The sequence below is a fragment of the Daucus carota genome, chromosome 8 (genome assembly GCF_001625215.2).
Source record: "Daucus carota subsp. sativus chromosome 8, DH1 v3.0, whole genome shotgun sequence".
Classification (NCBI taxonomy): Eukaryota; Viridiplantae; Streptophyta; class Magnoliopsida; order Apiales; family Apiaceae; genus Daucus; species Daucus carota.
In genome coordinates, this window is record NC_030388.2 from 29,514,148 (window position 1) to 29,785,820 (window position 271,673).

At 36.1% G+C, this 271,673-nt stretch overlaps 36 protein-coding genes and 3 long non-coding RNA genes across 72 annotated transcripts; 21 read left to right on the plus strand and 18 right to left on the minus strand.

The window, feature by feature from the left end:
* Positions 1 to 1,265: 1,265 nt before the first annotated feature.
* Positions 1,266 to 3,744, minus strand: LOC108198765 (uncharacterized). The gene is made up of 2 exons (XR_001802184.2): positions 3,369 to 3,744; positions 1,266 to 1,431 (listed from the first exon to the last, which is right to left on the minus strand). It is a non-coding gene; the product is annotated as an uncharacterized LOC108198765 (long non-coding RNA).
* Positions 3,745 to 6,168: 2,424 nt separating this feature from the next.
* On the plus strand, positions 6,169 to 11,867 carry LOC108198511 (uncharacterized). The gene is made up of 5 exons (XM_017366264.2): positions 6,169 to 6,336; positions 6,638 to 7,562; positions 7,639 to 8,241; positions 9,897 to 10,832; positions 11,082 to 11,867. Exons 2-5 carry the CDS (start codon positions 6,651 to 6,653, stop codon positions 11,685 to 11,687), a joined length of 3,057 nt encoding a protein of 1,018 aa, XP_017221753.1. The 5' UTR covers positions 6,169 to 6,336; positions 6,638 to 6,650; the 3' UTR covers positions 11,688 to 11,867.
* Positions 11,868 to 12,749: 882 nt separating this feature from the next.
* On the plus strand, positions 12,750 to 14,820 carry LOC108199219 (cytochrome P450 76A2-like). Its single transcript, XM_017366947.2, has 2 exons — positions 12,750 to 13,821; positions 14,116 to 14,820. Exons 1-2 carry the CDS (start codon positions 12,904 to 12,906, stop codon positions 14,719 to 14,721), a joined length of 1,524 nt encoding a protein of 507 aa, XP_017222436.1. The 5' UTR covers positions 12,750 to 12,903; the 3' UTR covers positions 14,722 to 14,820.
* Positions 14,821 to 14,905: 85 nt separating this feature from the next.
* LOC108199218 (cytochrome P450 76A1-like) lies at positions 14,906 to 17,072 on the plus strand. The gene is made up of 3 exons (XM_017366946.2): positions 14,906 to 15,042; positions 15,333 to 16,266; positions 16,352 to 17,072. Exons 2-3 carry the CDS (start codon positions 15,349 to 15,351, stop codon positions 16,955 to 16,957), a joined length of 1,524 nt encoding a protein of 507 aa, XP_017222435.1. The 5' UTR covers positions 14,906 to 15,042; positions 15,333 to 15,348; the 3' UTR covers positions 16,958 to 17,072.
* Positions 17,073 to 17,166: 94 nt separating this feature from the next.
* Positions 17,167 to 19,315, plus strand: LOC108199221 (cytochrome P450 76A2). Its single transcript, XM_017366949.2, has 3 exons — positions 17,167 to 17,466; positions 17,615 to 18,547; positions 18,632 to 19,315. The coding sequence occupies exons 2-3, from the start codon at positions 17,867 to 17,869 to the stop codon at positions 19,235 to 19,237; spliced, it is 1,287 nt and encodes a 428-aa protein (XP_017222438.1). The 5' UTR covers positions 17,167 to 17,466; positions 17,615 to 17,866; the 3' UTR covers positions 19,238 to 19,315.
* A 330-nt stretch (positions 19,316 to 19,645) lies between these two features.
* LOC108199220 (cytochrome P450 76A1) lies at positions 19,646 to 21,531 on the plus strand. Its single transcript, XM_017366948.2, has 2 exons — positions 19,646 to 20,753; positions 20,917 to 21,531. Exons 1-2 carry the CDS (start codon positions 19,845 to 19,847, stop codon positions 21,529 to 21,531), a joined length of 1,524 nt encoding a protein of 507 aa, XP_017222437.1. The 5' UTR covers positions 19,646 to 19,844.
* A 54-nt stretch (positions 21,532 to 21,585) lies between these two features.
* On the minus strand, positions 21,586 to 25,126 carry LOC108199217 (inactive leucine-rich repeat receptor-like serine/threonine-protein kinase At1g60630). Its single transcript, XM_017366944.2, has 2 exons — positions 23,459 to 25,126; positions 21,586 to 22,459 (listed from the first exon to the last, which is right to left on the minus strand). The coding sequence occupies exons 1-2, from the start codon at positions 24,783 to 24,785 to the stop codon at positions 21,801 to 21,803; spliced, it is 1,986 nt and encodes a 661-aa protein (XP_017222433.1). The 5' UTR covers positions 24,786 to 25,126; the 3' UTR covers positions 21,586 to 21,800.
* A 1,742-nt stretch (positions 25,127 to 26,868) lies between these two features.
* Positions 26,869 to 32,597, minus strand: LOC108199883 (uncharacterized). Its single transcript, XM_017367897.2, has 7 exons — positions 31,741 to 32,597; positions 31,216 to 31,618; positions 29,073 to 29,128; positions 28,748 to 28,978; positions 27,867 to 28,158; positions 27,452 to 27,648; positions 26,869 to 27,327 (listed from the first exon to the last, which is right to left on the minus strand). Exons 1-7 carry the CDS (start codon positions 32,415 to 32,417, stop codon positions 27,174 to 27,176), a joined length of 2,010 nt encoding a protein of 669 aa, XP_017223386.1. The 5' UTR covers positions 32,418 to 32,597; the 3' UTR covers positions 26,869 to 27,173.
* Positions 32,598 to 52,021: 19,424 nt separating this feature from the next.
* LOC108199897 (aldo-keto reductase family 4 member C10) lies at positions 52,022 to 56,247 on the minus strand. Of its 3 annotated transcripts, none has more exons than XM_017367920.2 (4): positions 55,996 to 56,243; positions 55,065 to 55,664; positions 53,659 to 53,913; positions 52,022 to 52,455 (listed from the first exon to the last, which is right to left on the minus strand). In XM_017367920.2, the coding sequence occupies exons 2-4, from the start codon at positions 55,626 to 55,628 to the stop codon at positions 52,189 to 52,191; spliced, it is 1,086 nt and encodes a 361-aa protein (XP_017223409.1). In that variant the 5' UTR covers positions 55,629 to 55,664; positions 55,996 to 56,243; the 3' UTR covers positions 52,022 to 52,188. The 3 variants fall into 3 exon arrangements, with proteins under 3 accessions (XP_017223409.1, XP_063938961.1, XP_017223408.1); XM_064082891.1 differs by having other exon boundaries at positions 55,914 to 56,182; XM_017367919.2 differs by having other exon boundaries at positions 55,065 to 56,247.
* Positions 56,248 to 58,711: 2,464 nt separating this feature from the next.
* LOC108198512 (cytochrome P450 704C1) lies at positions 58,712 to 60,927 on the minus strand. The gene is made up of 5 exons (XM_017366265.2): positions 60,204 to 60,927; positions 59,832 to 60,116; positions 59,403 to 59,741; positions 59,118 to 59,321; positions 58,712 to 58,938 (listed from the first exon to the last, which is right to left on the minus strand). Exons 1-5 carry the CDS (start codon positions 60,723 to 60,725, stop codon positions 58,753 to 58,755), a joined length of 1,536 nt encoding a protein of 511 aa, XP_017221754.1. The 5' UTR covers positions 60,726 to 60,927; the 3' UTR covers positions 58,712 to 58,752.
* Positions 60,928 to 66,129: 5,202 nt separating this feature from the next.
* Positions 66,130 to 68,300, minus strand: LOC108198513 (cytochrome P450 704C1). The gene is made up of 5 exons (XM_017366267.2): positions 67,650 to 68,300; positions 67,221 to 67,505; positions 66,814 to 67,152; positions 66,521 to 66,724; positions 66,130 to 66,439 (listed from the first exon to the last, which is right to left on the minus strand). The coding sequence occupies exons 1-5, from the start codon at positions 68,169 to 68,171 to the stop codon at positions 66,254 to 66,256; spliced, it is 1,536 nt and encodes a 511-aa protein (XP_017221756.1). The 5' UTR covers positions 68,172 to 68,300; the 3' UTR covers positions 66,130 to 66,253.
* A 9-nt stretch (positions 68,301 to 68,309) lies between these two features.
* On the minus strand, positions 68,310 to 70,485 carry LOC108197797 (cytochrome P450 76A2). The gene is made up of 2 exons (XM_017365503.2): positions 69,335 to 70,485; positions 68,310 to 69,252 (listed from the first exon to the last, which is right to left on the minus strand). The coding sequence occupies exons 1-2, from the start codon at positions 70,247 to 70,249 to the stop codon at positions 68,638 to 68,640; spliced, it is 1,530 nt and encodes a 509-aa protein (XP_017220992.1). The 5' UTR covers positions 70,250 to 70,485; the 3' UTR covers positions 68,310 to 68,637.
* Positions 70,486 to 71,296: 811 nt separating this feature from the next.
* On the minus strand, positions 71,297 to 73,384 carry LOC108197373 (cytochrome P450 76A2). Its single transcript, XM_017364971.2, has 3 exons — positions 73,257 to 73,384; positions 72,181 to 73,132; positions 71,297 to 72,108 (listed from the first exon to the last, which is right to left on the minus strand). The coding sequence occupies exons 2-3, from the start codon at positions 73,093 to 73,095 to the stop codon at positions 71,494 to 71,496; spliced, it is 1,530 nt and encodes a 509-aa protein (XP_017220460.1). The 5' UTR covers positions 73,096 to 73,132; positions 73,257 to 73,384; the 3' UTR covers positions 71,297 to 71,493.
* A 959-nt stretch (positions 73,385 to 74,343) lies between these two features.
* Positions 74,344 to 76,425, minus strand: LOC108197376 (cytochrome P450 76A2). Its single transcript, XM_017364974.2, has 3 exons — positions 76,286 to 76,425; positions 75,209 to 76,160; positions 74,344 to 75,124 (listed from the first exon to the last, which is right to left on the minus strand). The coding sequence occupies exons 2-3, from the start codon at positions 76,121 to 76,123 to the stop codon at positions 74,519 to 74,521; spliced, it is 1,521 nt and encodes a 506-aa protein (XP_017220463.1). The 5' UTR covers positions 76,124 to 76,160; positions 76,286 to 76,425; the 3' UTR covers positions 74,344 to 74,518.
* A 298-nt stretch (positions 76,426 to 76,723) lies between these two features.
* On the minus strand, positions 76,724 to 142,854 carry LOC108198657 (defensin-like protein 2). Of its 2 annotated transcripts, XM_064082564.1 has the most exons (3): positions 142,697 to 142,854; positions 142,207 to 142,380; positions 76,724 to 76,733 (listed from the first exon to the last, which is right to left on the minus strand). In XM_064082564.1, the coding sequence occupies exons 1-2, from the start codon at positions 142,758 to 142,760 to the stop codon at positions 142,217 to 142,219; spliced, it is 228 nt and encodes a 75-aa protein (XP_063938634.1). In that variant the 5' UTR covers positions 142,761 to 142,854; the 3' UTR covers positions 76,724 to 76,733; positions 142,207 to 142,216. The 2 variants fall into 2 exon arrangements, with proteins under 2 accessions (XP_063938634.1, XP_017221921.1); XM_017366432.2 differs by lacking the exon at positions 76,724 to 76,733 and having other exon boundaries at positions 142,045 to 142,380.
* Positions 78,039 to 80,095, minus strand: LOC108197375 (cytochrome P450 76A2). Of its 3 annotated transcripts, none has more exons than XM_017364972.2 (3): positions 79,952 to 80,095; positions 78,876 to 79,845; positions 78,039 to 78,792 (listed from the first exon to the last, which is right to left on the minus strand). In XM_017364972.2, the coding sequence occupies exons 2-3, from the start codon at positions 79,788 to 79,790 to the stop codon at positions 78,178 to 78,180; spliced, it is 1,530 nt and encodes a 509-aa protein (XP_017220461.1). In that variant the 5' UTR covers positions 79,791 to 79,845; positions 79,952 to 80,095; the 3' UTR covers positions 78,039 to 78,177. The 3 variants fall into 3 exon arrangements, with proteins under 3 accessions (XP_017220461.1, XP_017220462.1, XP_063939651.1); XM_017364973.2 differs by having other exon boundaries at positions 78,876 to 79,827; positions 79,952 to 80,094; XM_064083581.1 differs by lacking the exon at positions 79,952 to 80,095 and having other exon boundaries at positions 78,876 to 79,898.
* Positions 80,490 to 82,284, minus strand: LOC108198514 (cytochrome P450 76A2-like). The gene is made up of 2 exons (XM_017366268.2): positions 81,271 to 82,284; positions 80,490 to 81,207 (listed from the first exon to the last, which is right to left on the minus strand). Exons 1-2 carry the CDS (start codon positions 82,174 to 82,176, stop codon positions 80,593 to 80,595), a joined length of 1,521 nt encoding a protein of 506 aa, XP_017221757.1. The 5' UTR covers positions 82,177 to 82,284; the 3' UTR covers positions 80,490 to 80,592.
* On the minus strand, positions 82,939 to 84,757 carry LOC108198515 (cytochrome P450 76A1-like). The gene is made up of 2 exons (XM_017366269.2): positions 83,723 to 84,757; positions 82,939 to 83,636 (listed from the first exon to the last, which is right to left on the minus strand). Exons 1-2 carry the CDS (start codon positions 84,632 to 84,634, stop codon positions 83,016 to 83,018), a joined length of 1,533 nt encoding a protein of 510 aa, XP_017221758.1. The 5' UTR covers positions 84,635 to 84,757; the 3' UTR covers positions 82,939 to 83,015.
* Positions 85,672 to 88,788, minus strand: LOC135148391 (uncharacterized). Its single transcript, XM_064083485.1, has 4 exons — positions 88,468 to 88,788; positions 88,063 to 88,318; positions 87,724 to 87,955; positions 85,672 to 87,359 (listed from the first exon to the last, which is right to left on the minus strand). The coding sequence occupies exons 1-4, from the start codon at positions 88,700 to 88,702 to the stop codon at positions 85,914 to 85,916; spliced, it is 2,169 nt and encodes a 722-aa protein (XP_063939555.1). The 5' UTR covers positions 88,703 to 88,788; the 3' UTR covers positions 85,672 to 85,913.
* LOC135148532 (uncharacterized) lies at positions 88,716 to 91,942 on the minus strand. The gene is made up of 4 exons (XM_064083827.1): positions 91,803 to 91,942; positions 90,221 to 90,778; positions 88,961 to 90,097; positions 88,716 to 88,727 (listed from the first exon to the last, which is right to left on the minus strand). Exons 1-4 carry the CDS (start codon positions 91,887 to 91,889, stop codon positions 88,716 to 88,718), a joined length of 1,794 nt encoding a protein of 597 aa, XP_063939897.1. The 5' UTR covers positions 91,890 to 91,942.
* On the plus strand, positions 95,513 to 100,710 carry LOC108197421 (putative pentatricopeptide repeat-containing protein At2g02150). Of its 2 annotated transcripts, none has more exons than XM_064083525.1 (5): positions 95,513 to 98,340; positions 99,169 to 99,341; positions 99,490 to 99,571; positions 99,676 to 99,808; positions 100,358 to 100,710. In XM_064083525.1, the coding sequence occupies exon 1, from the start codon at positions 95,725 to 95,727 to the stop codon at positions 98,068 to 98,070; it is 2,346 nt and encodes a 781-aa protein (XP_063939595.1). In that variant the 5' UTR covers positions 95,513 to 95,724; the 3' UTR covers positions 98,071 to 98,340; positions 99,169 to 99,341; positions 99,490 to 99,571; positions 99,676 to 99,808; positions 100,358 to 100,710. The 2 variants fall into 2 exon arrangements, with proteins under 2 accessions (XP_063939595.1, XP_017220524.1); XM_017365035.2 differs by having other exon boundaries at positions 99,169 to 99,261.
* On the plus strand, positions 101,441 to 102,545 carry LOC108198516 (protein SLOW GREEN 1, chloroplastic). Its single transcript, XM_017366271.2, has one exon. It carries the CDS (start codon positions 101,522 to 101,524, stop codon positions 102,437 to 102,439), a length of 918 nt encoding a protein of 305 aa, XP_017221760.1. The 5' UTR covers positions 101,441 to 101,521; the 3' UTR covers positions 102,440 to 102,545.
* LOC108199322 (uncharacterized) lies at positions 102,555 to 115,784 on the minus strand. Of its 3 annotated transcripts, none has more exons than XM_017367091.2 (15): positions 115,646 to 115,784; positions 115,335 to 115,478; positions 114,106 to 114,648; positions 112,477 to 113,652; positions 112,031 to 112,358; positions 111,442 to 111,697; positions 111,133 to 111,349; positions 110,696 to 111,045; positions 110,027 to 110,563; positions 108,140 to 109,334; positions 107,395 to 107,745; positions 107,023 to 107,260; positions 103,785 to 106,420; positions 103,544 to 103,692; positions 102,555 to 103,066 (listed from the first exon to the last, which is right to left on the minus strand). In XM_017367091.2, exons 2-15 carry the CDS (start codon positions 115,443 to 115,445, stop codon positions 102,736 to 102,738), a joined length of 8,418 nt encoding a protein of 2,805 aa, XP_017222580.1. In that variant the 5' UTR covers positions 115,446 to 115,478; positions 115,646 to 115,784; the 3' UTR covers positions 102,555 to 102,735. The 3 variants fall into 3 exon arrangements, with proteins under 3 accessions (XP_017222580.1, XP_017222579.1, XP_063939167.1); XM_017367090.2 differs by having other exon boundaries at positions 102,555 to 103,081; XM_064083097.1 differs by lacking the exon at positions 115,646 to 115,784 and adding an exon at positions 115,583 to 115,605 and having other exon boundaries at positions 102,555 to 103,081.
* Positions 119,613 to 124,278, plus strand: LOC108196997 (uncharacterized). Of its 24 annotated transcripts, none has more exons than XR_010286543.1 (9): positions 119,616 to 119,891; positions 120,065 to 120,135; positions 120,243 to 121,155; positions 121,338 to 121,450; positions 121,522 to 122,429; positions 122,633 to 122,668; positions 122,810 to 123,041; positions 123,549 to 123,726; positions 123,900 to 124,278. It is a non-coding gene; the product is annotated as an uncharacterized LOC108196997 (long non-coding RNA). The 24 variants fall into 24 exon arrangements; XR_010286540.1 differs by having other exon boundaries at positions 119,618 to 119,891; positions 120,243 to 120,715; positions 121,101 to 121,155; positions 121,338 to 122,429; XR_010286544.1 differs by having other exon boundaries at positions 119,619 to 119,891; positions 120,243 to 120,329; positions 120,610 to 120,715; positions 121,101 to 122,429.
* On the plus strand, positions 133,970 to 138,428 carry LOC108197043 (protein DETOXIFICATION 40). The gene is made up of 7 exons (XM_017364520.2): positions 133,970 to 134,418; positions 135,538 to 136,172; positions 136,863 to 136,919; positions 137,318 to 137,556; positions 137,678 to 137,796; positions 137,887 to 137,973; positions 138,147 to 138,428. Exons 1-7 carry the CDS (start codon positions 134,083 to 134,085, stop codon positions 138,210 to 138,212), a joined length of 1,539 nt encoding a protein of 512 aa, XP_017220009.1. The 5' UTR covers positions 133,970 to 134,082; the 3' UTR covers positions 138,213 to 138,428.
* A 21,511-nt stretch (positions 142,855 to 164,365) lies between the features above and the next one.
* On the plus strand, positions 164,366 to 168,003 carry LOC108197113 (protein indeterminate-domain 4, chloroplastic). 2 transcript variants are annotated; one of them, XM_064083344.1, is made up of 4 exons: positions 164,366 to 164,556; positions 164,696 to 164,919; positions 165,233 to 165,629; positions 166,752 to 168,003. In XM_064083344.1, exons 2-4 carry the CDS (start codon positions 164,736 to 164,738, stop codon positions 167,878 to 167,880), a joined length of 1,710 nt encoding a protein of 569 aa, XP_063939414.1. In that variant the 5' UTR covers positions 164,366 to 164,556; positions 164,696 to 164,735; the 3' UTR covers positions 167,881 to 168,003. The 2 variants fall into 2 exon arrangements, with proteins under 2 accessions (XP_063939414.1, XP_017220113.1); XM_017364624.2 differs by having other exon boundaries at positions 164,699 to 164,919.
* Positions 168,004 to 178,062: 10,059 nt separating this feature from the next.
* On the plus strand, positions 178,063 to 179,270 carry LOC108198517 ((+)-cis,trans-nepetalactol synthase NEPS2). The gene is given in 2 exon segments (XM_064083486.1): positions 178,063 to 178,829; positions 178,831 to 179,270. Coding segments are annotated over 2 exon segments (927 nt in total). The 5' UTR covers positions 178,063 to 178,109; the 3' UTR covers positions 179,038 to 179,270.
* Positions 179,271 to 180,983: 1,713 nt separating this feature from the next.
* On the plus strand, positions 180,984 to 183,389 carry LOC108199025 (uncharacterized). Its single transcript, XR_010286518.1, has 6 exons — positions 180,984 to 181,270; positions 181,351 to 181,402; positions 181,498 to 181,560; positions 181,839 to 181,940; positions 182,300 to 182,368; positions 183,116 to 183,389. It is a non-coding gene; the product is annotated as an uncharacterized LOC108199025 (long non-coding RNA).
* A 593-nt stretch (positions 183,390 to 183,982) lies between these two features.
* LOC108198854 ((+)-cis,trans-nepetalactol synthase NEPS2) lies at positions 183,983 to 185,015 on the plus strand. The gene has a single exon (XM_017366633.2). It carries the CDS (start codon positions 184,006 to 184,008, stop codon positions 184,813 to 184,815), a length of 810 nt encoding a protein of 269 aa, XP_017222122.1. The 5' UTR covers positions 183,983 to 184,005; the 3' UTR covers positions 184,816 to 185,015.
* Positions 185,016 to 187,121: 2,106 nt separating this feature from the next.
* LOC108198707 ((+)-cis,cis-nepetalactol synthase NEPS3) lies at positions 187,122 to 188,242 on the plus strand. The gene has a single exon (XM_017366483.2). The coding sequence runs from the start codon at positions 187,287 to 187,289 to the stop codon at positions 188,094 to 188,096; it is 810 nt and encodes a 269-aa protein (XP_017221972.2). The 5' UTR covers positions 187,122 to 187,286; the 3' UTR covers positions 188,097 to 188,242.
* A 1,123-nt stretch (positions 188,243 to 189,365) lies between these two features.
* On the plus strand, positions 189,366 to 190,650 carry LOC108198718 ((+)-cis,cis-nepetalactol synthase NEPS3). Its single transcript, XM_017366495.1, has one exon. The coding sequence runs from the start codon at positions 189,487 to 189,489 to the stop codon at positions 190,522 to 190,524; it is 1,038 nt and encodes a 345-aa protein (XP_017221984.1). The 5' UTR covers positions 189,366 to 189,486; the 3' UTR covers positions 190,525 to 190,650.
* Positions 190,651 to 190,827: 177 nt separating this feature from the next.
* On the plus strand, positions 190,828 to 191,966 carry LOC108198921 (short-chain dehydrogenase reductase ATA1). The gene is made up of 2 exons (XM_017366690.2): positions 190,828 to 190,934; positions 191,027 to 191,966. The coding sequence occupies exons 1-2, from the start codon at positions 190,915 to 190,917 to the stop codon at positions 191,817 to 191,819; spliced, it is 813 nt and encodes a 270-aa protein (XP_017222179.1). The 5' UTR covers positions 190,828 to 190,914; the 3' UTR covers positions 191,820 to 191,966.
* Positions 191,967 to 193,112: 1,146 nt separating this feature from the next.
* On the plus strand, positions 193,113 to 194,198 carry LOC108199915 (uncharacterized). Its single transcript, XM_017367938.2, has one exon. It carries the CDS (start codon positions 193,113 to 193,115, stop codon positions 194,196 to 194,198), a length of 1,086 nt encoding a protein of 361 aa, XP_017223427.1.
* Positions 194,199 to 194,794: 596 nt separating this feature from the next.
* On the plus strand, positions 194,795 to 197,921 carry LOC108199914 (glutamate decarboxylase). Its single transcript, XM_017367937.2, has 7 exons — positions 194,795 to 195,029; positions 195,275 to 195,479; positions 196,120 to 196,320; positions 196,425 to 196,639; positions 196,736 to 196,989; positions 197,086 to 197,138; positions 197,246 to 197,921. Exons 1-7 carry the CDS (start codon positions 194,944 to 194,946, stop codon positions 197,708 to 197,710), a joined length of 1,479 nt encoding a protein of 492 aa, XP_017223426.1. The 5' UTR covers positions 194,795 to 194,943; the 3' UTR covers positions 197,711 to 197,921.
* A 266-nt stretch (positions 197,922 to 198,187) lies between these two features.
* LOC108198805 (non-specific lipid transfer protein GPI-anchored 15) lies at positions 198,188 to 198,931 on the plus strand. The gene is made up of 2 exons (XM_017366584.2): positions 198,188 to 198,598; positions 198,680 to 198,931. The coding sequence occupies exons 1-2, from the start codon at positions 198,253 to 198,255 to the stop codon at positions 198,694 to 198,696; spliced, it is 363 nt and encodes a 120-aa protein (XP_017222073.1). The 5' UTR covers positions 198,188 to 198,252; the 3' UTR covers positions 198,697 to 198,931.
* Positions 198,932 to 203,349: 4,418 nt separating this feature from the next.
* LOC108198834 (uncharacterized) lies at positions 203,350 to 205,584 on the plus strand. The gene is made up of 5 exons (XM_017366614.2): positions 203,350 to 203,533; positions 203,624 to 203,754; positions 203,965 to 204,052; positions 204,388 to 204,627; positions 205,147 to 205,584. The coding sequence occupies exons 1-5, from the start codon at positions 203,419 to 203,421 to the stop codon at positions 205,425 to 205,427; spliced, it is 855 nt and encodes a 284-aa protein (XP_017222103.1). The 5' UTR covers positions 203,350 to 203,418; the 3' UTR covers positions 205,428 to 205,584.
* Positions 205,585 to 214,633: 9,049 nt separating this feature from the next.
* Positions 214,634 to 216,244, plus strand: LOC108197176 (replication factor C subunit 3). The gene is made up of 2 exons (XM_017364713.2): positions 214,634 to 214,896; positions 215,154 to 216,244. The coding sequence occupies exons 1-2, from the start codon at positions 214,743 to 214,745 to the stop codon at positions 216,053 to 216,055; spliced, it is 1,056 nt and encodes a 351-aa protein (XP_017220202.1). The 5' UTR covers positions 214,634 to 214,742; the 3' UTR covers positions 216,056 to 216,244.
* A 1,606-nt stretch (positions 216,245 to 217,850) lies between these two features.
* LOC108197321 (ferrochelatase-2, chloroplastic-like) lies at positions 217,851 to 224,562 on the minus strand. Of its 2 annotated transcripts, none has more exons than XM_064083448.1 (10): positions 224,414 to 224,562; positions 223,454 to 223,787; positions 223,041 to 223,184; positions 222,303 to 222,404; positions 220,980 to 221,083; positions 220,767 to 220,893; positions 219,820 to 219,972; positions 218,950 to 219,050; positions 218,615 to 218,816; positions 217,851 to 218,195 (listed from the first exon to the last, which is right to left on the minus strand). In XM_064083448.1, exons 1-10 carry the CDS (start codon positions 224,419 to 224,421, stop codon positions 217,971 to 217,973), a joined length of 1,500 nt encoding a protein of 499 aa, XP_063939518.1. In that variant the 5' UTR covers positions 224,422 to 224,562; the 3' UTR covers positions 217,851 to 217,970. The 2 variants fall into 2 exon arrangements, with proteins under 2 accessions (XP_063939518.1, XP_063939519.1); XM_064083449.1 differs by having other exon boundaries at positions 218,040 to 218,179; positions 224,414 to 224,547.
* Positions 224,563 to 245,185: 20,623 nt separating this feature from the next.
* On the minus strand, positions 245,186 to 248,703 carry LOC135148533 (uncharacterized). Its single transcript, XM_064083828.1, has 3 exons — positions 248,503 to 248,703; positions 247,406 to 248,340; positions 245,186 to 245,489 (listed from the first exon to the last, which is right to left on the minus strand). The coding sequence occupies exons 1-3, from the start codon at positions 248,701 to 248,703 to the stop codon at positions 245,186 to 245,188; spliced, it is 1,440 nt and encodes a 479-aa protein (XP_063939898.1).
* Positions 248,704 to 271,673: the final 22,970 nt, after the last annotated feature.

The following is a 271,673-nucleotide window of genomic DNA, read 5'->3' on the forward strand; positions in this document are numbered from 1 at the left end:
CCCCTCAACCTATAGGGGTATTTATAGGCGTAGATAGACTTGTGTGCTACTATTTCCCATAATTAAATAATCTGAAACAAAATCAGATTCAAACTTTCAAGCTGCTATATTTCATAAATAATCTAAAACGATTCCATAAATAATCTGAAACAAAATCAGATTCTGAAACTTGCTTTTTATATATCCGAAACTAAAAAAGGTAGTTCTAATTTCTGATATTTTTCATCCGAAAATTCCAGAAAATTAGAAAAATAGAACGAAGCGATGTGAGAGGCGCCACCTACACGCCCCTCGCTTCTCCTTTATAAAAGTATATTGATGATTTAGGTATAGAACAGATACTATGACTATAAAATAGTTTGATGATAAAAAAAAAGAAAAAAAAAAGTAGTGAATGCCATTTTACTTTCTGGATTGTACGGCTTTATTTGCACTCGAGTCCGAGATTCTCATTCTCCAACTCCGGCCTATGTATTAAATATGGGCCAGCCCATAAGCCTGCTATGTTACTGAATCGTGAATGCTACAGCAGCTTCCAAGAAAGCCCATGCATGTCAGCATTTGTCTACCTAAATCATCTATATAAAAGTAATGTATTATTTTTAATATTATATTACATTTACATAAAGCAACTTAATAAATATGTATACAAATATATAAATTTTTATACATATATGATCGCTCAGTTTATTATTATATATATATTATCAAAATTTGTTCAGTTTGGTTTTATTTGATTCGGGGTCTAAAATTTAAGAACATAACTAAACCAATCAATTATGATGCTATTTCTATGCGACGTTTTTTAGAGTTTCCGGTTCAATTTTGAATTATAATTCGGTTTTATGTATTCCATATCTAAATGCATGTCACAGATAATTTTATTATTATTGTCAGGTAAAATGTGTGTCCGTGTTCATATCAATGACAACTTTTGTGTCATGATTTTTAGAGTTTTCGGTTACATTTTGATTTATAATTCGATTTTATACTCATCCATGTCTCTGGATCGTGCTATTATTATTACGTAAAATATGTGTCCTTGCTCATATCAATTACACCCCATTGGTCACAATAATTCTTATTTCAATTATTTCTATTATATTAACTATTTGTTTCTAGTTGCAAAAAATTATTTTTGAACACATTTCAAATATATTTACTAATTTATTTATCTTCATGTTATCCCTTCCATATCCGGTGTGGGGTAACACTTTTTTTTTTTTTTTGTCACAAGATACTTTCACGTATAATGAATTGTATCAGAATACAATAGCAGCTGCCAGGAGTTCCTTTCGTTCAAGAAAGTTTACCATCTAACCCTCGGACATGCAGAGATGACCGGGGACACTTAGACAATAAAGCTTTAATGTTCGATAAGAAAACACCTATAGAAGGTCCCGCTATCATTCTTTCTTCCACTCGCGTATCCTGAAAAAATAAAATACAAATAAAAGAACATAATAAGTTCACACAGACAATAAAATAATAATAAAACTATCGAAAAACGAGAGAGGAAAGCCAACAAACTCATTCTAAAGATATGAATATAAAAGAATAAGGAAAGTAAAACAAAAATTAATGTGAAACAAATCATAAAAAAATCTACACCAAAGAGATAGTGAAATCTCTTTGGTTAGATACCTAATAAAAATTAAATCCCCACAAAATATTCTATAAAAGAATATATCGTTTGTTTTCATTTTATATCAAATAGAGTCGGTTATTCTCGTTTTAATTACGCCGGTGTAATTAATTGATAGCTTTTAACCTGATTTGTTTGTCGTGCAATCAAAGCCTTTATTTTAGCAAATTTGTTGACACCAAAAATATTCTATCCCATCCCGTATCCTTGATTAGAGCTCATTATAATTTTCAAAAATCTATTACCTATATTATACTAGGACCTCTTAAGCATATTAATGCCATTAATAATTTCCCAAAATGTTAAGCACATTAATGCCATTAATAATTTCCCAAAATGGGCTTTGAATATAGTCTTTCTGGCTGAGCTGTGGTCTGTGGACAGCTGTGGTGTTAATTACCTTTTACATAATAATAAATAACTTATAACTCTGTAATAAGGATTCTTAAGACTCCAACCCTTCCTATTCGAGAGTTTCAAGGTTTCTTGGGCTTTCATAAAAAACTTATAGTCAAGTTATTCTTAACTAAATTGTTTTGTCAATATCATGTTTGGGTAAGGTTTCTTGGGAGTATTTTTGTATAGACTAGTCCTTAGTCACATCCATTTCCTTGTGTCTTTTCCTCCAAATTTGAACCAGAACCTTGATTATGGCTATTTAGTGATTTCTATGATATCATTTAAAAGGACCTCTAATATAGCTCCTATTAATACAATATTAAGATACTAGCTCCTTGTCAATTTGTGCTTGTCACATTCAAAATCTCTGTTAACTACTACCATTATCATTATGGTTTATTATTGGTAGCTAAATCAATTCTCACAACTTCATGAAAGTTTTATTCATCCTAGAGAGATATCCCTGAATTTCCTTGTGCTGAATAAAGAGAGTATTTCACTGATTTTAGCTTGATTGTTGGGACTTGTAAGATATGAAATTATGTACTAAGCCTTTATCTTACAAAACTATATCTTTCAATTAAGAGTTTTATGAATTTTGAACAAAACCAATGTCCACCGACATTACAAAAATATGGTATACACCATCCCCAACTTTGGGTCAAAATAACCTCTTAAAGGTACCTCAATGCCATCTTCTATGGCCCCCAAGGAATTTCACCAATTCCTGGTACAAAACTAATTCAAGATTGATTACTAGATTAACACTATCATGGTTAAGACACAGAGGCAAATTCTAAACATCAACAATCACTAAATTAGTTATCTATAATTACGAGTAAGTATGGTGAAGGAAACCTGGCAAGTAACAATCTAGAGAACGCTTTATAAAACCACAAAACAAACAACACCAACCTAATTTTGGAAAAAGGAAAACAGTCTCTGAGGCATATCATCGAACATGTAAAAACCCCACCTTGGATCAAAACTAGGAGCTAGACATTCTACATCTAATAAAATATTCAATCCATCTCTCTTGACTGAGAGACTCTCTCACCTCTTCATAAACATTTTGGTAAATAAACTAACAAAGAAAACTATAAAACTAAACATTGCTCCCCAAACAAGCAAAAAGCACTAAAACAAAACACTACCTGTGGAAGGTGTAGCAATAACGAAACAGTACAACAAAATCATATGCTTAGACCAGAGAGTTATAGCTAACCTTATGCAATATATATCAGAAGATTTCAATTAAGCATAATCACACCTCTCAATTGGAGTTGAACAAAGATATATTATTTAATTGAGGTTTTGTACATACCTACAAAGGAGATAGAGATTTTGAAGTCCCTTTCCAGATCTCTTGCGACTCAATTCATCGGAACTTCAAACAATGTAAACGAGGTATATACCAGACATAATCGATTCAATATACGCATTCTCCTGGTCGAGATACGCGAGAACATCGGGATCGGAGCGAGAATCGTCGCGAAGCCAGTAGTAATTGTCGACGCGCACGTCGCCGATCATCTCCATCTGGTGCGGCACTTTCTTCGCTACCGGAGGAGACGACGTCGTCGACATTACTTGTGGTGTGGGGTAACACTAAGATCTCATGATATTGCGGAACTATGTTCCATAACGTGTTGGAAAGATTCAAAATTTCTTATTAAATCATTTTTGATTTTAATTTAAAAATATTTATTTGCATAATTAGTATTAAAAACTTATTTAAAATTAAAGAAGTTGCTATCATGTCTTATTGAGAACGAATGATTTTAATTATATAATTTTCTTCAATAAAAATCATTCTCATTATTCAAATGAATAACCTATTAATCAAATTTTATCATTTCATTTTAATCATTTATAACTCACCAATGTAAAATCAGATAATTTGGGCCATGATTTCTTCCATGGCGTGTCATCAATTAAAATTTTAAAACAAAGTTAAAAGCGTAAAATCAGATAATTTGGGCCATGATTTCTTCCATGGCGTGTCATCAATTAAAATTTTAAAACAAAGTTAAAAGCGTAGAAGTTACTCCATACCGTGTCAATTCCTAACTGGAATTTTAAGACACAGGTCCGACAAGGTTCTGCACTCGCGCTCTGGCTCATCGTCATCACTTTCAAATGACAGAATTTGAGTTGTCATTTCAAATTCTCAAATTTAAACCCATATTTGAATGCGTGGATTTCAAATTAAATCTTAATCCAAATTCCCAACAAGTTATTTGATTAAATCTAGAATTTTAAATGATATCTAAATTTTCAAACAGGCCACGGATTTTGAAAATGTCCTCAGTGAGACGAAAATTAATACGATCCGGTATGCTTTCTCCTGTTGATATGTTAAATAAAACTAGCATGCTCTTTGAACTTCTCCCTTAATTTTTAAGACACACCTCCCTTGATACGAACATATGTTTATTGACGTTTATGGTTTGTATTCGATTCGATTCGACTCGACTCGACTCGACTCGTATATAGATTGTATTTTTGACCTGTTATATTTGTAGGTAATCATCCTTTTATAAAATGTTAATATCTAATATAAATTTAATATTTTTCATAAATTATAATTTTTGCCGTGATAAATACATTAATTATTATCACATATATATTTAATAAATCATGATATATGTATACATCTCTTAGTTCATATTATTTATATTTTTATAGTATTATGTTTAGTTTAGACTATATGGTGATTTGAATAGTTAAAATAAATATGATGCTTGACGTTAGTGAATTATGTTCGACTCGGATCATAAACTATCCGGTTTTAAAATAGAAAATACAGTACTGATTTATATTTGATTTGGATCCGGACCTTAAATACAAAAGATTGATTCTTATTCGCAATTAAATATTTCAACATAACCGGATCATTTTAGGTGTTCAAGCCAACCGCCCAAACCGAACCAACCAAACCCTCTTTTTGGCTGATTAAAAGGTAAAAAATGATGCTCTCATAAGGAAAAAACGTGACAATGTCGATTGGGAGAAAAAAAATGTGGAGGATACGCTGTCATTGTAAGTTTTGGAAAAAAAGACCATGTTACAAAATTCATCATAGAAAGAACCAAAAAGACAGCCCAACAAATCAGTACTTGACACACTAAAGAAGGAAAGTCTGTTTAAAAACTGGAAGATGCAAGACTCTTTATATAAAAAGAATAAGTAGGATTGACAATCTTGGAAAATCTTGAGGAACATAATTCTAATATGGCTGGCCAAGAAGATTCTCTGTTTTTATAGAAAATATGGACTACTAAGCAGAGAACTATGATTCTGTGAGTTGTAAGATATCCTACTCTATGATACTCTGTGGAATCACAGATCAATTGTTCCGAGAAATTTATGTAAGTTTTGCAAGTAAAATGTTATGCAAGTTTTACTAGCAAAATATTGCAAAACGTATTGTTCTGTAAAACATGTTTTGCAAGGTACAAAATATGTTCCGCTCATAGGCCTGAGAGTTGGATTCCTTGTTGGTGGGTTGTATGTCTCCTAGGTTTGTCCTTAAACAGTTAAACTTGGCGTGCTAACTAATTGATGGAACGTGCCAATTCCTTAAAATGTGCCCAGACATGTTATAGAACACAAAACTCAACTTTGGAAACCAGCGGAGTGTGTCACTTAGTATAAACTAAGAAATCAGTTAGAACGCGAATTAAGAAAAGTTATCACTCTGTAACTAGCTGAGAATATGACAGGGGCTGACAATTTGGAAAATGAAGGGCGTTAATGATTTGTGTCGACTCGTGGCTGGCTCTGGTGTCTGACTTTGATGAATCCACATGTGTCCGAATTTTGTAAGACTCTGGTGTAGTGTGTGTGTAAGTTAGTGGATTTTACAGGTATTATTGATTGCCGATATGTGTGGTGTAAGTTCATGGATTTTACAATGTTGTGAAACCAGTTATAATAATTTTAAGTACAACCATATCTCAAAATGGGTGGTAACTGAGTTTAGTGTAACTAAAATAAGCCAAACACTCTTGATTTGTACTTGAACAAATCTTATATACCATCATTTAGGTGAAAATATGTCATATTAATGTTACTTAAAATGTTAACTGAATAAAACAAAATCAGACATAAAAAACATGCTCAATGTAGTTCAAAATTGAGATGAAGAACACAAAAGGAGAAAAGCTATCGGCTGGCTCTGAGCAAGGGCACTTTGTTTAATGAGTGAAGACAATATTCTTACATAAACGGCTATAAAGTGCGTTCACAAGTTGAACATGCTAAGAAACTCATAAGTCTCAGCCTCTCAGGTATGCTACTCATAACTATTCTTCTATGTTTGCATCTTAGCGGTTTTTGTTTTTGATATATAACTCTAAATGTTAAACAATAGATGTCTTTGTCGACGCATGCTTTAACAGATTAGCTTGAGCCTTGCTGATTCATTCAGTTATGTCTTGTTTGAATCCAATTTATGATCCGATTAAGGCCATGAATCTATGTTTTTCCCATTGTGTGATTTTCTATAGTTCAGTTACTGTCATTTAATACACATATGATCTTTGCTACTTTATAACTTATAAGCAACTTTAATTTGATTGTGTACAGCAGATAAGAAAAGGGCATGGAGTGGAACTGGAATCATGTTATTTGGCTGGCGTTGATAAGTTTGGTTTCACTTGTTTGGCACTTGAAGAATAGACGCGGACGTTCTAAACTCCCCCCTGGTCCTAAGGGCTGGCCACTTATCGGCAATCTTCTTGAACTTGGAAGCTTGCCACATAGGAGACTGGAAGCTCTTAAAAAGGACTATGGTCCTGTTGTGTGGTTGAATATAGGTCCTATCAAGACCATGGTGATTCTCTCTGCTGGTGCAGCCGAAGAGTTGTTCAAGAATCACGACATCAACTTTGCTGACCGGTTTGGAAACGACTCAATGAGATCACATGATTACTACATGAGCTCTATGGCTGTAGGTGCATATACCAGCTACTGGCGCACTTTGAGGAAAATATGTACTGTCGAGCTCTTCACTAATAAGAGAATCAATGAAACGGTTTTAGTTAGGAGAAGATCCGTGGATGAGCTGCTGGTGTGGATAGAAAAGGAAGCAGACAAAGGTGCAAGTGATGGAATTGAAGTTATCAGCTTTGTGTTTGCAGCATTGTTTAATATGGTGGGGAATCTCACGCTGTCTCGGGATTTGGTGGATCCATATTCGACGATATCCTCTGAATTTTGCGACACTTTGTCAGGATTCCATCAGTGTCTGCTCCATCCTAATATTTCTGATTTGTTTCCCTGGCTAAGTAGGTTTGACCTGCAAGGAATAAGGAGGAGAATGGACGGATATTTAGGCAAAGCCATAGAAATAATCTCCGGATTTGTGAAGGAGCGTGTGAAAGAGAGACAAAAAACGCAGAAATTATCATCAGAGCAAAAGAAGGACTTCTTGGATGTGCTGTTAGATTATAGGGGAACCGGAAGGGATGAACTAGATTCACTATCAGAGCACCAAGTCACAATTTTCCTAATGGTAAGTACTTCTAATTGTATATTTTGCGGATTAGTATTTGGTGAAAACACTAATTTTACAAGTGCATAACATGCAGGAAATGTTCATTGCTGGAACACACACGTCAAGCACCACGACTGAGTGGGCGCTGAGTGAGCTCTTGCAGAATCCTGATCAAATGAAGAAGGTTAAAGCCGAGCTTGCTAGAGTCGTTGGAGCCAAGACTAGACTACAAGAGAGTGACATTGATAATCTCCCTTACTTGCAAGCAATTATGGAGGAAACGCTACGCCTCCATCCTCCAGCTCCAATTTTACTTCCAAGAAAGGCGGCTCAAGATACCACTTTCATGGGCTATAACATCCCGAAAAATACACAAGTTCTAGTCAATAGCTGGGCAATTGGAAGAGATGAGGAGAATTGGAAGGATGCTTTGTCATTTAGGCCTGAAAGGTTTCTCAACTCGAATATTAATTCCAAGGGTCAGAACTACGAGCTTTTACCATTTGGCGCTGGGAGGAGGATTTGTCCGGGCATTCCATTAGCTCATCGCATGGTGCCCTTAGTCCTCGGCTCCCTGCTTCACCATTTTGAGTGGGAGCTTTGTGATGGTCTGAAGAAGATAGACATGACGGAGACGTTGGGGGCAACTGCAACTAAACGAGAACTCTTGCGTGCAATCCCAAAGCTCAAGACAATATAAATACAGAGTTTGTGTGATCGAAATAATGTCAAGTGTGTTTACTTTTATTATGTTTAACCATTTCAACGCGTTAAAAGATTGTTGCCAATAATCATTTGTCACACGGTGAATATGTCAGGTTTTGAGGGCCTCAAGTCTGCAAATTCTGTCCTTTAAAATTTTTCTGAACTGTCAGTACTTCTTACGAGTTCAGATTATGTATCATTAGATACCGTTATGGCTTTATTATCACCTTGATACTCTTGCTGATCATTTTGATATGTGACTCATTGGGCGATCAATCGGAAAATTATCAGATATCTGTAAATGTATGTAAAGAAGGAAAAACATGCATTTTTCAAGCAGTGTTGTAAAAAATGAAAATCATCATTCATCGTAATACCAGAGTTTTAGAACACTAGTTGTTAAACAACCTTGTAAAGTTTGAAAATCTATGCATTCGACTTAACTGAACACTGCCAATTTCAAATATACAACTAGTCGAGCCGCGCAACACACATTAACTCCACATTGTCCGCCTGGGCCGTGACCAAACTCGCATGGATTTATTTTTGGACTCCTCCCGAAAGACCTCATACTAATGGGGTTGTTTTGGCTGCTTATATTCAAAACAAATCTTTTCCTTCTTTATGATGTCGGACTACGGTTGACACCCACTCAACATGTACAACTACTTTTGGGTGTGATCAATCGAGTGAAAATCGGATACAAACACTTTCTGCAGAGAACTTGTACTAATAGTTTGCCATGCATATTAGTTCTTCTGGCTAAATGAGCAGTTCTGGAACCATTCTGCTGTGTGTGTAATGATGCAACTGAAACTTTATTTTGTTTAAGCAAGTAGTGGCCCTTTATCGTGGTGTCACAAGCCCCTTTCGCTGAGGCCTTGGCATGCAGAGAGGTTTTAAGTTGGTCGAAGAGGATTGCCAGATGCTCTGCAGAATGTTAGTTCCAAGGCACATGTTTAGTGTTTTATTTCTCTTTTTTGAACTTTATTAAATAACAAAAGATTCGATTGTGTTATCAGTTTCCTGAAAATTGAACTTGGGAACAGACGTAATTAGTATAGTAATGAGTAGCACGTTATAGAGGCCGAGACGTGGCAGTTGGATTCCTTCTTGGTGGATTGTACTGTCTTTTAGGTCCGTGAACTTGGCGTGCTCAATAATTGAAGGAGCGTGCTGCTTCGCTAAAATGTGCCCAAACATGGCACAGAACATGAAACACAACTTTGGAAATCAGCGGAGTGTCACTTATAGTATAAAGTAAGAAATCAGTTAGAACGCGAATGGAGAAAAAAATATCACCCTGTCAGTTGTCACTAGCTGATAATATAGAATATGATGGGGCTGACAATTTGGAAAATGAAGGGCGTTAATGATTTACGTCGACTCATGGCTGGCTCTGGCTATAAACTGTGCTCATAACTTCAACATGCTAGCCGACGTAGTGTGTTCACAGGTTCAGTTGCTAAGAAGTTCACAAGTCTCAGCTTCTCAGGTATGCAGAATTTTTGCAGAATCTCAAAAATAATTTCACAGAATTTTTGGGGAATTTTTCACTTTGAGGAATTGATTCATGCATGTAGACATTACAGGTATAACTGTTCAATTTATAAGAAATTTTATTTTGACTCTGAACAGCAGATCTGAAATTGTGTCATGGAGTGGAACTGGAACTATGTCATATGGTCCGCATTGATATGTTTGATTTCACTTGTTTGGAGCTTGAGGAAGAATAGTTACAGACGTTCAAAGCTCCCTCCTGGCCCTAAGGGCTGGCCATTGTTCGGAAATCTTTTTGATCTTGGAAGCTTGCCTCACAGGAGTTTGGAAGCACTAAAACAGGACTATGGTCCTGTTGTGTGGTTAGATCTTGGCAGCGTCAAGACCATGGTGCTTCTTTCTGCTGCCCCTGTCGAAGAGTTATTCAAGAGTCATGATCTCTCCTTCATCAACCGGATCACTAATGATGCAATGAGGTCACATGATTACTACCAGAGCTCTATAGCATTTGGTCCATATAGTGTCTACTGGCGCACCTTGAGGCGGATATGTACCTCTGAGCTCTTTGCAAATAAGAGGCTCAATGAAACGATGATGAATAGGCAAAAAAGCGTGGATGAAATGTTGCTATGGATCCAGAAGGAAGCAGAAAGAGGTACTAGTGGAATCATAGTTCGACATTATGTGTTTCCAGCATTGTTCAACATGATTGGGAATGTCACGCTGTCTCAGGACCTAGTGGATCCACAGTCGAAGACCTCCTCTGATTTTGGCATCGCGTTGGATGGTTTCCATCAATGTCTAGGCCGTCCCAATATATCTGATCTGTTACCCTGGCTAAGAAGGTTCGACCTCCAAGGAATAAGGAGGAAAATGGATCAAGATTTAGGAAAATGCCTAGAAATTATTTCAGTATTCGTCAAGGAGCGTGTGAAGCAGAGGCAACTACAAGAATCATCACAACAGAGGCAACTACAAGAATCATCACAACAGGACTTTTTGGATGTGTTGTTAGATTACAGGGGCAGTGGAAATGACGAACCAGCTAAACTATCAGAATTCCAAGTCACAATTTTTCTAATGGTAAGTCCAAGAACAGAATTTGATAACAGTCTCTCTACTTTAAGGATAGGGGCAAGACTGCGTACATTTTACCCTCCTCAGACCCTGCTCTAAGCGGGATATACTGAGTATGTATGGTATGGTATCTATACTTTTGTTGTTTGTGAACTACAATAGTAGAGTTATCTGACTGCTTATATTCTAGCTATATGCTCCTTCCACAACCGATGTGAGACAGCTCCTAACACTAAGCGGGTAAGATTTGTGCAGGAAATGTTTATTGCTGGAACGGATACAACAAGCAGCACGACTGAGTGGGCGCTGAGTGAGCTCTTACAAAATCCTGAGCAAATGAAGAGAGTTAAAGCTGAGATTTCCAGTGTCGTTGGAGCAAACAAACAACTGAAAGAGAGCGACACTGATAAGCTACATTATCTGCAGGCCATTGTGGACGAGACACTACGCCTGCACCCTCCTGCTCCAATTTTACTTCCCAGAAAGGCGGTCCGAGAGACCAACTTCATGGGCTATACTATTCCCAAGGACACACAAGTCTTAATCAATAACTGGGCAATAGGGAGAGACAAAGATTTATGGGAGGATCCTTTGTCATTTAAGCCTGAGAGGTTCTTGGACTCGAAGATCAACTACAAGGGTCAGAATTACGAGTTTTTACCATTCGGAGCAGGGAGAAGAATTTGCCCGGGCCTTCCATTGGCTCATCGCATGGTACCCTTAGTTCTAGGCTCCCTACTTCACCACTTTGAGTGGGAGCTTTGTGATGGTGTGAAGACTATTGACATGAGGGAGACTCTGGGGTCAGCATCGAAAAAACTAGAACTCTTACGAGCAGTTCCAAAACGAAAGATGACTTAATAGTAGTTACTAAAGCTTATAAGCTGGTTTTTTGGAACAGGCCAGATGAAATAAAGTCAGGTAAGGTAGTTTGGAAACAAGCAAAAATAAAGACAGTTGAGGTACTGGATTTGTGATTGTTGTACTATCTTGTTTGATGATTGAGTATTATGTTCGTGTCGGACACTCGACACTTCCACCTGGGTATGGACACTACGAAACTTATTTTGGGCTAAAAAAAATTATGAAATTTTCAACTTTGTAACCTAACTGAAAAAATCTAATTTTTTTTGTCACAAATAACCATTGACCTAAATTAACAGATCATCTGATTGCAGACAAGAGAGAAACAAATTGTCAACTGATATATACTCTACTTCTTTAGATGTCAACTGGTACGTCCTTTTCATGAATCGTAAACCAAATGTAAATAAAATTTTGAATGACCTCTTGATCAGGTGATATCTCCCTTGCTTGCTTTGTGCGAGCCCGAGGGTCCGAACACAAACTTATTCAATCTTTATTTCACGAGTCACCGAACTTATATTTTTATCAACTTAAACCCTACTGTTTATGAATGATAAAAGAAAACCGAAAAGGAAAAAATAATGTTGTATCAGAATAGTTAAACTTCCGAAGCTGTGATAAACACACATTAAAGGATAAAATGATGCGAAGAAAATTTCAACTTGGTGAGCCCAACAGAATATTTTGAACTGTGCACCTAAATCTTGAGGGTGTGGCTGTCCTAATTTTCAAGAAAAATTCCATAAATATTACTGTTTGATAAGATGGCTTCCGACCTACTACTTTGCAAATTGCAATCCAAAATATTAAATCGTGCTGCGTTTATCATATTTTCCTTATTAACACTACATAATCTAACGTTTGGAAACCCTAAACGCTATTTCAAGTAGCATTTTACTCTAAAACGTTAATTTTTTTTTACGTTTTGTAGTGATTTTCAGGCTCAAACGCAACACGATCTAGCGTTTACTTCAAAAATTAAAACGCCGGATCATCTGGCCTCTGGCGTTACCAAAAGATATTTAGGGTCATTTTCCCAACTTTGTTACTTTGGGCGTTACTTGTGGAAATTATGGCATATGGGCCTTTTCTCAAATCTTGAAGGATTCTTTATCAAGTATCTTTCATACATATAATTGCAAATATCATTCAGTTGTCGATCATTCATAGTCAATTCTGTCTACCTTTAAACAGCAACTCTGCAACTGTAATGGAGTGGAACCAGAACTATGTTATCTGGTCTGCATTGATAAGTTTGATCTCAGTTGTTTGGCACTTGAGGAGTAAGAATAGTTACAAAGGTTCCAAGCTCCCTCCTGGTCCTAAGGGATGGCCAATTTTCGGAAACCTTTTCGATCTTGGAAGCTTGCCACACAGGAGTCTTGGAGCTCTGAGACAAGAACATGGTCCTGTTGTGTGGTTAAATCTTGGTTTTGTCAAGACCATGGTGCTTCTTTCAGCTGGTGCAGCCGAGGAGTTTTTTAAGAACCATGATCTCTCCTTTGTTGATCGCTTCATTAATGATTCCATGAGGTCACATAACTATGATAAGATCTCTATAGCTTTTGGCTCATACACCCCTTACTCGCGCACCTTGAGGCGAATATGTACTTCTGAGCTGTTCGCTAACAAGCGGATTAATGACACAATGTTGATCAGGCAAAGAAGTGTGGATGAACTCTTGTCATGGATTGAAAATGAGGTAGAAAAAGGTGAAAGCTGTGGAATTGTTGTGAGACACTTTGTGTTTCCAGCATTGTTTAACATGATTGGGAATCTGACTCTGTCGCGGGACTTGGTGGATCCACACTCGGAGATTTCCTCTGAGTTCTTCATGGCTATGGATGGTGTTCATGAGTGTGTTGGCCGTCCTAATATTTCTGATTTATTACCCTGGCTTAGAAGGCTTGATCTACAAGGAATAAGGAGGAAGATGGACTGTAATCTTGGAAAAGCCATTGATATAATTTCAGAATTTGTCAAGGAGCGTGTGGAACGAAGGAGACAAGAGCAGAAATCATCGTCAGAGCACAAAATGGACTTCTTGGATGTGTTGTTAGATTTCAGGGGCACTGGAAAGGATGAACCAGCCACACTATCAGAGTACCAAGTCACAGTTTTTCTAATGGTAAGTTTAGGCACAGGCTATTGTTTTGCAGACAACATGAACATTACATTATGCTTATCTAGAGGCCGTTAGGCTGGGCTTAAAATTGTGATTTATGACTTAATAATGTGATAAGCCGGGAGCTTAAAATATCTGTTTGGGTAATTTTGACTTATTACACAAACAGACGTTTTTCAGCTTAAAGTCAGAAACAGCTATAAGTTCTGCCTTAAAGCCCAGACAAACAGGCTCCTAGGCTGTGGCATCATTGAAAACTACAATACATGTATTTAGAAGTGGATGTCATTTGTGCAGGAGATGTTTTTTGCTGGAACAGAGTCGACGAGCACTACAACTGAGTGGGCGATGTGTGAGCTCCTACAAAATCCTGATCAAATGAAGAAGGTTAAAGCTGAACTTGCTAGAGTTGTTGGAGCAAACAAAAAGCTGCTAGAGAGTGACATTGATAATCTTCCTTACTTGCAAGCAATTGTAGCCGAGACACTACGCCTACATCCTCCCGGTCCACTTCTGATTCCAAGGAAGGCTGTTCGCGAAACCAATTTCATGGGCTATAGTATTCCTAAAAACACACAAGTTATGGTCAATTGCTGGGCTATTGGAAGAGATGGAGATAGCTGGGAGGATGCTTCGTCGTTTAAGCCTGAGAGGTTTTTGGACTCGAATGTTAATTACAAGGGTCAGAGCTATCAGTTTTTACCATTTGGAGCTGGCAGAAGGATGTGCCCGGGTCTTCCATTGGCTCATCGGATAGTACCATTGGTCCTGGGCTCCTTGCTTCACCATTTTATGTGGGAGCTGAGTGGCGGTGAGAAGATCATAAATATGGCAGAGACCATGGGGGCAGGGGTGAAAATGCTTCACCCCTTACAAGCAATTCCAAAACGAAAGATTATGTGATCGATAAATGATGTGTTATGTCTATGTATTATCTATGAGCTTTACAACATTGTTATTCACCTTTTTACTATCTCTAATTCACAGTATCATTTTCTTTCACAGGGGCTAATTAGTATTTGATTTGTCGGCTAACGGTCTGACTTTGTTTGTTAATATGAGAACCAATAATACAAAAGGTGAAAATGAATAATTTAGTATCTCTGTCAGCAGTAATCATTTGTTCATTCATCAACCATTCATCGAAACAGTACTAGTTCATTGACTCGAACTCACAGCTTCTGATTCGACCGGGGGTCTTCTTGCTCAGCTTCTTACAACCTGGTATCTTCTTCCGTCTCTATCTCAAACAGCTTTGATCATTGTGTTTCTTTTCTTGATTTGATCCTTCTGAGGGCAAAAACAAGTTTAAAGTCCTATAGGAAGAGAGCGTAAATGCTATGTTAAAGACGAGGTCAATACACAAAAATCCTTCAAACAGTTTCTGTAGATCTTAAAGGAATCTTTAGCAGAAAAAAAAACAGTTGTTGTTTAGAACAGAACAGCTAACAAATTAATGAGTAAAGACATACTGTTACTTCTTTTTAAGCAATTATGATTTGTCTTTCGAACAGAAATCATAATTTTGGCATGGAGTGGAACTGGAACTATGTTTATTGGTCTGTCGCGTTGATGAGCCTGATTTCACTTGTTGGGCACTTAAGAAGGAGAAATAGTTACAGACCTTCCAAGCTGCCACCTGGTCCTAGGGGATGGCCGGTTTTTGGCAATCTTTTCGATCTTGGAAGCTTGCCACACAGGAGTTTAGAAGCCTTTAAGCAAGATTATGGTCCTGTTGTGTGGCTAAATCTTGGTTCTGTCAAGACCCTGGTGCTTAATTCTGCTGCTCCAGTTGAAGAGTTGTTCAAGAACCATGATCTCTCCTTCGTTGATCGGATCACTAATGACGCTATGAGGTCACATGACTACTACAAGATTTCTATAGCTTTTGGTCAGTATAGCAGCTACTGGCGCACCTTGAAGCGGATATGCACCTCTGAGCTCTTTGCAAATAAAAGGATCAAGGAAACAATGTTGATTAGGCAAGATAGCGTGGATGAGATGTTGTTGTGGATCGAAAAGGAAGCTGCAAAAGGTTCAAGCAGTGGCATTGTCATCAGAGACTTTGTGTTCCCAGCCTTGTTTAACATGATTGGGAACATCACAATGTCTCAAAACTTAGTAGATCCAGAGTCCACAATTTTCTCTGAATTTTGCGCTGCTTTAGGTGGTTTCCACAAGTGTTTGGGTCGTCCCAATATATCCGATCTTCTACCCTGGCTTAGAAGGCTTGATCTCCAGGGAATAAGACGAAACATGGATTCTGATCTAGGAAAAGCCATAGGAATAATTTCAGTATTTGTGAAAGAGCGGGTGGAACAGAGGCAACGAAAGCTGGAATTTTCATCAGAGCAGAAGGACTTCTTGGATGTCTTGTTAGATTATCGTGGCAATGGAAAAGATGAACCAGCTGAACTATCAGACTTTCAAGTCACAATTTTCCTAATGGCAAGTGTAGATTTTCCCTATAAAGTTATCTAATGACATTAACATAACGCTTGCTTTTATAACTAAACGCGTTCATCTTGTGCAGGAAATGTTTATTGCTGGAACATATACGACAACAAGCACAACTGAGTGGGCGATGACTGAGCTTTTACAAAATCCTGAACAAATGAAGAAGATTAAGGCCGAGCTAGCTAGAGTCGTTGGAGCAGACAAAAAACTGCAAGAGAGTAACATTGATGATCTTCATTATTTGCAAGCAGTGGTGAAGGAAACACTGCGCTTACATCCTCCAGCTACAATGTTGCTCCCCAGAAAGGCGGTCCAAGATACTACTTTTATGGGCTATAACATTCCTAAGAATACACAAGTGTTGATCAATAACTGGGCAATTGGAAGAGACGAAGATATCTGGGAGAACGCCTTGTCGTTCAAGCCTGAAAGGTTTCTGGACTCTGGTATTAATTATAAGGGTCAGAACTATGAGTTGCTACCATTTGGGGCTGGGAGGAGGATGTGTCCAGGTCTTCCGTTGGCTGATCGTATGATACCCTTAATTCTAGGGTCCTTAATTCACCATTTCGAGTGGGAGCTTTGTGATGATGGGAAGGTAATAGACATGAGAGAGACCCTGGGGTCAGCATCACAGAAACTTGAACCCCTGCAAGCATTTCTGAAACCAAAGACACTGTGATCATAAAGAAAGGCTCTTCGTGTTGATAAGAGACGTTTACTTTGCTGTACTTTTTTGCTTGATAAAGTGTCATGTTTGTAACTCTGCTTCTCAAACATCACAGTTTTTTTTACAATGGCTCACAATAATGTAAACTGAAGAAGAAAACCTTAAACGTGTAAATAATGGGAGATGAGACCAGGCCGAAGATTTAGAAAGTTGCTAAGCCTGAAAGTTAAAATTACCTGTGCTGTGCAAAAAAGACTTTGAAAACATAATAAACATTATATTAACTCCTTTCAACAAATTTTTTGTTTTGAGTAGGTAGAATAGTTGGTACACCAAAGAAGAATACAAAAAGAAGCAAAAAAATCCAGAAAAATCATAATTTAAGTGGACTCATGGCTGGCTCTGAGGACACTATGCTGGCTCTGAGACACTATGCTTATATGCAGAGAAATTAAGTGTGATCACTAGAGCTTGAGTACTAGAAAATCTTGAGTATACTAAACCCGGCTCGGTACTCTCAGGTATGCTACTGACAACATTCACTGCACAAATTATATTTCTTTGTTTCCCTTTAAAAGTCACTCATATAGCTGTCTGTTCAATATAAGCAATCTGATTAGACTATTTAGCAAAAAAAAAAAAAAAATCTGATTAGACTTTGAACATCAGATTTATACTTTAGGCATGGAGTGGAGTGGGAGCTATGTCGTTTGGCTTGCATTGATAAGTTTAGTTTCACTTGTTTGGCACTTGAGGAGGAAGAACAGTTACAGACGACGTTCCAAGCTCCCTCCTGGTCCTAAGGGATGGCCAATTTTTGGGAATCTTTTCGATCTTGGAAGCTAGCCACACAGGAGTCTAGAAGCACTAAGGCAAGAATATGGTCCCGTTGTGTGGTTAAATCTTGGTTTTGTCAAGACCATGGTGATTCTTTCAGCTGGTGCAGCTGAAGAACTTTTCAAGAACCATGATCTCTCCTTTGTTGACCGGTTCACTAATGACTCCATGAGGTCACATGACCACTACACGGTCTCTATAGCCTTTGGCTCATACAACGCCTACTGGCGCACCTTAAGGCGAATATGTGCCTCTGAGCTGTTTGCTAACAAGAGGATCAACAACACAGTGTTGATTAGGCAAAAGTGCGTAGATGAAATGTTGTTGTGGATTGAAAATGAAGTAAAAAAGAGTACTAGTAGTAGCATTGTGGTTAGAGACTTTGTGTTCCCAGCATTATTTAACATGATTGGGAATCTCACTCTGTCTCACAACTTGGTCGATCCCCAGTCAGAAATGTCCTCTGAATTTTGCACCGCTTTGGCAGGCTTCCACGAGTCTGTAGGCCGTCCCAATATTTCAGATTTATTACCCTGGCTGAGAAGGCTTGACCTCCAGGGAATAAGGAAGGCTTCAGATTACAGTTTAGCAAAAGCAAAAGAAATTATCTCCGCGTTTGTGAAGGAACGTGTGATAGAGAGGGAAATAAAACACGAACCATCATCAGAGCAGAAGGACTTCTTGGATGTGCTGTTAGATTATAGAGGAACTGGAAAGGACGAACCAGCTGAATTGTCAGAGTCCCAAGTCACTGTTTTCCTAATGGTGAGTTTACGCTTAAGTAACCGTGTTTGAACATCTGATTTGTAAGAACTATAATACATAATTAAGTGCTTAACATGTCTGCAGGAAATGTTTTTTGCTGGAACAGACACATCAAGCGCCACAATTGAGTGGGCAATGAGCGAGCTCTTAACAAATCCTGATCGACTGAAGAAGATACGAGCTGAGCTTGCTAGTGTTGTTGGAGCAAACAGAAAATTGCAAGAGACTGACATTGAAAATCTGCCTTATTTGCGCGCCATTGTGGAGGAAACACTACGTTTACATCCTCCAGCACCGTTATTAATTCCAAGGAAGGCGGTTCAAGATACTAATTTCATGGGCTATAGTATTTTAAGAAATACGCAAGTTATGATCAATTGCTGGGCAATAGGAAGAGATGAGGAGAGCTGGGAGGATGCTTTGTGTTTTAAGCCGGAGAGGTTCTTGGACTCGGATACTAATTACAAGGGCCAGAGCTTCGAGTTTATACCATTTGGCGCTGGCAGAAGGATGTGCCCTGCTGTCCCGTTGGCTCATCGAATGGTGCATTTAATTCTAGGCTCCTTGCTTCACCATTTTGAGTGGGAGCTTTGTGAAGATGGTGGAGTAATAGATATGAGGGAGACAATGGGGGTAACAGCAAAGAAACTGGAAGCCTTGCAAGCAATTCCGAAACGAAAGACAGCATGATCAGAAAGGATGTTACTGTGCTCTAATGTTGTCCTGTCCAGTATGCACATTTTATTTTCTATGAACACACTTATTGTCCTTTCAAACAGTTAGGCCTCTGGTAAACAGAGCTCCCAAAACCCGAGTCTCCCGTGAGACTAAGCCTGTGACCAATTTTCCCAAAGCTTTAAAGTGTTGGGAGGAGGTCTGTCAGGATCATATTATATCATAACATTTTATTGTCCGGTCATGAGTTTTGGATAATTCGATGGATTCCAACACTCACCTAGTCACCTTGTGTCATGAAAGCACAAAGTAACATGAACAAAGAACTCAAACTTATATGCAAAACACGCAAGTCATGCCAATGAAATCTCTCCACTCCACCTAATGCAAACAGGAAAGAGATAAAAGTGAGGATGATGCAGAAAGAATTTCATTCCACTTTATATTGTGAAGTCCGTGCTATCTTTGTATTTTTCGATAATGTCGTAAAAGAAGTTATATGTCTTAAGCAGAGAGTACAGTATATGAAGAGCTGTATCTTAAGTACAAACAATTTTAGCCTTAGAAGTCTGAATCAAACAAAAACCAGATCAAGTGATAATCTGTTGTTTGTTATACGAGCATGGAGTCGATCTGGACTTACATTTTCTGGTCTATACTGATGAGTTTGGCCGCGATTCTTTGGCATCTGAGAAGTTCTGGTCACAATGCTAAACTCCCTCCAGGTCCCAGGGGCTGGCCAATTTTTGGCAACGTATTCGACTTGGGAAACTTGCCGCATAGGAGCCTAGCAGCACTGAAACCGCAATATGGTCCTGTTGTGTGGACAAACCTCGGTTCTGTCAAGACCATGACAGTTCTGTCTGCAGCTGCTGCAGAAGAGCTGTTCAAGAACCATGATCTCTCCTTCATTAACAGGACTATTGTCGAGACAATGAGGTCACATGACTTTGGCAAGTGCTCTACGGGTTCAGTTCCTTATGGTGACTACTGGCGGACTTTGAGGCGGATATGTGCTGTTGAGCTCTTCACGGCTAAGAAGCTGAATGAAACTAAGGTGATCAGACAGAAATGGGTGGATAAAATGGTGCTGTGGATTGAAAAAGAGATCAAAGAACGCGGAAGTGCAGGATTTGAGCTGACAGACTATGTGTTCCCAGCGTTGTATAATATGATGGGAAATATTCTGATATCACGCGACTTGGTGGATCCACATTCGAAGATTGCCTCTGAGTTTTACATCGCGATGGCAGGATTTTTGGAATGCATGGGTCGGCCTAATGTGTCAGATATATTCCCGTGGCTGAGATGGCTTGATCTGCAAGGATTAAGGAAGAGAATGGATCGCGATCTGGGGAAAACAATAGAAATTACTTCTGGATTCGTGGAGGATCGTGTCAGACAGCGGAGAAAGAAAGAAGGGGACTTGTCAGAGAGCAAGGACTTCTTAGATGTCTTGCTGAACTCAAAGGACACTGAATCGGATGAACGAGTGAAGCTCTCTGACCACCAAATCACCATTTTTCTACTAGTAAGTATTAGAATATAATATGATCCCGGTCAGCCCTCCTCCCAATATCTTGAGATTTTGGGAGGATTGGTCACTTAACATGATATTAGAGCTCAGACTCACGAGAGACTCGGGAATGATGTTATTTGATGTAGCTAAAATGAAATGTGAAACTTTGTTGCAGGAAATGTTTTTTGGTGGAACAGAAACATTTAGTGCCACAATAGAGTGGGCAATGTCTGAGCTCCTGCAAAACCCTGAAGCAATGATCAAGATCAAATCTGAGCTTTCCAGAGTTCTCGGAAATCATAAGAAGTTGGAAGATAGTGACATTGATGATCTGCCTTACTTACAAGCAACGGTGGAGGAGACGCTACGCTTGCATCCTCCACTTCCACTTCTGATCCCGAGAAAGGCCATTCGTGAAACCACCTTCATGGGCTATAGTATACCGAAAAATACACAAGTTCTTGTCAATGCATGGGCAATTGGAAGAGATGAAGAAAGGTGGGAAGATGCTCTGTCTTTCAAACCTGAAAGGTTCTTAGGCTCAGATGTTGGATACAAGGGTCAAAATTTTGAGTTTATACCATTTGGTGCCGGGAGAAGGATTTGCCCAGGGATTCCGCTGGCTCATCGACTGCTGCCTCTGATTCTAGGCTCATTACTTCATCATTTTGACTGGGAGGCCTGTAAAAATGTCCACAGTGAGGTGGTGGCCATCGACATGATGGAGACGATGGGGACAACAGCGAAAAAACTAGAACACTTGATTGTAGTAGCGACACGATCTTTATAAAGATAACATGATCTACTTGATCAGAATGTACGACTACTTGGTCTACTCTGGCTGTTCTGCAAAACTCAGCATGAGACTGTTATAAGCTTTAGAGAGTAATATTATTGTGCATAATTTGATAAAAAACCTTTTCACAAATTAACTTGAAGCTTGCTCAACAAAATGCACTCAGAAAACAAAAAGACCATACCATGCCTAATTAAAAAATAAGCTACAAAAACAAGAAATGAACCATCCCTAGACTTGAATGTCCAAGATTATTCTGATTCTCATATACTCAAATGGTCATCCCTAGGCAAGCTCTGAACAGTATCTGACCATCTCCCAGGAGAATGATCACTGCTGTTAGAAGACCCTTGTGCTTCTGCTCTCGCATCTTTGATCATCTTCAAGACCTCCCTCATTCCGGGCCTGTTATCCGGTGCAAGTGCAACACAAGCCATTGCAATGTTCAAAAGAGCTGCAAGTTTCTCCTCTGATCCTTCATTGCCAGAGGCAGGATCATCACCGGACTCAGTCTCTTCTTCTCGGACTGATCGAACCCAACTTGGAATATCGGAGCCATGTTCTTGGACAATGTCCTGGAATGCAGTCTTACCTGTGAGGAGCTCCAGGAGGACGATCCCAAAGCTGTAGACATCAGCTTGTTGAGTGAGGAGACGACGTGTGTCACGACATTCTGGTGCTCGGTAAAAAAGGGCAGAGGCGCTGGATTCTTCAGTTGAATCAGGGTTTCGGAATGTGGTAAGACAGTAGTCTGTGAGGCAAGATTCAAAGTCCGATCCTAACAGCACATTGGAGGATTTAAGGTTGCCATGTGTTAGACCAGGGTTTTGGTGGATGTAGTTAAGTCCAGTTGCTAAATCTTCGGCTATTTTCAGACAGGATGTCCAGTGAAGAGGCTTTCCACCAGATGATGTTCTTGATCCTGCAACAACATTTTAAATGCTAAAGTTACTGGCATGTAACGATAGATCATAAAACATAAATTCACAAAGGAAAATCTTGAATATTGTTCTTTTCAATTATACAAATTAAACCCCATAAAAATTTTATTCCATATTAAGAGTATGTCACATAGAGTATACAGATCGAAGTGTTCAGTCAAGACTCAAAGAGTACAGTTACATAAAACATTTGCTGTGTTATTTTGTATGGACAGAGATATGGCAATCTGAATTGAGTGGCCATATTGGGTAAATAAACAGTGCAATATACAATAAGAACAAAGAAGATGAGTTGTGACTAGCCAATGAATACAACTCTACTATTAAAAAGTTTAAAGTGGCAGAGCTTTTGGAGAATAAAGTTCATGGAACAGGAAACCACTGGTATCTTCCACAGTTTTACCAAGATTTTGCTGAGATGATGGCTTGACAAGGAAAGCTGATAGCGAATTATTGAGCACATCATAACCACCTCCAAGTCTAACTTCATATTATTACATAAAAGTTACTCCGCTTTAATTATGCAATACTAAAGTATATTAATGCAGATACCAAGATATATTAAAGTATATTCAACTATGTAGCTGGACTGCAAAGCTAATAACATTCTGTTATCGTTATTCATTTGTTATTGAAGTGCCTAGTACAAAATTAATACCAGAAATGAATGCTACTACAATTAGACACATTACTAAAAGATACAGATTTGTTGCTCTATACCATATTCTAAAATCTCTATGTAGATATATTTGGCTTAAATACGCATTTATGATGTTAGCAGATGACCTAATTTAAGAATACTCCAGTATAATTCTAACAACTGAAGGTTGTTTCTGGGAAACCATTGTAAACAGTTCAGTGCTTTGCTGCACAGTGGCTGTGTTTAAAATCCCAATTAAGGTTTCAAATCTTAATCGGGGTAGATGAATGTGCGAAAAGGTAAATATTACTCGGCAAGTGATAAATAAGGAAAAACATACCGTGAATGAGAGAAAAGAGACTGCCATTGGGGAAGTAATCAAAAACAAGAAGTCTTTCTTCTTTTGCCTGGAAATAAGCTCGGATAGGCACCAAATTTGGATGCCGGAGTTTTCCCACCACCGCCATTTGTCTTTGGAATTCCTCCACCCTCGGGTATCGTGCATCCTTTAACCTCTTCACCGTGACAATATAACCAGACTCCATAACAGCCTTATAAGTACTCCCCATTGTTCCTCTTCCTAATGTCTCTGCTGATGCCTTCAATAAATCCTCCAAACTATAATTCATTTCTTGATCTCCAGGCCCACAAAACACCAAACTCCCCATTCCCCCATCTCCTTCCCAGCTGAACCCACCACCTTTCCCACCTCCCTCGTTTTCCTCCACTACCGGTGCCACTGCAACCGCTTGGCCAATCGCCTTACTCCGATCTTCTCTAGGCTCATTTTTGCCCCTCTTTTTCATACAAAATACTAACAGCCCAATTAAAATACCCAATAAAAGAACCCCACCAACACTACCCACAACCACCCATACAATCTTCTTGTTTTTCCCACGCTTTGGCTCATGTCCAGAACTCACATTGATGCTCCTCGGAGCCCCAATCAAACTTCCATTACACGGGGTACCAATTTGGTCACCACACAAGTTAACATTCCCGGAAAATGATGACAAATTAAATCTAACCAATGCAGGAGTCACCGGAATCTCCCCAGAAAGCTGGTTATTCGAAACATTAAAAAATCTAAGCCCTGTTTGATTAAACCCCGGAATTGGACCTGTCAAAAGATTGTCCTGCACATACAAAACATACAATCTCCTAACATTGACAACCGACCCCGGAATCTCCCCAGAAATCTGATTTTGCGAAAAGACCACAACTTTCAGCCTGTGAAGAACTGCAATAGACCCCGGAAACTCCCCCGAAAAATTGTTCTCATTCAGAAAGATGGCCTTAAGATTAGCAAGCCCGGAAAGATTTGGGATTTGGCCAGAAAGTGAGTTGTTCTTAAAGCTAAGAACTCTAAGCTGATCTAACCTATTCAAACTCCTTTCATCTAATGTTCCACTTAAACTCAAGTGTTCTAAAACAAGCTTAGTAACTCTCCCTCTTAAACATTCTTTAACACCATCCCAATTACAAACATTCCCACCACTCCATTTAAGTGAATTCAAAGGATCAATTGATGATTTCAATGCTAAAAGGGCTTCAATATCATCATTAACACTTAATCCAACAACAATAAAAGATGCAATCAAGAAAACAACTGAGTAAAAATTGTACCTTTTGTCCACCATCTTGATTAAAGCTTCAAACTTTATCATTGCATGTCAAGAATCTTGAAGCTTCTTGAATATGAGTAAGCTAACAAAGCCATCATTTTGTTTTCTTTCACTTTGCAATCAAGAGATGAAAAGGGTACAAAAATGACAGATTTCAAGATCTTTGCACCTTAAATATGGATCATAAAGGGCTTTATTTGTACTAATCTTAATAAAATATAGGTGCCAATTAAGTGGTCATTATCACTTTACTCACTCACAAGCATACAAACGTGACAGAATTAAACTAAAAATATTTGGACAAGCTGAAATATATGTGCAGAAATAAAGCTTCTCAGTCAAATTACACAGAAAATGGGGACAAGTGTGATTTACACTGTCTGATATTAAGAAATGACAGCTAATGCATTATTCCTCATACTACTACTTTTTTTTTTAGTTATAACGGGGTCGGGCCAATTTTTACGCACCTCGATTAATTACGACTGTGTATAAAATCGTGCTGAGTAATTTGTATGCAGCATTTCAATTTTATTTCTGAACTTCGAAACTACATTTCTAGTAAGATATAGCAAATGACTTGACCTATTATTTAACACGATTGTCCTGTTTGTGACATGTGTGCGTGAATAATTAAATTTTTTTATCTAGACGAGAAGCTAAAATCATGTCCAAAAAACAGAATTAGATGGTGTAACTGCAAATGGTTGTTGGGATTTATTGGAAAGCGAGACGTCTTCGTTTCTTGAACTTGTTTGATCACAAAACTCACGGGCACATGGCTTCTCTTTCACGTGAAACTTTCAGATTCTTGAATAATAAACAACCTTTATTGTGTCACTGCACTGCACCCCTCTTTCTCTAATTATATCGGTTGTAGATTTCGTCTGCAAGCACTATTTGATACAAATTGATAATCGAATTAATCGGTTGATTTATTGATTTTAGATTTCTCCAAGATTTTTATGAAAATCAGAAATTTCTGATCAAATTTGAATATATTTAATAATTTGACAAAATATTTTCAAAAAATTAATTACGTTTTCTCAAAAAATGGATATTTTAAAATAATGATGAAAAATGAAAAACAAAATCTCATTCGACATTTGATGGGATGTCCGAGAATTTTGAGTTAGGAGCTTGTTTATCGTTGAGTTACGAGTCAAACGGAGTCTCGAAATATTGGAGCAGAATCCTCTGTAAAACCAAGTTAAAAATTTCTTGAAGATGGTGAACAGCTTGGAACCCATACCAAAACCCCACAGAAACTCAGGACTGGACATGAGTTTTTGGGTTTTTCCAAGTTCTAATAATGTAATAAAATTTGAATATTAATGTAATAAATGCTCTTCTGGACAATAATAAGAATGCCCATTTTTGTGTGGTGAATGTGAAATAATTCAAGAGAGAGGGAAGAGAAATTAAGAACAGAGCAGAGCAGAACAGGGCAGGGCAGCATTGCTGTTAATGAAACAGAGATGGGTCATGGATGAGGAAACTCAAGGGGTCGGGTTAACGTTCGTTATTAAATCCGAGTTCGTCGAACATGATTAAATCCTTGTAATCATGATTGTAAAATTAGAAATCGGAATTAATTGATTAACCTACCGATTCAGGACCTATCAAGAGTGTTTTTCAAAAAAATTGGGGATTTTTTGTTAAATTGGAATGTACTCCGATAAAGTGAAAAAATATATTCTAAGAATTGATCGTGGATTTTTCAATAAATCGGAGATCTTTGAACAGAACCCGTAACGTATGATTATCTGAATCTAGCATGCCGTCGAGAGAGCTCATCTTTTGTGGAACTTTCTTCGCAGAGCAATCAAGGAAGAGAGTCCTATGAACATACGTTATTACCATAACCCTACTAGTACGATACGAGCATTAAAATTGTCATTCAAGAATCGAACTGAACATCGACACATGGTGGGAGTATATGTACTATGCTTAACCTGTAAGACGCTGTCACTGACACTTGTGTTCTGTTAAAATTTACCTCGGTTTCAAATCGATCTCACATTCAGCTCTACGCTGTAGTATACGACTCAGATCCCACGATTACCTCAAACAAAGTTTCTATCAAAACTATGACAAGGGACTAATAATCGATAAGGATATACCATGTATAAAGGTAACTCTCATACAATCAAAATATCAAATAAATACACCTTTCCAGAAGACGATCTGCTGTTTCGCTAGAACCATACTGGTCTGGAAGGTCATTACATCAACTTTTATCTCTCAGATTTGCATATAGATGAAAAAAGAAAAAAACCAACCACGAACCCTTACAGTTTAAACAGATAAGAACTCCTCTCTAGAACTTTAAATCCATACAGGCATTTCTAAGTCTATAGTTTTATCTACACAAATCTCATCACCTATTTATAGGTTGGATTCTATCGCCTTTCATCAAATCCAAGTTTCTCAAAAATTTGCGGACCAATCATATTTCTGGTAAACAACATTAACAGAACCTCCGTCCGATAAGAGATGTGTCAAAAGACCTGCCTGGGTTGCATCCAAGTATTTCATCATCCACTTCAGCATCTCCTTTTCCTGTCCAAAATCCATATCGAACCTGGAGAAATATAAAGATAAGAATATAAGAAAATGAGAAAATGTAGTCTGCAATGTTGCATTTCATGCAGACTTTGATCCTAATTATGTACATGTAGATAGTGATTTGTTAATGTCAAGCATACCATTTCATGATACGAGTGAGATAGACTGTCCTTTTTGCCAGATTCACCTCGATACCATCCTTTTGGAAAAACTCCCTAGCAGCATGTCTTAACTCAGATTCTATTGCTTTTGGAGTATAGAATCTCACAGTTGGGCTTGATCTGGTGCCATTACAGAGTCCAAAATGAATCAATGGATTCATCTTTGGGAGTGCCATCTGTGGAAAGAAAAATTATGATCACACACAATAAAGAAGAAAATAGGACGGCAGAACAATATTAATATTAGCATGCAAATTGAAAGTTCAAAAGAATAATAGAGGATGAACTGAGTGAAGACAAGCTACGGCACGTTTTAACTTCCAAGTGTGATTTTTGCTCTTCAATTATATTGTTAAAAGTTGGAGATAATATTAGGAAAAAATTTATTGCTCACCTCTGAGCGCCTGTCTCCACCACCAAAGGGTTTGACCAGTGAGTAAGGTGCTCTTCGGTTACCTCTCAGGACACCATTTCTTATATCATTTAGCGAGTAACGGTGGCCTCCAATTATGTAAAGAAAATCAGAATTAAAGGATCTCCGATCGACAACTCCCCCAGGATGTCCAATCCTAATGGCAGCATGAATGACCATCGCATTGAACAGGTTTAGAAAAAAGGCCAACTTCTCATCTGGGGATAGAGACGTGATGTCCAGCCTTTGAAGATCTTGTACCAGATTTACATATCTGCAGTTGTAAACGAGAAGAAATATTAAAGAAAATGTTAAACTTTATAACTATAATACATATAAATCTAGCAATATACCAGCAGTCCAACCCTTAACAGAGTTCAGAAATTTAAGAAGACCATAGTAATTTAGAAATTTTAGAGTTTAAAACACGTATTGTTGCTTACTTATATGCCATGAGTTATGGCACAAGTGCTAAATCTGTGATGCTAATCAGTGTTCAAACAAATAGGGCTCCGCTGTAACACCAAGTCATCATTATCTACAGTTACAGAAATTTTACTTATAGTTTACTTATGTAGTCCGTATTTAGATTCTCGGTATTAGATTCAAAGGACCAAGGGGTGGTTTAACTTGAAAGAGAAAGGTAATCACAAGGTAAATACATTGATAGAATCAAAGATGAAGTGGAGACTAGAGAACCATCCATGTCCAGGGGGGTTGGGGCTTCATATGTTAGGTTAAGCATCACAATAAAAGTAGCTGTATTTTGTTGTGTTTCAATGACATGGCTCATTTTTAATATATATGAGTAGATAAAAAGCGATATGTGGCAATGAATTTATCAAGTACACTGCTGAACATACCTCCGGAATTCTTCACTATTGCTTATTGCAACATAATCAAGATGCTGTCGATCATCAGAAGCATAGGATTCAAGAATTGCAGACATCAACTTGGAAAGCCTTTGGCTAACTGTGGCAGCTGCCTTTGGCTCAATGTCATTAGTGGATCCTCGGAAATTGAAGCATCTAGGAATGAAGGTCTCATGCTCAAGGAACCGATAGTAGTGATTTCCATCCTCGAATTCGATTTCTCTGTAAAGAGAAAAGAAATTAAGAATATTAAATGACTGCAAGAAATTCTACAATTTGGCAAAAGTGGCCCTCTTTTGCTTACTAGTCTTCTTACCCAAAGACGTTATGTATGAAGTGTTTCTCTACCAGCTTCTTTCCAATTTCAACTGCCTATATGTGTTCCAAAAAAGAATAGAAAATCAGTTAGAAGCATGTAGTACAGAGAGAACCACAAGTGAATTTGTAATGATCAAAATCTGGCATCGCACCTTATATGAGATAAATTAAACAGCTGCCTACATACCTTAAGACCTACTTGACACGCACCAAACTCATTTCATTGAATGTATAAAAGTACACACTACAGGATACCTTTCAAACTTTAAATAACCTTATAATGTGTATGTGCTCACACTGATGTTTAAACATTGCACCAGGTTATTATTGAGTTTATGCACAATTTACATGCATATGCGGATTTAAAAAAGAGTTGACTATAATAGTGTATAAGTGTCGAGACATATGACAAAATTGTTTTATTACATCGATAAATTACTAATACTGGGAACAGCATCACAGATCTCAGAGTAAATCAGGTCCTAATAATTTAGGTAGTAATTTTTTTTAAGTGAAAATGTCACTATGCTAGTAGAACAGCATGTGACTGGGAAGAGTACAGTTTACATCATTTATAATATTAAACAACAAGAATAAAAATAGCAATAGTACGGTGAGGAGCACACAGTGCTTTCTTTTAATATTAAGAAAATGCTACAAAGTACGATATGCACTCAAAGCCCAGATTTAAACAAGTATGAGGAAGTCCTCAGAAGGGTCAAACCAACTATTATTAGTATAGAAGTAGATTAATTCAAATCTTATGGCATCACAACCATATTGACGCAAGGGGAGGTAGGAAAAATCTATTAACTGAAAATGATATGTGACATGTACGGCTATCTGTTTTGCACACTTATCCAAACCGGCGTGGACGTATCTGATTTTACAGAAAGAAATACAACGGTCTAAATTTCAGTTCTAGATTCTGAAGCAATAATTTGGCACAACTCTTAAATTAATAAACAGATCTAAAGGTATCTAACAGAAATGCTGTTATAAAGTGTACACCGCCTAGAAATCGAGTTTATTCTAGTAAATATAATCTATATTTGAAAGTATCCCAGAAAACAACAAGACTTGATGAGGTCCGCACCCGGATAATTTACCCTAGATTAGAACAAGAAGGTCGCAAGTAGAGATCAGAATATCAGATTCCATATGGATATATATACACGTAGTCTATCCACATATGATAGCAAAGTAGTGCATTTTCGATTTAAAGCCAAAACATTTGCCACCAACGGCCATGAAAAATAAATACAAAGCATCTCAAATGTTAATGGCATTAAAGCTTTCTATGAAGTGGGTGCTGAAGCTAGAAATTTAATGAAGTTTTAGTACAAAGAATCATGAAAATTCAGAATATCCAATTTAATCCACGGACTCCATGAGTCCATGATTTAAAAAAGGTCTGTATACAATATTAAGTGTTTTTTTTGTCAGGTACAATAATGAGTATTAATAAGTAATTACACGGAAATAAGGAGAAGAACCTGTTTCCAAGTAAAATACTTTCTGCATTAATTTTTTGAGCTCCTATCTCGAAGTCAAATCGAGACAAACCATAACATATCGCCATACTGTTGCTTTCTCTCAACTAGAAGTTTATAAAATAACCCAAGTCATCACAACAGCATGCATGTTACTCATTTTAAATCTTGGTTGGTTATAGTTAGTCCCCACAGCCTACGTAATTTATAAGCAACTGGCTTAAATTCTTAAAATAGTCCTTCACTACGGACCTACCTATCAAAATTCTTTGCATACATAAAGATACAGGAGCCTTAAAGTCTGCAAAGCCATATTCAAATAACAAAAGAAAAAACTTATTTAAATGATTAAAATAGTGCATTAGTGTGACATTGCCTGCCATACGTTAGGTTTAAATATCTAACTAACTAAAACAGAATCATATCGGAATCAAACATATACCGAGTCTTAGGATCCTTGCATCATATATAGTGCAGACTTGTTAAACAATATCTATCCAAATAATTTCTCTGAAAAAGTCGTAACTTTCATGAAGAAACTGTTTATAGTTATTCGAGCACGAAACAAATACTGGTCAGACATATAGCAAGCAGACATTAATGAGACTTATACAATAATCTTCACTATTAAAAGAAATAAGAAAGTACCTTGATCCTGTCTGAGACCTCGTAGTGTTTCATAATGGCATCCACCATCTCAGTCCCCGAAAAACAATTCTTCACAATTTTCATCTTCATCATCCGATCCTGAATCGGTAACTTCTGCCTTAAAACCCTAACAATCCCCACCATTTCATCCATCTTCTCATCCTCCTCCGATTGATCATCAAATCCATAAACCGGTGGTGCAGGCGCACTCGCCGGACATTTCTTCGATAACAAATCCTTCAATTTTTGTTCCAGCATCCCACTGTTCCTCAGTGAATTCAACACCACTAATCCCCCAACTAACTTCTCATTAAAAAATATCTGCGGAACTGATACACTCCCCGTTCTCTCTTTCAATTCCTTCTCCCTCCCCGGAAACACATCAATGTTAATTTCAACATACCTAATCAAAAACAATAATATCACATACATATCAACAATGTCATTAAACAAAATATCTAATTACGCTGTTATTCAATCAAATACGTACAAAAAGTCAAAGATACACATAACAATTCTGATTACCTCAATTTCCTTTCGCGGAGGAAATGTCGAACAGCACTACAATCTCGACAATTTGACCTCGAAAAAAAGCTAATTTGTCCCTTAAACTCAACTATATCCACTTCATCATCCTCATTTTTCGTCTGGACAATCACTTTAACTCCCGATAAACTAAATTCCGTCACCTTATTCAGCCTAAACTTCTCCGACTCATCTTTCAACGTCGATAAGCCTTTCGTAATCGAACTCGACAAGCTACTACTCTTCTCCCGAAAAAACCTCCCGATCGCCGGCATACTCACTCCGCCGCCGCTCTCCGGCGCCGATTGCGACCGACTAAACACAACACCCGCCGGCGCCTCAGGCTTCGGAAGCCTCGAGTTCGGCGAAATCACCGACTCCGTCTCCTCCGCCCCGATTTTCTCGCCAACGGCTAGTTTTTCAAATCCCCCGTCGCCTCCTCCCGCCGCCGGCGACCTCTCCCCCTCACTCTCATCCACCTCCACTCCCCCGCTCTTCACCTCCCCGAAAAAATCGCCGATTTTCTCGCCGCCGTCCTTATCGTCCAGTTTCAGCTCCGAGAGCTCCGAAACGTCGTCGTCCAGCGGCACAATCTTGTACTTCCCGGCGATCGGAACAGCGTGAGGAGTAGTGACAGCAGCATCGTCTTCTCCGTTGAGCAATTCCATCTCAGTCATCGCTACTCAAATCTCTGTGTGTATGTATATGTGTATGTATAGGTGAGTAAAATCAGAGATAATTAGAAAACGAAGCTAATTGGAGTGTAGTATATATATATGATGATGATGATATATGTGTGTAGATGTAGATGAAGAGAGACAAATGGACTAAGTTGGCGAAATGAGATTTATTGTTATGTATTCGAAATGAACCGGCCAGGCTTACTCAGTCTACCGTTTTTGCCGGCATAGGCCCACTCTCAGCATCGTAACACATTTACGATGTTATAAAAAACGGAAATTGGACTACTGGCTAAGAAATAACATGATAAAAAATTAATCGGATGATTATTTAAATAATTAAAGATTTAGTGGGGGTTTGTTTTAGATTTATAAGTCTAGCTTCTGAATTATAAGTCAGGAGCACTTATTCGTGCTGTTTGTGTAATAAGTCAAGAAGCACTTATAAAAAGTTAAGAATGCCAGTTTTTGTTTCAGGGTTTCCACTTATTTTCCAAACATTTTAATTACTTATAAGTCTCTTGCTTCTAACTTCTACTCCACTTATTTATTTTAAGCAAAAAACACTTATTTTAAGTTCACCCAAGCAGCCCCTTAATCTAGTCGGTGAGCTAACATATATCAATTGAGGGTGAAGTTCAAATCAGAACCTATACTAGAATTAGAACTTAGGACCGTAGACATCCGTCAGATTTATTTAAAATCTATGGCTGTGATCTAAAGGGCATTTATATTAAATCATTTAATATCTTCCCTCATTAAAGCACACATTATATTTTACATTATATTAGGTAATAAATTATATATCATATCTCACTATTTCAGGAAATATATCACACATGATATAATTATAGTATACCATTGCAGCATATCTAAGTAATAGATAAAAAAATCAAATCAATTCATAAATATATTATGGTATATCATTGCCGTATATTTAAGTTACAGATAAAATAATGAATTCACTAATTATTTCATTTTGGCTTATATCGTGTTTCTGAATTGAATCTATTATTTTATCTATTACTTATATATACTGCAATGGTATATACTATGATTATGTTATTTTTGTATTAGTTAGACAATAGTGTAAGAGTATAATTTATGATATACTGCAATAGTATTTTTTGTTTTAATGAATATATGACATAAAAATAGAGTATACTGCAGCAATATATATATTAATTATATATTGCTGCAGTATAATCTATTTACAAAATAGAGTATACTGCAGCAATATATAATAATTATAATTAAAACTAAAACTAATTATGGTAAGTAATTCATTTTATTTAAAGTGATTAGTTAATGGTCATAAATATGTACATATTTAATGCATATAATACTTCGTAATTAAATGTAATTTCAATCTCAACCATATAATATACTTAGATCTAATGGTCCTTAGCGAGTTCTAAGTTCTAACAATAACTTGGTTCTATCTCGAACCTGACCCTATCAATTGATAATTAATTATGATTGGTCATCAATTTTTAAAATTATTTTTATTATTTATTAATATTCTTAATAATTTGTTTAAAAAAATATTTTATTTCGTGGTTGATAACATAAAATGATATTGAGAAATATAATAATTTTTTTACGGTGAACCAAATTCTTTCTTGTCAATTTTTTGTGTTGGTAGAAATTAGAAAATCTCGAAAATGTAATTTAGCTTTTAGATCAGCGATTTAAAATCTAGAAAAAGATGATCATGATATGCTGAACTCTTTTAAAAAATGGTACTTAATTAAATGTTTATTGAAGCTACTATAAAAATGTGGTGAATATCCAATATGTATTTTGACCAAGTACAAGACCACTTTTTTCTCTCGTCGAGAAGCATGCAAATGTTGACTTGTTAACCTCTGTTTTTTTTCCCTCTGCGTGACTTGTTAATCTCTCGTTGTTTAAGCTTTTAATGTGTTAGTTCTAGTTTCCCAGATGAAATTGCCAATTGCCTGATCCATGTTATCCTCCATTTCTACTCTCTTCTGTTTTTATAAGAATTTACTAATTGCTTCATTTTTCAATACTGAAACACAAGAGTGAGCGATGGCACAGGATCCCGGATTTATAATTATATATGTGATTTGATGGAGATTTAGTTACATGCTTTTCTTTCGTTTAACTGTTTAGAGCATCTCCAACCTCGATTATAATCGCTGTAAATGGGATCCGTAAAACATTATGTAAAATTTGCTCAACCGGTAAGACATTTTACTTCAATGGTATTGGCTATGTTGATTAATTATAATTTAAAAATAGTATGTTATTAATATTTTAGATCGTTAAAATGGAATATATCAGTTTAATATGATAATAAATGATGTGCAATCTTCCTACAGAATTCTTACAGGCCTATAAAGTTTCGACAAATTTAACCATCACATTTAAAACATAATATTTAAAATTTAAATTTAAAATAAAATACATGTTCTCCCCGCAATCTTATATTAAATCTAAGAGCCCATTTTTCGGATTTCACCGAGGGTCGTCAATGCTTTTGCGAAGTTACCGTTGAAACAGTCTCAAACCACTGTAGTTTATAACTGGTTCACGTCATTTTGAATTTTTTAATCCCAGTTCTGTCCATCAATTAGTGATGAAGTGATGATATGATTATGATGCGACAGTAACAAAGTGATTACATTAGAAATGTAGTAATAATCGCCGCAACTGATGTTGTTGGTGTTCCTGTTGGCTTATTGCACCCAACAACTTTTGATACAGCATTTTTTATCGTATGCAGTTTAGGACGGATTTTTTACTTTTTAGAAATTTATCAAAAATATCATATTCTTCAAAGGTTTTTTGCGATTTCATTCTTTTTGAATTTTGTCTAGAAATACTAATTTTTCAGAAGATGTTTGCAAAAATATGTTCTGCAACTATACGCAGAAACGTGCAATTTCAGTTGATTGGTCCCTTTAATTAATTGTTTTTATGATTGCATCTAGTTGCAAGCATAGTTGGATATGATTGCAGTTTTTTTTAAATAATTTTGAAATTTTGATATTTTTGTCAAATATTTAAAAAAATGTAGTATTCTGTCAAAACAATTTTGATCTTAGGTATTTATGAGAAAATCCCTTTCTTTTTCTATACTATTTTAAATTAAAAACTAATACAAAATTTTCATTTAACTTTTCAATTTATTCTCATAAAAATGATTATATTTATATCGAAGGAAATGATTTAATTAAATTTAGAAAACCTGGATTGATAGAATTGAGAGACGTAGAGCTCGTTTGACTGAGCTTATGGCTTATGATTTAACGTGCCTTATGACTTAACGTGACTTATCAAATAAGCTGGCAGTTTAATATGTCTGTTTGGGTAATTTTGACTTATGAGTTATTAAAAATATAATAATAAAAATTAAAGTGATTTATGAGTAACTTATGATTTAGGAGTAATTTTTATCAAAAAAAAAATTTAAAAAAATTTAGCCGCCGAAAAAAGTACCTCAAACTAACTTCTAGCTTCAAACTAGTTTCTGGCTTATTTCTGACTTTAAACTGACTTCTGACTTATTACACAAACAGACATTTTTCAATTTAAAATCAGAGATAGCTTAAAGCCCGGGTTTTAAGCCCAGGCAAACACGGTTTGCCCTCTAAGTTTAATGAATGAGATGGAGGGACTATACCTTCAAATTCGAGCTCCAATATTATTTTATTTTTATCGATCTGTCTAAAATATGGAAGCTGTTAACGGAGAAAACTGGTAGGTTAACAAAGATGAGGTTCGCGGCGTGGATCAAGATTTCTGTTGGCGAGAATGTAGGAGATGGTTGGTTGTTTGTTATGGAGGTGGCTGCAATTGTAAGCAAAGGGTTCGAGATTGCTAACTGGAATAGCTCTCAAGAATGGTCGATGCCTACAATTTGCCTACGTACCCCTATTTATAGGGGATCAAGCCGTTACGTAGTTCTTTCTCCCAAGAGACCCACGTGGGCTGGGCCTCCCCTTCTAGAATCTTCCTCCCGGAAGGGGCCCAATACGATGAGGCCTAGCCCTTAGGCTTACCCCAAATGCAAGGGCACTCTCCTACTCCCCGACAGGGACAACCCGCCAGACTACAGAGATAGGACCTCCCAAGGTGTCTTCGTCTCTATCCTCTACCTCCCAAGGAGGACAACTCCCTAGACTACAAGGTAGGGTCTTCTTACTTTAACAATGAGCTTTACTTGCGCTCAAGGGCGTCCCCCTGAACACAAAGTACCCCTCACTGCCCTTCTAAATTATGACAAAATAATCTTTCCTCGGCAAGTGGGCGCGCCTAAAGATAGGGCGCGCCACATCTTTCGACAGAGTCATCTCGAGATTGGACGGATCTTGATTCTTCTAGCCCTGAACAAACCTTCTTCTATGGGCCCAGCCCACTCAGGTAAGTGGCATAATTTTGCATATAACAACTACCCCCCAGATCTTGGTAACATTGAAAATGTTGGCGAGATCTTCCTGTTTTCTGTGAACATCTTTCCTCTTTCTATTTAACTCTCCTTCAATTTACTTTTGTATGTCTTCTAACAAATTTGGGTGTGACAAGATTGGGCGCGCCCGATGTTGTCGACCGTTGAAGCCCTAACATGAACAGCTGTACTCCACTATTCTCCGTTATTTTTGATTTATTTTAATTCTTTAATTTTTTACCCTAGTATAAATACGGGGTTTCTTTTTTATCTCTTCATTTTCATCCCATTTTCTTTTACTCTATAACTGTATCCCGCCGCCGTCGACCTTCATCGTGCTTTTCAGGCCGCATCCGCGCTCCATTTCAAATTTCGAGACCAGCCCAGTGTCCCTCTCTGCATAAGGTACCTTCTCATACCTTTATTTTCCTATTTCACCGAGTAACTTAGCAGATTCAAGCATGTGACCATTTATCTTCCTTACTGTTCTTCATATTTCTACTGTATATATATGTATGTATATACATTTGATCCTGTTTCAACACTTTTTGATTTTGAATATCTGTTTGTGATACCCTGATTACTTGATGTAGGCTAGGCGCGCCCTGTAGTGGTAGTATGCACCCGTTAGCTCCTTATTATATAGATGCATGTCATAGGATTAGATCTTTTTGCTTTGACGAGTTCCCCCTTTTCTCCTCCTGGCGCGCCCTATCTCTAGGCGCGCCCATTATCTTTAGCTACTTTCCATTCCTCTGTTTTGTGCTTATGCATAGTCTCTGTTTGTATTGTTGTGGCTTAAAGGTTAAAGCTTTCGTGTATTTGCTTTTCATCCTTTCTTCTTCTTTTTCCTTATGCTTCTCTTCTTTAATACATTCATTCGACAGATGTTTTCTTCTTCTATTTTCTTTATCTTGGCGCGCCCAGTTGTCACAACCTTCCTTTTCTTTTGCAGCTGGCTATACTGGGCGCGCCAGGTCCTCTCTCACCTACCCCTTTACGCTCATTACCCCCTCGACCTACCATGGGCACGACTGAAAGCGGGGCTTCTTCCCCTGAATTGCCAGAAACTCACCAAATTGATATAGATGAGCTGTTAGATCAAGACGAACGGGAACTTCGTGACTCTTCAAAGAAGAATCATGCTGCTAGCTTGGATGAAAACCAGTCGGATGATGACATAGAAGAAGAAGTGGGAGGTGAGGCTAATGAGACTGACGATGATTCTGAAGAAAATGCAGCTGAAGAAGAGGCCAGAACCTTCTATCACAATTTAGATGAAGAAGATTCTTTAGACGAGGCGCGCCCTCCTTCTCCTCTACCTTCTCCTAACCCATATGCTCATCCTTCTATCTTAGACCAGGAACTAGATTTCGAGTGGGATGAAGACAGGGAAATTCGAGAGACATTCAAGGCTAAGGCTCGCAAGAAAGCTGGCAAACTTGCCTGTGTTGGGCTTTCTTCTACTGCTTCAAATGCTGAGATTAGGTGGTGCTTAAAGTACTATGACAAAGGCTGCATCTGGGCGCGCCCTCACCCTTGGATGAGGCCCCATATCTTTGATTATAATCCTAGATTACGTATCCCCAGAATGGTCCTTACCCCTAAATTGGTAAAGCTTGGTGTTGGGCCTCCGCTTCATCCTTATTTTAGATCTATTATCGAATGGTATGACATTGCTCCTGTCCAGCTATCTCCTAATGGATGGAAGTTAGCCATTGCCCTGTATATGCTCTATCGTGATCATAACAACCGCGCCCCGACTATGGAGGATCTAAGCTACTTCTTTAGACTAGGCGCGTCTAGTCTGGGCTACTATTATCTGGTGGTTTGGAAGACCCATAATTCCACAGGCTGGTCTGAGGGGAAGACTAGCAACGAGAAGAAATGGAAGGAACCATTCTTCTATACCTGGCCAGACGAGAGAGTTAGAACTCAGTTTAACACTTCTCCTAGTAAGTTTCACTGGGCGCGCCTTCTTTTTTGTTCTTTTACTTCCGTTTGTTGTTGCTTCTTTTATGATATACTTAGACAATCTTCCTTCTTTTAGTCGAGAGAAAACAATCTGTTCTTTCTGGGCGCGCCAAAAGAAGAGCAGAAAATATTATTAACCTTCCGTACGAGGCTAAGATTATTAATCATCTTGTTACTACTGAGCGCTTGAAAGAATACGGCTTTTTGAGCGAAGCGGTAGGATCAATCTGTCCTTATTATGACTTTTATGGAGGTCGTCCAATCAAGAGGAAAGCCAAAAAGGTCGAGGAAGTCGAGGTTGAGGAAGAGGAAGACTATTCTGATGATGTTACAGATCAGGGCGCGCCTGATTATGGTCACATACTTTCTTCTAACTTCTGTATCTGTCTGTGCTTTTGTATTTCTACTGCCATCCTGCCTATCTAATTGCTTTCATTACTGCCTTGTCTAATTTTCTTAGATATGCTTACATACACATACTAATTTTTCTCTCATGTATTTTCAGACATGTCTCTCCCAGGTGGGTTTGGTTTGAAGACCGGGCGCGCCCAGTCTGGGGGCGCGTCTGGTTCCAAGGCTATCAACAAAGTATCTGTGGGCCAGTCTGCTTTTCAAAAATCCCCTCCAAAAAAGAAGGATCTTGAGAAGAGAAAGCCTAATGTTATTAACCTCGAGCCTTCCAAGAGACCCAAAGTGGCGAACCTTACTCCAGAACCTTCATATGAAGCCCCGGTCACAGCTGCAGGTGACTGGTTTGGTCGGATGGCTGATACTTACTTAGGCCCAGGCAGATTTCACAACTGGCAGCAACGAACTGGAGAACAAGCAGCGGAAGCATGTAGGCGCGCCGCAGGTGAGCTGTTCTTCCACCTGACCTGCACCCCTTCTGACGCAGAAAAGCTTCAGGCGCGCCTTGATGCTGCCGATGAGGAGAATGCTAATCTAAAGAAGCGGTTATCTGATGTGGAAAAAGACAAAGCTGAACTGGAGAGATTCAAATCTCGGGCTGAAAAGGATATTCCCCGATTGAAGCTGGACGCGGATAATCTTAGGGCAGAATTAAACACAACGGCTCAGGAACTTACCACAGCTAGTGGGCGCGTCCTTTCTCTTGAAAATGAAGTTAAGGACGTGAAGAAACAACTTGCCGTAACCCATGAAGCATCTTTTGCTGAAGGGTTCAGAAGCTATGTAACGGGATTTCTGGCGGTGGACCCAGATTATGACTGGGGGAAGTTTGTTCCGTCTACTAGAACTTGGGTTGAGGAGTTTAAGGTAGAACAAGCCAAGGCCATTGAAGAGAAAAGGATGGAGATCGAGCTTGAAGCTGCATCAGAATCTGCTGGAAGATTTCTGCAACAACCTTCTCCTCAAGATGGGACGCGCCCAGATGCTGAAGCGGACAATCAGATCCTTCAGATAGAGCCAGTTACGGGCGAGAATGTTAGTCAAGACAACCCAGCTTCTGAAACCGTCCTTTCCCAACAGGGTAATCTTGATTCTTCTCAGGATCAAGCATGATCTCATCCACTTTTATTATTCTGGATTTTATTCGGGCGCGGGACCCTGTAACCCTGCAAGTTGTTTTAACTTATAATTTTGGTGACTTGTCTTTTCTGATATTTGGGGCGCGCCCTTTATGTAGGCTTTAACTTTAACTGTTCTTTATCAAATGTCTCCTCTCATTACTTTACCTGTTTTCTTGTATTTGAAAAAGTGCTTCTTACTTTCATCCTGTAAGGTATCAATTGGTGACGACGTGGCGCGCCGTATAACTTGGCGCGCCAAATTTTGAGTTTATACTTTTACACTGTAGTTTGATAGATGATGATCGCTTCCCTTTACTTTATTAGGATATGGCGCGCCATACGTTTTGTTTGGTGCTTCAATTTTCCTGTGGACTCGTTTTGTTAAATCTTTTTGTACGGAACTAGGTTGATAACAGGGGGGCGCGCCCTAAGATGAGGCGCGCCGTATGTGAGCAAATGGCAGAATCAAGCAAACTACACTAGTATTATTATTTCATTAGTGGATCAACAGATACATTCCATCTTCTATTGTTCTCAGCAATTACAGGTTGCTTCTATTGATAGTATTTCTTTAAGTGCTCAGCATTCCATGCCTTAGAGATGGGCTCCCCCTGCATGTCTTCCAAGTAGTATGCTCCTCCAAAGATCTCAGCCCGAATGCGGTAGGGTCCTTCCCAATTTGCCCCGAACACTCCGTGACCTGGCACCTTCATCCCTGGCATCATCTTGCGCAACACTAAGTCTCCCACTTTGAACGGTCTAGGCTTGACTCGACTGTTGTAGAATCGGGCTGTCCTTTGTTGGTATGCTGCCAACCTAACTTGCGCCTCCCTCCTGACTTCCTCCAACATATCTAGATGTAGCCTCTGGTTAACAACATTGTCCTCTTCCTGGAAGTGGTCTCTCCTGAAGGAACCTGCTCCGACCTCTACCGGAACCATTGCTTCACAACCATAGGTCAACATGAACGGCGACTCCCCAGTGGTTGTCCTTGGCGTGGTGTTGTATGACCATAGTACCATTGGAAGCTCCTCCGGCCAATCACCTTTCTTCTCTTCCAACTTGGCCTTCAACGTGTGTTTGATGATCTTGTTGATTGCTTCAGTCTGTCCATTGCTCTGTGGATGATACACAGCTGCAAAGTTCCTCCTTATATTCAAGTCATCACATAACTTCTTCAATTCTCTGCTATCAAATTGTTTCCCATTATCAGATATCAATTTGTATGGGATACCAAATCTACATACGATTGAATTGAATACAAAACTTGTTATCTTCTTAGCAGTAATGGTTGCTAAAGGCGCGGCCTCGGCCCATTTTGTAAAGTAATCAACTGCCACTACTGCATACCTGACTCCTTCTTTGGCTTTTGGAAGCTCTCCAATGAGATCTATCCCCCACAAAGCGAATGGCCATGGGCTGAGTAACGGAGTCAGACTTGCTGCAGGACGAGATGAATATGTGGCAAATCGCTGGCACTTATCACATGCTTGCACGAATTTGCTTGCTTCACTCCTCATAGTTGGCCAGTAGTATCCTTGCCTAAGGATCTTCAGTGCAAGTGAACTACCCCCCGAGTGATTGCCGCATATTCCTTCATGTACTTCCCTTAAGATATAATTGCACTCTTCCCCTGCAATACACTTCAGCAACGGCTGGTTGAACCCTCTCTTGTACAAGACACCATCATATATCACAAATCTCGCTGCTTTGTATCTGAGACTTCTGGCTTCCTTTATACTTTCTGGGAGTTGACCCTCCTGGATGAACTTAAGTATAGGAGTCATCCAAGTATCCACGACTTCCTTCTCTACTTCCATCAGATCTCCTCTGAACCGAGTGACTTTCTGTGCTTCTGACACACTTGGCTTCTCTTGAACACAGAATTGGATAGTTCCTAATAACTTCGTGTCCCTTCTAGAACTGGCCTTGGCCAGGGCATCAGCACCTTCATTTTTCTCGCGAGGAACCTTTTCCAAATGTACCTCCCTGAACTTCTTCATCAGTTCTTGCGTATGGGTCATGTATAAGTTCGTTCTCCAACCCCGAGCCAAGAACCCCCCATTTACCTGGTGGACCACCAACATCGAATCACTGTACACAATAAGGTTCCTAGCCTTCATTTCCACTGCTAGGGCTAAACCATTGATCAAAGCTTCATATTCTGCATCATTATTGGTTGCAGGGAACCCTAGGTGGATGGCACTTAACAATCGACACCCCCCGGGACTAACCAAAACTATCCCTACACCAGCTCCATCCGAGTTGACAGCTCCATCGACATGCAAATTCCACCATGCATCATCCTCTATCAAAAGTCCGTTAATAGGCTCAACGTTGGGACTATATGGCACTATTGCCCATTCTTGGCGATCATCTTCAAATTCTAGCAAGAAATCAGCCAGAGCTTGACCCTTGACAGTAGCCCTAGGCCTATACTCCAAATCAAATTGTCCTAGCTCTACTGCCCACTTCATCAACCTTCCCGTTGCCTCTGGCTTATGCATAATCTGACGGAGAGGGTACGAAGTCCTTACCTCAATCTTATGTGCCTGAAAGTATGGACGAAGTTTCCTTGCTGCTAAGATCAAAGAGTATACCAACTTTTCCATGTTAGTATATCTTGTCTCAGCATCCAATAGCCTTTTGCTAACATAATACACCGGGAATTGGACATCCTTCCCCTCCTTTACAAGAACGGCGCTGACCGAGTATCTTGACACAGCCAAGTATAAGATCAATGTTTCCCCTTCTACGGGCTTGGCCAGGAGAGGTGGCTTTCCCAATTGTTCCTTTATCTTTTGGAAGGCCTCTTCACATTCATCCGTCCATACAAACGTTTTCCCAGCCTCCTTGATAGCCTTAAAGAACACCTTGCATCTGTCTGAGGACTTAGACACAAATCTATTTAATGCCGCTATCCTTCCCGTAAGGCTCTGAACCTGCCTCACATTCTGAGGAGACTTCATATCAAGTAATGCCTTGATTTTTGCAGGATTAGCTTCGATCCCTCGATGATTTACCATGAACCCCAAGAATTTACCAGACTCAACCCCAAATACACACTTCTGGGGATTCAACTTCATTCGATACTTCCTAAGTATGTCAAACATTTCAGACAAGTGCCGAATGTGATCTTGCGCTTCCTTGGACTTGACCAGCATGTCATCTACATAAACCTCCATAGTCTTACCAATCTGGTCTTTAAACATCATGTTCACAAGGCGTTGGTAAGTTGCGCCAGCATTGATTAGCCCGAATGGCATTCCTATATAGCAATACAACCCCCTGTCTGTTATAAATGAGGTATGTTCCTGATCTGGCTCATGCATGGGGATCTGATTGTATCCTGAATAGGCATCCATGAAACTCAGCAAGGCATGTCCAGCCGTGGCATCCACCAACTGGTCTATCCTTGGGAGTGGGAAACTATCCTTTGGGCATGCTTTGTTTAGATCTGTGAAGTCAACACAGGTTCTCCACTTCCCATTTGGTTTCTTGACAAGGACCGGGTTAGCCAGCCATGTAGGATAGAACGACTCCTTGATCAGCTTAGCACCTAACAACCGGTCAACCTCGTCCTTTAGTGCTTGGGCCCTTTCTCCACTAACAGGCCTTCTCTTCTGTCTCATCCCTTTCTTGGTAGGGTCGATGTTTAAATGGTGGCTCATTACTTCTGGGTCGATTCCTACCATATCAGCATGACACCAAGCGAAAACATCCAAGTTGCTTCTTAAGAAACGGATAAGGCTTGCCTTCAACTCTCCTTTCAGCTTAGACCCTATCTTCAATGTTTTGGCCTCGTCGGCCTCCCCAACCTGGATTTCAACGGTATCTTCAGCTGGACCGGTCTTGGTTGACTCTAGGGGCAGCCTTGGATCTAGATCAGACTCCTCTTTGGTTCCAGATGTCTCCCCTTTTTCCCATATAGAGCAAGGCTTAAGCTCGGCATCTGAATCTACTTCCATTGGTTCTTTCCCTTTTGATTGCCCGAGATTATCTCCTTCATCAGGAAATTGGACAAAGTAAGTCATATTGACCTCCCCACCAGTGCTGGCAACAAGGGGTTCTTTCAGTGATCTATTTTTCTTGAAACCTTTAAGAGATTGCAGGTAACACTCTCTGGAGTCATATTGGCACCCCCTCACAACTCCAATCCCTCCAGGTGTTGGGAATTTCATAGACAAATGATATATTGATGTGACCACTCTCATTTCTTTCAGTAACGGTCGCCCAATAATGGCATTGTGTGACGAGTCGTGATCCACAATCATAAAATCCATAACCTGAGTGGCTGAGCATGTCCCTTCTCCTAGAGTTACCGGGAGCCGGATTGTCCCCTTTACCTTTACAGCCTCTCCACCAAATCCATAGATATAGACATCCTCAACCTTCATATCCTTATCAGGGAGGCCAAGCTTCTGGTAGGTGCCATAATAAAGAATGTTGACAGAGCTTCCGTTATCAACAAGCACACGATGAACATTCATCGGACCAATACGAAGAGCGATCACCAGGGCATCATTGTGCGGGTGGTGAACCCATCTGGCATCTTCTTCTGAAAAGGTAATGTCAATGGCTTCGCCTCTAAAGACTTTAGGCGGTCTAGATGACAAATTATGTATATTAGTAAGGGGCCTACCTCTTGCTTCCTTTGCATATCTCTCTATAGCCCTGGTCCCCTCACCGGCCAAGTGCGGTCCTCCGAAGATGACATGAATGCTTCCTTCCTTAACGAACTGGATGTCCTCTTGCTTTCCCCTCTCTTGGTCGCCAGTATAGCCAAGCCCCCGTCTGTCCTTAGCTCGAGTATCTCGTCGGGACCGGGCTTCTCGTACTATCCATTCATTAAGCTGGCCTTCTTTGATTAGCAACTCAATCTCTTCTTTCAGTTGTCTACATTCATGGGTATCATGCCCGGTTGATTCGTGGTATTCACAGTACTTATCCTTATTCTTGGCTTGCCAAGAATTTAGTGGAGCTGGCCTGCGGAAGAGTCCCTTGTCACGATTAACTTCAAAGATGTGATCGATTGGCGCGGCAAGTGGTGTCCAGCGATCTTCCCTTTCTTCATGATCTCGAGGAGGTGTATAGTTCCTTCTATACATGGCGTTGACCCGGTTGGGGCTTCGTCGCCTCCCCATTTGTTCTGGACTTGGGGACCGGTCCCTTCTCTTTTGTCGGGCCTTACCCGGGCTTCTCTCATTCTTTCGACTCTCAGCCAATGACTGTTCAACATTTTTGTACGCCTCGGCCCTTGCATATAAATCTGCCAGGGACTTGGGATCATTGCCTTGCAAGTGCTTCCAAAAATCAGTCCCCACTCGAAGCCCAGCCACCAAGAAGCTTTTCAGTGTCTCATCAGTCGCCCCCCGAACGTTGGATGACTCTGCATTGAAACGTTTGAAGTAGGCATGAAGAGTCTCTCCTTCCTTTTGTTTGATATTTGCCAGAGTGGTGACTGGTGGAGCGTACTTGACGGTTGCCTGGAACTGAGTCAGGAACATAGTCTGCATGCTTGTCCAAGAAGTGATGGACGCTGGTTCCAATTTCCGGAACCATTGATAGGCGCTGTCTCTGAATGTTGCTGCAAGAAGTCTACACCTGACAGGGTCTGGTATCTGGTAGACACCCATCTCAACATTGAACCTTCCAAGAAACTCTACAGCATCTGAGTTGCCATGAAACTTTAAATCGGAGGTGGTGTTTCTGTAATTGGCTGGCAACGGAGCCTCTATCACTTCAGCAGAGAATGGTGATAGGGCTTGGCTTGAAAGAGACATTTGGCTTCCATCGAAATGTGCTAGAAGTTTCCTTAGGCTGTTGACATCAATGGCTCCGATGCCTGGAATGGTCTGCACGTTTGGCTGTGACAGAGTCATCGATGGTAGTGTTCCAGTAGCCATGAGGTCACTTGCCGTGGCGAGAGGATTGGATTGATTGGCGTGAGTCTGAGCAGATGGGGGCGCATTGGCCTGAGATGAGGCTTGAATATGCGGATTGGCATGAGCATTGGCCTGAGACAAGGCTTGAATGTGTGGATCGGCAATGGTCTGATGATGAGTCTTTCCGTTGCCCGGAGACGTCGCATGCTCGCGCGTTCCTCCCTGACTCTGCCGTCCTTCAAGCACGATCGGGTCTCGTTCCGATCTTCCTCCCAAACCACGGGGTTCTTGTTCTTGCGATCTGTCATAGCTTCTTGAGTCTGACCCATGCGGAATCTCCTTCCTATGTCCTTCTCGACCTATGCCTGCCGTTCTTGACCCAGTGCTCGCATATTCAGGTCTGCTTTCAAGATCTTTGATCAGGGCCAAAAGATCCGCCCTACTAACTCTTCCTCTGTATCTTTCCGCCAGAGCGTTAACATCTCGACTAGCCTCCTCCAGATGGGCGGTCGCACGTCTATCTTGCGGGGGTCTTCCTCCGTCCCTGGCGCCCTCTCCTCCGGCAGTAGTTTGGCCGCCTGACGCGAATAAGTTTCGTGGAACAATCACAGGCCTTCTATCATCACGATGGCCTGACTGACTTTCCTCTTCAAAGGGCTGCTTCCCGGAACGATGTGTTCCGGGAACAAGGGACTCCAGTTGCGCGACTCGCTCTCTGAGCGCTTGCTGTTCTCTCGCTTCGTTTCTTAAGTAGTGCAACTCCTTGAGTAACTCCTCGTTGCTTATGAACATCGGCGGCGAGCCGGAGACGGGGCGTCTCATTACGCCCGACTCTCCGTCTGTTATGATGATTGCTCTGTCCTGGGAGGCGTTCCCGACCGGCGTGTTGTCGACGGGAGGGTTATCGCCTATCCCCGATCTAGGATCGGGGGGTTGGTTCCCGCCGGGCGTTGTCTCGCCGTGATTCGACATCTTTCTCCTCGATGGAAAATCTTGAAAAAACCCCTCCTTCTAGCGCCAATTTGTTAACGGAGAAAACTGGTAGGTTAACAAAGATGAGGTTCGCGGCGTGGATCAAGATTTCTGTTGGCGAGAATGTAGGAGATGGTTGGTTGTTTGTTATGGAGGTGGCTGCAATTGTAAGCAAAGGGTTCGAGATTGCTAACTGGAATAGCTCTCAAGAATGGTCGATGCCTACAATTTGCCTACGTACCCCTATTTATAGGGGATCAAGCCGTTACGTAGTTCTTTCTCCCAAGAGACCCACGTGGGCTGGGCCTCCCCTTCTAGAATCTTCCTCCCGGAAGGGGCCCAATACGATGAGGCCTAGCCCTTAGGCTTACCCCAAATGCAAGGGCACTCTCCTACTCCCCGACAGGGACAACCCGCCAGACTACAGAGATAGGACCTCCCAAGGTGTCTTCGTCTCTATCCTCTACCTCCCAAGGAGGACAACTCCCTAGACTACAAGGTAGGGTCTTCTTACTTTAACAATGAGCTTTACTTGCGCTCAAGGGCGTCCCCCTGAACACAAAGTACCCCTCACTGCCCTTCTAAATTATGACAAAATAATCTTTCCTCGGCAAGTGGGCGCGCCTAAAGATAGGGCGCGCCACATCTTTCGACAGAGTCATCTCGAGATTGGACGGATCTTGATTCTTCTAGCCCTGAACAAACCTTCTTCTATGGGCCCAGCCCACTCAGGTAAGTGGCATAATTTTGCATATAACAGAAGCCATACAAAATATCGTTAAGATGTTTAAAGAAAAAAATATTAGGAAGGCTCCACCATTACGTTAGATGATAATAATCTCAATTGTTAAACAATCAGTTATGTTAGCTTATCTAATTATCTCAGATAAAGTGGTTATATGACTTTTAAGCAGCGATAATTATATAGAGTTTTGTCGGGACCTATATAGATTTATTGATAATCCCTTAAGATTTGGCTGAGATTAGACATACACATGTGATGTTTGTGAATTTATGATCATAAAAAAATGTGGAGCATCCATCATGAATCATGAGATGTTAGTAAAATTGGTGCATAGCGAGATTTTGAAATTATTGTTAAACCACTCACTTCATCGATTCTTTAGGAGGTATTTAAATTGGGAGCAGAAATTAGAATAAAGAATGTAAATAAAGAATATGAAAATGAGGATATAGAAATGGGTATCTTAAAAAAATGTGTTGAATAATTTATTTTAGAAGTAGGATTGAGATTTCATTTCTAATTATAAAATTATTAATCTAAACACCAACGCAATTCATGATTTCGAAATTTCAATTTCCGTTAATCAGAGTCATTCATGAGAATCAAAGTTTTTCTTAAATTCCGTTCTCTTCATCTCAATAATGTCACGAAGAAGGGTGATAAATATTTACGATTAGCGATGATATCAAACTAATATCGAAAACAAAAACACTACTCCATGCTATATTTACTTATAAAAATCCAATATGTTCAAATATATTAGAAAAATTATTTTCCTTAGTCATTCTTAAAAATCATGTTAGTTAAAGTGGCTCATACAATTTGGGATGGTGTGAGTATAATTCAACCGGACCATGGAGTAGTACAATCATTCTATTTTTTATTACTTAGACATGCATTTTAGAATTTTTATAAATATAGTCTAATAACTTATTTTTAAATAAAAATTTGAATAATAAACATTTGTTGAGGAAAATAATTATGAACTATATTTTATAAAAATCTTATAATATATGTTCAACTCCAGTCTCAAATACATCCTCTATTTTGAAATATAAGTCGCTTGACTTTTCTGCACGCATTTTTAAGTCTTTTGACAGCGTTCTAAGAATGATTATTTTCAAAAAAAAATTTGAATAAAAATATATGATTGATATTATTATTCAGAAAAAGAGGATTTCAAATCAAATAACTTAAAAGTTATATACTACCTCCATCCCAAATTAGATGTCCCCGTTGACTTTGGGCACGTAACTTTAGGTGTATTGACCGTCTACTTCCGAAATTTATTTTTTTATTTTTTCTTTTATAAATGAAAATTTCATATTTTAATTTTTATTTGCAAAAATAAAATTTTAAAAATAAGTCACGTATCTATGTGGTCAATGAACCTTAAATTGTGTGCCCAAAGTCAACGGAACCATCTAATTTGGGATGAAGGGAGTATGATTTAACCGGACCACGAAGGAGTACAATAAATGGAAAACGTCCAACCTAAACCACGACACGAAGAAGAAAAACCATGCACAAGGTAGAGTAAAAACACGGCTTGACGTTAAAGTAGCATCATTTATCCACTAAAAACAAACACGGTTTCATAGTATATACCCCTTCAACCACACCAAACTCATCTGACTCATTCTTGTCAACTCTAAACTTGTGTTTGTGTGCATATCTTCTACTCTTGCTTGGCACAAAACACACGCATTCAAACTAGACTTAAACAGGATGCACTACTACTTTGTGTAATAGGAATGAGTCTTGGATAAATTTAAAGTTTTCCTTTGAATCCAATAATTATGAGAACATGTTTAGAACCAAAAATATGTTATAATAGTACTCCCTTCATCCCAATTTAGATGAGCCTTTTGCTCATTTCACACACGAGTATTAAATGGTTGTTTCTTTTTACATTTTTACCCATATTTATTGTGTTGACTTTTTATTGTATACTCCCTCCATCCCATTTTAAGTGTCTTGTTTTGACCTTCAACGGTCAAATTGACTAATTTTTGACCAAGCATAAAGAACAAATTTGTTATTATTTTAAAAAATTAAAAATTACATTTTATAGTATATTGTATGTAATTTATAATGACATAATTTTTTTTATTTTTAAAATTTATATTATATGTGTAAATCTTAGTCAAAATTTGGTCAATTTGACCATTCAAAAGTCAAACAAGACACTTAAAATGGGACGAAGGTAGTAGTATTAGCTAGTGGTACATTGAAATGATAAATAAGAGAGGGTAAGGATGGAAGATGATTGATACATATGCATTGAAAAAAGAGAAGCTCAACTATTTTAGAATAATTTTTTTTTGAAAAAAGCTCATCTAATTTGGGAGGGAGGGAGTCCTGCTTAAAAGATCACAAGACTTTTCGTTGATTTATTCCAACAAACTGCTTTTCACGAACATGACCATATGATTTGTATTTGATCGGGTATTGTAGTGCCCCTCATTATTATAATACCCAGGAGAATGCATGGATGTTTTCCAAATGGATTAAGAGGTCATTTGACTTAGTTTAAGATAAATGATTTTTTGTTTAAATAAAAGAAGTGGAGTAGAAGTGAGAAGTAATTAAGCTAATAAAGTGTTTGGAAAAGATGTAGAAGCTACGAGAGAAGTTAGCTTTCTCAAGTGCTTCTACTTATTTAAACAAACGGGTCAAGAAAAAAGGAAGTACGTAACTTCCCTTAAACAAACAGACCCTAAATATCAAAATGGATAACAAAGTGAAGGTCATATATCATTTTGCTCATTAATTTTAACGGGGTATCATTTCAATTATTATAGTCACAGTAAATATTAATCAAGTACCTTCAAATTTCAGTTTAAGGAGTAAAAATATTATACGTAGAGTTTGACAGATTATTATTGAATACTACCACAATCTAGTAAAAGATTATCATTTCTAGTATTTATGATAATATATTTAGATTTTATAAAATTAATTTACTATTTATTTTTTATTATATAATTATTTTCTAAATTTTAATTCTAATTCAAAACTTTTTACTCCTTTAGTAATCAGGTGAATGGTTGTCTCCTTCCTCATAGAGGATAAATTTCTAATTTGGTAAATTTTTAGCCTTTCAAGTAAATGGAATATATATTTATCTATTTTAATTATCAACCAAAAAGCTGTTAATATTTTTATAAGACTTAAATATAATATTATCTATATTTTTTTTGTCGAGATTTTAAATATAGTTTGGTTTTATTTGTAGTTTATGAAACAAAAATTGAACTTTGTATATGTAAATTTTTTTAGATACCATGGCCTGTTTGGGGATTAGCTGTTAGCGGATTAAGTTAGTTGTTTTGACTAGCGGATTGAAATAGATGTTTTGACTAGCGAATTTAATTTAGCTGTTTCTCGTAAAACTGTTTGGTTAATAGCTGATTGATTAGCTTTTTCTGACACAAACCAAAACCTCTAACCCAAAAAACTCCTCAAAGTAGCTTTTTCAAAATTAATTTTTTGGGTCCAAACCTCTATTTCAATCCGCTAACTACCAAACACTTGTATTAGCGGATTCTACTGGTCCAACCTCTAACTGGCCCGAACTGAATTTTATTCGTTTGGAAACTTGGCCCTGCAAGCAATACAAACGAGTTTGCTGGCCCAAAACTATATATGTACTCTGGGTTGTATTTAACGGATTCCATAGTGACAGCTATAGGCCCATAGGAAAAATGGACAAAATTTAATGCTAGTGTTGACTGCTGAGGCCTTTTTTGTTTTTATGATCGAACTGTAGTATCCTGATCTACAAACCGGTTTACAAACCGGTTCAATACAAAATCTAAACACTTTAAGCCTGATTCCACATAAGGCCGTTTATATAGTTGTTTAATGCGCTTTTTAAAACACTATCGTGATAACTCAACTACAGGGTTTCTGCACTGCAGCTAACTTAGGCTGCTAATTTTGCTGGGTTCAAGTCCAAAACCGGTTCAGGGTGACCTCATTCCCTCTTATACTAAAAGAACACAAATTATACTTCAAATCACCTTAATATATACAAAGAAAGCAGAATGTCGATTGACAACCTTGCAATGCAAATATGAACGACAAGAAAACATTTTCACAAAATCAGTTTTTGTTAAAGACGTCTCCCTTTGACTACGTAGTTTGTACTAACATCCAGCAAAGAAAACAAAGCTGACAACAAACAAGCATATCACACAAAATTACATCAACAAGTCTTATGGATAAAACTGAAAGCATAGAGCTAAATATCAAGAATGGACTCAGCATCATCATCCATCTCATTCACTGCCTGAAGCGGACCACTACCATGAACAAACGCACTGTCGGAAAAGTTAGTCACAAAGCCATTCCCAAATAAGCATACCTGTGGCTCTATCTGGTTCAAGCGGTTCCACTCGCTATCTGATAACGACCAACTGAAAATGTCTATGTTTTTTCTTATGCGATCAGGCTTTACACTACAAGGCAGTACGCTCGTCCCTCTCTGAAGACCCCACCGCAGAATAATCTGAAATAATATTTTAAGAAAAAACTGACTGTAAGTGATGCTTGTAGGACTATGCCAAATGAAAAACTAGATTGGAAACTACACTTAGCCCTTATATGCATTAATTATATTGACTTTTCTTGATACACAAGACTTTTAATAAACAAATATTGCAAGTGCATAAGCTCCAATAGTGTCAAGTTGGACAATAATTGCACTGAAAATAAAATTAACCGAGTTGTCTTTCATAGCTCTGACAGGGACACAGGATGAAGTAAAGAGAGCCTAAACATACAAGAGACTGCAGAACTCCACAATCACGTAATACCTACCAGCAGTATGCCACTATTCTTTGCCACATGATAAGTTATGTGGATCATGTCACACATTGTAAAAAAAAATTAATCTACTAAAATAATCACCAGGCTGGTCCACCAATTTCCGGCAGACATGAACGTGTGTACCTAAGAACCTTTTTTATCCAAACTAGTGGAGAGTTGAGACTGACTATCACTATGAATGTAGTAATGTAACTTTTAAATTAGTAAAGAAAAAAGAAAAGTAACATAACTTCAACAAACTAACTTTTTTCCGAATGCACTTTGAATCATTTTCATTGTTGGACAGAAGACAAATGAAAAAGTTTCCATACCATATATTGTGAAAATTTATGATCTAATCCAAGGAAAGCATGCTATTCAATTTAAACTCAAAAAACCTGTTTCCTTGAACCAACACTCCACAGTCCACACTCAAAAATTTGTTTCTATGCAGCAACATTTCAAGAACAAACGTCTTGCTGTTGTCAGAGGTTACACCAAACATAATTTATAATTACTGTCTAGATCAGAGAAATGGAACATGAACAATCAATATAAGCTTCTGCCACCTAATAATTAGTAAGCAATACATTGTTTAGCAAGAACCTTTTTTTTTGGCCTAACTAAGCAACCATATATGCTTTCAAAGTTGTGGAAGCAAACCCTAGTTTTGTTGCTTATATGTCAAAACAGGAAATTAATTAATAATGCTCTGTATTGCTCGTAATTAATTACTAACATGTCAGCTATTAGAAGGAAAAGGAAGCGATGGCACAACAAGAATTAGAATGGTCTCTGAATATTGTATTGGAACTAACACACAGCTTTAAAATTATTATTAAAGTTTACAGGATAAAAGCAAACAAATCAGCAAGATCAGTGGATATAATAAGTCTGGCAGTACCTGCTCTGGTGTCTTTTTATGCTTGTCTGCTATCTCAGCGACAACTGACAATTTTAACATCGGCCCATGAACTGATCTTGACCTTCTAAAACAAAGGCGTGGGGTTCCAGGTTCATCTTCCTCACCCGATCCACTTTCAGAGAGAGTGGGACTGGTGGCTGGTACTCCTAATGGTGTGTGAGCAGATACATGAATACCTTTTGACTGACAGAATTTGACAAGTTCTTCTTGCCTCCAGAATGGATGCAACTCCATCTAATAAAAAAAATCACAAACCAGTTATGACATCTGAAAGTACCTATTTTCAGTTCGGGGAAACATCCAACACTAAACCCAAAACCCTAAACCAGTGAAACAAAGAGTGCAGTACAAGTCCATAACACTTCATCTTCTTGACGATTTGCAAAGATGTCAGATAAAGCTAAACATAATCTCTATTCAAATATATGAATGTGTGTTTTTGAGTATATGTGCGCACACAAGCAACAACCAAAGTAACCACCGTACCATGACTACCGAATTCAGATGTAACCAATCTGAAGCTTGTGTGGAAGATTAAACAAGGCTAGCAACCCCACCAAAACAGTATATGGACAATTACAAGAATCTTTGTGGATGATCCGGAGATGAATCAAAAACATACTTCAATAAATCAAAAGTCACTGAATACTGCTTTTAGATATAATTTGGTTGAAATACTCCCCTCCCTCTTATTTAGCAAAAAGAAGTTTTTTCAATGTTATTCTGGATGGTAAATATATAAGCCTTTCTTTGGTGCAAACAATTGACTAAACCTTAGTTGTCGCTTATCTTGACAACAAGAAAGAAGTTGCTGAGTATTTATAAAGTTCCAACTAGACAATAAAAGCTTGTTTAAATGATTACTATGTCAACTTTACAAGGTTGTTGGTCACTTCAAGAGGTGAACCATTGATTCAGAATAGCATATATCCAGCTAACTGCAGTCCAAACTCCACACCTTGGTTGTGCTGGCGGTGAAGTTTATTCATTATAATTTATTGTAAATATCTTCTTTCTAGAAAAGAGTTGGAAGGTTTAGTGCGATAATTAATAGGAAAAGTAAAAAATCAGTATCCCTGTGGTAAAATAATGATAAAAGATGAAACCAATACTAGAGATTCCAAATTTCATCCCCTTGTTGGAACATCAGACTCCAATTTTATTCAAAAATACTTTTAGGTATCCGTACTGTAGTATAAACCAGCAAAAACTCTGAAAAAACCAGACTTATTTTCGATATGAGTTTCTTGTCATTATTGCTATTTAAATAGGCCTAAAAGACATTAAAGGCCGGACCTTTAATACATGTATTAAGCAATGAGCCAGCGTCAATTTCTCACATATATGTATGCAACTGAAATTGATACAAAGAACATGTTACCAACCTGATTAACTGCTGGAACAATTTTGGCAAATTTAAGCAACTCTTTCATCTGCTGCAGACTGAAATTACTAACTCCAATTGCTCGAACAAGCCCCAACTGAATCAGATCTTCCATCGCTTTCCATGTTGATTTAAGCCGGTTCAAAAATTGCCTATATTCACTACCACTTTGAGCGGGAGGGTCAGTAGCATCCCCAAACGCAAAGCTCTCAGGCCAATGCATCAAATAAAGATCCAAATACGACACTCCAAGATTCTTCAGCGAAACTCTGACAGCTTTCTCAATTTTATTAATCGAATTAGTACAATACAACTTAGAGGTCAAGAAAAGATCCTCTCTTTTCAATGAACCTTTAAAAGCTTCAGCCAACGCTTCACCGACTTCAACCTCATTCCCATAAAGATGTGCACAATCTATATGTCGGTAACCGACAGATAACGCAGTCTTTACTGCTTCAACACAAAGATCACCACCACTCTGCCAAGTCCCAAGCCCTATAGCCGGAATCTTAGCCCCAGTATTCAACACAAAGTAACTACTCGAAGTCCCAATCTTTCCTTTCATCCCTCAATTGTCCTCAACTCAACAACAAAAAAAACCCTAAAAACCCACAAAAACAAAAATTCAGAACCACCCCAGATCAAAAAAATCCAAACTTTAGGCCAATAACACAAAAACCCAATCACACAAACACTCAAAAAACAATCTTCACACAGACACACACATAAAAAACAACATATCAAGAGTACCCAATTGAGATATTCCAAATTGATTCCTCAGCAACATAACAAAACAACAAAAACAATCTTAAAAAACACAAACACAAACTGTCGGTTGCCCTACTTAAACAAGAACCCAAATGAGCAAATGATCCCAAGAGCCACCAAATAAACAAAACTGCAAGATTGACTAAAGTTAACAAAGGTCTGACCTTTTTTACAAGAAAATGAGACCCATGTAATGACTGCGTTCTCACTGTATATAAATAATAATGTGTGTATATATGTAAGTATAGAATTGGGGTAAGTATGGAATTTGGTCAACAATGGCAACACAGAGGGAGGAGGGTAAGAGAGAAAGCAACAAAAGAGTGTGATTAATCAAAGTTTGTGTTCTCTCTCTCCTACTCATTCAAGTCCCTATCCTGTGGGAGAGAAAAGACAAGTGGTAATCATTTTTTTATGAGACGTAGCCCTCATATGCGTTTCTTTCATTTATATTGTTTTTTTTTGTCACATTTCATTTATATTGTTGTGCTATTTAAATTTTTGATAAAACTTGAATGTATTTTTTATTTTAGGAAGTAGGCAATAATATGTAAAAAAATGAAAATTTTCTAAATTATTGTTATGTATGTTTAAAAAAGTGCAGAACAATTGTTCTTATTGTTCTCAAAAATAATTTGTTCTCACTTGAGTCATTGTCTTTATATATGAATTTTGTAGATGTCTTTTATTTCTTTGAGGAAAATAATCTGATTCTTCTGGACAATGATAAATATCTTGAAAATCTTACTCTCTCCGTCCCCTCAATTGTTTACATTGGGGACGGGGGTTTGGCACTGATTTTAATACTCCTAGAATATATAGTTTCAAAAATTATTCTGAATATTTTTTTTTGAATAAAATTTTGACGTTTAAACTTTTATAGAGAAAAAGAAAATTTCAAAAGTATATTACGGAACTATGTTTTATATGCGTTTTAAAATGTGTGTCAGGTAGTGAAAAAACCTGTAAAGAAATGAGAGGGGCGGAGAGAGTATAAATTTTAGAGACAACATATTTTACAAGCTATGGAAAAGGTAATCTACTTATACAACATTTATAATTTTTATGAATTTTAATGAAACAATGCTCTTCATATAACATATTTACTAAAACCATTCTCGTTAAAAATGAAATTTTTCAAAGAAACTACATTATCTTCTTGGATATTGCTTGATAATTGCATCATATTTTCCCAAGCACATTTAAAAGTAAGGATAATTGAGGTGAAAAAACCCAAGTGAGAGAACAAACCAAGCCATCACACACCTAAGTGTCATCTACATGATTAAACAAAGGCATAAGACAAGTCCAGTTTGTTTGTCCACGTGGCCCAACAAAAAACTGAAAAGCAATCAGCAACCATGCAGTCCATGGTGGGGGAGCTCCAAAAGTCTAAATTGTGGAACTAACTGCAAAAATCATGCCTCAGGGACGTTGCTTAGTTTTCTGGTTTGGGTTTTGCCAGTTTTTTCCGCTATTGTGATTTTTTCATGTTAACGTTATCACTCGTATGCTTCTAGAACCTCTTTTTGTGATAGTATAGTTTTAATGTAGATGTAAGAAATTGTCCAGACCAGGGTGCTCGAAAGATAAGGACCGATTTGAGATTACAGATAGGCGTATGATTTTGGATTCGAATTTTCATCGAAATTATAGTAGGGATGGGCATTAATCCCGACCCGCCCGATCCCGGCCCGATCCCCGCACCGAATAGTGCGAGGATTATGAGACTTTTTTTAGGTATAGATCGGGGAACGGGGAAATCGCACTGAATGGTGCGGGGATTCGGGGATTTTTTTTGGGTATGGGTCGGAGAACGGAGACGATTTCGAAAAAATATCGGGGATCGGGTTGGGTACAGTTTTTCACATTTCCCCGATCCGATTTGTATAATTATTATACAAATTTAGATAGACAGTTTTTGACTATTCTTATCACTACATAATTCTATTTTTAAATATATTAAATTATAATTAAATAATTAAATATATATTGTTAACCTGCTTATTAATCCGTTTAAAATCCTATTTAACTGTCTGCTTGATCGCTAAAAATTACTCCCGCTGCTAGAACCAATTTGTGTTTTTAAAAAAACTGTATAAATGCTTCTGTATTATAAAGAGCTGGCGAAATAAGAAATTAGGTTCATGACCTCAAGTTGTTTGTCCAACTATGACATTACAATCCTTTTTGTTATTTTTTTTTATTCAGCTGCCTTTCAACTAGCCGCCCACAACTAGATATGTTTCGATTATATCCAAGTTGAAACGTGCATAATTTATATATATAATTATGACAAAAAAAATTTATATATAAAAATCATGAAATAATCTTCCAATATTGCATGAACTGGATTTGGCTGCTAAATGATCCATAATGAAGCACAAGCGCTTTACTTAACTATTTTAATCATGGAAGCAATTAAATTTACAAACAAGACTGAACTGAGAGGTCAAGATTGATTTAACTTATGAATTCTCAAGTTTAGAAGTTCAAACAATTCTTGTAAAAGAAAACCCAAGTAAAAAAAATCCCAATTTTAGGAATTTGTTAGCAGCTATAGATTTCACACCTAATCAAATTTAACATGTCCGGACTCAGTATATTGGAATCGATTGTCATTTTATCCAGCTCAATATGCTTTTACTTCGAATAAGGATAGTCTTGTCACACAAATCACAGATATACGGAGAAATCCTTAGTTTCTCAATTGTACTCTCGTATATCAATTGTACTTCTAGACAGATACACGAGAAATCCTTGGTTTGGTTTATTTTTTCATCCGTAATATTTTCTCTTCTGATTACGTTCAAAATGAAACACTAATATTCACATCCATGAACTGATATAGTGTTATGTAAATTATCTAAACAACAAAGAGAAGAGTGAAAATACTTGTTACACATAATAACTGAACATAACTAGGCTGGCCTTTGAACTGCACGGAGATGAAGGCCTCCATTAATGTGAAGAGTGAACATGGTCCTATAAGTCACTTTATTTTCCTCATCAGCTAGTTTCAAACGAATGAATCGAAGCAGAGCAATTGATACTATCTTCATTTGACGATAAGCAAAGTCCTTGCCAAGACAAATTCGCGGTCCAGCCTGCAAAATCATCAAAAATTAGAGCTCAAAATGTTAGATGTTCTTGCTATATAATTAACAGTTTTAGTTTTGTCCTTAAGGTGTTAGTAGAGGAAGGCTCGGGGGGTCGAACTTGAGACCTCTGCTAAACCTCGATCTGAGACGAATCAGTCCATCTAAAACGTTAACATGTGACTTACATGAAATGCCACGAACTTGAAGGGTGATTCAGGCACGAAGACCCCATCGCTGTTGAGCCATCTTTCTGGCCTAAAATCCTCAGCATCATCTCCCCATATACGAGGCATCCTCCCCATCGCGTATGATAAATAATATACGCCATCGCCTTTTCTCAACTTATAACCATCAGGAAGAATGTCGTCCTCCTCAGCACACCTTCCGTCCTTCAACATGCACAAAAATCTATCAGTCGTAAAGATTTTCTAAAAATAACATCATATCTGTGAGATTATTTGCATAATTACCACAGGGACCGCAGGGTAGAGTCTTAAGGTCTCTGACAAAGCCGCGTGCAGGTACTGCATTTTTTCAAGTTTTTCATCATTTATAGCACCTACAAAATCTTCAATGCTACTTTCATCGCGCTTGCTGCCAAAAACGTCTCTTATTTCTTGTGATATTTTCTCCTGTACTAGTGGATTCTTGCAGACCATATAGAAAAACCATGAAAGCGTATTTGCAGTTGTATCTTTGCCAGCAATTATGAAATTTAGAATTATATCCATCAAGTATTGATCATTCATATTTTCTGGATCCTTCTTGCTCTCCACCAGAAATCTTGAGAGTATATCCTCCTTTTCGTTCTGAAACTCATTAAGGCCAACTCGTAGTTCATAATATTATCCGCGGGTCATACTAAAAATGTAACAAGAAAAGGAAAAATAGGCACTTACGATATGATGTAGCATTTCAGATTGTTCCCTCTTCTTGATTATTAAATTCTGCACATAATCATTTATGATTCTTATGTTCTTGCTAAGGGAAGCTTCTGAGCCAATATTAAGAAACCGCTTCAGCTGCCAAGTTGGATCCACATAGCGCCAATATGTTAATGCATTTGAATCATCAAACGCCCTGATAAACGCCTTTTCTTTTTCATCTGATCCTTCCAGACAATTCAAATCCACTCCAAATCCAACTTTAAAAATGGAGTCCAAAGTACATCTCATTAGCAAGTCCTGCAAAATTTAATATTCTGTACAGCAACAAGGCTAACTTTCACATGGACTAATTCACATATAAATACTATCATTGAGATTACTTACTTGTATATCAAAAATTGTGCCAGCTAAGGAAAGTTCAGTAACAGTTTTAACCAACTTTATTGCATTGTTTCTGAACACTGTACAGCTGAAGTCGCGAAGAACTCTTGTTGAGAACTCATGACTTGCAAGCTTTCTCTGCTGGCGCCACTTAGCACCATCAACAACAAAGATACCTTGGCCAAACAGATCAGTTACTATATCTACATTGTATTGACCTTTAGAGTACTTATTGAAACTGGTTTTAAGTACATGTTCAATGTTTTGTATATCAGTTGTGTAAATTTCACTCTGGTCTGGTGCAAGAAGTCTAAAAGTACCATGTCTTTTCCCCAGTTCTGCCAGGTAGTCATGGAGCCTGTTGAAATAAAACAGCTGACCGAATACAGTTCCAGCCACCGGAGGGTACTGGGGATTTCTGATCGACTTTCCAGTAAAGATTTTCAGCATTAGAGCAGAAAAGATTATTAGAAGAAGCAGTGCTGAAATTACCAAGAATGCAATGATAGCACAGAAGAAGTCCATCTCTGAGGTCGGAAAAATGGTTGAATATCACATAGCAAAATGTGCTGGAATTTATGCAAATGCTTAAATTCTCAGACAGTGACATTGCCATTTTCTATATTTTTCTCATTGCAGTTCTTTTCCTTTCCAACGAAGGAAAAAAGAAACGACAAATTCATCAATCTACATGAATAAAAATGAGTATCTTCTTTCTTTCCACGAAAAAATTGAATCAGATTGACGTGAAAAAAATGTGCTTATATTATAACGATGGAAAGATGGTGAGTTGCAGCAAAAGGCCAAGTCCATAGGACAAGTAGCAGAATAAACTTTGAATGATATACTTCTTTAGGCTCTTCGAATGATAAATATAATATATGATAACTCTTTAATATTGTAACTTCAGCCTAGACCTTCTGTTTATAATATGTGTAAAATTCAAACACAAATACATAAAAATGGTGTCCAGGAATTCAGTTCAGCAAGCCAATGTCAACCTGTCATTGTATATGAGTAAGAGGTGAATGATTCTCACAAACACATATATAGAAATGGTGTCCAATAGAAGTGGCGGGGTTTTGTCATTCATATTTGAAATAAATATTCTATTTTCGCGATAAGGAAAATATAATGACAAAATATTTTTTTAGACGCCCTTTCTTCTCCGTCATTAATGAGTATCTTGTTAGTACTCAGTTAGGCGAGACCTTGAGAAAACTGGAAATATTAAAACTTGTTGAGTGTGTCAAATTGCACTGGTAAATTTTGAGGATCAAATTGAACTGGTATTTTTGGGGATCAAATTGTACTTGTTTGAATATTGCCTCAGTAATTGCAAAGGCTGATCTTCTGGCATAAATCATTCTAGGAATAAATTCAGCACTGATTTCATGCTGAGCATTATCTATTTTATTTAAGTTTGTATTTCAGTTTTTGATTTGTAGCCTATTTAAAATGCCTAAGTCTGGAGCAATAAGATACATCAATCTTTAGCCTATCTTCTGTGCTTCTATATGTTTCAAGTATAGCAGTGTTTTACAAACTTAAAACCAACAAATTGGTATCAGAGCGCCTCTTCTTGAGGGACCTGTGACTAAATCAAAATAGCCACACACACACCTTACTTCTATTTTTTCTATGGATCTCGAAAAACCATTCACATCTCTAGCACCACCGGTGTTCAATGGTGAGAATTATCAACTCTGGGCAGCGAGAATGGAGGCACATCTAGAGGCGAATGATCTCTGGGAACCTGTTGAGGAGGACTACGAAGTTCCTCAAGTAACAGATGCTTCCACCATGTCTCAGGCTAGGTATATACGAGAGAGAAAAGCAAAGAAGTCAAGGGCCAGAGGTACGTTACTTGCAGCGGTTTCTGCAGAAATTTTTACAAGGGTTATGACAAAAAAATCAGCATTTGAGATCTGGAATTTTCTCAAAACTGAATATGAAGGAGACGAAAGAGTTAAAGGAATGCAAGTCTTGAATTTGGTCAGAGAATTCGAGATGCAGAAAATGAATGGGTCAGAAACAATAAAGGAGTACACAGGTAAACTTGTTAACATAGCAAATAAAATAAGGATACTTGGCTCCGATTTTTCAGATTCCAGAATAGTACAGAAAATTCTTGTTACGCTTCCAGAAAAATTTGATGCTACTATTTCATCTTTGGAGAGTACCAAAGATCTGTCAAAAATCACATTGGCAGAGCTAAACAATGCTTTGCAGGCTCAAGAACAGAGAAGATTGATGAGGGAAGAAGGTTCCGTGGAAGGAGCTCTTCAAGCCAAGTTACAAGTCAATCACAGTGACAAAGATAAGAAGAAGAAATTTCAAAAAAAGAATTTTCATCCTCGAGATTCTTTTACAAATGCAAGCAGCACTAAAGGAGAAAGATTCAAAGAATTCCCTCCATGTAAACACTGCGGAAAGAAAGGTCATTCTCCTTTCAAGTGTTGGAAAAGGCCTGATGTAAAATGTGGAAAGTGCAACAAGATGGGGCATGATGAAAAGATATGCAGAAGCGAGTATTACCGTAAAGAAAATGCTCAAATGGCAAACGAGCAGGAGGAGGAGCAGCTGTTCGTTGCATCTTGTTTTACAAGCAGCAGCTCTAGTGATTGTTGGCTAATTGATAGTGGTTGTACCAATCACATGACCGGAGATGAAGAACTTTTCAGAGAGCTGGACAGATCACAAGTTTCGAAGGTCAGAATTGGCAACGGCGCATATATTGCTGTAAAAGGAAAGGGAACAATCGCCATTGAAAGTTGTAGAGGTACAAAACTAATTTCTGATGTGTTGTTTGTACCTGAAATTGATCAAAATCTCTTAAGTGTTCGACAACTGACTAGCAAGGGATTTAAGGTTATATTTGAGAATGAGCAATGTTTGATCAAGGATGCAAATAACGTTGATGTTTTTAGAATCAAGATGAAAGGAAAAAGCTATTCATTTGATCCAATGGAGGAGGAACAAGCTGTATATTCAGCTAACACAACTACTGCAGAATTATGGCACAAAAGGATGGGCCATTTTCATCATGCAGCATTACTAAATATGCAGAGAAAAGATTTGGCTATTGGTTTGCCGCATATAGAGACTGAATTGCCAAATTGCAGGTCATGTCAATATGGTAAACAAGCCAGAACTCCTTTCCAACAAGCAACATGGAGAGCCACCTCAAAGTTGCAATTGATTCATACAGATTTGTGCGGACCTCAAAGAACTCCTTCTCTTAATGGTAGTAAATACTACATCATTTTTATTGATGATTTCACGAGAATGTGTTGGATCTATTTTCTCAGGTTCAAGTCAGAAGTTGCAAGTGTGTTCTTCAAATTCAAGCAATGGATCGAGAATCAAAGTGGCTGCAAGATTCAAGTTTTAAGGTCTGATAATGGCAAAGAGTACACCTCTAGTGAATTCAACAAATTTTGTGAGGATTCAGGCATTGAACACCATCTTACGGCTCCGTATAGTCCACAACAAAATGGAGTCAGCGAGAGGAAGAACAGGACAATAATGGAGATGTCCAGGTGCATGCTTCATGAGAAGAATTTGCCTAAAGAATATTGGGCGGAGGCTGCCAACACATCTGTGTTTTTGCTAAACAGACTCCCGACAAAAGCCGTAAATGGGAAGACTCCTTATGAGGCATGGTATGGTTATAAGCCCTTAATTAAAAATCTTAAGGTGTTTGGATGTTTGTGTTTTACTCATGTGCCACAGATCAAGAGAGACAAGTTGGACAAGAAAGCGGAGGCTGGTGTATTTATTGGATATAGCTTGATATCCAAAGCTTATAGAGTTTTTCAGCCCGATACTAAAAAAATTATTATAAGCAGGGATGTAAGCTTCATGGAGAATGATGAGTGGAGCTGGAAAAACGAAAAAGATAACTCTGGTGCAGATTATCAGCAACCGATTAATTTAAATCAAGATGAATTGGTTGATGATCCCGCTGTTCGTGGCACCAGGTCACTTGCTGATATTTATCAAAGATGCAATGTTGCTATTCTTGAACCTGATGGGTATCTACAGGCTGAAAAGGATCCTCATTGGATGGCTGCAATGCAGGAGGAGCTCTCTATGATCGAGAAAAATCAGACCTGGGAATTAGTTGAAAGACCCAAGAATCGGAAGGTGATTGGAGTGAAATGGGTGTTCAGAAAAAAGGAGAATGCAGATGGAACAATCAACAAGTATAAAGCGAGGTTAGTAGCTAAAGGGTATGCTCAAATTTTTGGAGTAGACTATTTTGATACGTTTGCTCCTGTTGCAAGGCAAGACACCACCCGAATGTTACTAGCTATCGCAGCACAAAATAAGTGGAAAATTCATCAACTTGATGTCAAATCAGCCTTCTTAAATGGCTTTCTGGAAGAAGAAATATATGTTGATCAGCCTGAAGGCTTCGTTGTAAAAGGGCAGGAGCACAAAGTGTATCGATTGAAGAAGGCGTTGTACGGTTTAAAACAGGCGCCAAGGGCCTGGTACAAAAGAATTGATGAATATTTGCTGAGTTTAGGCTTTGTTAAAAGCCTTAGTGAGTCCACGTTATATGTTAAAGTTGAGCAAAATGATCTTATTGTTGTATCATTGTATGTTGATGATCTTTTAGTAACTGGCAGCAGCAATGAACTTGTTCAGAAGTTCAAGGAAAACATGGAGCACGAATTTGAAATGGCGGACCTTGGAGAGATGTCTTATTTTCTTGGAATTGAAATCAAGCAAAAGGAAGGTGAAATTTTTATGTGTCAACAGAAGTATGCCAAGGAGATCTTGAAAAAATTTAAAATGGATGGTTGTAAAAGTGTGAGCACTCCTATGTGTCCCAAGGTGAAGCTCTTTAAAGATGATGGAGAAAAGGTACATGAATCACATTACAGGAGCCTGATTGGGTGTCTAATGTATCTTACGGCAACAAGGCCAGATGTTCTATATGCTGTTAATGTTCTGTCCAGATTCATGAATTGTGCTACCGAGACTCATTTTAAGGCTGCTAAACGAGTTCTCCGATATATCAAAGGGACCTTAAGCTTTGGGATCAAATTTTGTTCTTCGCAGAACTTTGAGTTACAAGGTTACGCTGATAGTGATTGGGGAGGATCTCTGGATGACATGAAGAGCACCTCTGGATTCTGTTTCTGCTTTGGATCAGGAATTTTTACTTGGAGTTCTAAGAAACAAGAGATAGTTGCACAATCAACAGCTGAAGCAGAATTGATAGCAGCAACAGCAGCTGTTAATCATGCTTTGTGGCTCAGAAAAATTTTATTTGATCTAAATCTGGAGCAGAAGCTAAGTACTGAAGTTAAGGTTGATAATCAGGCTGCAATATCCATCTCAAACAATCCAGTTTTTCATGGAAAAACCAAGCATTTCAGCATTAAATTGTTCTTTGTAAGAGATGTTCAGAAGGATGGTGCAGTACGTTTGAAGTATTGTAGGACTGAAGATCAGCTGGCAGACATATTTACAAAACCCCTTGCTAAGGGTAGATTTGAAGAATTAAGAGAAAGAATTGGTATTTGCACCTACTGAAGCAAGGAGGAGTGTTTGAATATTGCCTCAGTAATTGCAAAGGCTGATCTTCTGGCATAAATCATTCTAGGAATAAATTCAGCACTGATTTCATGCTGAGCATTATCTATTTTATTTAAGTTTGTATTTCAGTTTTTGATTTGTAGCCTATTTAAAATGCCTAAGTCTGGAGCAATAAGATACATCAATCTTTAGCCTATCTTCTGTGCTTCTATATGTTTCAAGTATAGCAGTGTTTTACAAACTTAAAACCAACAGTACTTATCTGAGGATCAAATTGCACTGGTAAAATTTTGAGATATAAGTGTAAACTATTTGCTGAACCAAAAGCTTATAATCAAAACTAAAATTAAAACAGATTTTTTCAACAATTACCATTATAAGCTTCTCTTACAAAACAAAATAGAAAGGATCCTGCAGATTCTTACTTGAATTTTAACCTTTTTCAAAAACACAAGGGAAGTGTCAACATTTCAATCTTATACATGATGTGAGAAACAAAATTAGGCTGGCCTCTGAACTGCACGAAGATGAAGCCCTCCATTTATATGAAGCGTAAACATAGTCCTATAAGTCACATTTTCCTTCTCATCAGCTAGTTTAAATTGAAGAAACCGTAGAAGAGCAATTGTTAATATCTTCATCTGACGGTAAGCAAAATCTTTGCCAAGACAGATTCGCGGTCCAGCCTGTAACAAGTCAAGGTAAAAAGTTATTTTTTTTTCTCTTTTTAGCCAATGGTTCTGCTTTAGTTGGTACACATGACATACATGAAACGCGATGAACTTGAAGGGTGATTCAGGCATGAAAATTCCATCACTGTTTAACCATCTCTCTGGTCTGAAAACCTCTGCACCATCTCCCCATATATAAGGCATCCTTCCCATTGCATATGCTAAGTAATATACACCATCTCCTTTTTTCAATTTATAACCATCAGGAAGAATGTCATCTTCTTCAGCACACCTTCCATTCTTTAAAAATAAACATATGCATAAATATTAAACAAGGTGAAGGCTTTTTAATATTAAAATAATTATTTCTCAGTGACTTGGGTACTTACAAGAGGGACTGCAGGGTATAGCCTCAAGGTCTCAGACAAAGCTGCATGAAGGTAGTGCATTTTTTCAAGTATTTCATCACTTATAGTTTCTACGAAATCTTCAATGCTACTTTCATCATACTTGCTGCCAAGCACTTCTCTGATCTCCTGTAATATTCTCTCCTGTACAATCGGATTCTTGCAAACCTCATAGAAAAACCATGAGAGTGTATTTGCAGTTGAATCTTTACCAGCAATTATGAAATTCAAAATTAAGTCCATGAGGTATTGATCATTCATATTTTCTGGATCCTTCTTGCTCTCCAACAGAAATCTTGACAGCATATCCTCCTTTTCATTCTGAAATTCATTAAGGTTAAGATGCAGTTCATATTCACACATCAAATTCAAAGGGAAATTGTACTTACTGCATTATGTTGCAATTCTGACTGTTCTCTTTTTTCACTTATCAAATTCTGGACATAATCTTGCATAATTTTTATGTTCTTTTTAAGAGAAGCTTCTGATCCAACATTAAAAAACCGCTTCAGCTGCCAAGTTGGATCCACATATCGCCAATATGTTAATGCATTTGAATCATCAAAAGCCTTGATGAATGTTTTTTCTTTTTCACCTGATCCTTCCAGGCAATTTAAGTCAACTCCGAATCCAACTTTAAATATAGATTGTAAGGCACATCTCATTAGCAGGTCCTGCAAAAAATTTTGTCAGATATATTCTACAGAGCCAGATGGCTAAAATTTCTTCTCGAGAAGCTGTATGGATTAACTTTTTAATTTTTGGATGATTAATATGGATTAGTTTTTCATCGAAAAATTACATGAGGGAGTACTTACCTGTATATCAAAAGCCATGCCAGCCAAGGAAAATTCAGACACAGTTTTAACTAGTTTTGCTGCATTCTTTCTGAAAATTGCACAGCTGAAGTCCCGAAGAACCCCTGTTGAGAACTCATGACTTGCAAACTTTCTCTGCTTGCGCCACTTAACACCATCAGCAGCAAAGATACCTTGCCCAAACAGGTCAGTTATTATGTTGACATTCGTTTCACCTTTGGAGTACTTACTAAAACTGGTTTTAAGTACATGTTCAATATTTTGCACATCAGTTGTATATAGTTCACTTTGATCTGGAGCAAGGAGCCTAAACGTACGATGTCTTCTCCCAAGATCCGTCATATAGTCATGGAGCCTGTTGTAATAAAACAGCTGATGAAAAACAGTCCCAGCCACCGGAGAGTATTGTGGATTTCTGATGTCTTTTCCCGCGTAGAGTTTTAGCATCAGAGCTAAGAAGATTACAACAAGAAGTAGTACTAGAATTATTACAAAGGTAATGATAGTGTAAATGAAGTCCATCTTTGAAGGTCTGGAGAAAATGGTTGATTTTGTCAGCCAAATGTTGTCATTTCCATTATATATATGCAGGTTTGCATTGTCAAGATTAGGACATTAACATTTCTTTATTGTAGCCATTTCTATCATCTTTATTCATAATGCATAGCATGTCATAGATAAGGACGTTAACAATTTTTAACCTACTGGCATTTCTGTTCTTTTCCAACAGAAATTATAGTACAACTCTCGCGATTCCTCTGTACATGAATGGCATCATAGCACTGAGTATCTTCTGCTTGCCATATATGTTATGGAACTAAAGTGCAAACGATATTCAAGAATTCAAATTTGGATCATCGACAGATCCAAATACCAAATTCATTATTTAGGGGAAAATGACAATTTGGAATACAATATTTATCAAGGGAAAGTGTATCCAGATAAAAAAGCATACTGAGTTTTCTTCACTGAAATATTATTATGATGATCATGTAGCCATTCGTTTTAGAACTGCTCTTAAGGGCACTAGTTTTCTTGCTGATATCCCCATTGTTTCTCTCATGTCCATTTTTATCCTACCACTCACACTTTCACAAAGCTTCCAGTCGAAATGATGAAGCAATGAGCCTAAAATGAGAGGAAGAACACGATGAGCCAAAGGAAGACCGGGGCAAATTCTTCTCCCAGCACCAAATGGTACAAACTCAAAACTCTGGCCCTTGTACCCAATACTCGACTCCAAGAATCTTTCAGGTTTGAAAGACAAAGCATCCTCCCAACTCTCTTCGTCTCTCCCAATCGCCCAAGCATTGACTAAAACTTGTGTATCTTTTGGAATGTCATAACCCATGAAGGTCGTATCTTGGACCGCTTTTCTTGGTACCATGAGTGGAACTGAAGCATGTAAGCGTAGTGATTCTTCCACGGTTGCTTGCAAGTAAGGTAGATTAGTAATGTCACTCTCTTCCAGTTCCTTGTTTGCTCCCACAACTCTGCCAAGCTCCGCTTTGATCTTCTTCATTGATTCAGGATTCCTTAAGAGCTCACACATCGCCCACTCAATTGTGGCGCTTGTTGTTTCTGTTCCTGCCATAAACATTTCCTGAAACAATAACATAATCTCAACTCAAGACACAAATTCATTTTCCCTTTAACTTGCCATACACATTTCTACTCGGACTTACCATTAGAAAGATCGTTATTTGGTGGTCTGATAGTTTAGCTGGTTCATCCTTTCCATTACCCTCATAATCCAGCACCACGTCCAAGAAGTCCTTGTGCTCTGTTGCCCTTCCTTCCCTGTGTTGCTGTTGTTTCACACGCTCCCTCATAAACCCTGAAATAATTTTCATTGCTTTTTTTAGCTCTCGATCTGTTCTCCTCCTTAATCCTTGAAGGTCAAGCCATCTAAGCCAGGGAAACAAATCGGAGATATTAGGACTTGTCAAACATACTGAGAATCCTGACAAGGCCGAGTAAAATTCAGAGGCCATCTCAGAATTCGGATGCATCAAGTCTTTAGACAGTGTCAGATTTCCAATCATGTTAAATATTGCCGGGAATAGAAAACTTTTTACTTCAATTTCACCAGTTGCACTTTCTACTAATTCCTTTTCTATCCACGACAACATCTTATTGACACATCTTTGCCTGACTAAAACTGTTTCATTGATTCTCTTATTACTGAAGAGCTCAACTGTGCAGATCCGCCTCAAGGTGCGCCAGTAGGGGCTACATTTGCCTAATACCATAGAGCTCTTGTAGTAGTCATTTGCCCTCATGACATCATTATTAAACCGGTCAATAAAGGAGAGATCATGGTTCTTGAACAACTCTTCGGCTGCACCAGCAGAAAGAATCACCATGGTCTTGACAGCTCCAAGATCTAACCACACAACAGGACCATACTTTTCTTTCAGTGCAGCTAGACTTCTGTGTGGTAAAGCTCCAAGATCAAATATATTTCCAATGACTGGCCAGCCTCGAGGCCCTGGAGGAAGCTTGGAACGTCTGTAACTATTCTTTCGTCTCAAGTGCCATATCAGTGGCATCAAAGTGAACAAAATGGACCAAATAACATAGTTCCACTTCAACTCCATGTCCAGAGACTACAGACTCTGTACTGAGACTTGAGTTTCGACTTATACTTAATCTTATAAAAAAAATTCTGCGGCGATCTCAGTTTGCGGATCCACCAAGTCACTAAAATTCAAACATATTAATAGAGGGGTGCTCAAACTAGTACTCCCAGTATTATTGAACCTTGTTTTCAGTCCATACAAAGATATCATCCACACATTTTTGGCATATCAATATATCATCCAGCTGATATTTATTTTTTACATTGAAGACCTCAATAATACATCTGCATTAAACGTGAATGTCGAAATCATCTTTATAACAAAGGCACAGCATGTCAAAGAAGTAAGATCACGGATCTGGAATAAGTCTTTGGGCCTTTGGCAGCATGCACACGGTACTGTATGGGCACAGTGTTCATCAAACCGCACAAATCGTATAATCGCTCCGCGGGCTGTTAGCGAACAAGCTCGAGCTCGGTTCGATAAAAGCTCGGTTCGGCTCGTTTTGTTAAGAATTTGAACTCGAGCTCGAACACAATGTGTTCGTTAAGAAAACGAGCTCGAGCCGAGCTTTTAGTATGTTCAGCTCGAGCTCGGCTCGAACTCGTTCGGCTCGTTAAAACTCGAAAAAATGCAATATTTTCGGGATATATTTATAAGATATACATGTTATTGAACTCATAATTCAACATATAATACATTTATAGATTTTAGTGATGTAACAAAAGTTTCGGAATTTTTTTTTATTTGGTTTACTATTTTATCAGTTAAGCATCAGTTTGACATGTACACTAACTAGTGTAGTCTTGAATTGATGTTTTGATTTTTTTAAAAATATTTTTCATTGATCCGACCTCGTTTGGCTCGGCTCGTGAACAAGCTCCTGTTCGACTCGTTAGTCAACGAGCTCGAGCTCGAACATAATTTTTGTTCGATAAAAAACTCGGCTCGGCACGGCTCGACTCGTTAGAAAAAAAAAATTAAAGCTCGGTTCGGCTCTGTTCGTGAAGCCCTACGGAGCACACTCCAAAAGTGGTTTTTAGCTTTTGTGACTGTGGGGTGAAATTTTGAAAAATTACACCTTGCGTTGCGAGTTGCAGTTTAACATTATACACGTGGTTCAAACCGTAACATACAGTAATATATAACAACTCAGTTAAACCAGAAACCAGTGATCGGATCACTTACATCTAGTGATTATTCAGAGTCTTTCTTCAATCACTGGCATCATCTCTGATTACCACCATTAATTGTGATGATGATCATGCATCCATTCGTTTGGGAACTCCTCTTAAGGGCACTAGTTTTCTTGCTGAGACCCCCATTGCTTCTCTCATGTCCATTTTAATCCCACCACTGACACTATCACAAAGCTTCCAGTCGAAATGATGAAGCAACGAGCCTAAAATGAGAGGAAGAACACGATGAGCCAAAGGAAGACCAGGGCAAATTCTTCTCCCAGCACCAAATGGTATAAACTTAAAACTCTGTCCCTTGTACCCAATACTCGATTCCAAGAATCTTTCAGGTTTAAAAGACAAAGCATCCTCCCAACTCTCTTCGTCTCTCCCAATCGCCCAAGCATTGACAAAAACTTGTGTATTTTTTGGAATGTTATAGCCCATGAAGGTCGTATCTTGGACCGCCTTTCTTGGTAGCAGAAGTGGAATTGAAGCATGTAAGCGTAGTGATTCTTCCACGCTTGCTTGCAAGTAAGGCAGATTATTAATGTCACTCTCTTCCAGTTCCTTGTTTGCTCCCACAACTCTACCAAGCTCCGCTTTGATCTTCTTCAGTGATTCAGGATTCCTTAAGAGCTCGCACATCGCCCACTCAATTGTGGCGCTTATTGTGTCTGTTGCCGCAACAAATATATCCTGAAACAATTATGTGTAAATACAATACCATCAAAAATTTATTATTATTCTACATTTCTCCTTATAACTTACCAATAAAAAGATAGTGATTTGGTGGTGTGATAGTATTTCTGGTTCATCCTTCGCGGTACCCTCAAAATCTAGCACCACGTCCAAGAAGTCCTTGTGATCTGTGGCCTTTCCTTCCCTGTGTTGCCTCTGTTTAACCCGATCATCCACGAATCCTGAAATAATTTTAATTGCTTTGCCTAGATCCCTGTCGGTTCTCGCCCTCAATCCTTGCAGGTCAAGCCATCCAAGCCAAGGAAACAAATCAGAGATATTAGGACTGGTGACACACTCTGAGAATCCTGACAAGGCGGTGTAGAATTCAGATGCCATCTCAGATTTCGGACTCATCAAGTCACGAGATAGTGTCAGATTTCCAATCATGTTAAATATTGCTGGGAACACAAACTCTATCACTTCAATTTCACCACTTGCACTTTCTTCTACTTCCTTTTCTATCCACTTCAACATCTCATCCACACATTTTTTCTTGACCAAAACTGTTTCGTTGCTTCTCTTATTGCTAAAGACCTCCTTATTACATATCCGCCTCATGGTGCGCCAGTAGGGGCTATATGCGCCCAAAGCTATGGAGCTCTTGTAGTAGTCGTGTGACCTGGTTATATCATTATTGAACCTGTCAACGAAGGAGAGATCATGGTTCTTGAAAAACTCTTCAGCTGCACTGGCAGAAAGAATCACCATGGTCTTGACAGGTCCAAGATTTAGCCACACAACAGGACCATATTTTTGTTTCAGCGCAGCTAGACTTCTGTGTGGTGAAGCTCCAAGATCAAATATATTGCCAATGACTGGCCAGCCTCGAGGCCCCGGAGGAAGCTTGGATCGTCTGTAACTATTCTTCCTCCTCAAATGCCAAGCAAGCGGCATCAGAGTGATCAAAATGGACCAAAGAACATAGTTCCACATCCACTCCATGCTCAGATTACAGATTTGCTACCAAATGAGAGTTGACCTGTATGCCAGGAAAGCCATATTACGTCAAAGTCAAAAATGGCTTAAAGTCCGGGACTTTAAGTCCTGCCAAACAGGCTCTAAACATACACATATCACATTTCATAACAAATGAAAAAATGTACCTTCTTTAAGTGTCTGGAGAGTGCTGCACTGCTGTTTGTTCACAGATATAATTAAGATCAGCACAGATGAGAATTAATTTATATTTGAAAATTCTCAAACAATATCATACAATAAGACAAATATAACCAAAGAGTCAAAACTTTAGACTAATGTTCACCTGCTCCACATAATTAAGCACACACTACTTGATTTATTAATTCTAAGCACACCACTTATTTTAGAAATGGAAGGCCAGGCCAGGGCAATTTAAATGGACAGTAGTCAAGGCCCAAAACTTAAAGAGGCCCAATTTTTATATATCTTAGTATCTTATAATATTTTCTGCTAAACATTTATTTTGCAATCTTAATAGTAAAAAAATAATTTAAGAAAAAATTCTTTATTATTGTTGCATTTCACACTTTACAAATCACAATTTTAATATCATCTACTTTCTTCACTTTTTCTAATAAAAGATGCAAGATCAAGGACATTTTTAAAATTTTCTGCATCCTCATTTTCAGGATACCTAACATTTTTCGTAAGTAAATGATTGAAAATAAATTGATGTAAAAATAAGAAATATTATATAAATATCACAATTATAACTTAAGAAATAATATAATATTATTAATTTAGGTAAATAATAGTGAGAAACAATAAGAAAATGAGAAATAAGTTGGAGAGAGGGTTAGTGGACATGAGAATTAAAATGAGAAAGAATTAAATGAAGATGAGTGAATGTGTGTATTACCATACTATGGGAGGTTAACAAATTTTTTTTATGTCATTGGATTTCTTTCTTTTATTACCATACTATAATATTTGCTAGGTTTGTATCCCATTTATATAGTAAAAACTTATAAATATTGAATTATAATAAATGGATATTAATATTATAATTAAATGTATTTATAATTTTGAAATACGATTATGAGTTTACAAATGAAAAAAATATATATAATTAAATATTTTTAATCAAATAATTTATTATAATTCTTGTCTAGCACACATTTATATACAAATCTATCTACTTATCATATTGTATTAAACTCAAATATTAAAATTTGGTTGGTAATAAAATTGGTTAGTAATTATTAAAGTTAGTAATAACATAACGGTATTGAAATTTGATTATATAATATGGATGGATCATCATCCCTGGAAAATATTAAACAATATTATAATACAAAATTTATTAAGACAAGGGTGATTTTATTGTCAAACAAGTACCCCATCAGAGAGGTACTAAATTTTCTTCACCAATTGATTGTACAGATGATCATGCAGTCATTTGTTTCGCAACTGCTCTTAATGGCACTAGTTTTCTTGCTGATACCCCCATTGCTTCTCTCATGTCCATTCTAATCTCACCACCAACACTTTCACAAAGCTTCCAGTCGAAATGATGAAGCAATGAGCCTAAAATGAGAGGAAGAACACGATGAGCCAAAGGAAGACCAGGGCAAATTCTTCTCCCAGCACCAAATGGTATAAACTTGAAACTCTGGCCGATACTCGACTCCAAGAATCTTTCACGTTTGAAAGACAAAGCATCCTCCCAATTCTCTTCGTCTCTCTCAATACCCCAAGCATTGACAAAAACTTGTGTATTTTTAGGAATGTTATAGCCCATGAAGGTTGTATCTTGGACCGCCTTTCTTGGTAGCATGAGTGGAACTGAAGCATGTAAGCGTAGTGATTCTTCCACAGTTGCTTGCAAGTAAGGTAGATTATTAATGTCACTCTCTTCCAGTTCCTTGTTTGCTCCCACAACTCTACCAAGCTCGGCTTTGATCTTCTTCATTGATTCAGGATTTGTTAAGAGCTCACACATCGCCCACTCAATTGTGGAGCTTGTTGTTTCTGTTCCCGCAATAAACATTTCCTGAAACAATAACATAATCTCAAACTCACACACACACATTCATTCTCTCTTTAACTTGCCATATACATTTCTAATTGGACTTACCATTAGAAAGATAGTTATTTGGTGGTCTGATAGTTTAGCTGGTTCATCTTTTCCATTACCCTCGTAATCCAGCACCACGTCCATGAAGTCCTTGTGCTCTGTTGCCCTTCCTTCCCCATGTTGCCGTTGTTTCACACGCTCCCTCACAAATCCTGAAATAATTTGCATTGCTTTTTTCAGATCTCGATCTGTCCTCCTCCTTAATCCTTGAAGGTCAAGCCATCTAAGCCAGGGAAACAGATCGGAGATATTAGGACTTGACAAACATTCTGAGAATCCTGACAAAGCCGAGTAAAATTCAGAGGCCATCTCAGAATTCGGGTGCATCAAGTCTTGAGACAGTGTCAGATTTCCAATCATGTTAAATATTGCTGGGAACAGAAAACTTTTTACTTCAATTTCACCAGTTGCACTTTCTACTAATTCCTTTTCTATCCACGACAACATCTTATTGACACATCTTTGCCTGACTAAAACTGTTTCATTAATTTTCTTATTACTGAAGAGCTCAACTGTACAGATCCGCCTCAAGGTGCGCCAGTAGGGGCTACATTTGCCTAATACCATAGAGCTCTTGTAGTAGTCATTTGCCCTCATCACATCATTATTAAACCGGTCAATAAAGGAGAGATCATGGTTCTTGAACAACTCTTCAGCTGCACCAGCAGAAAGAATCACCATGGTCTTGACAGGTCCTAAATTTAGCCACACAACAGGACCGTATTTTTGTTTCAGTGCAGCTAGACTTCTGTGTGGTGAAGCTCCAAGATCAAATATATTGCCAATGACTGGCCAGCCTCGAGGTCCCGGAGGAAGCTTGGAGCGTCTGTAACTATTCTTTCTCCACAAGTGCCAAGAAAGCGGCATCAGAGTGATCAAAATGGACCAAAGAACATAGTTCCACATCCACTCCATGCTCAGATTACAGATTTGCTACCAAATGAGAGTTGTCCTGTATGCCAGGAAAGCCATGTTACGTCAAAGTCAAAAAATGACTTAAAGCCCGGGACTTTAAGTCCTGCCAAACCGGCTCTAAACATACACATATCACATTTCATAACAAATGAAAAAATGTACCTTCTTCAAGTGTCTGGAGAACTGCTAGTGCTGCACTGCTGTTTGTTCAAAGATATAATTAAATCAGCTCAGATAAGATTTAATTTATATTTGAAAATTCTGAAACAATAGCATATAAGACAAATATAACCAAAGAGTCAAAACTTGAGAGTAATTCTAAGCACACCACTTATTTTAAAAATGAAAAGCATGTTAACTTGTATACTTGCTTTACTGATGTAAAGCATGCTAAATTCTTGTACATCTTAATCATGGGTAAATTTTTTTCAAAACTAGGGTTTTTTTTATCACGTAACTTTTGATTATTAATGTATAAATTGGAGGCTGAGCGTTCTACACTATAATCAAAATTTGGAGACCTCCGTCAAATCTGGCTCTGATACCATGTTGAGAACTAGTCCTTTTAAAATCTTAATCAAAACTTGAGATCTCTGCCAAACCTGGCTCTGATATCATGTTGAGTTTGGCTCTGATACCATGTTGAGAACCTGTCCATCTAAAATCTTAATCAAAACTTGAGACACTTGACTCTGATGTCATGTTTATCTAAAACCTTGAAGTGTTAGAGGAAGGTCCTGAATATATATTACGTTATATTTCAACAAATGGAATTTGTATCTCGTTGTAATTCAAGAACTCTTCTGAAATTACAATATCAAATTATTAAATCAAGTTGTGTAGGAAATTTTGTCGCAGCTTCCAAAATAATAATACATTTTATATGAACTTCATTCCTGTGTTGGGGCGAAAAGCTTAAGCTAATTCTCATTTTGGACAAATCTGTATTCTGCAGTTGTAATGCTATGAGTTTGTGACCTGAATTTCCTGCAAACAAAATCCTTACTATATGCCCATCTGCAAAGTCAAGTAACAAGAATACGAAGCTTATGAATCCAGGGGAAGTGGTTCGTATATTTTAAACAAGGAGATGACAAGGCATATATACTAATTTTCCATTACCAACTAATTTTATGATCATACCACATTTCATTTTGGAACTGCCTTAAAGGGTATCAGTTTTCTTGCTGATGTGCCCATTGTTTCCCTCATGTCAAATTGTCATCTCACCGCTGCTATTTTCACCAGGCTTCCAGTCAAAATAGTGAAGCAATGAGCCAAGGTTTAGGGGAAGAACGCGATCAGCTAGTGGAAGACCTGGGCAAAACCTTCTACCCACACCAAATGGTATGAACTCATAATCCTGACCCTTGTACCCAATACTGGACTCCAAGAATCTTTCGGGCTTAAATGACAGAGCATCCTCCCAAATTTCTTCGTCTCTTCCAATTGCCCAAGCATTGACAAAAACATGAGTGTTTTTAGGATTTCTGATGTCTTTTCCAGCATAGAGTTTTAGCATTAGAGATAAGAATATTACAACAAGAACTAGTACTACAATTATTACGAAGTTAATGATAGTGTAAATGAAGTCCATCCTTGAAGGTCTGGCAAAAATGGTTGATTTATCAGCCAAATGCTGTCAGTTCCATTATATATATGCAGGTTTGCATTGTCAAGATTAGGACATAACATTTCTTTAATGTAGCCATTTCTATCATCTTTATACATAATGCATAGCTTGTAATAGATAAGGACGTTAACATTTTTTAACCTACTGGCATTTCTGTTCTTTTCCAACAGAAATTATAGTACAACTCTCGCGATTCCTACATACATGAATGGCATCATAGCATTAAGTATCTTCTGCTTGCTATATATGTTATGGAACTAAAGTGCAAACGATATTCAAGAATTCTAATTTGGACCATCGACAGATCCAAATTCATTATTTAGGGAAAAATGACAATTTGGAATACAATATTCATCAGGGGAAAGTGTATCTTGATAAGAAAGCATACTGAGTTTCCTTCACTGAAATATTATTATGATGATCATGCAGCCATTCGTTTTGGAACTGCTCTTAAGGGCACTAGTTTTCTTGCTGATACCCCCGTTGTTTCCCTCATGTCCATATTAATCCTACCACTGACACTTTCACAAAGCTTCCAGTCGAAATAATGAAGCAATGAGCCTAAAATGAGAGGAAGAACACGATGAGCCAAAGGAAGACCAGGGCAAATTCTTCTCCCAGCACCAAATGGTATAAACTCAAAACTCTGGCCCTTGTACCCGATACTCGACTCCAAGAATCTTTCAGGTTTGAAAGACAAAGCATCCTCCCAACTCTCTTCGTCTCTCCCAATCGCCCAAGCATTGACAAAAACTTGGGTATTTTTAGGAATGTTATAGCCCATGAAGGTCGTATCATGGACCGCCTTTCTTGGTAGCATGAGTGGAACTGAAGCATGTAAGCGTAGTGATTCTTCCACAGTTGCTTGCAAGTAAGGCAGATTATTAATGTCACTCTCTTTCAGTTCCTTGTTTGCTCCCACAACTCTACCAAGCTCCACTTTGATCTTCTTCATTGATTCAGGATTCCTTAATAGCTCACACAACGCCCACTCAATTGTGGCGCTTGTTGTTTCTGTTCCTGCAATAAACATTTCCTGAAACAATAACACAATCTCAAACTCAAGACACAAATTCATTTTCCCTTTAACTGGCCGTATACATTTCTACTTGGACTTACCATTAGAAAGATAGTTATTTGGTGGTCTGATAGTTTAACTGGTTCGTCTTTTCCATTGCCCTCATAATCCAGCACCACGTCCAAGAAGTCCTTGTGCTCTGTTGCCCTTCCTTCCCTGTGTTGCCGTTGTTTGACACGCTCCCTCACAAATCCTGAAATAATTTGCATTGCTTTTTTTAGCTCTCGATCTGTTCTCCTCCTTAACCCTTGAAGGTCAAGCCATCTAAGCCAGGGAAACAAATCTGAGATATTAGGACTCGTCAAACATACTGAGAATCCTGACAAGGCCATGTAAAATTCAGAGGCCATCTCAGAATTTGGATGCATCAAGTCTTGAGACAGTGTCAGATTTCCAATCATGTTAAATATTGCAGGGAACAGAAAATCTTTTACTTCAATTTCACCCGTTGCACTTTCTACTAATTCCTTCTCTATCCACGACAACATCTTATTGACACATCTTTGCCTGACTAGAACTGCTTCGTTGATTCTCTTATTACTGAAGAGCTCAACTGTACAGATCCGCCTCAAGGTGCGCCAGTAGGGGCTATATAAACCTAACGCCATAGAGCTCTTGTAGTAGTCATCTGCCCTCATCACGTCATTATTAAACCGGTCAATAAAGGAGAGATCATGGTTCTTAAACAACTCTTCGGCTGCACCAGCAGAAAGAATCACCATGGTCTTGACAGCTCCAAGATTTAGCCACACAACAGGACCATATTTTTGTTTCAGTGCAGCTAGACTTCTGTGTGGTGAAGCTCCAAGATCGAATATATTGCCAATGACTGGCCAGCCTTGAGGCCCCGGAGGAAGCTTGGCTCGTCTGTAACTATTCTTTCTCCTCAAGTGCCAAGCAAGCGGCATCAGAGTGATCAAAATGGACCAAAGAACATAGTTCCACATCCACTCCATGCTCAGATTACAGATTTGCTACTAAATGAGAGTTGACCTGTATGCCAGGAAAGCCCTGTTACGTGAAAGTCAAAAATGGCTTAAAACCCGGGACTTCAAGTCCCACCAAACAGGCTCCAAACAGACACATATCACATTTCATAACAAATGAAAAAATGTACCTTTACTATCTTCAAGTGTCTGGAGAAGTGCTGAAATTGTGCTGCACTGCTGCTTGTTCAAAGATATAATTAAGATCAGCTGAGATAATAAGATTCAATATGAATTTGTAAATTCTGAAACCTTAAAATATAATACAAAGGAAAACCAAAAAGTCAGAACTGTAGACTAATATTCACCTGCTCCGCCTAATTAAAGTACTCATGTTACTCCACGTTACTTGATTTATTAATTCTAAACACGTACTTATGTTAGTAATGAAGAGCACGTTGACTTGTATACTTGCTTTACTGATGTAAAGCATGCTAAATTCTGTACTTGTACATCTTGATCATGGGTAAAATTATTACAAAACTAGGCTTCTTAAGCCGTAATCAAAACTTCTGAGATACCGTGTTAAGAACAAGTCCATCTAAAACCTCGTTCTTAGTAGAGTTTCAATTTTCTTCATTTAATATTGGAGAAACAATCTGAAATCAATTCTCAGATTGTGTTGCAGGCTGCACAACAGTCTGATGCCGGTCTGCAAAGTCAAGTAACAAGAAAACGAAGCTTATGAATCCAAGAGAAGTGGTTCATATATTTTAAACAAGGAGATCACAAGGCATATATACTAATTTTCCATTACTAAACTAATATATGATCATATCACAGCTCGTTTTGGAACTGCCTTAAAGGGTATTAGTTTTCTTGCTGATGTGCCCATTGTTTCCCTCATGTCAGTTCTCATCTCACCGCTGCTATTTTCACCAAGCTTCCAGTCAAAATGGTGAAGCAATGAGCCAAGGATTAGGGGAAGAACGCGATCAACTAGTGGAAGACCTGGGCAAATCCTTCTACCGGCCCCAAATGGTATAAACTCATAGTTCTGACCCTTGTACCCAATACTGGACTCCAAGAATCTTTCGGGCTTAAATGACAGAGCATCCTCCCAAATTTCTTCGTCTCTTCCAATTGCCCAAGCATTGACAAAAACTTGTGTGTTTTTAGGAATGCTATAGCCCATGAAGGTGGTATCTTGGTTAGCCTTCCTTGGAAGCGTCAGTGGGACTGGAGCATGTAAGCGCAGTGCTTCTGCTATTGTTGCTTTCAAGTAAGGAAGATTATCAATGTCACTATCTTCCAGTTTCTTCTTTACTCCGACCACTCTGCCAAGCTCCTCTTTAATCTTCTGCATTGAGTTAGGATTTTGTAGTACCTCGCACATTGCCCACTCAGTTGCAGTGCTCATCGTTTCAGTGCCCGTTACAAACATTTCCTGAAACAATTTAATATATTCAGAATTTTATCAAAACCATATCTAATTCCTCTGTACACTTACCAGTAGAAAAACAGTTATTTGGTGGTGTGATAGTTTAGCTGGTTCATCCTTTCCGCTGCCCTCAAAATCTAGCACTACGTCCAGGAAGTCCTTTTGATCTGTTGACTTGCCTTCCATGCCTTGTCGCTGATTCAGACGCTCATGTACATATCCTGAAACAATGTTTATAGCTTTTCCCAGATCACGATCGGTTCTTCTCCTTAATCCTTGCAGGTCAAGAGACTGAAGCCATGGAAACAAGTCAGAGATATTAGGACGACCTAGACACTCTGAGAATCCAGAAAAGGCTGTGTAAAAATCAGAAGCTGTCACTGAATATGGATGCATCAGTGAACGAGACAGCGTAAGATTTCCAATCAAGTTAAAGATTGCTGGGAACACAAAGCCTATCACTTCAATTTCTCCACTTGGGCCTTTTTCTATATGTTTTTCTATCCATGACAGCATCTCATCTACGCATTTTTGCCTAATCAGAACTGCTTCGTTAATTCTCTTATTACTAAAGAGCTCCACTGTGCATATCCGCTTCAAGGTGCGCCAGTAGGGGCTGTATGCGCCTAAAGCAATAGAGCATTTGTACAAGTCATGTGACCTCATTGCTTCGTTACTAAAACGGTCAACAAAGGAGAGATCATGGTTCTTAAACAGTTCTTCTGCTGCACCAGCGGAAAGAATCACCATGGTCTTGACAGATCCAAGACTCAACCACACAACAGGACCATATTCTTGTTTCATACTTGCTAGGCTTCTATGCGGTAAGGATCCAAGATCGAATATATTGCCAATAACTGGCCAGCCTCTAGGCCCCGGAGGTAGCTTGGAACGTCTGCAACTCCTGAAGTACCAAAAAAGTGGCATCAAACTGAACAAAATGGACCCAAAAACATAGTTCCACATCCACTCCATGCGCAACTTCTAGATTTGATCTTTGATTTCGAATGAGAGCCTAGCAAGTGACCCTATATACAAAGGAACAAGTCTTTAGACAAATGAAAGGTTAGAAACATACTTCATATCATAAGCTATTATTTTAAGATCAACTTAAAAATTGTCCTGGTACATTTGTTAATTACTAGTATCATCAGCTTTTAAAATTATTTCTGTTGTGTATATTAAGTTCTTTGTCAATCAGGACAGGGTCAGTAGAATAAAAAATTGCAATTAGGAAGCCAACTTGACAGGGATGTGAAAATTGTCAATTGCTAATTTCATAGTCTGGGCTAACACTTCCCCTAAATCTTGAGTCTCCCGCGAGACTGAGCTCTGATCCCATGTTAAGTGACCAATTCTCCAAAAACCTCGGGGTATTAGGAGATGGGCTTACCAGGATCATATTGTATTCTAACAAAACATGACGAGACTCTTAAATACCAATAGATTATTTGTTTCAAACAGTATCAGGTTCAGTTTTGCAAACATCTTTTAAAGAATCAGGCATAAACTACACACACATGATTCGACGAAGGGCTCGACTTACCTAAAACCTAAGACGTAGTAAAGACTGTATCCACACTACCAAGAGTAACTTCAAATATATGCACAGATTGTATTAATAGACCTCACAACAGAGTATAGACAACTGCATATGAAAGTTTCAAGAACACGAAGCTCGTAATAATTGGTACACTCAAACAAGCAACAAGAAAAGATGTTCAATACATTATACATTCATAGTAAGGGTAAGTGTATGTTTATTTCTGAACAAGAGGTCAGATAGCATACTAACTTTTTAACGCCAAATTAATCTATGAACTTGTCGTCATACGTGTTGGAACTGCTCTCAAGGGTTCTAGTTTTTTCGCTGCTAATCCCATTCTCTCCCTCATGTCAATTTTCATCTCACTGCTGACATTCTCACTAAGCTTCCAGTCAAAATGGTGAAGCAATGAGCCAAGAATCAGGGGAAGCATGTGATGAGAAAGCGGAATTCCTGGGCAAATCCTCCTCCCAGCACCAAATGGTAAGAACTCATAATTTTGACCCTTATACCCAATACTTGACCCCAAGAATCTTTCAGGTTTGAAAGACAAGGCATCCTCCCAATTTTCTTCGTCTCTTCCAATCGCCCAAGCATTGACAAAAACTTGTGTATCTTTAGGTACTTTATATCCCATGAAGTCGGTATCTTTAGTTGCCTTTCTTGGAAGAACTAGTGGAACTGGAGCATGTAACCGCAGTGTTTCCTCTATAGTAGCTTGCAAGTAAGGCAAATTATCAATGTCACTCTCTAACAATTTGTTGTTTACGCCCACAACTCTAACAAGCTCAGCCTTGATCTTCTTCATTGATTCAGGATTTTGTAAGAGCTCACACATCGCCCACTCAATTGTGGCGCTTGTTGTATCTGTTCCAGCCATAAACATTTCCTGAAAAAATTTCATATGTACAACATTTTAAGAACTATGATTAGTACAAATAATCACACACAAAAACGCATTCTCCTTCAATTTACCATCAGAAAGATAGTGATTTGGTGGCGCGATAGCTTAGCTGGTTCATTCTTCCCGCTGCCCTCAAAATCTAGAAGCACATCCAAGAAGTCCTTGTGCTCTGCTGCCCTTCCTTCGTTCTGTTGTCTCTGTTTCACACGATCATCCAAGAATCCTGAAATAATCTGCATTGCTTTTCCCAGACTCTGGTCTGTTGTCGCCCTTAAGCCCTGCAGGTCAAGCCATCTAAGCCATGGAAACAAATCAGAGATGTTAGGACTGCCCAGACACTCTGAAAAACCTGACAAGGCCGTCTGAAATTCAGAGGCCATCTCCGAATAAGGATTCATCAAGTCACGAGACACTGTTAAATTTCCAATCAAGTTAAATGATGCTGGGAATATAAATTTGGTCAGTTCAATTCCACCACTAGCACCTTCTTCCACTTCCTTTTCAATCCATAACAGCATCTCATCCACGCATTTTTGCCTAATCAAAGCTGTTTCATTGATTCTCTTACTACTGAAGAGCTCAATAGTACATATCCGCTTCAAGGTGCGAAAATAGCTATCATATGAACCTAGAGCCATAGAACTCTTATAAAAATCATGTGACCTCATTGTGTCATTGGTAAAACGATCAGCAAAAGAGAGATCATGGTTCTTGAACAACTCTTCGGCTGCAGCAGCAGAAAGAATCACCATAGTCTTGACAGGGCCGAGATTTAACCACACCACAGGGCCATACTTTTGTTTTAGTGCTGCTAGACCTCTATGCGGTAAGGTTCCAAGATCAAAAATGTTGCCAATAACAGGCCAGCCCCTCGGCCCCGGGGGAAGCTTGGAACGTCTGTAACTATTCCTTCTCCTCAAGTGCCATATCAGTGTCATCAAACAAAAAATGGACCAAAGAACATAGTTATGCAGCCACTCCATGCTCAATTTCTAGATTTGTTTTTCAGTTTCTAACAAGAACTGATATTTCTAAACTAGTAATGTGGGCACATGTATTTATAATATCTGCGAGCCTGTCTAAAATATGTAGCGTCATTCATTCATTGCCATTTGCCAGTTGAGTATTTAACGCCATTTTGTGGACGTCACCAAATTTAAGCATATACTGTATACGACAACAGAATCTTTCAGAGAATCATCTCTGGGTAATGTTTGTTTGAAGGGAGTACGATCAGGTAATAATCCAAGAATTATAATCCCTTCAAACAAATATGGCAAGTGATAATTTGTCGTATACATCAGTATATTCTTTATAAACTTCTGTTCAAGATGCTTCAAGTGAAACGTCAGGGATGACAAAGTCCACATAACAGAATGCTGGCATTTGCAACTAACATTGATACTACAGAGTTTTGACTTTATAAGAAATTATTTATAAAGATGCATGTTTAAATTTAAACATCTATACATCATCATATGTAGCTTACCAGTTTGCATCATTACCTATTCCAGCAAAACCTCCTATCAGAGCCCTCGTTTACCATTTGCTGTCAAGACATTTTCAAATACCTATATCGACGGCTGTAGCAACAGAGACACCACCTCTTGTTAGCAATTAGCAAACAAGTTTTTCATATTGTAATGTTCTTTTTTGTCCCTGGTAATGTTCTGACAAAGCTAAAATTGTAGTAAAAATTCGGGTTTTAAGCAAAATGGTAAGAACAACAAGACTGAAGTAATTAAACAATGAACCTGACAGATATGCGACAAACTAGAAAGCCAAAACTACTTATAACTGAAAGAAGATAATTAATATATGTAACTAGAGATTCGTTCTATAATTTTTTAGTTTGGACTAGTTAGAAGCTAATTGAATGCATTTTGTTGCGCAAACTGAACAAGTAGAGAACTTATAAAATTTTGAGCCGAAAGAGAAACCATAATGAACAGCGATTAAATCACAAAGATTAATTGTAATAACGAGAAAGGTTTAACAGTTTCCTATGCATAGGGGGGAAAATTTAATAGTTCACAGAGAAAGACGAAATAATAAATAGTTCTAGGCACATTCATTCTTTTAGAACTTCAACCTGCCAAGCAAAATCTTCATATAGGACAGTCCATTAATAAGAAAGCAACACAGTGACCCCAGATGGCTCCTATATTTCTTTTTCTAGTCACCTGAGTCTTTGGCTTGGCCTTCGATATACCTCCAGGATCAAAGTTCTTGCCTTCACTAGTTCTTAGAGTAATGCCATTCTCATAATAAGCCACGTCCACTTCTTTTTCCCTTTAGAATCTCACTTAGTGGCTTAGGTCCTTCAAAAGAAGTACTCCCTTCGCCCTTCTGTTGCACTCCTTTCCGTTTGGCACGTTTCCTTTTCCCAAGAAGTGCTTGGTCACTGGCATGCTCTTCATAACTCCCGCGCTTCCTTCTCTTGGGTATTGCAGTACTTTTGGGAACAGCAGATTTAGAACTATTCTCATTCATAATCTGTCTTGAAGCACTTCTCATGCGCAAACCTCTTGTAGTTCTCCCCTCGTAATCAAGGTCGTTGTACACTATATTTCCATCTCCAAGCATTCCTTGTGGTTCTGGAGACCATCCACCCCCTTGACTGCCTCTGTCAGTATTACTATAAGATGATGCCAGTCGTGGAACCATTATTGTTCCCTGCAGTTGACTGCCTAACACGCTTTCACGTGCATCTAAGAGAAACGAGGCCTTTCTAGGAGTCCAGTGCCTGCGATCAGTACTGTGAGCTCTAGAATATTGAATCCTTTCTAGAGATGTTGATCCCCCTAATATCTGCTCACGTGAAGCTCTAAGTTTTCGTCGTGGATTTTCTGTTTTTCTCCCAAATCGATAGCTAATTGCACTTCCACCTGCAGGCAAATAGTCCCTTTGAGGAGTCCAGTACTTAAAATCATTATGGTTGCCATGGGTGCTGTCATGACTATAATTGGAGCTGAAGTCCTTGCCCAACCTTTTCTCTATAAGATGATGCCTCAAGTCTGATTCATACAGATGATCAGCACTATCATTTACACGGTCTTGCCTCCTTTCCACATGAGCTGTTTTCCCTAGCATCTTCTCAGATGGAAATCTGTGCTCCTTCCCGCCACGATGTCCTTGCAGGCATTCATAAAAGTCATAATCACGTGAGTCATTACCCATCGTCTGAGATGAAAATCCCTGATCTTCCCAGCCATAATGCCCTTTCAGGCGCTCATTACAATCATAATCACGCAATTCATTACACATTCTCTTGGGTGAAACCCTGTGATTCTCCCAGCCATGATTTCCTTGCAGGCATTCAGTAGGGTCATAATCACTTGAGTCATCGTACATACTACCAGAAGAAACTTCATGCTGCTCCCAGCCATAATACCCTTCCAGGCTCTCATAAGAGTTATAATCACGCGAGTCATTAGAATTTCTGTCAGATGAAAGTTCATGCTCCTCCCAGCGGTAAGGCCCTTCCAGGTGCTCATTGGAGTCATAACGCATTTCATTAAGCCTATATCTGTCAATTTCACCCATTTTATGGTATTCAGGAGGATGGCCCATATCATAATCATTTAGAGGGTACAATTTTCTTCCATCACAACCTCTTATTCGTCGAAAATGATCGTCGTTGTGAAAATAATGAGGCTCTTTAAGCTTTGTTGTTGGCACATGGATTCCCTTTAATTCATCAAGAGGCTGAAAAAAGACCAATGTTATCTGGCTTTATAATTAAAAACAAACATATCCTCCTAATATCCATTAAACAACACTTGATCAGATGAATAACACGCAACTATTAGAAAGAACACATTCTTAGAAGAATGACTTAAAACTATTGAGCAAAATACATTATTCTAAACTTATTTTAGATGAATAACATGCAACTAACGAGAAGAACAAACTTAGAGAAATCGAATGTTCCCCATTTAAGATTTTTAAAAAAAGGAAACTTTTATCAAGCACATTAGAATGGAAGCATGGCCTAGTAAAGATCTGATAGTTAACTGTTATCAAGCACATTAGAATAGAAGCAAATTTCGATAAGAAACAAGAAACAGACCTTCCATGTGGTTTTTCTTGACCCGCCCCTGCTCATAAATGCACTATCCAAATTAAGTGTATCATCAAGTTTATCTTTATTTTTCTTCGCTTCCATTATAACAGTCTGCAAATCCCTGTCTTCATCGGCATTGAAGAAACACTGACGATCTTTAGCATTAAGGATGAGTTCTTCCCAGATAGAGTCACTATTAGACAGCGTTTTCTCATTCCCCAAAATCCACAGACAGTGTCTGCACTTATCAGATAGCAAGTGCAAATGCTCAGAAACTTCATTTATTTACTTAAAAAGCTAGAGGTCAAATTTCAATCAAGAAAACTGGGTGGTCACTGGTCATACCTCGCTCTTGTCAGGGCAACATTAATTCGTTGAGGACTGAAGGCGAACCCAATTGATCCATCTTGATTGGATCTTACTGTTGAGATGATTATTATGTCTTCTTCCGCACCTTGAAACCCATCAATGGACCTAATATGCACCTGAAAGTCTTCATGATTGTCATACTTTTGTCCAATTTCCCGTCGGATCTCTGACACTTGAGCAGAGTATGGGGAGATTACTCCAATGGTAACCTTCAGTTTTGCTGCATCACATGCTATACAAGGTACATGCATTCAGTTTTAGTTTATAGTAAAGCTACTTACTGTTAACAAGGAAACCATGAGCAATTCAAGGATTCGTTTAACCACACTGAAAAATACGACAGGGAATGCCAAACACGAACTAATGTCCCCTAGCATATACCTTTGTAGAGCAACTGCAGAATTTTCAGCAAGACAGCTACCTCTTCCATGTTTTTCCAGCTGTGACTTTCAGAAAGAACCTCTTTCCCGCAAGAAATATTCATAAAAGAATAGGAACCATACAAAGGACTGGGTATATAACACTTTTCATAAGTTTCACTCTTGACAAGTTGTGAATCAATGAGTCGGTTCTGATAAAATTTGGCATTGGGAAAATTGCTTATGTTTGGATGCATCCGGTATTGCGTATCAAGGAGGTGCCTGTGATGACCAAGTATACTCAATCTTTGGAACAGGCTTTTGCCAAAGCCAGCTTCAGCAGAAACCTGAATGAGGTATTATTTGCTTTCCAAAATATTAGTCATACGAATGCATATTAATATATGGTGAGGGAGGTGGAGAGAGGGAGGCAGGGAGGGGGAGAGAGGGGGGGGGGGGGGGGGCAGAGGGGGAGAGGGAAAGAGTGAGAGAGAGAGAGAGAGAGAGAGAGAGACCTTGCTACTAACAAATGCCGGCAATTGGCATTCATCGCCCAAAAGAACAACATGCTTTAAACCACAGACTTGTAGTGGAATTAATGATTCACACTCCTTCAACTGTGAAGCTTCATCAATAACCAACAACCTCATGGGTTCAATTCCAACGTTACTGAGTTTATATGAACTTGAAGCTGTGCAAAAAATTAAAGAGGCCATGTTGAAGCAGAACTTCTCATTTACTGCTACTAGACTGAGTCTATAAAGTGAAACCAGGAGAATTTTTAGATGTCTAATGCATTCACTCTTGAAGTGCAAGAATGGTGACATATCTGTGTCAACCTGAGGATGACTATCACCCTCTTCTTCAAGTAAAAATGCGGCTTTTAAACTTTTACCAACCAGGTTGGCTTGGAATAAGAATGTTTCCAATGAATTAAGCGACGCATTCAGCAATAGCAAATCTTGAAAACTTTCTTCTGTGACATATGTTTTTGGTAAATGAGTACAAAAGGTCGAGATGCAATTTCTTAGTGGTACTGATATTGCAATAAATCTGTCTCTTGCATACTGAAGAAATGAGGTATCATTTTCAACATGGTTGTTACCATCACTTGCATCATTCTCAGCACAGAAGATCTTGTACAGTAGTACACAGTTTTCCAGAAACTCTTGCATGGAAGTGAACCAATGCTTCCAACCATTTTTTGGTGCAAAGCAATCAGTAAGCCTTTTTATACGGTGATTCATGTATATATCTTCAAATCCATATGCACTTGTGTTTATATTACCATATATGAGTATATCTCCGAAACTACAAAATTGAGTCCCATATTCGTCAAGTTTCTTTGCAGATTCTTTCACTAATTTCATAACACGTGAAGCTACTTCTGAAATTGCCACGTTTGTAGGAGCACAGACGAGTGTCCTACATTTTACACGTAAGAGGCTAACGAGCAGCGTGCTAAGAGTTCTAGTTTTTCCTGTCCCTGGAGGGCCCCAAATGAGTTCCAAAGATGGCTTGTGGTCACAGACACTTTTACTGATACACTTTGCAACTGCCTCACACTGGGATTTGTTCAAATAAGATGTCATTGATAACTTTTCTTCCAACGTTTGCTTCATTGCAGGACAATTTTTGCAGTCTTCCTGCACCTGTTAATTGGTACTCAGAAGTGTATAATAACGATATAAAAATTATATTAAACAAATAAAAGAAAGCTAATTTAACATGTGAAAAACAGCAAAGAATGTGTAGAGTGATACTCAATGACCTACCGTCGGGTTGATGTGGAGAACTTCCTTAATGAAATGATCAGAACGACAAGTTAGCAATGCATTCCATATTCTATTGTTGGTTGTCAAGTTCACCCAAAAAACTGCGTAAAAGGGTTGAGACACATCCACTGCTTCTTGAAGTTCAACTGAAGTACTGACTTCAAAATGAGGAACCCAAATATAACTCCCATCTAACCTATGCTGCTTTACCATTTTAGACTTTCTAGTATACCCAAAACACCAGCTCTTCCCCAGCCTTCGTATATCAAAATTTTGATCAGGTTTAGCTTGTGTAAAAACAAATACATCTCCAGATTTTGCTTCATATGGCACTTTATTAAGACTGTTGGAACTTTCTGTCCAATTTTCAAAGGTTATATCATAATGTCGATCTATGAACCGCTCAGAGCTACAAAAAGTGTTAATCTTGGCAAAAGGTGCACTTGACAGATATTCAATTTTTGAACAAAGCTCAGACCTTGTTTCTTCAAGCAGAGGAGGACAATATGAACTCCTATACTCCTTAAGTGAACTAAATGAAAGAGGAATTGCATTCACCTGTATGATGATAAAAGGGAAGTCAAACTATAGACTAATAATACCACAGCATAATGTATAAATACATTTTGTTGCATGAAAATCTTAATACTAGGAAAAACCCCAAGACATCAGACATGCAATGCCAATTAGGAAGTTCACGGGGGATGTCTTGTCACGGGTTTATATTATCAGTTTTTCCTGTGCGTGTTCATGGGCACATGCTAAATCTATTTATTTAGCTCATTTTGATTGGTTCCTATTTCTTAATAATAGTGGACCTCCCTCATATATAAAAACTACACCAACCAAAATCAGCTAAATGCATAGAATTTAGCACCGCACATGACTGACAAACCATTATATTATAGTCTAAAGAATCGGTTTTTCTAATGTGCCCGTGGCCACATGCTAAGCACTAAAAATCATGAATTTGACTTATTTTGATTGGCTCTTGCTTGATAATAATGGTAGACAAACCTAGAGCTACCTTGTTGTGAACGAAAGCCAAGCCCCCGGTTATTCCTACAGCTACCTTGTTGCGACCTACTCCTTCCTCTATCTTCGAAGAACGTAGACCAGGAAAAAATCTTATTTGTTTCAGTATAAAACCATTTGACGGTTTCGACAGAAGATTTTGTCCAGGTCAAGAAGGGCATACCCTAAAGAATAACACTCACAATATCTTCATCCAACTCAACAACTCTCGAACCAAGGAAGGCTAACCCAGACCGAAATCAAAGCAATATTTTGTAATAGGTACAAAGAAATATTATTTTACATTAATTCAGCCCCAAATCTTTAAGGAAGGCTAACCAAGACCGAAATCAAAGCAATATTTTGTAATATGTAAAAGAAATATCATTTCAAATTTCAGTCTCGGACCTCATTCCGCCACTGCTCTCAAATATAATAATGTTAAATGTTATTGATTTACTGTACACAGACACATTTTTGATATACCAATCTCCACTACCCTTTAGTTGAACTCTTCGAAAAGGTAGAAAATAGACAGAAAAGTAGTGACTGAAGAAAGAAAACAAACCTCGAATTCCTTTAGAATATCTCCAAGGGACCAAGATAGCACAACTCTAGCAAAGTCCTGACCGAGATAAAATGAAGATTCAGCCATGCTGATCTAACAGGAAAAATGTAAGAGCTAGTAATACAAAAGCATGCACATTGCACCAGGATATAACGAGGAGAAGAATTTGAGGAGTTGTTATAGTGAAGTGTGAAGGTGTGATATTTTCAGAGTAATATACATCATGTCCCTCGGCTTCTCATCTTCTTTAGCTAGCTGTGGTGCATTACTGTGATAATGTGATTAATTCAAAAGTTAAAATATCTTGCATTTCTCTAATATATTGTATATTAATTATATTATTATAATAAAATAGAAATATATAATGGTTGGTCATATTTAAAATAGTATTTTATTATTATATCAAACTAGTTGAGAAGCCGCGCGTTGCGGCGGCCTATAAAAATTATATTAATGATTCAATATTAATATTTGTAGAATAAAATAATTTTGTGGCTGACTATAAAAAGTATATTAATGTTTCAAAATTAATATTTGTAGGATAAAATAAATTTATATTATAAAAATCTTGATATAATACCAATAATAATATATAGAATTGCAAAATTAGACTATAATTCATGGTGAAAAAATAAAAATAATTATACGCGTAATTAACAATTTAAAGCATGACGAATCTTAATTTTATTTGTTTTTTTTAAAAAGTAATCATGTTTTTACATTGTCACCTTTCTCCAATTTTTTTGGATTGATTGTGCACAAAAACATCTAACTTAAATCTGTGAGATAACGGTCTATAACTACCCTCTTAAAAATTGTTTGAACGGAACAAACAGATAATGCATGAATAATTTTTCCTGTATACAAAGTAAATCATATAAAAATTAACAACAAACATGTCGATGAACAAAACAAATATTATAAAAAAAAATAACCAACAAACATACATCACTAATAGTTAATTTATTGATATAAACCATCAATATCATATCAAGACTATATTGTTGACTCCGATATAACGGTCTATAACTACATTTACTTGCAACAACCTTTATTTTTTTAATACTGTATAAACAGCCTTCACTTATCGTTGCAGAAGAACGGCACCTCCGAGTTAGAAATCGAGCAAGAGAATTATCACCAGAGAGGTAGGGTTGTGGTATTGAGAGAGAGGATGTTGTATTTAGATGATCCAAAACCCTACAATGTATATGGGTATTTATAGATGCAGAGAGACTTGTGTGCCATAATTAAATAATCTGAAACAAAATCAGATTAAAACTTTCAAGTTACTATATTCCATAAATAATTTGAAACAAAATCAGATTCTGAAACTTGTTTCTAATATACCCGAAACTAAAAAAAGGTAGTTCTAATTTTTAATATTTTTCATCCAAAAATTTAAGAAAATTAGAAAAATTAAACAGAGCGATGTGAGAGGCGCCACCTACACGCCCCTCGCTTCTCCTTTAAAAATCGAGCAAGAGAACTATCACTAGAGAGAGGTAGGTTTTTGGTATTGAGAGAGAGGAGGTTGTGTTTAGATGATCCAAAATCCTACAATCTGTAGGGGTATTTATAGGTGCAGAGAGACTTGTGTGCTACTCTTTCCCATAATTAAATAATCTGAAACAAAATCAGATTAAAACTTTCAAGTTATTATATTCCATAAATAATTTGAAACAAAATCAGATTCTGAAACTTTCTTCTAATATACCCGAAACTAAAAAAGACAGTTCTAATTTTTGATATTTTTCATCCAAAAATTCAAGAAAATTAGAAAAATACAACGGAGCGATGTGAGGGGCGACACCTACACGCCCCTCGCTTCTCCTTTATATAAGTATATTGATGATTATTAAAAATAGGAGATATTATCTTAATATGATAAAAGTTGATATGAAACCTTGTTACAAGTCGCCCGCAAGAGTTGGTTCAGCTGGTTAAATAGAGGACTTAGTATCTTCTTGGTCACATGTTCAATAGAGGACTTAGTATCTTCTTGGTCACATGTTCGACTCCTGAAGAGAGCGTTATTTGTGATTATGCCTCCTGGGCCTGGTTCGGCCATACTTTTTATATTTCTCAAAATTTCAAAAGCGGAGTAATAAGAAGTATAATTTTTATTTACTTTTTCACCATATCTAAATAATTTTTGTTCCAACCAGTCATGAACATCCTCAAACATAAGTCATGATAAACTCAACTAAAATTACGAACACATAAAAGATGAAGATGATATGTATATCACTAATAAAATCATTTTTGTCCTTTATCCAATGCTTCAATAATTTCGAAATATGATGATATGGAATTTATATAATCGTCAATATGGCATATATATTTGGCATGGCATGTATATCTATAAAATCGATATAAGAATGATGGAACAATTTATTGTCATTTATTCATCAAGAAGTTCATAGACAAATAGATGATTAATTGATCCAATCACATTACATGATTGATTATTTTTCATTTTATCTTCTTCTTACAAATATTTTGGTTATAGATTTTACACCATGTGGGTCATATCTTGAATTTCAGAAATCGAATTTGGACGATTTTGGAGTTCACATAAAACTCATAGAATTCTTTTTAATTCGGAGATAGTTCAAAAGCAAAATTTAAATGAAAAGGCCTGTAAATTATGTGAAAAAGTAGCGGGGAATTTTGATATAGAATTTTATTTAGTTCTGAAATCCTATTCATATATTGATTTAAAATATCAAATAAAACTTTTATCACGAGAAATAACTAGATTTTGATTATCATTATATATTATTGGACTAGCAAATATTATTAGGATTAGACATAGAGAGTTATTGAGGAAGATTATAACTTTTTTGGATGTAACAACCAATCAATTCTACATGCATGTTTCGAAGAATTATTTTTACATATTTAGAATCAAGAAAAGATTATATAAATGAAATGAGTTATTTTTAGAAACACCATATTTGATCATTATATAAATTTTAAACATGAATTTTGCATATCTCGGTAAATGTGTATCAAATTTTCACATAATTATCGAGTTCCAATAACATGTAGTTTATTGATCATGTCAAAAAAAATAATGTGATGTAAGATTTTATTTTGCAAGTCTACAAGTAATTTTGATGTTATATGACATTCCTTATAACACTCATGGTATGATACTTTAGTTTTATTCTTTGAAATTCAGTTCGTAATTTTCAAATAATGTTATTTAGTAAATTACTAACATGAACCGAAAATGATAAGCAAATCAATTATAAATATCAATAATTGAATATAAATTTTAATACTAGAATTGAATACACGTATATATTTATTGATATTTTAATAAGATATCAATTGAAAATTTAGAACAAATATAAATAATATAAAAATAAATTTAATTAAATTAAAGATTTGTGCTACATCTAAATATTGAAAATATTTTGCCACACATAAGTCCATGAATATGTTTGTCTACATCGAAATGTATGTTTGTATAATAAGATAGAAGTTGGTTTAAAATTAAAATTAAGTCAGAAAATCAAAAATAAATTTAAGATATTTTTTTCAGTAAATTAATTTTTTAAATTATTTTTTGATAAAAATTACTCATAATATATAAGCTACTCAAATATCAATTTATTTTTTATTATTATATTTTTAATAACTCGTAATTCATTGAGAGGTGAAAATTAAGGCCAATTCTTTTTGAACCCGAAAGTTGAAACGGGTCATAAAATCACCCCCTCTAGTAATTTAAAAAACAGAGCTCTTAAACCTCTCTTACTCCTAGGCATCTCCACTAAACCCTAACACACACACACACAAACTCACTTGCACATTATTACATTCTCAATTCTCAACACATACATACACGTGTGTGTCTATACATACATATACAAAGCTATGAATAGATATATGTTCGTTTGTTATACTAGAAATGAAGTGTTGCATTGAAGCTGTTTGTGTTTTTGCCAAAACCATGTTAGTTTTTCTCCGCACCCTTTTCAGCATTTCTCGTAAAACCCCGCGTTGCGTAAGCGTGAGAATTTTAACTAATTCAGCTTCTTTGAGTCACATTTGTATGAGTAATAGCATTTCTTGTGGTGTCCCTGATCATTACAGTTCACATTATGTTTTGCCTTGTTTAGTTGTTTCGGTTACGAGTTATTTGTGCTTGTTTAGGCAGAATTATGTGACCGAGGTGAAATGTGATGAGGGGTTGGAGGAAGGGGTGATTTTTAGGATTGTTCGGGAAGGAAGGTGGGATGATGATAGGATTGTTAGGTTGTTTGAATCGGGATTAGGGTCGGTTAGTGTTGAGAGGGTTTATGTGGAATTGAAGAGGGAACCGGGGTTGGCGTTGAAGTTGTTTAAATGGGCGGAGAGGCGGAATGGGTTTAGTCATTCTACGGAAAGCTTTTGTATTTTAATTCACATATTGTTTTGTTCTTTAATGTATGTTGATGCTCATGATTTGATGAAAGAGTTGGCAAGTTCAAATAGGGTAGTGCCAGCGTCTGATATTTTTGATATCTTGTGGTCATCTAGGAATGTTTGCACTCCAGGATTTGGAGTTTTTGACATGTTGTTTAGTGTGTTGGTTGAGTTGGGTATGTTCGAGGAGGCAACTGACTGTTTTTCAAAAATGAAAAGATTTAGAGTTCTTCCGAAAGCACGGTCTTGTAATTCTCTTTTGCACAGGCTTACAAAATCGGGCAGGGAAAATGATTCTAGAAATTTTTTCAAGGAGATGTTCGGGGCTGGAATTGCCCCATCAGTATTTACATATAATATAATGATTGATTACTTATGTAAGGAGGGGGACTTGAAGTCTGCTAATATACTGCTTTCTAATATGAAAAAGTTGGGTATTACGCCTGATACTTTTACTTATAATTCTTTAATAGACGGGCATGGTAAGATTGGGCAGTTAGATGATTCAGTTTGTTTATGTGAAGAGATGAAGGAATATGGAGTTTATCCGGATGTAGTGACCTACAACATTTTGATTAATTGTTTCTGTAAATATGATAAATTGCCTCAGGCTTTCAAGTTTCTTCAAGAAATGAAGGAGAATGGGTTGGAACCGAATGTTGTTACTTATAGTACATTTATTGATGCCTTCTGCAAGGAGGCAATGATGCAAGAGGCCATCAAGTTTTTTATTGATATGAGGCGTCTTGGCCTTACTCCTAATGAATATACTTATACTTCTCTAGTTGATGCCAATTTTAAAGCGGGTAATGTTGGCGAGGCTGTGAAACTGGTCAAGGAAATGTTAGAAGCTGGCTTCAGTATGAACATTGTTACCTACACGGCGTTGCTTGATGGTTTTTGTGAAGAAGGAAGGATGGAAGAAGCTGAGGAAGTACTCAAAAGTATGCCTGAGGCTGAGGTAACTCCAAACCTTACGATCTACACTGCACTCATACATGGCTATATTAAAGCCCAGAGAATTGGTGATGCTGTGAATATATGGCAAGAAATGAAAGATAAAAACATTGTACCAGATCAGATGCTGTGTGGTACGATCGTTTGGGGTCTTTGTAAAGAAGAGAGACTTGAAGAAGCTACACTTATATTGGGTGAAATGAAGGAATGTAATATACAAGCAAATGATGTGATATACACAACTCTTATTGATGGTTATTTCAAGGCTGGAAAAACAAAAGAAGCACTCATTTTACTTGAACAAATGCAAGAGTTAGGCATTGACCCCACAATTGTAACATACTGTGTACTAATTGATGGTTTATGCAAATCTGGGTCAGTGGATATGGCAATTGATCATTTTGGAAAGATGCAAGAAATGGGTATGATTCCTAACGTCGTGGTATATACAGCTCTGATTGACGGGCTCTGTAAAGCTAAACGGGTAGAAAGTGCTAAAATGCTATTCGATGTAATGGGATGCAAGGGTATGCTTCCAGATAAAGTTGCATACACATCTTTAATAGATGGATACATGAAGGATGGAAATATTGAAGAAGCATTGAATTTTCGGGACTTGATGCTCGAAGTAGGTATGCAGCCTGATCTGTACACCTACACTACTCTAATTTCTGGACTCTTGAAGGCGGGTCACGTACAGCAAGCTAGGGACTTGCTTGATGAAATGATTATGAAGGGTATAACTCCTGATGAGGTTGTTTATGGTTGTTTAGTAAGAAAGTATTGTGATCTTGGTGACATGGATGAAGCTCAAAAATTGCAAACCGAAATGGTTAGAAGTAACCTTATTAGTGGCACAAGTCACTTTTCCGTTCCGTGTGTAAAAACTTGAAGCTGTAAAATTTGTTGTTTATCCTTCTCTTGGTATCCTTCAGAAATGTGACTTAAAAGGACCCCCATCCTTTGTTAATAGGATGGTGTTATATCTTCTGGTGGTTCAGTGTTGACTATTTCTTGGGCCTTGGTTTCTTATGGAAAGGAAGTACCTATGACATCAAATGCAATCCGTTCTATGTTTGGGTATTTATCATAGGCGGCGAGGAACTGGGAGCTCTGTTTTTCTTGACAAACTACATCAAATCTCAATTCTGGACAAACTCAGGTGAAAAATAATTTTTGAAAAATGATGTTGTCGCTATAGCGTAAATAGACACTGGACTATCCTAAATTTCTGTTACGCCTTCACATAGCTGTATGAAGAGTTGTATATACAGTCGAACCCCTCTAAAGTGATATTATTGGGACCAGAAAAAGTTATCATTTTAGAGAGGTTATCACATAAGAGAGAATTCTAATTTTTCAATAAAAATAATTATAAATAATTTTCTATATACTAGTACATTGTTCTTTTAAATTCTCAAATGATATACTAACATATACGTGCATTAACACTTTGAAGGTCAAAATAACACATAAATTCGATAAAATTTCCTAGATTGATGAAATTTGGTCGTGAATATATAACATAAATGATAACACGGATGAATTAAAGATTTTAGATGTGAATATATGGTGTGAAATTTATTCAACAAGATAAAATTGCAGAAATTAGTGTTAAAATATATTTTATGTCCACAAAGTATATAAGAAACAAGTATATAGTTGGAAATATCACTCTATATTTAACAATAAAATTTTCTCAAAATACATTAATTATCATGATAGAGGGGTTATTAGATTTTAATATTGGTCCAGACTTGGGACCCAATTATTTTTTTTTATTAATTTAGAGAATTTATCAATTTAAATGAATTTACTGTAATTATTCAATTTCCTTATATATAGATGTTTAACAGCCCCCTAAAAATATAGATGTTAGATTTTATTCAGAAAAAGAAATTTTGAAATTCTTACACAGCAAATCGAAACTTGGAAGTTATAGCACATTGTCAGGACTAATTAGTCTGCTGTCCTTTGCTTTATTGTTCAGATATTTTGGGCAATGGCTAACTGCAGGACCAAATGCATTGAAAAGGAAGCAGTCCAGCTTCAAGATGGAGCCATCTGAATGCAGCTACTAAAGGTATGCTTTTATGTTGACTTTGATGTTTCTTAGGAGCTTCGGGATAGACATGTCAAGTACCCGAAATTGTCATATTTAAGGTATAGCTTCTACTTTTGTACCTTGGTTATGATTTTGTAAAGAGTTTGGTTCTGCAGGCAATTAATAGTTTAGTTGTAAATACCTTTTTGCCTGGTAGTGACACTCTTTATCATTTAACTAATTAACATTCTTATTGTGCTGAAACAGGTGCAACACATGAAAGAAATGAAGACTTGACGACAGTACATTTTAAATTCGTGAAGACTTGCATTGAAATGGATTTTGAGTTGTAAGACTATGTTCTTACCCTCCTGCATTTTGTTTTTCTCTGTTGGTTTTGTTGAATATTACCTATTGAAATCATGTCCGCCCTCTTGTAACTCTACCTTTCAGGCTTTGTTGACAGGATAGATGCAGCTTATGTTGAGGTCACATGTACAAGGCAAGGGGATGAGGGAAACAAGCAAGGGCTGATACTTGCAAGTGGCAAAAGCATTTGAGATTTTATTAATTTGAACTTAACAAGGTATGTAGTCAATATGGGTTACAACTTGCAACTTAATATTATTAATGCCTTGTGCATTCTATAAAAGTCTATTTAGATATTACATATACTATATGGTCGGTATGAATGCCTTGTGCATTCTATAAAAGTCTATTTAGATATTACATATACTAGGTAAGTAGCCCAGCTGGCTGTTCAGATCAACAACAATTTGGTACGTATAGTCTTCACGTTTTAGATAGATATAACACACAGACCTCATTGCTTGCTTTCGTAGTCCCTTAAATCTATTTATTTTTAATGTTGCAATCTAAATTGAGACATTGGTGACAACAATTTATACAAAATTAGTTTGAACATAAGATTTATAAACCAAGTTTCCTTATCAAGTAATCGTATGTTCCCAGCTGACTTGTTAAATTGAATTCATCAAACGAAGTCAGAGTTGAGGTCATGTACTTCAAAGGACAATTATCGTGCAGTCACCAAAATCGGAGCAAGGCTGTACAACAGTTAGCTTGTTATTTTCTCAAGCTCTTAATATATACTCCTATATTTTTTTCTGGGCAGGTTTGAGGGCCTTTAAACGACTGCTAAAGAAAGAAGAAGAATGTCGAGTAAAAGATGTCACGATGATTGTAGCTCTAACTATGTCTTCGGAGAAGATAGTTTTGGAAGCTTTGAGTTGTGAAGAGCTCGAAAAAGACGATCGGAAAGATTGCCTGATGTTACCAACAATGGCGTCTCTATTTGATGAAGTATAATTTATTAGATCTCAACTGAATCAGTTGTTCCACTTTTCAGTTTTCACTACCACCAGAGTATTTGAAATATCATATACATGAAAATATATCAAGGCATCTGTCACATAGTGTAAAGAAAAAAATAGTTATTTATTTTTTAATAGAATAACAAGTTAAGTATATACTATTTAATTTCTTATAATCATAATTATGATTATTATTATTATTATTATTATTATATTAGGTTTTTCTTTATAATTTTTTTTATTACTATTGGCCACCATCTAGGTGGGATGTTGACAATCTATAATCAATTTGATCGACTTCATAAAAAATATGCAATTTCTCACTTAGAACCAACTCACGGAGTATTTCATTGTCGTCTAGACTTGTAATTTCTGGAACACGAAATATAAAGTAACGGTTTTTATTAAAATAAAAGTAATCTTTCTAAGTAGTGGTTTTTATAATTTTTTTCATGTCTTTTTAACTTTGATAAAATTTAATTGGATCGTAAACGATCATGAGCTAAGTTTTTCTGAAATAAATAATCCGGGCTCGAGCCGAACCGAACGAGCTCCCAGAGCCGAGCCGAACCGGCAAAAAGTTAAAAGAAAAACTTTGCCAACTTTGGTGTACTGATTTTGCGGAAATCTCCCAAGTTACAGAGCAACAAGAATTGTTTTGTAGAGACTATTTGTTATTTATGTTTTTGGCCTGGTCTCCATGGAATTGCCCCTCCATATGTTTACCAGGATTTTCCATTAGTGTCCTGTCTTCTCTAGGTTGTTAAGATACTGGTCAGGTTGCTTTTCATTTACATTGATTACACCTGGTTGACTCGTTAAATTTTATCATCATTCTTACATCAAGGACAAGAAATCTTGTACTTTACAATACCTGTTTTTTTCTTACATTGAAATCTACGTACAAAAGCCTAGAAAAGTTATTGTGTTATTTTGTCCTCCCATGAGAACTGCGGCTCATTACGATGGCTCTGAACTCACCTTTGATGATGAAGTTCAACTTATCGCGCTTTCGGATCAAACCAAAAGGCCTTGTTGCACCACCTTTGAATCTATCTCACACACTCTCGAAGCCAGTCAGAACCACCAGCCCTGTTGTGCAAAGCATCAATGCGAAAACCTCCTCACATGAACTCGTTTTTCGGAGTCTCAGAAACACAGCTGTAGTGATTGTTTTCGCGGCCTCGGTGATGGGAAAGTTTCAAGGGCTAGTTAGCAGAGCTGAAACCAAGCCAATTATGACAGAAGAAGTCACTAGTCAAGAGGAAACAAAGACATTGGTTTCTGAAGCTATCGAAACACTGAAGCAGTTACTGGAACAAAGATACGAAGCCAGGGATTTTGAAGAAAGTATAAGAATCTCAAGAGAGTTGATATCAGCGCAACCAGAACGTGTGGAATGGAAAATTGCATTAGCAACAGTTTTTAAGCAAATGGGGGATATAGAGAAAGCCTTTGGGGTGCTCGACGAGGTGTTGGCTGAAAATCCGACAGAACCACATGCATTATTTGAGAGTGCAGCGTGGATGAGCTTCGAAGGAAAGGAAGAGGAGGCGCTAGAAAGATTGGAAAAGGCATTAATGATTGCTAAAGAAAAGAACAATGCTACTGAAATAAGAGATGTGAGGTTGATCATAGCTCAGATTACGTTTCTGCAGAAGAAACCAGACGAAGCACTGAAGAGTTATAATGAGCTTGAAAAAGAGGATCCTTCAGATATCAGGATTGTTTTTCTGAAAGGGTTGTTATACTATTGTACCAAAAGAAATGCAGAAGCAACAGAGCAATTTGACAAGTATTTTGAACTCATACCCAATGCTCCTCCTCCTGTGGGTGATGGTTATATGACTACATTACCGAAAATTAGACCACCAGGTATTTAGGGTCTTCTGTCTAGTTTCGAAGCTAAATTGGGTTCGGAATTATGATACAACAAATTTCGATGATATATATGAAGATTATGATTCAATATATAGGTCTGCAAGAAGCCTCAACAGATAAAGGAAATATTTGCTTTAATTTTCATTCAGCTAATATCAACGATGTCAAGATTTCTGCCCCAAAACACGATATCTTTGAAATATTCAGTTGGGCACGACAAGTTGGGAATTCACAAAATCAAAACATCCCTGAATACATTATAAACATTAGACACAAAAGGAAACTTCCTGTAGTTGCATTACCTACGTTTATTTTTTTTCTTGGACTTGTTATTTGCCTTCCCTTTTTTCCCTCCGGTTTTTTGATTAGTACTTGCATTCTGAGTTCCAGAAGAAACAATGTTTGACAATGAGTCGACCCCTTTGTCAATGGGTTTGACAGCCTCCTCATTTCTCTGTTTGGAGGAGTCCTGAGATTTTATAATATCGTTAGAATCTGCTGCATCCTCAGGCAAAGTAGATTTCCACATGGGTGACTGATCAAGGAATATTTCAAGCTTCGGCCTTTTTGATTGTAAGCTATTCAGCAGTTCTCCAAGGGTTTGAAAGTTATGGTGGTGCTTCTTGTCCCTGGATGTTTTATCACTGAAGGCCGATATTATTACTTAAGAAGTTAAGATATAAAGCCAACAGTTATAAAACTAATAACACTATTATTTGCAACTACCAAAACATAAATACTCCCTCTGTTTTCAAATAATTGACGTTTGACTTTTGTGCACACACTTTTAAGTGCATTGACTGCATAGCTAGAATTTTTTAAAATTTTCTTTTTGTGAATTAAAGTATAAGATTAATATTTTTATTCAGAAAAAGAAAATTTTAAATATAATAATTTTAAGTATGCAGTCAAAGCTCTTACAATTGTGTGCCAAAAAGTCAAACGTCAATTATTTGAAAACAGAGTGAGTAATAAACAGTACTTTCACTAAATAAATAATCACTAGGCAAATAATATAAAAGATAAAGTTGGACACCAAATTTGTAAGATACACCAATGTTCCATAACACAATAAATTTGTATTATAAATCATATTTACCACTGACCTGGTATTAAATGCAGAAGAAAGCTGCCTCAACTCATCGAGCATCTTGTTTGCCTCAGAAAAAGCACTTCCGTTATTGCAATCATCGGGGTTCTCAGAAAATTGGGTTATAACTGCAGTTAGGAACTCTATATTGCTGTCTATTTCCACCTAAAAAGATAAAATGGAAGGCATTAATCCTGCAGTAGCCGCATGATTCAAGTAATGACACCTAGAAATAGAATCATTCAGTTTGGTCTTACCTTAGATTTTGCAGCTTTGGACATAAAGTTAATGAAGCTTTCTGCTTTTCTGCTACCCTTCGTCTTTAAAGCATCAATCATATCATCAAAAACACCCCAATTCATTTTCAAGCTGAGTCCATTCGGGTTCAGATCTGCTGAAGGAACATCAGAAGACAGATTTTTGGAGCTCAACCTTATAGCATCACCACCACTGAGATGTTTTTCCATGCCTGAAGTATTCAGTGCCCCTTTCACAGGTTCTTGGGTAATCCTTGGGAACAACACTCTTATTATGTCTTCTCTACAGTGAACAGCTTCCAAGTCCACACAAATGGCAACTCGGTACTCTTCTGGATATTTTTTCCCAAAGCTTACAGTGACCAGAGGATCCCCGATCTTGGAAAATGCCTCGGAAAGCAATTTTGGAGCCAATCGTATACAGTGACGCTTCTTGCTTTGTCTGAGGACATTAAGCAGATCCTTTGGAAGCATACAAGTAACATCATCCCTACGTAACAAACTAATAAGTAGCCCGTTATACTTTTTAGAATATAGACACAGTAAACACAGAATGACAAATAATTTTAACACCAACAGTGGATAGTAGAAGCTGTAATTCAACTTGGATCTATCAATCCACTGCCCTGTGTCAAACTTATTGTTAAGCAAGTTATGCACCATGGAAGCCAAAAAATCATAGATTTCCGCTGAAGATGGTAACTGTGAGTTAGGTACCAAAGCTGAACATGGATAGGTATTTGTGTGCTGACACAAAATCCATTCAACAAATGAAGATCTTGTCGTAATAAAAAAATGCTCAAAACGGGATACCATGAACAGAAGGCGGTCCATCAGATACAAGAAACAGTTGGGTGATATATAGTTAATTCCCCGCCAGTTTGCTCCATAGGTATCTTCCAATGCTTTATAAAATGAGTAAACTCGAGTTAATTCTTTCCGAGCTACTTCCAATGGCGACTCCAGATCAGATTTTTCTTGAATGTTCACGTCAACATTTAAAAATGTCATCCATGATTCATTACCTTCAAACCTGTTGATAATTTTCCCACACAGTTCTTTAGGCCTGGCAGTTCCAAGCCACATCATTACCACATTCCCAATTTCTCTGTAGGTTAGTTCTCCGTTGTTGCTAATGTCCCTAACAATGGCTTCTTCCAGTAACTTTCTGGAAAGATCAGTTTCTCTGAGACACACAAAAGTCTCAGATATTGGTCTCCTCCAGTCTAAAGGAAAGACATTCTGAATATATTTTGTTGATAAATCAACAAAATTTAGTAGTGCCCTGGAGTCGTGAGACTTGCAGTTGAGAAACTTGCAATTCAAAAGACTTTTTGCAACCTCAAACATGTAGATGAGACACACACTTTGCACAAACAAAGACGAGCCATTTCCGGTTGTCAAATTAAAGAGGAGTTTAAGTGTTTGCAATAACTTCATTCCAACAGAAAGTAGTTCAGATTGCCAGTAACACTGGGCAGCAGATACAAACTGCTGACAATTAACAAATGTCAGATTTCTTTTTTTCTGTAGAGCTCTTTCATCCAGTTTTCTCAGCCAATCAGCACCAGGGACCAGCACTACAAAGGTGGTTTTCAAATTACTTTGATGACTCCTAACTCCAAAATAGTTTAAACAAAACTCACCATGTCCCGAAATTTTACCGAACTCTTTAGATTCAAGATATCCAAGATACTCAAAGAGTTTTTCAATGTTTTCTTTCCAGAGACTCCAAAAGTAAACAAGAGATGTAACAGAAACCTTGTTCTCTGATATTATCTCTTCCGAATGACTTGAATTATGCAATGGCAGTTCATCTTCACACACGTACTTTGTGGCATTCATATTGAAGTGAGCATCTAAAATCTTGCGTAAAGATATAATTTCTCCTCTGACACTTTTGTACTTTTTAGATTCTTTAAAATTTCTCCCCAAATCAACCAATCTGCTCTGTTCATGTGATAAAATGTTAATCTCTGAACAGACGAGCTCATATAACAATTCTGATTCTTTCTTGGCATATTCCTTCGCCTTACAAAAAAGGTCCTCTTTCTTTGTAAACTGCTTCAGGGGCCAGCCTTTACTTCTGTTCATCCACAAGGAGTTGCAACATATATACCATAAGATAACTGAGGATGCCTCTGAGAACTGTCCAGACTTCCCTTGTATATCAGCTTCATGTAGAAGATCTCCTAACATCCTCGCAATCTCTGCAGCCTCAAAGAAGTTTCCAGATTCTTCTTCCAACAACATGAGCTCATTGAGGCATTCCACAGAATTCAAAAAGCTACGTCTCAAATCCATTGAATAAAATGCTCTCACAAATTTCATCATATTTTTATTGTCTTTCAGCTCATGAAAATTGCGTGCACAACCCTCCAAAAACTCCTGCTCTATATTTTCCATATCCTTACTTCTAGTAACACCGTTGTCTTTCAATTTATGCTGTTTCCAGTATTCTATATATTGCAACCCAACATCAAACAATTTTGCCTTTGTACAAACAGATAAGCACTCGGAAAAATAACTTCCCTTGGCATATACTTCAGCTGCCATTGCATAACTACCTGCCAAATTGAAACACTCTGCTGCTTTCTTCAGCTCAGATTCCCCACATTTGTCAAGATAAATTCTTCCTGTGGGGTAAATCAGCACCCTTAAAGTCAGATCATTTATCATTAGAATCTCTACAGTAACAAACACCCTATTCAGACACCCCTAAACCCTTAAAGTGGCTTAGCCTATTAAAAATATTTTTTGGTCATGGTCAATTACAGAAAATTATATATTCACACACCCTGCCTCCTCGGACGCAGAGGCTTGAAACCTTGGACCTCTTGCGAACAAAAGGAGAGAGAAATTTGCTAGGCTGAGCCTTGCAGATACCCTATTCAAATTTTTTAGATTTAAAACATATAGGACAGTCATAACCGGTGATTTCCCCTACAACTTACATTCCATACATATACTGCATGTTCTACTACTGCCCTTATACTATCTCTTGCTTATTAATACAACAATGAGGCAATGCCTCTTACGTAGAAAAGAAAACCTTGGTGCCTATTCCTTGAACATTAAATACTTAGAGGCTGCACTTGTGATATCACCATGTTGTCATGGTGGTTATGTCATATGTTGGGATCATATTTGAACATAACTTTATAATGCAAGTAATCAAAATAAGCAGTCTTCTTTAAGGATCATAACAACAAAGAGAACATAAGGTAGTAGATCAAACCTGCTCTTTCAAACTCGCCCAATTCACAATAACAACGAGCAGCAGACTCAGCCTTGCCAATGGAATCAAATATTTCAGCAGCCTCCCTTAAATAAGTGCAAGCTAATTTGGGATTTAATTCACGAATACGTCCAGCATTTGCTTTCAGCCCAGATGCCTTGGCTATTTTCTCCCATGTGGCATCTCCTGCTCGTTCGAAGCACACAGTGGCCATCTCATAATTATGCTCAAAATAGAGCTGCAAAACAAAGTCAGACAAATGTTCTCGTTATATAGAGCTTCAATTAACTCAATAACACAGAAACAGCATAAACCATCTTGTAAAAAGGATAGAAGAAAATTGTGATATCCAAAGAGCTTCAGCAAAACAACCTTTTTACCACGAGATTTCCATTCTTCTGAGCTGCTTGCTACTTGCATCGCCTGTGCAAGGGAGTCATCCAGTTTCCGAACTTGGACAAGTCCCTTTCTTTTCCAGTAGTCAAACATCGGCTTAGATAGATCCTCTACACTCTCAGATATCCATAACCTTTGTCTAGTTCGAGTTATAGCCACATATAGTTGTTTCAGTTCAGAGGACAAGAGATTGTGTCTTGCCGTGTCAAAACTTGGGAAAGACAGGGATGTATCATTGAGCAAATCTTGCTCTTTCATGTATTCATAAACAACTCGCCACTGATTTTTCAGAGGGGAAGATCCAAAAAAGTTGTACAGCAATACATCCTAGAGAGCAGAAATTTAATAAATCAAATGTATGAAAAAAACATGCTACTTAGTCAGGTTAAAGTTTAAAGGCAAATATTGGACAGTAAGAGCACCCGAACTGATACAGAAATGGTATAGCAGTGATATCATTAGCATATACAACTTTTAGTATCACATGAAGTATTTTGACTATAAGAAAGCAATATTAATTATCTGTATTAGTTGGTTATAGGAATGTTCTTTCAACTCTCGAACATAACTTTCAAAAAAGCTTTTTCCACAAAAAAGGATTCTGCATCTTATTTTCTAAGAACTATTTCACAGGCAGCTCTAAAAATTACAATAGAAGACATGAATTTGTTATCAAGAAAAGATTAGGTCAACTGAATTTTTTTTGAATAGCATAACAAACCTGAAATTCAAGACCCTTGCACTCAAGTATAGTCAAAATAAGAGCTTGCTTTCCAACAAAACTTGAAATATCTTTTCGAACAGAATCATCCCGTACTAATATCACCTGTTCTGCACCGAAGCCAACAATCTTCCTGTCAACACTTCCAATCTTGCCAAAAATAGTTACTATCGCGTTCTCATCATTACCAGGCTCAAGCAAGACAGGAGCTTCACCACTTATAAGACAAGTTTCAGGTTCCAAAACATCAATGAAATTGGGGAAAAATCGATATATAAGAGTTATCACACTCTGTGCTAACTGGAGTACCGCATCATGTGTACGAAAGTTTTGGCTCAAATTAAAAATCTCTGACAATCGACCTTTCTCTTTCTTTTCAACAGATCCATCACTTCCTGATTTCATAAATACCTTGTAGAACAGGGAGCGTATGTCCTGGAACCTAAAATCAATTCCTCTGGCAATTGTCTGAGCTGTATCACCTGAAAAAACAAAGCCCTCTTCGACATTTTCGCACACGTACTTGAAAAGAGATATCTGACTCATTGTAAGATCTTGAACTTCATCTATGTAAACAAAATCCATCTTCTGGCCTTCCAAATTTTCATTTCTCAGTCGACGATGAAGATCAATCACAAAATCAGCTAAATCATATTCCCCACGTTCCAGTTTCATTTTCTCATAATCCTTGTATATATCATAAATCTTCTCTCTTGCCTGCCTACTCAATGTGGAAACGCGAGAATCAGCAATATGAAGATACTCATCACGACCAAGTTTACAGTCGAAGGCCTCCACTGCTACTAAACCTCCTTTTATATATGAAATTATTTCAGTGAAAACTCTCGAAGCATCAAGTTTCTTGGTGAGTTTGATGCTGAAATGGGGCCAGTAACATGAATAAAATTTATCATAGTTGACCTCCTTCATTCTTACAAATGCTTGGAAGGCAACAGAACTAGAGCCCATATATCTATCATGACATAATTGCCTTGCATCGTTGAACCGTTCAAAATATGAATTTCCCAGTGTTCCATCAAGCATCATTAAAAATTTCTGATAAGTCAGCACAAGAGGGTAAGAATCTGCAGGTATATCATTAAACGAGTCCGGGATTTCCTTAAATTCTGAAGCATCATCCATGCCATCTTTATCATTTAATTGGTCTTCAGAGAACTTTCCACCCCTTGCAAAGCTGTAGGATTATTTTGGTCAGGACCATCATCTTATATACAAATCAACACCAATGTAAACTGAAGTGGCATTCAAACAAAGTAGTGTGTATAACACAATTTGCAAAGATAATATTGTAACAAATGAATGGGAAAGAAGGTGCATAAAATGTTTTACGTGCAGATTGAAGAGTCCAATAAGAAATGGTATTAAAGTCATCAACACCGTGATTAAGCTTCTGCAATTCTGCTCTAGATCAGCAATAGTTACTAAAAACTCATAAAAATGTTGCATGCTTCACATTGGTGATACAAAATATATACTCCCTCCGTCCCCCTCAATTCTTAACATTGGGGGACGGGGGCTCGGCACGCATTTCAAATCTCTCATGAAATATAGTTTCATAAATTATTTTTAATTTTTTTTCTTCTGAATAAAAGTTTAATGTTTAAATTTTTATGCAGAACAAGAAAATTTTAAAAAAAAATTGTAAACCTATATGCACCTTAAAATGCGTGTCAGGCCGTTGAAAAAAAGTATTAGGAAATGAGAGGGACAGAGGGAGTATATGAATATCAATATAATAGTTTCAGAATCATAATTAGAAAATATAGGTAATTTTTACTTTTCCTGAAAATGATATCTAGTGCATGATACTTAAAGGTGGTAAAAGGGATCCATCATCTGTACTCAAATGTTAATTGTTGTCCGCACCTTTTCAGCTGAGAGACATGCTGTTTTACCGCATAACAAAGTTTTGGACTAACAGTCACAAAAAGCTGTCGCAACACTAATTCCTTACTCTCTTCTTTGCAATCATTGGGTTTAACTTGCTGGTTTAAATCCATTGCATTACCGCTCTCATCCATACAATATCCATGAGAAGCAATATAGTGACATTGTTCTCTTTGGTACAATTTCATAGTCAAAACTGTTGTTTTGCCAGTACCCGACCTTCCGAGAATAAACGAGCTTTTTTCATATAGAATTATTTCCATTTCCTCATCTGTTACCTCAAAAGGAAGATCCAAATTTTTACCTTCATGATCAGAGAGCAAGTGGTTCACAACAACAGATGACAAGGGATAGAACTTCATAAGCAACAAACTATCATTCACCCTTGAATTTTCAGCATAGCTTCTGCCTTGAATTGAATTGGATTGAGATTTGTTCACCAATCCATCATCGCTATTGATTTTATAACGAACAATTTCACAGGAAGGGCCCCAACACTTTGGAATCTCCAAATTTCTGTAGATATATAAACACAAACTTGAGATTCGGGTAAGTAGTATGTTACCGAAACAGGACATAAGTTAAAAGAGACATTTAGTAAAATTTCAAATCTAGCAAAAGGATGCACTTAATTAAGAAGCAACGTACCCATCGAGTAATTTCTCTTTGCAATGATTGATAAACTCGTCAGTATACATAAAAAATATGCTATCAAGACGTTTCACTAATTTAGGCAACTCCTCTACCGACAGTACATCCCAAATTTTCAGAACTTGTTTATAATTTGACTCCTTCACAATGTCAATTGTGCTAACAACATAGAGACCTTCAACCTTGAACTTTTTGAGTATCTGTGGGGAACTTTCACAAACAAGGTCCACATTCCTGTTCTTAGGACGCCAACCACCGGAAAGCTTCAATAAAAGGTTCAAAACTGATTTTTTCATACGCTGACTAAGTTTTCCAAATGATTTTCTAAAATTATCACTGAAAATAACCTGAAAGCATAGAGATTAAACAATAATATTAACAAATAAGTAACACTGAAAGTAAAGAATTGCATTAAGCACTTTACAGTAACTAACCTTCCATCTAGCACTCCTGAAGAGAACACTAGCCATATTAAGCAAATCATCCAGTTGATCTAGTTCCTTTTTCATATCTACTATTGACTTGGCTAGGTTTTTGTTTTCATCGGCATTAAAGAAACAGTTGCGATTCTTAGCATCATGTACAAGGGATTTCCAAATTGATTCATCACTGGTCAATGTTCTTTCATTTCCCAGTATCCAGAGACTGTGCCTATAGTCGAAAGAAGTATTTACAAGTCATGGTCCAAATTTGACAAGTACATTAAACAGTTGTCGTGCATAATAATTTAATTTAGTACATACCGTGCCCTTGTTAAAGCAACATTAGTTCTCTGAGGACTGCGTATGAAACCAATGGACCCATTACTATTAGATCTAACGGTGGATATTATAATAATATCTTCCTCTCCACCTTGAAACCCATCTACAGACTTAATCTTCACCGAGAATCCATCTATCTTTTCATACTTCTCTCTGATCTTATCTTCAATGGCTACAACTTGGGCAGCATATGGTGAAACAACACCGACACTGATCTTCTTTCTAGAGCCAGTCCATGCTATCATTTGAGGATAAATATGATAACTTAGCAACAAGTCTTAAAAAAAATAGGTAAATGGTAATCTTAAACATTTCCAGGAGATGAAGTGATTAACACAAATGACAAGACACATTAAAATTGATCCATGTATCATAATAGAAGTGTGTTCGACACTTCAACTAGTCACGGTTGCAGTTCATTGTAAAAGTGTGAGATTATACTCTAGCACAATTAGTAGAATGTTGGCGAGAATGGTGGGGGTTGGGAGGACAAAACTATGTTACCTTTTGTTGACAAAATATGTAAGAATATGCTATGCGAAACAACAATATGAGTCTTGGTTGATAATACCTTTGTATAAATCCTGGACAATCTTTGCTACAACAGCTACCTCAACCATATTTCTTCGGCTATGTCCAACATCATCCATCTCTTCTTTCCCGCCAACTATATTTATGAAGGAATAGGGGCCAAACATTGGCCCGGGAAGATAGTTTTTCATGTAACTTTTATCCTGAACATTTTGTGCATTGAGGATCTGGTTACGATAGAATTTTAAATTTGGGAAGAAACTAATAGATGGATGCATTCTGTATTGCATATTGAGCAGGTGCTTAGAATGACCCAGAAGACTCAATCTTTCAAATAGGCTCCGTCCAAAACCAGCATCATCAGAAATCTGAGAAAAACATATTTTTTATGTATTTTTAAGGATTGAAAAATATAAAAAAGGTTGAAAAATTATTAGTAAACTTATTGAAAACAATTTAATTTAGGTTAAAAATACATTGACTTACTGTGCTTTTGACAGTTGCTGGCAACTGACACTCATCGCCAATGAGAATAGCATGTTTGACGCCCTTCAATTGTAGGGGTATGACTGATTCACACTCTTTTAACTGAGCCGCTTCATCAATAACAAGTACTTTCAGTGGTTCCATATCGACCGTATGAAGCTTGAATGAACTAGACACAGTACATAATATAATGGATGCCCTCTGGAAACAAAATTCCATTATGGAGCCTCTGTTAATTGCACTTGGGAGTTTAAGTTTACCCAAAGAACAATACAGACTTTTTCCAACAGAAATACAATTGGTTCTTAAGCGGCGCAGCATTGACATATCCACACAAGACCGTGGAGAATCTTTGCCCAATTCAAGATCAGAAAAAACTCTCTCTAGTAATTCAGAAACCATATTCTTATGAAACAACGTCGTCTCCAACGAATCAAGATAGCGTGTAAGAGTAACCATATCTTGGTATGTACTTTCTCCCACAAAACTTATGGGTAAATGAGTACATAAAATCAGTAAGCATTGCCTGACAGTGGAAACAGTATGCTCAAACCGTGCCCTCATATATTCAAGAAAAGATTTAAATTCCAACTCATTGCTTTCATCTTTTAGATTTTGCTTTACTGAGATCAATCCATTTTCCACATAAACTTTGTACTGTTCAACACAATCTTCAAGTAGATTGACCATGGAAATTAAACAATGCTTCCAGCCTGTTAATGGTCCAAGGCACTCTGCAAGCCTATCTACACGGTAATCGAGATAGATGTTTTCACTATCTGAGGAAACTTTAAGCCTAGATTTATTGCCGAATAAAAGTATATCTCCATAAGAGTGGTTAGCATAATCTTCTTGATATTCAGCTTTGTTAGACTCCAACAACTTCAGTAGGCGAGCAGCAACTTCTGTTACTGCTATATTCGAAGGGGCACAAAGAAGTGTCCTCAAGTTCAATTTCAAAAGATTGGAAAGCAACACAGAAACAGTTTTTGTTTTGCCTGTTCCTGGGGGACCCCAGATAAGTTCCACTGAAGGCATGTGGTCACACTTCATCTTAAAGAGAGCATTCCGCACAGCCTCCGCTTGAGAATTATTTAAATCAGAGACACTTGGAGCATAGGTATCAGTCAGCTTTCTGCTATTATGTTCACAACAGACTCGACAAATTTCCTCCACCTGAATTCCACATATTCATAACAGTCACATTAATGAGTAATATCTCCACAATTTAAGTTCAACTTTCCTGTCTGATTGTTTAAATGGAAGGTAGAATAAAGAAAAATGAGTGTGCAAATTTAAGAAAAATGAACAAGAAATCTAAGCAAAACATGAACAGAAACACATGTATATATGCATAATAAATGGAACTTCCGGTAAAACTTCTTAACATATGTAATAAAAGCTACGATTCTTTGGGGAACACCTAGAATAAGACAATCACATCAATGTGACACCTAGAATTACTCAACATTCTTTAGCTTGCTGATAAGGAAAAATTTATGACTGGGATATGCATATAAAGAAAGTTACAAAGAAGACAACACTCAAGCATCGTTTGCAATACCCTACAGAATTCTGGAACCTAATGCAGAAAAACATCCAAACAACTAGAATCATCCAGAATTTTACCTCGCCTTTGATGCACAAAACTTTATTAATAATATTCAGATTCCGAAGCATTTGAAGTGCCTTCCAAATTCTGTTGTTGGTTGTAATATTCATTAAAAACACCACAAACAATGATTTCCCCCCATCTTTGAATTCAAGATCTTTTGAGACTTCAATTTTAAAATGACTGGAGTTGCTACTATCTTCCTCATCGTCATCTGATATATTAATAACTGATCCAAAAGCCCACATTCTTCCCAGATGTCGCATATCAGAGAGAGACTCGGGCTTTGCATATGAGAGCAGCAGTATATCACCAGGCAATGTTTTATATGACTCCTTTCCACGATCACCAAATGTGTTTTCCCAGCGATCAACCTTAACATGATATGTTAAGGTTCCATATGGCTTTGCCTCATCGAAATAGGCCACTTCAGCATATGGCGCTGAGTGCATAATTTCCAGACTAGAAGCCATTTCTTTTCTCGTCTCTTCCAATAACGGATATACATAGGAGCCAAGGTACTGCTCTGCCGAGCTGAATGTTGTTGGGATGATTTCTACCTATGATATGTTAACAGAAGCTAATTGTTACAAAATTATTGCTCCAAGCCTTCAACCCATATTAAATATACCAAGAATATGTAAAGAATGAAACACGACTGAAGTATCAGAACACAAAGCTTACAAAGCTTTTTAGCTGCTATTTTACATCCTGAAGGTTGAGTTAAAGGAAATACTTATCACTTGAAAAAAATTTACACTCCGAAGTGTGTATGATCAGCTTTTATAAACATACCCTAGTTTCTTAATTTATTATATTACCATATACAGAACCAATCAATAAAACACGATTTAACAATCTGTAAAGCTAGCGCACACATTCTCTAACCACAGATACAGTCAAGTTCTGAAAGTCGAAGGTTAGTACAATTCATAGTCAGGACATAACTTAGCACTAAAAAACTATGCATGCATAATATCACATTACAAGAAACTAATAACAAAAACATTTGATATTGTTAATTTGTTATCCTGTTAAGAATTTACAGCCTCGTACGAATAATCAAACCTCTGTGTACATCTCAGCCTCCTCGATTCCTATATACTAGCGAAATATAAAGGGTATTATTTGCCTTGTTTTGTAATCAAACCACTAAGATACAAGCATTTCCAAACTAAAAATTCATCAACAATCTGAGTGATTAAAACAAGGGGATACGCCAAAAACAAAGAATCAAGAACCAAACCTGATTCGAATACAAACTCTCATCAAAGATTTCTTCAAGAGACCATGAAAACACCAAATCACTCAACTTAGTAATCCTCTCATCCTTTGCACAAACACCTTCCATCATCATAACTTCACTTATCCACTAAAAGTCACTTAAAACCTGCAAAACCCAAAACTCATAAACTCAAGAAACCACCATTTATAAAAAATAACATCACTACATATCAACACTTATGTATGATTAGTACATGGCAAACAACATACTTTACTTAGTATACAAGAAAATGCAAGAAAGGGATTCTTGGAATCTTCCGTACAAACACTAACCTGCTTTTCAACAAAGAAAAAGAGAGTGTGTTTTCTTGATCATGAATCAAATGCAAGACACCATTTTTGGGGTCATTTTCAAATCCTGTTTGGCCAGAGATGAAAGTGATCAAAAGGGTAAGAATCAGAAAGCTTTAAGTAAATGCACAGAAGGGTCTCTTCATTTTCCACGATAGTTGACCCAAAGGTCTTGCTTTTTTCTATGCAATTTCATAGGTAGTTTACTACTTTTGCTGCATTGTATACATCACTATCATATGAATATGAATATTCTTAAATCTCGTTCCTGATAAGCGGAAAAAGAATATTGTACAATTTAATATTCAACTAGCATAAAAGCCCGTGCGAGGCACGGGCCTCTAGTTTTTACTGTGTTTTAAGTAATATTCATGTATCATCATATTGTCCTTGTACTGGCCTTGAGTTTGTATTGTGTTTTAAATAATATCATCTGTCATCATATTGTTTCGAGCGTAACTGTTACGTTTTATTTTTTGACAAAATGTGTAAATATGAAAAATGCAATATTTGCAACCTTATAGCATTAGTAGTAATAATAAGTACTATTTCCTCCGTCCCATTTTATATGACCCTTATTTTTTTGGGACATCTTTTAAATAATAAACTTATTATACTTACTATTTTTGAATACTACTTTTCATTGTTACACCCACCACTTCTCTATTTTATACTCTTTTTTTATTAATAAACACTATTACACTCACTGCTTACTTCCACTATCTCAAATTTATTATTAAATTTTGATATTTTCCACCACATTACCCACTTTCCAACTAAATTTACTCTTTTTTTACTACCTTTTTCTTAAATTCCGTGAAACTCAAATATGGTCACTTAAAATGGGGCGAAGGGTATATATTTTTTTAAAAAAAATTATGGATAAAAAACTACATTTGAACTGATATTTTTATATTCAAATTCGTTAGGATATAGAGACCATTATCATATTATCTACGTTCAAAATTATATTCGAAATTAATACTGAAACTTTTAGATTTTAAATATATTATACCTCATTAAAAGTATCTGTAATTTATTGTTGAAAATATTAAATTATTTCATCTAATATAACCATGATTTTGATGATAACTTGATTTTGTATGTGAATTACGATATGCTAAATCATGATTAGATGAAGATGTGTGGTCCGCGTTGTCTTACATTTATTTCTTCTTTTTTGAGTGTACGTTTGTGTAATGGTTAAGTGATACATGATGGGCGGATCATCAACACATTCTTTTTAGCATACGTTGCACACAGTTTGTATAAATAGAAATTAAAACATATGTTACATGTAAAAATACTCATACCTTAATTTATCATAAAAGCATCTATCGAACTACTAACTTTATAATTGTACCCAAAAAATTCCAACACGTTTGATGTGGCTTACCCTTTTAATTTTCATATCAATTATATAGCACTTCAATGTCTTAGATTTTTATTGTTAATTTAAAACATTAGATGATTACTTTGATACAAGGTTATAATATTGTCCTGTTATAAAATTTTAATTTTTTATCATTAGTTGTCTGAGCTTGTTGATTAAGACTTTTAATGATTTGTCATGTAATTGTTATAAACCAGATCTCAAAATGATTTTCTGGAATTTCAAATAACAAAAAGAGTGTAGATATGAGTTAGGCCCCATGAAATTCATAAAAACATGAAATATTTAGTTTAATTAGTCGTGTAGTTACTTTTTATATTTGTGCAAACTCACATTTTTAAATATTTTTGATACTCGTATTTCTTTGGGGTGAGCAATGTTATATATCATGTTCAATTGGTAAAGATCATATCAGTTGTTAAAGATCATATCAGGTGTTGTTCGATATTCTCTGGATTATGGAAAAAATATTCTTGTTGTAGTCCCGTTTAATCAGATATTAGTTTTCACCGTATCACGTTGGATTATCCGGTTCAGAATTAATTATAATTTTTTAGTTTGATTAGTAAATGATTGATTAGTTTAATTGTAATTTGAATCATTTTGTTTAACTGGTATGTTATATATTGATGGATGACATATTAAAATTATATTTTTAAAACTCTAATATACATAACTTATTTCTATGTGTTATTTTATTTTAACCAAGTAAAATTCATAATTCAATTCTTTTTAGCAGGTCTCATAAACGCGTTTTATATTCATTTGGTTGAATTTTGAGCAACAATATAGAATTTCCCGAAATTTATCGTCATATCACAAGTTATAATATTTCAAATTCATATATCATCAAAATTATATTATTGAGATATATTTTTTAGTATCAAATTTGATGTCTTTCTCACTATTCTTATATCTATAATATTTTTTTAAAAAAAGTTTAGTTACACGTGTAATTCTGAATTCATAAGTTTAAATAAAAAGTAATTTGAATAAGTTTAGTAAGTTTTAATGTATGTAGTTAATGCTTTTTGAATAACAAACTAATTGATTGTGTAGTTGAAGTGGTGTGAGTGGTGTATTTGCATTTGAGAGGTCTTGGGTTCGATTCTAATGATTAACATCTTTTTTATATTTATGAAGAGGAGTTAGGTTCGGAGTTAGGCTCAGGCTCGGAGCTAGGTAATTTATTTGCTCAGGAGGGAGGCATGACACGGACCTGTTGGGTTACTATATATATAAGTAGATTTTGATATATATCAAACTGAAATTCGAGTCATCTCAGAATTTTTCATTTCTGACATTTTCCCGTGTCCGTCCCTCTGAGTTGTATACATTGCGGGACGGGGACGCGGGCACGGACTTTAATACTCCTGCAAAGTGTAGTTGTGCAATCTATTTTTAAATTTTTTTTTTCTGAATTAAAGTTTGGATGTTATATTTTTATACAGAAAAAAAAAATCTCAAAAATAAGTTACGGAACTATATTTTATAAGAGTATTGAAATACATGTCGAGCAGTTAAAAAGAAACGTATAAAATTAAATGGCCGGAGTATTAGTAATATTATTCGTTTTGTTTTAGAACAACTGGCTTCTTCTGATTTCTGTGATACTAATTTTGGTTGAATTTTTGCATGTGATATAATTTGATTGTAACATTTTCATGTAATATATGATGCTCACTATCGAGATTCGCGGGGTGTATTCGATTAAGATTTTGATAGATTGTTTTTAGTTCATGGATTTTAATGGATTACATGTGATTATGCAGATTCTTGATAAAATGTCGCAGAGTTGATAGAATTTAAGTACAATGTTTCGAAAATCCCATTAATTTTGGTGGGATTTCAAAAAACTTAAAATACACCGAAAAATGCCACAAAATCCATCATTTTATGAAATCCAAAAAATCCATCAGCATTTGAATACTATCGGATTTAATGGATTTTAAACAATCCCAATTGAATATCATCGGATTTTAAAGCATAATTTAAAATGCCAATTGAATACCACCGGATCTTGTAGCATAATTTAAAATCCCAGATTTTAATGAATTTCAAACAATCCCAATCGAATACTCTCAGATTTCATGAATGAAAAAAATGCTTTAAAATCCCAATTCAATACACCCCTGTGATACTAATCTGGTTGAATTTTTGCATAGTGATATAATTTGATTGTAACATTTTCATATATAATATAGGGTTAATTATCTAGTTGGTCATTGAAGCGGACTTAATGTATTAAGTTGGTCACTGAACTCAAAACGGTACCAAGATGTTCACTAAAATCACCATAAATATCAAACAAGCACATTGAAATATGAGTTCAATGAAATATGAGTTCTAAGTAGTAAAAAAATTATTTATAAAGTTTTACGCATCATTTTTAAATGTTATCAAAACCAACTAAAAAGTAATGACTTCTAGTAATTAAAATAATATATTTGTATTTTATCAAATTTATTTATTATTTATATTTTATTATATAATTATTTATTTGTTTTAATTAAAAATAAATAATAAATAAACTTGATAATTAACCCATCTATCTATATAATAGTGTCTGTTGCGTGATTTGTACAGTAAAACCTGCATAGACTTTCACCCTTAGAGTTCTTACTAATTGCAAAAATGCCACCGCTTACATTACAACCATATATGCGCAAAAGGCCACGTCTCTGTGCTCCACGCTACTGCATTTGTACTCTGAAGTGAAGCTTCTCTCCAAAGCTGGGATTTAAAATTCAAAATCTGAACTTTTGACCTAATTTTCATCATTGATGGCACTCAGAAGCTACATCGGCTTTCCTTCTTATTTCCTCCATGGCAAAGGTGTGATCCCTGCTTTATTTTCTACGTATTTTTTGTTTATTTCATATTATTTGTTAACTGATGGTGCTAATTGTAATCTCCTCCGGAATTCACGAGAAACTGATGGTGCTAATTGTAATATCCATTTAAAACTTTTATTGTTTTATGATTCAACTTTTATCTATTTATTACAGTTGAATTTTGTCGGGAAACTGTTCGATGATTTGTCCAAAAGAACAAGTTCGATGAATATATCAATATTCAGGTAACTTTTGTATATGACTATGTGGGTTTTGTATATGTCGGGTATCTTATTTTTAACTATTGATTCATGGAGTTGGACTTCTTTATGATGGTTGTAACATGATGTAGGATAGCTTTATATTTTTAATGGCGTTTAATATGGTTGGTGTTGGACCTTCACTTGCTAATGCCTTCCGTAGAATTCTTATAGCTTAGGTAAGCCTTTTTCTGTTATTTTTTTTGTATATACTGGATTTAGTTGGTATATGTAAAGGTCATTTTACCATGCTGATTAGTTAGGTTTTAGTGTTATTTCATTGTTTCTATGTGCAGCTTTCTATATGTGGACATTTTTATTTCTTATATGTTGATGCATCTTGATACCTTGATAACTTATAGGAGTGCTAAGCATGTGTGGACATTATTTTCATATAATATACCATATATGTTCTTCATAATTTTTTTAAAATTATTTTGACTTGCACACTGATTGTAGGAGTTCCCGAATCGAATCTGTGCTTTAAGTATATCTCTTGCAAATTTTGATGTTGGTGTTATAGGTCATTAGCTGGGGAAAATTTATTGTCACAAGCCACGTCCAGGTACTTTAATTGCTTTGTCAAAATTGGATATTGTGGGTGAATTAATAGCTGGAGGTTCGGTATATTTCTTTGTGGTTCTATACTTTTATGTTTTTTCAAATGGCACATGATTATTAATCAATTTATTTGTAAACAAATTTCACTGAATTAAGTTAGCTCTATTAATTTCTTGACTCAGATGATAATATAGTGTCACTGTCAGGAACGTGGAATTGAGTTGCTACTGCATGTTTCATCTATTATATCTTAGATGACTATTGCTGTATTTTAGTCATTTCATTTGCTTATGCGTCACTTCCAGGGCAGTAGGCTTGAAAGTTGAAACATAGCACTCACGTTCATATGTATGGTTGTTATTATTGCTGATAGTATTTTACATATGCAGGTCCCAGTTAGAGTTGCTGGAGGACTACTATTTGAACTTTTAGGCCAGTCAGCAGGTGATCCATTTGCTCCTGAAATACACACGACTAATGGCTCAGTATATAGTTTTTTGCTCTATTATTATACTTAAATATAACACATCTTAAAGTTTTGCAGTATTAGAGAAACTATACTTTACACAAGAGTATAATATTGTCTTTTCTTTACTTATGTTGGTATGTTATTACATGGGAACCAGGGCTGATTCATTAATATTATCTGTTCCACCACCTAAAAATATTGACGGTTAATTAGCTAATTCATGTTGCCTCATTTCGTGGCGTTTATTCAACTCTGAAGATATGATTCAGGGTATAGTACTTTCCTACTCAACTCCGATTTGAATGTTGCCTCATTCTTCTTAGCTTAGGTATTGTCTCTAGCTTTACTTTTAGGTTACAAAGTGCTTAAACAAAGAAAGACAGCAAGAAATGTTAAGAGATGATGGTTTCAAGAAAACAGAGCCACATGGTTTACGTTTGAACAGTTCAGAAGCCTCAGAATTCTCTTCCAACAGCTCAGAATTCTCTTCCAACAACTCAGCATGCAATAATCTGATGCCCTGTACATAGTTGTTTCATGAGTGCTGTCAAATATATAAACTGTTATACATTGTCATACTATGATCTTTAATTACATTTATCTATCTATATAATAGTTTCTGATCCGCGTTTTGTACATTAAACTCATGCTAAGTAAATGACCCCTGCTTTCCTTCTAATTTTATTCTCCCTTTATCTGTTTGAATTTTTTTAATTTGAAAGCCCTGCAACGCGGGCATCAATACTCTTTTTAATTTTTTAGTTAGTGGTTTCATGAATACAGAGCCGCAAGAATTTTTTGTGAACAATTGCAGGTTAAACTTTCGTTGATAAACTTGATGATTTGCCCAACAGAAAAAATATGGTAAATTTGTCAATTTTAGGTCTTTTTATTTAAACGATACACTAACTTTTTCATACTATGTTTATTGATGTTCATGATTTGATAGTTATTACAGCAGAGTCTGTTGGTTTGAAAGCATGGTTTTGTGGTGGTAGTACAAATGGAGCTCATGTATATGCTAATTATTTATATCATGTTACTCAATATTTCCCCAGTGAGAAATAATTTGCCTTCTTTACCTCCCAGGATAGTGTTATCTGAACCAAATAATATAATTGTAATAGGTTTTGTGGATGGTGCGAATTGGAGGAGGTGTCTTCCCTGTCATCAAGGAACTTGATTATCTTGTGAATGGCGAGTATCGAGTTGACAAAGGGGCAGCTCCAAAGATGTTGAACTGTCTCATGTAAGGCATCTACACCTATATGTGCTAATATTTTGTTCTTAAAATTGCACCTATATGTGTATCATTAATGTAAGAAATACAATTTTGACGATACACTTATTAAATACTTAGGTTGCTTAGGAGTATGTTGTAAGGGTTTACTGCCATACAATAATACTTGCTGAGGTCTATTTCTTATTATAATTTCTTCATTGTCTTTTTAGGTTTGTAATGGTTCTTCGTCAGTTATACCTTTTTAGGTATTTTTGAATCTTTTTATCACTTTAATTTTATAGTTTATTGTTGTTGTCGCCTAAATATTCGATGATTTGCTGAGTAGATTAAACTGCTTAATAAAGTTGATCATACTTGCCTAAAGTTGAAGGTTCTAATTCAAACAGGCAGCCACGCCTACATCAGACCAGCTGCTCCCTCGGTAGTAGAATCAGGAGCTCCCCCTGCTGTGGAACCAGAAGCTTCTACATCTGCAGAATCAGGAGTTCCCCCTCGAGCAGAAACAAGGGAAGAATCAAGCGCGCTTGCAATAGAATCAGTAACTCTGCCTACCTCAGAGAAGTGATGCATCAATACTTGATAATCTAATTAGAGATTGTACCGATTATGACTATTAAGGTATATGATTTTATGTTTTTATAAGATTAAAATAAGAATAAATTCAGTAAATTATTAGATTATAAATGTTTATTGTGTGAGTATATGCAAACTAATAGTGCTAGCTTTGGAACTGATGGTTCTTAGTTTCATATTAAGTTATATAGGCTTTTGTGTGTATCAACAGTATATGCTAATTATATGGTGGTGCGTTTGGCAATGGTCAAAGACTTTTAAAGTAATACAGGAGACCACTTCTTTTTAGGCTTTTAGTTTAAATATTTTTGAATAACTGGTATCAGGTCAAGAAATGAACTAATATGTTTGGATAGATATTTATTGTTGCGTCCAAAAAATCTATTTTGGTTGAAGAAGATGGAAGTATGAAATGATGATTTTTAATGCAGGATTTTCATAATGTAATGGAGATGTTTGAAATATTGGAGTAACTGTGACTTCTAATGAGAGTCGAGAGATGTTACATTCACTTGCATCCTAAGATAACAACTTTAAATTCAATTATGATAGGCATAGCTGGAAACTATAAGGGTCAACTAATTGAGGCTACTAGAGTGATATTTAATGGAGCATTGAAGCACATTATGCATAAGCAGTTGCTGTCCGGAGAGTGCTTAGCTGGCTTAAACAACAAGCGACAGAGGAGGAAAAAGAACACGAAAATACAGTACAATTACACAACCTCACGGTAATTCAGGCCATGAATAGGTCATAAAAAGTTTTGGTATAAATAGAATGCAAATGGAATAGGATCATTCTTGCGGAGAAGATAGTTGTCTTAATTTATTTTTGTGACTTCTAATGAGAGATGTTACATTCACTTGCATCCTAAGATTACAATTTTAGATTCAATTGTGATAGGTTCATAGCTGGAAACTAAAGGGTGAACCAATTGAGGCTACTATAGTGATGTTTAATGGAGCATTGAAGCACATTATGCATAAGCAGTTGGTGTCCGGAGCGGAGAGTGCTTAGCTGGGCTTATGCAACAAGCCATAGAGGAGGAAAAGAACACCAAAGTACAGTACAATCAGACCTCCTCATGGTAATCCAGGCCATGAATAGGTCATAACAAGTTTTGGTGTAAATAGAATGCAAATGAAATAAGTTGTCAAGATTTATTTTACATTTATGAACAAAATTTAATTGATGACCGTGTTTTGTTTTGTTAACTCTGTATTGTTATAACTTATATAGCTGGACATATCATATAAAATATTTTGGTGTTTTATATAGTAATGATGTGATTCAATGCTCACTATGTTTGGTGAAAGCTCTACTTGATAAATGTAAAAATCAAGTTTCAGTTACTCAATATTCTGGGCAACAATAGTATTTTTTTTTACAGATTTGGTAGAAATCATAAACAATTATGATAATCTCAGAGATCTGAAAAACAAACATGAACAATCACAGAGACAGACTATACATTGTCTTAGAGGTCGTTAGGGTTTTTTTTTTTTTTTTTGCAATGCAGGCTTATATGCCTTACAAATTAGTATGTGTTCTAATAAATCTCGGGGTGAGCCAGAATCGAACCGGGTGTCCCGGGACAACATAGGATAAATCCACTACTGGGTTAAATGTATGGGAAGTGACAATCCATCAGGTTGTTTGGTTTACCGAAAACACTGTAAGTCTAACTAGCTGGGAAGTTGTAATGCCCGCGAAACCTAGGAAGTTACTTACCCGCTCTCCACTCGGTCACTCACACTTCCACCATATTTAACTTTAATGTATACATGTGAAAATATATAAACAATTTTAAAATTGATACATATAATAGTAATAAAGTTAAATATTAAAATTTTTAAAGATTATTATTATTATTATTATTATTATTATATGTAACTCAAAATTTTATTGTTGAATTATATTTATTCATTAAAAATATAGAATATGTTCTTTTGATTTAAAAAATAAGAAAATGATAGCATATTAATAATAATATGTTGTCAAAAATTTATAAAATATAATCTAATCTAGAGTCAGGAATAAGTTTGAATAATTAATTTGTTTATAACTTTATATACAAATTTTTTGTAAAGTAAAAAAAATCTATTGATTAATTTTAATTTTTTTGTGTAATTATTATTATAGACTATTTTTATTGCTAAATAATTTGGAATAATTTTTAAAAGTCATATAAATTTTGTATGATTATTTGTATGATTATGAAAATATACTATCTGAAAAATTAAAAATACAGACAAATATAATATCCAACATGTCAACCAAACACGTTATGTCAACCAAACACGTTTGTGTTACTTCCCTGGCATTTAATGAAGATAGGAAGTAAAAGTTATTATAGGAAATAACTTCCATGATGATACCAAACAAACACTTATTTGCAGATCAAATGTTAATGTAACATTCTAGGATGTTTGCCGGTGTATTTCCACTGGACGGTGTTACTACAAAATGTATGTAAATTATTATTGATTTTTTTTGGATAAGCCACTTTAGTAAATTATTATTGATTATAAATTTTTTAAAATATAAATTATTTGATCAAAATGTGAGACATTGTTTAGCTATATAATTATTTTGATTATAAAATACTAAAATATAAAATATTCGACTAAAGTGCGAGGCGGCGATGCCGAGGAGTACTTGATAAAATATGACTTTTCGTTTACTTAAAATATTACATAATTTTCGAACGTAAATGAAATTTATTTAAGAATTAACTTTTATAAATATTCAAGTTATACAATGATTTTGTATTGAATTTGATTTTTGTTTTACACTAGACTTTTATTTTTATAGCTACAAAATCACAAGTTATATTTAATATTTTTTTATAACTCAATTGCTATATTCTTGCATATAAAAGTTTTTAAGTAAACTAATAGATATAATAACGTCATATTATGTCAAAATAATTTTCAAAATATAATCAATATTTTCAATTTTATTGACAAAAAAAGACTAAATTTTATATTATTTTAAAATATTGTTGTATATGCAAATACTTTTCCTATATTGTTACAATTTCTATGCATTTCTTAACACAAAAAGAAGACACAATACAAAATTACTTATTTTTTATTGGAAATCTTTTATTTTTATATAGTATGGAACTATGCGTAAGAACGGGGAATGTGAACAACCGAGAGGGGCGGAGAATGTAGTCAGGAGTGTGAACTTCGTATTTGCTTTCTCTTTGTGAATAAATTATTTTAATTTTTTTCTATCTAAATAAAAATATAATCTTTAAACTTTTTTTTTTGACAAAATTGTTTAAACTTTTAGTGATAAAGGAAAGTTTCAAAAATAAATTATTAAACTATGCTTAATTAGAGCCTTAGAATACGTGCCACAAGTAAAAAATACATGTAAAAAAATGAGGGAGATAGATGAAATATATATTATTGAGCCACATTCACAAATTTTCATGTAAATGTGACTCTTTATATTAATCGTCATCTTATATTCAAGAATTTACTACAAAACGTGTGTAAATTGTTATTGAATATAAAATTTTAAAATATAAATTATTGAATCAAAATGCGAGACGTTGCTTAGCTATATAATTTATTTTGATTATAAAATATTCGACTAAAGTGTGAGGTGTTGCCGCTCGGCGACGCCGAGAAGTAATTCATAAAATATGACTTTTCATATACTTAAAAATATTACATAATTTTCGAACGTAAATGAATTTTATTTATTAATTAACTTTTATAAGTATTCAAGTTATACAACGGTTTTGTGTTGAATTTGATTTTTTTTACACTGGACTTTTATTTTTATAACTACAAAATCACAAGTTTTATTTAATATTTTTTTATAACTCAATTGCTATTTTCTTGCATATTAAAGTTTTTAAGTAGAACTAATAGATATAATAACGTCATATTAATTTTCAAAATTTAATCAATATTTTAAATCTTATTGACAAAAAAAAACTAAATTCTATCTATTATTTTAAACTATTATTGTATATACTTTTCCTATATAGTTACAATTTCTACGCATTTTTGAAAACAAAAAAAGACACAAATACAAAATTACTTATTTCTTATTAGAGCATCTCCAATCATGTGAAGACCTTAGCTAAATGTCTATAACTCAATTGTTATTTTCTTGCATATAAAAGTTTTTAAGTAGAACTAATAGATATAATAACGTCATATTAATTTTCAAAATATAATCAATATTTTAAATCTTATTGACAAAAAAAATATAAATTCTATCTATTATTTTAAACTATTATTGTATATACTTTTCCTATATAGTTACAATTTCTACGCATTTTTGAAAACAAAAAAAGACACAAATACAAAATTACTTATTTCTTATTAGAGCATCTCCAACCATGTGAAGCCCCTAGCTAAATGTCTATGTGGCTTACCGAAATTATAAATTATAGCCAATACTAAAAAAAAACAGCACTCCAACCATAGCAAACTTTTGTCTATAATTATAGCCATCCTCCCATGCATGACTATATTTGTCGAACCACTACAAATCTGTAGCGAATTCCACGTCATCTCCCGCAATTTATTTTCCTCCTTGCCGCTGATTACATATTATTTATTACCATATTAAACTGATATATTCAATTTATAACAATCTAAATATTAATAACATACTATTTTTAAATTATAGCCAACCAATATAGCCAATACCATTGAAGCATAAGAGTATCTCCAACCATATAAACCCCTTAGAGCATCTCCAACGGTGTTGGCTATAATCGTTGGCTAAATTGGACCTGTAAGACGTTATGTAAAATTTGCTGAACCTGTAAGACATTTCGCTTCAATGGTATTGCCTATATTGGTTGGCTATAATTTAAAAACAGTATGTTATTAATATTTTAAATTCTTAAAATAGAATATATCAGTTCAATATGGTAATACATGATGTGCAATTTTCCTACAGATTTTTTTACAGACCTGTAGAGGTTCGACAAATTTAGCCATCCACAGGAGGTTGACTAAATTTATAGACAACAGGTCACTATGGTTGGAGTGTGAACTTTTGAAGTGTTTGGCTAAATTTTTTATTTTTGGCATGACAACTCACCTATTACCATATTAAACTGATATATCACAATTGCACATCATTTATTACCATATTAAACTGATATATTCTATTTTAACAAACTAAAATATTAATAACATTCGTTTTTTAAATTATAGCCAACCAATATAGCCAATACCATTAAAATACAATATCTCACAGGTTCAGCAAATTTTACATAATGTCTTACAGGTCCAATTTAGCCAACGATTATAACCAACGCCGTTGGAGATACTCTAATGTCTTACAAGTTCAGCAAATTTTACATAATATATTACAAGTCCAATTTAGCCAACGATTATAGCCAATACTGTTGGAGATGCTCTTAGAAATCTTTTATTTTTATATCGAATGAACTTTCATCCGACTCACAAAATTAGTCTTTTAAAAAAAATTACATAGACACAAAATTAATTATTTTATTTTATTAAAACTATCATTCAAATATGAGATAATAATTTATTTTTATACATAATTTAAAAAATGTAAAGGCCCGGCAGCGCGGGCTTAAATACTAGTATAAGATATGATTGGTTCATTATCGAGATTTCATTTGATTCGATTTTTCATTTTATATGCATGTCGAGATACCAAGAAAACAGTGCACATACATAGAAATAGTGGCGTAAGTAAGCACAAAGATTCGGGCGAGATTGGGATGAGAAGTGTTGCCTCGTAAAGCGAGTCAAGAACATTCTACTGTAGTACGAGGGAACTTAAAGGTAGGACCCACTATCCCTATAACTCCACTATTACCGCCTTTTTTGCGATCACTCCTCTCCTATAAAACTTCCTTCGTACTCATCGTTAATTGCGATATAAACGAGCGGAACCGAGTCGAACTGGCCGTGACTTAAGTTCGATCAAAAATTTTGAACTTGACATCGAGTTCGATCGAATTTTTAATTTTAAGCTTGGCTCATTATATTAATAATAATAATATTTAACTAGCAAAAATTCAACACCTAATTATTCTTTCCGTTCCCTTTTATATGTTCATTTTGATTTTCAAAAAGTTAAATTGACTAATTTTTGATTGAACATTACAAATTTTCTATTTATTATTTTTAAAATCTAAAAGTTTCATATTAAAATTGATTAAATATTCTTTCTAATGATATAATTTTCATCTATTTTCTAATTATATGATTCGTGGGTTTACCCGGCACGTACTCGAAGGCTAGCGGATGTGGATTCCTAGTTAAAAAAAAATAATAATAAAAATTTGACTGGTGAAACGTCAAAATGAAATGTAAAATGGACGGAAGGAAGGAGTAATAGTTTTTTTTTTTTTTTTTAACGTAGGAACCCGCAGCCGCTACCCTTCGGGTGCGCACTGGGTAAACCCACGAGCTCACGCAATAGCCTGCAAACTACGTGAACAAAGGTAAACGAGGATACTTGTCCCCTCTTTAACCAGCTGAACCAACCCTTGCGGGGAGGAAGGAGTAATAGTTGGTGCATGCTTATAAATACATATTAGAAAATTCAAATTTATCTTATTCGAATTATTTTTTAAATTTTATTTGATATCATTTTTTGAATATATTATTAGATCTTTTGAATATATTATTAGTAGATGACCAGAAAAACATGTGTATTCTAAATTATTAAAATAATACCACTAAATTATTTTTGTTAGATCTAAGAAATTTATAGTATTACTTTAATCCAATATTTACATTCTATATTTTAATACTAAAATTGAATTAGATATGCCGAAGATAAAATTAGATAAATTCTATTATATACTTATATATAATAAGCGTAAGGGAGATAATTTGATCGCATGGTCCTATGGTCCAACAGCTTATCATCCGTTGGATCGTATATTGAACAAATAAGCACCGTTAGATTAAGACAAAATTAAATTATGTTCTATAAGGAAACTAATATCTACTTGCATGTTTATAATTCTTTTTCTAACTCCAAAACAAATTCTGTCTTTCATGTCTTTTTGATTTTTTTAATCCAAAATAAATGTTTCCTACCAATTTTAATTGTAGAATCGTATAAATCGCACCATCACAAAATTATTTTTATCTAATATATTTTAAAATTAATATGCCCGATTTATGTGAGAAACGAATACAAAAACTTTTTCTTAATCCAAAACAAATTCTACTATCTTATTGCATGTTTATGATTCATCTTCTTAATTCAAAACAAATTGTGTTTATCAATTTTAATCTCGAACCATAAAAATTTTTAGAAAAATATTTTAATCACAGTATAATAATTCTAATATAAAATACATTTATAAATATAATCTAATAGGAGTTGGCGTCACATATTCTACTTTAAAAAATTTAAAATTTGATAGAAAGAATTTAATACTTTGGCATGATACATATAATTTTAATTTATTATCTATAAATTTAATTTTTCACACCATTTAAAATATATTTAAAAAGTTTATAAATAATTAAAAAGCTCTCGTGCCTTGCACGGGTTATAAGCTAGTATTATTAATATGAAGAGCTTGTTTATGAAATTTAGGAAAATCTAGACTGTAAAATGTGCTTCATTAAAAATTATGCATATATCAATTTACGTTAACATATGACATGTATCTACACATGTCGACTCTGAATATGGTGTATAGAATAATCTTGTTTTCAGCTTAATTGTAAGGTGTTATATAGCGTATATGCTTATGTAGCGTATATGCTGTATTATATACATTGTTCTAAAAATCCTCGATTTAACCGATTAATCCTCGATTAATCCCCTGCAAGATCGGTCATCGATTCGATTTTTGAAATCCGATTAATCTTTATATATATTTTTTTATCAAAATATATATGTTAAATTATTAAAATTAAAATACTATATTACTTTAAATATGAATTATTATAGAGTTTATGAATATAGTAAATATATTGGTTACTAAATAGCTAATATAATAATAACTAAATATTAAATAATATTTTGATATTTAAATAAATCCGATTTTCACTCCGATTAATCCTTCCGATTAATCCCCGAATTCCGATTAATCCCTGAATCGGTAGCTCAACCGATTAGGTTTGATTCCCAATTTCTATAACACTGGTTATATATAATGTATTTTCATTATATAATATAGAAATAGTGTAATTTTTTTAAATTGTTATTTTATACTTTCGGATATGGGTTGATTAAATAAGCCAATATATCCGACTGTGATAGTAGAACATGCCTCATGAATAATATACGTTATATGTTACATAAATAGTGCTTTACTCATAATAATCTTTTTTGTAATTAACTTATAATTTACAAACATATACTCCCTCCGTCCCAAAATAGTTGTCACATTTCTATTTTTGTTGGTCAAATTAACTAAATTTTGACTAAAGATTATAAGTTAATCACTCATTATTTTAAAAAATTGAAAATTACATTTCAAAGTATATTAAAAATTATTTCTAATGACATATTTTTTTATTTTGTCAATTGATAAAATATTAATAAATTTCAGTCAAATTTTAGTCAATTTGACTAGTACAAAACCAAGTGTGACTACTATTTTGAGACGGGAACAGTATACATGGGCACACAAGTTCATGTTTCAGAGCATGGCATATTGCCATATTCCAGGTTTAAATTTAGATATGTCAAAACGTTTCTAACTCGCTGAGAGGACGAGGAGAGACGGCTGATGAGCGCAGTGGCTAAGTAGCTGAGTTTTAAATGACAATGGCAGTGACCGCATCAGATCGAGTACTTGTTTAACAGGAACCCATGTGAGAATTTAAATTTTACGCCAACCCATTTTGATGGATCTTGTATTTTAGTCCGTGTTAAAGCATCTTCGAGGCAGATATTAAATTTAGAGTAGTGTTAGGTGTACATAATTGTGTACAGAAAATTTGTACATAATGACGTAGCAAGTGATGTGGTGAGTTTTAATTGGGGTGGTTGGTGTAAATGCAGGGGGGGCATTCAATTAAAATCCACCACATGTCATTATGTATATGTTTTTGTACATAATTATGTGCAACAAACATTTTCCTTAAATTTATTAGCTATAATATTTATCTAAATGATACTCTTTCTGTTTTTTTTTTATTTGTAATGTCGGTACTGTTCATAACACAAGACAAATTGCTAATTTATATCTAGAGTAAAGTTCTGTGGAGACCGCTATTTCATCAGAGACCTCGAAGACCACGTATGTTCTGCAATCAAAACACTATAAAATACATTATTTTGTAAAATATGTTCTACAAATATCATGTATTCATTAAAATTGTTGAAGATCATCTATGTTTAATAAGTTGATAATGTATGTTCTGCAAGTTGAACAAATGTTCTGCAAAGTAAACATATTTCATAGAACAAAACATTTTGTAATGTTCCACATGTAAAACTTATATGATATTCAAGATTTTAAATGAAATAATGATTTCGTAGAACATGATTTGCAAAACTATACGTTTTGCAATGTTTTTATGAAATATTTTAACTGCAGAACATAGATGGTCTCCGGGTCTCCAAAAAAAATGTGGTCTCCATTGAACTTAACTCATTTATCTAATCTATAAAACTAAATATAGTCATGAGTGATCTTGTTGAATTCGTATTCACGAGTACTTTAATACAGTGAAGTTTTTATATTTAATACTAATACGAAATGAAAGATATTAACGATCAAAAATATGTGTTGGCAAACGTGAAAAACACAAACATGAAAAGTATTTAGAGACGGAGGGAGTAATGGTAAAGAAATACATTCCAATAATGTTATGTTTAATTATTTTAAGTTAAAACTATACCTAAAAATTTCTTTGCTCAACAAATCTATTCAATTGGATGATATTTAGTTATTTTTAATATTTTTTGGTAAGTGATGATGGTTGAATTGTGATATTGTTATATATGTAAAAGGACCACCTAAATGATATGCGGATGACATATATATTTTTAGCTAACACTTTTCAACCGTTCGAAAATATTCTTATGCGATAGAATTTTATAGATTTTGTTTTAAGCAACAAAACAACAAATTTGATCCATATTATATATATTGCATTCAAAAGTTCAATATACATGAATATGAATAACCGTTATCTCAATTAATTTTGTGAATTACAGAAATTATAAATAGTTAGCAAAGTCATCGTCTAGTGATTAATAGGATCGGAGAATCATCGAAATGTTAATGAAATATTAAATGAGTAATATTGTAATAATGTAATAAAATATTAATTCTGTTATATTAGTTTTAGGATACAATGTTGTGATTGATTAATAATTTATAATAATTAATCAGATGACTAATTATTCAAATCAGTGATTTTTAACGTATCATATGTCATGCAGCACAGCCTGAAATCTGCTCTGCTGAATCGCAAAGAGCTCGAAACAGAGCATGAAACCAAATTCATACTAAATTTTTGTCAACGTCTATAAATTTTGATAAATCCAGTCGATCGATATACAAAGTTAACATTATTCTTGAATTTTTTTTATGTGAACTTCTGTTACTTTTTAGATAAATTATGAATCTACAGTAAAATGAAATAACGGTACCCAACTCATAATGAATTCTCAAAAAAATACATAGAGGTGTTTGAGCGCTTCTGAAGTTTTAACTTTTAAGTTAGAAGCACACGTATTTGTACCGTTTGTGTAAAAAGTCAAAAAATCACTTATAAAATGTTAGAATTCTTAATTTTATTATTTTTTTTTCCAAACATTTTAATCAGTCTTAACTAACTTCAAACTTTATTTCACTTTTTTTACACTAACTTCAAACTTTATTTCACTTTTTTTACACTAAGCAAGAACAACTTATTTTAAACTCACTCAAACGGCCTCATCTAATGTTCGTCATCATGACTATGCCCGGTCGTTTCCTATCGATCATAATTAAAGTCTAGATACAAAGTTAGACCAGTATAACTGTATAAGTAAGCCAAGACAGTATACAAATCATATTGTGTCTCTTGTGAGCTAAGAGCACAAAACAAATATCTCATCTCATCACCACCTAACACCACCACCAAACCACCTCGCAAATCCAATGGAAAATCACGAAAATATTTCTTATCAGCAACTCCTAGAGCAAAACGTCTCAGCCGTATCTTCGGTATCAGAAAAACATGAAGCCGAAGCTAGTAACGAGCTCGAAAATATATTATCGAACATGAATGTTTCGACATGGGATCGATACCGTGCGGCAACATGGATCGAAATGAAGTTATTGGTGCATCTTGCAGCTCCGGCGGTGGCGGTTTACATGATCAACTATCTTATGTCGATGTCGACGCAGATATTTTGCGGCCACCTTGGAAATCTTGAGCTTGCGGCAGCTTCTCTGGGGAATACTGGCATACAAGTATTTGCTTACGGACTCATGGTATGTGCTTTCTATCGAGCTTGAACTCTGATAACATGCTGAGAACTGTTCATTTAAAATTTGAAATGTCATGGGAAAATTTCAAATGAATCTTATGTCATATTTCAACAATTAGATTAAGTGGGTGTTTGGGGGGAGCTTTTAACTTTTAAGCTCAGCTTCTGGAGTTATAAGTTAGAAGTACTTATTCGTGTAATAAGTCGAGAAGTACTTATAAAAATTTATGAATACTAGCTTTTATTTCACGGCTTCTACTTATTTCCCAAACACTTTAATCACTTATAAGTCTAAACTTGTTTTTTACTTCTATTCTATTTTTTTTTAAGCAAGAAACACTTATCTTAAACTCATCCAAACGGCCCCTAAGTGTTAAGAATTTGTTAATCTTTACAAACTGTTTCGTCGTAAAATGTTAATGAAGTCGCTGATTCTTTTAAAATCCTGACTTACCGTCAGGATCATGTTATATTTCAACACTCCTCTTTGTTCAAAATTCATTTTTTCCGTCGATGAGCGAGTAACACACGCACCCCAGGTCAAATATGGTCCAATTTCCGGTTGTCAGATATGACCATCTTCCTGTCTGTCTCAATATGTATATATACATTTAAAAAATAAAAACCAAATTATTGCAGTGGACTAGAAGTGTAGAAAATTTAGTTGAATGTGTGGAAGAGCAAGGCTTGGAAGATTGATATGAAGTAGATAATCTAAGGGTGAGCTCAATAGCCACTTCTTTTTTGTATGTCACTTTCCTAATTACTGCAGATACTGCATAATCGGAAGGTCCATATCTGTTTCTGAAAATCAATGGTTGAATTGTCTTATGTGGAGTAGTTTTCACTTTTCGCATCAAAAACCAAAAAATTGTCTTTAATATTTGTGGTTAATATTTAATAAGATGGCTAATTTTTGGCTAGTTTTAATGATCAAAACAAGGACTTATTTCAGAAAATTTTTAGTAGTAAGTATTTAATAGGCGTTCAACATTCTTTATTTGCAGAAATTAGTCACCTATTTTCAGGAAAAAAATACATATTTACGTTCTATTTCCAGAAATAAGTGACTTATTCAAGAAAAGTAAGATAAGCTAAACGGGGTTATGATATCATCATGCAGCTGGGGATGGGAAGTGCAGTGGAAACACTATGTGGACAAGCATATGGTGCAAGTAAATATGAACTGCTAGGCATTTATCTTCAGAGATCCTCTGTTCTCCTTACTGCAACCGGTGTACTACTCACTTTTGCCTACATTTACTCGAAACCTCTCCTCCTATTGCTCGGAGAATCAGCAGAAATTTCAGCTGCAGCTGCATTATTCGTATACGGTCTGATCCCTCAGATTTTCGCCTACGCCTTGAATTTTCCTATACAGAAATTTTTGCAAGCACAGAGTATCGTTGCACCGAGTGCATACATTTCAACTGTCACACTAGTGTTACATCTTATTATCAGCTATTTCGCGGTGTACAAAATCGGGCTAGGATTACTTGGTGCATCCCTGACTTTGAGTTTATCATGGTGGATCATTGTGGTGGCACAGTTTGTGTATATACTGAAAAGTGAGAAGTGTAAATATACATGGACCGGATTCAGCTTGACAGGGGCGTTTTCCGGGCTACCGGCTTTTTTTCGGTTATCAGCAGCCTCGGCAGTGATGTTGTGCTTGGAGACATGGTATTTTCAGATTCTGGTCCTCTTAGCTGGATTGCTGGAGAACCCGGAATTAGCATTGGACTCTCTTTCAGTTTGGTAAATTTTCTAACTTGTCTAGCTCCTTTTTGCATAATTATTTTAGTTACACGTTTAAACTTGTCTATCAACACAAACGAATACAAACAAAGTTTTATAGAAACCAAGGGCCACCCTTTAGTTTCGCTTTCATATACTATACTGGAACGCCGATGTTAAAGGCCTAATTTGACCGTCGCTGAAGGTCCATTCTGTGCTAGTGCCGACTGCTATCCCTTCAATTATAACATATCCAGAGCCCAGAGGTATAACATGGTCAAATTTTTTGTTAAAAACATATTAATTTGAAAACAATTTCGAGTATTAATTTGTGACCCTTTGATTGGAATGAGCCACTGTATTCACATAAATAACATCAATTAAAACATTTCATCTTAATTATCATATCATTTTATGTAAAATTTGTATTCAGTTTTGTGCATGTAGCACTACTCTTATAGAAAATACAGACCGAGAAAGGTATAGGTGGGGACGAACTGTCCATATACTTAAACGTCCACTCGATGGGTCTGTGCAATAATAATTTGTGAATGTTTATAATCACTTATTTGTACAATAATTGAAGAGTCTTTTTCCTATTGTTTATTTTCAACAACAATCATATTGTCAAAGCGTAGGTCAGTTTCTCTTAAAAAAATTGAATAATAGAATTGATATATAAACTAATTTGTTCAATATTTTCATTTGCAGCATGACAATATCTGGATGGGTATTTATGATTTCGGTTGGGTTTAATGCAGCGGCAAGGTAAGTCATTATCATCAAAATCGTGCGCTGTTTGATTCTGAAAATTTTATCGGCATGTATTTAAAAACGATTTTGTTGCATATGCACGAGAAAAAATACTTAACTGTAAACTTCAAGAGGCCGTTTGAGTGAGTTTAAAATAAGTGCTTCTTTTTTAAAATAAAAAAAGTGAAGCAGAAGTGAGAAGCATGTTAAGACTTAGAAGTGATTAAAGTGTTTGGGAAAGAAATAGACGCCGTGAAAGAAAAGCTAGCATTTCTAACTTTTTATAACTGCTTCTCGATTTTTTACACAAACCTGTCAAGAAAAGTAGAAGCTGACTTATTACGGAAAGAAGCACTTCTTTCCGATTGCCAAACAGGCACTAAGTCATCTGTAATATAAAATTATGTGTGCAGTGTTCGCGTTGGTAATGAGTTGGGAGCAGCGCACCCGAAATCAGCTGCATTTTCTGTAGTAATTGTGAACACCGTATCCTTCATCATCTCCGTCATCGCGTCGATTATCGTCCTCTTACTACGCGATGTTATTAGCTACGCTTTTACAGACGGCGAAGCGGTTGCTGAAGCGGTCTCAGATCTTTGCCCCTTGCTCGCCCTCACTCTCCTTCTAAATGGAGTTCAACCAGTCTTATCAGGTAAGTCTTAACCATATTATATCCATCTAGATATTCAAATTAGGATCGAAAGGAACCCGAGCTTCAGCCTGGATTTGCCTCTCCTGATTCCGACAATTTTAATGTGTGCGCGCAAATATAGGTGTTGCGGTTGGATGCGGATGGCAGACTTTTGTGGCATATGTAAATGTCGGGTGTTATTATGTTGTGGGGATCCCTCTTGGTGCTGTATTTGGATTTTACTTCAATTTTGGTGCTAAGGTACATTAGTTTTTACTTTTTACTAGCCCTTGGCAGCTCTTTTATGATTAGTGTCGTATAATAATTTTAATGCATGTGTTTCTTGGTCAGGGAATATGGCTAGGGATGATTGGTGGTACTGTGATGCAAACCTTCATTTTGCTATGGGTTACATTTCGAACGGATTGGAAAAAAGAGGTATATAAAGTTATACAAATAAGTGACTTATTCTATGAAAAATAAAATAAAATCAAACAAAGTATTAAAATTATTTTTCTTCCGAGTTTTAGGACTTTAATGTGAGTTGGTCTTTCTATTTCATTAAATTGTGATGTTTCTAATGAATTGATGTTTAAACCAATCAATTACAGGTGAAGGAAGCTAAGAAGAGGCTGGATAACTGGGATACTAAGAAACAACCGCTTCTTTTAGAATAAGCGGACGGAATAACCGCGCAACAGTACTATGAGCTCCATGCTCAGCAATGAAATGGAACCTGATCTGGAAATGATTTGTTTTAATATTCTTGTCATTGGACCGTGATTAAAATTGAGAAATTCAACAGAGCAATCGACAAATAATTAGGTGTCGTTTGGATAGATTTAAAAGCTCGGCTTATGAATTTATAAATAAGAAGCAATAATTTATTAGTATTGTTCGTGTAAAAATTTTATAAGTTAAATTATGATTTGAAAGCCCGAAAGAAGTTGAAAATACTGTGGGCTTTTTTGGCGACTCATTTTTATTTTTTGAAATTTGTTTTTACAAATATATGAAAAACCACTTTAAAAGATAATTTATAATATTTTATTATTAAATTTATAATTTTTATAACTGATAAGTTGTAAATACAAAAAAACATTATTCAAACATATAGATTAAAAACCAATTTTTATTTATAAATAACTTCTCACTAATAAATAATAACAACTTTTATGTTAAACCAAACAACGTTTAGTTTTTCTTATTTCTTATTGATATTAAACATTATTTAAAAAATCGGAGATCAATCAATTAAACCCCAATCGGGTTCGGTTTCGGTTTGAATTCGACATTTTCTCACCATGCAAGCGTCAGTACAGAACATCAACTGGGTGCTATAAATGTTCATTATCATCAAAAACAAGAAATAAGATTGATTAACAAGGTTTGATACAAAAACAACGGCGACGAAATCCTTCACATTCACCATCCAAAAATCCCTCAGTCTGACATATATCAGCGCAATTTTGGTTACTGAAACACAGTCCATGGAACTTACGGCTCGGCGTCTTGCACATTGCATTTCCGGCGATCATCGACCCCAAGTCTTCATCTGGTGTGCAGAAATAACATATAAAAAATTAAAAATTGTAAGACAAAATAATAATAATAATAATTATAGCAAGAATATTATGATTGCATTTTACACAAGAAGAACGAGTTTAAATGAGCAAAATGAAGAATTAATTAGTGAAATTTACCAGTTTTCATTTGTGCCGTGCAAGACATTAACAAGAGTGAAACAATTAGAAATATGAACATGGAGCGAGCCATCTATAAATTTTGATTAGAACTCGGAAATTTTAATGAAGGGTATGCTTAAACTTGCGAGCAATTGTGATTATATAGCAAAACATTTATTGTTAAGGAGATATTTTCGGTAAGGTACACTGGATTGAGATTTTGTTGGTTTTATTATTGTAAGATAGTGATTAGTGTGTGATATTAAGATATTTATTATGATATAGTAGATAGTAGATAGAGTTGATTAATTATGAGTTTTCTTATTTCATGCTCATACATGAGGTTTAAAAAAAAACATAATTCCTAATTCATATTTAAGATAGGTAGGTAGGACATAAATGAGAATCTCATGTAAATTAATTACTCAGCTGTAAATGTTTGATAATTTACTTAATTACATAGTCATTAGTAATAAACAATGCTATTTAAAAATTTAATCATTAATAAATTAATATGCTAGATATAATTAATATGTTAATTATAAACTAATAAGCTATTAATCATATGTATTAATTATGCATAATTTTAAATTATTAATAAAATAAGACATGTAGGGCTATTATATATATGTACTCCCTCCGTCCCAGCCATTTGTATACAAATGGTTGGGACACGAAAGACCAAAAAATTATGTAATAAATGAGTAAAGTTAGATGAAAAGTGGGTATAGTGGTGGGACCCATTTATATTTAATAATAGATTTGAGATAGTCGAGGAAAGTAGTGGGTGTAATAGTATTTATATTATTATAGAAGGGAGATAACAAGTTATGAACTTGATTAATTTAAATAGATATTTAAACAGATATAATCTGTAATAATAAAGATAAAGATTAAGAATACTTACACGAGTTATTACTCATGTAATAACCTGATATGCAAGCCTCAAATTTGATCCAAAATCCAAGCTTTTATTGATCTTAAGAGATTTTTACAGTAAGAAATATTGCTCAACACATGAGCTAGTAGAGAGAAGTGCTCAGATGATTTCTGAGTTACAACGAATATACAAGCCTCTATTTATACTAGATTCTTAGCTAATAAAGACAAACTATTTTATATGATTGATTTTTAATCATATAGCTCTATTATTGCTGGTGCTTGATTGCCTTGCATTATTGGCTTCAATTATTTTTCTGATGACGTCACTGCATATGTCATCCTTCCAATTGCATCATTGTCTGCATCATCTCTGTGTCATTGACTGCATCATTCTGCATCATGCTTGAATCATCCTGTAAGATGATTGTCATATAATAGTTTATTTTTTAGATTTTCATATTTTTCTCTCTTGTCTCCAAGTCTAGTTACTTGTTCTATTGCATACATTACATTTTCCCATTGTTCATCAAGGTCTCGAAACCTATTATTTTCTTTCTTCCATTTGTACCACACAAATATTGTATCTACCCATTTTTTATTAAGTGACAACATTGTGATGATAATATATTCGGTATTTATAACTATATTATTGTATTGTTTTGGAAAGAAAAAGTTGTTATTGCATCATGACAAGTTAAAGCATTTTTAAGATGTTGAGAATGTTAATTTGTCTTTCAGCTTGTGCTTCTTTCCAAACACTTTATTAACTCCTTCACTTCTAATCCACTTTTTACTTTAAGTAAGAAATCACGACTCTTTCCTTCTCACGATTCAATTGTAATTCGTTAATCAATTTATTTAATTTTCAAAAATTAATATATATTTCTGAAAAATAAAACATATAAATATATACCTTTTGTGGTAAGTAAATATTTCTAATGTCAAAAAAAATTAATTAAACACCTCATGAATATTTAATTTTAAGTTACTGTATAATTATATAAAATAATTTTTCAGAATAAATTCTTATTTTGTCAAAAGTAAGTATGGAGAAAAATCAAAGACTTAATTACTGAAAAAACTATTAAACTTTTATGATTTTTTCATTTTAACCATAATACTAATTTTGTTGCAGAAAAATGCAACTAACTAATAGAAAACATATTTGAGAGAACCCAATTTCAACCATGGTTAAATGGATGTAACATTACTCTTATATATATACTCTTATTTTAAAATTACACACACACACACACACACACAGATATATATATATATATATATATATATATATATATATATATATTAATATTGTTGAAGAATTATATTTATAATCGAAAATCATAATCGAAAAATATATAATATTTATTAAAAATCATGTAGAAATCTCAAAATACCATATATATTATATGTGCTTGTGTAGGTTGTACCCGAACAAAATACATTTATCATATCCATGTTGCAGTAATATCGACAAAATTAGTAACACTGATTCATAAAGCGGTCAAGAGTTTGAATAAATTTATAAATTTTTAAATCACATGAAAAATTATCGATACACAGGTATCTAGTAGGCTGATTGTGTTTCAAAAGAATCATGCTAACATTGTCCTCTACCTTCATACATAAATTATGATTCGCTCTATATTTGTGTAAAATATGAATTAGGATTTGACCTTTTAATTGGATAGTAAAAAATTAATAAAATTCATATATTAATTAATTTAATAATTAATAACTTGATAATATATGTGACATACATCTCAAAGTTAACTTAATCGTGGTTATGGATTAGTGATAGTGGGTTTTTAGAATATAATTTTTTAAAGTTACTTGCATTATCCTGCAATAAATATACTATTATGGTTAAAATGAAAAAGACATGATAGTTGTATAGTTTTTTTGGTAATTAATTCAAAATCAAAAGACAAAAGCTAGAAGCTAGAGAAGTAAATTCTTGGAAACTCCAGAGTTCAATCAAAGTTACAAACATAAAACACACTTGTAGAGCTGACAGCCCAAATTACACAACCTTGAACAAAACTCATTATTACAGTAAACAAGCAGGAAAATCAAGTGCATGCGAGCATACTCTCTTAGCTCCTCAAATCAAGTTAACAATGTTTGATGCAGAAACAGCGACGGCGGAAACCTCTGCAGTGGCCACCGGGAAAGCCCTCGTTCTTGCAAACGTTAGCACAGTTGCTCCGGCTCACGCATGTTCCCTTGAACTTGTGGCTCTGGGACTCACATGTCCTGCCCTCTGCGATTCCCATTCCTACATAAATGTAAAATAAACATGAATTTGTCAGATGATATCAACCTCAAAATATAAGCATAAGAGCCATAAAATGGTCTTTTCTAACATTCTTAAAGTTTTAGATTGAATAGTTTTACATGGTATCAGAGCGAGGTTTGCAGGAGGTCTCAGGTTCGAACCCTTGACACCTCCAATATTCTCACAATTTAAAATGGACATTTCGAGTGAAGAGGAGTGTTAAAACATACAACTAGAGGACGACTCAGACTCAAATTCGAATGTGACTGTGAGTATGTTTAATTATCGAAAAGAAATAAACGTGGAATTAACTCACCGTTGGCCATGAGGAGCATCACCGCCATGAAAAGAGCCGAAAATAGACGCAGGGAAAGAGCCATTGTATTATAAAGCGAATTCGAGAGGGGAAAATGTGTATATAGAGGAGAATGCTGCTTACTCAGTGTCACTGGTTGTGTGCTTATATAGTGGGTTTTTCACTTTTCCGTTACCGACAAGTAGCATGCATGATCTTACTTTTTCTGGACGGTTCCTTTTGATTTATGATTTTTTAATTTCCGGAAATATTTTTTAGCATTAAGTTGTTGTACTTGAATTGTAATTCAGATGGAATGGAAGCTTGAATAGCAATAGCAACCGTGTCTCAATCCTGACTTACTTATAATTTTTCGATTAATTTTTTGAAATAATATTTTATCGAATTATCGATGACATTTTGATATGACTAAAAATCCCTGCTCATCGATTTTTTTAAATAAATTTCTAATAAATTTTAAATTGATAGATCAACTGATTAGTCTTGATTTATAAATAGAAGATATAAAAATTTATCGGAAAATTATATAAATAGTATTCTATGTTAATAGTACCTGTCACATTGGTGTTGATGCGCATTATTATGTTAGCTTTTTCACTTTTTCAAAATGGAGTGTGATTTTCGGATCCGAGATGTGGAAATATGACCTGTCTTTTCCTTTTGTCTAAAGAATTCGTCTCCCCTGTACTTCTAAAGTTGTAGTATTTTCTTTAATTTGCAAAGAAAAGGGTTGTGCATAAGTATGAACATTATTGTGTTTTCTTTCTTTTCCCATTTGTAGATTTCCTGTTTTTGATAGACTGCCTTCAATTTTCCTAAATTAAGCTCAAATTATAATATATAAAAACACTGAATTCGTAGCAACACGTCAATATTGGTAAACTACTATTTAAGCCCGCGCTGCTGGGCCTTTGCATATTTTAAATTGCAAATATGTGTTGGGCTGACAAGTGATTGCACCTTACGCTGGTCTAAATCTAAGCATAGCAGATATACAAAGAAGGTCCAAACTGATCATGGACCTAACTAAAATACTACTCATGGACTGGGCTTCGTCCTCGACAGAAACCGCACCTCGGCACTCTTCCGTCGCTTGCATTTCATGACAGTTTTTTTTAAAATATAAATTACTATAATTTCATAATTTGTTTTCTAATTTTTTATGTATAAAAATTTAAATATTAAATTTTGATTCAAACCCCACAATCTGAATTAGTGATGCAGGACACAATGATCTCAATTATATACTACAAAGATATTTATTTCATAATCCCATGGGATATCCCAGATGATTGGAAAGTAACGTTTAAGACTTTGCTATTCTGACGTCACGAGTTCGATTACACTAAAATAAGAACGATCTAATAAATCGAATTTGATTAGGGCCCGTAAATTTCAGGACGGAGTTTCAACCCTTTACGGGGGTGTGGTGGTTGGTGGTTACACTTGCGCATTTCCGTGTTGCGCAAAAACTGCAACGAATCAACGATATGTCTCAGTATCTGAATTTATTTGCGTATATTAATTCCTAAATTATTATAATACACGTATATTATATATTAAGCAGTGGACCGTATGTGTCGGATAGAATATTTCATCACTAGAGAATGTTGACCGTTAGATCGAATGTTTTTATATTCCTGGAGTCCCTCCGTCACGTTCTTATATATGGTGGCACCAGTTTGAGCTGCGATGACTATATTCCAAAGGTTCACATGGCAACTTAATTGTTTATATAATAATTCAACGTTCTCAAGCTCCAGGTTTTTCACACCGCTTAAGAACCAGAATCTTTAGTGCAAACGGAGTTTAATAGTCTCCAAAAGCCGAAAGTTAAATCTTAAGTAGATTAGATATTTTTTGCATGATAATCTGAATTTAAGGTTTTTCCAGCTATATACTGCATTGCAATTTTCTAAGACGGCAAATGAATTGAGTCGAGTCGAGTTTTGTACGGGTCAAAATGAGTTTAATTTTTTTTTTTTTTGAAATGTGCCTTGCAAATTCGAGTTTTCTGATCAAACGAAAAAATGATGTTCAAGATAAGCTCGTTAATAAAGAAGCGGGATATGATTTTCTCATGAACCATTCGAGTCAATTTGAATTCAAGCCGATTTCAAATAAAGTTGTTCAAAATCAATCCGCAATGTAATTTTTACTCAACCAACCCTCACTCGTAAAATGTAATATATAATTTTACAAGTTACGTTCATATCAATATCATGCTTCTCACATTTATAATCGACTCACAAATAATGATCATGTGTTTTTCTTACTTTGATCAATCACAATTTATAAAATATAATCTATAATTTTACAAGTTATAACCAAATAAAGAAAGTATAAACTTGTTTTTGTTCTTGTCTGATGTCCCATTCCATTTTATTAATTTTTAAAAACTAATAAATATTGATACTCCATGAAAATTGTTATACAATCGCTTATTAAATCTTTGGAACCAAACATCAGCACCCTAGGGAATTAATTAAGAACTGATTGGCTGTAACAAATCAATAATTAATTGGAGGATTAGTTAGAGATACAAAGAAAAAGAATAATTAGTGACGCAATTTTCTTTGTCTTGCTCGAGTGTTTTGAGTATATGCATGGATCCACGAGTGACGACGTTGACGAAGGACCCTAAGGCACTTGATCACTAAATAAAATACCACCAAGCTACAGCCTAGAAGGTTTGAAATTTCTGATGCAGTCGGTGAATATATACAAGCGATAAGAAAAAACAAAATCTACACCGAACGTGATGAAACTAATTAGAGTCTGGAACTTTTAATTAATAATTTATGCAAATATTTGTCTAACAATTTTTATCTACGAAAAAAGTAATAAGCTAATTTTTTTTATGTAAATGCATGACATTACACAGATTTGTCCATTTATCATAATTTTCTTTACCTCAAACAAAAAAGTAGCTAGCAGAGAGCAAACTTATTAATCCAGAGATTAATTGTGATATTTTATGCATGACATAATATAACTAGTTTCGTTAAACACTGGAATCGGATTCTATCATAAAGCAAACTTATTAATCCAGAGATCAATTGTGATTTTTTATGCATGACATAATATAACTAGTTTCGTTAAAAACCGGAATCAGATTTAATCGATGAAAACACGGAATAAGGAACAAAAATTAATCAAACATTAATTGAATTGATCAGAGATTAATACTTGAATTATTAATTGAACAATCAAAAATTTAATATTCAGTTCGACGAGTTATGGAATGAGAATCGATCACCGTTTTTTAGACAATATAACCGGTGAAATTTAAACTTCCCGGGAAATGAATTGTGTTTGAAAAATTTCTTGGATCCCGAGTATCTCTTTTCTTGTTTCTCCAGGCGTTTTTCTAAATGACTGAGTGAAGCCAACTCCCTCTTTCTTGCTATATATAGTATATAGGGGAGAGCGGATGGCGGATCGGTGCGGTTTTATAGTAAAACCGAAATCGCAACCGCACACCCTCGGTTTTTAAAAGTCAAAACCGAAACCGCCGGATCGGTTACGGTTCGGTTTCGGTTTAAAATATCTCGGATTGGTTACAATTAATTCGGTTTCAGTTATTAAAACCGCATCGACGCTCGCGCATACAATGAGGACTGAGGAGATGATTTTTTTCCTCTGCTCATTGGTGATACTGCACATATTTTATCCAGTGCACATCCTCTGTTTCAAGAACCGATTCCTCCGGATAGTTTCGATTAATTGAAGTACCTGAAGTTAGGGTTGAAGTGACTCTATTTTCATAGTTGCAACATAAGTACACTAATAGCACACTTTTGCATAAAAATGTTAAACCACGCATATAACTGCGTTGTTAATCAGCAGTTGCAGCAGGCGAGGTAATTGGTCAGCAGACTTAAAATTTTTAATATCTGAAATACATGTACTTTCTTATTTTTAAAATTCAAAATTATATATATATTTCATAAAGAACAAAGTTCCATGTAGTCCACATATTTACTGTAGTACCGTAGACCACGTATGTTCTGCAACTATAGAATGACACAAAAACATTGCAAAATGTGTTATTTTGCAAATCATGTTTTATAAACATCATTATTTTGTTAAAAATTTTGACAATTCTAAACATTCTACAAGTTAAATAGTGAAAAACACATTATTCTGCAAAACATATTAAGTTTGCAGAACATGTTTACATATTACAGAACATATGTGTTCTACTTGTCGAACATAAATGATTTTCAATATTTTTCATGAAATAGTGATATTTATAGAATGTATTTCACAAAATAACAAGTTTCATACATTTTGCAATGTTTTTATGCCATTTTATAGTTGCAGAACATACGTGTTCTACGGTACTACAGTAAATATGTGGACTACATGGAACTTAACTCATATTATAAATAATATATATATATATATATATATATATATATATATATATATATAATATTTATTTTAAAAATCGGATCGGTTCGGTTTTTATCGGATCGGTTCCTAGTTATAACCGGAACCGAACAATCGGTTTCGGTTTTTAAGTTTTCGGGTTCGGTTCCGGTTCGGTTTCGGATTTATTCGGTTTTTTGCTCACCCCTAATAGTATATATGAACATGAATGCAACAACCCCCTTGCTTTATTGATAATACTTCATTCATATCCGTTGTGTATTCGCGTGTGTTGATATCATACAAGAGACCGGCCTAATGCTGCATATGTAAACCCTACCTGTGGATGGCTAGTTGGCTACACACAAAGTTTCTAACTTCAATCATGCATGTTATGAGTATATATCCTGACGGACTATGATATGTTATTATTAAGACATTTGCATGTACAAAACAAATTTCAAACAGTCCTATTTTTCGGTACAATATTTTGCTGTATGTGTTGAAATTTGATAGGTAAAAGTATTAGGAATATGATAGAGTCAAGATCACAAGAATATGATATGATTACAATCTGTACCATTTTCGCGGTTATCGATTATTCTGAATTATTCTAAATTCTCTCCAATTCAGAAGGTACAGGTGAAAGAACTAAGAATAGGTAGATCTTAACTAGAAAATGAAAGAAATCGAAATGAGGGTATAAAAATGGTTATCCAAGTGAGGGTAAGGAATGATTTATTTTTCAAGGATTGAGGTTCTCATTTCACGTCACAAAACTAATCTAAACATTAAGACATGAGTTTGAGATTTTGATTTCCGTTAACCGGGTTCATTAATCATGAATTAAACGTCTCCCTAACACATGTCTCGTATGTGATAGTCAATCATGTTTTGATAAGCAATCAGATGGTTTCCAATTCGTAGGATTCGTTCATGTGGCCTCTACGAATTCACAAACATAGAGCAAGGACATGACGAATCAAAGTGGAGTGGTTGCAAGACCTGCATTCGAACTGTTTAAAAACTAATTGTCCACAGTCATGTCCCGTAAGATTCTTCTATCTCTATGAAAAAAAAATACTCGCTTCCTGTAATTGTCATCTTATCTGGTGTAGATATCAACAAATCCAACAAATGATTCATAGCCACAAAGTTCCAACTCTCTTTATCAGATTTATCTATGATAAAACTATATACACAAAATATGTCATTTAGCTGATTTCAATTCATTGTCAGTTTGATTTTCTTTCCGTGACAATTTTACAAGCACATAAAGAATGGTTCGAATCACGGTCGATGTTGCCTAAAATTTACTGATACGCTCCATTTGCATATCATATATATTATACATTTGACACAATTCGAACAATTTTTATTTCCTCTAATTTTTTTAATAATGGAGTGGGACCATATATATACATACACACCAACACACACATGTAAATACATATAATATATATATATATATATATATATATATATATATATATATATATATATATATATATTGTATTTGAGTATTTTTCTCAATCGGATTTCGAATCGAATATGTGATCGATATAATTTTCAATATACAATAATCAAAATATTTTCAGATTTAAAAATTAAATCATATCCCAATCCAAATCCCAAAAATCGGTTCTGTGAAATTTTATTCGACTTATAACAAATCGGGTATCCATTGAATCGGGTTAAATTGCATCCAAATCACAGAGTTGCACAAGGATGTGAAAATGACATACCTATTTAAATTTAAAATGACAAATCAAATTAATTACCGTTCATAATTGAAGATTGCAACGAATTTACCATAATCATATAAATTTTAGTACTATACTATTAATCTTATACATTAGTTCTCTCCCTCCATCGGGAACACTACACTAATAATAGACTAGCTCGATGTCGACCTTAAATGAAATAATTGCCAGTATATATAGTAAAGCTACCTTACTTTTGCTACCGATAAAGGATTCCTTGAATATATAGCATATCGTGTGTGTACTCAAATTACAGTATACATATTATACACCACAGTATGTCAGTAACGTGCAACATGGTGAAGTCATTTTCAAGAATCTCGCCTTAAATTTGTCTTTCAGAAAGTGTTTTAATGATTTTGCATGTATGTATAACATGCAGGTACGCTAAGCCTTTAAGAGGACAACATAAAATTTGACTTATGTAAATGAATTTATTAAACGTACGTAGAATTGAAGTGATGGTTAACTAATTCAGCTTATTTATGTTTTTTGATAATAATGATCAAGAATTTAGATGTTGTAACTTGTAATAACAGGAAACACCGTGATACACATGGGTTTTGGGCTCACCCTGCTCGTTTCAAAACAAAGTACAAAGATATAGGTGGATATGGTTCTAGAAATATATACTTCGGCCGGATTGTTTGGCTTAATTTAAAAAAATATTTATCATTTATAAATAAAAAATTGGTTATAAGAGAGAACTAATTTTCAATTTATTTGTTTAAATATTTCTTTTGATGTTTTCAACTTATCGGGTTACGGGTATAATAATTATTAATATAATAATAAATTATCATAAATAATTTTTAAAATGGTCTTATATATTTTGTAAAGCCAAATTTAAAAAATGAAAGTAAGCCACTTAAAAAAGGTACTTAAGATTTTCGATTTCTCAAAATTTGACTTACCAGTCGAAAATTGAATAATAAATTTCTACACAAACAATTCGAATAAGGTATTTCTGACTTAAAAGTCCACAAATTGATTTTAAAAATCTAGCCAAACACCCTCTTGGATATGAAAAAACAGTTAAAAAGGTGATCCCGTAATCGATCACCAAACGATGGATTTTAAAGATAATAGATAATTCCGACTATTTTAATGGACAACCGTAGTAAGATGCGGTCGATAATAATCTGATTGGTAAATTTCATGTTTGGTATGAACTTCCCTAATTTTTTTTCCTAAAATAAATGTTCTTATAAAAATAAAGTAAGATAAAAGAAACATACATTGATAAGTTAATAATCAGGAATATGACCTGCCGCCAAACATTTTGAGATTCGAGCCTGTTTGGGAAGAAGAAGCAGAAACTGCTTCTGGCTTCTGTTTTTCTTGACCCGTTTGTGTAAAGAAGTAAAAGCATTTTTAAAAAGCTGAGAATGCTAACTTCTCTCTCACAGCTTCTGCTTCTTTTCCTAACACTTTATTAACTTATTTACTTCTCATTTCTACTCCGCTTCTTTAATATAAATAAGAAGTCACTTCTTTTAATCTAACCCAAACTGCCCGACGAGGACATGAGCAGCACATTATAGATTCATTCCCCGTTGTTGTAGAGGTATATTAGACTGTACGTAAGTCATAATTATTCTTGTACATACATCAGCTTGAACACATCTTTATCTGGCGGTAATTATGTGATACAGTACATGTAATATTTTTTCCGCAAGAAGGAGCCGGAGCTCAACCACCGCATAAACACCTTGTTGGCAGTGCATGTAATATTTACCTTCTATTACAAACTTTACAGTAGCAGGTGATGACCCGCAAGAACGTAGGCTTTTAGACCGAAGCTTAGAGCCCCGCGAAATCCGCAAGGCCGCAGGGTCTCAAGCGAAACCCGCCCCTTAACGACATCAAACAGCCGTAGGCTATACCAAAGCAGGTGACCCAGCTGCTTGTAAGCATCCTGCTTATTAATCCTAATCAGCTGGACACGTGGCAACAATCCCCACACCCTGTCACCCTTCCTGCTTGTTAATCCTAAACAGCCGGACACGTGGAGACAACCCCCACACCCTGTCACCCCTAAAAATCTGGACTAATCTCCACGTGTACGAGATAGCTTCTCCCACTCATCCCCCTAGACAATAGACTAGCCAACGCACCCTCTAAGCTGCCACCTTGACCAGTATAAATAGGAAGATGGACACACTGAAAAAAAGGACACGACACCAAAAAACAAAACTACCTCTCCATGAAGGCTACGGACCAAAATTGACATCCCTACGGCCATCAGTTGGCGCCGCCGCCGGGGATCGTTTATTTCATTTGCTTACCACTATACCACAACGACCTCTTCTCACCTTTCACCAAGAATAACAGTAATTAAAACTGTGAAGAAAAATTGTTATGATGAATAGTGACACCAACAGCTCCCCTTCATCCCAATCATCTTTCACCTCCTCTTATCCGTCATGGGATAACAGCCAGCTTTCTTATCTACATGCCCAACAACAGCAGATGCAGGACCAAGTAGACCAACTCGCTGCCCAATTTGCAGGCCATCGTTATGGTGATGTCCCGCCGCCAATTTATCCTGGCGAATCTTACGAATCTTATCACACCCAACCTCCCCTCCACTATTCCCCCTACCGTGACGAATCTCCTACGCCGGAGAGATATTCCCGTCAAAGTTCCAACTCAAGCCAAGATAGGTTTAGGCGAGAAATTTCGCGTTCCCCGAGTTCTCACGACTCAACACGCTCTAGGGGTGCGAACAGAAGGGGGCCATACCAGAGAGACCCCGAACCTGAAAGGAGGAGAGCCCCTACGGTCAGGCCTCGATCTCGTTCTCCTGGCCGGTGGAGGTATGCCCCTCCTCAGGACCACGAACCCTACAATCCTGAAAGACCTATAATCGCCCCAGAAGATATGGCCGCCCGAATAGCCCGGTTAGAAGGGGCACTGGCCGCTCCTGTGGCAGCCCCCGTGGGAAGTGTCTCCCCGTTTTCCGAAGCCCTGGAAATTGAGCCAGTGAATCCTGGAGTTAAAATTACCGGACTGGAATCCTATGATGGCACTTCTGATCCCAATGACCATTTGAGTTATTATGAAAATTTGATGGTTTGTCATAGGTATAATGACATCACATGTTGCCGGCTGTTTGTCTCTACTTTTAAGTCTTATGCCCGAACGTGGTTCTCATGCCTACCGCCGCGAAGCATCCATTCATGGAATGAGTTCAAGGCTGTTTTCTTAGCAAAGTTCCGGATCAATGTCCCCCAAGCAGTCCATACAATATCTTTGGAAAATGTGAAACAGACGCGCGGTGAAACCCTACGCAGCTACATGGACAGATTTAAAGTGGCTGCCTCCAAGGTTCGGGACCTACGCCCCGCTGTAGCTGTGGACTCGTTCATCCGGAATATGAGCTATGAAGAGTGTAAGGAATGTTGCAAGGAGCTATGCAACCGAGAACCAGCGGATCTATATGAAGCATACAGCATTGCCTCCTCCTACATCGCCACCGATGAAAGAATTCGAGCTTACTATCCTAGTTCCCGTGGGGAAGCTTCTGGATCCGGCCAGAAGGCCATGTTGGTTGACACTGCGGAAGACTTTCGGAGGAAAGATCCAGGGAATCTTTCTCAAGACCGCAGAACGACCCTACGGCCTCCTCGAGAAGAACCTAACTTCACGCCCTTGATCAAGAGCCCTTCGGCCATTCTAGAAGAAATCCGAAGGAAAGATTTCTTCCGAACCCCCCCTGCCATGAGAACCCCGGCGGAAAAGAGGGATCAAAACAGGTTCTGTCAGTACCATGCCAGCGTCGGACACCACACTGATCAATGCCTGTCTTTGAAGTATTTTCTAGAATCCTTGATCAAAAAGAATTTGTTGGGAGATTATTTGCAACATCCACGGATCGAAGCACCTGCTCCTCGCTTGGCATTAGACGCCCCGCCACGGCACGTGGTAGACATGATAGTAGGGGGAGACTCTCCCCCCGGGAGTATGATGCAGGTGCTACATTTAAGCCAAGAGGCTCCGGCCTATCGGTTTCCCAACACCGTCGTTTCTTTCTCCGATAAGGATTATCCTGAGAACAGAGAACAACACACTGGACCCCTTACGGTGCGGCTAGATATCTCCGGGCAAGATGTCAGGAAGGTGCTTGTGGATAATGGCTCGTCCGCAGATATCATTTTTCGACACACATTACGAAGGATGATTCTAGAGGGCCAAGCAGAGGAAAGGAGTGTTGAAGACTACAGGGGCCCCTTGTATGGGTTCGGCAATAACGCTGTACCCATTCAAGGGACCATTAACCTTCCTACCACCTTCGGGACATGCCCCAAAGAGGTGACCGCTCTTGTCAAGTACCACATTGTGGATATTGCTTCTTCTTATAATGTGATCATCGGTCGCCCCACTTTGTTTTACCTCGGGGCAATCATCTCTACCCCCCATATGAAAGTTAAGTTCCCCACGGCAAATGGCTGCGGAGAATTGGTCTCGGATCATTGGGCCTCTAGATCCTGTTATGCGGCCTCTATAAGTCTAGCCCAGACCAACCCCAAGAAGAGAAAAGGTTATGGTGAAGTAAAAGACGGCCCCAGTTCAGGGGGCAATCCCAAAACCCTTCGGGCCGCAGCTGAAGGAGTTATGACAATTAACGATCTTCCGGATAAATATCTTGAAACTAATGATTCTCACAAATGGAGCAAGATAGCTCGAGCTCTCCCTGGAGAGCCAACTGAATCCGTTCAACTAACGGAAGGAGATCCCTCTCGGGTGATTTGCATCGGCTCTCACCTAGGAGAGCCCCTACGATCCGAAGTCGTAAAACTCTTGAGAAGCTATGAAGATGTATTCGCCTGGGTCCCCGAAGATATGCCCGGACTGGACAAAGAAGTTGCTTTACATTATTTGCACATCCGGCCAGAATGCAAGCCCGTGATCCAAAAAAGAAGGAATTTTGCTCCCGAAAGACAAGAAGCCGTCGAAGCCGAAATTGCTAAGCTGTTGAAAGCTCGATTCATCTATGAAATACAGTTTCCGGAGTGGATAGCCAATGTGGTCTTGGTAAAAAAGTCCACGGGAAAATGGAGAATGTGCATTGATTACACGGACCTCAACAAAGCAACCCCTAAGGATCACTACCCCCTGCCGATGATAGATCAACTCATAGATGCTACGGCCGGATGTACCTTGTTCAGTTTTCTAGACGCTTTTTCTGGGTATAATCAAATAAGATTGGCTGAGGAAGATCAGCCGAAGACCTCTTTCATCACACACCGAGCCGTGTATGCCTACCGAGTGGTGCCGATGGGATTGATGAATGCCGGTGCCACTTACCAAAGGGCGATGAATAAGATATTTGCTCCCCAAATAGGAAAGAATTTGGAAGTGTATGTGGATGACGTGATCGTAAAGTCCAAAGAAAGGGAAAACCACCTGAATGATTTGAGAGAGACGTTGGAAAATTTAAGAACTTCTAAGTTAAGGTTGAATCCTTTGAAATGCACCTTTGGCGTAGCCAGCGGCAAGTTCCTGGGGCATTTTGTTAGCCACAAGGGAGTTGAAGTCAATCCTGATAAAGCCAAAGCTATTTTAAACATGACTCCCCCTACTACCACCAAACAAATTCAGTCCCTAAATGGCCGGCTCACATCTCTTCGACGCTTCATTTCAAAGTTAGCAGAGAAAAGTCTCCCCTTCTTTGAAGCCCTGAAAGGCGTAAGTAAAAATGGAGTCATCAACTGGACTCCTGAATGCCAAGAAGCCTTTGAGTCCTTGAAATCCTACTTGGTTTCCCCTCCAGTTTTAACCCAACCCGTCGCAGGAGAACCTCTTTTCCTATATCTGGCTGTAGCCCGCGGAGCGGTAAGCGCTTGTCTGATAAGAGAAGATCAAGGGAAGCAGCTTCCGGTATACTATGTGAGTCATGTTTTAAGAGGTCCCGAAGTTCGGTATTCTGCTACGGAGAAGGTTGCTTACTCTCTATTATTGACCAGCCGCAAGCTCCGACCATATTTTCAGAGCCACGACATCCAAGTGCTCACTAATTATCCCCTTCGGGCAGTTTTGAGAAAACCTGACCTCTCAGGCCGAATGGCTAAATGGGCAATCGAGCTTAGCCAGTTTAACATCCAGTTCCGCCCTCGGACGGCCATCAAAGGGCAAGCTCTAGCAGATTTCTTAATAGAATGTTACACCTCCGAAGGCCAAGTGGATCTAGATGACAATTCCCCGGTCCTTCAAGACATCCCCTTGCCATGGACTTTGTTTGTGGATGGCTCTTCCACCTCGGAAAATAGCGGAGCCGGAGTAGTTCTCACAAGCCCTGAAGGATTCCAAGTACGACAGTCTATTAGTTTTACATTCAAAACCACAAGTAATTGCGCAGAATACGAGGCCTTATTGGCAGGGTTGAACTTGGCTCGAGCCCTTCAGGTGGTCCATTTAAAAGCATATAGTGATTCTCAACTGGTTGTGAACCAAGTTTTAGGTAACTTCTCAGCCAAAGTACCCCTCCTCGCCGGGTATTTGGAGGAAGTTCGTGGAAAATTATTGAAGTTCAAGATAGCCTCCTTAGAAGGGATACCCCGGAACGAGAACCTTGCCGCCGACTCCTTAGCCAAAATGGCCACCGGGACCGAAACCCCCCTCGATTCGGCAATTTACCGAAGCACGTTAATCACACCTTCGGTTCATCTCCCTTCGGAAGAACTTGGTTCCTTTTCCATAGCCAACCACGAACCTAATTGGATGACTCCGTTACGCCTCTATCTCCTTTCGGATATCTCCCCGGAAGACCGTAGCGCCGCAAGATCTCTTAGAACAAAGGCTGCCCACTACACTCTTGTTGATGGGGAATTATACCGAAGGTCCTTCACGTCGCCACTCCTTAAGTGTGTAGACATTCCGGAAGCCGAATACTGCATGTTAGAGGTTCACGAGGGGATTTGTGGCAGTCACTCTTCGGGAGAGGCTCTAGCTCATAAAGTCTTACGATACGGCTATTATTGGCCTACCTTACGGCAAGACTGCCTCGAGTATGCGAAGAGGTGCCTCAAATGTCAGTTCCATTCCCCGATACCAAGACAACCCCCGGTCTTGCCTTCTTCCATATTGTCTCCAATCCCCTTTGACACCTGGGGCATCGATATCATGGGGCCCTTTCCGAAGGCCCGAGGATCCCTCCGATTCATTATAGTGGCGGTTGACTACATGACTAAGTGGGTAGAAGCAAAAGCGGTGGCTCATATTACCGCCTCCGTTTGTCAGAAGTTTTTCCATGACATGATTCTGACTCGGTTCGGGATCCCTCGGGTTCTCATCTCTGACAACGGAAAGCAGTTCACAGATGCCGGGTTTGAAGAATATCTCACCTCTTATAACATACATCACAAGAAGTCCTCTGTGGCTTACCCCCAATCTAACGGACAAGTCGAGGTGACCAACCGCAGTCTCTTGAGAAGCCTGAAAAAGAACTTGGAAGACAGCAAGAATTCATGGGCAGAAGAGCTACCGAACATACTTTGGGCCTACAGGACCGATGTTCGAAAACCCACAGGCGAAAGCCCCTTCCGACTTACTTACGGGACCGAGGCCTTAATCCCTGTAGAATTAGGACAACCCTCCCTCCGAGTACGATCCTATGAACCAGAGGCTAACCAAATGGGCCTCCGAGCCAACCTTGATCTTTTGGAAGAAACCCGAGAAAATGCGGTCATTCGAATGGCTCAATACAAGCAAAAAACAGCCAAGTACTTTGGAAAAATCAACCCAAGAAGTTTCAAGCCGGGGGATCAAGTACTTCGATCCTCGGCCGCCTCCGACCCTACTCACACCAGGAAGCTCGACCCATCCTGGGAGGGTCCTTACTTGGTACATCACAGCACTCGACCTGGTTCTTACCACTTAACGCACCTTGATGGTACACCCATACCTAACACCTGGCATGCCATCCACCTCAAACGCTTTTTCCCATAAGACTCCTACCCCAGCGAAGGCCAACCCTTAAGGCGGCTCCAAGACCGTTTTGTTTTTCTTCTAGAGCTTGTAAACATGTTAATTAGCTCTTATGTTTATGAAATTTCTCATCTCTTTATATATCTCTTTTATAAATGACAAACAATCATCCTACGCCAACATAAGTAGCCTAAGGGCTACGGCTACGGACAAACAATCATCCTACGCCAACATAAGTAGCCTAAGGGCTACGGCTACGGACAAACAATCATCCTACGCCAACATAAGTAGCCTAAGGGCTACGGCTACGGACAAACAATCATCCTACGCCAACATAAGTAGCCTAAGGGCTACGGCTACGGACAAACAATCATCCTACGCCAACATAAGTAGCCTAAGGGCTACGGCTACGGACAAACAATCATCCTACGCCAACATAAGTAGCCTAAGGGCTACGGCTACGGACAAACAATCATCCTACGCCGACATAAGTAGCCTAAGGGCTACGGCTACGGACAAACAATCATCCTACGCCAACATAGGTAACCTAAGGGCTACGGCTACGGACATACAATCATCCTACGCCAACATAAGTAGCCTAAGGGCTACGGCTACGGACAACCCAAAAAGTTGCACTATAGGTCACAATCTTGTAGATTATTGAAACAAACTCACTATCACCCTCAACTGCGTTTAAAAAAAAAAAAAAAATATATATATAATAATCCCTAGATTGAAATATGTAGCCTGTTGAGCATGATTGAAGTCTAAAATATGATTGGAAAATTAGAACGCTTCCCTATCATTATAAAACAAAATCTGTAAACCACAAGGAAAAATGACCCCATAGATTGACGTAAATATCCCCCAAGACACCAGGGGCAATAACAAGTTTCCACAGACAAACATATTTATGAATAACATAATCCAATTATCCAACAAAAATTATTCATGTCAAACCATCGGGGTAATACGTTCAACCCCGCAGCAAATCACATCAAATATAAGTTCTTGTTCGAAATCATACATAAATAAATCTTGAATAAATGAAACAGGTAATTAAACCAATTCAGGATGCATGTCCAAATCCCTACGGATGCTGTCATTCTCCTCCCAAGCCTGATGAACCGCTTCTTCCAACTCCTCGAAGCGCACCTCCAGATCAACCAAATGCTCACGCTGCTTACGAATTACTTCCTTCTTCACAGCCAGCTTTTCCACTAGATCCTTGCATAACAGCTCTTTGACAATCTTTAACACACTGTCAGGAGTTTCCGATACCAATTGCGACACTATCGCCTCGGCCTCGGCCCTGTCTGGATGCTTCGCCACCGACTTCTTGTTACTTGAAGAGCTAGCCATGAGATCTGAAATAAAAGAAGGAAACAATGAAGATTTGGCGTCTAACTGATATGACATGTTCAAATATTCCATTTCGGCAATACTGGATTCCAAGACAAACAAACGATACCCGAAAAATTAATCGTGAGATCCCCCCAAATCCAGAAACCCATGCTAGGACGGTGATCATCCATACTAAACCTCACCGTCACAATAGGCCGAAAACGTCTATTCGAATAAGTTTAAGCCAGATGAATACACAAATGCACGTAATTCGTTGTTTACGAATATATAAAACGAAAGCAAATTAGATCCAACCATGATTATACATGATGCAAAAGACATATAAAGACATGTACTAAAAATTTGAAACTACTACAGGAACGCAAAAAAAAAAAAGAGAAAAAACATACCTGATTATACAGAGAAAGTGAACTGAAGTTCAAAAGAGAAAATAAGAGAAGTGAGAATCACTTGTTAGCTTTCTCCTATTAATAATAACTGTTCATAAAAGCTGAGTCAAAAACCCCACTTCCCAAGACATGGTCTTTCCAAATTCCCAATGCCTGGGAAACGGCCATATTTAATGAGACCTGTTAAATGCGCCTCAAAAGACCAAAAGCTGAAGACCTTTGGTTGGCCTACGCCATCTTTCCGGCAGAACGAGGTAAATAAAGAAAAGTCTAAATAACGACGTTAAAAACAAGTTAACACGCGTGATAGTTATCCCACAAACATCCTAAATAAATTACATTCAGAGTCACACCGAATAAACGACTTCGGCTTTAAAGGATCTAAATTCAGCAAAATAATTTAACAAAAGTAATAAAGTTGAAGACAACATATCCCGATCCCGATCATGCCCCGTCTTCAGGGTTGGCCTGGCTGACCGCGTCTACGGGGTTTCCCCCAGCAACAGAAGCGCCCACGGCCCCGACGTTAGCCGCAGGGTTCCCCTCTCCGATCATCGGGTTCTCCCCAACCAGCCCCGCTTCAGGGTTCGCAACAAGACCTCCACCGCCTACAGGATTTCCGTTAACTTCTGGGTTCTCTAGATCCTCCACCCCTATCACACCTTCCGGATTACGCTGCGCCCCGAAGTCAACCACAACCCCTTCTATCTCCACTCGCTCAATCTCCACGTTCTCCACCCCCAGATTCTCGTTCTGTGGATTGACCGAAGGATCTCCTAAGAAAGTAGCCAAGAACCTATCCACAGAATGAAGTTCCAAATTGACTACGTTCCCAGCCCCCACAAAATTCAAACAATCCTGATAGCCTTCGGCGTGAAAGGAACCCGCAGCCGCATCCACTTCGTCCTTAAATTCCTGAGATTGCTTGTACTTGTCAACACTATCTTGATAAGTTATGACCGCCTCCCTTTCCACCGTCTCCAAGGTCTTGTTAACCCTCTCCAACTCCTCATTCTTCTTCACAAGTTCTTCGTCCTTGGTCGCCACCAGACCCTTGATTCTATCCAATTCCAGACGCATGCTTTCGGCGATCCCCTGCTCCACCTCCACGTCCTCTTTTGCCTTAGACAGATCGAGATCACGTTGCCGCAAGGTTTCTTTCCCCTTCCTTATTTCCTCTTGCAACCTCTCCACTTCCCTCTTAATTTCGACCAGCCCTTTCGAGACTTTCTCCTTCTCGGTTCGTTCTTTGTCACAATCCAAACGATCGGTCTTGGCCTGACGGACATTCCACCCCATTCTGTCGATCAGCCTCATTACTCTGGTCCCCAACTGACAATAACAACAAAGACAAACATTACAAAACAAATTCAATTAACTAAATATGACAAAAATGGAAGTCCACGTTTACCTGACCAAGGGCTTCCCGGGTGGCCTCCATCAGCCTATCATCATCTTCTGTGGCCATCACCTCCTTATCAGGAGACAGGGTGAAAATGTTCAAAGCATCCAGCGGAGCTGCCCCCTTCGAAGGGCTCCCAAGCCAACCCCTTCCGGCTTGAAACTGGGTAAGGGAATACCCTACGGCACCAGCAGCCGAAGGGATAAGGCTTTGAGGGGCCAGCCCTGAACCAGAGGAAACAAAGCCCCCGATCTCAGTAGGGATTCCCCTTGTTCTCACAATCTCCTCCGGGATCGTCTCCTTTTTCTCTTCCAACGGGTCTCCAACTCCTTTCCCTGCGGACTCTTCCACCATCTTGGCCTTCTTCTTCTCCTTGTCTTCACCCGCATCCTCCTTAGCCCTCTTCGGGACCCGACGAGCCGATGCCACTTCCAAGTGAGCGGAGCCTTCGGCCCCCCCTCCTCTTGCGGAACTCAACGAAGGTGAGGCAGACCCTCCGGCTTCAACATCACTCTTTTTCTTGGAAACGGCTCGAGACCTGGCCAGCTGCAAGGCCCTAAATTTGTCAACACCCGACATGGGAAGATCCTTCAACAACACTACAAAAAAAGAAAAAATATGAGTAAGTTCACCCCCTTTCATTGAAAAGCGAGTGGTTAACACAACAACAAATACGACAAAGACAACATAAATAACCCCAATTTAAGACTAACTCTTACAGTTATGATTGTATAAAAAGGTGGTATTCCTGAAATGAGCTTCGTTCCACAACCCCTTTAACTCCTTCCCCACAAACCACTGGGCACTTGCCTCTTCGTGCTCTTCTATTTCCTCACGTTTTTTCACGGCAACCGTGGCTCCGGCCCCGTCAGGCCTCCCATACCACGGTAAATACCCTAAATCACCTCCTCGAAACATTAAAAATTCAGGGTGCCATCCTTTGTTACTTGAAGGGCCTTCCACCAAAACTCCCCCGAAGGACCTCCCTCTCCAATGCAACTCGAACAATGGTTCAAGCCCCCTAGAAGCTTGTAACTGATGGAGAGCCCAAAACAACTTTAATGTAGGTTCTAAACCCAAGTCTGTACAACGGGCTATGAAAGCACATATTTTCCGAATAGAATTCGGTCCCAACTGCCCTAAACCCAGTCTCATCTCGGTAAGTAAAGTATGCATAAACCGATGCATAGGTAGTCTGAGGCCTGCACGAAAGTGCTCCAGCGGAATCCCAACCCACAAATCATCCCCTCTATGATACACCATTTCCCCCTCCCTAGGCATCCTCACCTCGTACTCTTCCGGAATTTGAAAAGCTTGCCTTACGGCCTCCAAATTCTCCGGCTTAAACGAACAGGGCATATTAATATATTCTAACTCTTTCAGTTGGCTACTTAAAACGGCGTCAGATATAACGGCCCCCTCAGACCTATGAAAACACGCTTCGCCGTAGGTCCTAAAATAATCATCTCTACGGGCGTCCGGAGGCGTCATCACAAATTTCTCAGGGGTGTCCAGCCATCCCTTAGCCGTCCCTAAGCAACTACGAGTCGGGATTACCAACTCTTTCCTTCTCTGTGGCATACCACGCCGCCCCCCTGTACTCTTACCCCCTTTTTTGACGTCACTACTCGCCTGGGTTCTCTTCCCTTTCCCCTCCCCTCTAACCTTATCAGGCTTTTTACCCTTTGAATCGACCTTCTGGGCGACTGGAACCTTTCTCCTGGCCATCCTCACAGACAACAGCACAGTTGAATCCCCTTCAGAAGCTGAACCCTCTTTCCTAGAGCCCCTTACAGACGAAACCACCCTCTTGGAAGTAAAAACCCCCTCCTCACTTTCTTCGCCCCCTTTACTAGAACTACCCTCAGAGCTCGGGGAATCGGACAAAAATCGGTTCTGAGAATCTGAGAGGTCCTCATCTTCTCTCGACCCGCCTTGGACTCTCCGTTTACCCATCTCTGTCAAACAATATTAAAGGACAGTTAGTACTAAGGCCTATCATAGCCCCTCACCCCCCTTTTAAAAGAAAAGACACACATATGTAGAGACGATAAACAAATAAAGTCTCCGAAGACACATTTTCAACACGGACCCTTATGAGATCTCTACAACCTTTTAATCCTCTCCCCCCAAACCTTAGCAACTCTCAAACTACCAGAATTTCTCTCTCACCCAAACATCCTTAACCAACCATACTCTCAATTATCAATGGCGTCTGACTGTCTGCCCCAAACTCCACTTCCCCAAAACGACAAGTAATAATCAAGATAGACCCTAAACCACAATGATAATCTTACAAACAAAAAAGAAGCATATATATCAAGAAAACTAAACTATCGTAATACACCAATCGACCAAAGAAGAAACAAACAAAGCCATAAAATTCATCCCCACAGATTATTCGAACAAGGAAATAAGAAAATTTACCTGACTGGAAAATGTCGATAATAAGAAACGGCGGATAAAAACCCTTCTCACCCCTCCTGCTTTTCTTTCGAACTAGAAACACTATTGAAATTGAAAATAAAGAAAGGAGAAACAAAACGCATATGCACGCTTATATACGGTAAACACACTCCAAGCCTAAATAATAGGCACGCCTTTTCACAAACTCTCCCTTAATCATCATAACTGCTAGTGGGTCCCCCCACTACTCCCAGAGGAAACCGCCGTTTCCACTCCCCAATTTAAATTCAAAGCTACCTCTAAAAAATCGAGCTGCTTAAATTTACACATGTTTCGGATGTTTTCAAGCCCCTGAAGAGGCGTTTCCACATCCGAGGGGCATCTGATGACCCGCAAGAACGTAGGCTTTTAGACCGAAGCTTAGAGCCCCGCGAAATCCGCAAGGCCGCAGGGTCTCAAGCGAAACCCGCCCCTTAACGACATCAAACAGCCGTAGGCTATACCAAAGCAGGTGACCCAGCTGCTTGTAAGCATCCTGCTTATTAATCCTAATCAGCTGGACACGTGGCAACAATCCCCACACCCTGTCACCCTTCCTGCTTGTTAATCCTAAACAGCCGGACACGTGGAGACAACCCCCACACCCTGTCACCCCTAAAAATCTGGACTAATCTCCACGTGTACGAGATAGCTTCTCCCACTCATCCCCCTAGACAATAGACTAGCCAACGCACCCTCTAAGCTGCCACCTTGACCAGTATAAATAGGAAGATGGACACACTGAAAAAAAGGACACGACACCAAAAAACAAAACTACCTCTCCATGAAGGCTACGGACCAAAATTGACATCCCTACGGCCATCAGCAGGTATTGATGAGTAGTAACCGAGAAGTTAGGTTATCAAAGATCTGTTAAATAAAACATAATTAGTACTAGTAACCTAAAAGCTAGATTACGAAAGATTTGTTATAAATTAAACACTCTGCATGAGCTTTCTGTACAAGAAGATGGGTCGAATAACTGACAAATAATATAATATAATTATTGGTTAGAATAAATATATTATAACAATCATTTGTCACACATCAAAAACATATTTAAAATCAGGGAGTAAACAGATATGTTCCCGTTCCATCCATTTTTATATACTTGTTCACATTTTAAGTACTTTATAAAATATAATTTCATAATTTATTTTTTTAAAATTTTATTTCAGAATAAAAATTCCAATATCGAACTTTTATTTAACAAAATCATATAATTTATGAAATTATAATTTATAAAAATTCTAAAATACGTTCCAAATTATCAATCCCAAATATATATACAATTCAACGGAACGGGAATATAAAATTGGAAGGGGAGCCATGTCAGGGTCAGGGCAAGGATAGAAAAAGAGAGTGACGGGAGGGTGGTTTGTCTGGATACAAATCGAGAAGATACTTGCTGAAAAGCTAATTAAGTTGAGCGAGACATTTATATATATCGCAGCGAGAGGCCTACAAGACGAGCGGGCCCCAGTGGCCCCACAACACAAATCACGACTCATTCTGAATCCGCTTGTGAGCTGCATGGACAGCGACTACGGACCCCGCATCCTCCTTATTTTCATAATTCCGACCAATTTTTATATCACATATTCAAATTATTACAATCCAAAAAGCTCTGAACCGCGATATGATTAGAGAGAATCACAAACACTGTATAAGGAGATTTTTCACCGGAAAAAATCATAGTACTACAAATTTATATTTTGAGCAGTGTAATATATAGATGGCCGCAAATAATTGAAGCAAGCATCATTATATAAATTTGAGAATCAGAATTAGATTGATTTACTGATTCTGGATTTATGAAGAATTTATAAGAGATTTTTTGAATAAATCAAATTTTTTTATTTAAAATCAGAATATAATCTGTATATTAAAAAAATTAATATATTAAGAGATTAATTAAGAATTTTTAAAACACCCGAAGTACGGAATAATTGAATTTATAATTTGTAGGGCTAACAGTAAACTAATAAAGTAGAAAGGTAGCGAGGGCAGAGAGAATCAAGAGGGGCAAATTTAATAGCTAGGTCGTTGATATATCTTTGTCTATGGACTGATTGTTTTCTTCTCTTCTTCCCTCCTTGTTCAGATTTTAGCTGTCCAATCATTTGAAACATAATATATCTTTCTCTCTGCCTTCACATTCACTGCTTCCTAGCTTAGTTCTCAGTACTTGAGGTATTCAGCACTTCATTTGATAGATATTCCTTTTTTCAAGAAATGATTTACATAGCTTGCATAAGTTCATATATGATGATTTGATTGAATATTGTTATTATTGTTGTTGTTTGTTAACTCGTTGAATTGGATTATACAAAAGGAGGAGGAGAAAGAGAAGAAGAAGGTGAGCTTAACTGATGGCCGCCCCTTCCTCATCCAATCCACTCTTCTTCGGAACAAGATCTCAAGAAGATCAAAACCAAGCAAGACAACAAGAACAGCAACAACAGCAACACTTCTCCTCCATGCCCGCCTCTTCAACTACTCCAACTGCCGCAGCAGCCACACAGAAGAAAAAGAGAAACCTTCCGGGAACTCCAAGCAAGTACCTATATAATATTCCAGTTACTCTATGCACTTTCCTACTCATGATTTTTATTATTTTCGTCTGTGTATGTATCTTAATAAGAGAATAGCTGATAGAAACCCCAAATATATAGAAGATGTTTTCGTCATAACCCTAATATCACACGCTTCATTCGTGTTTTTTTCTCCAAGAGTACTCATCCTTGAATTGACATGGATGTATAATTTTGTTTTAGTACCAAATATTATAATCTCGAGCTTGTTGTGACCTAATGTTTTTTTCGTTTTTGTTTTTATTAAAATTCATGGTTTGGCCTTTTGTCATCAGATCCAGATGCGGAGGTAATAGCACTATCGCCCAAGACACTAATGGCAACAAACCGATTCATTTGCGAGGTATGCAACAAAGGGTTCCAAAGGGAGCAAAACTTACAACTCCATCGAAGAGGACACAACCTTCCGTGGAAGCTCAAGCAGAAATCCACGAAAGAAGTGAAGCGAAAGGTCTATCTTTGTCCCGAGCCTACCTGCGTCCACCATGAGCATTCGAGAGCTCTCGGAGACCTCACCGGGATCAAGAAACACTACTCTCGTAAACACGGCGAGAAGAAGTACAAGTGCGAGAAATGCTCCAAGAAATACGCGGTTCAGTCCGATTGGAAAGCCCATTCTAAGACCTGCGGAACAAGGGAGTATAGATGCGACTGCGGCACTCTCTTCTCAAGGTAATTAATTTCGTCCCGTTTTTAGAAATACTCGAGTTGCAGAAATTATTTTCAAAAATACGATCGAAAATCAACTGTGTGTTGCAATCTCAGTTGCAGCTTCGACTGTATTTTTGAAAATAAATTTGAAAATATGGGTATTCTTGCAAATTTCTCGTTAATTTTTATTGATCACTAGATTTGGATCTAGCTAATTAAGCTGCTCGTAATTGTTAAGTAATAAGTACAGATACAGTTGCATGTTTCTGCGAATAGTGACACAGCAACTGATTCCACGTGAGATTCGTGGAGGCCTTCAAAAATATACACATCTCATGAAAAAAAATTGCAGACAAGAGAATGGCAGGATGACAATAATAACAAGCTAATCGACAATGATACTACTAGCTATGTAGCATGGGGAACCTCGCCCTTATGATACACTGTATTATAAATTTACATCTTTAGGTGTTCACGTGATGCATATACTTAAATCTATACATTTCATGAATTGGCTGGCAAGAATTTGTTCTCTTATGGCTTGGCTGCATGTAGTCTCAGGCTATGCTCTTGCAGGTTTTCTCTTCTTGTGATGAAATGGGTTAGTATAATGGGACCCTGGAGTTTATGTACTTTATAGCTTTTTAACCTCTTGGACCAGTAATCATTGTTATTATTAATAATGTTAATTTGTCAAGTTAAAAAGTTGTTCAGGTTAACAGTGAAGTTTCATTTTTTGGGAAATATTCTCCGGGCAGTCAAGGAATTCGGTTTCTGGTATTTCTGGTTGTACATGTATGGGTCGGACTCGGTTAATATTGTAGGAACAATGAGAACAGTTGTTCAGTATTTTTAAAAAATGCGTACGTAGATAGTTTATGAGTAGTGCTACATGCATTGTATTGATAATAAGATTCGTACAGACAAATAAGTGTGCATTCATTTCGGAGCTATGGACAAGAGGTTAAGTTCACAGACATTCTCAGTTTTGATCAATTATTTCAACGAGACAAGAGACATGTATCATGCAATCTCATTCATCTACATCTTTGTCTGTCTGTACTTTCGTAAAGATATGCGGTGTGCGATATATATAAATGAATAAATAATATTTTATAACAACAATTATTTAATTATACGCAGGCGTGACAGTTTCATCACACACAGAGCCTTCTGCGACGCGTTGGCGCAAGAAACTGCGAGGCACCCTCCTGGACTCAGCTCAATTGGGAGCCATCTATTCGGAAACAATCACATGACTATGAATTTATCTCAGGTTAGTACCCAGATTTCGTCAAATAGTATGTTACGGCTTGGCACTGCTGGGGCTACAGCTACGGCCAAACTGGAGCAGCTGATTCCTTCGTCCAACAATCCGAATTCTCCTCTATTCGCAGCTCAGCAGCCTCCGCAATCCATTTCTTCGTCTCCTTTTTACATGCCGCAAGATAATTCGAACCAAGGATATCAGGAACTGCAAAACAAGCCGTTTCATCACGGGCTAATGCAGCTTCCTGACCTTCACACGAATGCTAATCTCAGCTTCTATTCGAGTAGTAATACGACGAATAGTATGAATGATAGTGATCAGAATGCCAGCAACAATATGTCCTCTTCGAGCTACTTGATGCCCGAACATCCGTTTAACAATGCTAGTGGAGGCCAAGGATCAAATATTTTTTCGGGTGGCGGTAATAATCCGGGACTCTCTTCTCTTTATAGCAACCACCACGAAGGCCAAGCTTCGCCGCATATGTCAGCTACTGCATTGCTTCAAAAAGCGGCTCAAATGGGCTCAACCACAAGCAACACGAGTGCCACTATATTAAAAGGCCTTGGAAGCGGCAACTCTTCTATGAACGGTGCTAATAAATTTGCGAGAAGCTTCAGTGTAAACAGTGAGCACATCGAAAGCAGTCAGCTTCAAGGACTAATGAATTCTCTCTCACACAGCAACCCTTCATCTTCGATGTTCGGTGGAGTGAGATTAGAACAACAGCAGCAGCAACAACAACAACATCAACTTGGTGTTACTAATTACGGGAACATGGACGAGGGATCGAATATGAACCGGAATTTTTCTATGGGAGGGTCGGATAGACTGACACTGGATTTTCTTGGAGTTGGGGGAGGAATGGTTCGAAATGTGGGAGGTGGATTTTCGCATCGAGATCAACAGCAACAGGGGGCTGGATTAGCTTCTTTCGAACATCAAAAAATGAACTCTTCGCAAGGAGGTCATAATGTGTTTGGAGGTTCTAAGTTGCAGTGACTATTCATGATGAACGTATTAAACTTAAGAATGTTCCTCCTTACTCTCCCAGCTGTTTTGTTTAATACATTAAGGAAACATTTTTCAAACTGCCTTATGATATGTGTGTATCTACACTGTCAACTATGTGTTCATGTAGTAGCTAGATGAATATGATAGATGTATGATTCTTAGAAGTTAGAACAGCAATCGTCAACCATACCAAGTCAATGCTTTAGACGAAACACTATATAGGTTAAGGAGCAATTCTGCAGCTTTGTTACAAGAGACAGGATTATAGAGTTCTTTGGCTAAATTTATTTTTCAAAAAAGTAAGTACTTATTATGGCGAAAAATACAAAATTTTTTACTTAATTTTGAAATAATTCCTCATTTCTTTTGGTCATTTAATAAATATAAAATACCTCTTTGATATTTATATCCAAAAATTTATAAAATTATGAATTTAATATTTAAGAGGTCATCTCGTTGGGGTATTAAAAATCAGGTATGATAATGAAATCACTAGATTTATGTCTCATATTTCATTAAACTCTTTTTCTCTTCTCCTACTGGTACATCAAAACATCAAAATCTCAAGACATGAGATTTTGAAATATAGGAATTACGGGTATGAGAACTTGGAACATAGTATCATCATTAATATTATCTTTTAACTTTTTTCAAAAAACATATATAATGATTAAAAATATTTATATACACATTAAATATTATTACTAATAAAAGTATTTTAAACTTTTATATGACATAATTATTTAATTTAATTAATAATATAAAATATTTTAAACTAAATATATTTATTCTAAATTCAATCAAATACATCATATCAAAAATTATAAACAAATCAAAAATTATATCTTAATCTTGTACCGTAACCTGATTTCTTATTACGATTCATACTGGTTTGCAATTTTGCTAACAACTCGTAAAAATAATACTTATAGAATTTGGTGCAGATGCACTCCGTATGAAACAACTGATCATGATTGACTTTGAAAATTGTTTACTTGGACTCCCTCCGTCCCAGTCAATAGTATACATTGGGGGACGGGGGCGCGGCACGGACTTTAATGCTTTAATATAGTATAGTTCTGTAAATTATTTTTAAGATTTTCTCTTTTTGTATAAAAGTATAACATTTATATTTTTATACAAAAAAAGAAAATATTAAAAATAAGTTGTGGAACTATGTTTTATAAGAGCCTTAAAAAACATGTCGAGCAGTGAAAAAGAAACGTATACAATTGACTGGGACAGAGGGAGTATCACAACTCGAGAAGAATTTCATGTCCTTTGCTACTTGTCCAACCACATATTCCGTAATATATATGTATGACTTGCAAACAAAAACTGAAGAATCACGAATATTAAAAGCTTTGTTTATCGTTTGCAAAGAATTTGTCTGCTCACCTGCTCCTTTTATTTTATACTACACAGCGCTTTAAATTTGAACACATGTATTTAATTATTTTAGTTGCAGAATAACAAATACTTAGACCGGTCTCTCTTTTATTTTTGACAGATACCTAGACCGGTCTCTGCGTACAAGATAAATTTGATATGTTTGATTTGGTTTATAAATAATATTATATTGTTTATTATATATTTGAACTCAAAATTTGATTATATATTTTTAGTTATTAAAATTTTGAAATAACAATTTTTTTAGATGATCAAAGACCTGAAATTGCGGATCAAAAATTGAAGTGCCTAATCGCTTATTTATAAGGGTCCTGGTTCCCCGCTTATATATAACTAGTTGAGAAGCCGCGCGTTGCGGCGGTCTATAAAAATTATATTAATAATTCATTATTAATATTTGCAGAATACAATAATTTTGTGGCTGTCTATAAAAAAAATATATTAATGATTAAAAATTAATATTTGTATGATAAAATAAATTTTATATTATAAAAATCTTGATGTAATACCAATAGTAATGTATAAAATTGCAAAATTTGGTCTATAATTCATGGTGAAAAAATGAAAATAACTTTCTACATGTAATTAACAATTTAAAGCACAACAAATCTTAATTTTATATGTGTTTTTTTTTTAAAGTAATCATGTTCTTACATTGTCACCTTCCACCAATTTTTTTGGATTAATTGTGCACAAAAACATCTAACTTAAATCCGTGAGATAGCGGTCTATATAACTATCCTTGCTTGCAACAGCCTTAAACGGCCTTCAGTTAAAAGTTACTTGAACGGAGCAAACAGATAATGCATGAATAATATTTTTTTATATACAAAGCAAATCATATAAAAATTAACAACAAACATGTCCGATGAACAAAACAAATATTATAAAAGAATAATCAACAAACATACATCACTAATAGTTAATTTCTTAATATCATCCATCAATACCATGTCAAGACTATATTCTTCTCCCGTGTTTGGATTTGTCGACTCCCACCTAGCGGTTCTTTACTTGCAACAACCTTTATACTCCCTCCGTCCCTTTTTATTTGTCCATTTTGGAAAAAAAACGCATACCAAGGAATAATTGATTGTATAAACTTTTTCATTAAATACCTCTAATTAATATCTTGAAGATGGTGGAATACCCCTACTTTATGTCTTGAAAACATGAATTCAACCAAGTTTTAAATAAGTCAAGCCTTGAAAATTGAAATTATGAAGATATATTTGAAAAACTATCATTAAGTTAGTTTTGAAAGTATAAATGGACAGATAAATAGGGACAAATTTTTACTTCCAAAGTGGACAGATAAATAGGGACGGAGGGAGTATTTTTTAATATTGTATAAACAACCTTCACTTATCATATAAGAACGGCACCACCGAGTTAGAAATCGAGTATGAGAACTATCATCAGAAAGAGGTAGGATTGTGGTATTGAGAGAGAGTAGATTGTATTTAGATGATCCAAAATCCTACAACTTATAGGGGTATTTATAGGTGCAGAGAGACTTGTTTGCTACTCTTTCCCATAATTAAATAATCTGAAACAAAATCAGATTAAAACTTTCAAGCTGCTATATTCCATAAATAATCTGAAACAAAATCAGATTCTGAAACTTGCTTCTAATATATCCGAACTAAAAAAGGTAAATCTAATTTTTGATATTTTTCATCCGAAAATTCCAGAAAATTAGAAAAATATAACAGAGCGATGTGAGAGGCGCCACCTACACGCCCATCGCTTCTCCTTTACATAGAAACAAAATCAGATTAAAAATTTCAAGAAACTTGCTTCTAATATATCTGAAACTAAAAAAGGTAGTTATATCGCTTCTCCTTTATATAAAAACAAAATCAGATTAAAATTTTCAAGATACTATATTTCATAAATAATTTGAAACAAAATCAGATTGTGAAACTTGCTTCTAATATATCCGAAACTAAAAAAAGGTAGTTCTAATTTTTGATATTTTTCTTCCGAAAATTCCAGAAAATTACTAAAAAAGGTAGTTCTAATTTTTGATATTTTTCATCCAAAAATTCCAGAAAATTAGAAAAATATAACAGAGCGATGTGAGAGGCGCCACCTACACGCCCATCGCTTCTCCTTTACATAGAAACAAAATCAGATTAAAAATTTCAAGAAACTTGCTTCTAATATATCCGAAACTAAAAAAGGTAGTTCTATCGCTTCTCCTTTATATAAAAACAAAATAAGATTAAAACTTTAAAGATACTATATTCCATAAATAATTTGAAACAAAATCAGATTGTGAAACTTGCTTCTAATATATCCGAAACTGAAAAAGATAGTTCTAATTTTTGATATTTTTCTTCCGAAAATTCCAGAAAATTAGAAAAATAGAACGGAGCGATGTGAGAGGCGCCACCTACACACCCCTCGCTTCTCCTTTATATAAGTATATTGAAGGTAATGGTCCCTGACAGTCGAACACCATATATTTTTTAATTGACGTATTATTTTCTGCTCAAAATAATATATAACATACGTCCTGCGTTTTTTAATTCTGACATACGACCGACTAAGACCCTATATATAATATGTTAATTTTAGATTACTGGTGTTAATTAAACCGTAAGTCCTCCTCGGCGTCTCTCACACGCAACTCTCTAATTTTTTCAATACATAAAACTCCTATACAAATAACTAGATTTACGGGCATCACAAATATTTAAAATCTAATTTACATCAAATTCTATTATCTCGGACAAAAAACCTTCCAAAATTATTTTTTCTACCAAAAATAAGATTAATTATCTCAATTATCATAATTAAAATATATTCTCAAATTAAAATTTTAACTTATTTAGGAATTCAGGCTGGACGATCAGAAGATATAGTGGGTGTTTGGCTGTCACTTATAAGTCCAGCTTCTGAATTATAAATTAGGAGCACTTGTTCGAGCCGTTTGTGTAATAAGTCAAGAAGCACTTATAAAACGCTAGGAATGCTAGCTTTTGTTTCTGGACTTCTACTTGTTTCCCAAACACTTTAATCACTTATTAGTCTTATCTTGCTTCTAACTTCTACTCCACTTATTTATTTTAAGCAAGAAACACTTATTTTAAACTCACCCAAACGGCGCCATAATGTGTTGGTTTTAATTGTATAATATAAATTACCTACTAAGTCTAAAGTTTCATATGATTTTCGTGGTACATACATATCTAATACTGTACATGCATTGAAAAGCTGGACCAGCAACGGGAAGAGAATCAAGGCAAGATACAAAGTTTTTTCACGTGCAGATTTGTCGTGGTCGTTGGCTTTTTGTCTTCCTTTTTAATCACTCCTTTCCTCCCTGGCTTTCTCCTGCAAGCATTCAGCAATAGTGTTCAACATTTTTTACCGCGAGTAACTTTTTGACGTGCATGCATGGAAATGTCATCACCTTTTTACATTCCCATCATAATCTGAAAACACACTCACAGAATTAGTTAATAGTAATAATATATCAAGGTGGATCCTAATTTATAAGAGATTCCGTTTGCAGTGACTTTTTACTGCCTTTCTACAATTCAGCTTTTATACATCAAGCATCGCATTAATTTGTTAAAGTGAGTGTCAAGTGAATTTGTAGAGTATGTACGTAGCTCCCGTGACACTGAATAAGATAACTGTAGTTTTTTTGTCTGTTTTTATTATTTTTCGGATGAGTCGGAGTCGAATCTGGGTCTTCCGGGGCAATAGAGGATAAACTCATCACGTAGGCTATCCCATATTCCCATCGTGCTCAGATAACTGTAGTTTGATGCTATGCACATTGAAACGTTATATAAAGTTTAGAAGGTAAATAGTTGATGGCACAAAGACAAGAGAGTAGAGGACATTCTGGACAAAAACATTTGCATTCTCTTGGCGCCGTAGTGCAGGGGTCCAGTCTGTTGGTTGGTAGGTTAATTGTTACGTTACAAAATAAATATTTTTTAATTGTATAATAATAATTATTATTAAACAACCATAATTACATAATAAAAATCAAATTCTGGTACTTTCGAATTACATAATTCAGATGTTCGAGGTGTTCTGTTTATTAACAAAGATAATTAATGTAAATAAAAATATTATCAGGAAAAAAAACATTATGCATAGTACAAAAGAACACTAGTACTGTGTTATCTGCAGGAAGTACTAAACCCTGGTCTTGAGTGTTCAAACAACGATTAGACGGACAAACTGTCTGGAAAGACTATTTTTTACCGATTGATGGTACTCTCTCTGTGTCTTTTTTCTTTTTCTATTTGTAATGTCGGGACTGTTCATGAATGAGACAAATTACTAATTTATGTTAAATCTGTAAGACAAAATATAATCGTGATCTTATTGGATTCGTATTCACGAGTAGTTTAATACGGTGAAGTTTTTATATTTAATATCAATACGAAACTAAAGATATTAACGATCAAAAGTGTGTATTGGCAAACATGTCAAAAGACAAACAGAAAAAGTATTAAGAGACGGAGAGAGTATATATCTCATACCCCTTTCGTGCGCAAAGAGATTATTCGAGGCTTTCCCAATTTCCCATGATAGTATTTGCATCAAGTTCACCTACCGTAACTATCGATAACATTCACATACAGTAAGTTTATTGGTTTGTCTCGTATGCGCTCATTTTTTGTTGATGTATTTTTTTATATGCAGAGGGTCTCATTATTAAAAAATAAAAACTAATGTCAAATATCTATAGTTTAGTGCTTAGTATCTTTCATAGAAAAACCGTAAGGTTATTTTGCAAGTAAATCTCCGTTCAAAATGGTCATTCTCCCTGCGCCGTGACTCCCCGGCCCTTAAAAGTCCCTGCCTAACTTGACGCCTTCATTTACCGATGATCTCTTTGTTTAACTATATCGATTACATTATATTCACGGATTATCGAGTCTAATTACAATAATATGTGTATCGTGATTTAATTGATGAAAGCTTGAAGTAAACCCTTGCAATATGAAAATGATTGCTCATCATAGTAATTACAGAACACGAAAGATGATTAACTTTGTAAATAGTCGTAGCCAACTACAGCTAATTAACAAATCTGATATTTACAGAAATCAGGAATGTAATTAGCACTCCCAACTTTATTTTCAAAATAAAATATCGGTATAATCACAAACGCCAAGTCATTTGAGAATAATTCAAACATCAGAATAAATTAAGAGCTTAAGAAGTACTGGTGCATGGCCGTAAATAATAATCGTAATCAGTAAGCAATAGTGTACTTGACATTATAAATTGATACGAGAGTAAAAGTACGAGTAGTGGCCACTGGCCAGTGGGGTTATTATGCTTGTGGTCTCCCTGAAAATGTTACAGTATCATGAAAACTGCAGACCAGATCTGTACACATGTAGCCAAACCGTATAAAAACATATATACCTGGTAACTATTTTAAATGTTTTGGGAATAAATGGTGCTTGTTTATTATACAAGACAACATTTATAAAAAGCGGGAGTCGGCTTCAATCGATGATGACTGACACAGAAAAAGAATTAATTGAAATTTAATTACATTTATCAGAGGTTAATCGGATGATAAAATAAATAATTAGATATTTAATAAATTCAGCCAGCTGCACGGAACAGGATTAATTGATTATTAATATTAACCATAATTAATCACCAATTTTTAAAACAATGCAACACTATAATTTATGAATGAATCTAGCTAGCTCCCTCCAAGTTTTATACAATATATGACGACATAGATATACACTACAGTAATTTAATAGTCCAAATCCCAACTACAGTCCGGATAATACGACAGCTTCATAAACAGGTCAGAAAGAGAATCAATCTCGTAATATTTGTTTTACTATTTTGCAGGTCCCAGGGAGAATAGGTTTAGAAAATATTCAAATCTCTTTTATAGATTTTAACGATTGAAGTATATGTGTTTTATGAGTTAAAGGGATGAATAATATAAGATTGCAGTCTTAAATAATCATCTTGTCGGCAGGAAAGGATTGAACACTAAATTGAGTACTTAGATAACATTACTGCCGTTCTTGTGCTGGATTATGTGGTGGACAGCTCTTTTGCAAAACAAAGCAGAAGATGGGTGGTTGCTCCGCGACATATCCGACTTTTAGAATAAAATACTCTCTCGGTCCATAATATAGGTCGTTTGACTTTTTACACTACGTGTTTTGACCACATATCAAATATTAATATTTTTGTAATTTTCTTTTTCTGAATAAAAATATAAATTATATTTTTATTCAGAAAAAAAATTACAAAAATATTAATATTTGCTATGTGGTCAAAGCACCTAAAGTTACGTGTAAAAAGTCAAACGACCTATATTATGGACCAAAGAAAATATCATACTCCCTCTGTTTTTTTTATATGACGCTTTGACTTTTGACACACACTTTTAAGTGCTTTGACCGGGTAGTTAAAAATATTATTTTTTGAATTTTCTTTTTCTGAATAAAAATATATAATCAAAATTTTTATTCAGAAAAAAAAAATTTAAAAAATAATATTTTTAACTACCCGGTCAAAGCAATTAAAAATGTGTGTCAAAAGTCAAAGCGTCATATAAAAAAAAAACAGAGGGAGTACAAAATTGAGTGTATCGATCTACGTTTTTTATCTCACTGAAAAATGGTCAAAACTTACCAACTAAAAGTCACGCATAAAAGCCACCGTGAGTGATCTCTTTTAAGTCAACTTAAATTTGAGTTGATCGAAATATAAAAGCGAGCAGATCAGGTGACTTTTACCAGTGATAACTTTAGTTTGGTGGATTCTTGCCAACAATAGGTTTTTAAGATAAAAGTAACTATTTATTCATGGGGTCATTTTTAATTTGGTCGCTTTTATAGGTTTTCGGTTAGAGATGGTGTGTGAAAGAGCATTATATTAGCTCTAATTTATAAGGTTAGAGACTTTGCTACTATAATGTGGTGATGCGGTGATAGAGCAGTAAGTGACATTGTGTGATACAAAAGTTTGTTAAGAGATTATCTTGCACATTTTTTTTAAGACTCACTAGAAGAATTAAATTTATATTTTATAAAATAATACATAAAATGTAGGGGCTTTTTACAAATATTCAAGTCTAGAAATTCTTTTGTAAAAATACTGTAATTTTTTTTAAACTGTTTTGCGAAAACACAATTTTTCAAATAAATATTATAAAAAGACCATTTTTCTACTACTTCCTTGCAAACATTGGAGATTGCATTTGCTATTGTATCTGCAACTAATAGCAACTATATATAATAATCATAAATACAATTAAAAAAAATGTTGAAAGCATTTCCAACTAAAACAAAGGCAAATACAATTTAAACTAATGCCCCAGGCCAATCAACATAGTTGAGATGGAACTGGGAGTGCGAGTATTATTAAAGCGCGGGCTGAAACTTTTGGAGGCAATGAAACTCAAATTAAAAAGCGGTACAAAGAGCACAAAGTAATGACAGAATGTTACGTATTTAACTTAATTTTTTCTTTTCGCTCCAAATGTATTTGTTTTCAAGTATGGTTTTTTGTACGGTAGAATTCGGGATTGGTTGCAAAAGCCAGCCGCTCATCATAGTCCTTGACGCACAACGTACCTGAGGCATTAACAATCACTAATTAAAGGTCTTTTAACACATTTTCATTGCCAAGTGATCCACATTTGCTATTTGATTTAATGGGTAGAAACACCCATATAATTAAACTCATCACCTATTTTTAAACTCTCATTATTAGTTTCATTATCCGACATCATAATGCGGAAGTTGCATTTAGTTGATTTCAGTTAAAAGATATTTTCATGATTACTTTCAGAAGATGGTAAAATTGTAATAAAATTTATAAAAAGCTGTTTTTTATAAACACCCGAATATGTATTTTTGCAATATTCTTAAAATTTTTATTGTATATTCATATTAAATGTACATGAAAACTACACGAATGGTACACAACATATGTCCGAACGGATATAGATTTGAGATTAAATACACAAATTCTAAACTATTTGGACGTGAGTTTCATCACGTACACATACACGGTTGATCGACAGGCCTACTCTTACCTCAAGAGGAGCAGCAGCAATGTCTGAATACACTATTTTACTGTGGTAAATAGGATGAAGAAGAGATTGTTGCACTGATCTGACTAATCGAAGAAACATTTATGCTTCTTTGAGTTGACAAACCCCAACTAATATCTTCATTGAATTAATACCAAGTCAAGGTCCGAGTTGATAGATGCTAGATCAATGTTATATTAAAAATGACAACCCACAACTAACATCACGCTACATCAATGTTATATATATTAAATATTAATAATATGTCGAGGTCCGGGTTGCTAAATATTCATGTTTTGTCGATGTCTGAGTTGAGAGTGACAAACTGACAATCACAAATCAGAACCAACTTTATCGTCGAATTAATAATATGGCGAGGTAGATTCTATTTTGGCGAAGATTATGTTTGCAGTGAATACTTAGTTTAACCAAAAGATAAATAGCAAATGGAACAAAGACAGTATGAGACGGTCTGAACAAAAACATTTACACTCTGTAAAGTGTAAGGTATTCAACTAGTTAATTAAGGTAGCGAACAAAAAATAAAAAAAGAAAATTAAATAAAGATCAAGTAATGATATATAGTGACAGACTTTCCCCTCATTCTTTAAGTTATCCCTACCAGTCTTTCTAATGTGTGCCCAAGTGCACACAATAAACACTAAATTTGATGAGTTTGATAGATTTTTATTGGTAGAATTGACGTAAAAGCAGAGGCTCATTCATATTTATAATTAGAAGACCAATAAAAATGCACCAAACTCATGACAGTCAGTACATATTGTGTGACCATTGGCACATCATAGAAAACCCGTATCACTACATATGTTGGATGTTACTCCATTGTGAAGCACTCAAGCCGAAACCTAGAATTATGACAGAAACCGTTCATGTTCTCAGCTACAAGAAGCTTGAAGGCAAAGTAGCCATAATCACAGGTGGTGCAAGCGGAATAGGCGAGGCCACTGCTCGCCTCTTCGCTCAACACGGGGCACGAGCCATTGTAATCGCCGACATTCAAGATGCACTAGGCCAGAGCGTAGCCAAATCCATTGGTCACGGACAATGCACGTACATGCATTGTGACGTGACCGATGAATTCCAAGTGAAGTCCCTGATAGACTCCACAGTTGAAACTTTCGGGAGCCTTGATATTATGTTTAGCAATGCAGGAGTTGGGAGAATAGGGGCCTCGCGTCAAGGCATTCTTGACTTAAGCCTCGAGGCCAGTGAGAAGCTCTTTGCAATCAACACGCGTGGCATGGCCGCTTGTGTGAAGCACTCAGCCCGCGCCATGGTGGAAGGGAGAGTGAAAGGAGGGTGCATTGTGTGCACCGGGAGCCTGATAGGCTCTGTGGGGATGGAGGAGTTTATTGACTATGTTATGTCGAAGCACGCGGTGTTGGGGCTAGTAAGGTGTGCGAGTAAAGGGCTGGGGGAGTATGGGATACGCGTCAACTGTGTATCTCCGGGGGGGTGTGGTGACTCCGATGACCTGCAAGGAAGTGAAGTTCGGAGGGAAAGAGTGTGAGAAGTTTTTTGAGGGTATTATGGGCTTGAAAGGTTTGGGAGCAATGAAAGCAAAGGATGTAGCAAATGCTGTTTTATTTTTGGCTTGTCCAGATTCTCAGTTTATTACTGGACAAAATTTGATTGTGGATGGAGGAACCAAGCTTTAGGTTCTTTATTTCGTTTGGTACATTTTACGTGGACAAATGACGGCCGAATGATGAAGTTTCTGCTTGAGTCAATGTATGCATTCTACGTGTATTTATATGAATAATGTATTTACTTGTTCGTGGATGAATGACGACCAAACGATGGAGTTCCTGCTTGAGTCCAAATGCATTTTACGTGCATTTTATATAATATGAATAATGTATTTATTTGTTCGTTTTATTAATATTTGTAAAAGTGATTAGTTCAAAGTATAAAATAATGATTATGTAAAATTTGTTGGATACGAGGTGTTGTAAGTTTGATATATTTATTGGTGTATATATTAAGAAACGTATTTTATTATTCTTTGAGATTATAATAATCTTTTTAATATTTGAACATGATAATAAATAATAAGAAATTCGGATAATTTTGTTGGTTTGCAGCAGATAAACTTCAAAAGTTTTGGATTAGGAGTCATAGCCTACGATGTTTCCAGGTTTCGCCAGAATTTGTGCCTCTTAGCTGGCCTGTGGAATGTTGTAAAAGAAAAGGCAGGCATCCATAGTTTTCTAAATTCAACAACTTAGATTCAAGATCATATCAAATCCCTAATGCAGTTTGTTCAAAAAGAGCTTTAGATGGCAATCTGATAAGAGAAAAAGGAGCTCATGTGTGCATATTCTTCATCTATTGATGCATATTTCTTTTACGGAATAAAGATCATTCTATTATGCATAAAGATAAGTTGAAGATTAAGACGTGTATGGAGATAAGAGAATAAGACAGTGTCCCGTACTCCCGTTACACTGAGTCATTGGCGGAAACATGAGATCAAATCACACAGGGCTCAAAAAATATTCAGGACTCAAAGATTGAAGGAAAAATATCAGTTAATACAAAGATTTTTGAAACTTATCCGGGGCTCAAAATATTTCTTTATATCACTTTTAGAGAACATTCGGAATGAAAAAAAAAAAATTCTTATCAAAGTGCTGAAAAGAGTCGACACAATCAGTTACCAAAAGAGTGGAAGTTTGATACTTGTAATGAATAACTTATCTTGTAATTTAAATTGCAGCGATTAACAATAGTATTCAACAATATTATAAGTCAGTCGCCCAAATAGTTTAATTAATTAAATATATATATATATATGAGGACTCAATTTTCTCCTTTCGGTGCCTAACTTGAAAATATGGTGTGCTAGAAATAGAAGAACCATGTTTTTATTGCATAACTGATAATAATTTATTGTTGCTTAATCAAGTAATTTACAACATTTATGGTGTACCTCAAATTTTGTCTCAATTATTTTTTCCAAATAACGTGAAATATGATTGGTTTAATTTGATAATTTATGTACATATCTCATTATTATCCGTTTAGGTGACACCAATAATACATTGTCAACTAAGACTTTGAGAAATATATGTTGGAAACAACTTTTGACATACATAGATGACTTTTCCCAACGTTTTAGCCTGCTGTTGCCGTTGCTAATTGTTGCAATAGGTATGTTTGTTCTTCTCTATTACAACAATATTCTAAAGTGTTACCATAGATATTAAGAAATGTTGCCAAAAAATTATATTTATTATTTTATTTTATTTTATAATAGGAATTTTAAATTAATTAAATTAATATTTTAAATGTTATAATAAGTAAAATTCTAAAAATCTAGAAAAAAAATTACTTTAACGAAAGTCTAGATTAAAACCCGGATAAATTAAAAAAATTAAAATGTATTTGGTATATCTATTTAATGGTCAAACTATCGAAATACCGCTGACTAAAATAAGTATTGTCTCATATTAACATTTTATTTTAGAAATTTTAAAAAAGAAATAAAAATTTTAAATTTATTGACGTATCTTTTATTTAATATTATAATATAAGATAAATATAATAATTAAAATAGATAACTTACAAACACATAGCACTAAGGCGAAATGTTGAGCGGGCTTCTCCCCCCAAACAAAAACCCAATTACTTTTAGTTTCCCTCTAACACAAAAACACATACAGACAGACGCTAAAAACACACACACAGACGGACGCTCTCTCTCGACTCTCTCTCGAGCTCTCTCTCTCGGCTCTCTCTCTAGCTCTTCACGAAGAACAAATCGAAGAATTGGTATTTGAATACGCATTTTTGTGGATTCAATTAAAAGGCTGTTATTGTTTATTTTATGATTTTGCAGGTGATTAGAGCTTTAAATTGTTGCTTCAACTCATTTTCTTCGATTAATTGGTAAATTTTTACACATTTACACTTCTGCGATTAATTAGGGCTTTGTCCTCTTAAAATTACCTTTTATTTTGATATTTCAGGTGGTGATTAGGGTTCCAAATTTGGGGCTTCTAGTGTAGAGCTGTCATTAAGGTAAATTGGAGTTTTCGTGGAGCTTGTTCGATTGCATCTTGTTCAGTACAGTTACTGGTGTTTCTCCACACGCTACTAACCTGATTGTAAAACAGGGTACAACGATATTAAGTCACTATAGGAGAGCTTTGGTGCATCCATTCGGGTTCTTTCAAATGGTATATTCTAGTTTTGAATAGTGCTATATGGATTCCTAAAATAGTGTTATATTTCTAGTTGCAATGTACATGCTTTTCTTTTGAATGTTTACATGCTTCTAATTGAAATAATAAATTGTGTTAACTTTGATTTGGGAAGTTACTATGTATTCTTAAAATGAATGTGCTATCTCTGAGGTATGTTAAGACACTTTGACTCTTTTTCAACCGTCTATCTTTTAGTATATTGTTTTTGTGTTGATTAAGTTCCAGATTGAGGAGTTTATTTATTGGATCAGACATTACAAGAACGCTAGGATGAATTTTGGTTTTTGCAATTTTTTTATAACGGAAAATAATTGGCTTCGTCCACCAAAGATCAGATTGCTCTTCTATGGGAGGTACTTACCATGCTCCTTACTACATTAATAATTCTTTGGGTGACTGGATTATGGAAGGGATCTATTTGATGTTATCTATGTATGTGTGATTGCATATTCAGAAGGTCGGTACTTGATATAGACTTATATTTACAGACTTAAAATCTTCCTGTCGTGAACTCTAAAGACGAACTCTAAAGACAGACTTGTAGTCATGTCATGTATGGTCATTTTTTGGATCAATGTAAGCTAAAACAGAGGAACCTGATGAATATAGAAGAACCTGATGGTCATGTCATGTATGGTCATTTTTTATGGATCAATGTAAGCTAAAACAGAGGAACCTGATGAACTTGTTTCCTTGTCTTCTTCTTTTGTAGGCATTTCACACTTGAACCTATATAATTTACTGCACAAAGTGGACAGCCCTAAACTACTCTGCAAGCTAAGTAAGATTACTCTTAATCATTCTAACACATCTCTTCACTTAGAATCTTGATAATTTATTGATTCTTTAGACCCAGGGGCAGGTATACTCTTTAGATATTTAACTAGCATGACTTAATAATTAATTAAGAGATAACCCAGGTCACACACACATATTCTCTATTTTAAATATTAGAATCTTAGTAATTGTTGGAATTAGCTGTCAGCGAATCTCCTGCCCACACTTTCTCTCTTTCTATCACACAAAGCTTCAAACATTGATTTTATGATTTTTTAAACTTTCATATCAAAGTATACAGCTTCCTTTGTTCTGTTCTTGTAAGAAACAAACTGGCTGTCAGAATTTAGAGCAGTTCTGGTTTCTACATATTTGTCAGACAACTAATGTTTCGCCTCCACTAACCGTATCTGAAATTTTGTTGTTGCTTCTTTGTAGGTCACTATATGATTCAAAATTTATTCATTCGTTTCTTTTATGTCACTATATGTTCTTGTTTTTATGCAAAACTTATCACTCTGAAAATCCTTGTTGTGATTTTTATACTGCTTACTTAAAAGTCACAGAAAATGAGAAAATTTGTCCGAGTTATGGAGACTAATTAGGCAATTACCTTATCGATAAATTTCCTTCTGGTCCGAGTAATCTAGAGTATAAAATCTCCTCTGGTTATATTGATATACTAGGTTCCGCTGTCATTCTTAAACTTCAAGATCGTTAGTACTTAAATAACATGTTTTTCTTTTGGTAGAGAGGGGGATTTCTCCAAGGACAGTAAAAGACTTGAAGGTAAATAGTGGTGGCAGAATTTTAGAGAACATTTGATGGCTGTACTTCTCAAGGTAGAGGAGATCAAGAATGGAAGACTTGCAGCATTGTTTGTGATGCTCGGATTATTTATGCCTTGTTAAGTGTTGGCATTTAGTAGTAGGGATGTATATTTTGGATGTTGATATTGGAATGTAAGGAAATCTCTGTATTCAAACCGTACCTTTCAATTTGATAATTTAAAAATTATTGCTGTAGCTATAAAATGTGTTGTGGTTTATATTTATTGTTATTATTTGATAAAAGCTGTTGCAAATATTATAAATAAAAGTTTGGCCCATGTGGGCCCCATTTTTTTTTCAAAATGGTGCCTTTTTAGCAACGGAATTAAGATGTTGCATAAACTGTTGCCTTTGCTGGCTAAGGCAACGCCGAAAATACTAACAGCCCAAAACCGTTGCCATTGCACATTTTCAGCCTGCTGCAACAATTTATGGGCCTCTGGCTACGTTTTTGAAATGTTGCTGAAAGCCATCTATGGCATAGTGCATATTTATGATTTTCCTATTTATTGTCAAGGAGGGCGCTCATCTTTGGAGCATTAATTTGCCATTCGTGCCACTATAAATTGTGAGAATATTGGGGGTGGCAGGGATCGAACCCGAGTCCTCCGCCAACCTGGCTCTGATACCATGTCAAGGAACCAGTTACTCTAAAATCTCAAGGTGTTAGAGAATGGCCCTTTCCAGGATCTTATATTCTAACATTTATAGTCCTTCAGACAGTTGTCATTACTAGAAAACTATCACTACATATATGTTGAATGCTAGTATAGTAGTATATGGTAAAGCACTAAAGGAGAAACATAGAATTATGACAGAAACAGTTGATGTTCTCAGTTACAAGAAGCTTGAAGGCAAAGTAGCCATAATCACTGGTGGTGCAAGCGGAATGGGCGAGGCAACTGCTCGCCTTTTCGCTCAACACGGGGCACGAGCCATTGTAATAGCTGACATCCAAGATGCACTAGGCCAGAGCGTAGCCAAATCTATTGGCAACGGACAGTGCACGTACATGCATTGTGATGTGGCCGATGAAGGCCAAGTGAAGGCACTAGTAGACTCAACAGTTGAAACATTTGGGAGCCTTGATATCATGTTTAGCAATGCAGGATTTTGGAAAACAGGGGATTTCCGCCAGAGCATTCTTGAATTGAATCTAGAAGCCAGTGACCGCCTCTTTGCAGTCAACACGCGTGGTATGGCAGCGTGTGTGAAGCATGCAGCACGCGCCATGGTGGAAGGGAGCGTCAAAGGAGGTAGTATAGTGTGCACGGGGAGTCTAGCAGCGTCTATTGGGGGGGAGCAGTTTATTGACTATGTAATGTGCAAGCACGCGGTGTTGGGGCTAGTAAGGTGTGCAAGTAAAGGGCTGGGAGAGTATGGGATACGCGTCAACTGTGTATCACCAGGGTGTGTAGTCACTCCCCTTGCCTGCAAAGAATTTGCACTTAGCGAGGAAGAATGTGAGAAATATTTTGAGGGCGTCATGGACTTAAAAGGCTTTGGAGCAATCAAGGCAAAGGATATAGCGAATGCTGTTTTATTTCTCGCTTGTCAAGATTCTCAGTTTATCACTGGACAAAATCTGATTGTGGATGGGGAAAACACGCTGAAGCTTTGATTTCCTTCAGTGCTTGAAGATCAAATGCTCGATTATCTATTTGGGCAGCATTTCACATGCGTTTGCATAATAAGAATAAGGCATATTTTTTCTTCGCCTAATGCCTAAAATGTGTCAAGTTTATTTTGAATGTTCTGCAGCCTGTGACTTTGTGAACTCACAGTTGCTAATAAAATTGGTTGTTTTTTTGTTGCATTATACATGAAAATTGAATACTTCCCGAGACCTCCCATAAACTAGAGGTCTGATACCATGTAGAGAACCATTCCCTCTAAAATCTTAAGGGTGTTTATTGGAGGCCCTTCATAAATCTTATACTTATATTTCAACAGCTTGCCTTTACATAAGGTAGCTACAAACCTAAAACTAGAAACTTTTGTGGTCTAATACTCATGAAATATTACTTGAGTGATTGATATTGAAGAAACCTGAGGATTGACAGAAAAAAGATCGAATCACTCTTTACTACTTAGGTGCCACATAACAAAATAGAGATAGGTCAAAGCTGAGCTTCAGCCTACCTAAAGAAGAGCTGGAGAAATGTCTTATGAGTGGTATATATAGAGTATGCAGAAGAGATTGTTCCCCTGATCTGGCTTTTTGGAGAAACATTGTTTGTCCGAGGGCACGGATGCTGCAATAAGAGTGACCATTACAAACCACAACCAACAATATCACTGCCATCATCATCCTTTTCGTGATTATTCGTGATTATAAATCAATATTCATTCAATATACTTATACGAAGGAGAAGCATGAGTCGTTTAGGTGGCACCTCTAACAGAGCTCTGTTTATTATTCTAATTTTCTGAAATTTTTGGATGAAAATATATCAAAAATAAAAATTGTCATCTTTAGTTTCGGATATACTCGAAGAAAGTTTTAGAACTATCTTTTTCAAAATATCAAAATCAAATCAGAATTTGAAACTATCATCATATTTTTAGAAAAGGTGTATATAAAAAACAGAAAATATTTTTATAAGCCTGTCTTTTCATAAATTAACCCCTGTAAATTGAGGTCAGACATCATAAAATTTTACACACAATTTTTTTTGAGCTTATTTGTCTTTTTTTATCTAATACAATAATGAGTTACATTATTCTATTTTGAATGGAGATAGGCTAATATGAGTTTGTCGGATGTGGGAGTCGACAAATCCAAATATGGGAGAACAATATAGTCTTGACATGATATTGATGGATGAAAAGACCAAACATGATATTGATGGATGAAAAGACCAATAAATTAACTGGTAGGATATATGTTTGTTCGTTATTTTTTTATAATATTTGTTTTATTTATCGGACATGTTTGTTGTTGTTAATTTTTATATGTTTTACTTTGTATACATGAAAAGATTATTCATACAACACTTTCACAATATCTGTTTGCTCGGTTCAAGCACCTTTTAAGTGAAGGTTGTATAAGTTTATACAATATCAAAAAAATAAACTTTGAAAAGAAGGAATCACTAATAAACCCGTGAATGGAGTGGAGTTCATACTCTCGAGATGATTAATGTTCGTATAACCAGAATATAATGTTTATCCTTATTAAAATTAGGGATGGTTTCAGAGTTGTATATCAGTATTTTTTAGACTTTTACGCATATGTTAAACACAACTAAAATTATGATTTGTCGTGATTTGAATTGTTAATTACATGCAGATTTTTATTTTTATTTTTTTACTCATGAATTATAGTCCAATTTTGCAATTTTATATATTAATATTGGTTTTGCATCTAGATGTTTATAATATAAATTTTAGTTTATTCTATAGAAAATTATTGGGAGTAGCTTTCCAAATTCTTGTTATAATTGTGAAAATTATATTTAGATTAATACGAAAACCACACTTTAAGTCCGAGGTGCAGTAGCAATGTCTGAATATACTATTTAGTGTGGTAAACAGAATGAAGAAGATATTGTTGCACTGATCTGGTTATAAATGGAAGATATTGTTTGGATTAGGAGTCATATATAGCCTATACGATGTTTCCAGGTTTCGCCAAAATTTGTGTCTCTTAATTAGCCTGTGGAATGTTGTAAAAGTAATACATACATGCATCCATAATTTTTTAAATTCAACTTAGATTAAAAATCATATCAAATCTCTAATGCAGTTTGTTCAAAAAGAGCTTTTGATGGCAATCTGATAAGCCAAAAAGGAGCTCATGCATGTGTTTCTCCTCAAGTCTTCTTCTTAACAATCAACTCCGTGAATAGTATTCACATAAGTCAGTCGCCCACATAGTTTGAATATATATGAGGACTCATTTTCTCTTTTCGGTGCCTAACTTGAAGCTATATATGGTGCTAAACACAGAGAGAACCATGTTTTTATTGAATATATAGTGCTGCTTAATCAAGTAATTTACTAGATTTATAGTCCTTGAGACAGTTGTCACTGGTAGAAAACTATCACTACATATATGTTAGTGAAGCACTAAAGAAGAAACCTAGAATTATGACAGAAACAGTTCAGGTTCTCAGTTACAAGAAGCTTGACGGCAAAGTAGCCATAATCACAGGTGGTGCAAGCGGAATAGGCGAGGCCACTGCTCGCCTTTTTGCTCAACACGGGGCACGAGCCATTGTAATAGCTGACATCCAAGATGCATTAGGCCAGAGTGTAGCTGAATCTATTGGTAACGAACAATGCACGTACATGCATTGTGATGTGGCCGATGAAGGCCAAGTGAAGGGTCTAATAGACTCGACAGTCGAAGCATTTGGGAACCTTGATATCATGTTTAGCAATGCAGGAGTTGGCAAAACAGGGGACTTGCGCCAGAGCATTCTTGATTTAGATCTCGAGGCCAGTGACAGGCTCTTTGCAATCAACACGCGTGGTATGGCAGCGTGTGTGAAGCATGCAGCACGCGGCATGGTGGAAGGGAGCGTCAAAGGAGGTAGTATAGTGTGCACGGGGAGTCTAGCAGCGTCTATTGGGCTGGAGCAGTTTATTGACTATGTAATGTGCAAGCACGCGGTGTTGGGGCTAGTAAGGTGTGCAAGTAAAGGGCTAGGAGAGTATGGGATACGCGTCAACTGTGTATCGCCAGGGGGTGTGGCCACTCCGCTTTCCTGCAATGAAATGAATCTTAGCGTGGAAGAGTGCGAGAAATTTTTTGAGGGTATCATGGGCTTAAAAGGCTTTGGAGCAACCAAGACAAAGGATATAGCTAATGCTGTTTTATTTCTGGCTTCTCAAGATTCTCAGTTTATCACTGGACACGATCTGATTGTGGATGGGGGAACCAAGCTGACCCTTTGATTTTCTATTTGGTAAGCATTTTATAAGAATATTGCATTTGTTTTCTGGGCCTAATGCTTGAAATGTGACAAGTTTATTTTGAATGTCTGCAGCTAAATTGTAACTTTGTGAACTCACAGTGCTAAAAAAATTTGGTTGTTTTCTCGTGCGTTGCATTATAGATGAAAATGGAATGTATTCTATTTTTCGTAAGTTTTTGGTGACATATTTTTTATTTTTTCACTTGATAAAATATTAATAAATTTCAGTCAAACTTTGGTCAATTTGACCGGCACAAATCCAAATGTGACAACTAAAAAGGGACGGAGGGAGTACAATATCTATGGTCCTTCGGACAGTTGTTATTAGTAGAAAACTATCACTACATATATGTTGGATGCTATTATATGGTAAAGCACTAAAGCCGAAACCTAGAATTATGACAGAAACAGTTCAGGTTCTCAGTTACAGTACGCGTATCCCATACTCTCCCAGCCCTTTACTTGCCTTCTCGGACATTGCATAGTCAATAAACTGGTCTGGTTTTGCTTCAAGAGTTGCAGTAGCAATGTCTGAATATACTATTTAGTGTGGTAAACAGAATGAAGAAGATATTGTTGCACTGATCTGGTTAATGGAAGAAACATTTATGCTTTATGAGTGAACAGATATTGTTGAAAGAAGAGTGACAATGAAAACTCCCAACCAATATCTTCATTGTATTAATAACAAGTCAAGGTTCGAGTTGATGGATGTAGATGTTAGAACTAGAGTGCTAATGACAACTCACAAGTCACAAGCAAGTTGTAAAAATCGGAAACTCGGTTCAACTCGGTTTGGTTCCGGAAAATGAGTATTCGGAACTCGGAAGAGTATTCGGAATGAGTTATCGGATAACTAATCCGGTATTTTTTTTAATTAATTTTTTCTCATATATAGGTATATACCGATTAATAATAAAACTATTGAATAATATTAATATTTTAATAATACACTTGAAATAATGAAGTTTAAATAAAAGTTACTTGTTTGATAATTTTTGATATATAATCATTCACAAGTTTTAATGATAAAACACATATACTTTCTAATTAATGTCAATACTTTGCAAAAAAAAGACCAAAATATATATAAATTTACGTTTAGTCTTTTGAAATAATTTTCAATAAATCAATACAAAATTGAGAAGTCAAACTAGGATTTGACCTCGAGTATTCGGAGTCAAACCAAGTTTTGACCGGTTTTTTAATAAATCGGTTTTAAACCCAATTACTCGGAACATCGGACGAGGGGTTAAAAACGAGTATTCGGAATGAGTACTCGGCCGACTTGATGATTTTCAGAACACTGCTCACAAGTAACATCGCGGGAAGTCATTGTTATATTAATAATTCAAGGTCTGAGTTGATAGATGCTAGATATTAGAGCTAGAGTGCCAAGACAACCCACAACTCACATCATGCTACGTAAATGTTATATTAATGATATGTCAAGGTCTGGGTTGAAAAATATTGTTATGTTGATGTCTGAGTTAACGAATCTTATACGCTGGATGTTATCACTATGTATATATATATGCTGGATGTTACTAAATTGTAAAGCACTAAAGAGGAGATTTAGAATTATGACAGAAACAGATCATTTTCTCCTTCACAAAAAACTTGAAGGCAAAGTAGCCATAATCACAGGTGGTGCAAGCGGAATAGGCGAGGCCACGGCTCGCCTATTCGCTCAACACGGGGCACGAGCCATTGTGATAGCCGACATCCAAGATGCATTAGGCCAGAGCGTAGCTGAATCTATTGGTCACGGACAATGCACGTACGTGCATTGTGATGTGGCCGATGAAGGCCAAGTGAAAGGCCTAATAGACTCGACAGTCGAAGCATTTGGGAACCTTGATATCATGTTTAGCAATGCTGGAGTTGGCAAAACAGGGGACTTGCGCCAGAGCATTCTTGATTTGAATCTGGATGCCAGTGACCGCCTCTTTGCAATCAACACGCGTGGTATGGCAGCTTGTGTGAAGCATGCAGCGCGCGCCATGGTGGAAGGGAGCGTCAAAGGAGGGAGCATAGTGTGCACCGGGAGTCTAGCAGCGTCTACTGGGGTGGAGCAGTTTATTGACTATGCAATGTGCAAGCACGCGGTTTTGGGGCTAGTAAGGTGTGCAAGTAAAGGGCTGGGAGAGTATGGGATACGCGTCAATTGTGTATCGCCAGGGGGTGTGGCCACTCCGCTTACCTGCAATGAATTGCTTGCCTGCAATGAAATGACACTTAGCGTGGAAGAGTGTGAGAAATTTCTAGAGGGCATCATGGGCTTAAAAGGCTTTGGAGCAACAAAGACAAAGGATATAGCTAATGCTGTTTTATTTCTGGCTTCTCAAGATTCTCAGTTTATCACTGGACAAAATCTGATTGTGGATGGCGGAACCAAGCTGCCATAATAAGAATAATGCATTTGTTTTCTTCGCCTAATGCTTGAAATGTGTCAAGTTTATTTTGATTGTCTGCAGTCTGTAACTTTGTGAACTCACAGTGCTAATAAAATTGGTTGTTTTCTTGTTGCATTATATATGATCATGCATCCTTTTCGTGATTATATGCAAAAGCTTTAGGTTTGATTTAGTTGGTTATAAGTAAGTAAGATTTAGGATGGCCGCGATTAATTAATGAAATTCACAAGATTAGAAGTTGCTGCAAGTGTATATGACAGCTTGCAGTTTGGAAGTAGTTAGAACAAAGTATTAATTGGACTTGCCGTTCTGCTGTCTATCTATATAATCATAAAATTTCAAGGAGCTTTGTGAAGATAAGGAAGATAAGGTGTTTGTCAGATGGATGACAAAGGAAAGAGGTTAAGTTTTAGTTTAGCTGATCTAACTTCTTATAAGTCTCTTTTTTGCATTCTGTTAAGAATTTTTGATGAAAAGTACTTTTGTTTTGAAGGTTGTATGGGAAGGTTGCTGTAATAACTGGCGGTACAAATGAAATTGGAGCAGCCACCGCAAAGTTATTCGCGGAAAATGGTGCATATGTTGTCATTGCAGATACAGAGGATGAAGTGGGAGCAAGGTTAGCTGAGTCCATTGGAGGCCAGTTCATACATTGTGATGTATCCCAAGAATCTCAGGTCGAATCAGCGGTGAAACTAGCATATACATGGAAAGGAAAGCTAGATATAATGTTCAACAATGCAAGCATTCCGGGGCCTCAAGGGAGCATTACCAACCTTAGTATAGACCAGTTTTCTGACCTGTTGTCGGTTAACATCAATGGCATTGTACATGGAATAAAGCACGCTTCTCAGGCCATGATTGCGGCTGGAAAGGGGGGATCCATAATCTGTACCTCAAGCTCAGCGGCCTTGGTTGGAGGATTGGGAGCACATTCATACACCTTATCAAAGGAGGCAATTTTTGGAGTTGTCAGGAGCAGTTCTTGTGAGCTGGGAGTTCATGGGATTCGAGTGAACTGCCTCGTGACACACAGTGTGACCCCGGAGATGGAGATGGTGGGATATAAGGACCCAGCAGAAATGAACGGGGGTGATTCAAAAGAGCTTACAAGAACAAGCCTACTGCAAGGAAGAAGTGGAACAGCAGAAGATGTAGCTTTTGCGGCCGTGTTTCTGGCAAGTGATAGAGAGTCAGGGTTCATAACAGGACACAACCTTGTGATTGATGGAGGGTATACTTCTGGTTGCAGCCACCTGCATTTCACATATACTGCTAATTTCTAACTACCAGCACTCGACACAATATTACTACTACTTGGTTGTATCCGAGGACTTCAATAATTCTTGCGATGCACCAGATACTGTCTGACATTGATACTGATCTAGTGATCTGTCTATTTCCATTATTTTGAAAGAAATATTTAGAGTTTAGTCAGCAAGTGTATTCATCAAGTTCCATGTCTAAAGTAAGTACTAATTACGAATAAAAGATATGATTGAACCAAGAAACATAGAAAGCTGGAAATTCACTTAAGACCATGGATACCACCAAAGTACTCGTGTTTAAGCGCTTAAGCAGCTGTTACTCTGTCACTAAATCAAGATTAAAGATGTCTGATTTGACAAGCAAGCAAGATGAGCAATCAAATTTATCTTTTTATACAATGTTTGATGCTCCAGTTTGAAGCTATATCTCTTTTCAATTTCACTAAAGATACTAAATCAATGACCATATACACTTCTACAGCATCTATGATACTAAGATTGTACAAGTAAGGTAGACATGGAGCTTGGCACACAACATCTATGAAAAAGATGGTGGTTATGCTACTGTTTTTGGTCAGTACTATGTTCGGGCCACTTGAAAACCACGCCAACGCAACCTTCTTGCCTCGAATTCTTGGTACCTCATCCAGTTTACCAACATGGCCAACAATACAACAACTCATTCAATCACAAACCTGGGCCGTTTGATAAAAAATCAACTAACTACATGACTATGTAAACAGAGAGCTCAGCGCCAAGTCTAGGCACTTGTTTAAATATTTCTACTTCTTTCCCTGATTTATCGAGAAAAACTCCAATAAATCATGAATCGGTAACTGTCAACCGATTAGTTCCGATTCCTGATTTCTATGATCATGCTTCCTACTCATATTTACTCTAAATTTCATAGCATAAATCTACTCTAATTACTTGGAACGGATTCCACATTTAGTTTTGTTCATAATTTTCATTTCATTCCCTTCGAGATTTTAGTTCATCATCGAGTTCCAAATACAAAATTCAATTTCATCGTGTACTCCGAAAAACGCAACTCAATAAAGCAATGTAAACAACCGAGTATCACAGATCTAATTAAAGAAATTCAAATTAATTAAAAAGCGGGAAATATAAAAAATAATCAAAAAAATACACAAAAGCAAACAGAAAATAACAGAACAAGCATTCCCGCCAATCAACACATTCAATCTCCTCCCACTAATAACTAACAACACAACCAGAATCATCACTGTATATACACACACATATACATACAAATCATATAAATCTTCTGCAACAACAAACACACCACTCATGGCGTTCCCGCCAAATCTTTTACTCCTGTTTTGCATTGTTGCCGCCGTCTCGATCCCGATCGCCGCCGCACATCCGCCGTCACCAGCCGCCGGACCTGTCAAAATCCGGTCGGAATCAATCTCCGGCGTGCTCACCGCCCTCGGATACCGTCAACTGTCGACAATCGCATCGAAACACCTCCCGAACACCACCGTGCCTCTCACGATCTTCGCGCCGACTGACAGCTCGATTCTCACGTGTCCTTCGTGCTCTCTCCCTCTCCTCCTTCTCGAACACTCGGTGCCGTCTCTCTACCCGATCTCTCTCCTCCTCTCTCTCCCTTTCGGAACCAAAATCCAGACTCTCGCTCCCAAACTCCGGTGCCTAACCCTAACTTTCTCGCCCGGCGGCGTCGGGGCCACCGCGTTCATCAACGGCGTCGAGATCACGAAGCCTGAGGTTTACAAGAGCGATAAGCTGATCGTGCACGAGATTCGAGGCTTTCTCACGCATCTCTCTCATCTGTCCTGTAACATTGAGGCGCTGACGTCACTGTCGTTCCCGGCGTATCCGATGCCGTTCTCGCCGTTCTTCATGATGCGATTGATGTTGAAAGACGCGATGCTGAGGCTCCGGATAAGCGGTTACAGCGTACTCGCGCTCGCGATGCGCGAGAAGTACCGCGATCTCCTCGAGCTCCGCGCCGCCACGATCTTCGCGCTCGACGACGAGGCGATCTTCTCCAAAGGCCAGATCTACGTCCGCGATCTCCGCTTCCACATCGTGCCTAACCGCAAGCTCACCGCCGACAATCTCGTCATGCTACCGGCGAAGACCGTCCTTCCGACGATGGATCCGTCGGAGAAGCTCGTCGTAACCACCGCCGGCGGCGGCGGCTTGCTGCAGCCGTTGAGGATCAATTACGTCAAGGTAACGAGCTTAGATCTGATGTTCAACAGTAGGATAGCTGTTCATGGCGTTGTGGCCCCTCTCAGGCATGCTTTTCATGATCTAACGGCTGTAGATGATTTCACCCAAACTGAACGGTCTGGATCTGTTGATGATGAAAAGGTGGTCCCTACAACCGTTGATGACTATCACTAGCTATGGTGTGTCTCTTGTATAAAAACGTGGTCTTTGTGTACCTACTAGGGAAATATTTCTGTGTGATATTGAATTGAATATAAAATGTTTGTTGTTGTTGTGTTTTTTATTTATTTAAGTATGAAAATTTATCTGACTTTGAAATTCAATATTTTGGAATTATATTATATAAAATAAGAGATACTAACATGACCCCATGTTAGTGGTCTTGACGTGTTAAGACAAAGAATAGATAAAATTATGAATATGTAAGTGTAGAATCTAAACTCTAAGCAAGACTTAAGACTAAATAATAGTAGTTGTAGACTATTTCCAATTCAATTATGCGACTAATTCTCCTAAATACGATGTGACTAAGCAATCTATTCGGCTGTAAAAGCTTCTGTTGCCTGTTAAATCCTCTTTTCCGTTTACATAAATGATCCGTGCAACTGGCCAACCGCTACCAACTAACATTCAATATCATAACAGTGATTATCTGGTACCGGTACCTGTAACTGTACCGGTACCAAACACTTTGTTTAACTGGTCAATTTTGGAGGCTCTTCGGTCTTTCTTTGGTGACCCTCATGTGAAGTCTCGATACCAAAACATATATACAAGAAATATTGTATTTCCGAGCTCTTTCGTTAACTACTCAGCTTTTGCTTCTATATAAACACACAAATATCAGTCGTTCTACTTCATCAATAACCAAAGCCCTTCTTCTCTCTGCCTCAAGTACTCAAATCCCAGCTTCTTAGTCATGGTTTTATCGAAAATAGGCTCCGAATCAGACGTATCCGTGCATTCCACTTTTGCTTCTCGCTATGTTCGTCATTCACTTCCCAGGTAACAACATGCATTACTATGAATACATTTTCCGACCTTACTAGCATTTTCAACTTCTCAGATTCGGACTTATAAATTGGAAGTTTTCTTACATAAACAGTACGAAAAAACTGTTTTAACTTAGACCATCTATTCATTATGCATTTTGCGACCCTACTCTTAATTGAGACAATTATTTTCTTATTTACGAAGGATTTTACTTTCGAGTAGGACATACTGAACGAGCAACCTTAAACATGTTACAGGTCAAAGATGGGGGAGAATTCGATGCCGAAAGATGCGGCATACCAGATAATCAACGACGAGCTGATGCTGGATGGGAACCCGAGGCTGAACTTGGCATCGTTCGTGACAACATGGATGGAGCCAGAATGTAATAAGCTGATGATGGACTCCATCAACAAAAACTACGTTGACATGGATGAATACCCTGTCACTACTGACCTTCAGGTGCGAACATCTACATAAATTCCTTCCTATGACATAACATTCCTCTATCATATATTCATATACTAATATATTATTCACAGAGGTTGCACCTGCTCCCCTAGTCACATATTTAAAAATGTCCATATTTATTTAATATTAATATATTTTATTATTTCTTTGTGACCCTTTATAATCGGTAGCCATGACAGAAATTGGAAATCAGAACTAATCAGTTGATCTACCGATTCATGATTTATCAAAGATTTTCAATCAAATGGGAGTGTAATCAATAAATCGGTGAAATATTTTTTAAGAATTAATTAGAGACTTTTAAATAAATTGGGTATCTTTATAATAATGCCGATAGTAAAATTCAACACCACGACTGAAAATAATTGGTCGGAAAATGTAAGTTCAACGGTTCAGTCAAGGTCAATAGCCCATGTAGCTTGTCAAAAGTTTCTTGCTTGAATGAATATAATCATATACAAATTAATACACAAATACATTAGTTTTGAAAATCTCCAAACATGTTGGCAGAATGTCGTTTTCAAATTTGAAAGATCAAAGATCATCATGGATGGTATTCTATATTTTGTTTTTAAACAGTTGCAGAACTTCAAGATTGTTGTGTAAAAAAATAAATTTTGTTTTGATGCAGAATCGTTGCGTAAACATAATAGCAAATTTGTTCAATGCTCCATTGGAGGATGGTGAAGCTGGTGTGGGGGTTGGGACAGTAGGTTCCTCAGAGGCAATAATGCTAGCAGGCCTTGCTTTCAAGCGAAAATGGCAAAACAGGCGCAGAGCTGAGGGGAAGCCTTTCGACAAGCCTAACATTGTCACTGGAGCTAATGTGCAGGTTCATCCGTTACTCTAACTTCATTGAAACGTCGATCAGACTCTCAAATTCAGTGAATAAATGTGACATTGATGATGGTTTTGGTTAAAATTGTTTATAAATAGGTATGTTGGGAGAAGTTTGCGAATTATTTTGAGGTAGAGCTAAAGGAAGTGAAGCTGAGGGAAGGTTACTATGTGATGGACCCTGTCAAAGCTGTGGAATTAGTCGATGAAAACACAATATGTGTTGCTGCTATCTTAGGCTCGACCCTTAATGGTGAATTTGAAGATGTCAAGCTCTTGAATGATTTACTTCTAGAAAAGAACAAGCTTACAGGGTAAGTACCATCACTTTACTTGGAAGATTTGCTCTGATTTCAGGTCTAGTTAACATGGTCGTAAAGGGAGCATACTAAATTGGTCTTGTTGTGCAGATGGGATACATCGATTCATGTGGATGCAGCGAGTGGTGGATTCATTGCACCTTTCCTCTATCCGGAGCTTGAGTGGGATTTCCGCCTTCCCCTAGTGAAGAGCATCAATGTCAGTGGCCACAAATACGGACTTGTGTATGCTGGTATTGGTTGGATTATTTGGAGAAACAAAGAGGATTTGCCTGAAGAACTTATTTTTCATATTAACTACCTGGGAGCTGATCAGCCTACCTTCACCCTCAATTTCTCTAAAGGTATTGTTCACTGCATAGTACTCCTTTCCATGGAATTGATTATAAACATAAGCTATGGTTTCCAAATCGCGATCTAAGTATGTACTCTGTATGCAGGTTCAAGTCAAATCATTGCTCAGTACTATCAGCTAATTCGCTTAGGTTATGAGGTAAGAACTAAATTTAAAAAAATTATGATTTAAAACTTGATCTTGTTAATAATCACCTGATTTTGGTCATGCTAACTTATTGTACTATATGTACACTTTTTTAACAGGGTTACAAAAATATAATGGAGAACTGCCACGAGAACGCCATGGTGTTGAAAGAAGGATTGGAAAGTACAGGGCGGTTCAACATTGTGTCCAAAGACAATGGAGTTCCTCTAGTAGCCTTCTCCTTAAAGGACAACTTACGTTACAATGAATTTGAGATTTCGGATATGCTTAAGCGATTTGGCTGGATTGTGCCAGCATATACGATGCCTCCAGATGCACAACATGTTACAGTCCTCAGAGTTGTCATAAGGCAAGATTTTTCACGAACCTTGGCAGAGCGCCTTGTGATTGACATTAATAAAGTGATCAAGCAACTGGATGCACTTCCGAGGAACTCACTGCTGATCAAAGTGGAACTTTCCGGGGAAGAAAAACCAAAGAGGACGCCGCTTGAGATACAGAAGGACATAACAGATACTTGGAAGAAATTTGTTATGGCTAAAAAACCAAAACTGGTCTGCTAGAAAACATAACATAGCTATTGTATATGATTCTGCTTTCTTTCTTTTTTTCTTAAATTGGTTTGAATGTTTCATTCTGTTCTATATGACTTTGTTTGAGGATGTCAATATTTGAATTGCCTTGGAATGAGAAAATGTATCTTTGTACTCTGTAACAAATTTATTCCAATTGGCTGCAAGCTTCAAGATTTATTCAGCCAACTTTCTTTTAAAATTTTGTTTTCGGGTTTATAGTTGTTGGGCGATTTATATCAAAGTGGTCACTGTTCTCGTTAAGATGTCTCGGTCAGAACTCAGGTGCTCATGTCGACATAGCCTAATTTCAGTGGGATCGATTAAATTACCTGAGAGACAAAATCATGACATTCAGAATATCTAATTAGTGCACAAAACGACATGATCTCTCGTTCATCCACGTTACACTTCGCAACCACCCCACTAGCCTTAAAGCACAGCCTAATTCTCCTTTCACACTACACTTAATTGCAGTATTTAACTATTTATACCCCAGGAGCTCACCAGAACTAACACAACATTCATTGATCATGGCCTTAAAGATGAACTCATGCTCTGCAATTGTGCTTCTCTACTTGTTAGCCTCACAAGCCATCATTCAAGAAGCCGAGGCAGCTGGAGAATGCGGAAGGACTCCTATTCAAAAGGCGGCTACCAGCTTAAGCCCTTGCATAAGTGCTGCAGGGAATGTAGGAGCCAAAGTGACTCCGAATTGCTGCACAAAAGTTAATGCCTTGCTGAGGACCGCGCCTAGATGTTTATGCGCGGTACTTCTATCTCCTCTGGCTAAAAATGCTGGGATTAAGCCTGGAATCGCGATTACCATTCCTAAGCGTTGTAACATCAGGAACAGGCCTGTAGGCAAAAAATGCGGACGTAAGACAATATTTTCCTCCCTTCATTTCATTTGTCCTTGTTTACGACATACTTATTTACCAAATTGTCTGTTCTATGCAGGTTATGTGGTTCCGTAATTTGATCATGATGCTTATGATTCACGTCTACGACAGGAGTCTTCTGCACTGAGTACAGCTTTTATTTGTAATGCTAAATAAAATATGCCACATAGTAGGCTAGCCGTGGCTGATAAATTGTGATAACCTATATGGTCAAGCTTTTAACACTATTTTCTTCATTTGACATATGTATCCTTGTGTGCTTGTTAATAAGATGAGTGAAAATTTGTGAAGCACTTTTGATTATTGCTTACTGTTGTGGTTGTACATTGTTCTTGAAGGTTTACTACACATATTACATAGATACACTAGATACCACCTCGGTAGCTAGCTAGACAAGCCATAACTTCTAATAATATAATATTATCCGTTTTGAGCCGGGCTCGCACCACAACCGATGTGGCACAACTTCAAATAGGGAGTATAACATAACATAAGCAGCAATATATGAAACTAGAACTGCAACATTCAGTCTGATGTTCCATAATAAGGCCCCTGTCTCCACAGTTAAAACAGTTTGTTTAAATTTGATGCTACTTGAGAATCTGTTCGACAGTATGAGTAAGATTCTGGTCAACAAATTAAATTTGACATTGTTCCCTGAACCTTGTCAAGAGTTGAGTGTGTTTCTGGGATGTTTATCGTTGTTGGGGGAAAGTACTTGGAGTTGCCTTTTATTATGGTTGGAAGGAAAAAAAGTTCAAGTTCTTATATACATCGAGGAGCAAATCAAGACTAAGATACGAAATTAGAAGTTGAAGTTGGTCTTCGAAATCTCGAGGTGTTGGGGAAAGAGCTTAATTTGCGTCATATCGCTCGTTAAGATCACTCTTATTCGAAAGATTCGTTTATAGGTCGATGAATGGATCACCAGATATATATTTGGTCTCATTTTAGCATCCCATCAAATTTTCAATGACCATGTAAGGATCTCTTCTCAGTTCAAGATCATAATACTACATAATTTCAATTATTAGGTGAAGATCTCGTCTCTTTTTGGATCGATCATAATAAATATGTAATCAATATTTACACAAAAGAGATACTTGGAGGGTCCGAGTAACTCGGACTCGAAATCTTTTACGAACATGAGCTCTAATATCATGCGAAACAATGAGTTGTCCTAAAATTTTAATTCATTATGAAAATAATGATTGTGATCATCGGACATCAGAGGTTCACATCACCGTTTGTAAATTATATATTTATTTCATTGAAAAAAAATGAGAAATCACCGGTTATAGTTATATAAATTGAAATCACCGGTTATAATTATAGAAATTGAAATCACCGATTTCTAAATGTCTTAGATTCTAGTAGCGGTGTAAGATATGTTTAATTTTAAATGATCGACTTTAATCTAGTTATTACAGATTAAGCAGCATATTCAACAGAAAGGACTCAAAATGACACCAACAGGGAGATGATGATCCTAATATTAAAAGGATTGGGTTAAATAACTATTTCATCATTAACCTGGCTGAAAACTTGCAACTGAGTCATGTTGTTGAAAAAACTTTCAAACGCATCACCAAATAATTAAAAATTTTCAAAAGCATCATTCTCCATCAGTTCCGTTAAGTAATTAACGGAAAGTTCAAAAACATTTTTTTTAAAAAATGAAAATAATATGAAGAACTCTTAAAAAATTCAGAAAAATCTGGAGAAAAAACTGAAAATTCATAATAAATTCAAAAAATTCTGAAAAAAATTCTAAAGTTCAAAAATATTCTAAAAAAATTCAAAAATCTTAAAAGAATATGAAAAAATTTGAAAAAAATTAGGTGGCAAGTTTTTTTTTCGGATTTTAAAAAAATCGAAAAGAATAAAAAAAAGGTTTGAAACTTTTTGTTTTCCATTTTTTTAATTTTTGATTTTCTTTTATTTTATTCACATTTTTCAAAAAAAAGTAATCAGGTTTTGTTGAATTTTTTCAGAATTTTTCACGATTTTTTCTCAATTTTTTTGGTTTTTTTTAATTTCTTTTTTGAACTTTCCGTTAATTACTTAACGGAACTGACGGAGAATAATGATTTTGAAAGTTTTTAATTACTTGATGATGCGTTTCAAAGTTTTTTCAACAACATGACTTAGTTGCAAGTTTCCAGCCATGTTAGTGATGAATTAGCTATTTAACCCTAAAAGCATTTGTCTGGTGTGTGCCCATGTGCACATCCTAAGCACGGGAACTCATAAATTTGGTGTGTTTTCATTGGTGTGGTTGATGGGAATGCAGGGGAGCCATCATTATTAAAGAAGTGTAAGCCAATCAAAACATAGAAAAATTATCAAATTTTGTGCTTATTGTGTGCTCATGGCTCATGGGCACACACTAGAAAAACCGATATTAAAATCAGTAGTTTCGAAGGGTGGATATGTCTCACATATATCGACGAAGAAACCATGCTTCATAATTAAAAGTGAATTCACAGTGAAATGTTAAGTGCACGCAAATTATTCACCGAAACAAGGATTAATATTTAATATCGTAAAAAATGGGAATTCGAACTTAATTGATAAAAAAATAAAATAAAAATAAATTAGTGATTAGTTAGATTGATTGGAGATATTAATTACATAATCAGAAATTCGATCGATTCAATAAACTACGAAATAAGGGTCGATGAATAATCATGATTAGTTAACAAATACTCTCTCCGTTTTTTAATATATGACGTTTGATTTTTTGGCACACACTTTTAAGTGCTTTGACCGGGTAGTTAAAATTATCATTTTTGAAATTTTCTTTTTCTGAATAAAAATATGTATTCAAAATTTTATTTCACAAAAAAAATTAAATAAAAATAATAATTTTTACTATCCGGTCAATCCACCTAAAAATACGTGCCCAATTCAAAAGTGACATATAAAAAAAACGGGTTAATTATCTAGTTGGTCACTAAAATGGGATTAATGTATCAAATTGGTCACTGAACTCAAAACAGTATCAAGATGGTCACTGAAGTGGACATAAATATCAAATAAATACCTTGAAATATAAGTTCAAGCAGTATAAATATTATTTATAAAGTTTTACACATTATTTTTGAATGTTACCAAAACCAAGTAAAAGGTTATAACTTTTAATATTTATGATAATATATTTAGATTTTATCAAGTTTATTTATTATTTATTTTTAATTAAAACAAAGAAAATAACTATATAATAAAATATAAATAATAAATAAACTTGATAAAATATAAATATATTATTTTAAATACTAGAAGTCATAACTTTTTAGTTGGTTGTGATAACATTTAAAAATAATGTGTAAAACTTTATAAATAATATTTTTACTACTTGAACTCATATTTCAAGGTACTTGTTTGATATTTATGGTGACTCTAGTGACTATCATAATACCGTTTTGAGTTCAGTGACCAACTTGATATATTAAGCCCAGTGACTAAAAAAAAACAGAGGGAGTATTAGAATAATGTTACTATTGAAAAGTAAGATTACCATCATTGTTAGGTCATCATTAGGAGGTACACCCAATCAACTTGGTCATAAAATTCAATATCTACACACTAATTTTGGATCATTCAAAATCCCACAAAAAATCGGTCCCACCCGATAATCCCTTTTGTTTTATTGTACACACCCGGAGAAACCATCAACTCAATAAAATCTGGCACTGGCCCCACCCAACCACTGTCCAAAGCCAGCATGCAATTATTTGGTCCCACCCACGGTACAAACACTCGCAGAATGGCAAAACTGTAATTAAAACAAACCCTACCATCCCCACACCCGGAAAAAGTATTGCAGAGTGTTTTACCACGTCAGTAAAAAAAGCAAAATATATTGAAAAAGGAAAAGCTGAATTTGAATTGTGTCGATGCCATAGTACTCTTTGCCTAACATGCAAGCAAACCGAACCAGACCAACATCATATCACAACCACTGCAATTATTCAGTCCCCCGCAACACAACCTCCTGCTAAATCACACCTATTTTAACCGATATCGAAGCTCGACTGATCTTCAAAAATTTAAAAAAATCAAATTTAAATAATTATGGGACATATATATATATTCCTTCGATACGGTGTATTAAAAATTTCTGATTTAATTAAAAATCTCTGAATAATTTTTGAAATATTTCTTTATCAAATTATCGATTATAATCAGATTCGACTAAGATCCTCAACTTATCGAAAAAATCTCGATAAATCCTGAATTGATAGACACACCGATCAGTTTTAATTCCTGAATTCTGCAATCAAGCCCGATGGGTAGTTTTTGAAAATATTTGGAGTGTTGGTTCTACAATTTTTTTTTTATTGAAATTGGTTCTACAAAAATTATATTTTTTAATAACTAAGATATATGAAGACTTATCTTATTTTTGACAGGATCCAATTCCTCTATTTTTCTCATGAAAAAACGAACACAACCATTTAATTTTTGACGAGTTTCAAACTCTTTTCATCCCTATCATTCAACTAAGAATTACATCGATCACAAAATAACACTCACTTGAGTCACTTCCTACAAAATCTTCATTAGATCCCAATTTTTCCCGAATCCCAAGACACAATATTTCACCACCTTTTGTTATTTTTAATTTATGATTTTACATCACTATCCAATTTGTTAACCGTTGACTGAATAACTTTTGTTGTTTTCTTCCTCCCTCGCTTTATATCTTGTGTTTTTACCGGTTCTTCCACACACTTACCGGTCTAAAAAAACATAATAAATACAAAGCATTTTTGCTGTCATTCAAAGCCAATTATGAATGAAATGGACGAGCTTCACTCCATTGCTAATTACAATGGCTACTGCAACTCCTCTTTTGCTTGGGAATTTCATAATCTCGGAGTTCTCAACGCCGACATGTCTCACTCTTGTAAGTACGTTCTTTTCCGTTTATATATTTAAACATGCTAGCTTCTGTTCTTTTGTTGTTGCAATTGTAAGATATATTTAATGTATGCAGTGGTGTGCATTCCACCATTTATCTCATCTTCGGAGTCTGATGTTTCTACGGGCTATCTGCAAGACGCTTTGTTCGAATTCAGCTCGTCGAAACGTAGGCGAACGAATTTCGACCAAAGTTTCAGAATTGAGGTAGTTTTCATCGATTCTTGAGATTTTATGAGAACTGGTCACTGTTTTAATGATAAAAGAAAAACGGTTTCACATTCCTTGTATACATAAGGTTAATTGTTTATGATACTGTAGTTACGATTAATAGTATGCATATATCAGGCATTGCTAGCTATATTGATAGGGAGGTTGTGCACATTTAAAAGTTAATTTGAATTCAACTTTACGCAGAGTTGCTGGAAAGAGAATTGCACGGAAGATTATCCTGACAGTTTTAATCTTTTGAGTCAGATTAATGAGATTCATAGCAATATTTCAGGTGATTACTTCAAAACCAGACTGCCTGATATGTTTTAGGTGCTTTATTACTTTCGAACTAATGCATGCAACATTTTCTTGCACAATTTCATGTAATTGTATCAATCCAGTAGGAGACTAGAAGTTGTAATCTCTCTCTCCCTCCCTCCCTCTCTCTCCCTCTCCCTCTCTCCCTCTCCCTCTCCCTCTCCCTCCCTCCTCTCTCTCTCTCTCTCTCCCCCCCCCCCCTCTCTCTCCCCCTTCTCTCTCTCCCCCCTCTCTATCTCTCCCCATCTCTCTCTCATATCTAAATGTATGTATGTACTAATTGTTTTGTGTTAATATAATGTACGGCAGGAAAGAGTATGAAGAATAGTAGCTCATCAGCAAGTGGAAAGAACAATAGTGATGAAAGAGAGACAGTTTTGACAGACGATATCAAAGAAGCAGAAGAGGCAATATCAGCTTTTCAAGGGTCACTAGATTCTTCGTCCTCTTCCCAAACAAAATATTCACTTAACAAAAACAACAACGTTCACTCCTTATCTCTTCATAAAGAAACCCTATATTCCCTACATGGCATGTCTACTTCTCCTGGTACTTTCTTATTCTCCCTGTCTCTTTCTCCCTTTATTTTCACTAAAATGACAGCAACCTATTTTGAAATTGTTAATACCCGAAATAAACCCAATCCAATAAAATCATACTCCCTCTGTTTTCTCAGTGACAGAGTGTTCGGTATGTATTTTAATAATCCTATAAAATATAGTTTATATTTATTTCAAAGGTATAATTTTTTAAAAAGAAAAATTTTAAAAATAAATTATGAAACTAAATTTTGTAGCAGTTTTGAAATATGTATCGGCAGTGAGAAAAAACCGTAAAGAAATGAAAGGACAGACCGAGCGTAAAGATAAAGAATAAAGCAAAAGGTGTTTGTAGGTGTATAATTATATGTACAATAGTTTTTTCTTTTGCAACTTTCTTGGGGTGGGGGGGAAATTTTTTTGTGGAAAAATTAACAACTTTGTATATTCTATAGATTATGGTAAGAATAAGTAACATGGACTAATGATGAATGAAATAATTTTAATTATTGAGTGGACCTTTTGTTAGGTGATGATATTGAGAAGAAAAGAAAGGTGACAACAAGAGTGGTGTATCCATTTGCTGTGGTTAAACCAGGAGGAACTGAAGGTGACATGACCTTAAACGACATCAATGAGAGGCTTCTGATGCCCCCGACTAGGCCGGTAAGGCATCCGGTGGGGGAATTTGCATGCCGGCCGGTGGCGTCGGCCAACGGACCGGGGTTGTCCGGTAAGGCCGTGGTGGCTCTGACGAGAATTCAGACACGAGGGAGTGGTACTATTACCATAATTAGGACTAGAGGTTGATTAGTCATGCATAATTGAGATTATCTCTTGTACTTGATTAACTACGTTCCTAGTTGATTTTGATTCAGTCTTGTTTTCTTCAATTGTACAGACACAAGTATATGCATGATGTACAAATTAACTTCACTACAGAAAAAACAATTATTTTCGACTGTCCAATTCTGATCGAAAATAGCCGCTTTTCTTGTATTACTTGTTCGTTTTTTAGCAATTTCTTCTTATAATCCTCCTGCCGCTTGAATTTTAAAAAAGTGTTTAATATTAATCTGTTCGAAATGTTTGTAATATTTCAGATTGTTTGCTCATGAATCATGATTTTCAAATTAATGAGAGAATAATTGTAGTCATTATAGCAAAATACCAAATTAGGACAAACCAAAGGGTCCGACATGCAGGTGTAGGGTTAAAAATGGGGCGGGTTCGGGGCGGGGACTTCATTTCCCAGCCCCGCCCCACATAATTTTTTCTTGCCCCATCCCCGCCCCATTCCCCGCGGGGATTTATTTTTAATCCCCATCCCCGCCCCACCGGGGACTTAATATAATTTCGCCCCACCCCGCCCCGCTTCTATAATATTACACTTTAAATAATTACTTTAAAATTAAGTAATTTTTTTTCAGAATTTAATAAAAATATACGAGACATGTATATTAAAAGCAAAAAACTAATGATAATAGAAATCAAAGAGACATGTTATACATTGTAAAATTATAGTTTTGTGTATTAAAAATAATAATATTAAATATAATAAAAATATTATATTAAATATAATAAAAATATTATATTAAATATAATTATTTATTTATATTAAATATATGTGGGGCGGGGCGGGGAATCCCCGCGGGGATTCAACAAATACCATACTTGCCCCATATTTTGACGGGGCAGAAAATCATTCCCCGTCACTGCCCCATTCCCCATATTAACGGGGCGGATCTGCCCCATTCGGGACGGGTTAGGGCGGGTTCCCCATTTTCCCCACCCCATTTTTAAGCCTATGCAGGTGGAGACTTTACATGGGATATATGCGAGTATGCGATCATTGATCAATTGCTGTATTCAAATAAAACTATAAAGGAAATCATGGGACACTTTGGTACAAATTATTATACCCTGGACCCAATTCAATCAGCACCATCGATCCGATCATCGTAGGATAATATTCAAGAAGACATGCATGTGGTAAGTCATCATCACCATCCAACAAACACTTTTAGAGAAATATACAGATTATACAGCTGTGCTTGGCTGAGCTTTTTAAGTCTGTTTTCCAGAATTTATAAGTTAGAATTATTTATTCTTATTGTTTGTGTAGAAGTACAAAAAATACTTATAAAAATTGAGAATACTAATTTTTATTGCATGACTTTTATTTTTTTTCAAAACACTTTTATAGACTAATTTAAGTTGAATTCTGATAATGAGAACAATTTATTGGAACAGGTAATTGAAATCATGGTTTAATAGAGATTGTCGTATGTAGAGCTGTTCTAGCTACAACTTTTTTGATGGAGAATCAAAAAACATCGGGAACGTAGTCTTTTAACGGCGAAGATAATAAGAGAGAAATCATCTAATAATCGTAGATGGTTCACTTTTAATTTGGACGATAACTTATCCAAATTATAGAATTGAAATACCCCAAATCCAAGAGCATCTCTAAGGGGCTCTCTAAATGAGTTTTTAATTTCAAATTTAAAAAGCAAGATAAAAAATAGAGCTCTAATGGGCTCCTTGAAGCTTTTTAAAAATTTAAAAACTCATTATTCCTCCTCTCTTTTAAAGAGCATGTAGGAGTTCTTAACATTTTTTTTCATGAATATAATATTACTTTCCTTCCAAATTTACCATCAACATTTCTCTCTTTTTACTTTTCTCTCATTTATATGAATAAAATATGAATAAAGAGCAAGTATAAAGAAGAGTATCGGAGATGGAATCTTTTTCAATATCTTAAATGACTAGAGCCAAATATTATATTAAATTTTAAAAAGTGATTTAAGAGCTCCATTGGAGATGCTCTAATCACAGTAATTGGAGCAGCTGAGGAGGTAAATTAGCATAGAACAGTGAATTTGACCTAGTGCCAAAAGCTGGTAAAAATGTACTCTGAACTCGCGAAGCTTTTGATTATTTTTTACTGTCGTCCGTCAGATAAAAAGAAAAGATGCAAATTTCACGAGCAGAAGACATGCATATATTCAGTTTCAGCGCACGGGGATGTACATATACGCGAGCCAAAAAGCTGAGTTGTGTTAAGTGCATGCTTAATCCATGCACTTTCGATTTTTGCAGGTCCAATTATCGCACCACAGCTTTCACATTATTGCCACTGTTGCTTCTATTATTCTTTTCAATGTTTTATTTTATTTAAGCATTCTGACCTGTGCTCAAAAAATTTCTGAAATATTGAAAATCTCTACTAAATCGAAGATAGATCTTTGATCCAAAAATATAAGGTGTCCGGAGAATTACTCAACAGGATTATATTATATTCATATATTCGGAAAAGACCATTTTCAGGTCGAGAGTGAATTAACCCGAGTCTCCCGAAAACTTCGCAATGATATTATTATATTATGTACTTATACGATCAATCCCTTTAGAATTTCAAAATACTGGGAGGATCATTTATGAGAATGATGTTGATTCTGTTTCGGGAACTTTTTCTTGAAAATTATGGACTTATTTTTTTAAAAAAAATACGTAGTCTTATGATTTTTTTGATATAAATATTAAGTATGTGTTCTAGATCCGTTATTTATGAAAAAATTAGAACTTATTTTTATATATATATAATATATATATATATATATAGAGTAAAGTTCTATGGAGTACACAAAATATTGGAGTATTGGAGTACAAAATTGGATAAAATGTAATCTATTCATCTAAATTTCAATTTTTTTGTTCAATAAATATTCTTAAACATTTAATAACCTGCACATTATGTTCTACACAACATAAACATCATAATCAAATGGTAGAATAATGACTTTTATAAATTACAGGACTCTGTGTTCTGCAATATAACTAATAAGCAGAACAATAATGTTAATACTTGTTAAAGTTGAAAGATATTAACGATTGATAGACAATTATGTGCAAGACAACTTATAAATGATAGATTGTATATAAATTTGTAGAATCAAATATATTATTTATGATTAAACTAAAAAATTAAGATTTGTACTCCAATACTCCAATGTTTTTGTGTACTCCATAGAACTTAACTCTATATATATATATATATATATATATATATATATATATATAGAGAGAGAGAGAGAGAGAGAGAGAGTAAAGTTCAATGGAGTACACAATATATTGGAGTATTGGAGTACAAAGTTGGATAAAATGTAATTTATTCATCTAAATTTCAATTTTTTTGTTCAATAATATTCGTAAACATTTAATAACCTGCACATTATGTTCTACACAACATAAACATTGTAATCAAAAGGTAGAATAATGATTTTTATAAATTACAGGACTCTATTTTCTGCAATATAACTAATAAGCAGAACAATAATGTTAATACTTGTTAAAGTTGAAGGATATTAAAAATTGATAGACAATTATGTGCAAGACAACTTATAAATGATAAATTGTATATAAATTTGTATAATCAAATATATTATTTATGATTAAACTAAAAAATTAAGACTTGTACTCCAATACTCCAATGTTTTTGTGTACTCCATAGAACTTAACTCTATATATATATATATTTCTCTTTAAAAATAAGCCCCTATTTCAAAAAATAAATTTAACCAAAACACTCTGTTATAGCTACAAATCTACAATATTTTCATTCTTCTAATTTGGCGTTTTCAGTAGGTCAAGTATGAGTTGGTTCATGGCATATGGCAAGTCACTTGTTCGAAAAGGAAAGACAATATAGCAATGGACCCATGCGTGCCTAAAGCCCTTGCTCTGTTTTTTTGCTTTCCTTTCTATCGTGTCAACTGTCAAACCTTCTTCACAAAATCCACCAATCTTCAGCTTCTGGTTTCGTACCATTGTCTTATTGCTGGAGTAGAACAATTTTAAAAATCAAATCACACGGGCGTTCGAATATTTTAAAAATTAAATCGTGCGGTCATCATTTTGAGACTTAAGTGTGGTGGTATATATTTAATACTCCCTCTGTCCCTAAATACTTTTCATATTTGTACTTTTTACGTTTGCCAATACACACTTTTAATCGTTATTATCTTTTATTTCATAGTAGCATTAAATATAAAAACTTCACCGTATTAAAGTATTTGTGAATACGAATCTAACAAGATCACTCATGACTATATTTAATTTTATAAATTATATGTAAATTAGTAATTTGTCTCATGTTATGAAGGAGTAGATATTTTATCTGAAGGACTCAGAAATGATTCGACAGGGCACCTTGTCAGGTTTACTTGTATTAACGAGTCTTCTTTACATGTTTGGCCCGTCTTAATTATGAATTTAAGATCTAATATTGGAGAAATATTCATATTCATATAATATTTTTTTAATTTAATTTTTAATAACAATTTAATATATATTATTTGTAGAAATAAATTAATATTTATAAAATATATATACATAATTTTTTAGAAAAAATAATTTATTTAAAAAAATAAGATCAGATAAACGGGATTAACGAGGCTAGCATTGGTATAGCGATCATTTCAAACACTACAGAACGGAGTTTATTATACATACACATGGACATACATACAGTATATTACTAGCCACCTAGGTGCAGCAAAAGAATATTTTTTCATGTCTTTCAGCTTTTCTGGGAATCCAGTTCTTTGTGATTCAGAATCGACATCGGGATATTACTGCTTTAGTATATGAATGAAAGATGAAAATATAAATATAAATTAAATATGTGGAACTTTTCTATTTTATATACTTTGCTGATTTGCATGCTCCCTTAATGGTTATGAATTATTAGCGGATCTGGACAGTGTTATCTTCGGTGCGATTTGGAAAACTTAAGTGGCGGAGTACAGGGAAATTCATGTCGAACAATATTTGACTTTTTATGCGTAATTTGGAATGTTAAAATAATATACTTCTACATATTATTTTTCAATTTTTTTTCTGAATAAAATATAAGTGTTAAATTTTTATTCAGAAAAAAAATTGAAAAATAATATGTAAAAATATTTTTTTTTTAACAACTCAATATACGTGTAAAATGTCAAAACAGCTTACGAGACAGAGGGAGTACATGTACGATGTACTCCAGGATGGGGGTCGGACTTGATCCGTGTTATGAGACAATAGTGAATTAAGAATAACTTACTACAAAACTGAGAGCAGTAAACCCATAACAAATTTTGTCAGGCCTGGCCTCAAATTCAAGCACCTACTATGGTCATGAGGCCCATGACTATTACAATAAGTAAATCCAGGTTCATTATATAACATTCACATATGAAGCTAGCTTGTCAAACATCTAACTGAAACTATCCAGACCTGATAAATCTAACCGTTTCCTACAACGTTTGATTATAAAATTAAAAAGTCAAGATCCTCTTGAGTAACCATGTTGAAAATGAAGCACGACGAACAAATAATCGAAAATGATAGTTAAAATTATAACTTCTCTCGTTAAAACTCTGGCAATAGTAAGTTAAAAATAAGATAGCTGAAAGTCGGAAACCCAAACTTCGGTTTTTCTTTCTTTTTTTGTCGTTATTTTATCAAAGTTTTCATCATAATTCAAAACCCGCACACACATTGCATTAATAATCAAAGTCTAATTATAAACTTCTTTTTAAGAAAATAAAAAAATTCAAAGAGTTGGATAATTAAGTAGTAATGTTCATTAAGTTACAAGGTGGGATTTTGGGATACACTGGTTAATGTTTGGTTTGGTCTGACAACAATTTTACATAATTATTTTGACTTGCATCAAAATGAAACTTTGTCCGTTTCATTCAAAAATTACCAAAAATGTAAAGAAAATATTGGGATGGAAAGAGTACTAGATACGAGACAAGAAAGTGAATCAAGGAGTCCTAGCATAAACTTCATCCTCAGAATTCATAAGAAACTTTGGCAGAGTGTTTGGAACGAGGCCTCTGTCCGGAAAAACACGCAGAAGAAAACATTTTTTTTAGCACATTCCTCAAAATTTGGCCCCGTTCCGGAATCCAACGTGGCGCCACTCGGACTCGGAAGCTTCCATGACGCTGCTGCGGCGCAAACGGCAGTGAGTGATTATGGACGGTGGTGGCGGCGGCGGCAGAGTGAGATGCCATCCAGCAAATGGGGCTAAAAAAATTTTCAAAAAAAAAAAGTGTTTAAAAATGTGGAGTGGCGCTCAATTGATGATACATTGTTACTACCGACTTGTAATTTATATAGACTTGTGTACAGACCGCGTAGCAAAAAGTAAAGCGGGTTCGAAACGCGTGGCTGTATTGTACGGATGATTTGGATACTCTGTTTATTTAAGCTTGATTTTAATACGAGTTTAAGACTCATTCTTGTTGGTACAAGCTCTGAGCACAGACTCTGAACTGGTCAGTTTGTTCCTTTTAATTGTTTGTTATTACACTTTATGTTCTTAGGTTGTTTTTTAGCAGAGCTTTGGAATTAAATTGTTAAATTACAAATCGAACTGACTTGGCGAATATCTCACCGGACTTATTGATGTGCGCACAGAATGTGAGCAAGTCTTTTGAGTTCAAGTTCAATTAAATAACTCAGACTGAGCACGGTTGGATACCTGAGTGGTCAAGAGCTTATCCTCTGTCTATACTCATTTGTAAGGTTATAAGTCATATTTGTCAAAAAATCAAAAAAATAAAAATAATTCAGACTTTTATTTAAGTGAGCATAATTTCCGACCTCAAAACTGAGCTAGACATTTATATAATAATATATTATATGATACATCAGTAGAAAATATTAACAGCTCAATTATTATGCTCTGAGGTCTTATCAAGGTTATTTGAAACTCTGAGTTCGACTCGATATAATATTTGAATAATTAGTCAACTTACAAGTTTTTTTTTTTTTTTTTGAGATTAATCAACTTACAAGTTGAATTCAAATATTTCACGAATCATTTGATTTGTTTATAATTTTTGTGTGAGTATTTAAATTACTTTTTTCAAGTTTATAACATGTTGAAATCCTCAGATATATAATATGAGTCCTACTATCTCACGACGATAGATGCAATTATTTTATCGTGATTTTTATTTAAAAATTTAATTCTAAATTTTATATAAACACATAGGTTATGTATTGATCATTTGTTCTATTTTTTTCTTTTTCTATAAATATATGTTTGAAAGTAACTGTAAAACTATTTTACCGGAATTGGCTTTCATATTATACTATTATAAACAATAAAATGAGATTAATTTATAATAAGACTCACGATTTTTCTTTGTATGTAATCTGAGTTAAATTAGCTCTCAGAAAATATCATAAAAAGAAGAAATTTTTTGTATAGAAAAAGAAAATAGTGTTTTCCTTCATAAAAAGATTTCTTTTTTTACACAATTCAATTTGTATATATAATAAAATCAAATGAGTATAGCTAACTACTAGAGATTCTGAATCTTAGACCTAAGAGCATCTCCAACCATGAAGACCCCTTGGCTAAAAGATGAGTTGTCATGCCAAAAATAAAAAATTTAGCCAACCACTTCAAAAGTTCACACTCCAACCATAGTGACCTGTTGTCTATAAATTTAGCCAACCTCCTATGGATGGCCAAATTTGTCGAACCTCTACAGACCTGTAAGAAATCTGTAGGGTGATTACACATCATTTATTACCATATTACTATTTTCAAATTATAGCCATCCAATATAGTCAATACCATCGAAGCACAATGTCTTACAGGTTCAACAAATTTTACATAATGCGCTACAGGTTCAATTTAGCCAACGATTATAGCCAACACCATTGGAGATGCTCTAATCAAAATTTCAAGATCTTAAAACACGGACACTTATTTATAATCTAATAATCTAAATTCTCATGTGCACACTAGTCACTAGCTATTTCATTATTAAATATATGCTCTTATTTAGATAAAATGTATTTTACAAGCACTTGACAATAATAGGAGGTCTAACTCACCTACTCAACAGTACGATCTACACGCTTTCGCAATAATAATTTCAGTTTGACTTGTCAAATGCATTTTCCGATCTTCGTATATCTTGACTAGAATCATCTGCACATATATTGGTACTCTTATTATCAGTAGTTAGCTTTGACTACGGTCTGTCTGTAGTATGTCATTCATTACCACGGCGTCTACGTCATTTTTCTGATATTATAATTCGGTTTGGCTAGTGTGTGCCCATTGGCACATGCTAAGCACTAACATTAATAAAAATGGAGGGTTTTGATTGGTGTGGTTGTTGTAACTGCAGGGGGGTCCACCATTATTAAAGAAGGTAAGCCAATAGAAACCCTCCAATTTCATAAATTTTGGTGCTAGAAAAATCGATTATAATTACAATAATATTCAATTATGAACAAACTAATTTGAATTTAACTTTAAACAAATGTGGAATGTTCCGTTTAGTGACTTGTGCTTGCCTATTTATTTTTTAACAATGCATGTTTATATGCCTTACAAATTAGTATCTGTTCTAATAATTTTCAGGGTGAGCCAGAGTCGAACTCGGGTATCCTGGGACAACAGAAGATAAACCCACCAGCGGGTTATCCAATCGTGCTCGCCTATTTATTTGATTCTAAACAAAACTGGAAAATAGCGTTCTGTTTGTGATAGACAGTGGATGATGATAATGAGATTGAAATCGTACACAATCTCTCGATTTTCAGGACAATTTTCGAATTTTTTGTAAAACATCATTTTTACCTAATTTATGTAATCGATCTTAAATGAGGAGATGGATTATGAGATGAAAAATTTACCAAAATTATGTTTTGATAATAATTTAAAAAGATAAGATTTTGTTACATTATTTCAAGAACAGTGAGTATAGTGTGAAGAGTAGATATACTCATTCTAACAAGTTTAGGACATAATTAAATGATTTCTATTCTAACAAGTTGTATACATTCACTATTTGCATACATTTTGGCGTTCATATAAAGTATAATTTCATAATTGTTTTTTATTTTTTATTAGTAAAAATTAAATGTCAAATTCATATATTTTTTAGAAAAAGAACTTTAAAAAACTATTACTATAAAAACATGAGTATCAGAATACGTCATGTTTAACCCGCGCCTGCTCTCCCCCTTACTATTTCTCGAACCAAACACAGCCGTAAACTCAACCCATCTAACCCAAAACCCCAACTAAAACCTAATAAGATGGGCGGAGAAGCGGCTCCGATTCCGATGGATACCGACGACGTCGTCATGACCACCAGCGATCCCCGTCACGTCAGATCCACTCCCTGGGTCGAGAAATACCGCCCTCAGTCCCTCGCTGATGTCGCCGCTCATCGCGACATTGTCGATACTAGTAATCTCTCTCTCTCTCTCTCTCTCTCTCCCTCCCTCTCTCTCTCTCCCCCTCCCTCTCTCTCCCCCTCTCCCTCTCTCGCTCATATTTGTTCATATAATTCATCATGTTATTATAGTTATTGGTTTTGTAATTAGTGTACTGTTTTGTTTTTTCTCTGCGACATTTCATCAAACAGTTGTAGCATGATCGCAATTTCATTTTATTTTGTTTAATGATTTTATGTTTTTGTACTTTGTGTTATGTTTGGGGATTAGTTGATAGGCTGACGAGTGAGAACAAGCTGCCGCATTTGCTTCTATATGGACCACCTGGCACGGGGAAGACGTCCACAATTCTCGCGGTGGCTCGGAAGATTTTTGGGGTGCAGATGCATAATATGGTGCTGGAGCTTAATGCTTCTGATGACCGTGGGATTGATGTTGTGAGGCAGCAGATCCAGGACTTTGCTAGTACTCAGAGCTTCTCGTTTGGTGCCAAGTCGTCTGTTAAGTTGGTTTTGTTAGACGAGGCGGATGCCATGACAAAGGATGCACAGTTTGCTCTTCGTCGAGTGATTGAGAAATACACGAAGACTACTAGGTTTGCCTTGATTTGTAATCATGTGAACAAGGTTATTCCTGCACTGCAGTCTAGATGTACACGATTTCGGTTTGCTCCTCTTGATGCAATTCATGTTTCGGACCGGCTTAAGCATGTCATTGCTGCAGAAGGACTTGATGTGACTGATAGTGGCTTGGCAGCACTTGTACGCCTTTGCAATGGTGATATGAGAAAAGCTTTGAATATTTTGCAGTCAACACATATGGCTTCTCAGCAAATAACGGAAGAAGCTGTCTATCTTTGCACTGGGAATCCGTTGCCTAAAGACATTGAAAAAATAACACACTGGCTTTTAAATGAGTCCTTTGCAAATAGTTATAAACAGATATCGGAGATGAGGACAAGGAAAGGATTGGCTTTGGTGGATATTGTCAGAGAAGTGACCATGTTTGTCTTTAAGATCAGGATGCCCTCAGGTGTTCGAGTTGGTCTCATCAACGATTTGGCTGACATTGAGTACAGGTTGACTTTTGGGTGCAATGATAAATTGCAACTTGGCTCTTTGATTGCTACTTTCACACGCGCTAGAGCTGCGCTGGTTGCCTCTGCAAAGTAGTTCCTCTCTTTCTCAGTTGAGCTTTTGTTAGTAGAATCTGGTTGCTTGCAAGCAAATAGGGTGGCAATGTGGCATACCTTCCGCACTTTAAGGTCCAAAGTATGATGGTGTTAAGATTATAGTATATGTTCTATCCGTATGTAGTATGCAAGTTTCGCCTGCTATTTAACTTAGGTCCATTTTGGTTTACTCATGATAGCTGTAGTTGAAGCTATTAGTTCTCTGCTGGTTGCTAAACTTGTGATCTGCTTGTGGATTAACATGTTGATTGTGTCTTATGTTGTCTTTGTGCTGATACCTGCTGTTTGAGCTTTTGAGGACTTAAAAACTCCTACTTAGATGGTTCTATCTTTGTGTAGTGGATTGACATGTTGATCGTGTCTTATGTTGGCTTTGTGTTGATGCCTGCCGTTCGACCTTATAAGAACTTAAAACTCCCAAAAAATCGTTAAGGTCCAAAGGTCTGTTGGTTTTCAGTCATTAGTTGTAGTTGAAGCTATTAGTTTTCTGCTGGTTGGCTAAACTTTTATTCTGCTTGTGGATTGACAAGTTGATTGTGTTTTATGTTAGCTTTGTGTTAATACCTTCCGTTTGTTTGAGCTGATACGAGCTTCAAATCTTCTATGGACTGGATAAAAGAACACCCTATGATTAGTCAGTACTTTATCGGTTTAACTAATTGTTTATAAACCTGACATGAATAATTATGTACACAAATTATCTAATTATAGTAAATTTAAGGATGTCTTACAAAATTAGATTGTGATGTTAATATAATATTCTGGTTGATGGGATTACAGATTTTGAGTGTATTCAATTTAGATATTAATTAAATAATTATTTTTCATTCATGAAATCCAGGTATATTTAATTCGTATTTTAGAAAATATATCAGAATCTGGGATGTTCAATTGAGATCTTAAACTATGCTATAAAGATGATGGTATTCAATAAGGATATTTAATTATGTTTAAAAATCTGATAGTATTAGATTGGGATATTTAAAATTTTATGATATTCAAATGTTAATAGATTTTTTTGAATTTTATAAAAAGATGTATTTTATGAGATTGTTTAGTTTATTTTATATTTTTTGAAATTCCTTCTTGATTGTTTAGTGTATTTTTTATTTTTTGAAATTCCATCACAATTCATAAAATTCGAAGCATAGTGATTAAATCTTAAAATTTCCACCGCTCTGCCGACAATTTAAACATTAAAACCTGCTATACACAATTTGCTATTATCGAACATCAACGCCTGCTATTCACAATTTGCTACTCCATCTGTCCCATTTAATTACGTTTCTTTTTAAATGCTTTTATAAAAGATAGTTCCGTAACTTATTTTTGAGATTTTCTTTTTCTGTATAAAAATATAACATCCAAACTTTAATTCAGAAAAAGAAAATTTTAAAAATAAATTATAAAGTCCGTGCCGTATCCCCCTCTCCCAATGTATACTACTCAGGGGGACGGAGGGAGTATAATATTTCCGGAACATCTTCGTATCAACAACACCTGCTATAAACAATTCGCTACAATCGAACATAATTTGCTAACATTCCGAAAACATGTTCATATTAAAGTTTGACGCCTGACCTCAAATATATTGTAAAATCAGGTACAAACTGAGCTCTTTTTTGATGATGACAGGTTCCCCTCGCAACTAATCTCTGTTTCACCAAAAGTATCTCAACCCAAATAACATTAAAGTCAAATTTATCCGGTTTTGTGAGAAACGCATTATACCTTAAATTTTTTTACTTTTTCCTTTCCAGAACTTGTTTAAAAGATTGGAGATTCAAAACTTTGGTTTTCTTTTCACCATATTTCATTCACCCACTCAAGTCCCAGAAACCAAAGGAAACTAGAGTATAGACAGACTTGTATATGTGTGAGGAAAAAATTGTGTATTAACGCGAAATTGGCAATACACCCCACTGATGCAGGAAACCCTCTCCTGTGGTCACTTCGAGGAAAAGTAGAACCACCACTGCTAGCATAGCTGCTCTTCCGTTCCATGTTTCTGCACTTTTTGTCCATCCCCACTCCCAGAACGTCACGGGTGTTGGTAGCTCCCTTCGTTGTGAATCATATGCCGCTAGTAGCTCTTCTATACTGCCTAGTGGAACAAGAGACTGCAGAAATTATAGCATATTTTAATGACAAATATTAGTTCAGAATGATTCCTATAATGCATTTATGCATCTCATACAATGCATCACAATTTTATACTTTCTTGCCAAGTGCCAACAGTAAAGGCCTTTATGTGGTAGATTAGAACCAGCAGAACAAACGCAATTTGAATTACACATGTAATATTAGTTTTAGCTTAATACTTGGTTGTTGGCATCACTGTGATTGAACTCATAAAATTACTGGTGAAAATAATCCTAACAGTTGTTTTTAAGTCATTTTACAGACATATTATTTTGTTTTCAAGTCATTGTACGGACATAAAATTACCGGTGAAAATAAATTAACAGTTGTTACCGCCTTTATTTTATGGGAATTTTTTGTATTCACATAATTTTGTAGTAAATGTGAACTTGACTACCTGTCGAGCCTCAATGTTTGACACTGCCATTGCCCCCACATACGGAAGACTTTCGATCACTGCATCTGCCAGGTCTGTAATGAAGGTAGGCTGACATCCTAGAGCAGGTACACGACCCCATTTCTCTATGCCAGAGTTGAGAGCCAGTTCCTTGTACTCAACATCAATCTCCTCTAAAGTTTCAATATGTTCACTGACAAAGCTGAGGTACAACAAAACAACCACCACATTTAAGGCAACACATACTAATATGCCTCAAAATTTTACAGTCTTGGAAACAATAACAAAATTCTACTAGCGAAAGTTATAGATGATGACTTGATTGTACTGAATACCTGATTGGAACAGCCAGAAGACTTTTAACTCCTTTCTGACCAAGCTCAATGATTGTCTCATCCGTATATGGTTTCAGCCATTCCACAGGTCCAACTCTGCTCTGCATAATACAAAAGGATCAGCCTAAGATAAGCATAGATCATAGTATAATACATAATAGATAAACTCTGACATCAGCAAGAGGGCTTTCATACATTGTTAATGATCAAATAATGAAGGCATTATCCTTTTTTAAGCAGGTATACATATCTAATTTTTTTTTTGACTGGATTTGACTTGGCTCTGTCTCTGTCTCGCAAGACTCTGCTACATGACGTGAGAACTCATATTTTAATAGGTAGCAGAAGTAAAGTCTATTCTAAATTTTATGACATGGATTCAACTATTTTAAAGTTTCTCCAATAACCAGACTATGATACAAGTAAAGATATATAAGGATGAATACAGAACTCATAAAGCTCACGGGAGAAAGAAGAAATCGTAAAGTACAAGTGGTAAAGGAAAACATACACCCTCCAAATATATATTTCTGTTGATCTATCTTTAGGGTGGTAGGGGAATAAATTATATTAAAGTTATCAATATACACGATAACTTTAAAATTCATGTGCCTAGTATATTTAACTCAGACATTTCTCAATGATTTCAAAATTCATGTGCCCAGTATATTTAACAAATATATTATATGTGAAGTTCGTAAATTTATTATTTTGTTCTATATATAGAGGCCATGCCTCATCTTAGTATCTGGAGACGGGAGAACATAATTCATACAATCAATAGAACAGATCTCTCTCCTCTCTCAATGATCTAGGATCTCATATCAAGTCTCTCACAATATAAAAAAGCCCAAAGCATACGTTGACTACCTGATAAGCAAGAGTATATGGATTGGTCAGCTTTCTCTTTTCTAGTTCTTCCATAATCAAGTCTATGCATTCTTCCATCTCAGCCTTGTATGGGTCACCAGCTTCTTCCACATAGGCAAGTGGCACCCCATGAGCACTAAAAAATATCCTCACCTACAAAAGACTTCCATTAAACTTGCATAGGGTCCCAAAAAAATAAAATTATAATGACTATTGCTTAATGTTGAAGATAACAGAAAAGGAGGAATATCTCTTTATTCAGTAACCATAAGGAGTTTCAGTGACTAGACGTCAATAACTTACCAAGTTCTCAGCTACGCAGGACATAAAATGCACAGGGCATAGAAAAATCTTGTTTTTACAAGAGAGAAACAATCTTTTCCAGTGTTATTAGAGATGTGCTGAGGAACGAGCCTCTGCGCAAGGTGATGATGCTGAATAATATCGTAAACTCGTAATTGAAATAGTTTTCTTGTCAAACTGAGGCATAAATATACATTACAGGTTTAAGAAAAAAAATTCTCTGGTATCAAGAAGACTGCAGCGGAAATATATTTCAGGTACCAGCCATTGCAGTGTGGTAAATAATAATTCATGATGTTGGCAACTCATAATGAAATATTCATAAAGCAAACCTTTCAAACTAAATCATACTATTAAACAAATATACGTAGAAGTAGAAAAACAAAGTGCATGAAGTAGCTTCTATTAATAGGGCTGCTGCCTCACCGATTTGCCAAGCAAAAGAAGATTCTGGGAAATGTGGCATACAATATGTCCAAGATTCCTAGTAAGTATAATGGAATCCTAAAAGTAATTAAATGTGCATATATGGAATTCCATAATAATCAACTTTCACAAGGAAAAAATTTGAAGACACAAACCTAAATGATTTTATTTAGGGTTTGAGGATGAGCAAAAAGGTGCAAGGCATGGAAAATTTATACCTCTTTAGGCTGATCAAATTTTTCCAATTCCTTTTCAATTAAATCTCCCATTGCTTTTATATATCCATCACGCTGGTACCATGAAGGTATGACAGTGTGCTGCATGTTAGCTAGATATTCGTCCTCCCTAAGAATTCAGGCAAAATCCATTTATATTAGTTTTGAGGAAGTAATAGCTGTACAATATTAATGTAAAAGTAACATGTTTATCACCGGAATATACTCTCCAAAAGCCGAAGACTTGAACCACTAGTAGATATTGAGAATTGTGGATAAAGAGGAAGCACAACCAACTTCGTGATACCATCCTTTTTTATCTGAAAGAAGAAAATTTTAATTAAATGAACTTCTGGCAGGTTGTGGTGGTCAAGGGTCAAAAGTGACTTCTAACCAAAACCATTCAATAATAATAACATGAACAATATATTTTGAAAGACATATATATATGTAAGGTTTCTAAACAAAGCTGCAAACATGCCCATTTTGATCACCATTTACTAAACTGGACTGCAGGAAAGTGTAACTTCCTTTGTTCAAAGTGGAATAATGGTAAGATGATAGGTGCTCGAGCTGCCGTCATGTAACGTAATGTAACTGTGGTGTTTTAAGGAAAATGACATCACTTTAGAGTACAAATTCAGAAATCTACTGCTTCTTTAAAGGCATAAATGAAATATATAAATTCACATCCGGGTAGTATTTATTTTTTCCATAATATACTAAAAACAACAGTTTCCATTTTTTAAACATGTAACATCATTGTGAAGTGGAGAGATGATAATGCTCAACATATCTAATTGTAACTAATGTATTATTAAGGACCAGGACATCATATATCCTTCAAAATTTAGAAATATATCTTTTCTTGATATGAACTGAAAAGTTAATGAGATACTATCTTAAGACGTAACTTACACAATGTGAAGCGGAGTAGTAGCAAGAAAATAGTGGTCAAGCTAGCAATGGAATACTAGCAAGAGTACAATTTAGAAATCGACACTCGTTTGACATTAACTGAAAAGTAAATGAGATATATAATAGCCCAGAATGAAGGTAGCATTTTACTATGTTATAATAAATTTAAAGAAATACAAAAGTTTCAAGAGACTTGATCATCTTATATAGTATCTACGGGACTTGAACCCAAACTTACTTAAGTTCAAGATAGCTCTGACATTATATATGCATCACACATTACAAAAGAAATGTTAAACACGATGGCCTTGCTCACATACCATTACTATCACTTACTGGCCTACTGCTAATGATTGGATCCTATGTTTGTATACTCTAGTACTGCAGCTGTATGCATTGTGCCTATATACAGAACGCGCCTTCTTTACTTCCAATTGGCTTAATTTTAAGTGAAAACATTCCCTTTATTTCTACTAAAACCTTAACAAGAATGTTACTCCAGTTTCATGAGATTTCCGGATTTGAAGATACCAAAGTATCTAGCCAGCACAAAAACTTAAGAAGACTGTTAACTTAATACTATGAACCAGAACATGGAACTAAATTATATGTTTCAGAAACCTGTTCAATAGCTTCCTCCGTAAATGGATGCCAGTAACGCATTCCAACATACACGTTTGCTGGTATATTTTTATCACATAGTGCTTTTCTCAAAGCTTCAGCCTGAAATACAAAAAATTTGATAATCAGCAAACTATTACCTGTGAACAAGACAGTTCCTAGGAAAACAACTATTAATGCATTATATGCCTCAAATCACAGTTAGTAATTTGCAAAGTAAATAAAGGATCTGACCTAATTTTATATTGAAGCAATCAAGTTCACAAAGATAAAAATTTAGGAATGGCAGTGATTATAAAACAAAAATTGTAAGTCATTCATTCGAAATTAAATCTTATGTGGTAAATTTTTTAGTAGTGATATAAACCAGATAACATAATCAACTCTTATTATTATTAAAAAGGTCGTTACTTCTGAGAAACTAATGTCTAATCTTTTATATCATTAACAAAATGGATTTGCCGGTTTGATGTTGCTGAAACAAGTACTGCATATTCGTGTCTCCCCAATTTGGAAGAGCTGTAAGCTTTTCCACATAATATGGAGAAAATAGTGTTTATCACATAACAATAAAAAGACCTGTGCCGCACAGTGTTACCAAATCTTAATATTTTATGTTACCAGTGTTCCCAGAGAAAATAGTGTTTACCACTTAACATTCCTTAATGTTCTATAAGGTCAACATAAATATTAACATTTAGTAACATCAAAATTATAACAAATTATTAGCAAACATGCCTGCTCATCTGTTATCTTTCTAAGAGGAGAACCACCCCCAATTGAAGCATATCCTTCCATGCTCTTAGGGGCTCTGGCAACAGATATGAATTGTGCCAAGGGCTTTTGAAGAAAGCGAAACAATCTTGGCAATCGAATGATATCCTGATCAAATATAAAAAGTCACACATCAACATATGAAATGTTATCAAGTAAATCGAAACTTTATGAAACTGTATAAGGTAAGCTCAGATGCGGCTCAACTAGAAATTCTTTATGCTAATTATAATCAAAATGCTTGGAAAAGAGCCTTCCTCCATCCTATGTTAATTCTATCACTTAAAGCCACCTTGCAACTTACTTACCCTGTTTAATAAACAAAAACTCTTGATAATCAAGACATGCATTATGAAAGATCAATATGGAGGATATACCGGATCAGCAAAAAGGTTGAACAAAAATGGTTGCACATCTTCAAGAGTCTCAGGACCCCCAAGGTTTAACAAAAGGACTCCTATTTTTCCATCATCATTTAGCGGTGAAGTTGATACATTAGGAGTTTCAGAAGTTAGTACTGCCCGCAACGGCAATGAAGATTTAGTGAGTGGTGGCTTAAAAGTTGAGGATTGTGTACCGGACCAACCAAATGTGCATCTGGGAACAATGGGAGTTTTTGAGAAGTTAGCAGCACTATTACCAGAAATATCCATTTGGATAATAGAGCAATGAGATGCCATTTGAGAAGAACCGGTGCATCGTGTCAACAACCTGCATATATGAATAGAATCAAATTAAGTAGGAAACCAAAAAATCATAACCACATGGTTTTGCCCTTTTTTTGTGTGCCCTGCAATCCATTGGTTCTAATTCGAACCAAAGCTTAGATTGCCTATATATATCATAGTTTATACATTGCCGCATTATCTGACAATTCTATCACTGTTGTTATACATAGAATAAGCAAGCTAACAGCAAAATAACTTATGTTAACAATTATAAAGCACATGATTATCAAAAGACCGGATAAAACTGCCATCTGGGGTCTTTCTAACAATGTACAAGCCACATAAATTTTTAGTTTCCCTAATTCACTTGCCAAACATAACCCACTAAATGGATTTAGAAAGTAATGAAAACCTATACATTGCATTATTTTTACGAATTCATAATTTAAAAATCAATTTTGTAACACTACACCCCTAGCACTATATCTGGTAAACAAGTTCAAGAAAATGACAACATATCCTACTTAAACCAAAAACACCTCCCTGTAATAAAAGTCAGCTACCATTATTACACAAACAAAAAACTTAACACAAATGAACAGGATTGTCTGAACACAGAATATCAAGATTTACTACTTAAAACAGGAAACCTACAAAAAGTACACTTACAAATCCATGTATGTAGAGCTGAGTCGACTGATTGCAAATGCAAGGAAAAGGGTCTGTGGAGTTTCCCAAAATATCACTACAGAGCTTCTCGTCGAGTTTGTGTTTATGTTCGAAAGAGATGTGTAAGATAATGCTAGGAATTTTTGTGTTGGGTCCCATCTGTCAATGCACGTTACTCTCTCTTTTGTTTGGTGCATGTACAAAAACATGTACATAATGACATGTGGTGGATTTTAATTGGATGACCCCCTGTATTTACACCAACCACTCCAATTAAAATTCACCACATCACTTGCCACATCATTATGTACAAAAATTCTGGACACAATTATGTGCACCTAGCACTACTGATAGAGTATATATTTACGTATATTTTATATGATTTTATTCCTCATATTTATTATATTTTGCATTGAATTGAATTTTTATTAGTTAGATTTTAATGTTTTATTGTAGGAAGCAAGGAGTTCCTAAACTTGGAGGAAATTGGAATAAAAAGCTTAATTTAAATATTTATTTGAAGGAAATTCGGATTTATTGGATTGTTGCACTTGACTCACTGTTTGGGCCATATCTTCAGTTCTAGAAGTCAGAATTGGGTGATCTTACAGCCCACGCGAAGCTTGGATAATTTTCTTTAATTCAGAGATGGTCCAGTATCCAAAATTCAACAGAATCAGCCCAGAAACAGGACAGAATAATCTGCTGCGAATTTTCTTTGGAGAATCCAATTCCGTTTGGGAAACTGTTTTGTATTTCCTTGTAAGCATTAAAATCATATATATTTATAGGGATAGACATTAGAGAGGACAGTATTGTATAATTAGGTTAGCTTAAAAACACTTTGTCTTCTTCTTCAAGACTTCGGGATTGAAGAATCCATTGTATAATCCATCTTTATTTTCTTTTATATATCTATTATGCTAGAGTAGATTTTATTCTAGAATTGAGTTGAACCCTAGTTGTGGTTGATGCATGATTTTCGATGATCTTTTGTTGATAAGGTTATTTGCTCTTGCTTATTGAGTTGTGCTAATTAACAATAACAGGTCAGACGTGATTATGTGTATTGTTTGAACCGATATCTATCTACCATCGGAAGTTGGATTTAGATGGTTGTGATTTATCCAATAAGGACATGAACTTCTCCATGGAAATAGGTAGAAGGAATTGTTTGGAAGTTAGGATGCTGTGTTTAATGTCTCTAAACTGCATGATACCATGGAAATAGGATTGATTGTATTTTAGAGAAGCCAATAATACTCGGAAGAGATTATTGGTATTTTATAGGGCGCATTTTTCCTCTTTGGTAATTTATCTAGATTAATTGAGGGAGAAAATCATAATTGCATTAATTCATGCTAGTGGGGATACTTGATTCTAGATATTTTTAGTTAATTGTTTTCTAGATTTTACTTGTATTAGTTTAATAATATCTCCATATTTTATTGTGTTATTTGTTAGTTGGATTGAATCGGGAATAACTAGTGTTTGATACGTTTGTCTCTGTGGGATCGACTCTGACTTACCCTACTACATAGTTAGGAGGTTTGTTAGATATTTTATTATTTGATAGGCACGCGACAGCCTTGTCAAATTTTTGGCGCAGCTGCCGGGGACAAAGCGGTATTAGATTAGTTTTTTTTTGATAAGATCCAACTATTTTTTTTTGTGTTGCTTCGGCTATTATTCTTGTTCCATTTAATCCTTCGCTTGTGGTTTTTCTCGTTTCTTGCAATATTTGAATTTCAGGTTTCTAGGACAAGAAAGTAAGCAAGTGAATGGAGGAAGAAGAAGAAAGCATGGAGGCATTGACTAAGGCTATGCATTCATTATCTCAGACAATCGATGAAATCAAGTCTATACCTTCATATTTGGTTACTACTTGTGAAGTTTGTGGTATGCAGGGACACACTCGAAATTATTGCCGATTCAACACCCTTTATTATCCAAACCAAGCACCGTATTGGGATAGTAATTTTAATTACTATACCAATTATAGCTCTAACCAAATACCACAATACAGTCTTTATTCTAGTACATACAATTCTGGTGGGGAATATTATCCTGATTTTTCCTACCAAAACAACTCACCTCCACCACAAAAGTCTAGCTTGGAAACTGCCTTGGAAACTTTTATCTCCGAATTTTCTCAAAATCAACAATTTAATCCTCAGTTTGAAGAGATACAAGTTAGTCCATGCCAAGCTCAACCACCTGAAATCATCTACCCTCAACCACCACAAAACTCCAACTTGGAAATTCTTTTGCACGAATTTATTTCAGCACAAGAGAAAAAGAATGAAGAGTTTAAGACACATCTCAATAAGATGCAAGCTCATATGGCGCAAATGACTCAACAGGTAACTCAACTCGTAGAGATGCGCACTCAAACGGATAGAGAACCTACGAGTCAAATTGATGATGCAAAAACGTGGAATGGTGAGGAGGTAAAAGAGTCTACAATCGAGGTCAGTAACAGTAATATAATTTTTGATGATTTTGATGATGAAGATGATGATGATTTTGAAAATATTATCTTTGCTGACCCATATGCTTCTCAAGAAATTAACTTATGTGAAAAATCTTGTGATATCAATGATGTTGATTTCTTAGATGACTCTTTATGCATGCTATTTGATGAGGGTGATAATATATCTGTGGTGGAAATTGATTCGAATAAGGATATTGTGAATTCAATTGTGGTAGATGAGATAGAATCAAATTTGGATGAGATTGACTCAAATAATGTTAGGATTGAGAATTTGTATATGCCTTATGTCGATCCAATTTGGGGGGATTTTGTGAAAAGTAATTATAAACATGTTGGTGATGATTTTTATAAATACGTTCACATGCCCAAATTTCTTGAGTATCATGTAAGTGTCGGGTGTCTCTTTATATATCTTCTCGGTAATTTAATTGGTGCTTACATGATTAGATTAATTGATATAAGAAGATATGTACATTTGTTTGCTTTTTCACCTCATTGATATATATTAGTCATTTAAATAAGTCGAGCTAATGACAATAAACAAGCGCTTCTTGGGAGGCAACCCATGATTTTAAGGTTAGTAATATTTATTCTAATTTTTGTATTTTTTTAGATTAGAAATTTTTATTTGTATTTTATTTTTCTACTCCCTCAAGGTGCCTTGATAATTTTGTTTGAAGTGTTTCAGAAAAGAGAGAAATTTTATAAGTGGCTCAGGATTTGAAAAAAAAAAACAAAAATAGAGAAGAAAAAAAGAGCAGAGGCAGAACCTCAAAACCTCCAACTTACTTTTGTAAGTTGGGCGTAGGGGTGAGCAAAACCGAACCGGAACCGAAAAACCGAACCGAACCGTATAAATTTGGTCCGGTTCGGTTCCAATTTTTTCGTAAATTCGGTCCATTCGGTTCTTCGGTCCGGACCGAATTAAAATTCGGTTCGGTCCGGTCCATTCTATACAATTTCGGTTCTGGACCGAAATAACCGAACTTTTTTTTATTAATATATTAAATAAAATATATGTTAATAGGTAGTTATTAGTTAGATTAGAGTTAGACTGTACTGCTTCGTTACCTTCATATGTTCCCAAACGTCTTCAGCAGCCGCGCCACATAAACCCTAGTCCAATCACAGATCAAGCGTCGCTATTTCCAGATTCGCAATCACAAATTACAATTGCTTGGAGATAGATAAGAGATTCATGGCTTTCGGTTTTATCTATTTGTCTAATTGATTGTTTCTTTATTCCCTTCATTCTGTTTGGTTTCTCTTCGACCCATTCGGTCTATTCAATACAATAACTCTACCTCAGGACAAAAAGGAGAGTTGTATAAATCAGTTGTGTTAGTTAATGCGTTAGAAATTTGAAGCTTTACAGTAGTCTGGATGTTTAAGTTTGTGAGACTTGCTGTTTCATTTTTTTTTCCAGAAAGTTTCGGTTCTTTGAGGAAGAACCGAACCGAACCGAATTTTTTCGGTCCGGTTCCGGTTCGGTCCATAACATAACTTCGGTCCGGTTCGGTCCAGAAAAAAATGCTAATTCGGTTCTCGGTTCTTTCGGTTCGGTCCGGTTCTGGACCGAACCGACCGAATGCTCAGCCCTAGTTGGGCGTCCCCAGCTTCTGTTATTTGTGCGCGCGCTACTATAGTTAGTCAGTACATCAAAACCGGCGTCTTGCCAATTCAAGTGCTTGGCCCATATTTTATTGGACAACCCACTCTAGTACAAGTCTCCTACACAATTGGTGGAATCCAAGCTTCGCTAGATTGACAAGTACAGACTTCTGTAATGTGTTTGAGTTTGGCTGAGCAGTAAAAACGTTTGCTCAAGGTGGGGATTGAACCCCGTACCTCCATAATAAAAGACGAACACTTCAACCAGTGGGCCACCATGTGCTTTCTGAAAATTTATGCTGTCACTCAACATAGAACACTTCAGGGGAGTTTCTTTTTCTAATTTCTTTTTCTTTCTTTTCTTCTTTTCTTATTATTATATTATATATTACATATTTATATATTATTCATTGAGGACAATGAACCATTTAAGTGTGGGGATGAGTTCTTAATTAATGAAAAAAATCCAAAAAAAATTATATATGATTAAAATTTAAAAAAAATAGAAAAATTAGAAAAAAATTGTCTTGTCTTAAATTTAGGAAATTCATGCTAGTTGCATTAGATTAGAGCATGTAGTTTTTTTTAGTAATTTCTTTTTTTTTTATTTTTTATTTTTTAATTTGCATTTGCATAATTCATGAAAGTTTATAATACCAAGTTAATTTTTGTGATGAGCTTATTTGCATAATTTCTTGGCTAGTAATCTTGATCATATGTGATGTCTTGCATGCTTAGAAATTGCTTGTGCGGAAATTTTAATTACACTATAAAATGCTCTAGAAACGAGACTTAGGCTAACTTAATTCTTGAGTCTTTGCTATGAGTCGAGCGTATAATTTTGACTATTCCCTTTTGAGCTTAGAGTATGTAAATCTTAAGTTTGGGGAAGCTGTGGGATGTATATGCCTTTCTGAAAAAAGAAAAAAAAATTGAATATTGCAATAAAGTATCGAGTACTCCTTTGAGATCAGTGGGTGACAATTTAATGTCATGTGAAGGGGACGATCCATGTACCTGTGCTGGTATTAAGTGCAATGGTATTAGAAATAAAAAAATTTCTTGGTGACTTTTCACAACCCTTGGTTACTGGAGAATTGCTTGACTTTAAAAAAAAAAAGGAAAAAACATAAGCTAGCGAAGTCTATGATGGTCGTAACTCACTTACCCTGAGAAGCGTCCCGACCTTAGACCGAGCATGAATAAAAAATATGGATAAGAAAAATATAAGAGAGGCATAGAAGTTCCATTGTGACCCTGACCTATAGTTGACTCTAATGTAACGAAGTGTTTAAGCTTTATTCTGATTAACGGCTCATGGTTAAGACTCTGTTGAAGTTTGTTGGTCTCTGTTTTGTTTCTTTAGAGAGCATGTTGAGCACGCGCGATGCACTCTGTACTTGCAGTGGAAGAGTTGCATGACTAATATGTGAGATAGATGAAATCCTTGATTGTTGCATATTCTGAAGATTTTATGTTGACGAGGTTAATGCTTTCATGATTGGGTTCTAGGCATATTCATTTAGATTGCATTCATATTAGTTGCATGTTTGAGACTTGGCAGAAAAAATTGGATTTTGTGGGTAAATCTTCTATAAACCCTCACGAGACACAACTCGTCCTACTAGGGCTGCCTAGGGGTTTAACGGCTTGTTGCATGCGCTCAATGCAATCGTGTCATCTACGAAAGTGGTGTTAGTTAGTTATGATTTTTTTATTTCTTTTATTTGCCCGAGGACGTGCAAAAGATAAGTGTGGGGATGTTTGATAGAGTATATATTTACGTATATTTTATATGATTTTATTCCTCATATTTATTATATTTTGCATTGAATTGAATTTTTATTAGTTAGATTTTAATGTTTTATTGTAGGAAGCAAGGAGTTCCTAAACTTGGAGGAAATTGGAATAAAAAGCTTAATTTCAATATTTATTTGAAGGAAATTCGGATTTATTGGATTGCTTGCACTTGACTCACTGTTTGGGCCATATCTTGAGTTCTAGAAGTCAGAATTGGGTGATCTTACAGCCCACGCGAAGCTTGGATAATTTTCTTTAATTCAGAGATGGTCCAGTATCCAAAATTCAACAGAATCAGCCCAGAAACAGGACAGAATAATCTGCTGCGAATTTTCTTTGGAGAATCCAATTCCGTTTGGGAAACTGTTTTGTATTTCCTTGTAAGCATTAAAATCATATATATTTATAGGGATAGACATTAGAGAGGACAGTATTGTATAATTAGGTTAGCTTAAAAACACTTTGTCTTCTTCTTCAAGACTTCGGGATTGAAGAATCCATTGTATAATCCATCTTTATTTTCTTTTATATATCTATTATGTGTTAGGGATAAAACACGAGATTCAATCTTCTAATGCAAAGCACACACACAACAATATATTTGACGGGGAAAACCCACGTCCCAACTTGTATTATTAATCAAAAACAATTATCAATAATACAACCAACCAAACTTGGATACTCAAGCCTACTAATACTCAAGCATCCGCCCTCGAGCGATACCTAAGTCTACATCCTGAGCACACCTATCAAACACAATATGACTATGTATATATAGTCATCTCAAACTAGACAAATCAGAATCTAATTCTAAAACAGCTACACATAGTCCTAATCCAATTCTGATTTTCAACTCAAATCAGAATCCAATTCCAACTAGGTATTCTATCTTTGCGACCAAGACATATCTTATAATAATTGTCTAAACATACAATTATTATCCTTATATATTTTGGATCACCAAAGTCCATGTTACCTTGTAATGGGCTGATACCTAACATTATGCTAGAGTAGATTTTATTCTAGAAATGAGTTGAACCCTAGTTGTGGTTGATGCATGATTTTCGATGATCTTTTGTTGATAAGGTTATTTGCTCTTGCTTATTGAGTTGTGCTAATTAACAATAACAGGTCAGACGTGATTATGTGTATTGTTTGAACCGATATCTATCTACCATCGGAAGTTGGATTTAGATGGTTGTGATTTATCCAATAAGGACATGAACTTCTCCATGGAAATAGGTAGAAGGAATTGTTTGGAAGTTAGGATGCTGTGTTTAATGTCTCTAAACTGCATGATACCATGGAAATAGGATTGATTGTATTTTAGAGAAGCCAATAATACTCGGAAGAGATTATTGGTATTTTATAGGGCGCATTTTTCCTCTTTGGTAATTTATCTAGATTAATTGAGGGAGAAAATCATAATTGCATTAATTCATGCTAGTGGGGATACTTGATTCTAGATATTTTTAGTTAATTGTTTTCTAGATTTTACTTGTATTAGTTTAATAATATCTCCATATTTTATTGTGTTATTTGTTAGTTGGATTGAATCGGGAATAACTAGTGTTTGATACGTTTGTCTCTGTGGGATCGACTCTGACTTACCCTACTACATAGTTAGGAGGTTTGTTAGATATTTTATTATTTGATAGGCACGCGACAGCCTTGTCAAATTTTTGGCGCCGCTGCCGGGGACAAAGCGGTATTAGATTAGTTTTTTTTTGATAAGATCCAACTATTTTTTTTTGTGTTGCTTCGGCTATTATTCTTGTTCCATTTAATCCTTCGCTTGTGGTTTTTCTCGTTTCTTGCAATATTTGAATTTCAGGTTTCTAGGACAAGAAAGTAAGCAAGTGAATGGAGGAAGAAGAAGAAAGCATGGAGGCATTGACGTCAAAACATATGGTAGAATTCATATATACCAAAGTGGAGGAGAGATAGGATGGAGTGATCTTCCCTGAAAATGTTGTTCAATGGTGCCCCTCTCCACATCAAAAATTCCCATATCATGTCCTCCTCCGTCAGGGAAGTACAAATCACTTATATCATCCGTAAAGTATATGCAGTTCGGCCTTATGCAGTGTTCGGTGAAATCTACACGCAAGCGTACGCGATCACAAGTAATATATTAAGTTCGATCCCACAGAGACTGGTGAATTAAGAATACGCACCTATGCAACAATGTATGATCAATTATCACTGCTAAGACAATTAACAAGGATGAGTTCTTTTATACTAATAATTAAAATTACTAATCAACTTCAGAATATGAAAACACATGGGATTCTAACTTCATTATCAAATTCATCTAGAATTGAAATTACTGATTAACATGCGACTGTTGATCCTAATCAGACAACACGAAAGTAATACATGCCAACTCTCATTGCACACATATCATACCAATCAAAATCCACAATTAAGACAGAAATCTCATGGACACCAACAAAGCTCAGACCCTATATCTCTATAGCGGTAGTGTAAGCAGAGAGGTTTAATAACAAGTCATCTATCGTGATTACATAGGGTGATAAAAATAGTTCAAGTCTACCACAAATTATGTTTCATTCACATAATCCTATGTTTACATGGCATAGTTCTAAATTCAATCATCCACTCTCGCTTCAGAAAGAATTAACACACAACTTAGAAGTTAGCTACGCTTCTAAGAAGAATAAGCACGGCTCATGCAAAGCAATCAACATATGTCACAAAATCACGTAATTATAATCGTTACTAGACTACATCGATAAATCCATTAGAATCCCATGAAGGCGGTTAGTTCATAATCGAACTAATCGACATCATGGGTTCTAATGAAAGCATGATAAAGAAAAGACGAGAATTAAATAGAATAAAATGCTTGAATTAATAATAATAAGGATCACACGTTACAGATTTGATGTTCACGATCTTGCTCGAAACTGTCACTTCCTCGCAAAGAACGATCTAGTACAAACTGATAATGTGCTTCGAATAAAACTAAAACTATGATTACGATATTAAACTCTACTCAAACTACGACTATGAGGCTAGGGTTTTTACACACGCGAAATAAAAATGCATTGACTACGTCAACCGGGCCTCGACCGCTGCGAAAATCCATCAGAAAAGCTGTAAAAATCGGCCCGGGGAGTTTCTGCGGAGCGCCACCGCGCTACACTAGCGCGGGCGCGCTAGTGATGCAGGCTGTAGCGCGGGCGCGCTACAGGTTAGCGCGGGCGCGCTACTGTCTGTGATGACAGCCTTGATTCTTTGTTTTTCAGCCCGTTCTCGCGTGCATGTCCTTCCTCGTTCCTAGTACCACTTCCGTAGGTGATCACGGTTGCATTTAGCATATGCAACAAGCCCTTTAAACCCCTAGATAGCTCTAGTGGACGAGTGTGTTCTCGTGAGGGTTTGTAGAAGATATACCCACAAAATCCCAAGTCTCGGTGAATCCACAATTCTCTATTCTCGCAAATAATGCACCAAAACCAACCTAAAATGATAGAAAATCACTTCATCACCTCAACTCGTGACCTGCACAGAAAAACAATAAAAACACATCAAAAGACACTACACACTTAAGTACAATCAACCAATTTAAGTGGAAATGAAGGCCTATAAGTGTGTATAAATACCACTTATCACACCCCCAAACTTAAACTGATGCTTGTCCTCAAGCGTCAACGACACTATACAATAATACAATGCAATGCATGAATGCAACTACGTGATGAATGAATAAACTATGAAGTCATTGCCTTGTCAATTTTTAATACCTCAGATTGTGCTAATGTTCTCGACTTTCATCTCTCTCGCTACCAAGTCAATCACTCTTCTCTTTACAAGTGTGGAGTGCCCGTGTGTGCAAGCATGCTCTTTTATTGAGACAAGACAAAAACTACTACTCCCACAGAATCCCAATCAAGAATCGTAAAAGTCTAAACTAACACCCCGTCACTCAAGTCCAACTAAAAGCCAAGGTCCCAAAGAATGTCCACACCCTTCTATTTTATTCACTATATTATTTTTTTTCTCTTTTTTTTTTTTTTTTTTTTTATTGGTGATTAATTGCTTGGTCTAAGGTCAGAGCGCTTCGCAGTGTAAATGCGTTACGAACACCACAAGACTTCACACACCAATTATTCACTTTATTCTAGTGGTTTATTTAACTGTGCAATGGTTGAGATCCCTAAAGATTTATGCACTAGTACCCATGTAGCGAGCGTTGGGTCAACAATCCCAAACCACGAAGGGCTTTAGGTTGTTAGGCACAAAGTCCCCTCAGACTTAATTACTCGAGTACTAATGAGCTCAACCTAGTTAATTCTACCACTTATTTTTTTAGTGAATTTATTTACTACTATATTTTTTTTTTCTTTTTCTATATTATTCTTTTTAGAAAGGTATATCTACTCCTCAGTTCCCCCAAACTTAAGATTTACAGACCTAAGCTGAAGGGTGTTCAATTCAATCCTAGAATTCATGGAATTTCGTCTAAATCCTATCTCAAGAACATATGTGAATTACAATTTCCAACACAAGCAATTTCCAAGTACTAACCTAGCATTGCAATTGAAACTACTAATCAAGAACTACGCACATAATTCATCATAGGCAATTATCTTGGCTTAACTTCATAATTCATGCAAATGCTCGTGATACTAACTATGACAGTTACTATGCAAAATAAAAAAAACGTGAGTAAAATAAAAAAAAACGTGAGAAATAATCAAATCAACATAAAATAAACGTGAACTACATGAACTAACTAACACATGCAATAATAAAAAAAAAACTATCTAATAATATGCTCTTCCTTAGATTACCACCCCCAAACTTAAAATTTTCAATGTCCCCATTGAAAGTGATAAAAAGGCTAGAGCACCCACATACCTACTCGGAGTCCGAGCCCTCTCCCTCCTCTGCTGGAGGTGAATCTGGTGGAGGATACTGCATCCCCGCTCCGAATACTGGCCACTGAACTGTGACCCCTTGTGCCTGAAAAGCACTGCCTAGAGCCTGTGTCAAATCAAAAGCAAACCTCTGGTGGATGTCATGCATGGCGTCCATCCGCCTCGCTAGGCGGCGATAATGAACATCTCCCATCGGTTCGGAGCTCCTCTCTGTCTGCGACGTACCAGCTCCAGAAGCTCTAGGCTGCTCCCTCCTAACAAACTCGGGACGTCCCCCTGGCATCTCATCATATAAGTACCCGAGACCTCGAGGGTGGGGAACTCCTCCTTCCCACTCCGTCATCCGACTGATCGCCGAATGATCAATAGGTGTCCCTGGCAACTGTAATTGCTCGTTGGATGGCCAACGAACACCACTCGATCGACAGAGCTTGGTAACAATTGTGCCATGGGGAATGGCACCAGTGGTTCCTCCTCGCAAGAACCTCAGAATCCCCTGATGAATAACATGTCCCAGGTCAATATACTTGCCCAAGACAATCCCATAGAGCAGAATCGCTCTCTCCACTATCACCTCATGCCCATGTGACGATGGCATGATGTTGGCACATATGAAGGCGTTCCACGCCTTTGCATACCGGTTCAACGCGGCTGCTGGAAACGAAACATGTGCCGGCAAAGGCGGTGCAGTCATCTTCCAACGTGTATCCGGCACACACATATCATAGACTAGCCGCTCCAAATCAACCGGATCATCATCAAATCGGCGTTTTGCACGCCCAATCCTCTCCACCACCCAATCTTCTTCATCAGGGCGCCTGGCACGCCCCCCAATGACTCTACGGATTGCATCCGCACTGTAATCCACCCGGATTCCCCGAACAACCGTGAATCCATCACGATTCTCCTTGGCATTAGCATAAAATTCTCGAACAATAGCCAAGGGAACCGCCTCCGGAGCCTCGCAAAAAGATTCCCAACCACGTTCTTGAATCATGTTCAAGAGCTCACCATCTTCCGCCGTGGGCAAGAATCCCCTCTCCTTAACTAACGACTTATTCATAAGCCGTTGAAACTCGTTTCTCGCACCATCCGAGGTAAACTCAACCTCGCCCATCGAGGAAGAATCGCTAGATGCGGCGGCTCGGTTGCTCGGTCCTTGTGATCTTCTTGCTCTTTTGGGTGCCATTGGTAGAGATTTAGATTTGTAAGAGGTTTGTGTGTATTGGGTTGGAGAGATTGAATGAAGGTTGTGTGTATGGATGTGTATATATAGGTAGGGTTTAAAGAATTATAATGGGAATTGGAGATATGTTTGTGTTTATATAGGGATTGGAGGGCTGAGTTAGGGTTTTAGAGGGTGTATTTCGGGCTAGGCATGCAAAATTAGGATTGTGGGCTTTTTAAAACGAAAAAAAAAAAAACTATTTTTTGGGGGAAAAATCCGCCGGTCCGGCAGTCAGTAGCGCGGCCGCGCTAAGTATAGCGCGGGCGCGCCGTGCAACTTAGCGCGGTCGCGCCTGACACTAGCGCGGGCGCGCTAGTGTCTGACACCGGAGGCTGAAATTTTTCGATTTTTGTGTTTTTGAGGTTTACAATGGTACAATGTGGTTCCAATGCGTGGGTTGCCTCCCACGAAGCGCTTGTTTAACGTCGTTAGCTCGACGTGAAGTCCAGAATTAATCAGATTCCGATGAAGTATCCTGTGGAGGATACCTCGTTCCATAACCAAACGAATCCCAAGTAACATTGACGTCTAGTGCCAAGAACGCTTCAGCAAGAGAATCCGTTAGTATATCAGCAAAGCGACCAATTCGTTCCTCCAACACGTCAATACGCCTGATTATTCTTCGGTACTGTGCTTCATTCAGTGTTGAATCAGCAGGTGATTGAATTGCAGATTGGTTACTCGCACTGGCAGAGAATAGAGGACAAGTGTCTCCACATGCATTAAAGTTTGAGTCTGAGTGAGCTCTGATTCTGTGCCAATTAGTCATCTGGACTTCCTGAGTGACTTCGACCGCTTCATCCTCCTCCGATTCTTCCTCTTTTGGAATCTTCCACTTTAGATCTTTGTGCTCAGCAGCGGCCAGGTTCTCTATCAGTTCGTAAGCATCATCGAAGTTTTTGTTCCACAAACTTCCTCCAGCTGCTACGTCTAACTCTGCTCTACATTGACTATTAAGACCCCTGTAGAAGTAATTAATTGCCATTCCAGGAGGCATGTCATCTTCCTTGAGGTTTTCGAGAATCTTCTTAAATCGGTCCCAAGCTAGGCAAAGATATTCTCCCGAGAATTGAGAGAATTTGCCTTCAGTGTTTTTGATAGCTGATACTTTGATTAGAGGATAAAACCTTGTACAGAATATTTTCTCCAACTTGTTCCAGCTATTAGTAGTGCTTGCCGAGAGAGAGATAAACCACGATCGTGCTACATCACGTAGCGTGAATGGAAAGAGTCTCAGTTTCACTAGATCCTTAGGTCCGATATTGAAGTCCAATGCAGTAATGAATTTCTCGAAATTCCTTAGATGTAGATTTGGGTCCTCAAGAACAGAACCCCCAAATTGAATGGTATCTTGCAGCTTGAGAATGATTGATGGCTTGATACGAATGCCACTGGCGGATATTGCTGGTTCAATTGTGTCAGCCTGATTATCATTGATTTTCAAACGAGAAAATTCACGGGATGCCTCACCAACTGCTGTCCTAGCATAATCCATTGTTTCAGAATCAGAAGAAAAAGATGAATCCATTGCTTCTTACGGGTTCGAAAACTCGTTAGTAAAAACGCGATCCAAGTACCTGAAATAAAGAAAAGAAGAAAAGTGAGAAGAGAATAGAATCCTAGTCAGTGAATTTTAATGCACACTGATGACAAGTGCATAAACTAATTAATTAACACCGAGTCCCCGGCAGCGGCGCCAAAAACTTGTTCGGTGAAATCTACACGCAAGCGTACGCGATCACAAGTAATATATTAAGTTCGATCCCACAGAGACTGGTGAATTAAGAATACGCACCTATGCAACAATGTATGATCAATTATCACTGCTAAGACAATTAACAAGGATGAGTTCTTTTATACTAATAATTAAAATTACTAATCAACTTCAGAATATGAAAACACATGGGATTCTAACTTCATTATCAAATTCATCTAGAATTGAAATTACTGATTAACATGCGACTGTTGATCCTAATCAGACAACACGAAAGTAATACATGCCAACTCTCATTGCACACATATCATACCAATCAAAATCCACAATTAAGACAGAAATCTCATGGACACCAACAAAGCTCAGACCCTATATCTCTATAGCGGTAGTGTAAGCAGAGAGGTTTAATAACAAGTCATCTATCGTGATTACATAGGGTGATAAAAATAGTTCAAGTCTACCACAAATTATGTTTCATTCACATAATCCTATGTTTACATGGCATAGTTCTAAATTCAATCATCCACTCTCGCTTCAGAAAGAATTAACACACAACTTAGAAGTTAGCTACGCTTCTAAGAAGAATAAGCACGGCTCATGCAAAGCAATCAACATATGTCACAAAATCACGTAATTATAATCGTTACTAGACTACATCGATAAATCCATTAGAATCCCATGAAGGCGGTTAGTTCATAATCGAACTAATCGACATCATGGGTTCTAATGAAAGCATGATAAAGAAAAGACGAGAATTAAATAGAATAAAATGCTTGAATTAATAATAATAAGGATCACACGTTACAGATTTGATGTTCACGATCTTGCTCGAAACTGTCACTTCCTCGCAAAGAACGATCTAGTACAAACTGATAATGTGCTTCGAATAAAACTAAAACTATGATTACGATATTAAACTCTACTCAAACTACGACTATGAGGCTAGGGTTTTTACACACGCGAAATAAAAATGCATTGACTACGTCAACCGGGCCTCGACCGCTGCGAAAATCCATCAGAAAAGCTGTAAAAATCGGCCCGGGGAGTTTCTGCGGAGCGCCACCGCGCTACACTAGCGCGGGCGCGCTAGTGATGCAGGCTGTAGCGCGGGCGCGCTACAGGTTAGCGCGGGCGCGCTACTGTCTGTGATGACAGCCTTGATTCTTTGTTTTTCAGCCCGTTCTCGCGTGCATGTCCTTCCTCGTTCCTAGTACCACTTCCGTAGGTGATCACGGTTGCATTTAGCATATGCAACAAGCCCTTTAAACCCCTAGATAGCTCTAGTGGACGAGTGTGTTCTCGTGAGGGTTTGTAGAAGATATACCCACAAAATCCCAAGTCTCGGTGAATCCACAATTCTCTATTCTCGCAAATAATGCACCAAAACCAACCTAAAATGATAGAAAATCACTTCATCACCTCAACTCGTGACCTGCACAGAAAAACAATAAAAACACATCAAAAGACACTACACACTTAAGTACAATCAACCAATTTAAGTGGAAATGAAGGCCTATAAGTGTGTATAAATACCACTTATCATGCAGCCTGATGATGAGAGTGATACAGACGAATTGAGGCCAACAAAGAAAGCCTTACCACCCAAGTCATGCTTTCGAATCCAAATACCGAGTTTAGGATCCAATCTCCAAACTAAGAAATGAGTTGTTCGATACTTGACTCTCATATTGTGAGGTGGTTTGAAATACTTAACTGCACGGATCCGCGCAAGGAACCATAGATCATTTTCTGAGTCCACCAGGTACATACTACCAGAATTAGCAGGGAAGAATGGACACATTCCTATTGATGCTCCCGTAGCTCCACTTGTGTAGCCATCATCAATATTACACACAAATATTTCGCCACCATGATTTATAGCACAAAATCTTCCCTTATGGTATGTGATATCAACAAAGGGGCCGACGGATGGACTCTCCACCTTCTTCCACTCTTGGTCTCCAAACTTAGCAAAGCCCAAAGATCCACGTTCTCCATGTATGACCATTATTGTAGGATCCTCATGTACCCTGGAAGACAAGGTCACTTTACTACATTTGGTCATTGAGGGAAGCGGAATCTGATGTCGTAACAGAGGATGCAGGAGATTGGCTTCTGAATCGGCCCCCAATGTTAGAACCCATCCTTTACTTGTTCCGAGTATCCATTTTCCAGCGGCCTCTGGCAAATTAATGGTATATGTATTTCCTGTGGAAAGACTGTATATTCCACGAGCATTACCAACTGAGAGTATAAGCTGATCAAAAACATTATTACCACCTTCCTCCTGGCCCTCATCCTCCTCCTCGCCTTCCTGGTCCTCATTCTCCTCCTGGCCCTCCTCGTCCTCGTTCTCCTCCTCTTCCACGTCCTCATCATCATTGGCCTCCTCCTCCTCTAATCCATCTTCTTCTAAATTGATGTCGCAACAACGTAAGGATCCTTCGGGTACTTCTTCAGCCAGAAGGAGGAAAGGAGATTCAGGTGACAGAAGAAATGTGGAGCCATCTTGCCTCATTTTTAACGTGACTGACTGCCAAGATTTAGATACAGCCGAAAATCTGATAAAATCCTCACATGATCCTACCATCTTCTGCCCTATGATTTCGAGCAACTCCGATGGTAAATTATCCCAACTTACGTTTCTTCTATCCATGAAGAAAATGTGAAGACAAAAGGACACAAGATTGAAACTCTATAAGACTATAAACTCTGATGAACTGGGTGAAAATATGAGGCGATATGATCAGATGAAAACTGCGTTACAATATATAGACATATTTTCTAACTAGTATTTAATTAGGATTTGATATCTTTTTATGTATTAAATATTCAGGATTGTGCCGGATATCATATTTAACATTCAATTAGATTTTATTAAAAACAAAATGATATGTAATATTAAGATATGGTTTTACCACGAGGCTAGTAAATGATGGGGCCGTTTGAAAAAACTTAAAAAAAAGTTTGACATTAATATAGTGTTTGGAAAATAAGTGTAAGCTGCGAAAAATTACCATTTTCATTAAAAAATATTTTTATTTATTTACACAAACGAGTCGGGGAAAGCAAAAGTGAAAAACAGCTTACAGATAGGCCCAATATGTAATATAATTCCACCATTTCAATTTTTTAGTGATATATATATATATATATAATAATTAAATAATTAAATAATAAGATAATGACTGTGTATAATTAATTTTAGATGTATTTCCCAATTTTTTTAGAATTATATTGAAGTTTGCTAACTTTAGTCAAACTTCTATTGTGTAAAAAAGATAAATTTTTTTATTTAAAATGGAGAAATTATTATATTTATCATACTTTATTATATTTTAAATATTGAATTTTGATATGTATTAAATATCATCGTAACAAATATTTGTGATATATTGAATCAAGATTTTGTATTCATGATGTCAACATGATATACGTTTTTTCGTATGTATTAAATGTCAAGACATTTGTATTTTTTTTAAATCTTTCTTAATATCTTATTTGTGATGTATAGCAATCAAATTAGATTTGGTCCATTCATAATCAAATTTGAGATATAATAATGATCCCACCAACATAATTATATTATCAATAAAATTATTTAATTTAATTTTTAAAACTCAAACAATTTAAATTAAAAAATAATTCTATCAAATTTCTATCATGTTACGCAATTTAAATGGGGTTAATTATCAATTAGATCACTTATTACGCTAGAAAATATCAAGTGGGTCACTGAAATTTTTTTGGTCTCATTTGAGTCACTAAAGTCATAAAAAATATCAAATAGATACCTCTAAAATCTTTTCGAGGAGTAAACTTTATTTTTCATTGAGTTCCACACATTTTTCTTAGCTGTTTGTATAATCAAATGAAAGGTTATGAATTCTAGTATTTATGATAATATATTCAGATTTTAAGAAATTTATTTGCTATTTATTTTTGATTTTACAATTATTTTGTTTAATTTATATCAAATAAATAGAAATTAAATTTTTTAAAATCTGAATATATTATCATAAATACTAGAATTCATAACCTTTCATTTGATTATACTAACAGCTAAGAAAAATGTGTGGAACTCGATGAAAAATAAAGTTTACTTCTTGAAAAGATATTAGAGGTATCTATTTGATATTTTTTATGACTTTAGTGACTCAAATGAGACCAAAAATTTTCCAGTGACCCACTTGATATTTTCTAGCATAATAAGTGATCTAATTGATAATTAACCCATTTATAATAATAACAATTTTGTTAATATTATGAATTAATTAAAATAATGACTTTTTTCTTAAATTGAACATATGTATTTCAGCAATCAATCGACACATGATATCACATATCATTTCTCAAATCCATATATATTTAATCATATTCTTCGTTCCAACCACATGACATCCCGCGAACCAAACAATCTCTTAAAATTTTGTCGTAATTAAATATTTTTTTAATTTTTGTGTTTGATTTTTTTTTTGAAATTTACAACTTATTGGGTATAAAAATTATTATTAATAATAAAATATTACAAATTATATTTTAAAGTGGTCCTTTATATTTTGTAAAATAATATTTTAAAATTTTAAATAAGGCATTAAAAAAAGTTGTTTCTCGCTTATAAGCTTGAGTATATTCATATATTACACTTTCTTAACCTTCAATACATATCATTTGATATTATCCTGAGGGAAGTCAAATACTAGATATTAAAAAAATGAGTCATTAAACTAATTCACAAAAAATGAGATTAAACTAATTCACAAAAAATGAGATGGAGGGAGTGCACAAGATCATCTACTTATCATTTATAATCCCGTTGCATCAGTTAAAATGTATGTATATTTTTAACAAAATAGCATGAGTTGTTAAATATGTGAAACAAAATTAAACAAAAGGGTTAATTATCAATTAGATCACTTATTACGCTAGAAAATATCAAGTGGGTCACTGAAATTTTTTTGGTCTCATTTGAGTCACTAAAGTCATAAAAAATATCAAATAGATACCTCTAAAATCTTTTCGAGGAGTAAACTTTATTTTTCATTGAGTTCCACACATTTTTCTTAGCTGTTTGTATAATCAAATGAAAGGTTATGAATTCTAGTATATATTTATGATAATATATTCAGATTTTAAGAAATTTATTTGCTATTTATTTTTGATTTTACAATTATTTTGTTTAATTTATATCAAATAAATAGAAATTAAATTTTTTAAAATCTGAATATATTATCATAAATACTAGAATTCATAACCTTTCATTTGATTATACTAACAGCTAAGAAAAATGTGTGGAACTCGATGAAAAATAAAGTTTACTTCTTGAAAAGATATTAGAGGTATCTATTTGATATTTTTTATGACTTTAGTGACTCAAATGAGACCAAAAATTTTCCAGTGACCCACTTGATATTTTCTAGCATAATAAGTGATCTAATTGATAATTAACCCAATTTAAATGATAAGAAGACCATAATTTGATCCCGAGTTTTTCAATCAAACTAGTCAAGATAGTTGACATAGTTTGTATTAGGGATTTTTTTATAAGTTGATATTGGACGTAAGATTTATCAAAATTTAGCCTTTTATAAAATGTTATATAAACAATTATTATAATTTTTAGTTCAATTCTACATGTAACAAACTTATACAAAGACTAAATATATAGCTAGCGTCTAGCGAGGCTTAATTTTGACTTAATTATTTAAAACCATCATAATCATATCTTTAATTAAACACCAAATAGTATGATCGACATGAATATATCAATATTATTTCATTTAAAATCTTTCCTCCTCAGTAGGGAAGCACAAATCACTTATGTCATCCATAAATATACGCAATTCGGTCTTGCGCAGACTGATGATGAGAGTGATACATACGTTTCATGACCATCTTCTGAAATAGTAGGTTCCAGTCTCCAAACCAAGAACTTAGTTGTTCGATACTTGACTCTCATGTTATGAGGTGGTTTGAAATACTTAATTCTGCGGGTCTTCGCAAGTCATGCTTTTAGGGCTGTAATTCGAGTCGAGCAGGACGAGTTTCGAGCCGAGCCTAATTCGAGCCAAGTTTAATTGAGTCGAGCCGGATCGATTAACTAATCGAACCTAAATTCATGCGCGAACTCGACTCGGTTAATTTCACTAGTCAAGTCGAGCCGGCTCGTTTAGCTAAACGAGCCGGTTTTAACGAATCGAGCGAGCCAGCTCGTATAATTTTACACTTAATCGAGCCCAAACCTCTACCCGAACTCGGCTCGTTTAATTTCACGAGTCGAATCGAGCCGGCTCGTTTAATTAAACGAGCCGAAATCTTTGCCCAAACTCGACTCGTTTAACGAGTCAAGCCGAGCCCACTTAAACGAGTTCGAGCCCGGTGAACTCGCGAGCCGCCCGACTCGAATTACAGCTCTACATGCTTTTGAACCCAAGTACCGAATGTTTCACTACCATCTTCTGAAACAGTGGGCTCCAATCTCCAAAGTAAGAAATTAGTTCTTCGATACTTGACTCTCATATTATGAGGTGGGGTTTGAAATACTTAACTGCACGGATCCCGGCAAGGAACCATTGATCATTTTTTGAGTCCACCAAGTACATACTACCAAAATTTGCAGGGAAGAATGGACATAATATTGCTATTCGTGCTCCCGTAGCTCCACTTGTGTAGCCATCAACGATATTACACTCAAATATTGCCCCTACATGATTTATAGCATAAAATTTTCTCTTATGGTATGTAATATCAACAAACCTAGTGAAGCCCAAAGATCCAAGTTCTCCATATATGACCATAATAGTAGGTTTTGTGGCTTATCATTTCCAGGTACATTTTGTTTTGGATCATGTACTCTGGAAGACAAGGTGACTTTACTACAGTTGGACATTGAGGGAAGCGGATTCTGGGGTCTTAATAAAGGATACAGGAGATTGGTTTCTGAATCGGCCCGGCCCCAGTGTTACAAACCCATCCTTTACTTGTTCCAAGTATCCATTTTCCAGCGGCCTCAGGCAAATCAATGGTATATGTATAATCCACGAGCACTACCAACTGATAGTATAAGCTGATCAAAATCATCATCATTCATCATCACCTTCCTCCTGTCCTCATCCTCCTCCTCTCCCTCTTCCTCGCCCTCCTCGGCCTCGTTCTCCTCGTCCTCATCTTCGTACTTCTCTTTCACGTCTTTATCGTCATTTGGGTCCTCCTCTAATCCATCTTCATCTACATAGATATCGCAGCAACGTAAATATCCGAAGTACTTCTTCAACCAGAAGGAGGAGAGGAGATTCAGGTGACAGCAGGAATGTCGAGCCATCCTGCCTCAATTTAAACGTGACTGACTGCGAAGTTTTACATACAGCCGAAAATCTGATAAAATCCTCACATGAACCTACCATCTTCTCCCCTATGTTTTCAATTAACTCAGATGGTAAATTATCCCAACTTACGCTTCTATCCATGGTAGAAAATGAAAACAAAGGACACAAGGAAATCTACAAGACTATAACTCTGATGAATTTGGTGAAAATATAACAGGTAATGATGATAAGGGCCGGGAAAGCTGCGGCTACGATATATAGACATCTTTTATAGCTAGTATTTAATAAAAATTTCATTTTTATGGCATTGCCCAGTCCAATATATTTTGGCTCATTTGAGACTTTAGAGGTAAATTATCAAACTTTGATCATATTCTTTTATATAATATAATTGGAAAGAATTTTAAAATTCATATCCTTAAAAAGTATATGTCTTGAACCGATATACTGTTGATTTTTGCTAAAGTATTACAAAAGTGATATGTTTTTTTTTTGTTTTGATAGAATAAATTTAAAAAAAAGTAATAGGTGGTACTCCTTTCATCCTCAAATTTCCATTTCATTTTTTGTGATCAAATTGGCACCTTTACTATAAGTTATATGTTTTTTTTAAATTTAGTTTTTTTTTTTGAAAATTTGAATTGAAATATTTTTGAGATATATATATAAAAATAATAAATATCTAAAACGTTTTGAATAAAAGATTTTTTCAATTAAATAGAAATAACAAAATAAAATCCAAAATAATTCAGCCCGACTTAAAAAAATTATGATTATTAATGGTTGTATCCTTACATAGATATAGCATGGGCATGCAGTGTGCATATATATAAGGATTCTTAATTTGCTATTAGAGTCACTTGTCTATAATAAGTGTACAAGACCTTCTTCATTATAATATTTTATATTTATTTGAAGCATAGATGTAAAAAAAACAATATAAAATGACAGCAATTATTCTTATCCTTGAGAACTATTGTTGAAAAAACTAAAACAAACCAAGAAAAGTAATTGATTTGGGCTTTACACCACTGAAAATCCACAGAAGCTTTGGCGGCGGCTAGAAATTAGAGCTGAACAAAAGGACCGGCCCACTAGGCCCGGGACCGGTCCTTCAAAAGCCCGGACTTTTTTTCAAAAACCCGGACCGGGCTTTTCAAAAACCGGGCCGGGCCGGGCCAGATTTATTATGAAAAAATGAGGCCTACTTCGACCTACCAGGCCGGGCCAGATTTAACCGGGCTTTTATCCGGGCTTTTTTTAGTTATGATTTTAAATAATTATATGACCTTTTTTTATTGAGTTTTTCCATATCATTCTATTTAACTGAAATTTGAGTTGTATAAATGAATTGACGTGATATATATGTATGCATATCTTGAATTGATTGAAATTAATTTAAATTTTGTATATAAATTTGTGTCAGTACGTGTAGCATTAATTAATATGTGGGGATATGTTTAATATTTATACATGGACTTGGATGTGTAAAAAACTCCGATTTATAGGTTAATCGGGCTTTTCATCCGGGCTTTTCGGGCTTTTATCCAGGCTTTAGACTGGTCTTTTATCAGGCCCGGTCTTTATCCAGGCCAGATTTTTTGCCGGGCCGGGCCGGGCCAGATTTTTGACAAAAAATCAAGGACTTGTAAGGACTTGCATGCCAGATAAAGACCGGGCCGGGCTTTTAGTAGACGGGCTCAAATTTCATTTATACAACTATTTGAAAAGTAATTGATTTGGGCTTTGCACCACTGAAAATCCACAGAAGCTTTGGCGGCGGCTAGAAATAAAAGAGAGAGGCGGAGAGGTTTTCTTGGCTGGGAAAGCACAGATGTAAAAACATAATACAGGAACTATATGAATTATACCATAGGCTGCACGTCTAAACATATGGTAGAATTCATATATACCAAAGTGGAGGAGAGAAGGGATGTATCGATTTCCCCTGAAAATGCTGTTCAATGGTGCCCCTCTCCACATCAAAAACCCCCATATCATGTCCTCCGTCAAGGAAGTACAAATTACTTATGTCATCAGTAAAGTATATGCAATTCGGTCTTACCCAGCCTGATGATGAGAGTGATACAGACGCATTGAGGCCTACAAAGAAAGCCTTGCCGCCTAAGTCATGCTTTTGAACCCAAGTACTGATCGTTTCATGACCATCTTCTGAAACAGTAGGTTCCAGCCTCCAAACCGAGAAATGAGTTGTTCGATACTTGACTCTCATGTTATGAGGCGGTTTGAAAAACTTAACTCCACGGATCCTCGCAAGGAACCATAGATCATTTTCTGAGTCCACCAGGTACTTACTACCAAAATCAACAGGGTTGAATGGACAAGAAGTGATTGGTGCTCCTGTAGCTCCACTTGTGTAGCCATCATCGATATTACACGCAAATATTGCCCCAACATGATTTATAGCATAAAATTTCCCCTTATGGTATGTGATATCAACAAAGGGGACGACGGATGGACTCTCCACCTTCTTCCACTCTTGGTCTCCAAACCTAGCAAAGCCCAAAGATCCTCCATGTATGACCATTATTGTAGGATCCTGCAGTACTCTGGAAGACAAGGTCACTTTACTACATATGGACAAATAGGGAAGCCAAATCTGATGTCCTAATAATGGATGTAGTAGCTTGGTTTCTGAATTGATCCCAAGCGTTAGAAGCCACCCTTTATTAGTTCCCCGTATGGATTTTCCAGCCGCCTCTGGCAACTCAAGAGTATATATTTTTTCTGTGGAAAGACTATATATTCCACGAGCAGTACCAACTGAGAATATAAACTCTTTTTCCTCCAAATCCTCCATTTCTTCATCATCATCATCATCACCTTCCTCATCCGCAAAGTCTTCCTCCTCATCTTCCTCTTCCTGAAGGCCCTCCTCATCCTCGTTCTCCTCCTCGTCCTCTTCCACGTCCTCATCATCACTGGCCTCCTCTAATCCATCTTCATCTACGTTGATGTCGCAGCAACGTAAAATATATCCTTCAGGTACATCTTCAGCCAGAACCAGGAGAGGAGATTCGGGTGACAACAGGAATGTGGAGCCATCTTGCCTCATTTTAAACGCGACTGACTGCCAAGATTTAGATACAGCCGAAAATCTGATAAAATCCTCACATGATCCTACCATCTTCTGCCCTATGACTTCCAGCAACTCAGATGGTAAATTATCCCAACTTACGTTTCCATCCATGGAAGAAAATGAAGACAAACGACACAAGATTGAAACTCTATAAGGCTATAAACTCTGATGAATTGGGTGAAAATATGAGGCGATATGATCAGATGAAAACTGCTTGACAATATATAGACATCTTTTCTAACCAGTATTTAATAAGGATTTGATGTTTTTTCATGTATTAAATATTCAGGATTGTGCTGGACATTCAATGAGATTTTTTTATTAAGGACATTCAATGAGATTTTATTAAAAACAAAATGATATATAATATCTTATAGTAAGATATGGTTTTAATTACTAGGAGGCTAGTAAATGATGGGGCCGTTTGGAAAAATTTTAAAAATCAACTTCTTAAAATGTTTCCACTTTCTGTAAAAAAAATAAAATATTTTCCACTTATTTACACAGGTCAAGAAAAACAGGAGTTAGAAGAAGGACTTTCATATTGATCAGGATTTTGTAAGTTAATAATTATACCACCAAAAAATTGCACTGTCAACAAAATTATTAGTTTTAAATTTTAAAACTCAAATAATTTAATTTACGAAACAAATCTATTAATTATCAACATATAATTTTTTTTAATTATAATAATTATTATTATACTATTTATGCAAAGACTTTCATATCTATCAAGATTTTGTAAAAATAACAATAATCCCACTAACAAAATAATATTACCAAATAATTATTCATTTTAATTTTTATAACCGAAACAATTTAATTTACGAAGAAACTCTATCAATTTTTTGTAATATTTCATAATTCAAATAAATAACGAGTTCATATTATTATTATAAGCCAAGTTTATATTAATACAAAATTTAATTTAATCCCGGCCTTTAACAAGATTGCCAACCAATTCGAAGATTTTTTTCTCTAATTTCGAGGCATGATCGAAAATTGAACCTATTAAAATTATTTTATAGCTTGTCAATAATGTAAAGCGAAAACATCTAGTATTTTTCTTAACCAGAACAAAAAATTTGGATTTCAATGTGAGAAACATGTAAATTTCCATGAGTCGGTATTTATATCAAATTTTTTGAATTTTCGGAAAGAATAATGTTGACGGATTATTGATCAAAATCATTAAAAGGTTGAATATATGTCTAAACATAATAATATATTTAGAAATATTAGTTTATCTCTAGTATAGTTAAAATGTATAATTTATATGGGTTTTCTTATGATGTGCCATGAGCAGTGTTGTAAAAAGCGGGAATCGGACTTAGTCGGTGAGGGGACCGTCCAGCGATTAATCGGATAATCGGAGATTAATCGGAGTGATTAATCGGATCATTAATCGTAATCAATTTAATATTATTTTTAAATTATATATATATATTTATAAAATTATATATAGTATAAATTTATAATCATATAAAATCAAAAGAGTAATGATTTTTTATAACCCAAAACATGCCTTTATATACATATACAAGCCTAGTCATCTCATATATTTGATTCAATCTGCTAAGAAATATATATTGCAAATTTAAGTAATTAGAGTTTGGAAGTTAATATTAAAAGAGTGAAACATAATAAAAACAAATTTAAAATTTATGTGTTTTGTCTTTCTGTGCCTTTTATTTTATTTAAAATTAAATTTAAAATTTTAAAAAATTTTCTTTTTTTTTAAATTTTTTTAAATTCACCGATTTTTGACCGATTTTTTCCGATTAATCCCGACTTTTGACCGATTAATCCCGATTTTCAGAAAAAACGATTTTTTCACCGATTAACGCTTAATCGAGACGGTGGCCGACCGAACAGCGATTAATCGGCGATTAATCCCGATTAATCGCCGACTTTTAGAACACTGGCCATGAGTATATAATTGACACAAAATTTCATGAATTTCTTTTATTTTGACTGGCTAACACTCTTATGATATGACCATATGTATTTACAACCACCACAAAAACTTCCAAAATTTATAAATTTTAATGTTTAACATGAGCGTATGAACAAACCCAATTTTTATATTATCAACCAGTTATTTTAGGCTTATAAATCACGCAGCACGTGTATTATTTAAAGTTTTATATTCCTCCTGTGGTGTGTGCTCTTTCTACAAACTGGTCTCTGACATCTTCTCCAGAAACCTAGTATTCCAATTATCCTTCCATTTCTTAATTCTTCATCATTATCACCTTTCTCCCGGTCTTCTTCCTCGTCTTTCTGTTCGGCGCCTCCCTTGTCCTCGTCCTCCTCCTGGTCATCTTCGTACCTTGGTCCTCGTCCTTTAATCCATCTTCGTCTACATCAATATCCTCATCTTGCCTCATTTAAAACGTGGCTGATTGCCAAGATAACACACATCGGAAAAGATTTTCAAATCCTCAAATTAATCTTCTGTTTTTATTTCTACTAAACCAGCTGGTAAATTATATTAAGTAACGTTGATAGCCATGGAAGAAAATGAAACCCAAGGACACAAGGAAATCTATAAGACAATAACTCAAATAAATCAGGTGAAAGAAGCCGAATCTGAAGTATTAATATGCAGTAGCTTGGTTTCTCAATCGGTCCCCAGTGTTAGAAACCATCCTTTATTTGTTCGCGGTATGAGTTTTCCAGCCGCCTCTGGCAACTCAATACCAATGGTTAACGATGGCTCTGATGGGAGGTTTTGCTAGAATAGGTAATAATGAGATCAATGATGCCGAAAAAGGTAGTGACATCCATTCACAAGAAGCCCAGCAAACTCATGAAATAGCATAAGCTACTTTCAGAAAAGCTGAAGGAAAGAGACAAAAAATTGAGGCAATTTTGCATCTATTTGTATCAATAATTTAGTGATCAGTCCGCTAGTTTCTTTGATGCCACTCGGTGTTACTTTTCTATTTGCTTCCAATAGTTCGACCTCCAATAGTTCGACCTATCCAGACAAACTGTCGGCCTAAGAATTTTTTTACGTATAATATACCTAATAAACCTCCCTCTGTCCGTATCAAAATGAGGCAGGATACATGTCTCGACATTCCTGCTGTCACCTGAATCTCCTCTCCTCCTTCTAGCTGAGGAGGAGGCCAATGACGATGAGGACGTGGAAGATGAGTACGAAGATGAGGACGAGGAGGGCCAGGAGGAGGACGAGGACGAGGATGGCCAGGAAGAGGAAGATGAGGAGGGAGACTTTGGAAATGAGGAAGGTGATGATAATGAAGAAATGGAGGAATTGGAGGAAAACCAATTTATAGTCTCAGTTGGTAGTGCTCATGGAATATACAGTCTTTCCACAGGAAAAACTTACTGCCAAGATTTAGTCCATACAGCCGAAAATCTGATAAAATCCTCACATGAACCTACCATCTTCTGCCCTATGTTTTCCACTAACTCAGATGGTAAATTATCCCAACTTACCTTTCTATCAATGGAAATAAATTAAGACCATGAGCTTGTTTGCCTGGTTTAAAAACACCAGAAGTCATTTTTGACTTAAACTTTTTATTTGGATAAAAATTAACCATAACATAATTTATTTACAAATCATTTTTATTTTATTATTATATTTTTAATAAGTTATAAGTCATTAATAAGTGAAAATAAATCGAACATACATTTTAAACTCTCACTTCAAGTCATATAAGTCATATGTCATATAAGTCATATACTCGGTCACACTGACTCTATAAAACTGCTTACATATATATGTGGTTACCAGAGTCACTTATCTATGATTATAACTTTATAAGTATACAAGGCATTCATATAACATTCTATATTTGTTTGAAGCATACATGTAAAAAACAATATAGAAAAACAGAAATTCTTATCCTCCAAGTATTACTGAAAAAACTAAAACAAAGCAAGAAAATTAACTGGTTTGGGTTTTACACCCATGAAATCCACAAAAGCATTGGGGCGGCTAGAAATAAAAGAGAGACACAGAGCCCTTCTTTTGCTGCAGGAAAGCACAGATGTAAACAACATTATACAGTAACTATATATATGAATTATACCACAGGCTGCACGTCTAAACATATGGCAGAATTCATATATACCAAAGTGGAGGTGAGATAGGATGCAGGGATTTTCCCTGAAAATGCTGTTCAATGGTGCCCCTCTCCACATCAAAAATTCCCAAATCATGGCCTCCTCCATCAGGGAAGTACAAATCACTTATATCATCAGTAAAGTAAATGCAATTTGGCCTTACGCAGTCTGATGATGAGAGTGAGACGGACGCATTTAGGCCAACAAAGAAAGCCTTGCCGCCTAAGTCATGCTTTTGCACCCAAGTACCGATCGTTTCATGACCATCTTCTGAAACAGTAGGTTCCAATCTCCAAACTAAGAAATTAGTTGTTCGATACTTGACTCTCATGTTATTAGGTGGTTTGAAATGCTTAACTCTACGGATCCTCACAAGGAACCATAGATCATTTTCTGAGTCCACCAAGTACATACTACCAGAATCATCAGGGTTGGATGGACAAAAAGTGATTGGTTCTCCCGTAGCTCCACTTGTGTAATCATCATCGAGATTACACTCAAATATATCCCCAGCATGATTGATACCATAAAATTTCCCCTTATGGTATGTGATATCAACAAAGGGGCCGGCGGATGGACTCTCCACCTGCTTCCACTCTTGGTCTCCAAACCTAGCGAAACCAAGAGATCCAACTTCTCCATAAATTACCATTATAGTAGGTTGTGGCGTATCGTTTCCAGATACTCTGGAAGACAGGGCCACTTTCCTACATTTCGGTATTGAGGGAAGGGGAATCTGGTGTCTCAATAAAGGATGCAGGAGATTGGTTTCTGAATTGGTCCCTAGTGTTAGAACCCATCCTTTACTTGTTCCGAGTATCCATTTTCCAGCAGCCTCTGGCAAATTAATGGTATATGTATTACCTGTGGAAAGACTGTATATTCCACGAGCATTACCAACTGAGAGTATAAGCTGATCAAAAACATTATCACCATGTTCCTCCTGGCCCTCATCCTCCTCCACGCCTTCCTGGTCCTCATCTTCCTGTGGGGCCTCCTCCTCCTCCTGGCCCTCCTGGCCCTCCTCGTCCTCGTCCTCGTCTTCATCTTGGTACTCCTCTTCCGAGTCCTCATCATCATTGGCCTCCTCTAAACCATCTTCATCTACATTGATGTCACAGCAGCGTAAAGATCCTTCGGGTACTTCTTCAGCCAGAAGGAGGAGAGGAGATTCAGGTGACAGCAGGAATGTCGAGCCTTCTTGCCTCATTTTGAACGCGACTGAATTCCAAGATTTAGATACAGCCGAAAATCTGATAAAATCCTCACATGAGCCTACCATTTTTTGCCCTATGTTTTCCACCAACTCAGATGGTAAATTACCCCAACTCACGTTTCTTCTAGCCATGAAAGAAAATGAAAAAGAAAGGACAGAAGGAAATCAATAAGACTATAGCTTTGATGAATTGGATGATAATATTTGAGGCAACGATGATCAAGTGAAAACTGCTTACAATATATATAGACATCTATTCAAACTAGTATTTAATTAAGATTTGTTTGTTTTTCCATGCATTAATTATTCAAGATCTGCTGGATATTATATTTAACATTCAATTAGATTTTATTAAAAACGGAAAGGTAGATCATATCTAGTAACGTACAAGATTTTACTAAGATACTAATAACTGATATGTAATACTCCCTCCATCCCATTTTAAGTGTCCACTTTCCAAATTTCACACATATTAAGAAACAATTAATGTAATATTTTGATCATTATCTTCCACAACTAATCACCTTAGTTTTCATACATATTAATTATGCACCTCATTAATTACTCTCTATTGGACCTTTTTTCCCTTCAAATTACACTATACATTCATAATCCCTCTAAATACATTTATGATGAGCTTGTTGGTTGTATTTAATTCTGTATTGAAAATAGTATAAAGTTTACATGAATTAAAGAGTATGACATATATTTTGGGATATTTTTTTTTTGGCAAAGTGGACACTTAAGATGGGATGGAGGGAGTATGATTTCAACTTAATTGTAAATGATATATGTACTAGGATACGAGATATATTATATGTACAATATAAGGAATTAAGATATATTATATTAAATTTTATATATTTATTAAATGTCAATATATATGATATATATATATATATATATAGGGGCTTACTCCACTATAAACTAAATTAGCTTAGAAACTAGAAACTAGTATCTGACCAATTTTTTATCACTATTTTTTAACTGCAAATGTCACTCGTTTGTATATCACAAATCACTATTTTCTATACAAGAAATCTCAGAAATATAGATATATAAATATACATATATACAACATATATCATCATCATCTTCACTCATACCACGTTGATGAACCTCTGGGCATCATTATCAACCCATTCCACTGCTGCCGTCACCTATACCCACGATTGACCTACCATCGCTTGTCACCATAATTTGCCTCATCAATAATCGATAACCAATAGCAAACATAAGTAAATTTTTTCAATTATCAATAATAAAAATAGCTAGCTAATTTAACTGAATAAAATAGTGATAACTAGCGTATAAACGAGTGATATTAGTAGTTATAAACAGTGATCATGGGAGTGGTTTCTAATTTCTAGAATAACATTAGTTTCTATTTGATCACTTGCCTATATATATATATATATATATATATATATATATATATATATATATATATATATATATATATATGCCAACATTCAAGAGAGGGACTCCTTATATAGAGTTACATAGCGCGCCACTATAAATCATCAATTTTATTATAAATTCTGTTATAGAATACATATAAAACGTGATTCTAATATAAAATACTATAAAATAAATTTATTTTAAGTAATTTAACACTTAAAATTTGATTAAAAAAAGTATATTTTCGAAACTGATTCTACAACAGAATAATTCTGGATGATTATTATTCTGTTATAGAATCATGTTGAGATATTGCATAATTTTAGACGATCTTTGGAATAAAAAAATTGTATAACTTCGTTTTCGGTTTAATAATCAAAATTTATAATTATATTTCATAAAAAATATAATAGAATATATATTATGTATATATTTATAATGGTGTGCTACGTAACTCTATATAAGAGGGTATGTTGTGGAGTGATACCCATATATATATATGCTTTTTATATGTATTAAATGTTAACCGTACACAATATAAATATTATAAGATATTATAAGATATTTATAATATAAATATTATAAGATATTTATATTGTGTTCGTATCTTTTGAAATCTTTTTAAATATGTTATGGTGATATATGATAATCGCATTAGATTTGGTTCGATCGTGTTCAAATTCAAATCATTGTGGTAATAAAATTAAATTCAAATTCAAATTTATAATAAGTTCTTAAACATGGAAACAATTTCGTAAAGATTTAGTATTATATCTTTGTATATGATATGATTTCTTATGTGATGACAAGAATCCTTTTTAAAATATAAGTGTATAATGGATTTTTTTATCTTCAGGAATACTAGTATTGTAAAATCAAGACATTTTTCGGAGGTAGGAGTAGTCACATAGTCAAATCGTTGGAGTACAATCATGGAATCCTCCTATAATCAAATTATCAAATCATATAAATCAGCATGCGATTCAATGTAAATTAAAATGATATCTGATAGACTAGGACAAAAATTTTCTCATCAATCTCATACTTTTTAAAATGATCTTTCTTCATACGAGAGTGTACTAAAAGTCTTGTTTATCCATTTTCCCAATATCATACATATAATATTATAATACATCAAAAGTATTTTGCGAAAGTGCACGGCTAATTTAGTACGTATGGATATTTACACTTTGTATACACGAATGTAAACCATATAAATACATTTATAAATAAAAAATATATTTTTATATAAAAATTATGTATTTACATATATACAATATATATACACATCTACAAATTTCTACATAATTATATACAAATATAAAGATTTAACATATACTTAATAACAAGGGGTTCTTGTTATAACGTTCTATATATTTGTATGAAGAAAAACATGTAAAAAACAATTTGAAAAGACAAAAATTCTTATTTGATAACAAGAGCAAACTAAAGAAATTAATCGGAGTGTTCCACATATGAAAAAACTGATACAAGCCCACGGCGTCCGCTAGGAAAAAGAAGAAAAAGGTTGCTGCAAGTGAATTCCAATCTAATGCCGCAGATGGGTAAAGGCCATATATCTGCACACAGGAAAACAAAGAAAGAACCAGAGAGGTTATCTAGGGCTAGCAAAGCATAGATGTAAAAAACATTATATGGGAAGTAATTGAATTATACCATGGCCTGCACGTCAAAACATATGGTAGAATTCATATATACCAAAGTGGAGGAGAGATAGGATGGAGTGATCTTCCCTGAAAATGTTGTTCAATGGTGCCCCTCTCCACATCGAAAATTCCCATATCATGTCCTCCTCCGTCAGGGAAGTACAAATCACTTATGTCATCGGTAAAGTAAATGCAGTTCGGCCTTATGCAGCCTGATGATGAGAGTGATACAGACGTATTTAGGCCTACAAAGAAAGCCTTACCACCCAAGTCATGCTTTTGAATCCAAATACCGAGTTTAGGATCCAATCTCCAAACTAAGAAATGAGTTGTTCGATACTTGACTCTCATATTGTGAGGTGGTTTGAAATACTTGACTGCACGGATCCGTGCAAGGAACCATAATTCATTTTCTGAGTCCACCAGGTACATACTACCAGAATTAGCAGGGAAGAATGGACACATTCCTATTGGTGCTCCCGTAGCTCCACTTGTGTAGCCATCATCAATATTACACACAAATATTTCGCCACCATGATTTATAGCACAAAATCTTCCCTTATGGTATGTGATATCAACAAAGGGGCCGACTGATGGACTCTCCACCTTCTTCCACTCTTGGTCTCCAAACCTAGCAAAGCCCAAAAATCCACGTTCTCCATGTATGACCATTATTGTAGGATCCTCATGTACCCTGGAAGACAGGGCCACTTTACTACATTTGGTCATTGAGGGAAGCGGAATCTGATGTCGTAACAGAGGATGCAGGAGATTGGCTTCTGAATCGGCCCCCAGTGTTACAACCCATCCTTTACTTGTTCCTAGTATCCATTTTCCAGCGGCCTCTGGCAAATTAATGGTATATGTATTTCCTGTGGAAAGACTGTATATTCCACGAGCATTACCAACTGAGAGTATAAGCTGATCAAAAACATTATCACCACCTTCCTCCTGGCCCTCATCCTCCTCCTCGCCTTCCTGGTCCTCATTCTCCTCGTCGTCCTCCTGGCCCTCCTCGTCCTCATTCTCCTCCTCTTCCACGTCCTCATCACCATTGGCCTCCTCCTCCTCTAATCCATCTTCTTCTACATTGATGTCGCAGCAACGTAAGGAACCTTCGGGTACTTCTTCAGCCAGAAGGAGGAGAGGAGATTCAGGTGACAGCAGGAATGTGGAGCCATCTTGCCTCATTTTCAACGTGACTGACTGCCAAGATTTAGATACAGCCGAAAATCTGATAAAATCCTCACATGATCCTACCATCTTCTGCCCTATGATTTCGAGCAACTCCGATGGTAAATTATCCCAACTTACGTTTCTTCTATCCATGAAGAAAATGTGAAGACAAAAGGACACAAGATTGAAACTCTATAAGACTATAAACTCTGATGAATTGGGTGAAAATATGAGGCGATATGATAAGGTGAAAACTGCGTTACAATATATAGTCATATTTTCTAACTAGTATTTAATTAGGATTTGATATCTTTTTATGTATTAAATATTCAGGATTGTGCTGGATATCATATTTAACATTCAATTAGATTTTATTAAAAACAAAATGATATGTAATATCTTAGTAAGATATGGTTTTACCAGGAGGCTTGTAAATGATGGGGCCATTTGGAAAAACTTAAAAAAAAATGATAAGGCGAAGAAGTGAATTAAAAATAATTTAATATAGTATTTTAGAAAATAAGTGTAAGTTGTGAGAGAAAATTTAGCATTCTCAACTTGTTAAAAGTACTTTTATTTATTTACACAAACGAGTCCTCGAGTTGAGAAGCAGCTTACAAATAGGCCAATGTGTAATATAATTCCATCATTTCAAATTTTACTTATATATATATATATATATATTAAATAATTAAATAATAAGATAATGAATGCGTATAACTAATTTTAGATGTATTTTCCAAATTTTTTAGAATTATATTGAAGTTTGCTAAATTTAGTCAAACTTCTATTGTCTAAGAAAGATCAAAAAATATTATTTAAAATGGAGAAATTATTATATTTATCATATTTTACTATATTTTAAATATTGAATTAGCACGGAAGAATGGACATATTGCTATTCGGCTCCCGTAGCTCCACTTGTGTAGCCATCAACGATATTACACTCAAAAATTGCCCTTACATGATTTATAGCATAAAATCTTCCCTTATGGTATGTTAGATCAACAAACATAGTGAAGCCCAAAGATCCAAGTTCTCCATATATGACCATAATCGTAGGTTGTGGCTTATCATTTCCAGGTATATTTTGTTTTGGATCATGTACTCTGGAAGACAAGGTGACTTTACTACAGTTGGACATTGAGGGAAGCGGAATCTGGTGTCTTAATAAAGGATGCAGGAGATTGGTTTCTGAATCGGCCCCCAGTGATAGAACCCATCCTTTACTTGTTCTTAGTATCCATTTTCCAGCGGCCTCTGGCAAATCAATGGTATATGTATAATCCACGAGCACTACCAACTGATAACATAAGCTGATCAAAATTCATTACCACCTTCCTCCTCGTTCTCATCTTCCTCTTCCTCGGCCTCCTGGTCCTCATCCTCCTCCTCGCCCTCCTGGGCCTCGTTCTCCTCGTCCTCATCTTCGTACTCCTCTTCCACGTCTTCATCGTCATTGGGGTCCTCCTCCAATCCATCTTCATCTAGGTTGATATCGCAGCAACGTAAAAATCCTCCGGGTACTTCTTCAGCCAGAGGAGGAGAGGAGATTCAGGTGAGAGCAGGAATGTCGAGCCATCCTGCCTCAATTTAAACGTGACTGACTGCGAAACATACAGCCGAAAATCTGATAAAATCCTCACATGAACCTACCATCTTCTCCCCTATGTTTTCAACTAACTCAGATGATAAATTATCCCAACTTACGCTTCTATCCATGGAAGAAAATGAAAACAAAGGACACAAGAAAATCTACTAAGACTATAACTCGGATGAATTGGGTGAAAATATAAAAGGTAATGATGATTAGGGCCGGGGAAGCTGCGGCGGCTACAATATATAGACATCTTTTATAGCTAATATTTAATAAAAATTTCATTTTTATGGCATGCCCAGTCCAATATTTTTTGGCTCATTTGAGACTTTAGAGGTAAATTATCAAACTTTGATCATATTCTTTCATATAATATAATTTGAAAGAATTTTAAAATTCATATCCTTAAAAGGTATAAGTTATATGTTTTTTTAAATATAATTTTTTTAAAAAAATTCGAATTCAAATATTTTTTAGATATATATATATATATATATATATATATAATAAATATCTAAAACGTTTTGAATAAAAGATTTTTTCAAATATTTTAAATAGAAAAACAAAATAAAATCCAAAATAACTCAGTCTGACTTAAAAAAATTTATGATTATTAATGTTTGTATCCTTACATACAGCATGGGCAGTGTGCATATAAGGATTCTTAATTTGTTATTAAAGTCACTTATGTATGATAAGTACTCCCTCCGTCCCCTTTTACATGTCCCTATTTGACTTTTGACTAGTCAAATTGACCAAATTTTGACTAAACATTACAAATTATCTCTTCATTATTTTTGAAATCTGAAAGTTGCATATTAAAATACACTAAATATACTTTCTAATGATATAATTTTTATTATTTTTTGAATTATATAATATATGTAAAATTTCAGTCAAAATATAGTCAATTTGACTGGTCAAAAGTCAAACGGGGACATAGATGTAAAAAAACAATATAAAACAACAGAAATTCTTATCCCTTGAGAACTATTGAGAAAAAACTAAAACAAACCAAGAAAAGTAATTGATTTGGGCTTTGCACCACTGAAAATCCACAGAAGCTTTGGCGGCGGCTAGAAATAAAAGAGAGAGGCAGAGAGGTTTTCTTGGCTGGGAAAGCACAGATGTAAAACATTATACGGGAACTATATGAATTATACCATAGGCTGCACGTCTAAACATCTGGTAGAATTCATATATACCAAAGTGGAGGAGAGAAGGGATGTATCGATTTCCCCTGAAAATGCTGTTCAATGGTGCCCCTCTCCACATCAAAAACCCCCATATCATGTCCTCCGTCAAGGAAGTACAAATTACTTATGTCATCAGTAAAGTATATGCAATTCGGTCTTACCCAGCCTGATGATGAGAGTGATACAGACGCATTGAGGCCTACAAAGAACGCCTTGCCGCCTAAGTCATGCTTTTGAACCCAAGTACCGATCGTTTCATGACCATCTTCTGAGACAGTACGCTCCAGTCTCCAAACCGAGAAATGAGTTGTTCGATACTTGACTCTCATGTTATGAGGCGGTTTGAAAAACTTAACTCCACGGATCCTCGCAAGGAACCATAGATCATTTTCTGAGTCCACCAGGTACTTACTACCAAAATCAACAGGGTTGAATGGACAAGAAGTGATTGGTGCTCCTGTAGCTCCACTTGTGTAGCCATCATCGATATTACACGCAAATATTGCCCCAACATGATTTATAGCATAAAATTTCCCCTTATGGTATGTGATATCAACAAAGGGGACGACGGATGGACTCTCCACCTTCTTCCACTCTTGGTCTCCAAACCTAGCGAAGCCCAGAGATCCAAGTTCTCCATGTATGACCATTATTGTAGGATCCTGCAGTGCTCTGGAAGACAAGGTCACTTTACTACATTTGGACAAATAGGGAAGCCAAATCTGATGTCCTAATAATGGATGTAGTAGCTTGGTTTCTGAATTGATCACAAGCGTTAGAAGCCACCCTTTATTAGTTCCCCGTACGGATTTTCCAGCCGCCTCTGGCAACTCAAGAGTATATATTTTCTCTGTGGAAAGACTATATATTCCACGAGCAGTACCAACTGAGAATATAAACTCTTGTTCCACCAAATCCTCCATTTCTTCATCATCATCATCATCACCTTCCTCATCGGCAAAGTCTCCCTCCTCATCTTCCTCTTCCTGCAGGCCCTCCTCGTCCTCGTCCTCTTCCAGGTCCTCATCATCACTGACCTCCTCTAATCCATCTTCATGTACGTTGATGTCGCAGCAACGTAAAGAATATCCTTCAGGTACATCTTCAGCCAGAAGGAGGAGAGGAGATTCGGGTGACAACAGGAATGTGGAGCCATCTTGCCTCATTTTAAACGCGACTGACTGCCAAGATTTAGATACAGCCGAAAATCTGATAAAATCCTCACATGAACCTATCATTTTCTGCCCTATGATTTCCAGCAACTCAGATGGTAAATTATCCCAACTCACGTTTCTTCTAGCCATGAAAGAAAATGAAAAAGAAAGGACAGAAGGAAATCAATAAGACTATAACTTTGATGAATTGGGTGATAATATTTGAGGCAATGATGATCAAGTGAAAACGTTACAATATATATAGACATCTTTTGAAACTAGTATTTAATTAAAATTTGTTTGTTTTTCCATGTATTAATTATTCAAGATCTGCTGGATATTATATTTAACATTCAATTAGATTTTATTGAAAATGGAAAGGCAGATCATATCTAGTAACGTACAAGATTTTACCAAGATACTAGTAACTGATATGTAATACTCCCTCCATCCCATTTTAAGACCTTCCAAATTTCACACATATTAATAAACAATTAATGTAATATTTTGATCATTATCTTCCACAACTAATCACCTTAGTTTTCATACATATTAATTATGCACCTCATTAATTACTCTCTATTGGACCTTTCTTCCCTTCAAATTACATTATACTCCCTCTGTCCCAAAATAGTTGTCACATTTCTATTTTTGTTGGTCAAATTGACTAAGTTTTGACCAAAAATTATAAGTCAATCACTCATTATTTTAAAAAACTGAAAATTACATCTTAAATTAAATTAAAAGTTATTTCCGGTGACATATTTTTTTTTATTTTGTCCATTGATAAAATATTAATAAATTTCAGTCAAACTTTAGTTAATTTGACTGGCACAACACCAAATGTGACAACTATTTTGGGACGGAGGGAGTACATTCATAATCCCTCTAAATACATTTTTGATGAGCTTGTTGGTTGTATTTAATTATGTATTGGAAATAATATAAAGTTTACATGAATTAAAGAGTATGACATATATTTTGGGATATTTTTTTTTGACAAAGTGGACACTTAAAATGGGATGGAGAGAGTATGATTTCAACTTAATTGTAAATGATATATGTACTAGGATACGAGATATATTATATGTACAATATAAGGAATTAAGATATATTATATTAAATTTTATATATTTATTAAATGTCAATATATATGATATATATATATATATATATATATATATATATATATATATATATATATATATATATATATATATATATATATATATATATATATATATATATATATATATATATATATAGGGGCTTACTCCACTAGAAACTAAATTAGCTTAGAAACTAGAAACAAGTATCTGACCAATTTTTTATCACTATTTTTAACTGCAAATGTCACTCGTTTGTACATCACAAATCACTATTTTCTATACAAGAAATCTCAGAAATATAGGTATATAAATATACATATATACAACATATATCATCATCATCTTCACTCATACCACATTGATGAACCTCTGGGCATCATTATCAACCCATTCCACTGCTGCCGCGGCCACCTATACCCACGATTGACCTACCATCGCTTGTCACCATAATTTGCCATTACTAGTGATTATTTACCTCCACCACACACCTCATCTCATCATTTTTTTTTACCATCATAGACATTCTACAACTATAATTGATCATCAATAATCGATAACCAATAGCAAACATAAGTAAATTTTTTCAATTATCAATAATAAAAATTTCTAATTTAACTGCATAAAATAGTGATAACTAGCGTATAAACGAGTGATATTAGTAGTTATAAACAGTGATCATGAGAGTGGTTTCTAGTTTCTAGAATAATATTAGTTTCTATTTGATCACTTGCCTATATATATATATATATATATATATATATATATATATATATATATATATATATATATATATATATATATATGCTTTTTATATGTATTAAATGTTAACCGTACACAATATAAATATTATAAGATATTTATATTGTGTTCGTATCTTTTGAAATCTTCGTACCTTGGTCGCCCTCCTTGTCCTTTAATCCATCTTCATCTACATTAATATCCTCATCTTGCCTTATTTAAAACGTGGTTGAATGCCAAGATAACACACATCCAAAAAAATTTCAAATCCTCAGATGAACCTATATCTTCAGTTTTGATTTCTACTAACTGAGCTAGTAAATTATACCGAGTGACGTTGATAGCCATGGAAGAAAATGAAACCTAAGGACACAAGGAAATCTATCAGACAATAACTCAGATAAATCAGGTGAATGCTGGGGCTAATAGACATATCGGTAGTTTAGCTAGCTCAGATAAATCAGGTGAAAGAAGCCGAATCTGATGTCTCAATAAAGGATAAATTTTCCAGCCGCCTCTGGCAACCCAATAGTATAAAGACTGTATATTCCACGAGCACTACCAACTGAGACTATAAACTGGTTTTCCTCCAAATCCTCCATTTTCATTATCATGACCTTCCTCATCCGGAAAGTGATCTCCCTCCTCATCTTCCTCTTCCTGGCCATTCTGGTCCTCGTCCGCGTCCTCATCTTCGTACTCCTCTTCCATGTTCTCATCATCATTGGGCTCCTCCTCCTCTAATCCATCTTCATCTACATTGATGTCGCAGCAACGTAAAGATCCTTCGGGTACTTCTTCAGCCAGAAGGAGGAGAGGAGATTCAGATGACAGCAGGAATGTCGAGCCATCTTGCCTTGTTTTAAACGTGACTGACTGCTAAGATTTACATACAACAAAAAATCTGACAAAATCCTCACATGAACCTCCCATCTTCTGCCCTATGTGATTACCAGTAACTCAGCTTGTAAATTATTCTAAGTTACGTTTCTAGACACAAGGAAAAGGAAATCTATATACAAGACTATGAACTTGTTTGCCTGGATATAAAACCCGAGAAGTCATTTTTGACTTTAAACATTTTTCTGATAAAAATTAACCATAAATCATAATTTACATATAAATTATTTTTATTTTTATTATTATATTTTAATAACTTATAAGTCATTTAAGTAAAAATTAATCAAACAAATATTTTAAACTCGCATAAGTCAATTTAAGTCCTAAATCATAAAATCAGCTACACGGACTCGATAAAACTCCAATAAATCAAGTGAAAATAAACCATTGATCATAATAATTTGCTATCTGTAGTTTAGCTATCACACTCGGTCCAAATTTTTATGGCTTATTTAACACTTTATGGTTAATTGATCAAACATTGATCATAATAATTTGCTATACAGTATTATTGGAAAAAATTATAAAATTCATGTCCCTCGCTCTCTCTTCTTGTTCTCTCTTTTTTTCTCCTTTTCTCTCTCAAATTACAACAAATTAACATCTCCTTCTCATCTCGATCTAGATCTTATATACACATACACATATATAATCGTGCATATTTATGGAATAAATATAAGATATATAATTAGTATGCAAGGCATATAAGGGATTCTTTGGGGTCACCAGAGTCACTCATCTATGATAAGTATGCAAGGCATTCATCGTTATAACATTCTATATTTGTTTGAAGCATACATGTAAAGGCAATGTAAAAAACAATATGAAAAAAAACAGAAATTCTTATCCTTTAAGTATTATTGAAGAAACTAAAACAAACCAAGAAAACTAACTGATTTGGGCTTTATACCCATGAAAATCCACAGAAGCATTGGCGGCGGCTAGAAATAAAAGAGAGACACAGAGCCCTTTTTTTGTTGCAGGAACTATATATATGAATTATACCATAGGCTCACGTCTAAACATATGGTAGAATTCATATATACCAAAGTGGAGGAGAGATAGGATGGAGCGATTTCCCCTGAAAATGCTGTTCAATGGTGCCCCTCTCCACATCAAAAATTCCCATATCATGTCCTCCTCCATCAGGGAAGTACAAATCACTTATATCATCAGTAAAGTAAATGCAATTCGGCCTTACGCAGTCTGATGATGAGAGTGAGACGGACGCATTTAGGCCAACAAAGAAAGCCTTACCACCCAAGTCATGCTTTTGAACCCAAGTACCGATCGTTTCATGACCATCTTCTGAAACAGTAGGTTCCAATCTCCAAACTAAGAAATTAGTTGTTCGATACTTGACTCTCATGTTATTAGGTGGTTTGAAGTGCTTAACTCTACGGGTCCTCGCAAGGAACCATAGATCATTTTCTGAGTCCACCAAGTACATACTACCAGAATCATCAGGGTTGGATGGACAAAAAGTGATTGGTTCTCCCGTAGCTCCACTTGTGTAATCATCATCAATATTACACTCAAATATTTCCCCAGCATGATTGATACCATAAAATTTCCCCTTATGGTATGTGATATCAACAAAGGGGCCGACGGATGGACTCTCCACCTGCTTCCACTCTTGGTCTCCAAACCTAGCGAAACCAAGAGATCCAACTTCTCCATAAATGACCATTATAGTAGGTTGTGGCGTATCATTTCCAGATACTCTGGAAGACAGGGCCACTTTACTACATTTGGTCATTGAGGGAAGCGGAATCTGGTGTCTTAATAATGGATGCAGGAGATTGGTTTGTGAATCGGTCCCCATTGTTAGAACCCATCCTTTACTTGTTCCGAGTATCCATTTTCCAGCAGCCTGTGGTAAATCAATGGTATATGTATTTCCTGTGGAAAGACTGTATATTCCACGAGCATTACCAACTGAGAGTATAAGCTGATCAAAAATATTATTACCACCTTCCTCCTGGCCCTCATCCTCCTCCTCGCCTTCCTGGTCCTCATTCTCCTCGTCCTCATCTTCATCTTCGTACTCCTCTTCCTGGCCCTCCTCGTCTTCCTGCGGGGCCTCCTCTCCCTCTTCCTCCTGGCCCTCCTGGCCCTCCTCGTTTTCCTGCGGGGCCTCCTCTCCCTCTTCCTCCTGGCCCTCCTCGTCCTCGTCCTCGTCTTCATCTTGGTACTCCTCTTCCGAGTCCTCATCTGTTAGGATTATTAATTTAAGCAAGTTTCTGTTTTCAACTAATAAATCTAGCTGGCAGTGTAATATTAACTGCTAGAAATAATCATGGCCTGTTAGCGTTAATTCAGGAGAGTTAGCATGTAGTGAGGCATCATGGAGAAATCGCAGGAGTGATTCTAGATAGAGTGTTTTGGAAGTTCTTTATTAATACTTATTTGCTTGTACTCCTTTTTCTATCATCAGAAGTAGTAAAACATCTTTTCTTCTTGTTTGTTCTTTGTCTTTCACGTCTGCATACAATATAGAGCCTGTTCTGGTTTCTTCATTTGGTATCAGAGCTCTTATCATTGTATGCCAAAGTATATGCCAAAACAAAACACGATGGAGACAGGAAAAAACAAAGAGAGTTCAGTAGGGCTAAGTTATCCAATGTTGACTAAAAGTAATTATACAGCTTGGTCTTTGAAGATGAAGGTCTATATGCAGGCGCATGGGATCTGGGAAGCGGTTGAGTCCACAGGCACGAAGGTGATCGAGGGTAAGGTGGACAAGATGGCATTGGCTGCCATATACCAAGGCATTCCTGAGGACGTTCTGTTATCAATAGCAGAGAATAACAATGCTAAGGAAGCATGGGAAGCTGTGAAAACAATGTGTCTGGGCGCTGATCGGGTTAAAAAAGCGAAGATACAAACGTTAAAGGCTGAATTCGAGTTCTTATGTATGAAGGAAACAGATCTGATTGATGACTTCTGTATGAAACTAAATGGTCTGGTCACCAATATGCGAGCTCTTGGGGAAAAAGTCGATGAAGCGTATGTGGTAAAGAAATTACTTAGAGCCGTTCCAACAAAGTTCTTGCAAATCACGTCCACGATTGAACAATTTGGGAACCTGGAGACCATGACAATTGAGGAAACCGTGGGCTCTCTCAAGGCACACGAGGAACGCCTACGTGGACAGAATGAGACTGGTGGCGGTAGTGGACAACTCCTACTAACGGAAGAAGAATGGAAAAAACGGGAGGATACAGAGGGCAAACTTCTCCTTACAAAGGAGGAATGGTTGAAGAAAAAGAATAAAAGTGAGACATCTGGTAATTATCAGAACAACACAGGAGGACGTGGGGGAAGGGATAGAAGCACGATAAAATGTTTTAATTGTGGTGTGTATGGACATTATGCGGCGGAATGTCGCAAACCACGTCGTGAAAGAAATAGGGAACCAAGAGTAGGGACTGAGGTCAACTTGACTCGTGTCTATGATGATGAGCCAACTTTGTTGATGGTTGAGTGCAGAAAACAAGCAAATGCTACGTTGCTGTTGAATGAGAATGAAGTACAACCACGACTATTAAATGAGAAAGATAACAAGAATTGGGAGTCGAAGGTATGGTATTTAGATAATGGAGCATCGAATCACATGACTGGCACCAAGTCTAAGTTCAAGAGTTTAGATGAAAGTGTGACAGGGCAAGTCAGGTTCGGTGATGGGTCTAAAGTCGACATCAAGGGTAAAGGGACAGTTGGTTTCAAATGCAAAAATGGTGAAGAGTTAGTTATTCATGATGTCTACTTTATTCCGAGTTTGTGCAATAACATCATATCTTTGGGTCAGTTGTCTGAGAATGGGAATGAAGTCACTCTTAGAGGAATGTATTTGTGGGTGTATGACAGCCAAGGACGCTTAGTCATGAAGGTAAGACGCTCTGAAAATAGACTATACAAAATTGTCCTGGAAACTTTTGAACCTGCCTGTCTACTAGTTAATGGGGAAGAATCGACTTGGTTGTGGCACTCAAGACTTGGCCATGTTAACTTTCAAGCGATGAAATTAATGTCAGCACAAAAAATGGCACATGGCATACCTGCTTTCTCTCAACCAAAGACTGTATGTGAAGGCTGTTTAATGTCAAAGCAAGTCAGAAATTCATTTCCACCCAAGACTGAATATCGAGCCAAGAAAGTATTGGAATTAATTCATGGTGACATTTGCGGACCTATTTCACCAGAGACAACAGCAGGCAATAGGTATTTCTTGCTCTTAGTCGATGATTTTACTCGTTTCATGTGGATTTTCATGTTGAAAAGCAAAAATGAGGCCTTGAATGCATTTAAAAAGTTTAGATTCTCGGTTGAAAATGAAACAAGAGAAAAAATTAGAGTGTTTCGTACAGATAGGGGTGGTGAATTTAACTCGAAAGAATTCTCAGAATATTGTGAACTGGCCGGGATAGAGAGACATCTTACAACACCCTATAGTCCCCAACAAAACGGAGTGGTTGAACGTCGTAATAGGACAGTTGTGGCCATGATTCGAAGTTTTCTGAAAATGATGAATATGCCTTCAATCTTCTGGGGAGAGGCTGCACGTCACAGTGTGTATATTCTCAATCGATTGCCAACCAGGGCACTGTCGGAAGTTACACCATATCAGGCATGGAAAAATAGAAAACCCGATGTGGGGCATGTCAGAGTTTTCGGGTGTGTGGCACACATGAAACTGCCTAGTGTGCACACAACCAAGCTGAGTGATCGCAGTAAATTGGTGGTTAATCTCGGGAGAGAGGAAGGAACTAAAGCATATCGCTTGTATGATCCAAATACTGGCTCTATACATGTGAGTCGTGATGTTATCTTTGAGGAGAAAAGGGCCTGGCTATGGGATGTTGACCAGAAAACAGAGAATTCTGGCTCACTTAACTCATTTATTGTGGTGGGAAAGCAGTTGGATGAAGGTGCTGAATATGGTGGCTATCAAAGTGAGGAGGAGCCAACAACTCCTAGCATGAATACAGGAAGCAATGCAATCGGAACAGAGAATTCTGAGACAGGGGAAAATAGCACACAAAATAGTGCACAGAGCAAGTCATCAAGTAGCAGTAGTAGTGCACAGAGTAAGTCATCAAGTAGCAGCAGCAGTGAACCTCAGAATTTCCGTTTACTTAGTGACATTTATAATGAAACGGAAGAGTTGGAAGCTGAAAATGAAATGTTGTTATTGGGGATAGATGAGCCAAAAAACTACATTGAAGCAGCATCTGAGAAAGCCTGGGAACAAGCCATGAACACTGAGATTGAAGCCATTGAAAAAAACAACACATGGACCTTAGTTGAATTACCACCTGGTAACAAAGCTGTGGGTTTGAAGTGGGTTTATAAGCTGAAAAGGGACACAAACGGGGAAATAATCAAGCATAAGGCTAGGTTAGTGGCGAAGGGTTATGTACAAAAGCAAGGTGTGGATTATGATGAGGTATTTGCACCAGTGACAAGGCTCGAGACTGTGAGATTGTTACTGGCACTTGCAGCAAAAAACGGGTGGGAGGTTCATCATTTGGATGTTAAGTCCGCGTTTCTTAATGGGGAGTTGCAGGAAACAGTCTATGTAACCCAACCGGAGGGTTTTGTGAAGAAGAACAAGGAGCACTTGGTGTATAGGTTGATAAAAGCTTTGTATGGATTGCGTCAGGCTCCTCGAGCCTGGTATGCTCGTCTCAGCAAGTACCTCGAGAAATTGGGATTCACTAAATGTCCATACGAGCATGCGGTATATACAAAAAAGGAGGGAACTGAAAGCTTGATTATTGGAGTGTACGTAGACGATCTCCTCGTTACAGGTACGAGTCTTTCCACTATTGTGAAATTTAAACAGCAGATGAGTAGAGAATTTGAAATGAGTGATCTCGGAAAATTATCACACTATTTGGGTATTGAGGTGAAACAAGAAGGAGATCACATTGAACTAAGACAAAGTGCGTATGCCAGAAATCTGCTCGAAAAGGCCGGGTTGTCTGATTGTAATTCAGCAAAGTATCCAATGGAGGTTAAGTTGCATATAGGTAAAGACGAGAAGGGTAAAGCAGTGGATTCAACTCAGTTTAAAAGTCTGGTAGGGGGCTTAAGATATTTGGTTCACACACGTCCTGACATTGCTTTCGCAGTTGGGATTGTTAGTAGATTTATGGAGCGGCCCACTATGTTGCATCTCAATGCTGTTAAACGTATACTTCGGTATATAAAGGGAACCATGGAACTTGGCCTGGTGTATATGAAAGGCACTGGTAATTACATTCTTAGTGGGTATTCTGATAGTGATTTAGCAGGCAATGTTGAAGATAGACGAAGCACGGGTGGAATGGCCTTTTACTTGGATGAGAGCCTCATTACTTGGGTCTCACAGAAGCAACGATGTGTTGCCTTATCATCATGTGAGGCAGAGTTTATGGCGGCAACAGCAGCTGCCTGCCAAGGAATCTGGCTGAGGAACTTGTTAGGTCAAATAACGGATGGAGAACTGCGCCCAGTAACCATATATGTGGATAACAAGTCTGCTATAGACCTCGCTAAAAATCCTGTTTTTCACGGAAGAAGCAAGCACATAGATATACGATACCACTTCATTCGCGAGTGTGTAGAGCGGGGAGAGATTGTTATTAAACATGTCAGGACTGATATGCAGAGGGCGGATGTATTAACAAAGGCAATGACCACAGTCAAGTTCGAACGGATGAGGGCGTTGCTGGGTTTGAAGAATTTGCAGAAGTGAACTTGCTTAGATTAAGGGAGAGAATGTTAGGATTATTAATTTAAGCAAGTTTCTGTTTTCAACTAATAAATCTAGCTGGCAGTG

Bases quoted from the DNA above. Each gene is read 5' to 3' on its own strand.
- LOC108198511 (XM_017366264.2), top strand. From the start codon at position 6,651: ATGGAGTGGAACTGGAATCATGTTATTTGGCTGGCGTTGATAAGTTTG. The intron at 7,563-7,638 runs GTAAGTACTTCT...CATAACATGCAG, and splicing joins AAGTCACAATTTTCCTAATG to GAAATGTTCATTGCTGGAAC. The intron at 10,833-11,081 runs GTAAGTCCAAGA...AGATTTGTGCAG, and splicing joins AAGTCACAATTTTTCTAATG to GAAATGTTTATTGCTGGAAC.
- LOC108199219 (XM_017366947.2), top strand. From the start codon at position 12,904: ATGGAGTGGAACCAGAACTATGTTATCTGGTCTGCATTGATAAGTTTG. The intron at 13,822-14,115 runs GTAAGTTTAGGC...TCATTTGTGCAG, and splicing joins AAGTCACAGTTTTTCTAATG to GAGATGTTTTTTGCTGGAAC.
- LOC108199218 (XM_017366946.2), top strand. From the start codon at position 15,349: ATGGAGTGGAACTGGAACTATGTTTATTGGTCTGTCGCGTTGATGAGC. The intron at 16,267-16,351 runs GCAAGTGTAGAT...CATCTTGTGCAG, and splicing joins AAGTCACAATTTTCCTAATG to GAAATGTTTATTGCTGGAAC.
- LOC108199221 (XM_017366949.2), top strand. From the start codon at position 17,867: ATGGTGATTCTTTCAGCTGGTGCAGCTGAAGAACTTTTCAAGAACCAT. The intron at 18,548-18,631 runs GTGAGTTTACGC...ACATGTCTGCAG, and splicing joins AAGTCACTGTTTTCCTAATG to GAAATGTTTTTTGCTGGAAC.
- LOC108199220 (XM_017366948.2), top strand. From the start codon at position 19,845: ATGGAGTCGATCTGGACTTACATTTTCTGGTCTATACTGATGAGTTTG. The intron at 20,754-20,916 runs GTAAGTATTAGA...ACTTTGTTGCAG, and splicing joins AAATCACCATTTTTCTACTA to GAAATGTTTTTTGGTGGAAC.
- LOC108199217 (XM_017366944.2), bottom strand. From the start codon at position 24,785: ATGATAAAGTTTGAAGCTTTAATCAAGATGGTGGACAAAAGGTACAAT. The intron at 22,460-23,458 runs GTATGTTTTTCC...ATGTTGTTGCAG, and splicing joins TCTCTTTTCTCTCATTCACG to GATCAAGAACATCATCTGGT.
- LOC108199883 (XM_017367897.2), bottom strand. From the start codon at position 32,417: ATGACTGAGATGGAATTGCTCAACGGAGAAGACGATGCTGCTGTCACT. The intron at 31,619-31,740 runs GTAATCAGAATT...GTTTTTGATTAG, and splicing joins CTCCGCGAAAGGAAATTGAG to GTATGTTGAAATTAACATTG. The intron at 29,129-31,215 runs GTACTTTCTTAT...GAACACATATAG, and splicing joins AGGTCTCAGACAGGATCAAG to GCAGTTGAAATTGGAAAGAA.
- LOC108199897 (XM_017367919.2), bottom strand. From the start codon at position 55,628: ATGAAAGGAAAGATTGGGACTTCGAGTAGTTACTTTGTGTTGAATACT. The intron at 53,914-55,064 runs GTTGGTAACATG...TTTTTTTATTAG, and splicing joins TTGTTCCAGCAGTTAATCAG to ATGGAGTTGCATCCATTCTG. The intron at 52,456-53,658 runs GTACTGCCAGAC...ATATTATTTCAG, and splicing joins ATAAAAAGACACCAGAGCAG to ATTATTCTGCGGTGGGGTCT.
- LOC108198512 (XM_017366265.2), bottom strand. From the start codon at position 60,725: ATGGACTTCTTCTGTGCTATCATTGCATTCTTGGTAATTTCAGCACTG. The intron at 60,117-60,203 runs GTAAGTAATCTC...TAAATTTTGCAG, and splicing joins GCACAATTTTTGATATACAA to GACTTGCTAATGAGATGTAC. The intron at 58,939-59,117 runs GTAAGTCACATG...ATGATTTTGCAG, and splicing joins TCAAGTTCGTGGCATTTCAT to GCTGGACCGCGAATTTGTCT.
- LOC108198513 (XM_017366267.2), bottom strand. From the start codon at position 68,171: ATGGACTTCATTTACACTATCATTACCTTTGTAATAATTCTAGTACTA. The intron at 67,506-67,649 runs GTAAGTACTCCC...AATTTTTTGCAG, and splicing joins GCATGGCTTTTGATATACAG to GACCTGCTAATGAGATGTGC. The intron at 66,440-66,520 runs GTATGTCATGTG...GACTTGTTACAG, and splicing joins TCAAGTTCATCGCGTTTCAT to GCTGGACCGCGAATCTGTCT.
- LOC108197797 (XM_017365503.2), bottom strand. From the start codon at position 70,249: ATGGAGTTGAAGTGGAACTATGTTATTTGGTCCATTTTGTTCACTTTG. The intron at 69,253-69,334 runs GTAAGTCCGAGT...TTATTGTTTCAG, and splicing joins AAATAACGATCTTTCTAATG to GAAATGTTTATGGCAGGAAC.
- LOC108197373 (XM_017364971.2), bottom strand. From the start codon at position 73,095: ATGGAGTGGATGTGGAACTATGTTCTTTGGTCCATTTTGATCACTCTG. The intron at 72,109-72,180 runs GTAAGTTATAAG...TAATTGTTTCAG, and splicing joins AAATCACTATCTTTTTATTG to GATATATTTGTTGCGGCAAC.
- LOC108197376 (XM_017364974.2), bottom strand. From the start codon at position 76,123: ATGGAGTGGATGTGGAACTATGTTCTTTGGTCCATTTTGATCACTCTG. The intron at 75,125-75,208 runs GTAAGTCCAATT...TTATTGTTTCAG, and splicing joins AAATAACTATCTTTCTAATG to GAAATGTTTATTGCGGGAAC.
- LOC108197375 (XM_017364972.2), bottom strand. From the start codon at position 79,790: ATGGAGTGGATGTGGAACTATGTTCTTTGGTCCATTTTGATCACTCTG. The intron at 78,793-78,875 runs GTAAGTCCAAGT...TTATTGTTTCAG, and splicing joins AAATAACTATCTTTCTAATG to GAAATGTTTATTGCAGGAAC.
- LOC108198514 (XM_017366268.2), bottom strand. From the start codon at position 82,176: ATGGAGTGGATGTGGAACTATGTTTTTGGGTCCATTTTGTTCAGTTTG. The intron at 81,208-81,270 runs GTAAGTGTACAG...AAATTGTTTCAG, and splicing joins AAATAACTGTTTTTCTACTG to GAAATGTTTGTAACGGGCAC.
- LOC108198515 (XM_017366269.2), bottom strand. From the start codon at position 84,634: ATGGAGTGGCTGCATAACTATGTTCTTTGGTCCATTTTTTGTTTGATG. The intron at 83,637-83,722 runs GTAAATTGAAGG...AAATTTTTTCAG, and splicing joins AAATCACTATCTTTCTGATG to GAAATGTTTATGGCTGGAAC.
- LOC135148391 (XM_064083485.1), bottom strand. From the start codon at position 88,702: ATGCATCCAAACATAAGCAATTTTCCCAATGCCAAATTTTATCAGAAC. The intron at 87,956-88,062 runs GTATGACCAGTG...TGATAAGTGCAG, and splicing joins GTTGCCCTGACAAGAGCGAG to ACACTGTCTGTGGATTTTGG. The intron at 87,360-87,723 runs GTCTGTTTCTTG...GTCTTTTTTCAG, and splicing joins CAAGAAAAACCACATGGAAG to CCTCTTGATGAATTAAAGGG.
- LOC135148532 (XM_064083827.1), bottom strand. From the start codon at position 91,889: ATGGCTGAATCTTCATTTTATCTCGGTCAGGACTTTGCTAGAGTTGTG. The intron at 90,779-91,802 runs GTTTGTTTTCTT...ATCATCATACAG, and splicing joins ATATTCTAAAGGAATTCGAG to GTGAATGCAATTCCTCTTTC. The intron at 90,098-90,220 runs GTAGGTCATTGA...ACCAATTAACAG, and splicing joins TTCTCCACATCAACCCGACG to GTGCAGGAAGACTGCAAAAA.
- LOC108197421 (XM_064083525.1), top strand. From the start codon at position 95,725: ATGAAGTGTTGCATTGAAGCTGTTTGTGTTTTTGCCAAAACCATGTTA.
- LOC108198516 (XM_017366271.2), top strand. From the start codon at position 101,522: ATGGCTCTGAACTCACCTTTGATGATGAAGTTCAACTTATCGCGCTTT.
- LOC108199322 (XM_017367090.2), bottom strand. From the start codon at position 115,445: ATGATGATGGAAGGTGTTTGTGCAAAGGATGAGAGGATTACTAAGTTG. The intron at 114,649-115,334 runs GTTTGGTTCTTG...AACATATCATAG, and splicing joins AGAGTTTGTATTCGAATCAG to GTAGAAATCATCCCAACAAC. The intron at 111,046-111,132 runs GTTAGTTACTGT...CTATGCTTTCAG, and splicing joins TCAGGAGTGCTAGATGGAAG to GTTATTTTCAGTGATAATTT.
- LOC108197043 (XM_017364520.2), top strand. From the start codon at position 134,083: ATGGAAAATCACGAAAATATTTCTTATCAGCAACTCCTAGAGCAAAAC. The intron at 134,419-135,537 runs GTATGTGCTTTC...ATCATCATGCAG, and splicing joins TATTTGCTTACGGACTCATG to CTGGGGATGGGAAGTGCAGT. The intron at 137,557-137,677 runs GTAAGTCTTAAC...GCGCAAATATAG, and splicing joins AGTTCAACCAGTCTTATCAG to GTGTTGCGGTTGGATGCGGA.
- LOC108198657 (XM_064082564.1), bottom strand. From the start codon at position 142,760: ATGGCTCTTTCCCTGCGTCTATTTTCGGCTCTTTTCATGGCGGTGATG. The intron at 142,381-142,696 runs GTGAGTTAATTC...ACATTTATGTAG, and splicing joins GATGCTCCTCATGGCCAACG to GAATGGGAATCGCAGAGGGC.
- LOC108197113 (XM_064083344.1), top strand. From the start codon at position 164,736: ATGGCCGCCCCTTCCTCATCCAATCCACTCTTCTTCGGAACAAGATCT. The intron at 164,920-165,232 runs GCAAGTACCTAT...TTTTGTCATCAG, and splicing joins AAACCTTCCGGGAACTCCAA to ATCCAGATGCGGAGGTAATA. The intron at 165,630-166,751 runs GTAATTAATTTC...AATTATACGCAG, and splicing joins TGCGGCACTCTCTTCTCAAG to GCGTGACAGTTTCATCACAC.
- LOC108198854 (XM_017366633.2), top strand. From the start codon at position 184,006: ATGACAGAAACAGTTGATGTTCTCAGTTACAAGAAGCTTGAAGGCAAA.
- LOC108198707 (XM_017366483.2), top strand. From the start codon at position 187,287: ATGACAGAAACAGTTCAGGTTCTCAGTTACAAGAAGCTTGACGGCAAA.
- LOC108198718 (XM_017366495.1), top strand. From the start codon at position 189,487: ATGCTAGATATTAGAGCTAGAGTGCCAAGACAACCCACAACTCACATC.
- LOC108198921 (XM_017366690.2), top strand. From the start codon at position 190,915: ATGGATGACAAAGGAAAGAG. The intron at 190,935-191,026 runs GTTAAGTTTTAG...TTTGTTTTGAAG, and splicing joins ATGGATGACAAAGGAAAGAG to GTTGTATGGGAAGGTTGCTG.
- LOC108199915 (XM_017367938.2), top strand. From the start codon at position 193,113: ATGGCGTTCCCGCCAAATCTTTTACTCCTGTTTTGCATTGTTGCCGCC.
- LOC108199914 (XM_017367937.2), top strand. From the start codon at position 194,944: ATGGTTTTATCGAAAATAGGCTCCGAATCAGACGTATCCGTGCATTCC. The intron at 196,321-196,424 runs GTTCATCCGTTA...GTTTATAAATAG, and splicing joins TCACTGGAGCTAATGTGCAG to GTATGTTGGGAGAAGTTTGC. The intron at 197,139-197,245 runs GTAAGAACTAAA...CTTTTTTAACAG, and splicing joins TAATTCGCTTAGGTTATGAG to GGTTACAAAAATATAATGGA.
- LOC108198805 (XM_017366584.2), top strand. From the start codon at position 198,253: ATGGCCTTAAAGATGAACTCATGCTCTGCAATTGTGCTTCTCTACTTG.
- LOC108198834 (XM_017366614.2), top strand. From the start codon at position 203,419: ATGAATGAAATGGACGAGCTTCACTCCATTGCTAATTACAATGGCTAC. The intron at 204,053-204,387 runs GTGATTACTTCA...AATGTACGGCAG, and splicing joins GATTCATAGCAATATTTCAG to GAAAGAGTATGAAGAATAGT. The intron at 204,628-205,146 runs GTACTTTCTTAT...ACCTTTTGTTAG, and splicing joins TGGCATGTCTACTTCTCCTG to GTGATGATATTGAGAAGAAA.
- LOC108197176 (XM_017364713.2), top strand. From the start codon at position 214,743: ATGGGCGGAGAAGCGGCTCCGATTCCGATGGATACCGACGACGTCGTC. The intron at 214,897-215,153 runs GTAATCTCTCTC...TTTGGGGATTAG, and splicing joins TCGCGACATTGTCGATACTA to TTGATAGGCTGACGAGTGAG.
- LOC108197321 (XM_064083448.1), bottom strand. The intron at 221,084-222,302 runs GTTTCTGAAACA...TTCTTCTTTCAG, and splicing joins CGGAGGAAGCTATTGAACAG to ATAAAAAAGGATGGTATCAC. The intron at 220,894-220,979 runs GTGATAAACATG...CTGAATTCTTAG, and splicing joins CTTTTGGAGAGTATATTCCG to GGAGGACGAATATCTAGCTA.
- LOC135148533 (XM_064083828.1), bottom strand. From the start codon at position 248,703: ATGGATGGAAACGTAAGTTGGGATAATTTACCATCTGAGTTGCTGGAA. The intron at 248,341-248,502 runs GTACCTGAAGGA...TTTGCGGATGAG, and splicing joins TCCTGGTTCTGGCTGAAGAT to GAAGGTGATGATGATGATGA. The intron at 245,490-247,405 runs GTATATATGAAT...AAATTGAGGCAG, and splicing joins CCCTTCTCTCCTCCACTTTG to GATGGCTCGACATTCCTGCT.